This window comes from Triturus cristatus, chromosome 7 (genome assembly GCF_964204655.1).
Source record: "Triturus cristatus chromosome 7, aTriCri1.1, whole genome shotgun sequence".
Lineage (NCBI taxonomy): Eukaryota > Metazoa > Chordata > Amphibia > Caudata > Salamandridae > Triturus > Triturus cristatus.
Genome location: NC_140590.1, coordinates 193,294,172 through 193,582,529, shown reverse-complemented (window position 1 = coordinate 193,582,529; position 288,358 = coordinate 193,294,172). Strand labels below are relative to the sequence as shown.

Here is a 288,358-nt window from a genome sequence, read left to right as displayed (position 1 = left end):
TGCCCACAAGGGCAGGCCAGGTGCAAGTGGGCAGGGGTGGTGGGAGTGGAGGACGGCGGAGGCGCCAGCCTGACCAGTTGGCTGGGGAACCGGTATATTCCCATGTCCGAAACATCCTGGACACATACCGGCAGGACACAACGGGCATGGCCCAGGTTGTGTCCATCCTCGAGGAGATCAAGACCCAGCAGGCCCAGCAACATGCGGATCAACATGCCTGTCTACAGCAACACCAACGGCGGATGGAGGACAGACAGGCTGAGCTCATGACGGTGTTCACGGGAATTCACAGTACACTCCGTCGGATGGCCGACAACATGGGCAACCCTCCCTGTGCCATCAGGCGTAGAACATCACCACCCACAGGTAGGGATCAGGAGGAGGAGGAGGAAACATCCGATGGAGCATCCCAAACATCGTCACGGCCTGCTTCTGAGGGTCCCCGCAGGAGGGCGGGCCGTCCACGTAAAAGACCGTGAGGGTCGGCGCTACAGCACCATCTCCCAGGACACCTGGCCTGGCACCTGGCCCACTGGAGCAACAGCAGCACAGCATCAAAAGACATTCTCTGCCACATGGCCTTGCTGGTCACTGTCTGACCAATGTTGACAAAGACTGTGGCATGGACTCTGAGGATTTCAAATGGCAAGGACACCAACTCCCCTAGTGAACTTTGGATTCCACACACCCGGAAAGCCCCTCATGTCAAACCCCCCCCCCACTAAAATAAAAAGTCACACCATGAAGAGAAGATGCCTACTGGTTGCATTATTACCTTACATGTGTCTTGTAAAGTCTAACCATGCCTGAGTTCTCATTTGACTTCAACCATCCACAGCCTGGAGCCTGAGTCTGGCACAGGACACATGGGTCACAGTGTATTAGGCAAGACAGACATGGAGCACCATACACACCCGTGATGGGCCCAACCAGCTGAGGGGGGGGCCGCACAACTGTGCCGACAGACATATTGAGTACAGCGACAGCCATGCGCAGAGGTCAGGGATCATGTGGAGTGTCCTGGGGGGCACCCTGGTATGTGTGGACAGGTGGCAGAAACATGTCCTGCAAGCTTGAGTCAGGGGGATGCAGAGAATGGTGGCCTGGCCAACGTTGGATGCATGGGGATGGCACATGTCACAATACCCACACAGTCATGGACATCATGCACAATACACAGTCTAATCCCACACAAACAGCTTGCATCTTGCTACTCTACACATAGACACATAGCCACTATCACGGTAAACCATGCCAGACATGCCGTATGCCTCATGGCAACACACCAGCATTGACTGAGAAGAGGCACCTTGGAGGCATAGGGACACCTTTATTAGTCATGTATTTGGGATTGCAGAGGGAACTCGGAGTACACATGAACAGGTCATGTGGAGTAACATGTGGGTCCAACACTGGCACCCCCCTTCTGCACCACAAATGCGTAATATCCATGGAACTGGCACACAAGTGTCGGCTAACAGATAAACACCCCCTGCTGCTCACGGAGAGCCTGCCATACACCATTGAACCGCTGATGTGGAAGTCCCACACCATGTCAAGCCAATGCAAACCGCATGTGTCCGAGGGCAGTGTAACACACATTGATGCCATCATCACATTCCACAATCCCATCACTGATGACTGACAACAAGTCTAACCATCTATTCAGGTGTACCCATCTGCATGTCATGTGTACCATGGTGATGCGACATGTCTGCAGAGGAACCAAACATCGACAGGGGCAGTGTGCATACATCGTGAACAACTTCCACACCCAATACACCCCTGATGCATCCCTTACCCTAAGGAGACTTCCAAACTTGTCCGTGCGTGTAACGCTGAGTCAGCACACGATGACGTGTCCATGAGGAATAGCAGTGCCACAACAATGCACGCAGCAGACGGCATGCGCAAGTACCTGGGGAAGAGAGACACACAAGAAGTCAGCCACAAAAAGCACAGCCACTTGCATGTGCATGTACTCGACACATGTATGGATGACAACATGCTAGGTCACAATTATGACTGGGGAAATACACTCATCACTGGCACCATCACTCCAGTGACACATCCACACACACCTCTGACTCACGTGGCATACATGCAGATGGACACACACATCGCAATACATGCCACACGGGGAGCAATGCGTGCACACTCAGACACTGGTACTCACCACTAAGCAATGAAGTCGCGTATGAGCCGAGTCCGGATGTCCTCTTGCGGCTCCACATCCTCCACATCACTAGCCCCATTGCCAAGCCCTTCGTCCTCCACGGGTGGATGGTCCTGATCATCTTGATCCAGGATGAGTGGCACAGATTTCTCAACTGCCATGTTGTGCAGCATGCAGCAGACCATGAAGATTTTGCAGACCTTCGCCGGGGCATATGGGAGGGCGCCGCCGGTCTTGTGGAGGCATCGGAATCGGCTCTTCAGGAGGCCAAATGTCCTCTCTATCACTCGCCTTGTCCGGCCATGGGCGGTGTTGTAGCGGAGCTGGGCTGGCGTGATGGGGTTGCGGAGAGGTGTGATCAGCCATGGCATGTTTGGATAGCCAGCGTCCCCTACATGGAAAGCACATGGAGATAAGTAGGACAGGAGAAGCGGTCGTGCTGAAAGTCTACGCAAAATACAGGACAGACAGAGTGTACCCACCAACAACACATGCTCATTCGTTGCGCAGCTGCGTCATCATTTCAGGCACCCTGCTACGCCTCATGATGTAGGCATCGTGTGCTGATCCTGGAAAACGAGCACAGACATGTGAAATCACCATGTTGGATAGACACACCACAAGGGTATTGATGGAGTGGTAGTGCTTGCGATTCCTGTACGCTACCTCCTGTGCCTGTGGTGGTACCAAAGCCACATGTGTCCCATCTATGGACCCAATGACATGGGGCATCCCTCCCAGGGCATAGAATCCATGCTTGACCCCAGTCAACATTTCAGGGGTTGGGAAATGGATGAAGTCATCCAGGTGAAGCAACATGGCCTCTAAGAAATCATGCAGCACACGACAGAATTAAACCAGATTGGTCGCACACTGCTACACCTACCAGGCGTGTTCCCCCAATGAAAATGGTCCCTGAAGGTCAGCGTCGGCGGATACACCTATGCTCGAGTGTGAATGCAAGTATGCGTGGCGTGTGCCATCCCTGGACACGTGTTTCGAGGTAGTTGCCTCTCGTCAGCAGGGAGTAGGAAAATGTGTGGGGTTGCTGTGTAAGCTGCTAAAATCGTTCAGGTCTAGTACCTCTCGTAGCGCGCAGGTGCGTAACCATGAGTCCGTCGACTCCACCGGCTCAAGGGAGCCTGAATATAAAGTTAAACCAGATTGGTCGCACACTGCTACACCTACCAGGCATGTTCCCCCAATGAAAATGGTCCCTGAAGGTCAGCGTCGGCGGATACACCTATGCTCGAGTGTGAATGCAAGTATGCGTGGCGTGTGCCATCCCTGGACACGTGTTTCGAGGTAGTTGCCTCTCGTCAGCAGGGAGTAGGAAAATGTGTGGGGTTGCTGTGTAAGCTGCTAAAATCGTTCAGGTCTAGTACCTCTCGTAGCGCGCAGGTGCGTAACCATGAGTCCGTCGACTCCACCGGCTCAAGGGAGCCTGAATATAAAGTTAAACCAGATTGGTCGCACACTGCTACACCTACCAGGCGTGTTCCCCCAATGAAAATGGTCCCTGAAGGTCAGCGTCGGCGGATACACCTATGCTCGAGTGTGAATGCAAGTATGCGTGGCGTGTGCCATCCCTGGACACGTGTTTCGAGGTAGTTGCCTCTCGTCAGCAGGGAGTAGGAAAATGTGTGGGGTTGCTGTGTAAGCTGCTAAAATCGTTCAGGTCTAGTACCTCTCGTAGCGCGCAGGTGCGTAACCATGAGTCCGTCGACTCCACCGGCTCAAGGGAGCCTGAATATAAAGTTAAACCAGATTGGTCGCACACTGCTACACCTACCAGGCGTGTTCCCCCAATGAAAATGGTCCCTGAAGGTCAGCGTCGGCGGATACACCTATGCTCGAGTGTGAATGCAAGTATGCGTGGCGTGTGCCATCCCTGGACACGTGTTTCGAGGTAGTTGCCTCTCGTCAGCAGGGAGTAGGAAAATGTGTGGGGTTGCTGTGTAAGCTGCTAAAATCGTTCAGGTCTAGTACCTCTCGTAGCGCGCAGGTGCGTAACCATGAGTCCGTCGACTCCACCGGCTCAAGGGAGCCTGAATATAAAGTTAAACCAGATTGGTCGCACACTGCTACACCTACCAGGCGTGTTCCCCCAATGAAAATGGTCCCTGAAGGTCAGCGTCGGCGGATACACCTATGCTCGAGTGTGAATGCAAGTATGCGTGGCGTGTGCCATCCCTGGACACGTGTTTCGAAGTAGTTGCCTCTCGTCAGCAGGGAGTAGGAAAATGTGTGGGGTTGCTGTGTAAGCTGCTAAAATCGTTCAGGTCTAGTACCTCTCGTAGCGCACAGGTGCGTAACCATGAGTCCGTCGACTCCACTGGCTCAAGGGAGCCTGAATATAAAGTTAAACCAGATTGGTCGCACACTGCTACACCTACCAGGCGTGTTCCCCCAATGAAAATGGTCCCTGAAGGTCAGCGTCGGCGGATACACCTATGCTCGAGTGTGAATGCAAGTATGCGTGGCGTGTGCCATCCCTGGACACGTGTTTCGAGGTAGTTGCCTCTCGTCAGCAGGGAGTAGGAAAATGTGTGGGGTTGCTGTGTAAGCTGCTAAAATCGTTCAGGTCTAGTACCTCTCGTAGCGCGCAGGTGCGTAACCATGAGTCCGTCGACTCCACCGGCTCAAGGGAGCCTGAATATAAAGTTAAACCAGATTGGTCGCACACTGCTACACCTACCAGGCGTGTTCCCCCAATGAAAATGGTCCCTGAAGGTCAGCGTCGGCGGATACACCTATGCTCGAGTGTGAATGCAAGTATGCGTGGCGTGTGCCATCCCTGGACACGTGTTTCGAGGTAGTTGCCTCTCGTCAGCAGGGAGTAGGAAAATGTGTGGGGTTGCTGTGTAAGCTGCTAAAATCATTCAGGTCTAGTACCTCTCGTAGCTCGCAGGTGCGTAACCATGAGTCCGTCGACTCCACCGGCTCAAGGGAGCCTGAATATAAAGTTAAACCAGATTGGTCGCACACTGCTACACCTACCAGGCGTGTTCCCCCAATGAAAATGGTCCCTGAAGGTCAGCGTCGGCGGATACACCTATGTTCGAGTGTGAATGCAAGTATGCGTGGCGTGTGCCATCCCTGGACACGTGTTTCGAGGTAGTTGCCTCTCGTCAGCAGGGAGTAGGAAAATGTGTGGGGTTGCTGTGTAAGCTGCTAAAATCGTTCAGGTCTAGTACCTCTCGTAGCGCGCAGGTGCGTAACCATGAGTCCGTCGACTCCACCGGCTCAAGGGAGCCTGAATATAAAGTTAAACCAGATTGGTCGCACACTGCTACACCTACCAGGCGTGTTCCCCCAATGAAAATGGTCCCTGAAGGTCAGCGTCGGCGGATACACCTATGCTCGAGTGTGAATGCAAGTATGCGTGGCGTGTGCCATCCCTGGACACGTGTTTCGAGGTAGTTGCCTCTCGTCAGCAGGGAGTAGGAAAATGTGTGGGGTTGCTGTGTAAGCTGCTAAAATCGTTCAGGTCTAGTACCTCTCGTAGCGCGCAGGTGCGTAACCATGAGTCCGTCGACTCCACCGGCTCAAGGGAGCCTGAATATAAAGTTAAACCAGATTGGTCGCACACTGCTACACCTACCAGGCGTGTTCCCCCAATGAAAATGGTCCCTGAAGGTCAGCATCGGCGGATACACCTATGCTCGAGTGTGAATGCAAGTATGCGTGGCGTGTGCCATCCTTGGACACGTGTTTCGAGGTAGTTGCCTCTAGTCAGCAGGGAGTAGGAAAATGTGTGGGGTTGCTGTGTAAGCTGCTAAAATCGTTCAGGTCTAGTACCTCTCGTAGCGCGCAGGTGCGTAACCATGAGTCCGTCGACTCCACCGGCTCAAGGGAGCCTGAATATAAAGTTAAACCAGATTGGTCGCACACTGCTACACCTACCAGGCATGTTCCCCCAATGAAAATGGTCCCTGAAGGTCAGCGTCGGCGGATACACCTATGCTCGAGTGTGAATGCAAGTATGCGTGGCGTGTGCCATCCCTGGACACGTGTTTCGAGGTAGTTGCCTCTCGTCAGCAGGGAGTAGGAAAATGTGTGGGGTTGCTGTGAAAGCTGCTAAAATCGTTCAGGTCTAGTACCTCTCGTAGCGCGCAGGTGCGTAACCATGAGTCCGTCGACTCCACCGGCTCAAGGGAGCCTGAATATAAAGTTAAACCAGATTGGTCGCACACTGCTACACCTACCAGGCGTGTTCCCCCAATGAAAATGGTCCCTGAAGGTCAGCGTCGGCGGATACACCTATGCTCGAGTGTGAATGCAAGTATGCGTGGCGTGTGCCATCCCTGGACACGTGTTTCGAGGTAGTTGCCTCTCGTCAGCAGGGAGTAGGAAAATGTGTGGGGTTGCTGTGTAAGCTGCTAAAATCATTCAGGTCTAGTACCTCTCGTAGCGCGCAGGTGCATAACCATGAGTCCGTCGACTCCACCGGCTCAAGGGAGCCTGAATATAAAGTTAAACCAGATTGGTCGCACACTGCTACACCTACCAGGCGTGTTCCCCCAATAAAAATGGTCCCTGAAGGTCAGCGTCGGCGGATACACCTATGCTCGAGTGTGAATGCAAGTATGCGTGGCGTGTGCCATCCCTGGACACGTGTTTCGAGGTAGTTGCCTCTCGTCAGCAGGGAGTAGGAATATGTGTGGGGTTGCTGTGTAAGCTGCTAAAATCGTTCAGGTCTAGTACCTCTCGTAGTGCGCAGGTGCGTAACCATGAGTCCGTCGACTCTACCGGCTCAAGGGAGCCTGAATATAAAGTTAAACCAGATTGGTCGCACACTGCTACACCTACCAGGCGTGTTCCCCCAATGAAAATGGTCCCTGAAGGTCAGCGTCGGCGGATACACCTATGCTCGAGTGTGAATGCAAGTATGCGTGGCGTGTGCCATCCCTGGACACGTGTTTCGAGGTAGTTGCCTCTCGTCAGCAGGGAGTAGGAAAATGTGTGGGGTTGCTGTGTAAGCTGCTAAAATCGTTCAGGTCTAGTACCTCTCGTAGCGCGCAGGTGCGTAACCATGAGTCCGTCGACTCCACCGGCTCAAGGGAGCCTGAATATAAAGTTAAACCAGATTGGTCGCACACTGCTACACCTACCAGGCGTGTTCCCCCAATGAAAATGGTCCCTGAAGGTCAGCGTCGGCGGATACACCTATGCTCGAGTGTGAATGCAAGTATGCGTGGCGTGTGCCATCCCTGGACACGTGTTTCGAGGTAGTTGCCTCTCGTCAGCAGGGAGTAGGAAAATGTGTGGGGTTGCTGTGTAAGCTGCTAAAATCGTTCAGGTCTAGTACCTCTCGTAGCGCGCAGGTGCGTAACCATGAGTCCGTCGACTCCACCGGCTCAAGGGAGCCTGAATATAAAGTTAAACCAGATTGGTCGCACACTGCTACACCTACCAGGCGTGTTCCCCCAATGAAAATGGTCCCTGAAGGTCAGCGTCGGCGGATACACCTATGCTCGAGTGTGAATGCAAGTATGCGTGGCGTGTGCCATCCCTGGACACGTGTTTCGAGGTAGTTGCCTCTCGTCAGCAGGGAGTAGGAAAATGTGTGGGGTTGCTGTGTAAGCTGCTAAAATCGTTCAGGTCTAGTACCTCTCGTAGCTCGCAGGTGCGTAACCATGAGTCCGTCGACTCCACCGGCTCAAGGGAGCCTGAATATAAAGTTAAACCAGATTGGTCGCACACTGCTACACCTACCAGGCGTGTTCCCCCAATGAAAATGGTCCCTGAAGGTCAGCGTCGGCGGATACACCTATGCTCGAGTGTGAATGCAAGTATGCGTGGCGTGTGCCATCCCTGGACACGTGTTTCGAGGTAGTTGCCACTCGTCAGCAGGGAGTAGGAAAATGTGTGGGGTTGCTGTGTAAGCTGCTAAAATCGTTCAGGTCTAGTACCTCTCGTAGCGCGCAGGTGCGTAACCATGAGTCCGTCGACTCCACCGGCTCAAGGGAGCCTGAATATAAAGTTAAACCAGATTGGTCGCACACTGCTACACCTACCAGGCGTGTTCCCCCAATGAAAATGGTCCCTGAAGGTCAGCGTCGGCGGATACACCTATGCTCGAGTGTGAATGCAAGTATGCGTGGCGTGTGCCATCCCTGGACACGTGTTTCGAGGTAGTTGCCTCTCGTCAGCAGGGAGTAGGAAAATGTGTGGGGTTGCTGTGTAAGCTGCTAAAATCGTTCAGGTCTAGTACCTCTCGTAGCGCGCAGGTGCGTAACCATGAGTCCGTCGACTCCACCGGCTCAAGAGAGCCTGAATATAAAGTTAAACCAGATTGGTCGCACACTGCTACACCTACCAGGCGTATTCCCCCAATGAAAATGGTCCCTGAAGGTCAGCGTCGGCGGATACACCTATGCTCGAGTGTGAATGCAAGTATGCGTGGCGTGTGCCATCCCTGGACACGTGTTTCGAGGTAGTTGCCTCTCGTCAGCAGGGAGTAGGAAAATGTGTGGGGTTGCTGTGTAAGCTGCTAAAATCGTTCAGGTCTAGTACCTCTCGTAGCGCACAGGTGCGTAACTATGAGTCCGTCGACTCCACCGGCTCAAGGGAGCCTGAATATAAAGTTAAACCAGATTGGTCGCACACTGCTACACCTACCAGGCGTGTTCCCCCAATGAAAATGGTCCCTAAAGGTCAGCGTCGGCGGATACACCTATGCTCGAGTGTGAATGCAAGTATGCGTGGCGTGTGCCATCCCTGGACACATGTTTCGAGGTAGTTGCCTCTCGTCAGCAGGGAGTAGGAAAATGTGTGGGGTTGCTGTGTAAGCTGCTAAAATCGTTCAGGTCTAGTACCTCTCGTAGCGCGCAGGTGCGTAACCATGAGTCCGTCGACTCCACCGGCTCAAGGGAGCCTGAATATAAAGTTAAACCAGATTGGTCGCACACTGCTACACCCACCAGGCGTGTTCCCCCAATGAAAATGGTCCCTGAAGGTCAGCGTCGGCGGATACACCTATGCTCGAGTGTGAATGCAAGTATGCGTGGCGTGTGCCATCCCTGGACACGTGTTTCGAGGTAATTGCCTCTCGTCAGCAGGGAGTAGGAAAATGTGTGGGGTTGCTGTGTAAGCTGCTAAAATCGTTCAGGTCTAGTACCTCTCGTAGTGCGCAGGTGCGTAACCATGAGTCCGTCGACTCTACCGGCTCAAGGGAGCCTGAATATAAAGTTAAACCAGATTGGTCGCACAGTGCTACACCTACCAGGCGTGTTCCCCCAATGAAAATGGTCCCTGAAGGTCAGCGTCGGCGGATACACCTATGCTCGAGTGTGAATGCAAGTATGCGTGGCGTGTGCCATCCCTGGACACGTGTTTCGAGGTAGTTGCCTCTCGTCAGCAGGGAGTAGGAAAATGTGTGGGGTTGCTGTGTAAGCTGCTAAAATCGTTCAGGTCTAGTACCTCTCGTAGCGCGCAGGTGCGTAACCATGAGTCCGTCGACTCCACCGGCTCAAGGGAGCCTGAATATAAAGTTAAACCAGATTGGTCGCACACTGCTACACCTACCAGGCGCGTTCCCCCAATGAAAATGGTCCGTGAAGGTCAGCGTCGGCGGATACACCTATGCTCGAGTGTGAATGCAAGTATGCGTGGTGTGCCATCCCTGGACACGTGTTTCGAGGTAGTTGCCTCTCGTCAGCAGGGAGTAGGAAAATGTGTGGGGTTGCTGTGTAAGCTGCTAAAATCGTTCAGGTCTAGTACCTCTCGTAGCGCGCAGGTGCGTAACCATGAGTCCGTCGACTCCACCGGCTCAAGGGAGCCTGAATATAAAGTTAAACCAGATTGGTCGCACACTGCTACACCTACCAGGCGTGTTCCCCCAATGAAAATGGTCCCTGAAGGTCAGCATCGGCGGATACACCTATGCTCGAGTGTGAATGCAAGTATGCGTGGCGTGTGCCATCGTTGGACACGTGTTTCGAGGTAGTTGCCTCTCGTCAGCAGGGAGTAGGAAAATGTGTGGGGTTGCTGTGTAAGCTGCTAAAATCGTTCAGGTCTAGTACCTCTCGTAGCGCGCAGGTGCGTAACCATGAGTCCGTCGACTCCACCGGCTCAAGGGAGCCTGAATATAAAGTTAAACCAGATTGGTCGCACACTGCTACACCTACCAGGCATGTTCCCCCAATGAAAATGGTCCCTGAAGGTCAGCGTCGGCGGATACACCTATGCTCGAGTGTGAATGCAAGTATGCGTGGCGTGTGCCATCGTTGGACACGTGTTTCGAGGTAGTTGCCTCTCGTCAGCAGGGAGTAGGAAAATGTGTGGGGTTGCTGTGTAAGCTGCTAAAATCGTTCAGGTCTAGTACCTCTCGTAGCACGCAGGTGCGTAACCATGAGTCCGTCGACTCCACCGGCTCAAGGGAGCCTGAATATAAAGTTAAACCAGATTGGTCGCACACTGCTACACCTACCAGGCATGTTCCCCCAATGAAAATGGTCCCTGAAGGTCAGCGTCGGCGGATACACCTATGCTCGAGTGTGAATGCAAGTATGCGTGGCGTGTGCCATCCCTGGACACGTGTTTCGAGGTAGTTGCCTCTCATCAGCAGGGAGTAGGAAAATGTGTGGGGTTGCTGTGTAAGCTGCTAAAATCGTTCAGGTCTAGTACCTCTCGTAGCGCGCAGGTGCGTAACCATGAGTCCGTCGACTCCACCGGCTCAAGGGAGCCTGAATATAAAGTTAAACCAGATTGGTCGCACACTGCTACACCTACCAGGCGTGTTCCCCCAATGAAAATGGTCCCTGAAGGTCAGCGTCGGCGGATACACCTATGCTCGAGTGTGAATGCAAGTATGCGTGGCGTGTGCCATCCCTGGACACGTGTTTCGAGGTAGTTGCCTCTCGTCAGCAGGGAGTAGGAAAATGTGTGGGGTTGCAGTGTAAGCTGCTAAAATCGTTCAGGTCTAGTACCTCTCGTAGTGCGCAGGTGCGTAACCATGAGTCCGTCGACTCCACCGGCTCAAGGGAGCCTGAATATAAAGTTAAACCAGATTGGTCGCACACTGCTACACCTACCAGGCGTGTTCCCCCAATGAAAATGGTCCCTGAAGGTCAGCGTCGGCGGATACACCTATGCTCGAGTGTGAATGCAAGTATGCGTGGCGTGTGCCATCCCTGGACACGTGTTTCGAGGTAGTTGCCTCTCGTCAGCAGGGAGTAGGAAAATGTGTGGGGTTGCTGTGTAAGCTGCTAAAATCATTCAGGTCTAGTACCTCTCGTAGCGCGCAGGTGCGTAACCATGAGTCCGTCGACTCCACCGACTCAAGGGAGCCTGAATATAAAGTTAAACCAGATTGGTCACACACTGCTACACCTACCGGGCGTGTTCCCCCAATGAAAATGGTCCCTGAAGGTCAGCGTCGGCGGATACACCTATGCTCGAGTGTGAATGCAAGTATGCGTGGCGTGTGCCATCCCTGGACACGTGTTTCGAGGTAGTTGCCTCTCGTCAGCAGGGAGTAGGAAAATGTGTGGGGTTGCTGTGTAAGCTGCTAAAATCGTTCAGGTCTAGTACCTCTCGTAGCGCGCAGGTGCGTAACCATGAGTCCGTCGACTCCACCGGCTCAAGGGAGCCTGAATATAAAGTTAAACCAGATTGGTCGCACACTGCTACACCTACCAGGCGTGTTCCTCCAATGAAAATGGTCCCTGAAGGTCAGCGTTGGCGGATACACCTATGCTCGAGTGTGAATGCAAGTATGCGTGGCGTGTGCCATCCCTGGACACGTGTTTCGAGGTAGTTGCCTCTCGTCAGCAGGGAGTAGGAAAATGTGTGGGGTTGCTGTGTAAGCTGCTAAAATCGTTCAGGTCTAGTACCTCTCGTAGCGCGCAGGTGCGTAACCATGAGTCCGTCGACTCCACCGGCTCAAGGGAGCCTGAATATAAAGTTAAACCAGATTGGTCGCACACTGCTACACCTACCAGGCGTGTTCCCCCAATGAAAATGGTCCCTGAAGGTCAGCGTCGGCGGATACACCTATGCTCGAGTGTGAATGCAAGTATGCGTGGCGTGTGCCATCCCTGGACACGTGTTTCGAGGTAGTTGCCTCTCGTCAGCAGGGAGTAGGAAAATGTGTGGGGTTGCTGTGTAAGCTGCTAAAATCGTTCAGGTCTAGTACCTCTCGTAGCGCGCAGGTGCGTAACCATGAGTCCGTCGACTCCACCGGCTCAAGGGAGCCTGAATATAAAGTTAAACCAGATTGGTCGCACACTGCTACACCTACCAGGCGTGTTCCCCCAATGAAAATGGTCCCTGAAGGTCAGCGTCGGCGGATACACCTATGCTCGAGTGTGAATGCAAGTATGCGTGGCGTGTGCCATCCCTGGACACGTGTTTCGAGGTAGTTGCCTCTCGTCAGCAGGGAGTAGGAAAATGTGTGGGGTTGCTGTGTAAGCTGCTAAAATCGATCAGGTCTAGTACCTCTCGTAGCGCGCAGGTGCGTAACCATGAGTCCGTCGACTCCACCGGCTCAAGGGAGCCTGAATATAAAGTTAAACCAGATTGGTCGCACACTGCTACTCCTACCAGGCGTGTTCCCCCAATGAAAATGGTCCCTGAAGGTCAGCGTCGGCGGATACACCTATGCTCGAGTGTGAATGCAAGTATGCGTGGCGTGTGCCATCCCTGGACACGTGTTTCAAGGTAGTTGCCTCTCGTCAGCAGGGAGTAGGAAAATGTGTGGGGTTGCTGTGTAAGCTGCTAAAATCGTTCAGGTCTAGTACCTCTCGTAGTGCGCAGGTGCGTAACCATGAGTCCGTCGACTCTACCGGCTCAAGGGAGCCTGAATATAAAGTTAAACCAGATTGGTCGCACACTGCTACACCTACCAGGCGTGTTCCCCCAATGAAAATGGTCCCTGAAGGTCAGCGTCGGCGGATACACCTATGCTCGAGTGTGAATGCAAGTATGCGTGGCGTGTGCCATCCCTGGACACGTGTTTCGAGGTAGTTGCCTCTCGTCAGCAGGGAGTAGGAAAATGTGTGGGGTTGCTGTGTAAGCTGCTAAAATCGTTCAGGTCTAGTACCTCTCGTAGCGCGCAGGTGCGTAACCATGAGTCCGTCGACTCCACCGGCTCAAGGGAGCCTGAATATAAAGTTAAACCAGATTGGTCGCACACTGCTACACCTACCAGGCGTGTTCCCCCAATGAAAATGGTCCCTGAAGGTCAGCATCGGCGGATACACCTATGCTCGAGTGTGAATGCAAGTATGCGTGGCGTGTGCCATCCTTGGACACGTGTTTCGAGGTAGTTGCCTCTCGTCAGCAGGGAGTAGGAAAATGTGTGGGGTTGCTGTGTAAGCTGCTAAAATCGTTCAGGTCTAGTACCTCTCTTAGCGCGCAGGTGCGTAACCATGAGTCCGTCGACTCCACCGGCTCAAGGGAGCCTGAATATAAAGTTAAACCAGATTGGTCGCACACTGCTACACCTACCAGGCATGTTCCCCCAATGAAAATGGTCCGTGAAGGTCAGCGTCGGCGGATACACCTATGCTCGAGTGTGAATGCAAGTATGCGTGGCGTGTGCCATCCCTGGACACGTGTTTCGAGGTAGTTGCCTCTCGTCAGCAGGGAGTAGGAAAATGTGTGGGGTTGCTGTGTAAGCTGCTAAAATCGTTCAGGTCTAGTACCTCTCGTAGCGCGCAGGTGCGTAACCATGAGTCCGTCGACTCCACCGGCTCAAGGGAGCCTGAATATAAAGTTAAACCAGATTGGTCGCACACTGCTACACCTACCAGGCGTGTTCCCCCAATGAAAATGGTCCCTGAAGGTCAGCGTCGGCGGATACACCTATGCTCGAGTGTGAATGCAAGTATGCGTGGCGTGTGCCATCCCTGGACACGTGTTTCGAGGTAGTTGCCTCTCGTCAGCAGGGAGTAGGAAAATGTGTGGGGTTGCTGTGTAATCTGCTAAAATCGTTCAGGTCTAGTACCTCTCGTAGTGCGCAGGTGCGTAACCATGAGTCCGTCGACTCCACCGGCTCAAGGGAGCCTGAATATAAAGTTAAACCAGATTGGTCGCACACTGCTACACCTACCAGGCGTGTTCCCCCAATGAAAATGGTCCCTGAAGGTCAGCGTCGGCGGATACACCTATGCTCGAGTGTGAATGCAAGTATGCGTGGCGTGTGCCATCCCTGGACACGTGTTTCGAGGTAGTTGCCTCTCGTCAGCAGGGAGTAGGAAAATGTGTGGGGTTGCTGTGTAAGCTGCTAAAATCATTCAGGTCTAGTACCTCTCGTAGCGCGCAGGTGCGTAACCATGAGTCCGTCGACTCCACCGGCTCAAGGGAGCCTGAATATAAAGTTAAACCAGATTGGTCGCACACTGCTACACCTACCATGCGTGTTCCCCCAATGAAAATGGTCCCTGAAGGTCAGCGTCGGCGGATACACCTATGCTCGAGTGTGAATGCAAGTATGCGTGGCGTGTGCCATCCCTGGACACGTGTTTCGAGGTAGTTGCCTCTCGTCAGCAGGGAGTAGGAAAATGTGAGGGGTTGCTGTGTAAGCTGCTAAAATCGTTCAGGTCTAGTACCTCTCGTAGCGCGCAGGTGCGTAACCATGAGTCCGTCGACTCCACCGGCTCAAGGGAGCCTGAATATAAAGTTAAACCAGATTGGTCGCACACTGCTACACCTACCAGGCGTGTTCCCCCAATGAAAATGGTCCCTGAAGGTCAGCGTCGGCGGATACACCTATGCTCGAGTGTGAATGCAAGTATGCGTGGCGTGTGCCATCCCTGGACACGTGTTTCGAGGTAGTTGCCTCTCGTCAGCAGGGAGTAGGAAAATGTGTGGGGTTGCTGTGTAAGCTGCTAAAATCGTTCAGGTCTAGTACCTCTCGTAGCGCGCAGGTGCGTAACCATGAGTCCGTCGACTCCACCGGCTCAAGGGAGCCTGAATATAAAGTTAAACCAGATTGGTCGCACACTGCTACACCTACCAGGCATGTTCCCCCAATGAAAATGGTCCCTGAAGGTCAGCGTCGGCGGATACACCTATGCTCGAGTGTGAATGCAAGTATGCGTGGCGTGTGCCATCCCTGGACACGTGTTTCGAGGTAGTTGCCTCTCGTCAGCAGGGAGTAGGAAAATGTTTGGGTTTGCTGTGTAAGCTGCTAAAATCGTTCAGGTCTAGTACCTCTCGTAGCGCGCAGGTGCATAACCATGAGTCCGTCGACTCCACCGGCTCAAGGGAGCCTGAATATAAAGTTAAACCAGATTGGTCGCACACTGCTACACCTACCAGGCGTGTTCCCCCAATGAAAATGGTCCCTGAAGGTCAGCGTCGGCGGATACACCTATGCTCGAGTGTGAATGCAAGTATGCGTGGCGTGTGCCATCCCTGGACACGTGTTTCGAGGTAGTTGCCTCTCGTCAGCAGGGAGTAGGAAAATGTGTGGGGTTGCTGTGTAAGCTGCTAAAATCGTTCAGGTCTAGTACCTCTCGTAGCGCGCAGGTGCGTAACCATGAGTCCGTCGACTCCACCGGCTCAAGGGAGCCTGAATATAAAGTTAAACCAGATTGGTCGCACACTGCTACACCTACCAGGCGTGTTCCCCCAATGAAAATGGTCCCTGAAGGTCAGCGTCGGCGGATACACCTATGCTCGAGTGTGAATGCAAGTATGCGTGGCGTGTGCCATCCCTGGACACGTGTTTCGAGGTAGTTGCCTCTCGTCAGCAGGGAGTAGGAAAATGTGTGGGGTTGCTGTGTAAGCTGCTAGAATCGTTCAGGTCTAGTACCTCTCGTAGTGCGCAGGTGCGTAACCATGAGTCCGACGACTCTACCGGCTCAAGGGAGCCTGAATATAAAGTTAAACCAGATTGGTCGCACACTGCTACACCTACCAGGCGTGTTCCCCCAATGAAAATGGTCCCTGAAGGTCAGCGTCGGCGGATACACCTATGCTCGAGTGTGAATGCAAGTATGCGTGGCGTGTGCCATCGCTGGACACGTGTTTCGAGGTAGTTGCCTCTCGTCAGCAGGGAGTAGGAAAATGTGTGGGGTTGCTGTGTAAGCTGCTAAAATCGTTCAGGTCTAGTACCTCTCGTAGCGCGCAGGTGCGTAACCATGAGTCCGTCGACTCCACCGGCTCAAGGGAGCCTGAATATAAAGTTAAACCAGATTGGTCGCACACTGCTACACCTACCAGGCGTGTTCCCCCAATGAAAATGGTCCCTGAAGGTCAGCATCGGCGGATACAACTATGCTCGAGTGTGAATGCAAGTATGCGTGGCGTGTGCCATCCTTGGACACGTGTTTCGAGGTAGTTGCCTCTCGTCAGCAGGGAGTAGGAAAATGTGTGGGGTTGCTGTGTAAGCTGCTAAAATCGTTCAGGTCTAGTACCTCTCGTAGCGCGCAGGTGCGTAACCATGAGTCCGTCGACTCCACCGGCTCAAGGGAGCCTGAATATAAAGTTAAACCAGATTGGTCGCACACTGCTACACCTACCAGGCGTGTTCCCCCAATGAAAATGGTCCCTGAAGGTCAGCGTCGGCGGATACACCTATGCTCGAGTGTGAATGCAAGTATGCGTGGCGTGTGCCATCCCTGGACACGTGTTTCGAGGTAGTTGCCTCTCGTCAGCAGGGAGTAGGAAAATGTGTGGGGTTGCTGTGTAAGCTGCTAAAATCGTTCAGGTCTAGTACCTCTCGTAGCGCGCAGGTGCGTAACCATGAGTCCGTCGACTCCACCGGCTCAAGGGAGCCTGAATATAAAGTTAAACCAGATTGGTCGCACACTGCTACACCTACCAGGCGTGTTCCCCCAATGAAAATGGTCCCTGAAGGTCAGCGTCGGCGGATACACCTATGCTCGAGTGTGAATGCAAGTATGCGTGGCGTGTGCCATCCCTGGACACGTGTTTCGAGGTAGTTGCCTCTCGTCAGCAGGGAGTAGGAAAATGTGTGGGGTTGCTGTGTAAGCTGCTAAAATCGTTCAGGTCTAGTACCTCTCGTAGTGCGCAGGTGCGTAACCATGAGTCCGTCGACTCCACCGGCTCAAGGGAGCCTGAATATAAAGTTAAACCAGATTGGTCGCACACTGCTACACCTACCAGGCGTGTTCCCCCAATGAAAATGGTCCCTGAAGGTCAGCGTCGGCGGATACACCTATGCTCGAGTGTGAATGCAAGTATGCGTGGCGTGTGCCATCCCTGGACACGTGTTTCGAGGTAGTTGCCTCTCGTCAGCAGGGAGTAGGAAAATGTGTGGGGTTGCTGTGTAAGCTGCTAAAATCGTTCAGGTCTAGTACCTCTCGTAGCGCGCAGGTGCGTAACCATGAGTCCGTCGACTCCACCGGCTCAAGGGAGCCTGAATATAAAGTTAAACCAGATTGGTCGCACACTGCTACACCTACCAGGCGTGTTCCCCCAATGAAAATGGTCCCTGAAGGTCAGCGTCGGCGGATACACCTATGCTCGAGTGTGAATGCAAGTATGCGTGGCGTGTGCCATCCCTGGACACGTGTTTCGAGGTAGTTGCCTCTCGTCAGCAGGGAGTAGGAAAATGTGTGGGGTTGCTGTGTAAGCTGCTAAAATCGTTCAGGTCTAGTACCTCTCGTAGCGCGCAGGTGCGTAACCATGAGTCCGTCGACTCCACCGGCTCAAGGGAGCCTGAATATAAAGTTAAACCAGATTGGTCGCACACTGCTACACCTACCAGGCGTGTTCCCCCAATGAAAATGGTCCCTGAAGGTCAGCGTCGGCGGATACACCTATGCTCGAGTGTGAATGCAAGTATGCGTGGCGTGTGCCATCCCTGGACACGTGTTTCGAGGTAGTTTCCTCTCGTCAGCAGGGAGTAGGAAAATGTGTGGGGTTGCTGTGTAAGCTGCTAAAATCGTTCAGGTCTAGTACCTCTCGTAGTGCGCAGGTGCGTAACCATGAGTCCGTCGACTCCACCGGCTCAAGGGAGCCTGAATATAAAGTTAAACCAGATTGGTCGCACACTGCTACACCTACCAGGCGTGTTCCCCCAATGAAAATGGTCCCTGAAGGTCAGCGTCGGCGGATACACCTATGCTCGAGTGTGAATGCAAGTATGCGTGGCGTGTGCCATCCCTGGACACGTGTTTCGAGGTAGTTGCCTCTCGTCAGCAGGGAGTAGGAAAATGTGTGGGGTTGCTGTGTAAGCTGCTAAAATCGTTCAGGTCTAGTACCTCTCGTAGCGCGCAGGTGCGTAACCATGAGTCCGTCGACTCCACCGGCTCAAGGGAGCCTGAATATAAAGTTAAACCAGATTGGTCGCACACTGCTACACCTACCAGGCGTGTTCCCCCAATGAAAATGGTCCCTGAAGGTCAGCGTCGGCGGATACACCTATGCTCGAGTGTGAATGCAAGTATGCGTGGCGTGTGCCATCCCTGGACACGTGTTTCGAGGTAGTTGCCTCTCGTCAGCAGGGAGTAGGAAAATGTGTGGGGTTGCTGTGTAAGCTGCTAAAATCGTTCAGGTCTAGTACCTCTCGTAGCGCGCAGGTGCGTAACCATGAGTCCGTCGACTCCACCGGCTCAAGGGAGCCTGAATATAAAGTTAAACCAGATTGGTCGCACACTGCTACACCTACCAGGCGTGTTCCCCCAATGAAAATGGTCCCTGAAGGTCAGCGTCGGCGGATACACCTATGCTCGAGTGTGAATGCAAGTATGCGTGGCGTGTGCCATCCTTGGACACGTGTTTCGAGGTAGTTGCCTCTCGTCAGCAGGGAGTAGGAAAATGTGTGGGGTTGCTGTGTAAGCTGCTAAAATCGTTCAGGTCTAGTACCTCTCGTAGCGCGCAGGTGCGTAACCATGAGTCCGTCGACTCCACCGGCTCAAGGGAGCCTGAATATAAAGTTAAACCAGATTGGTCGCACACTGCTACACCTACCAGGCGTGTTCCCCCAATGAAAATGGTCCCTGAAGGTCAGCGTCGGCGGATACACCTATGCTCGAGTGTGAATGCAAGTATGCGTGGCGTGTGCCATCCCTGGACACGTGTTTCGAGGTAGTTGCCTCTCGTCAGCAGGGAGTAGGAAAATGTGTGGGGTTGCTGTGTAAGCTGCTAAAATCGTTCAGGTCTAGTACCTCTCGTAGCGCGCAGGTGCGTAACCATGAGTCCGTCGACTCCACCGGCTCAAGGGAGCCTGAATATAAAGTTAAACCAGATTGGTCGCACACTGCTACACCTACCAGGCGTGTTCCCCCAATGAAAATGGTCCCTGAAGGTCAGCGTCGGCGGATACACCTATGCTCGAGTGTGAATGCAAGTATGCGTGGCGTGTGCCATCCCTGGACACGTGTTTCGAGGTAGTTGCCTCTCGTCAGCAGGGAGTAGGAAAATGTGTGGGGTTGCTGTGTAAGCTGCTAAAATCGTTCAGGTCTAGTACCTCTCGTAGTGCGCAGGTGCGTAACCATGAGTCCGTCGACTCCACCGGCTCAAGGGAGCCTGAATATAAAGTTAAACCAGATTGGTCGCACACTGCTACACCTACCAGGCGTGTTCCCCCAATGAAAATGGTCCCTGAAGGTCAGCGTCGGCGGATACACCTATGCTCGAGTGTGAATGCAAGTATGCGTGGCGTGTGCCATCCCTGGACACGTGTTTCGAGGTAGTTGCCTCTCGTCAGCAGGGAGTAGGAAAATGTGTGGGGTTGCTGTGTAAGCTGCTAAAATCGTTCAGGTCTAGTACCTCTCGTAGCGCGCAGGTGCGTAACCATGAGTCCGTCGACTCCACCGGCTCAAGGGAGCCTGAATATAAAGTTAAACCAGATTGGTCGCACACTGCTACACCTACCAGGCGTGTTCCCCCAATGAAAATGGTCCCTGAAGGTCAGCGTCGGCGGATACACCTATGCTCGAGTGTGAATGCAAGTATGCGTGGCGTGTGCCATCCCTGGACACGTGTTTCGAGGTAGTTGCCTCTCGTCAGCAGGGAGTAGGAAAATGTGTGGGGTTGCTGTGTAAGCTGCTAAAATCGTTCAGGTCTAGTACCTCTCGTAGCGCGCAGGTGCGTAACCATGAGTCCGTCGACTCCACCGGCTCAAGGGAGCCTGAATATAAAGTTAAACCAGATTGGTCGCACACTGCTACACCTACCAGGCGTGTTCCCCCAATGAAAATGGTCCCTGAAGGTCAGCGTCGGCGGATACACCTATGCTCGAGTGTGAATGCAAGTATGCGTGGCGTGTGCCATCCCTGGACACGTGTTTCGAGGTAGTTGCCTCTCGTCAGCAGGGAGTAGGAAAATGTGTGGGGTTGCTGTGTAAGCTGCTAAAATCATTCAGGTCTAGTACCTCTCGTAGCGCGCAGGTGCGTAACCATGAGTCCGTCGACTCCACCGGCTCAAGGGAGCCTGAATATAAAGTTAAACCAGATTGGTCGCACACTGCTACACCTACCAGGCGTGTTCCCCCAATGAAAATGGTCCCTGAAGGTCAGCGTCGGCGGATACACCTATGCTCGAGTGTGAATGCAAGTATGCGTGGCGTGTGCCATCCCTGGACACGTGTTTCGAGGTAGTTGCCTCTCGTCAGCAGGGAGTAGGAAAATGTGTGGGGTTGCTGTGTAAGCTGCTAAAATCGTTCAGGTCTAGTACCTCTCGTAGCGCGCAGGTGCGTAACCATGAGTCCGTCGACTCCACCGGCTCAAGGGAGCCTGAATATAAAGTTAAACCAGATTGGTCGCACACTGCTACACCTACCAGGCGTGTTCCCCCAATGAAAATGGTCCCTGAAGGTCAGCGTCGGCGGATACACCTATGCTCGAGTGTGAATGCAAGTATGCGTGGCGTGTGCCATCCCTGGACACGTGTTTCGAGGTAGTTGCCTCTCGTCAGCAGGGAGTAGGAAAATGTGTGGGGTTGCTGTGTAAGCTGCTAAAATTGTTCAGGTCTAGTACCTCTCGTAGAGCGCAGGTGCGTAACCATGAGTCCGTCGACTCCACCGGCTCAAGGGAGCCTGAATATAAAGTTAAACCAGATTGGTCGCACACTGCTACACCTACCAGGCGTGTTCCCCCAATAAAAATGGTCCCTGAAGGTCAGCGTCGGCGGATACACCTATGCTCGAGTGTGAATGCAAGTATGCGTGGCGTTTGCCATCCCTGGACACTTGTTTCGAGGTAGTTGCCTCTCGTCAGCAGGGAGTAGGAAAATGTGTGGGGTTGCTGTGTAAGCTGCTAAAATCGTTCAGGTCTAGTACCTCTCGTAGCGCGCAGGTGCGTAACCATGAGTCCGTCGACTCCACCGGCTCAAGGGAGCCTGAATATAAAGTTAAACCAGATTGGTCGCACACTGCTACACCTACCAGGCGTGTTCCCCCAATGAAAATGGTCCCTGAAGGTCAGCGTCGGTGGATACACCTATGCTCGAGTGTGAATGCAAGTATGCGTGGCGTGTGCCATCCCTGGACACGTGTTTCGAGGTAGTTGCCTCTCGTCAGCATTCGCACCTGCGCGCCGTGAGAGGTATTTTACCTTTAATATTTTGGCAGTCTACTTGGCACCCCACATACCTACCTGCTCCCTGCTGACGAGAGGCAATTACCTCGAAACACGTGTCCAGGGATGGCATTATAGTGACATACTCGTGGCATAGGCGTACTCACCGTTGCTACTACATTATCCAGAGTTCTATGGGGCTATTTTCTGGTATGACGAGCAGTGTGCGACCTACTTTGTTTATGTATTTAAGCTCCCTCGAGCGATTTGGGCTGACGAGCCTTGGTTCCGCACCTGCGCGCCGTGAGAGGTATTTTACTTTTAATATTTTGGCAGTCTACTTGGCACCCCACATACCTACCTGCTCCCTGCTGACGAGAGGCAATTACCTCGAAACACGTGTCCAGGGATGGCATTATAGTGACATACTCGTGGCATAGGCGTACTCACCGTTGCTACTACATTATCCAGAGTTCTATGGGGCTATTTGCTGGTATGACGAGCAGTGTGCGACCTACTTTGTTTATGTATTTAAGCTCCCTCGAGCGATTTGGGCTGACGAGCCTTGGTTCCGCACCTGCGCGCCGTGAGAGGTATTTTACCTTTAATATTTTGGCAGTCTACTTGGCACCCCACATACCTACCTGCTCCCTGCTGACGAGAGGCAATTACCTCGAAACACGTGTCCAGGGATGGCATTATAGTGACATACTCGTGGCATAGGCGTACTCACCGTTGCTACTACATTATCCAGAGTTCTATGGGGCTATTTGCTGGTATGACGAGCAGTGTGCGACCTACTTTGTTTATGTATTTAAGCTCCCTCGAGCGATTTGGGCTGACGAGCCTTGGTTCCGCACCTGCGCGCCGTGAGAGGTATTTTACCTTTAATATTTTGGCAGTCTACTTGGCACCCCACATACCTACCTGCTCCCTGCTGACGAGAAGCAATTACCTCGAAACACGTGTCCAGGGATGGCATTATAGTGACATACTCGTGGCATAGGCGTACTCACCGTTGCTACTACATTATCCAGAGTTCTATGGGGCTATTTGCTGGTATGACGAGCAGTGTGCGACCTACTTTGTTTATGTATTTAAGCTCCCTCGAGCGATTTGGGCTGACGAGCCTTGGTTCCGCACCTGCGCGCCGTGAGTGGTATTTTACCTTTAATATTTTGGCAGTCTACTTGGCACCCCACATACCTACCTGCTCCCTGCTGACGAGAGGCAATTACCTCGAAACACGTGTCCAGGGATGGCATTATAGTGACATACTCGTGACATAGGCGTACTTACCGTTGCTACTACATTATCCAGAGTTCTATGGGGCTATTTGCTGGTATGACGAGCAGTGTGCGACCTACTTTGTTTATGTATTTAAGCTCCCTCGAGCGATTTGGGCTGACGAGCCTTGGTTCCGCTCCTGCGCGCCGTGAGAGGTATTTTACCTTTAATATTTTGGCAGTCTACTTGGCACCCCACATATCTACCTGCTCCCTGCTGACGAGAGGCAATTACCTCGAAACACGTGTCCAGGGATGGCATTATAGTGACATACTCGTGGCATAGGCGTACTCACCGTTGCTACTACATTATCCAGAGTTCTATGGGGCTATTTGCTGGTATGACGAGCAGTGTGCGACCTACTTTGTTTATGTATTTAAGCTCCCTCGAGCGATTTGGGCTGACGAGCCTTGGTTCCGCACCTGCGCGCCGTGAGAGGTATTTTACCTTTAATATTTTGGCAGTCTACTTGGCACCCCACATACCTACCTGCTCCCTGCTGACGAGAGGCAATTACCTCGAAACACGTGTCCAGGGATGGCATTATAGTGACATACTCGTGGCATAGGCATACTCACCGTTGCTACTACATTATCCAGAGTTCTATGGGGCTATTTGCTGGTATGACGAGCAGTGTGCGACCTACTTTGTTTATGTATTTAAGCTCCCTCGAGCGATTTGGGCTGACGAGCCTTGGTTCCGCACCTGCGCGCCGTGAGAGGTATTTTACCTTTAATATTTTGGCAGTCTACTTGGCACCCCACATACCTACCTGCTCCCTGCTGACGAGAGGCAATTACCTCGAAACACGTGTCCAGGGATGGCATTATAGTGACATACTCGTGGCATAGGCGTACTCACCGTTGCTACTACATTATCCAGAGTTCTATGGGGCTATTTGCTGGTATGACGAGCAGTGTGCGACCTACTTTGTTTAAGCACACAACAGAACATGCTCTGGGACATGCCACCAACATAAGCTATGGTATTTTGGAAGGTACCCGTGGCAAGAAAATGTAGGGCTGCCATTACCTTCAGCTTGGGTGTCAGTGCCGTAGCATACCTGTGCAGCGGTTGCAGGTGTGGTGCCAGTCTCGCCGTCAACTCCAGAATCAACCGTTGGGGGAAGCGGTAGCACCGGATACAGTCATTCTCCCGCATGGCAGCCAAGTCCGGAATTGGTCTGGGAAGAGGCGGCGCTCTGCAGTAATTTGGAAGTGACAAGGAAGAGTGAGTGCACTAGAACAACAATGTTTTGGTACTGAGCACATGTTAATCTGTCAATACACATATGCGACATACGGAGTCAGGTATGTGCCACATGCCCTGGACACGTATGGCTGCCTGGTGACACTCCTACCACGACCCAGCTACACACGGAGATTGTGAACCTCCACATGCCATGGCATGGGATTAGCTGTGTCCCAGTGTAAGTGAACAGCTAGATGCAACACAGGAGTGACATACATCCACACATCAGCAGAAGTAGGATGTCGATTGCAGAGACTGGTAGCAGAACACTGGAGCCACCGGTCACGTGACATTACACTAGGACAGCCCACACACCTTGCCAATAAGGTGTACATGTGATGACTCACCACACATTCATAGAGAGGATGCAGACATGTCTTTGTTACGCTACTCCGTGTCCCATGCATACATACGCACCTCACATCCGATACCACATGTGGCTGGTGTGCGTAACTGTGTGCCATGTCCATCTACACACAGACACATGTTGGTTGCTGCAACAGCTGATGCTTTTGAGGGAGCTCCAACATCAAGCTAATGGGAACACACCACACATACATGACATAGACACATCGTGCACCGTGGGTAGTGACATGTCTGGTGTGGTAACCCCTGTACCGGGCATCAGGGGACACTTGCGTGTGTTGTGGACCCTTACATGCCAGTGACGCTCATCCCAAGTGTGCAGTACGACATGCACACATGTCAAAGGAGTTAAGGGCATGCCTGGCACACATTGCACCGTCACACATAACATCTGTACACATCTCATTATACATCTGGTGCCTTCTCCACTCAGGAGTAATGTGCCACATCACAGCCTTTCACACCTGTGCCCCACACATGTAGTACTGGCCAGACAATGTCTTGATGTCCATCCATGGACAAGTATGTCAGCCCTATTCCTTCCTGTGTGCTGCCTGTCACCACTGTGATGTGTGAAAGGCACCGTACTTTCGCTAAGAGGGCCTGTGTCCGTTCCCTATCACTATGGGAGTGCTGTCGTATGTGTACCCATAGTGAAAGTGAGCATATGCACGTGTGTACGGTCCGTACCACTATGAGTACGCATACGCGAGGACACCCATAGTGAAAGTGAGCGTACGCACGGGTGCACGCTCACTATCACTATGAGTACGCATACGCGAGAACACCCATAGTGATACGGACCGTACACGCGTGCGTACGCTCACTTTCACTATTGGTGTTCTCGCGTATGCGTACTCATAGTGGTACGGCCCGTACACATGCCTGTACGCTCACTTTCACTATGGGTGTTCTCGCGTATGCGTACTCATAGTGATAGTGAGCGTACAGGCGTGTGTACGGGCCGTACCACTATAAGTACGCATACGCGAGAACACCCATAGTGGTACGGCCCGTACACACGCCTGTACGCTCACTATCACTATGAGTACGCATACGCGAGAACACCCATAGTGATAGTGAGCATACAGGCGTGTGTACGGGCCGTACCACTACGAGTACGCATACGCGAGAACACCCATAGTGGTACGGCCCGTACACACGCCTGTACGCTCACTTTCACTATGGGTGTTCTCGCGTTTGCGTACTCATAGTGATAGTGAGCGTACAGGCGTGTGTACGGGCCGTACCACTACGAGTACGCATACGCGAGAACACCCATAGTGGTACGGCCCGTACACACGCCTGTACGCTCACTATCACTATGAGTACGCATACGCGAGAACACCCATAGTGAAAGTGAGCGTACAGGCGTGTGTACGGGCCGTACCACTATGAGTACACATACGCGAGGACACCCATAGTGATACGGAACGTACACACGCCTGTACGGGCCGTTGCTATGCATTTGGGGTGCCCTAGGGCCCCGGAACGCACCATACCTGTGTGTGAAGCTCAAAATTACATAGGGGACACATGAGGGACAAGTATAAAGGTCCTACATGCATGCTGGTTGTCATGGAGACCAAGTTTAAAGCTTGAATATTTGGAAGCAGGTGCACAGCAGTAGTCAGTTTGAATGAATCTACTTTGTTGCAATGTGCTTCAGGAGTTGACATCATGCTTAAGAAAAAAAACACAATGAGAACCCACTGACTGTGCTAGGTTTGAAGGGATTGGAGGAAACATAGGATGCAAATGTGAGTGACCAATCACTCTGTACTCCTGTGCATGAAACAGGCCAGCAAGGCAGATATAAGGCAGCCAGGTCCCATGAGGTAGCACTTGCCTGCGCACGACCCAGCTGCTGCTACTGATTCCCTGGAACCATGTCAAGGTCTGTGGAGAGGTCACAGCCCTTCACCCTGGAGGAGAACCTGGCTTTGCTGGATGTGATCCTCCCACAGTACCCCATGCTGTATGGGCGACCAGGGTATCAGGTGAGTGCAGAGTCCACTGGCACAGACTGTGTCCCTTTTTTGTGACTGTGACTTCTGGCATTGTGTCCAGGTGTGGCACACATGCTATGTACTGTAGGGAGGGTCCCAGGGGGAATGCCTGATGTCTCCCAGCCAGAGCATGCTGTGGTGCATGTCTGCCGTCCTCACTTGCATTGTGTTTACTGTGACAATCACTGCATGGTGCATGCCACATTCTGCCTGTCTTACCCTCCTGGGAATGTAGCCTCTACAGTCCTCATGTGATTATGTGGTCAGCCCAGTGTGACAGGTGACTGTACCCACAGATGTGTGTTAGTTCTGTGTACCTGTGCTGAGAGTGTCCACATGATGTGTTCGTACCCTGGACATCGGTGTGTGTGTAAGTCCCCTGTCATGTGGGCGGGTGCATATGTGGGGTGTGGCACCCGGGCTGCATGAGGGATGGATATACCCTGCCCATGTGATGTGAGCAGGGAGCAGTGCTGTATGTCTGACGTGCAGAGCCAGCCCCACACCTGTGAGCCCCCCCGTCTAGTGGCACATGTGCAGAGTGAGTTTTGTCGCAGCATGTGGCAATGGAAGGTGAATGTCCTGTGCCTGTGTGTGTCTGTGTACTCTGCTGCGGTAGCGTCAGTGGCCTGTGGCATGTGACTGCTTAGAGGTGCTGCACATTATCCTGGTGTAGCTTGTGATGCACAGTGTGAGCCTGGATCATTGATTGTGTAGTTGCCCTCATTCCACCTGTGTACTTTCAATGGCACGTACTGCTTTTGCCCTTCCCCAGAGGATGATTTCCCTATGACAAAGGTGCAATGTGTTGGATGCATACTATGCCTTGTTGTACACAGCACATTTGTTCTAATATGTCTCTCTGTGACATGTGCCTGGTGTATTGATGTAGTGTCACTTGTTCATCCTCACAGGTGGGCGCCTCTGCCAAGGAGCAGATATGGCTGACCGCCGTCAGTGCCGTGAGGAGTGCGGATGGTCGGAAGCGGCGCCTGTCCCAGGTGAGGAAATGCTGGCAGGATATCCGGTGCTGGATGCGGAGGATCGCACGGGTCCTGCTGGGGGACTCACCTGAGACCCATAAGAACCGGGGGCACCGCCGTCTGACCCACATCCACAAGCATGTGCTGGCGGTGGTATTTCCAGACTTGGAGAGGCGCTTACAGGAGAAGCAGCAGCAGGAAGGAGGTAGGTACATGTGTGTTTGTTGTGTGTCACCAGCAATTCAATTCAATTTTATTTAAATATGATTTTGGAACTCCTTGGAGATCCACATATTATAAAATAACAGCCAAGATATAATAAAATGAGTCCACATATAATCGACTTTTTCAAGCAAAAAAATGTACAGATTATCATACCGTTCATCTAATACAATTCTAAAAAACATTTGAAAAAGTTAAAAATTCTGTTACAGAAAATTTCGTTTGGGGGACTTAAGATAGCATCTATCAGAGATCTTGCGGATAAAATACCAAACTGAATACATACAGGCTTTACCCACAGACGACGGTGGGCCATTAATGTTGGACAGACTAGCAGGACATGTATAAAGTCTTGGACTGAGATATTGCAAAGGTTACATATATTAGATATACCATGCCATTTGGCCAACAACTTATTCAGTGGAAGGAGATCCTGCCTAAGAAGCAGCCAAAAACGGCGCAAACCGTGGGGTATATTCCAGGAGGCGTAAGGTTGTATTTGTTTAAACAAATAGAAATCAACAGCTTGAGTAGCCCCCTTCTTTTGTACAATCAAGTTACGATCCCTTTCGTAGCTTAGCTTCCATGTGGCTTGTTTTAATGTAAATTTTAATTGTTGCATGGAAAGGTCTAAAAGAGTGGCTTCCTCTAAGTCCAAGAGTGTAATGGCCTTCCTATAATTCTTTATAAGAATCGAATGCTCTTTTAGTGGGCCCATCAACTCTTTTGTGATTAGGGATCTTAGTGTGGCTGGCTTTCCTTTGACCAAACAGATAACCCAGCGAATGACTCCTGCCAGACCCTGTGCCCAGCTACTTCTTAGACCAAATTCTAAACGAAGGGCTGCTGCACTGCAACTATTATTAACTGAAGTTAAGCTTCTCAAGAGGGAACCCTCGATAATGTCCAAAAAACCCCATTCGACTAGGTCGATGAGTTCTATGCCGTAAAGCAAAGTTGGGGGGACTTTTGCCCGGAGAGCCTCCAGAAAATAACCAAAGTGTCTTTTACCGGTTGATTTGTATAATGCTCTTAACCCATTTCCCTGCGACTTTGCCTTGCGGGAACTATTTTCTATATGGGATTTGTTGCTCAAGTTGCTATTTACAACCTTACCCAAAAATACGTTTTTTTCGCCCCTCCATACACATTACCTTGCTTTTAGAAATGTTTATTTTCAGGAAATGGTTTTCGGAGAATGCGTATAATGAATGCAGACGGTTGTTAAGGCCTTTTGGAGTAAGGTCTAGGATTAATATATCGTCCGCATATATTAAACAAGAGATATATCTGTCTCCCAGACGTGGGGCAATTCCTTCGCATGCAGATATGATAAGGGGGAGATCACTAACATAAAGGGAAAACAAAAGAGGAGCTAAAAGACAGCCCTGTTGAAGGCCATTTGCCGATGGAATAAGCTGGGATAAGCCCCTTTCACCCCCCAATAGCACTCTGCACCACGTGTTATCGTGCAAATCTTGTACAAAGCATAAGAGTCTATGAGGCATTCCCAGGGCATGTAGCTTTCTCCACAGTACTTGTCGGTCGACCTTATCAAAGGCCGTGGAGAAATCTATGAATGCCGCATAGACTCTCCCCTTTCTGGCTCCAATATATTTATCGGTTATTACCTGGAGGGCTGTTAAGTTGTCCATGGTACTGTGGTTTTTCCTGAAACCTGTCTGCTCGAGAGGAAGAATATTTAAATGCTCCACCCAATCATTTATTCGTTTGAGCAGACATCTTGTAAATACTTTGCCGATTGCATCCAACAGTGCAATCTGACGGTAATTCTGAGGGGATAAACGATCTCCCTTTTTAAACAATGGTACCAGGATACTTCCCTTCCAAGAGGGTAAAACCTTACCTCTAGATAAACAAATATTGAAAATTGGACAGAGTAGCATACTCCATTTAGCCCTGTTCTGTTTTAATACATTAATGGGCAATTCATCCGTGCCCATAGCCCCGGAGTGCCGTATTTCTCCAATAGCTAAATCTATGTCCTTTTCTGTAAATGGCTCTAAAGACAAGCTCATTTCGTTTGGCCGTACTTGCGAGGTCACCGTATCATTGCTTGCATAAAGATTAGAGACAAAATCCCTCCATATTTGTTCCTCAATAGGGATGGGTAAAGGGCTTGTTCTCAGTCCGCACCCCTCACCTATAAGGGACCAAAATTGCCTCATTTCCCCGTTAATAGCAGCTTCTCTTATTTTTAGCCAGATAGCATCCTCTTTTTCTTTGCGTAATGTGGTTAATAGCCTTCTCCGTTTCCTTTTTAACATTGTTATTTTTTGTGCTATAACAACAGATCTATTTAAATATTGGGCCCTTACTAATTTATTAATTTCTATGTTAAGCAGTCTCAGAGGGCTAGTAAATATTCCAAAGGACTTTTTCTTATTGAGCTTTTTTGCCCCTGTTATCACTGACTTCAAGAACAGAGAGAAATTTTCAATTTCAGAGCCATACCAGGAAGGAAGCTCAGATATTGCTACATGGAGCATTTCTTCCAAATTTCGACACGCCCTTGCGTTCCAGTAGCACCTTCCTGATTTGGAACCGAAATTTGTTTGATCACTATTCAGAGACCACTGATCACATTTAGATGGCTTTACATTCATCGAGATGGAGAGGATTCTGTGATCACTTAACGGTGTATCAATAATATCGAGATCCTTCAATAACTCAAATGATTGGGACCCCATTATTACGTAATCAAGAATCGATTCCCCTTGGTAGGATTTATGCGTGAACTTAGCCGGGGAATCCGAGGGGAGTCTCCCATTTGCAATAATCCCATCCATTTCTGCCAACTCATTTAGTAAAAATTTGCCACGTTTATTTGTTTTTATATTTTCAGGAAACGCTGCCCGAGGAATATGGAGAGTTTCTTCTCTAAGTTTATCACAGAATAAGTTTATACTTGAGTTGGAAATCTTGCAATTCAGGTCCCCGACTAAAATTATAGCCACCGTTGGATCTTTCTCCTTGATACTCTGGCTATGCAAGAAAACCTTTTTTAAGATTGCATTAAAGCCAGCTTCCGGTGGTATATAGACATTTATCAAAACCAGGCGATTGCCAGTTTTAGGATTGCCAGACTCAAATAAGGTTACTACTTGGAAGAGTTTACTCGGATCCATATAGTGCACATAGTTCCAATTTATTCGGTTCGATAAGAGGCAAGCTATCCCCCCACTGGCATGTCCTTTTTTATTCGGGGTGGCGCTACCTTCCAATACATAATAATCTTTCCCTATTTGAATTTTATCGGTACACCATGTCTCCTGGAGGCATATTATATTTGCCTCCAGGGACAAAAGGAATGCCGTTTTCTCCGGACTGTTTTTTAAACCGGCTGCATTCCAGGATATTATAAATAATTCTTTGCTAAAGATGCGAGTTAGATAGTTGTTTATTTAGGGATCTTTCTGCAAGAACTCTGGGAAGCCAATTCCATTGAACATTTTCCTCTCCGATATCAGATTGATAAGATAGCAAGGTAGGGTTAGCATAGGATACTAAACGAGAATCCTTAGACTTGCATATTTTTAACTCTGTAAGCTCACCCACCTTATTTATACTACCTGTTGCTGTTTGTAACAGAGAAAAGGGGGGCTTCTGGCGAGTTTGGGATTTAAGGATATTGTTTTGTCTAGTATGCCCCAACACCGGGATTACATCTATTCCTCTGCTCTGCAGATCTTCTGAGCGTTGCAGAATTAGATTGGCTACTAACTTGGAGTGGAACTTCTCCCTAGTTATCATCCCCACTTCTGATTTTAATAATTGTACCCTATCTAGATCGGCTGATTGTATTAGTTTCAAGTTAGCAGATTCTTGAAAATATTTAAGCAAGAGGGATCTGTTCAGAATGCATTCAGCATCAAAAAGGGGAGAGAATTCTACCCATACGGTATCTATGCTTTTCTCCTTAGACTCTATTAACGGGACACCTCTTGCAACTACTCCCAAGAAAGGTGTTGCTAGGGGGTTAAGTATTGGAGCTACTTGGCCGGAGGGGTTTTGCTCCTGTCCTGAAAATGTTGGATTTTTTGACCCAATTATATCCCTATTGGTGGTAACTTGTTGGAAGAGGATATTTGTGTCAATTGTTGATGATGGGGGGGGGGGGAAGTAGATAATAATAATGCTGGAGTAGCCAGAGGCGGAGGCACAATATTTTCTTTAATGATCTTATTTTCAGGGTTATTATCCTTTTCAGCTGCCACCTGAGTTTGATATACCTCATTGTGTAAGGGGGAATTAAGATGTTTTCTAAAGAGGATTTTCCTCCGCCTATTTTTTTCTATCCGTCTCAATAGTTTCCTCTTATTATTTCCGTTCTTTTTTATTATCACTGACTTCCCTTTATTACCATTCCCTACCGGAGAGGCGTCCACCTCTCTATCTCCTTCTCCCTGTTGCTTCTTAAAAATAGGGAAAAGGTCATTCCCAGTTTTTGGAGGGAGTTCCCCACAAAGTTTAATTTCTGAATCATTAACTAAAGAACAATTTAGGGTGGGGGATGGCTGGGTAGCACTTGTTTTTACATCCTCATATACTCTATTTGGAACATTATTAACTACAGAGAATTGATCTTTTATTCCTACCTCATCTAATACTACAGAGGAGGAGGACTGCTTCTTTTGGACTGCATCCTTCTCTTTTTGAGTGCCCAATAAAACTTTCAAAATTTGGGTCACTGTATCAAGTACACAGTCGGATCCCCCCACAAATTTTTCCAATAATTGTAAAATGGACGACAATAAGTGTTCTAATATATGGAGGGTATCAGAAATTGGTTTGTCTGTCCCCTGACATTGTAGTGCATTTATCCCAATCAGATTTAAATTGGGGCTTATGGAAAAATTTGACTGTGAGGACTTGGAAGGGGTACTACTGTAAAGATGCAAGCCAGCATGGGTCGATGTTACCGGGGTTTTTAAGTCCATCTCGGCTTTGACCAGGTCAGTCTCTATGTACCTTTGACAAAGGTCTTTATCAAGGACCATTGGAGACAGACCATTGTTGAAAAAAACTTTTGTTGGCGATATATTTACTGTATGATGGGCCTCTTCGTGTGAAGTTTTCTCTATATGCAAGTTATCTTGTTCTATGTCTTTCTTTGTTTTTATGACTACTTCTGGTACCAGTTCAATAATATTTTTCATTGTAGAGAATAGGGGAGGAGAAAAACCACACTCAGAGGACAAAGGTGCTACTTTTGTTACTACTGAACTGTTATCCACAATTACCTTTTTATTTTCAGGCATCTCTCTCGAAGTATTGGGTAATATGTCTGAATGGATAGCTCCAGAGTCCTTAATATCCTCCGACATATTGTCCGCCACTATAGCTTTATTCTTACCCCTTTCCCAGAGATTAAAAAGCTGGCAAGTGCTTTTCAAATTAGTGGCTTAGCTGAGCTTATTTCGGAGGGGATTCGATCTGGTTTTTGAGCCTGATCTTCCTACCAGTATTCTCCCAGACCTTAATTTCTTTGTCATCATCACAAACAAACAATGAGAAACGATAAAAAGTGTAGGGGAAATTACTATTTAGTGCATCTAGGCTGAAATACTTGGCAGTTTTCTCTAAAGTATAAATTTAATGAACTAATCCTAGGCCAGATAATCTATGTCTACAGAACCTCTCAGATTGTTGTAAACATTCTAAAACATTTCTCAGATGGGGCGAGGAGGTCACAAGACAGGTGGGGATACTCTGGCCGAACAGTATGCGGATAGACAGATGTTAGGGGACTGGCCTAGCCTAGCCTTCTCGTGCCTCTGAGGGACTCAGAGGGCCCGCCCTTGTCCCGGGCTTCTCCCGGGCGCTTCCCGCGCGCTCCCGCGCAGCGGTGCAGTGACCCGTTTGATATAGATTGGGTGTAGAGGGGGGCGTGGCCTACAGGGAGAGCGTCACCAGGTGGATTGGGTGAAGGAAACAGCAGGGACTCTTGGGAGTTGGAGTCCTGCAGTGTTCTCGCTCGCAGCCCTGTCTACCAAAAGCCCTCAGTGCGATGTGTCCAGGATTCAGCAAACCACAGCACCGTGAAGCGGGACCCGGGAAGCGGGTCCGGCGAAAGGTAGCGCCTTACAAAGCGCTAGCTGTGAGCCTCAAGACGCTTCCTCAATCCCCCAGCGTCAGGATCAAACTCCAGCACAGCAAGTAGCAGTGGAAAGGTAACCGCCGAGGTTCAAAGACCAGAATCTTTTCACTGATTGCAAGGGGGCGTGGCCTACAGGGAGAGCGTCACCAGGTGGATTGGGTGAAGGAAACAGCAGGGACTCTTGGGAGTTGGAGTCCTGCAGTGTTCTCGCTCGCAGCCCTGTCTACCAAAAGCCCTCAGTGCGATGTGTCCAGGATTCAGCAAACCACAGCACCGTGAAGCGGGACCCGGGAAGCGGGTCCGGCGAAAGGTAGCGCCTTACAAAGCGCTAGCTGTGAGCCTCAAGACGCTTCCTCAATCCTCCAGCGTCAGGATCAAACTCCAGCACAGCAAGTAGGAGTGGAAAGGTAACCGCCGAGGTTCAAAGACCAGAATCTTTTCACTGATTGCAAGGGGGCGTGGCCTACAGGGAGAGCGTCACCAGGTGGATTGGGTGAAGGAAACAGCAGGGACTCTTGGGAGTTGGAGTCCTGCAGTGTTCTCGCTCGCAGCCCTGTCTACCAAAAGCCCTCAGTGCGATGTGTCCAGGATTCAGCAAACCACAGCACCGTAAAGCGGGACCCGGGAAGCGGGTCCGGCGAAAGGTAGCGCCTTAAAAAGCGCTAGCTGTGATCCTCAAGACGCTTCCTCAATCCTCCAGCGTAAGGATCAAACTCCAGCACAGCAAGTAGCAGTGGAAATGTGTCACCAGCATTTGTAAGTGCACAGTTGCATGGATTCACTGCCAGGTTTTAAAGGTGCTGTGCAGATCCAGTTACCCACAGTATAGCTGTGCTCTCCTGCCTCCCTTCCCCTCCTTGCAATGTGTTCCCTGGTCTGTGTGTAGTCACTCATTCACAAGGTTATCTAGGCTGGCACTTTCTCCACGTGAACTATGCCTGTAGCATCATGTGTGGGGGTGGTGTGTAACAGGTTTTGGGAGCTTGCCTGTGCCCTGTCCAGTTCAGTACATGTGGGTTCCATGTCAGTTGGCACTGATGCTGAGTCCAGACATGGGAGTTAGTCTCTCAAGTGTCATGCCTTACAGCGCACATGTCCTATGTTGTGGCCTGTGACATGATGTGCATGAGTGTGCGATACGCATAGTGCAGGGATGGTGGTGTGTGTTGCAGTCATTCCCATTCAGGACCATGGAGTTGTGTGGCCACTACTGTCCCCTGGGGCATATTTTCCTAGGTGTCATGTGTGTCATCACAAAACGTGGACACTCTCAGTGTCCACAGCATAGGTTGTGCTCTGTGCCATTGTCCCCTGGCACCATGTATATTGACGTGAAATGTAGTACAAGTGTCCACTGGACAGCCTGACCTGATTTCCCTTGTTCATAGTCACAGTGGCCAGTGCCTGTGGGTCTTGTTACAATCATCTGATGATGGCCATTAGTACATGATTCTTTGGACAGGCGCACCTTTGGAATTTGGCGTCCAATCTTGCATTTATGCTGCCCCTGTGTTCACCCAGACTAAGAGATGTAAGTGCTTCCTGTGTCTCAACAAATTGTCTCATGTAGGGGGTGGTTGGTGCGGGCAAGGCCTACATGTCAAAACCTGAAATCTCCTTGCTAGGTCTGGCCAGTGTGTGATGTTTGTCTGGACATACACTCAAGGTGCAGTGAGACAGTCATGTTGGCCATGTTTTCAGTATTACCTATGCAGCATGCGCCTCAAGTTCATGGATATGGTCCCTGCTCATCCCTATTTTCGGCAACGCTGTGTGGTGCAGATGCAGTGCTGGATTGTCCCCAGGGCCTGGCTCCTATGTCAGACTCCATTTCATGTCATTTGCAATTGTGTCATGCTCTCCATGGATTTTCAGTGGCATGGTGGGTCTACCAACTGTGTGTTGCATGCCCTACATCTGTACCTTGTTTTGTAGATGTTACTGATCTTTCTTTTCAGGCTATGCACTGTAACCTATGTAGATTTGACTCATGTGACATATGTATACAGGTGTGTGATTAATTGCTGTCTCTTCACCTTGCCCACAGCATCGTCGGGGGACACGGAGTGAGACAAGAGCACAGACCTAGCGGAGGGACCGAGCACCAGTGCCAGCGTTGACATCGTGGCTGGCACATTGAGTGGTACTGAGGCGGAGGAGAGTGAGGCCGAGGACCTGTCCACCGGCACGACAGAATATGAAGCTGACGGGTCCGAGGATGATCTCTCCGAGTGGGCGGAGGCTGCACCAGCAGCTGACAGCGGCACAACATCGCACCCAGCCCCCTCCATTGCCATCAGCCGCCTCCCACTTGCTCGTGTCCCTTCCCAGCGTGCCCGGTCACCACATGTCTCCTTCCTGCCAGGCACCGCACCCCCTGCCCCTGTCTCCACTGCTGCCACCAATGCTGAGTCTGTGGACATCCAGCGCCAGTTGCAGGTTGGTCAGGCTGCGATCCTTAATGTCCTCCATGGCCACAGCCAAGTGCTGCACAACATGGAGGCATACTTGGAGGGCATTTTTTCATTGCAGGCTGACCAACGCCAGTTGCTGAGATCCATAGACTCAACACTGACTGCAGCAGTGGGTCTCCTGCAGCGCTACGTCCCTCCCCCTACCCCTGCCCCATCCACACTTCTCACTCCCATGCCTGTCCCACGTACACCCAGACGTACGCATGCACACACCACAACAGACACAGGCACCACACCAGCAGGGAAGGTCATGCGCACACCTCCTGGCACGCACACACAGGGTGAAGTAGGCACACCCACTGGGTCGGGGGGCAAACACAAGTCATGCAGCCAGAGTGGGAGTCCGCATTCCAACCAATCCACTCCCTCCAAATCCCCTCCCCTCAGCTCTCCTGGCCACATATCTGGCAAGGACTCCTTCATGGCCGCTCTGTCCCTGATCCCCACTGTGACACCACCCCGCAAGCGGTCAAGGGAGTCCCCGGTCAGGGTGGTTGTGTCCCCCCCCTGTCCACACCCTCCCCCAGTGGCGTTGCGCCCCATCCCTCTGCCCCCCCCTCCTTGGGGCCTGTGGTTCCTTCGGGTGCAGGGGAGACGCGGGAGGACCTTGCTAAGGTGTGCAGCGAGATCCTGGCCTCCGCCTGTGGCCCTGCCCCACCCCCTGTGGTGGAGTCCTCCATCCCTGCACCCACGACGCCTACCCTTCGCCCTCATGTCCCTGCGGTGCCTGGTACTTCCCCCCACATGATGCCCTCCCCGCTGTGGAAGACGAAGGAGTCTGACTGTGCAGGCAAGCTAGGGGACACGCGTCCCACTGTGTCCCCCATCCAGCTGTGACTCATGGACTGCCCTATGGGCTTTGTAAATATTGAACTTTATCCAGTCACAATTTTTTTCGTAATGCTGAATAAAGCCAATTTTTTTTCCTTAGATCACTACTGCTTTTGTGGTATTGCTGTTGGTGGGGCTGCTATATGATTTTGGGTGGTGAACATGTGTTGGGTGTGTGGGAAATTTAGTAGTGTGCTGGTCATAGTGGGGACCCTGGTATCTGTGTGCCATCACAAGGTGTTAGCTAAGTGTCTTTGCTCATGTAAGCAGTTACTGCATGGTGAAATTGTCCCAAGGTGTGTTCCTTCCTCTGTGTACCCTGACATCTTCCCTGCAGGGTGTTTCCACTATGTGGTGCAGAGCTGTGTCTACATCAGCTGGGGGTGTGACGTACTCCTTCAACTTTGCACAGGCATGCAGAGCGATGTCTCCACCTGCATCATTCGTGGCATCCTTGGTGGTCACTGTACTTGTGTATGTAGACTGTTGACATAACTTCATGTGGACATGTTCCCTTTTAGGCTGTATGCATGTGTATACTCCCAGCCTCGCACACATGTGGTACATGTACTGCAGGATCTTTGTGCACCTGACTGACATTTGTGGGCATTGGATCTCTGGGTGCTCCACCCTTTTCTTTGCAGGGGCACTGCTGTGAGTGTTAGGCACCCACCCCTCCTGTGTCTGGGCACTGCTGGGAGTGATAGGCACCCACCCCTCCTGTGTCTGGGCACTGCTGGGAGGACTCTGCACCCACCCCTCCTATGTCTGGGCACTGCTGGGTGGACTCTGCACCCACCTTTCCTATGTCTGGGCATTGCTGGGAGGACTCTGCACCCACCCCTCCTGTGTCTGGGCACTGCTGGGAGGACTCTGCACCCACCCCTCCTGTGTCTGGGCACTGCTGGGAGGACTCTGCACCCACCCCTCTTATGTCTGGGCACTGCTGGGGGGACTCTGCACCCACCCCTCCTGTGTCTGGGCACTGCTGGGAGTGATAGGCACCCACCCCTCCTATGTCTGGGCACTGCTGGGAGTACTCTGCACCCACCCCTCCTGTGTCTGGGCACTGCTGGGAGTGATAGGCACCCACCCCTCCTATGTCTGGGCACTGCTGGGAGGACTCTGCACCCACCCCTCCTGTGTCTGGGCACTGCTGGGAGTGTTAGGCACCCACCCCTCCTGTGTCTGGGCACTGATGGGAGGACTCTGAACCCACCCCTCCTGTGTCTGGGCACTGCTGGGAGGACTCTGCACCCACCCCTCCTGTGTCTGGGCATTGCTGGGTGGACTCTGCACCCACCCCTCCTATGTCTGGGCACTGCTGGGGGGACTCTGCACCCACCCCTCCTATGTCTGGGCACTGCCGGGAGGACTCTGCACCCACCCCTCCTGTCTCTGGGCACTGCTGGATGGACTCTGCACCCACCCCTCCTATTTCACGATATGTACGCTTAGGACATACACGGGTGTGGGTTAGCTCCATGCATACGAGGTTGGGGTACGTGTCGTACTTACACTGTTGGGGTGGGGGGTACGCTCCATACGTACGGCGATGAGGGTATGGGTCGTACATACACTGTTGCAGTGGGGGTACGCTCCATACGTACGCCGGTGAGGGTACGGGTCGTACTTACACTGTTGGGGTGGGGGTACGCTCCATACGTACGCGGGTGAGGGTACGGGTCGTACTTACACTGTTAGGGTGGGGGGTACGCTCCATACGTACGCGGGTGGGGGTACGGGTCGTACTTACACTGTTGGGGTTGGGGGTACGCTCCATGCATACGGGGGTGGGGGTACGGTCCGTACATATCCGTCCCCACACTATGTGATGCTTGTGCGGGCCGTACCCAGGCCTTTGCCACGTGGGTACAGCCTTCCCGCCATTGTTGGGATGACGTAGGTGTGGGCGTGGTATGACTCATACCCACGCTCTTAAGGCGTGGGTACGGGACGTACCTGTATTGTTGTGTTGCCGGTTCGCGTCGTCAGGCACTTCCGTTGTGGCGGACGCTGGCTTTGCTGGACACGCCCCCACCCCCTCGTAGTGACCAGGGCCTGGGGGTCAGGTATGTCCAGGGCATGTGTGCTGTGTGACTTTGGTGGGGGTTTTGTGGCCTGCCCCTGGTCCTGCCCCCCCCCCCTTTACCCCCTCCCTTTGTTGTTCTGACCTTCTGCGGCGTCTGCGTCCGAACCTGTAGAGGAGGTCGACTGCTATGAGGGCCGGGATGACACGTAGGTTCGGGTCCATGTCTGTCCGTCGCGTACAGGTACTCCTTGTTCGCGTCATCCTGATTTCCCGGCAGTTTTTGGCAGCCGGAAAATATTCACCGTGCGGGATGACGTCGGTTCGGTGCAAATCGTAATTCCTGGTTCGTGAAAGGCAGGCTGCGTGCGTCCCGACGTCACGTCGGTGCTTTCCCGGATCGCATTTGTATGTTTATATTCGTCGATCGGGGTTTTGTACGAATCGTACGGAAATGGAGTTTCCGTGCGATTCATAATTCCATGTTTGTAAGTTTTGACGACCGGGTACGCGTCGGACGGAGAATATGCTCCGTCCGACGGTTCGTACCCGGTTTTTACAGGATCGTGATCGGCACCTAAGTATGAGCTAGTATCTATATGAATAGATGAAGTGGTGTTTTTATAAGTATATAGCTAAGTAAAAGTAAGTATGATCCATTGTTTGCATAAGTGAGTAGGATGACTTTATAAGGATGTGTGCTGGTGTGTAATGTCGATATAGGTGTATAAGTATATTTGATAGTGTTCTATTGATCATTGACAGCATATATGAGTGAATCCATAGGTAAGTGATTAGATGTGTGTATAGATCTAGGAATCACTGAGTGGGTGTTTAGAAACTTGTATTGGTGTGTCAATGGTTTTAAATCTGGCACTCTGTATTTTACAGTGAGCGATGAAAGGTTATACTAGTGTATGATGAGGTGTATCTGATTGTCACGTGGATGATGTCATCAGTGATGTCATCAGTGATGTCATTTGAGATGTCATCAGTGATGTCACTGACCATGTCATGAATGATGTAATATGTGACATCATCAACAGTGGATTGCGGGCGCGCGAGATGTAGTTAGTACAACTAACTATATCGGAGGAATTGCAATGGTTTTATTCGAGTGAAATGTCCAGCTAACTATAACACCCCTAAAACCTATTGTTTTTTCAGTGAATTTCTAAGTTTTTTTAAATGCTAATTCCTAACTATATCAGGCCTGAAACCTATGTTTTTTCAGTGAATTTCAAAGGTTTTTTAAATGCTAATTCCTAACTATATCAGGCCTGAAACCTATGGTTTTTTCAGTGAATTTCAAAGGTTTTTTAAATGACAAATTTTAATTTATTAATTGTTTTACTGATTTTTTTTATACTGATTTACTACATTTTTTAAACTGTTTATTTTTAGATATTTTATTTTTTTAATTACATTATACATTACAATACAAAATATACTTTCTCAGAATGAATTACCTTAGCTTAAATACTTTGCAAATAGGCAAAAGACTTTTAAGTACAGTAGTTACAGTTGTTGCAATGGGCAACACAATTTCAAACACAAAGCAACATTGAGCTCAATGTGAATTTCTAGTCAAATGCAATTAGTTACTTTATGGATTACTTTTCTAACCACAGGACTGGATCTTAGATTCAGTCCTTGGACATCTCCTGTAAACAGTTGAGTAAAAGCATTTTGGTTACAGTAGTGATTTGTAAGGATTATTATTGTATTTTAAAAGTTGACACTTAGATACATTTTCACATAGAATCACCAATGTTATCCTATGGCAGAAAATTCACTTAGCAGGTAAGTAGTGTTATCGTTACTTTTTCTTACTCAGTAGTGGATCCTGGATCCATCACAGGTGAATCTCCTGTAAACAGTTGAAAGAATGTGTTTAAGTCATACAGACAATTTTTTAGGAATATTTTTAGTTTGTGAAAATAGACACTTTCTGGCACATGCATCAACAAAGACCCTTGCGATTCCTTAATTGCGATTTTTAAGGAATCGCAATTAAGGAATTGCAAAAGCCTATGCATGTAGGAATCACTATAAAAATAGCGATTCCTACAAATTCCTTAATTGCGAGTCGCAAATTGCGAGTCGCAATTAAGGAATGCCGTCCCATTCATTCCTATGGGCCTCCAGGCCCATAGGAATGAATTGGAGATTGCATGAGCAAATTGCGAGTACCAGTAGGTACTCGCAAATTGCTCATGCAATTTCAAGGGTGCAAGGTTGTCAAAATCACACCCTTTTGCACCCCTGAAATTGATCTGTGCACATATGTTGCACACACACATGCTCTAAGGGCATCTGTGTGCGCAACATGAAACTTTGAAAAATGCACAAAAGTGCATTTTTCAACGTTTTTGCAAATTACCATGAAGTTCAACTTCATGGTAATTTGCTCCCCCTATTAGCGAAATCGCTAATTTTTTAACTTTAATGCATTGCATTTAAGGAATCTCAATTTGGGATTCCTTAAATACAATCGCAATTTAAGGAATCGCTATTTAGAGATTCCTTAAATTGCAATTTTTGCATTTGGGATGATGCATCCCAAATACAAAAAAAACGGTCGCAAAGGGGAAGATTCTGCTAATCTGCCCGTTTGCGACCAGTTTTCTCGTTGATGCATGTGCCTGTTTGAAACTTTTCTGGTGAAAAGCACACAATGGATTCCTATGCAAGGAAATACAAATTACTGGTAAGTACGCTTAAAATTACTTTTCAGGGTCAGTGCTGGGGTAAAAGATGCAGCACTGGGTTCTCTCCTGATAACAGGTGAGTAAATCGGAATTCACAGTTCGGCTAATTTTAGAGGAATATTTGTACGTTTCAAAAATGGACACTTAGAAACTTTTCTGCTGAAAACCACACAATGGATTCCTATGGAAGGAAATACAAGTTACTGGTAAGTACGCTTAGAATTACTTTTCAGGGTCAGTGCTGGGCTAAAAGATGCAGCACTGGGTTCTCTCCTGATAACAGGTGAGTAAATCGGAATTCGTAGTTCGGCTGATTTTAGAGGAATATTTGTACAATGGTGAAGGAAGGGGGCGGGGCCTGAGGTGACGTGTGCAAACACGCCCTGTGGCGCGTTTTAAGTTGGGGAATTAATTCCTCTTCAATCGTGCGGGGACCAAGTAGCCCACCAGGTACCTCCAGTATGCATCAGGGAGCTGCTCCATGGCGCTTACTGGAGGTACCTGGGGGGCTAGTTGGCCCCTAGGGGACCTCTGGACTGAAGAGGAATGAATTTCCCAACTTAAAACGCACCACAGGGCGTATTTGCACAGTATCACCTCAGGCCCCGCCCCCTACCTTCACCACTGTGCAAACGCACCCCGTGGCGTGTTTTAAGTTGGGGGATTAAGTCCCCTTGAATCCTGAGGTCCCCTGGCAGCCAACTAGGCCACCAGGTACCTCCAGTAAGCGCCACGGAGCTGCGTTGCAGAGAGGTGTAAAAAGGGGCGTGGCCTCATTACACCTCTCTGCGTTTGCAGAGTGGTGTAAGGAGGGAGCCCAATCCCGTCTTTTTTTTTCTTCTTTTTTTTAGAAGGGGGGCTATGTAGCCCCCCTTCTTTTTCTATTTTTTTGGCCCTGGGGACCCCATCCCCCAGGGCCTGCCCCCAATTTTTATTTATAAAAAAGAAATCGGGCCATAATTTGCCCCGGGGACCCCATCCCCCTGGGCATGGCCCTTTTGTTCAAAAAATGTTATTTTTTTGGAGGGGGGCTGCATAGCCACCCTCCTCTCGCCACTTTAAGGACACTTTAAGGCCCCGGGGACCCCATCCCCCGGGGCCGGCCATTTACTTTTTTATTGTTTTAATGGCGGTGGGGGGCCGCGTGGCCCCCCTCCCTGGCCACTTATGGCCCCGGGAACCCCATCCCCTGGGGTCTGGCCTCTCGTTGGGGGCCATGGGGGGGTCCCCAAATCCCCCCACGGTCCCAGCCGGCTCCCTGCATCCTGCGGGAGCCGGCATTGCTTTTCCACATGGGGAGCAGCTAACATACTTCTCCCCATGCGGAAAAGCAATCAGCTTTGCTTCATTGAAGCATGAGCAGGTTTCCTTGCTCTCGCTTCAATGAAGCAAAGCAGTTTGCAATGGCAGGGTGGGAGCCGCGAGGCTCCCACCCTGCCATTGCAAACAGCAGTGTCCCGGGGGTGGGCACCCCGGGACACTGCAGGAGCTGGCCCTGGGGGTTGGCGGTCCCCAGGACCTATACAAGGCTCCAGGAAGGGGGCCGCGTGGCCCCCCTCCCATATTTACAAGTTGCCCCGGGGGGTGGCGATCCTTGGGGCTGGGGGGCCTGAGAGCCCCCCCACCCCAAATTATTTCAAGCCCCTGGGGGTGGCGGTCCTTGGGGCTGGGGGGGCTGAGAGCCCCCCCACCCATGTTCAAGAAGCCCCGGGGGATGGCGGTACCTGGGGCTGCGGGGGGGCCGTGAGCCCCCCCACATATACTGTGTTCGTGTCCCAGGGGTGGCGGTCCCCTGGACAGTGTGGGGGGGATTGGGACCCCCCCACACTTTTTTTAATATGCCCCCGGGATTTGGCCCCCCCGGATGCAAATTAGCATATTCAGGGCGGGAGCCCGTGTTGATTTTTTTGTCTATCGGGAGGATCCACGCATCCAGCGCGCATGCTCCCATTTTTTTTTTTTAATTTAAAAAAATAAATGGGGCCTTGGGGGTCCTTGTGGGACCCCCTGAACAGGCCTATCTTGTGCCTCGGTTCTACCGAGGCACAAGATGGCTGCCAACACTTCCTGATTCAGAGTGTTGGCAGCCAATTAAAATTCAGCTTGTGATCGGGAGGGTGCGCGCTGGGTGCGCATAGGGTGCGCGGATCCTCCGAGGCCATAGATGTATATGTACTTTTAAATGTCATTTTCTCAGGAACTACTGAACGGATTTACACCATTTAAGCAAAAGGCACGAGTCTGAACTAAGGACTACCTCTTTGCCAAATTTGGTGTAATTCCGTTCAGCATTTTGGGCTGTAGCTGCGGCTAAAGGTCCTATGGAAAAATGCATGGGGAAAACACATTATGGGACCCCCCGTTTTCTCGGCCCCCGCTTGACGAATCACAGTGAAATTTTCAGGACAGATGCGGACCGGAGCTGGCCAAAAGTTTGGAAAATTTCGCGAAGATTCGTCAATCGATGCCAACGTTATTCTAAATATAATGTTGTGGATTTCCTATGGAAAATAGGTACTAACTACATCTACCTACTGGCGACCGCCAGTAGGTAATATATAGATATATATATATAAATGTATATATATTTTACTTCCGGGATTTGCCGCGATTTGCTGATCCACAGTCTTGCGATGCCGATGCCTGCGACGGCAGCAGCAGCCATCTATAAGTAGAAACCACAGGGCGATGCAGGAGATCCAACAAAGAACAAGCGGCACACCAGACACTATACACAAATGTATTGTGCACACAAATGACGCGTTTTGGCGATGCTTTTATCAAGTTAGTATGCTACGTCCCAATTTCCATAGAAATACTCAGACGGGTTCATAGACATGAAAAACATACTGAAATCACAGTCAACATAATAAAAAGTATAAATCAAAATAAATCGAAATGAACAGACAGTTGTGCTAGCTAAATACGCATAGACATTGTCTGGCTGGACTCGCAAATTATACTCATTGCGATGTTAATCATGGACATAGAAAAAATATATAAATATCCGGCCATGTGCTGTGTCTATACAGCGCAACAGAATAATACATCGCCTAGAAATGTGAAGAGATGCTATGGTCCCATATTTCTCACCTTACAGTTAATCTAAGGCAATATTCCTAATCCTGATACTCAAATTAGGAACTGTTGCAAGTCGTAATCAGGAGTTAGATTTACATTACATATTAATAAAGGTCATGTTCATGCTAATTAGCACAATGGAATACAATTGATCCACCAATCCAGGGTAATGTACCCCACTCAATAAAATATTGGGGCCAAACAGGGAGCACCAGCACTACCGGGTAATGTACCCCATAAAAAGGATTGCAGTATTACACACTCCATATGAAGATACCGTCTGGACGGAACATTTTACTATGCATGTGTTCAAATACGACCAGTGACAAGTGCAAAAGTACAGTAAAATATATACAGTGAAATAAGATAACTTAGCAGAACTCTTTTAACACAAAGCAAGGGCAATAATTCCATCTCCTCAGTGGGAATAGAGAGAAAGAATATAGTAACACTATCTCCCGGGAAGCATGAAAAGAAGAGTTTATCTTAGATAGAAAATAAAGATCCGGTTTCAACATCATCTTTAAAGAATCTCTAAAAATGTAAATAGTTCAATAATGAAAATAATAAACCAACTCTACAGGCTGAATTAATAGCCATCAAGAAGTCTACCTTATAGGAATTAAATTTCAAATCAGCAGAAATTATTGACTCAAAAGAATGTGTGTGAAGGAATCTGAGAACCAACGGAAGATGCCAGGTAAGGACATAGGGCCCGATTCACAGAACAAACTTAAGACTAAATCCTAAACTTAGTACCATTCTGGTTTTCACAGAATGCACCTAGTACTTCTGGTATTCACAGAATGAACTTACTACTTTTGCTATTCACAGAATGAACTTAGTACTTTTGCTATTCACAGAATGGATTTACGACTACTAAACTTACGTCCGCACTCGGGACGGAAATTCCGGCCCGGAGGCGGAGCTTCCGGCCCGGAGGCGGGGCTTCCGAGCCGGAGGCGGAGCTTCCGGGCCGGAGGCGGAGCTTCCGGCCCGGAGGTGGAGATTTCGGCCATAGCTAAATCGGCCAGAATCCCCACCAAACTATGGATCAAGAGTGATTTCACCTTCATTTGAATTTCGCACAAAACCCAAATCTCGCCAACGTGACAAATCCACGTAGCTCCCAGCGGGACGTTGGCTAATGGTAGACAACGCTGGATGGACTTTTGACAAGTACACTCCCCCGGTTCAGAGAGTGATACCTCTGTGGCACACGATAATCTGTACACCCTTCACTTATTTGGCTCGTGCACGTCCAACCCCAGAAATTTTCTTTTAATTTCCTGGCTGACCTCAGGTGATTTTGGAAGTTGTTTCTCTTTAAGCCACTCATCAATATGTTCCTCTACAACCTGAAGATCTTCTCGGTAGAGTTCCTGAAAGAATTGTGCAAAGGCTTGTCCTATACTCACTTTATCCTCTACGATTTGGGTACCAACTTTAATTTTGGTGACATAGTTATTAGATATATCAACCCTACTCTTCATAGCAAAGAGTTTGCCATAATTCTCCCCCTGCTCAAAGTCCCTCATTTTACGTGCCTACCATTATTGGAATAAGATCTCCTCAGACTTAATTCTGAACTTTAACTGCAACTCTCAACTCTCTTTATAAGGTTGTTATTGTCTATCCCAAGAAGACCACTCACTTTTAAATCTGTTTCTGCCCCTGCGATCTGTGTTTCTAGGTCAGCTAGTTCTTTCTTCTCTGCCCTATCCCAGCCCACAACCGCTCCTTTTAGTATCCCTCTCAACCTGGCCTTGAAGGTGTCCCAAACCACATGCAAGCTGGCAGACCCCATAATATCCCAAAAGAAGCTGGCTGTTTCTGACTTCAGAAAGCCAGGAGTTAAGGATTTCAAGAGAAATCTTCTATTTAAAGTCAGCCTCCTCAGAGATGACTCTGGGGGAGTTCTAGTTTCAGGAGTATGGCACTATGGTCAGATATGTGTATGGGTAAGTATTCTATTGAGCTAACTTTATCAAGATCAGCGTGCTCCATAAATATGTAATCAATTCTGGAATAACGAGAATTCTTCTTGCTATAAAAGGAATATTCCCTTCACTCTCCCATTTATTTCCGCCATACTTCGCAGAGGTTAAAATTTTTCAATATGGTCAGGAGATGGGCTTTAACACGTGGGACTGCTACCTGCATTCTAGGGGAAGACCTATCTAATTTGTTATTTAGGAGTACATTAAAATCCCCACCCAGAATCAGGGATGGATCATAGTAGGCTAATGCAAGACAAAGATTGTTCAGGGGAGTTATATCATTCTCATTGGGTCCATAGTAGCTGACTAGTGTATGTTTTGACTCTCGACACTTGATTTCTGCAATAACCCAACGCCCTCTATCATCTACCTTAGACTTAAAAAGCTCTACTCCTGATTTTCTTTTAAATATAACTGCAACCCCCTTTGAGGAACATTGCTGATCTGTGGCTATGATCTTATCCACCCATCTTAATTTTCCAAATAGTGCCTTACATTCTTATTGTAGAAGATGGGTCTCCTGAATCATTACAATCCTAGCTGAACTGTTTTTTAGGTACTGAAGAATTAAACGCTGTCTTCCTTTCACCATTAACTTATTTACATTCCAGCTTAGCAGTTCAAGATACTGTTTCCCTACCCGTATAGGCCAATCCCCCATCACTATCCTGACTCCACCCACTGCTATAAATACTAGAGGTTATTATGTCACATGAGATTGTTGTTACACCTTTTATTTTAGTTTTTCCCAATGCTCCCCACCAACAAACGTGAAAACCATTACAACTCCCCCCAGCCCCCACCCACCCACACGGGAACCCTCCCAGATTACCCATTGGCAATTAACTATTGCCTATTCGAGTCAGGCCCTCCAGCCTCCAAGAAAAAGAAAAAAAGAAAGGTATAATTAGTAGTGATTAGTACCAAACTTCCCAGTGAGCTGAGGACTATACACTAGGTTTAGTTTGATTTATCCATATTTGGTTTGTGCCAGGAAACTATCTACTTCCTCTGGAAACCTGAAATTGTACATCTTATTGGCCCAGACAAATTTTAGAAAGGGAGGAAATCACAGCTACACTTGAGCTCCCTGGTCCCTTAATGCATCCATTCTCTTGCCAAGTTCTCGTCTTCTATCTTCTGTGACCTGGGAAATATCAGACCGTATTCTGAAGGAGAAGTCCTGGACCTAGATAGATTTAGGTTTAAGGCCGCCCCCAATAGTTGCTCCTTTAGCAGATAAGATTGAATTTAAATTTAAAAATTTCTAGGCTTTTTCAGGGCAGGATTCAGCTTAAAGGGATCCCTGTGAATTCTCTAGATTTAAGTTTCCCAGATTTTAGCTGTAGTGATCTGGGGAAAGGCTTCATTCAAGTTATCTATAACATAAGCCTTTAAGTTACCCCCTTCCATGCCTTCTTTCAGGTCTAAAATCCTAATCTTATTCCTCCTCGAGATATTTTCAAGCCTCTCCAATCAGGAAACATCCTAAACAACGAAGTCTAAATCACGACTTACCTGAACAACGAAGTCAGAACAACGAGGAAACCAGAACAATGAAGTCCTTAACCACGACTCTTCATTTCAACGAATTCCTGAACCACGACACTCCTAAACCACGACTCAGACTTCTCCGCCTATAGGGAGGTAAAACTATTAGATAAGAAGCCGCTGCAGATTCATTACATGCAGTTGAATGAAATTACGCTTTGTTCTTTGATCTTCAGCTCAGCATCTGGCCGGCTTCACAGGAGGGAAGTTATTGTCTTACTCACAGTAGAAGGGAGGGAATTCCACTGCTTATAATGCTATAATTCCCTCCTTGTTCTTGCTGTCAGTCCACAAAAGTCCATACTCATCGTGGTGCATATTTATCTATCGGCCTCTGGAAGCCTCACATATACTGTTCCCATTCTTTAAAACTGGTGTCCTATCTATTAAAAAGCATATTTCACAGAAATGAGACTTTTGCTCCCTTGAACATTGCATCTTACTCAAGCATTTGACTTCCAACTCGAGCGTGCCATTACTTCTCTCTCAAATGAGATTGGTTCTTTCACAAAATGAATTCCTTTTCTCAAAAGAAAGTATACTTCTGTTTAAATGTGTTTTTCACTCCAAATGACCTCTTTCATATGTATGTCCAACATTTTGCTTACATATCTGTTTGCTCCTAAAAATCTTTCCGCATTAAATGCATTTTTCTTACTGTCCATAAATGATGTTCCCCAAGAGCCCTGTCACCTCACAATAATAAAGTTGGGATGTTCCTAAAATGGCTGTAATACTTTCTATTGATAATTTGGGGAAGGCATGCATACCATTTCAGTCGAATCTGCTGATGTATGCGCAAGATCGTTTCCCTCTGTTTTCCGGACAGTAGTGCTTTACGGTGATGAAAAGAAGAGGCAGCAATCGCAGACAGGTAAGATTAGAAAACGTTTTATATAGTTTAATAGCATGGTGGGTACGTCTAAAGTAAAGTTAGATCAGTGGGAAGTGTAATAAAAATGCAGATTGAAAAGAACATACTAGTATTAATGTGAAAAGAGCAATTTGGTCATTTTAGTGGTTCAGGAACTTGTTGTTCAAAATGTAGTTGTTTGGGTTTGCTCGTTGTTTAGCCTTCGTGGTTAGGGAATTTGTGGTTTAGGTAGCAGTTGTTCAGTCATACATCCTCTCCAATCATCTCTTGGCAGCAACCGACAGAAAGATGGAACAGACATATCGGGTGTGGTAAAGATACTTGCTGAGTGAGGAGCTAAAAGACTTATGGCAAGTATCTCTAGACATTCTTTACCCCCTGATTAAATCTGCTGCACTCAGAAGAAACCACTTTTTCGCACTTCACAGGATCTACTGGTCCCCCCTTAAGGTATCCAGGATAAAGGGTGGTGGAGAAGCCAGCTGTCTGAGATGCGGCCGCCAGAATTCAGATGATGTTCATGTATTTGCTTCTTTCTCCAAGATACAAGAATATTGGAGAAGTGTGGGTAAGACTATCTCCAGGGTGTTGGGCTGCGTTCTGGAGGTAAGCCCATCTCTTATAATATTTGTTATTGTTCCCGCATCGGGGGGAGTGCTGGGCCCGATAGGGTTCCAACAAAAACTGGTGTTTTATCTGATATTACTGGCTAGGAGGGAGATCTGTAAATTGTGGTGCCCACTTGGAATGCTTGGTGGAACTCTGTAAGATATTTTAGAACCTTAGATCAGAGAGTAAATGCTTATAGAGAAAGGCCAGACAAGAGCTTATTTTGGAATCTATTAGATGACGCTTCTGGATGAGTTTAGGGACATGATAAGGTCCAATGATTAAATTGGTCAGCTCAGATTGTGCGTTACGGGTACTTCCTGTAAAGAACATCAGCTGATAGTGGAACCAACAAGTTATATGCACCAGAGGTGGTACAGGTTGAGTGCGTGCTATATCCATGGAGGTAATATGAGGAAAGAAAAAAAAAAGGTTTTGTACATCTGACAAAGAAGTATATGGTCAGTAGTAAAATAAAAAGATGATATATATTTTTAATTTCTAGTACAATGGATATTATTAAAAAAGACATCAAATGGGATCTCATATTGTGTGCTCTTCATCCGTTCATCCATTTATCAGGCTGACTTCCGGGCCAACACGCAGAAGTAGTCGGTGACCATCTCTAGTTCTTTGTCGGTAGATGACACTCCGAGGATTTTTAAAAGCCTGTAATAGAAATTGTACAGAATAAATGGAGTTTATGGATCAGTACAGGTCATGTGGCAGAGGAATACGAAGGTGGGGAGATCACCATAAGCATAGGTAATGCAGCACATACTAACACGCTATTTGCACACTGTCACATAAGGAGGTTATGCTTCATCATACTGAGTGAAAGTGAAAAGACTTGCACATTGTTCAAATACAGAATAATTTTCGCTCTTATAAATATTTATTAACTTTAATTGCACTCTTTCTTTGGTCTAGAAGCAATGCTCTCAAGATCCCCAAAACTTCCTTGTATCGCATTGTATGTGGAATTTTACAATTATATACTAAATTGTGTATTTTATAGATATGTTACTCTTTGTAAATAGAGGACTAGCATTGATATTTGCCTTCTCTAAACAACACTGACTGGGGCCAAAGGCAATGGAGCCAAGGAGTGCATCATTATGTTATGCCAAATGGTCTTAAATGGCCGTTTGGGCAAGTCAAACCGCAGCTGAGATTATATAAACTGGCCTTAGTAATCATTGTTTGCAACTAAATCTTAAAGTGGAAGATTCTGTAAAACTTTCTTATAGTGATAATTCTGCAAAGTGTATGTTGTGCTCTTAGTTGTGGTTAACATGGACTGCGATGAAACATAGGGGCTTATTTGCAAGCCCATTCCGCTGCTGGTACGTCACTTTTGTGGATGCACCGGCGGTGCAGTGTGCCAGCTCATATTTACAAGGCCACGTACAAACTGCCTTTGCTTTTCATGGGCTTGTATTATGCCCCTTCACACATTCCTCTGCGTGAGAGTCATTCCATGGGTATTGCTGTTGGTGCTCCTACACAACATTCATGGAATCTGACGCTCTGCCAGATTTACTAGGTTTTGTATACATGGGAATGCCCCAGTAAGGCGTAAGGAAGGTGCAAGGAGGGGAAATACCTGTTTTTTCCATTTTCTATGTGTTCTGCAAAATGCAGCACACATAGAAAGAGGAAAACACCTCTTGTGATTGTTTTTGTGGAGGAAGGTCTCCGTTTTTGTACAAAATCAATCTCTCCTGCAACGTAGATACCCTTGATCCATTCCACAAGGGGGCCTACGTTGGTGCACAGCAGCCCATTGTGCGCCAGCAGCGAGGGAAAAAATACCTTTTCTTTTGATGCAGGGCAATGCAGTAAGATTCCTTGTAACCTCGTAAATGAGGCCTAGAGTCTTTTTTAGCAACTCTGATTCTCTTTTACTTTGTTAAGAAATTCTAATTTCACATTTGTTTTCTTCTTTTGTGAAAATTGTTAACACCACAACAACTAAAAATGGTTTTTGAACACCATAAATGTCATCATAGATTACAATACAACAAAAATGCCATTTCAAATCAGGAAATACTCATTCATTCTTGACATTACTCTGATTTAAAGGGACATTTAAACATTCACTGATGGAAAGACTAAATTGCTGGAACAGCACATGCTCAAAGTTCACCAGCACTGCAGTGGTCCAACCACCAAATGTGGCCTTTTATGTCGTTGTGGCAGTGAAAGTTTAATGAAAGCACTTAGGCACACATGATAAAAAAGAGATACCCAGGGGAAGCGCATGTTATGACCCCTTTCTTGGCATGTTTTACTTTCATAGAATCAAACTCATCAAGAGGTTGTTTCTTTCTGGAAAACAAAAAAAAACCTACGTCACTGATGTGCTGGGAATGTTCTTCCAGCATGAAAAATGAACAACGCAAGGGTAGGCTTTATGCTGTACAGAAACCAGAGGCCCTCTGTTGGATGAATTGACCATGGTGGAGATGGCTGAGGCTTTGTTGAAAATCCAGTGCTTTCGCGCATCTCCAAATAACACGGGGAAGCATACTCCCATTTGCCACATTCCGCCGCACTCTAAATGAGGCTCTTAATCAGTTTCAACACGTTTTAAAGCTATTAGGGTATTTAGAAATAAAATGATTGTGCATCTTTTCAGAGATATAAAATGTAGGATGAATGGGCCATTTTTATGAGTTTGAGTTCCATTGGGAAGTTAAAAGTAATAAACACACAAAAATACATAATGTGCTAGTTTTTGAAAACATGGGGCCCTAGGAATACAATGGTCCTACAAGGAAATTGTTTCCCAACTGCAGTCTTTATTGCCAGATTGTTAAATGCTGCAGAGGGGCTGCACATGGAAATGCAGGACAATATTTACTAAGCTGGAAGCAACACAACGCAGCAAGGCAAGCTGGTACACTGACTTATGTCAAAGCATGCTGTGACCCAGAGAGAAAATCTTAGTAAATCCGGACCACAGTGTTTTCAGTTGGAGATGAAATGCCTGCCTGATGGACTAATTGCTTGTTATTCAGCATCTGTTAGCTCAGTAGTTCTGAGTTGGTCCAACTTGTGTGGATAACGTTCCAAAAAATACCCAAACCAATAAAACCCCAAATCCTCCAATGAAACTGCATCAGGGGTCCAACCCAAACCCAAAATTAGTACTAAACGGGCTAGTTAGCAATTGTGTTGATGACCCGTTAACAAAACATCCAGCGGATGGTAGGTTTTTAGCCAACTTCGATGGGCACAGTAACATCTGAGAAAATTGTGATAAGTCCAGCTGGGCTCACAGTCACACAAAGGGATTGGTTTCTGGAATGGAGGTATGAGTTTGCATGGCTTGCTTCCAAGGAGCCAGTCCAATAAGACAAAGCTACAGTTCAAGTTGCCCAGGGCCCCCCACCAAAAACCATATGGGAGCTAGGTGAGTGGAACCTCTGGATCTGCTAAGACTAATAAACTTGCATTTTGCACGTCCACTCGAAACTTTACAAAGACTGTTAAAATGTGTTCATCATTGCAATGGAGCACTCTTCAACTACCCAGCCTGCCTTTGTATCCTAGGACTCCAAAATCTCCAAGAATCACTCCTGTTCTCAAGTTACTGGAGCACATCAGGCTTCTTTGCGCACGCTTCATCATCGAAGGCCGAAGATCGCATTGACAGCTCTGCAAGCCTAATCCAGTGTGATGCATCTTAACGCCAACAACTAGTCAAGCAACCCGCATCTCCTCGTAGCTCCAACACAGGACTGTGTATTGCCTCAGTTCCTCTGCCTAGTCCATCCCAGCACAATGCATCTTGACGCCATCAACTGGCCCAGCTCAATGCAGCAAGCCACAAGTCCTCGCAAGCACCAGTGGCTTCACCAACACTGTCCCAGCATGACGCATCTCGAACTCAGCACCGGTGCATTGCAAAACAAATCTTCACAAGCCCTAGTGGCTTCCTCAATGATTACATTAAACCTTGCAAAGCAAAGCTCCCATCGACGATCACTGACTTTGCTGCGTGACACATTTTGTCAGAGGATTGTGAATGGCAAGCTCCACTTCTACAGGTTCTCAACACTGGCCAGCACAACCCAACGCAAGGACTTCACATCACTCTGCAACCAGAATTTAAGGTACTCTTGTTCTGTAAGCCTAACTGGGTCTCTGGATCCAGCTGGTGCTCCATCATGGTCAGCCTGAACTTGTGACTTTATGCCACTCCGGCACATTCAGATAACCACAGTTGATGTTTTGTGCTTTTTCATAATTGTGGCACAAAAAACAAATGATGGGTGGAATGCTGAACTAATCAAGCATTAATTCCCAGTCACAGATCTAGATTTAAACCATCATTTATGTGCTCACAATACCACCCCAGTTTGGACCCAGCCACATGCAAATCACTCTTGTCCCTGCACCCCATGGGAACAGTCCAGCCCGAACTGTTGGTTTTATTACTCTGATTGTGCCCTGGGCTCTGCTAACCAGTTCCAGGGCTTGTGCTCTGGTTAAAGAAATTTGGTAATTAAGTGTAATTACAATTGGTGCTGACAACCTACTTGTAGGTCCCTGATATATGGCAGGGCATTTAGGTTTAGAGGCCCAGTACATTCAATGCACTTAAGTGTGCACTGTTGTGCTGCCTGTTGTCGTTTTAAAGGTAGGACTGCTTTGCAGGATGTTTTTTAAAAATAAAGTATATGCAAAATTGACTTTGGAATTAAAGGCACTTCCAAAGTCTCAAACTACCTTATTTTTACATATAATTCACCACTAGCTCTCCCCAAAGTGACCAAAGTTTATGGTGCCCTGTAACTATCAGCAGGGACATTATAAAATATGTTTTATATGCACTGGTGAGGGAAAAACTGCCAATGTGGTTTCTCCCATTGTAGCACAATGGCTTTACTGTCTATCATGGTAATACTTTAATAAAGTATAACTATTGATAGAAGTAAGCTCAAAATATACTTCATAGTATTTAAATGATAGTTAGAATAAATCTAACAATTTGCCATGGTTAGATTTATTATAGCTATCACAGAAAATAAGTTATAGAACTTGCTTTTCTGATTGACTAAAATCCAGCCTTCCACAGCCTCTTATGACTGGCTAGCCTCTGACTGACTGAGTCAAACTGTTCTCATGAGGAGTGAAGTGGCCTGCAAGAAGAAAAGTAAGCATCTGTTGGGAGAAGTACTGCAGCTGCAGAGCAAATGGCAGGATGGGGGAAGAGTAGTAGTACTGGTCTTCAAAGAGGCAATGACTGTTTGGACAAGACACAGGCTCACCACCACATCCAGCATCCCCATCCCCAGCCGATCTGGAGCCCCAGTAATTAAAGAAGTAGAGGGGCTGGAAGGGGATTTTTAGGGAAACTTAGCCACTCCAGTAGGTTGGCTTAGCCAGATCCTAACCTCCAAGATAGAGTTTCTTCATTTTGGATTTTAAAGGAATAGTGCTTTCTGGGACAAAAATATGCTAGAAACCTCTCGGTGTCACCAAGTACCCTTTTGGTCGGGGGTGGCCCCTTGCTTGTTGCCCTGAAACACTGGATAACTATTGGATAGCTGCCCAGCAACATAGATCCCTGCCCGAAACTACAAGGAGGAGAAGGGCTGCCCTGCTGGGACCCTGGTCTCCATCCCAAAGGATATGCACTCCGAATGACTGCACCTGCTGCACACTGTGTAACTACAGCCCTAAGGACTTTGCCTTTCTTCAAGAAATGAAGGAGTGGACTCCCTGAAAGCAACAGATCGAAAGAGCTACATCAGCATTGTCTCAACCAGGAAGAACCCAGCTAGAGATCATGCAGGGAACTTTAAGGATTTGGCCAGGTGCATTCTGAAAAGCGTAGTCCCAACATCCCAAGGATCATCTCACAGCTTCTGAACCCTTGGATTGGTGGTGAGGACATTTTGACACCCAGAAAGGACCTTATGGCTGAAGATCCAAAACTTTTTAGAATTTTTTTCAAACAGCTACATAAGGAGACAAACTCGTCGAAGAGAGTCAAGCCGCTGACGTCCAACTGCAACCCAGCCTGGATTTCCTGTTGAAAATTCCGGATTTCAAGACTTCCAGGGTTTCACCAAGGCCTTGCGCTGAGCCAACCCACCGTCGTTTATTAAAAACCCGGCCGGATGAAGAGATTCACTCGACGTCGAGAGAAAAAGCTCCCAAAAAATGGCTGTGAGGAAGAAATATTTGCATTGAGACGGTGACTTAAGCAGATGTCTCAAGTTGGCTCAATCAATATGAGTTACTCATCAATTACTGTTTTCTAGTTCTTGGAGTTGTATTATCCTGATTATAAATTCCTTACTATGACTACGAAGATGCAAAGGGAAAAACAAACCGGATAAGCTTTTAACATTTGGCATGTGGATATTTGCATATTTTTAATTACAGAAATTTACGAAGTTTACTATTTTAGTACATATAGTTTGTTTTCCTGATCATTATTGCATCACCCCAAGCATCAAGATGCAAAGAGAACACCTGTACTTGATTACTTTCTCCTTTCTGGCACTGGACTTCAGGGTAGATTTAAATCTGTTTATTTTGTCAGTAAAACCAGAGGGACTTACCTATCATTAATGCAGAAGGTGCAGTGGCAACGGGGCACAGGGTTATGAAGGAATCAATGCACCCTAATTATGGCCGTGATTTACAATTGAATAGGATGCCTTCATAGCATTCTTGCTACAACATGGAAAGTATTAACACACACTGCCAAGGAGTCCTAACTGGTCAATCCTAATTGACGGCCACGGACTCATTTTTCATGATTGACCAGCACATGGAAACAGGAAAAGCATATTCTGAAGGTTATAGGGGAAGCTTCCAAGTATTCCTTGAAAGCTATTTGCCAGGTCCTAGTTTTTGTGATCTACTGCAAGATGTTATCAGAATACTATTTACTGCCAGATGTCTTAAAAGACTTTCACCTTGTGATATTTTAGCAAGCGAATTTCCTTACCTTTCTTGCTGTTTTTGCAGGAACTCTTTTGCAGTGTCTGGTTCCTTCAAAAGGAAGTTTTGATACATGAAAGTTGACTCCATCAGCCTCATCAATGCTTCAACAGACATGGTGAGCTTTTTCAAAATCTTAGTAACTCTGTATAAATTCAAGAAAGAGGTTATGAGCTGTAGAACTCCACTTCTTATCATAGACAAACAAACGCATCCTCCTTAAGAAGACATATTTGTGTTTGTCATAATATGAGATCCTGGCATAGAAACATGAGGGCTCAAATATGTAAACTGCAAAATTGACCGAAATCCACTACCAATAAGGCCACCAATGCAATATAAAGTACAGATAAGGTCTCAATAAGTTATTCCACTTGCTCAACCCTTAATAGCTGGCAACTAGGGGGCAGGTTTAACTTAGTCGACAGTTATGTAAAGCATTTAAAAACACCAATACATTAAATAAGAAAGACACAACACACAATAAAAATCCCACAACAATTTATAAAAATATTTAATATGTTTGCCTTTGAAATGACGCCAAAACCACAAAGATCCAATATAGGGAACCAAAGTTTTGAATTGTTAAAGATTTAACAATTTCTATTGTCTTGTTTTGCCCTAAAAATACCACTCCCACACAATGGCCCAAACACGACGAAGCAGGAGACATAAAACATAACACCTAGAAAGGGGTTTCACTTTACAAAATGTAAAGACTCTCTTTTTAGAATAAGACTCTCTAACAGAAAGGCTTTCCCAGATGTCAAATGAATAGTGTTCAAATGTATATAGAGATATTTATTTATATGCAAGCAATAATAACACACTTAGAAAATGTAACAGTTAAATGCATAAATAATAATCATAAAATGCACAAGCAGTTAATAATGGACGTCCTGCAAGAAATCACAAAGATATATAGACTAAATACAGCAAGTGATTACTTTGGATGTTCAAACATCACAAAGAAAACACCTCAAATGACCATTGCCACTGGCCACACATCACAATGGCAATAATCAAAGCTCAAACACTTCACCTGGCGCAAACACTGCATCTTAGCCCACTCCAGACCGGGAGATTTACAGCCAGGGTTAAGAGCCTCAGCAACCAGGGCTCCTCTGTACCGAAGTAGACACATCCGTCCCCATTCGGGTTCCAAAATCCCAGTTTCTAAGTCAACAGCACTCAGCTTTAAAGTCTCAAACTGCACTAGAAGGTTCGATAGTTGATCCCTCTGTGCCAAGGAAACTTACTGGAATTGGCCACCTTCCATGCAAGCATTCCAGGGCAAAAGGAGTTCCCACGTTCCCTCTACATTCTCACATGTTTCAGCCCTTATCTTAATGAAGCTTACGAAAGCCTTTGGTATATTAAACAATCTCTCCAAAAACATTACAACCTTGAACATGATTAACCCAAACAACTTGCAAACACTTTGGGCCCTGTCTGTCCACTCAGAAATGCTCAAGCAAGGCAGAGTTAGAATTCAGGATGACAAGCACTTCATAATACTTCCCAATGTACAACACAATGCACATTTGTGCACCACAGCTCATAACACTGCACTTCGGGACTAAAAAGTACATTCCACACCTTTCTCTCTCTCATGCTTTCAAATGCACATCCCACACGTTCTGTTCTTGGCAAGGCTGTTCTTCTCGCTCCCAATTTTAGACAGCAAGATTACATGAAAAAAACCTTCAAGAGAAACAAGGCATATGCAGGACGTCGTGCATTCAGGCTAGGGTAAAATGAAACACCAAAGTCAATTAGAATGATGGTAGTCAAAGGTCATCATGTGGTGTCAAACCATAAGAGTGCCTCTAGAACTACATCTATTTCTTAAAAACCTATTGCGCCAACTTCGACATCTAGTTGCACTTGACGAGGACAACGTCAAAGTTGGTGACAGCAATGGAGCTCTGGTCAAACACCCAGTCAAAATTTACCTTCACAGTTTGAAACTTTTCTGGAGGATTTTCTATTGCTGGTGAGGTAGATACTTTGTCAGGCTGGATTTACAGTGGATTTGCTGGCTTGGTTCAGTGGAAGCTCCTGGTCAACTCTTGGAAGTCTTGCGCTACGGAACTTTTAGCAGGACAACCCTGAAATCCAGGCCGGTTCCCAGTTGAAGGTAGTTCGCTTGACTCTCTTCGTCGGGTTGGTCCATTTATGGAGCTTTTTTCACATGTTGCTCTAAACCTCTCCAAACATCTGGAACTTTTTCCTGAAGTTTTTCTTGAGGGTTCAAAGTGTCCAAAATACAAATCTTAGGTTCTAGAAGCCTTGAGGTGATCCTTGGAAGATTGGGACTACAATGCCCCTAATGTGGCTGGCCAAATCCTTATAAGTCCACTGGATGCACTCCAGGTTGGGGACTGCTTCAGGGAGATGGTGCAGGGAAGCTCTGTTAACCTGTTGCTTTCAGGGAGTCCACTCCTTAATCCTTTTTGAAGCAAGGTCAAGTCCTCAGGGTTGTAGCTCAAATTGTGCAACAGGAGCAGTCCTTCAGATTGCAATCCTTTAGGGTGCAGACCAGGGTTCCAGCAGGGCAGTCCTTCTCTCCTTGTAGTTGGAGGTAGCAGATTTCAGTTGCTATACAGCCCTCACATATGTTTTCAATGTTCTGGGGTGATAAGTTGAAGGGGACGCCTGTCCAATGAGGTGCAGGAGGCACCCAAAAGTATGACATATTCCTCCAAAGTGTGGCATACTCTTGTCCCACAAAGCACTTTACTTTAAAATTCAAGCTGGAGAAGTCCTCTCCTTTCTAGTGAGAGCTGGCTAAACCAATCCAGTGGTTTGGCCCATTTCCCTTAACACCCCCCTCTCCACCTCCTGCAAATTCCATTACCGGGCCTGCCATCTGGCTGGGGGAACAGGAAGAGGGGGCAGGCCTGACTGACAGTGCTTACTGTCCTGCTCTCTTTAAAGCCCACTTTGATTTACCCAGCCCCCAACCTGGCCTGTTCTCTACAGCTGCAGAGCTGCCCCCATCAGATAATCTCTGTTCTATGTAGCCAGTTATCAGCACATCAAAGCATCTTGGCTAAGCTTGTTAAGGCTGACCAATCAAGAGAGGCTGCTATAAAGCTGGATTTTGGTCACAGAAAAGAAAGTCCTATGACTTATTTTCTGTATTAGTTATGAGAAATTCAACAGTAGCAAGTTGTTGGTTTTATCATTGCTATTATTTTAAGTCCTTGAATGACAGTTTGAGCCCCTTCCTAGCAATTTTTATATGTAAATAAAATATTCCAATGTTCGCATTTGGTGCTAATAATCTATGCAGGTTGAGATGAGAAGAGCTGAGTTTAATGTAGAGGAAGAAAGATCCCATCCATCAGGCACCATCAATTAGGTGCAACTGACCAAACTCCTCACCAGAGCATTCCATCACCATGGAGCTGCTTTGATGAACAACAACTTCTCCTTTACATGAATCTTAAAGAGGTACAACAACTATGTACAACATAAATATATACATGATATGCACACTACTACACATCCTCCTCCTTTACAAAAGAGGCACAACAAAATGGAAAGAAACAGAAGAAAAAGAAAAAAAAGAAATTAAATTCTAACATAGTCTTTAAATAATTTTGCTGGAGGCTTTGTAGATCTTTTACTCTTTTCTCTCAAATGACTTGAATGACACTTTTTACCTGAGTTTCCACTCGTATTATCTAAATCACGCTTTACAAAGGAATTATTAACCACAATGACTCTGTTGAGATTCCAAATCCTAGAATCTTCAGTTTTGATTGCATTAGTAAAAACTTTTTGAACCTTATGCACCATTTTAAATACCTCAGGAGATTTCCGACCTGGTGGTGCTCTAATCATAACTGAGTCTCCAACATAAAAAAAGGTTTTCTTTACAGCTTTCCTCTTGTCAAAATTCAATTTACGATCCATAACATTATTAGCCTCTCTTTCCCTCCATGACTTCAGACAGAATGTATTCCCATTCTCCTTGACAACTCTTTTATTGACCCAGTAGGGCGTGATGAAAGTATTTGGGTGTCTGTTTTTTAGGAGAAGAAATGGCGTACAACCAGTGGTAGAATGGGGAGTGATTCTATACATTTCCACAGTTTTAATAACTCCCTCCTTCCAATCCACGTTGTTTTGCTTCGAAAGAGAAATGGATTCTTTGAGAGCTCAGTCAAATCTTCCCACCATTCCATTACTTTCCGGATGATATAAAGAATAACGCTTATGCTTAATAGAGCATTTCTCTAGAAACTCCTCCATTTCTTTAGAAGCAAATTGTACCCCATTATCAGTAAGGAGAAATCCAGGAAGACCTTCTCTAGAGAAAACGTCCATGAGGAAAGAGATGACATGTTTAGAATCAATGGACCTAGTGATCATAATTTCAGGCCACCTTGAAATCAAATCTATTAGAAAAAACAAAAATAAATCACCATCTTTACATTTAACTGGACCCAAAATGTCCAGAGCCAATTCCTCCCAAGGTGCATTGGGTCTGTCTCTAATGACCATTGGTTGTACTCTCGGTTTAAAACATTTTTCACTCAACGTGCATGGAACACACTCACGCACTAATCTCTCAATGTCTAGGTCCATCCCAGCCCACCAATAGTTAAGTCTAATGCTTTCTTTGGTCTTAGAAATGCCTTGATGACCTTGATGGGCTAAGGTAATCAACTCTTCACGAAAACATTTAGGGGGAATTAATCTAGTACCGCGAAACAACAAACCATCAGACATGGATAATTCACCCCTCACACTCCAGTACTTCTCGGATACACCTTGCCTTTTCTTAATCCATCCATCTCTGGAAAGGAAGATAACTCTAAAAGTTCCTCATCGGTTCTAGACTCTTCTCTCCATTTCTCCTCTTTTATGCCACCACACTCAATGTTACACACCCATTTGAGTTCTTCCTCCTCTTCCTGCTCAGCACAATCTTCATTTAGTGTAACCACTCTAGACAAAGCATCTGCTGTATAATTATGTACACCAGGTAGATATTCCACCTTAAAATTATAACCTTGTAGGTCAACAACCCATCTCGAAATCCTGCTCGAGATGGCATCAGTTCTCTTCTTATTAAAAACTTCAACAAGAGGTTTGTGATCCGTCCTAACCACAAATTTGGTACAGAGTAGTAGATTCTTTAACTTTTTCGTAGTCCAATGGACGGCTAGCGCCTCTTTTTCTATCACTGAGTATCGGGTTTCAGCTCCTCTAAGACTCCGTGACAGAAAAAGGATGACATCAGTTTTCCCTTTACTCTCCTGCTGCAATACCGCACCCAGTCCTTTCATACTAGCATCAGTGACCAAAACTGACTTTCCTGCAGGGTCAAAACTCCTCAATCTAGGTGTCTCTCTAAGATATTCTTTGATCTTGGTAAATTCTGTCTCACACTCCTTACTCAACCCCTTTGCAAAGAAGGGTACGCATGTTAACACACTTTTCAGCAAACCCTTTAACAAACTTGCTGTAATACTCAGCCATTCCCAAAAATTTCATACGGTCTTCCTTACTTTTAGGTGAGGCTACATTTTCAATCGATTTAACCAAGTCACTCTTCGGTTCAATACCCTTACCAGATATTGTGTGCCCCAAGTAATCAATTGAAGATTTCCTAAACTTGCACTTATCAATCCTCACCGTGAGATTGTATAAACTAAATCTCTCTAAGACCTCCTTTGTTGCAGGGATTCTGCTTATACACAGAACTATGCGTAGAACCCCAGGACCTCAGTGAATTGTGGTGTACCAGAAACTCACCTCAGAACCCAGAACCCAGTATCCGGCTAGCATAAGTGTCCCATTCGTTATCCGAGATTTAGCTCGGCGGTCCCAATGAAAAGACAACCCAGAACAAGCGACTCAGTATACTCTCAGTAATGGTGGGAATCGGAAATACCTGTTCGTATATTATTCTCACATCAGTCCACAACAAGAATCAACAGAGACACGTTGAAAATAAAAAGAGTTTATTTTTATAGACCACGTGTCCTAAGATGCAGTACTTTGGCTAATACAAGCAGACAAATGATTAAAATCAAAACCATCAACATCGTTACAATTCCATAGAATATAAAAGGGGTGATCATGTTATAATGACAGTGGATACTACCACCTTCCCTTTACTAAGAAGCTAATATTATTATTAGACTAACAGAAGGTCTCTTAGGCTTGAATAGGGGACCCCATACCTCAAAGATCAGCTTAGTGAAATCACATCACAGGAGCATCAGGAATCTTCTCGCAGGAAGGCTCGTCTTCGGTCTGAATAATAAACATGATGTCTGGGATATTAAAAGCACCAACTTTCAGGTATTTGCAGCTGCTCGTGTGTTATGACTAAATAGTGGGTCGATCAACCTAGAGTGGAAAACATGCATTGTCTAACAACTCAGACTGTTTGTCACATCGTGTGCAGACCAAGGTCGCTGCGCAGAGCTCGGGATGGTAACAACAGATTGCTCTCGTGTGAGGCAAAACTCGAGTCAGCAGTTTGTTTAAGCAATAACATGTGAACACAGTGTCGTGTGCAAAAGCAGCAAGATGGCTTTCTAACCTCTAACGTGGTTATGCTAACTTAACAATGTATGTACGTATTAAGAGAGTCCTTACTACATGCCCCCTTGATCAAAGCACTACTTAGTATGCAAGAAAAGAGAGAACGCAGAGTTCAAGCGCGACAGAGCAGAACAAGGCGTATCCAATTTAAAAAACACTGGTCAGTTCAGGCAAAGTCCGAATAGGAAAAAACCAAAGGTGGAAAGAAAAAAAAAAAACCTCAAACGTGCCGTGGGGGGTGAAAAAATGAAAAAAACGCCTCACCGGGCAGAAGTGCAGACGCACAGGGACAGTTCAAGACACGTGAGGAAAACACAGTGGACGACAGTTCACTCAATCCATGAAAGTATATGCAGCATATGTGGCCACTGCTTCCAGCAGAAAATCATTGGCACGGCCACTGAAGGTTTCAGCCATCCAGTTAATCAAAGAAAATGAACATACATGTTCTTCCAGTAGCGGAGCCTCTAGCACCATCAGAGGGCAACCAGCGTGTACTTCCAAATAACTCATATCCAAGAAGTCATATGCCGCTCTCGCGATGTCCCAATTACCCAGGATACCATGCGCCGCACCGCAGGCCATAATCCGAACACCAGAACAGGCGGACTCGTGAGACACTAAGGGCCTCATCAGTCGATCATAATCCGGGTCCGGAGACACCATGTTGGTTAAGCACAAATCCATAGGCCATTCAAAGGGACAATCTAGGCAGTGGAAGACAGGTTGCACGCAGGTGAAGTAGGAATACCGGAAGGATAATCCATATGCCAGGCTCAAAGTCGCCAACGGCAGGACACCATAATAATCAAGCATCCTGTCACGAAGAAGCTGCAGACGGGACAGGCTGTCGTGTGGCACAGAAAGAGCAGCCATTCCGCAAGATGAAAAGTAAAAGTAGCACACCTGCCACTAGCGCCAGAATTAAAGGGACACCTCCAAAGACGCTCGAGAAAATAGAATGAAAAAATGCCGGAATCACACCAAAAATAGTTTGGAAAGAGGTCACGAGGCCCGAGCCCACAAGTTTAAAAAAATGAGCCAGGCCAGTCGTGGACGAGGCATTGAAAATTGTTTGGATCAAAGCTCCAAAATGCAGGGGGAGGTCAGTATTCAAAAGCGCCTGTACCTCAGTGCGCGTATTTGCTACGTGAAGGACAAATGTTTCCCGGGAGGAAGTCAATGGCACCTCCTTTTGGGACAATAGCGCTCTTATTCTGCTCATCTTGTTGAACTCTGCTTTCAAGGTTGGAATCGAAGGCCAGATGGAAGCATCCAGCCTCCCATGCGGGGGAGGAAACAGAACGTTATTGCAGCAGACAATACCTCTGTGATACAGTTACTATATATAGGATCCCCACTAACATCCCGCAGCAAGCTTCATTGTTTAAAATTAAATAACTACCGTTTGCAAGCAGCGTGAAAGATGGCGTAATCACTGGTACCGGGATACCTTTGAGGACGCAGGCCAAATTCGGGGCGTGTACATTGCAAGTTCCGTGCAACTGAATGTGCCTACATACAACAGAATGATCAGGTGACGTTGTACATTCCTCACCTTTCAGATAAACCTCAGTACCGTCCCTTGTACATCTATACGTAAAGGGGAGGGACCAAACTTCATGTATGAAAGCGGTACCCAGCTGTTCATATCTACCCAGAGCATAGTGTTTCATATAAGAGGTAAACTTAAAAAGTGCGAACGGAGAGTTATCAATCCGTGTAAGAGCCACACTGCGGAATCTACTTCCGCTACAGAGAAAGGTAACGGCTCCAATTGTTCAATATGTAGCAAGGAATATGAAGCATCCTTCATGGACATGAACTGCTGTTTGTCAGTAAGGTTAAAGGGAAGAAATAACGATGTTGTATTCAGATAGTCCCAAGGGACCTTCCCTGCCTTCAATGTTTGTAATGTCCATGCAAACTGCATAACAGAACGCAACTGGTTTTGACCATGATACAAAACAGACATATCATCCTGCACAATATCCACAATTGAAGAAACAATATTATCTAATGTATAAATGCGAGAAGAAAGAGTGTTAATGCTGTTATCAATAACTGCTAATACTTTTTCCATATTAGCCTGATCAATAGCTCTCAATCTTGAAGCTGCCTCAATTTGCGACAGTTTCCATACTTCATTGTAAATAGCATACGCCCATCTCCTGGATCTGCCACCCACAGGACCTTTAACAAAATCATTCAAATCTATTTTGTCATGTAATTTTGATAAATGAACTTTGACAGATGCCAAGGTGGAATGTCGCAGCCAGGACTGACATAATTTCCCTACAGAGTATGTAGTTACTGTATGTGACGACTCAAACCGGGGGTCTACGCGATCCTGAGTATACCCCGGTTTCAGCCCTAGAAAACGACGTTGACAGGTATCAGAACTGCTTTGCCAAATTAACCATCCCTCATTACTAAATTTCGAAATATTGAAAGATGAATTAGAAACTAATAACTGCAAAGCAGGAAGGGACAGATCTGTGTGGTTATTCCAATTTGGGTAAGCGCCCAGATCCGGCACAGAAGGCGAATTTATTTTTTTAGAAGTGGCCAATCTGAAACAGGTGGTTTGGAAGATGGTTGAATTTAAAAACAACATATGATTCGGTACTAGACAGGCACGGTGTAAAGCTTCAGTTCCCTGAACCTGCCACGGTTTGGAACCCCAAACCGACTTAAGATCAATAGTAGCCTTCCATAGATCATAACCTTTGATTGACAACTCATCCATAAAGGACTTGGAATAAAGCAATTTGGTGTGTGTCAGTCTAACCTTGGAGGCAGACTCCGGCTTAACTTTAAAATAAAAGGATGCCGGGGCTGAAACACTGAAATCAGTAAAATAAGTAAACTTATCAACTAGTGTATGCGAACTGCCAAACGAGGGGGTGGGACAGTGTTCCCACTGGGTAAAATTTACAACATTTCTAAATGTATTCGCTTTATGCAGGAAGTGATTGCCATAATGTTGAAAACAATACTGTTCTGCATAATTAGCCGCATTTTCATACAAATCCTCAGCATCAAAAGCGGCATAATATTTCAAATCTGTAAACAGTGCCTCAATGGCGTGTACATCCCAATCATCAGAACGTATGTTCTATTTAACTACATCACCCATAGAAACACGAAATACATTAGGCACATTAATGACCTCTGTAGGCCCATGAATTTGAAATTTAACTGCATCCCATGCGATTCCATCCATGATGGGCCAGGCAGTAATATTCACAAAAGTCTGGTCCCTTTTCATGATGTGGGATGAGGAGTGGGGGGCCAAAGTTCCATTGATAAGTCTAATTGTCGATCTCTCTTTGAGATAATGGCCATCCACCAAACGGAAAAAAACTATAACAAATCCAATGGACATAAACAAAAAAATACTGAAAAGCAGCAACCAGATGTATGTCCAAGGGGCTATCAAAAAATGTCTCTTAAACCAACTTACAAAAACAGCAATGTTCGATCGGGGAGTTGAGGGCAAAGAGTTAGTGTCAAAGGAAAAACGGACTGGCCAAGTGCTGTAGATTGTAAAACAGGCGAGGGTCCACGTGTAGGATAAGCATACTCAGTCTCTTCGGGCAAACCACCAGCCGGTGGTATCAGCAAGGGATCAGTAACTGAATGCATCTCGATGGCAACATCAGACAAGGTGTTAGAAGCAGGAACCAACATTGAATTTCTTTGCATTGTCTGGCATGAAACTGCCGGAGTCATACTAAGAAGTATCGGCCACTCGCTGAAGTTTGACATTGTCAATAGAGATGTACCTGTTTTCTTTGCGACCAGGAAGTGGAGGTAAAATGACTGTTCTTGTACCCTGCACTCCAAGCACTGGAACTGGTGCACGATAAGAGGGGCCGAACTCCTTCTTGTTCTCCACCTTCTCACGGACCAGATCTCCAACTCGGGGTAGCCAGCCGACTACCGGAATCTGAACCTCAGCTTCAGATGTGGAGGGCAAATGTTCTTTCGAAAGAGAGTCTCTGGCTTCTTGTAGAGTCTGCAAAACAGCACAGTGATCATCTACATCAAAGGGTGCGGTCGACGCCGCAATGTCTAGACCATCAAGGTCTGGAACAAACATTCTGATTCTGAAGAGCATCATGTACGGGGTCCGCCCACCCAGAGACCTTCTAGGGAGATTATTAAGTGCACGTTGGACGTTATACAAATGGGCTAGCCAGTTCCGGCCTGTGCCTAAAACACGTGCTGTCAATGATTGCTTTAAGTCACGGTTCATTCGCTCCACCACACTATTACCCTCAGGTCGGTAGGGGGACGAAAATTTGACTAGGACCCCCAAATTTCTCATAGCCTCCTTGTAAGCCTTAGTGGCGAACGCAGGGCCCTGATCAGAATGGAAGGTACCACACGCAAAAGTTCCCACAAAGTCACGCAAATCCCTGATGACAGTCCGCGAGTCAGCACTCTTTTGTGGCCATACCCATAGAAAACGTGTGCACGAATCCACTGCAACCAAGATATACTTGTACGCAGTATCAGAAGAAAAAGGACCGCAGTGATCTAAATAAACACAACCAAATGGCTTATTAGAGATGTACTGCTGTGTCTGTGGTGGGCGCGCAACAGTAGAAGGTTTAATCTGTTGGCAAATGTCACAATCAAGAACATATGCGCGCGCTTGTTTATATAAACCAAACCACCAGTAACGTTGTTGTAGCAGAGATATTGTAGCTGACACACCGGCGTGGGCTGACGCCAACCCCTCGTGCGCAGCTAGGATCAGCGCTGGTCTGCAGTCCGCGTTGGGAATAATTCTGTCACCAACGTCGTTAATCCTCACTAACGGGACGTTATCAGGACTTAAATGATAAATATAACGAGAGGGAAAACCCTTCGGGTAATCACCTCCCTTCTCTGTAGCAGCAATAGCTGCCAAGATGTCATCATCAATCTTACTCTTGGATCTTGTAACTGCTGCCACTAAGTATGTAGCCACTGCTGTTTTCGCTGCCTCGTCAGCTAAGCTGTTGCCGACAGCATGGACACCAAGCCGCTGGTGACCAAGAGTGTGAATAACACTCACGAGAGGGAGACGTTCTTTAAAGTCTGCCACTCGAACCCAAAGCGTTTTATGCTTAATTGTGCTACCTTTAGTGTCTCGATAATCATTCTGAGACCAGAAGTGTAAATTGTCATTGTAGGACTGGACACAGTAGAAGGAGTCACTCACTATAAGAGTAGGGACTCGGGGATCTGCAAACTCCAGTGCAAGCACCAGAGCCCGAAGCTCCGCTAATTGCGCAGTACAATCACCCAATGACTGCGTATGCACTGCATCAGATTGGAATTCACCATTTACGAATGTACCTACGACAATTGCGCAAGCCGCTGAATAAGGGAGCTTCGATCCAATTGCGGGTTGCGCAGACCCGTCAGTATATATGACACAATGGTATTCTTCGAGCGGGCGCAAAGACAGAGGTGCCGGATGAACGAATTCATACTGCAAGTACTCTTGAGTCTGTAATGAGGCATCAAAGATGTAAGTGACATCTGGCGATGTCAGTGTTGTGGCCCATTGTATCCACCGTGGATGCAAAGCTTTAGAATTTGGTACACTTGCTTTAGTCACTGCCTCTAAAGCAGGATATGGTGTTACAACCAGAATCTGTTTCCCATGCGACAGTGCGCGTTCCTTGAGGATCGCCATCTGCACAGCAGTCAGAACTTTTTCGACCGTGGAAAAACGTAATTCAGCAGAGGTGTACAAGTGGGATTTGTACGCAATGGGGACTGTGTCGCCCTCATTAAACGTCAAATACGTGAACCCCACGGCGCCTGGTACTATTCTTATTACCAGGTTAGTGCGGTTATCACGTGTCAGCAAGTATTGTGAAGCAAGAAGGTCAGCCTGTAAAGACTGTAAAATTGCAGAGTGTTCTAGCTGCCAGCTAGACTTCGAAAATGAAGGTTGTACCAAGGCGTAAAGCGGCTTGATACGCTGGGCATAATCAGGAATGTACATACGGCCGAAATTCAGAAAACCCAGCAGAGATTGTAATTTCTTCAGTGTCGTAGGAGCACTTAAGCGTGCACACTTCTCCAGAAAGTGGGGGGCTAACCCCTTACCTTCATTGTTGAGCTCGTAGCCCAAAAACAACACCGTATATTCTGCGATGTGTGACTTCGCAAAATTGAATTTGTAGCCATAATCAGCAAAACTCACAATAATATTGTCGACTCGAGACAGATGTGGCATCAGCTCATCATCCGTAAGATAGATATCGTCAACATAGGAGTATGCGTCGGGGTCTATTCTTTCTAAGAGAGAAACCACGCGAGCAGAAAAGACGCCAGGGCTATTTTTGTAACCCATGGCCAATCTTGTAAACTGTTTTTGTTTGCCGCCCGAAGTAAACGCCGTCCACTGGCTACTCAGTGTGGACAGGTTGTGGCTAAAAAAGCCATTGGAAATGTCAAGTGTTGTTTTAAACCTTTTACGCACGAGACTGTCGACCAAAGCCGAGCTATGTGTATTTTGTACCGCGCAGGTCCGGCAATGGGAGTTTAGGTGCCGGTAATCCAAAACTAAACGGTACGAGCCGTCAGGCTTCGTTACAGTGAATAAAGGGTTATTCATAGGGGACACACATGTTTCAATAACACCCTGATATTCCAATTGTTCAAGGATTGCCGCGACGTGGGGTCTCGCTTCACGACGCATGGGATATTGAGGTTGAGGCTGGGGCATAGACCGCAATGGAATCTCATGGCAGGGGGACAATCTGTCCCATCCCACCTGAGTACGATACACCGCCGGCGCAAGCGCAAGCGCCCACTCCCCAGCATACACTTCAGCTTGGTCCTTAGGCACTGTGTGCGCAAAGGACGGGAGGATTACTTCCTCCCCTCTAGGAGCCTCTAAAATGAACGCCGGAGGCCAATCTGCCTCCGCTAGGAGGATATCATAGGTGGTGGTCAGATTATCCCAAAAAATCCCTTTTATTGTACGTTGTATGTCACCCTCAATTAATAAGACTATTTCGTAAAGTCTATCAGGGGGAGCCACTCTGGTGTCAGCTGTTTCAACAGTAACCGATATATCAGTTGCTGTCACCGCCAGAAATGGACGCAGAGCTTGACGGACTATGGTAATTTCCGCTGCGCTGTCCAGGAGCGTCAGTGCCCATGTCCGGTTCCGAAGCTGTGTCCGCACTATCTGAGGCATACCTTGCCGTCAGAGCCGCCACTTTCTTCTTCTGAAACGGGGGTCTTTTTCGTGCAAATTCGTCCTGCTTGCCTTTACCCTCAGTCTGTCGGGGTTGGTCACGCTGTTGTGGAGCACCCCGACCTTTGCCACCGCCTCCGCCACCGGACTGTGTAGCCGATGTTTCCTGTGAAGAACGAGGAGAGCGCTGTTCAGAAACCTGAAATCTATCAGGAGACTTTATAGTAGCACGATCGCGCAGATCATAAGTGCGTTCACTACTTGACTGTACGGGAGAGGCAGGCCGAGAGCCCTGTTTCTGTTGCTGCTGCTTTCCCTGTTGTTTAAACCGCCGATTTTGTTTTGGAAAACTTGGTCGGTCGTCCTTACCAGAGGTTTCTGCCTTACCCTGCTGTTTTAGATCGGGATTCTTTATTACAGGCTTAACTCCTAAAGAGCTACGACCCAAATCCCGGTATGCCTCTGCGATTATTTTCGCAAATTCCTGCGGTTTGTCCTCCTCAGCAACTCGCTTCAGTTCATTACGAACCTGGAAATGCAAAGCATCACCCTTAAGGTTTCCCATTATCATGGTAGCCACCAGGTCAAATTGACCGAGGAGCCGCATCCCTAATTCTATCGCAGACTCCGCACCATGGTTCTCCTGAACTCGTTTGATAACGGAGGGCAGCTGCAACATAGACGGAGTGCCAAAGCACTGCGCGTACGTCGCTGCAAAGACCTTGCCCCAATTTACACAATCATCTATGTGGGGGACTAAGTCTTTAGGCAAACTAATGGTGAGGATCATGTGTTTCTCCACAGGAGATGTATTCGGGTATACCGCTTCTATTTGGTCAAATTTTTCAGCAAGCCAAAAGGGGAAATCATCCCTAGTTTGGGGGCGCTTGCCCATAACAGAATTAACCATAACAGGACTAATGACCACCGCGTGGTGATCAGTAGGCTGCCCCGCAACAGCAGGTGCCCCCGCCTGCACATTGCGCGACACGTACTGCACTAGCGCCCTATATACCGTAATTAGGGCAGTGTGCAGTACACGCAACTCAGCCACCGTCACCGTGAGGTAACGGGGATGAGGCGTAAATCCGGCTAGTACCGGCCAAGTGGCCCCTGCAATTGATAAAGGGCCCATTCTTGGCAGTATAACCACATGGGGAAGGGCGCCATTAAACCAAATAAGATGCTGCCAAGCAGATATTGGTATTTCTTGTGTCCTATACGGCGTATAGTTCGCTGGCACAGCAGCGGCAGTGTAAGAATGAAAGGTATTATCATCCTCACTTACCGCCGGAATCGTCACCCAAGAGTAGAACAACTCATAGGGATGAGCCGCATCAGCTCCCACCACAAAGATGACGTTCATACCAGTGTCCGGCACCCCATACTGCGTCAAATGACGTTTCAGAGCTGCACGGCTATGCGCCGCAATATCCACCGACATTAGGACAACACACACTCAAAGCTATCAGTAGCACAAGGGTTCAATAACCTTTTTAATGATCAAGCTTGAAGGAACCTATATCAATAGACCTAGGTAGGTTTTAATCCGTCAGACTTGTTATCCGGAAACAAGAATGAGGGTGTTGTGGACAAATGCGAGCACTACTAAGGCGTTTCAACTCATAGACCAAACGTTAGGTGCGCCATGTTGCAGGGATTCTGCTTATACACAGAACTATGCGTAGAACCCCAGGACCTCAGTGAATTGTGGTGTACCAGAAACTCACCTCAGAACCCAGAACCCAGTATCCGGCTAGCATAAGTGTCCCATTCGTTATCCGAGATTTAGCTCGGCGGTCCCAATGAAAAGACAACCCAGAACAAGCGACTCAGTATACTCTCAGTAATGGTGGGAATCGGAAATACCTGTTCGTATATTATTCTCACATCAGTCCACAACAAGAATCAACAGAGACACGTTGAAAATAAAAAGAGTTTATTTTTATAGACCACGTGTCCTAAGATGCAGTACTTTGGCTAATACAAGCAGACAAATGATTAAAATCAAAACCATCAACATCGTTACAATTCCATAGAATATAAAAGGGGTGATCATGTTATAATGACAGTGGATACTACCACCTTCCCTTTACTAAGAAGCTAATATTATTATTAGACTAACAGAAGGTCTCTTAGGCTTGAATAGGGGACCCCATACCTCAAAGATCAGCTTAGTGAAATCACATCACAGGAGCATCAGGAGTCTTCTCGCAGGAAGGCTCGTCTTCGGTCTGAATAATAAACATGATGTCTGTGATATTAAAAGCACCAACTTTCAGGTATTTGCAGCTGCTCGTGTGTTATGACTAAATAGTGGGTCGATCAACCTAGAGTGGAAAACATGCATTGTCTAACAACTCAGACTGTTTGTCACATCGTGTGCAGACCAAGGTCGCTGCGCAGAGCTCGGGATGGTAACAACAGATTGCTCTCGTGTGAGGCAAAACTCGAGTCAGCAGTTTGTTTAAGCAATAACATGTGAACACAGTGTCGTGTGCAAAAGCAGCAAGATGGCTTTCTAACCTCTAACGTGGTTATGCTAACTTAACAATGTATGTACGTATTAAGGGAGTCCTTACTACACCTTCACTCGTAAATCATGCTCACATTCGTCTCTGCCATAAATCAAGACATCAACTTGGTAAATTTTTACTCCCTTCTGACCTTTCAAGACTCGTTTAAGTGCCCTTTGAAAGACCGAGGCTGCAGACACGAGACCAAATGGTAAACATTTGAATCTAAATGTTCCAAATGGAGTAATGAATGAGGTGTAATCTTTAGATGCCTCATCCAATTTGATCTGGTGGTAAGCCGATTTGAGATCAACTATTAAAAAAACATTTGCTCCCTTCAGGAGCATAAGCATGTCTGAAATTTTGGGAAGAGGATATTTGTCAACCACTACTTGTTTATTAAGTTCTCTGAGATCAATGCATAGACGGAGACTTCCGTCCGATTTTCGGGTGGCCACTACTGGAGCCAACCACTGTGTCCACTCTACTTCCTCAATTATTCCTTCTAATTTGAGCTTCTCCAATTGAACCTTGATTTCTTCTCTAACCAACAAAGGGACCCCGTACCATGCTGCCAAAAGGAACAGCCCCTGGTTTTAACTTTATCTTGAGAACGTAACATTCAGGCAGCCTAGTTCTTCTTTAAAGACCTTTGGAAACGAATTCTTCAACTTCACAGTGTATTCGTCACTACAGGATTGTACACTATTTATGTTAAAATACTCTTTCAAAATTATAGGTGGGTCACTATTGGGGTCCAGCATTACCCCTAGATATTTTTGGTGCAACCAACTCAATAAACTGTCTCCTTTATAGGAAACATAGACCTTTCCGGAGATGTATCTTCCCTTATATTCAATAAGACCATTAAAGTAACCTAATAACTTTAAAGGCTCCCCACCATATGAATAAGGATTTATGTCTGCCTTAAGTAGATGAACTTTGTTCATTAAGTGTTGCTCATAGAATATTTTTGAAATAATTGTAATCTGTGCGCCAGAATCAAAAAGCACACTTGTTCTACAATGTTCTATCATTACCTCATCATGTCTTTCTTCTTATCATTGGATATTTGTGAGATGATATGTCCGCAATTTACTTCGGAGTCAGACCCACTGTCATTTTCAGCATCCTTGCATATAATGTTTACCTTAGAACCAACCATTTTAAACCTACAAGAGGTGGAGTAGTGTCCAACCTTTTTACACCTATTGCATTGTGCTTTGCGTGCAGGACACTTCCTATCATTTGCTAGGTGATTGGGACTCCCACACCTATAACATTTTAAATTGGACTCAAGATCTTTAGAAGCAAACGTAAATTTTCTTTCCGTATTGAAAGTTTTGGGCTTCTTATCATTCTTAACTTTACACTCACTAACTTATTTTCCATGCACCTTAACCACTTGAACATTCTCACTTGTATTCTCATTCTTGGTTATCACTTCCACACACTTAAGAGAGTGTTCAATCTGTTTAGCAATAACCAGTACCTCTTCAAGAGTTGGGTCATGTTTCTGCCATATGTCATCTCTTACTTGTTGTACATTACATCCTAGCATGAATTGATCCCTTATTCTTTCTTCTAATAGACCTCCAAATTTACAAGAAGACCCTAATTTTTTAAGAGCAGTAACATAATTCTCCACTGATTCCCCTTCATTCTGAGTACGTCTTCCAAAATGATAGCGCTCAAGAATAGTGCTTACTTTAGGTAAGTAATGACGATCTAATTTTAGTATACAGATTTCGTATTCATTTAAGCTGACATCATCTATTTCAGGTAAATGGTCAAAAACCTCTTGACCCTCTGAGCCCAAACAGTGGAGGAGTAACGCGGTTCTTCTTTCTGCACTTAAATTAGTTCCACACACTTTTGCATACCTCTCAAATACCTTCTTCCATTTTTGCCACCGAATGGGTGGGTCACCAGGGTTGGATAGAAAGAAAGGTGGAGTAGCACCGTTCTGCATATTAGTTAAATAATGAATAAATTACAATTCAAATGAAGATGATTGCAATAAACTTTCACCTTTCACAGATACGAAAAATCACAAATAAGAGTTGCAAATTGAATCAATGCTTGTATGCCTAAGCTTCTACACAAACTAAGATTGTATACGACTCTAGGGGAATAGAGGCCAATGTCCTTATGGTGAAGAATATTGTTAGTGATAGGTCTCTTCACCAACATACACCAAAATTAAATAAATAAATAAAAAACAACAAACATGTTATTGAAAGCCCTCTTCAATAACATAAACAAAAAGCGCTGTTGTCCTGAACTTCCGCAATTTTCCTTTTTTAGGTCTCGCCTGAGACAGAGCTTTAGCGCTGCTCTCGCGAGAGCTTTTGTAAATGGGGGATCTGGAAGTGCAAACGAGTGCTTTCAGGCCTCCAAATACAGTGCATGTGCGCCGGGCGCGCACACCATTTGGCAGCCTGCACACCGTTTGCTTTCACTTTGCTTTGATGTGATCGCGATCACTTTCACACAGTGCATGTGTGCCGGGCGCGCGCACCATTTGGCGCCATTTGGCAGCCTGTGTGTACATTTCGCGGGCGCTTTGATGTTCTCAGTGAGCCGCGCGGCCACTGCGAACATCTAAGCGCCCGCGAAATGTACACGCCGTTTGCCACCCCCACCCTTATCCCACTTCCTGCTTGTCTTGTTCCTCCTCTGCGCTCCCTCGTCAGCTGTCTCTGCCTCCCCTCTATTGCTCTTTCCCCCGCTTGCCTGCCAAGCCCCTGCTCAATGGCTTTCATGTTTTCTCACACTCCCATGTTTTTCCCCCCACAGTTTTAAGTAGCGCAAACCCAAATGTATCGGAGCGCTTTTACATTAGCACCAGTTACATTAAATGTTTTTAGGCACGGGTGGATTAATTTATTTGCCAAGATTCACTAGGTGTTGGGCCGACGCTAAGACTCCAACTTGGCTTCACATTTGGCAGCTCCGAAGGGCCATATTTTGTCTCCTGTTGTTTACACACGTTCTCTGCCCCCTCCGCAGGGTATGTAATTAGATTAAAGGCATCAGCCATGAAAAGACAGCAATCGGGTAGCAAGCAATAACAAATTTCTTGGACATTTTGTGAATTACAAATATAACACAAATGGAGAACTACTAAAGAACGAACAACGTCCATAAATAAAAGCTCAAGCGTACACAGCATCTTCACGTTGCAGTACTTCTGTCATTGCCTTCAACGTGAAGATGTTGTGTACTCATGAGCTTTAAATACTTGGCTACTTTCAGACCATTTCGTATGTTAAATATGTTTCAAACTATTTCCCCCACCCCCTCCCCCCACCCTCCCACTGCACGGACACCACCCGCCCTCTCCCCCCACTGCACGGAGGCCACGCTTCATGGTTCACAGACGCTCTGTTAATTAAAGAAGAAATAGGCAGACGCTTCCACCATTGTTTCTCCTCCTCCCCCATTCATGCTCTTTGTGTGGCTTTTACACTGAAGAGTTTTGAATACATATAGGCTTGGATTGGGGTCGCAAATCGGCCTGGCATCCTAAAATGGTGGCGCTCATGTGGGACAAGTCTAACATCAGACTGAACAAGCATTTGCAATGCAATAGGTCTCGCATTTATAGGAGTTTGAGCTATTGGCATTGTAAATGACAATGCTCATCGCCAGTGTAAGATTCATCCAAATTAAGACATCTCATGCAGGTTGAGATGAAGAAAGATCCCATCCATCAGGTACCATCAGTCAGGTGCAACTGACCAAACTCCTCACCAGAGCATTCCATCACCATGGAGCTGCTTTGATGAACAACAACATCTCCTTTACATGAATCTTAAAGACGTACAACAACTATGTGCAACATAAATATATAAATAATATGCACGCTACTACATATACCTAATATTAAAAAAATATATCACCAAAACAATGGTACTAAGACTACCAAGAAAACAACAAAAAAGAAAAGCAAGCCCTAAAACAATTACAAACTTAAATGACAACAAAGATCAAAAAGAATACATCAGCAAAAATAAGCTGACCCTTAAAATGTATTTATTGCAAACCTGTGATAACTCCCAAAAAAATAACAAAAATCAAACACTGAAACATTTGTCATTCCCAAAAGTACAATTGAAAAATTTGTAACGCATAGAAGAAAATGAACAGCCCTCCAAATAACGCACACTTAACAAACCTAATAAACAGAAGCAACACAAAACATGTAAGTAATTAATGTAAACATTTAATAAAAAAGTCATGACATTTGTATATTAGTATGTGTATAATTTTAATACACATACAGAATGTCAGAAATATCAACATATCACAAATTATAAAAGAGGAAACTATCATAAAGTTACAATGGATGCCACTGTAACATAGAAAGCACTTACAGTGAGGGGATGCATAGAAATGCTCAAAATATTACTCCAGTGCTTGCTATGGCAGAACTACCAACAAAGAAGAGGTTGTTGGAAGAGTAAGAGGACACAATCACCTTAATATTTGGCTTAAATTCAAGTTAGGTAACTCCTATAGTACTTAAGAGGCATGAGCACAAAAGTCTACAGGAAGTGTACTAAAAATATAATTCGGCAAGTTCTTGAAGAAGCCACTGGGCACATCCCTCCCATTCAAAGTTGCAAAAGCCTCATAAGTACAACAAGGAGGTGTGCAAGGGAAACACCAAGAGCATCCATAACTTAAATCTTCCAACAATTAAAAATAACACCTGCTAACCAGGATGTCTTAGTGCATACCAATGAAAATGACAAGAAATTAATCATTGTGTGTGCAAGTATCAAAAATTTACTAATCTTAAAACAATGTAACATATAGATGATGGACAGGACATTTACATTGCCATCACCATCATTTACAAAAATACATGTTATTCATAGAAAATACCATAAAAAAAAATGTCCCTTCGATTTGTTCACTGCTGCCAAACAGACACAGGGTAACATATATGGAGTGCTTAACAGTAATCAAATTATATGAAACAAATAATTACAATCTCCTGAAAATCCTTATTGATTTTGATCAAGTTATGATCTTTACAATTCTCAGAATTGGCACATATACAACAACATAAGGGTGTTACAGCCATTTCAATTGAAGTATATAGATGGAGCTACACAAAATCTACACATAGGGTAGAATGTGCCACATATGCAGAATTTACATATGGCATAAAGCAATCAATAGAGTTTACCTGCTTTCCTGTCAAAGAATTAGACAGGCAGCATGCATGTCAAAAGAATCCACCTACTACCAAAAAGTGAAAACTAACTATTTGAAAACAATTGGCTTGTGGCCTGCACTAATCAGGACACAGTTGTCAACTCAAATTTCACATTCCATTGGGAAATGTCTATGAGAGCACCATCAGCCAAGAAGAAAACACTAACAGTGCAGTGGATGCTAGGCATAATTCCACTTGGAAGAAGCCTATCACTCTAGAAATATTTACTAAAAAAGAAAAAAGCTAACAAGAACTAAGGGGTTTATTATGATGTCGGGTGGATCGCCACCACCCGCATGGCGGTGGCGATCCGACCGACCTCATCCCCCGCTCGCCTCCCATTTTCCCCGTCATATTATGATGGCGGGGGTACCGTGGTGGACAGGAAGACCATCTGCCGCTTTTCCGCCCAGTCGACCGGGCGGAAAAGGGTTGTATATGATGGCTGTCCATATTCACTGATGTCTGTTTTTGACTCATCAGGTAGTGGAGCACAGATATTCCCTCTAAAGTTGTTCCACTTTCCCCAAACCCACTTCCACTTCATAGGGCACCCCCTATGTGTATATACTGCCTTCTCTGCTACTATGCCTCCGTCCATATCTCCACACCATTCCCGATGTGTTGGAGTAGCTTGTGCTCCCCAGTGTTTAGCGATGTTATGTTTTGCTAACATTATACCCAAAGTTGCCCAGTCTTGAGCTGTGTGGTTAAGATCTGTTGGTTCACAGATGTTTAGGAGACACCTCTTGGGTTCTGGAGACACGGTGGCTCCGCCAACTTGTGTAATTGTATGCATAATTGCTCCCCAATATGTAGCTATCTCTGGGCATTACAACAGTGTATGGTAGAAGGTGCCAATTGCCCAGCAATTCTGTGAGCAGAGTTGGCTATCAGTCTTCCCTATCTTCTGCAGGGTTACTCTCGTGTAAATTCGATGGAGTATTTTTGACTGCACTAGCTTTAATTTTGACGGTATCACCACTTCCCGTGGGGATGCTAGTGCCTCCTCCCAATCTGTCTTGTCCAGCTCCCCTACATCGGCCTGCCATTTTTCTCAAAGAGGTTTTGTGGGGTCTGGTTGGTTGTTGATGATCTTATGATAAGTTATAAAAATGGCTTTCTCATCCATATATTCGGTTAGGAGCCTATCCTCTAATGGGGAGGCCTCCGGGAGTATAGTGCCTGATGGAATGGCCGCCTTGAGTGCATGTCTGATCTGAGTGCAATGGAACGTTTCAGTAGGCGCCATCTCATACTTCTCCTGGATTTGAGTAAAGGCGATGACCTCTCGCTTACTCCAGAGATCCCCAACTCTTGAGATTCCTATTAAGTCCCAGTGTTTGAATCCCTTACAACCGTTGAGTCTACCCAGCCTTTGGGTTCCCAGAGCAGACTTAATTTTGTTATATTACCATCCCAGCCTAGCTTTGTGAGCGCTATATGCCATATTCGAACTGTATGTGTGGTTGGTCTCATTAGGGGAGCCTTTCAGAATTTATTGTAGATCGCTCTCATGACTCCTCCCTCTCCCAGGACATATCTATCAATGCGGAATGCCGGTTCCATTTGGGGGGCGTGGGGCCACTGGTTGAGCACGATCAGTTGGGAGGCCCAATTGTATGTTTGTACATTTGGGAGGGCAATTCTGCTATCATACCATCCCTTAACCAATTTGTGCATGGCTATGCAGGCCGTACCAGTGGAGATTGCAAACTGCGGCTTGAATTGCTTTGAAATAGGTGATGGGAGCCAAAAATGGGGTATTCTTCAGGGCGTAAAGAAATCTAGGGATTGCCATCATCTTGAAGAGTGCGGCTCTTTCCAGCAGCATTAATGGTAGGGATTGCCAATGTTTAGTGTCACGGCGGAGCCTTTCCAGGGGTTCTAGGAGATTGGTTCCCATAAATTCCCCAGGCAGTGGTGCAATATAGACGTCTAGGTATTTGAAACTTCCCTCCATGACCTGCACCACACATCCCCTCGGCAGTTGTGGCAGGGAGCCACTTAGAACATATAGAACCGATTGAGTCCAGTTGACAGTGTATCTAGGGAACCTACCATATACCGCACAAATGTCCAGGAGCCTGCTAAGCGAGCGCCTGGGGGAGGTCAAGTACAGCAGAACATCATCCTCATATAAGGAGATGGAGTCTTCCCATCCCTCCGTCCATCAGAATCCACGTAAATTCAGGTCTCTCCTTATCCAGGCTGCCAGCGGTTCTAGCACTAGGGCTAATAAGAGCGGGGACACACCTTAGGGAGAAGCCAGCCGAGATTTGTCCGTTTACCACTACTTGTGCCAAAGGCTTTGTATATGGCAACTGTACCTAGGCACAAAACTTGGGGCCAAAGCCAATGTGCTTAAGGACGGAAAAAAGGAAGGGCCACTTGAACATATCAAAGGCCATACACGCGTCTAAGGATAGGATGATAGCATCTTCTTGGATGGTAGGTATACGGCTATTACGCTGTGAATGTGTCTCAGGTTGAGTGCCGTGTTTCTCCCAGGCATTAAACCAGATTTATCTGGGTGTACTCATTTTGTAAGATAGATTTGCAATCTGGCAGCCAGAGTGTTAGCCAGTATTTTGGCCTCTGCATAAGAAGCAATATTGGCCGCTAGGACGTGCAGTCCTGCGCTGGCTTTCCAGGTTTGTGTATAGCAACTATTGTCGCTAGTCGCTGGTCCCTGGGGAGTTCTCCTGTGTCTAAGCTGGCTTCATACATGTTGAGCAAGTGTAGTGTGAGTTTAGTTGCTGCTTTTCTGTACAGTTCAATGGGTATGCCATTAGATCCCATAGCTTTCCCTGATTGTATGGCGCATATGGCTAATGCTAATTCTTCCGATGTGAGATCTGCCTTGAGCATCTGGGTGTCGTCCAATGCAATCGTGGGCATTCGTATATCTTCAAGGAATGCTAGAGCCTCTCGAGTGTGGCTGTGGCGGGTCTGTTATGGTGTCTCCATTGTCTAATTGTAACTGTGCCACCCAGCGACTAGCTCCTTCTAATTTATTCAGTCAGGCCAGAAGCTTGCCCGCTTTATTACCGACTTCGTAAATCATATGCTGAGTGGCTATAAACTTGGCTTTTGTTTCCTCCCACATGTAGTCTCTATACTCCTGTTTTTTCAGCATAGTCTATTTTTGAAAGTACCTGTGCAGAAATTACCATTGTTTGCAGATCTTTCGGAATAAAGGGAAAGATCTTTCTTAGTAGTTTCATGGTAAAAAGGAGGCAGATGTGATTGCATTTACGTGCCCTTTGAAGTTAGTTGATTAGCAAAGATAACTCCACGGTTTTTTACCTTTGTGACTGCCGATGGAAGTTGGCCAAGTTCAGGTGATCACCAATCTAGGGACCAAAAAGAGAGATCCTACCAAAGAGCAATTCCTTGGTCTTGCCTGAATTAAATTTAAAGCAATTCTGGGCCATCCATTTCCCGATGTCCTGCATGCAGCTATGAAAACGCTTTGCTGTCTGTATAAAATTGGATGATACTGAAACCACTATTTGGGTGTCATCTGCGCAAGTGACTGCAGAGAACCCAAAAGATGTAATAAGTTTGGCAAATCGAGCTACATAAATGTTAAAAAGGGTCGGACTAAGTGACGAGCCCTGGGGATGCCACCAGGGAAAGAAAAGGAGGGGGATTTAAAATAGTCAGCTGAGACAAACTGAATCCTATCTGACAGAAATTATTTTAAAATAGCAAGGGCTGTGTCCTTTACCCCAATGTCCTCAAGCGTATTCATTAGGATTTCATGGTTTACAGTGTTAAATGCTGCTGATAGGTCTAACAAAATCAGAACTGTACTGCTGCCCTCATCCAGTGTGCATCTGATCTGTTCAGAGACACTTATCAGCACCAATTCTGGTGTGTGATGTTTCCTGAAACTGAATTGGCTAGGGTCTAGGTAGCTCTGGTTCTCAATGAAAGCTGAGAGTTGATGGCTTTTTTGATTATTTTAGTAGGAAGGGGCAATATGGAAATAGGACGATAATTGCCTGGATTGGTGGGGTCTAAATTAGCAAAGGAAGGACGGATGCTATCTTCCAGACACTTGAAAACTTTCCTGACTTAATCATTAGATTAAAAAAAAATTCGTTAGAGGGTCTGAAATGGTGTCTGCTGCTAAATGAGTACATTTAGGTGGGCATGGATCCAATGGGGATCCTGACTTTGTTTACAGCAGGTTAGATTTGATTTGCTCCTGAGAAAGTTCAGAGAAAGCAGTTAAAAGGACATTCATTACTTTTAGATTGGGGACCTTTTTGATCAGTCCATGGGTTAGGAGAATTAGAGGAGAAGATTTTAAAAATTGACTTAACCTTGTCTTGAAAGAAGGTAGCCAGTTCATTGCAGAAGGTTTGGTCAAAACCCTGATTCACCTTTTTTGTTGGTTTAGATAACTGGTTGACAGTAGCAAAGAGTTATTTTGAGGAGTTTTTTTGCCACTTCTATTTTCTGGATAAAATATTCGGATTTGTAGTTAAAAATCAAATCTTTATACGTAGCCAGAGTAAGTTTGTATTTCTCTTTTTCTGAGTTCTCATATTAGCACCTCCATTTTCTTTCCTGCCTGCGACATGCTTGTTTATGCAGTCTGAGATTTTCTGTAAACCAGGATTCAGAAGGAGTGTGCCAGTTCCTCCTGTTAGGTTTAGCCAGAGCTATTTTCTCTACAGATTTGTCCAGCCATCCCTGGTATAAGCTAGCTGCTTTATCAGGATCTGTCATCTGTCACCAAACTCCCAAAGTCTGACCATCGATGCGTCCACTTCACCTTCAGAACACCCATCATACACAGACACCAGCACCTGCTCCCACAAAGAAACTGGATCAGAATTACCGATGACCAGCTAACCTCATCACTCAGCAACTCCACCCCAACCAGTGGAGGAGTGTGGCTCAATGGTTAGAGCGGCAGACCCTGAAGCAGAGTTCTGGCCAGGGACCAGGGTTCGATTCCCACCTCGGCGGGGCTCGGGCTCAATTTCCTCGGACCTGTCTATTCTTGCCTCGGTGCCTATTCTAATCATGGGCCCCATGCTGCAACTCTGGGCAATAGCTTGCTTAGCCTCCACACCGGCCCCAACAGCGCTAAGGATGCCTGACTTTACCCTGGGGGTGCCTAGGAGTGGACACTTCACAGGGAAAGCCAGGAGGGGTTCCACAGCGGTATGAGTATCAGCGCCAGGAAACCGCAAAGGCGACACCGCAAAGTGGCCGTCTGGTGACAGTGCGCTCTATAAGTACCTTGACATTTACATTTACATTTAACCATCGCGGAAAACGACATCCCCAACACCTCAGTCCGAACCCTGTACAGATGGATCTCTGACAGCACCAACACCACAGCCCCCCTCAAGAAAAACATGGGTCCTCCCTCAGCCCTACGCTCTTCAACATCTACATGGCTCCACTCGCCCCCATCGTCATAACCTATGGACTCAACAGTGTGTTATACGCAGACTACACCCAACTCATCCTCTCTGTATCCAACAAACCCAACACCGCCAGACACAACTTTTGAGAAGGCATAGAAGCCATCGCCAAATGGATGAAAAACAGCTGCCTACAACTAAACATGAACAAACCGGAAGTACTCATCATGGGTCCAAACCCCGATGCCTGGAACGACACCTGGTGCCCCCTGCCTTCGAAACCCGCCCACCCCCACGGACCAGGCACGCAACCTGGGAATCATCCTGGACTCAGAGCTCAAAATGGACCGTCAGATCAACTTTTTCTCATCCTCCTGCTTCCACACCCTCCGCCTTCTATGTAAGACATGCAAATGGATCCCCCTCGAACAGCAAGACCATCAATCATGCCCTGGTCACCAGTAGGCTTGACTACCGCAACGCACTCTATGCCACAATAAACAAAAACCTCTCCCACCAGCTACCGAACATCCAAAACGCAGCTGCAAGACTCGTCCTCAACCTGCCAAGACACTGCCACAAATCCCAGCACCTGCTCACACTCCACTGGCTCTAGTCACCTTCAAGATGCTAGCCCACGCTCACAAGGCCATCCACGACACCATACCAGTATACCTGAACAGCCGACTCAAATTCCACGCACTCCAAAGGACCCTACGATCAGCCCAGCTCTCCTATGCTGTGGTACCCTGCACAAGGAAGACCAGATCAGAAGGCCGCTCCTTCTACTTTCGCGCGGCCAGAGCCTGGAACGACCTTCCGCTCCACCTCAGACAGACAACATCGCTCCCCATCTTCACAAGAAACCTCAAAACCTGGCTCTTTGACAGACCCCCTCCTTGATAGACTGGAACCTGCGACCCCCACCCTCCAGGGCCTTGAGACCCTTATGGGTGAGTAGTCGCGCTTAACAAACACCTGATTGATTGATAGAGGGCCGTGTTTCAGATAAGGTGGCTTCTAGCTCTAGCTCTATCTCCTTTATCATGTGCCAATTACGGGAGGGCCTTACTGGTCGAAATTTGTTGATTAGTGGGACTAATCTGATGTTATACATGACTGCTCGATGATCAGACCATAGCAAGGGTAGGGCTGCTGATGCTGACAGGTACTGTCCAAAAAATGCAATCAAGTCGGTGCCTGGCTTGATGCGTTGGTTATTTGACCCGCTGCTCTTGTCCTAGACTAAGCATCTTGTCTGTAAGATATACCGCGTCCCTGTTCCCAGGGTTTTCTAAGTGCACATTAAAATCACCTAATATCGTAAAGTTGGGGGGAACAATTTATAGCTCTAGAAACTGAAAATAGGAAAGAAAACAAAACAGGGCCCTGTGGGACGATATAAGAGTATTCTACTAAAGGAATAGTGCTTAGTGAGTTGCAATTTGAAAGCCGGAGCCTCTAATTCTTTCGAGCTAATATGGTCTTGTAAGGAGCCTGTGAAGGACTGGTGGTATATTATGATGATGCCTCCTCTTTTTTTCCTACCCTATCAAGTCTATGAATGAGGAAGCTTGAAGGAACTGCTACGGTCAGATCATGCCCGGCCACTGCGTCTGTCCAGGATATGGTGATAAATACCAGGTCTAAAAGCTATGCCTCTAAAAACTCAGTGAATTCCGTGGTGTGCTTCACCAGGGACAGTGCATTAATAAGAGTGCACCATAGCTGTTTCATGTTAGGCACAACTTTGTTGTCTGGAGATCGAAGGGTTTTTATTTTATTTTCAAATTGAGAAGGCTTCTGTTACATTCTGGACAGGACGCTAATTTATCACAGTCCCCGGGGGATAGAACCGGACCGTTGCATGTCCTGCCTAGATTGAATTCTCACAGCATATCTTCGGAGTATCTATGAAACATATAAGGTTGGATGAAAAAACCACCAGGGGGACCAGCACTGGACACGATCCAGGTGCGGACAGCGGCAGACGGGCTTGCCTTAGGCGTGCCTTTGGTGCCCCAGCGGAGCCCCCGCTGCTTGTATCCTCTATGGGTGTCCACTGCACGTCGGCACTATTGTCCCATTTTATACCGGAAGGACATGGTAAAAGAAAAACAACTATACCACCGCCCTTCAAAGAGGGAGTCTCTTACAGGGAGACTGGAAGTAGTGAAACTAGTGACCCCTTCTTCCACTCAAACAGCAAGCAAGTTCTGCGGTGGAACAGGGAGAGGAGAAATGCTGAGGTTACCGGTAGCGGCAATGGAAAGACCCCCACACCTGACACCGTTAAAATCCTCTCAGGCCCCTAACAGGTGAGATGAAAGTAAAGAGATAAAGATCAAATATATTGAAAAACAGTAAAAGGCACCCCGTATGCCTTGAGTGCCTCGTTATTAGCTACTATCCACTAGGGCCGAACTTCTTTGTACCGCCCAATGACAGCTGCTTTTCTCCGACCACCGTTAAAGCGGTCGGCAAATGCCTGGCTGTGTCGGTGGTGCTCGGTCAGTCTTTTGTTCAGCAAACTGCCAACATAATAATACGCTGAGCAGACCGCCTAGTCGGTGGCAGTGAATCTGAGGCTGAAGCGGCGGCAAGTTTAAGACCGCCAATTTCATAATCAGGGCCTTAATATACTAGAAGCTTACCTTTATAGGCCCATCTGACCTAGACCTTGAGGTATGTAGATAATTTTTTTATACAAGCATGGTACCAAAATTCAACATACTTATCTTTCACCATCAGATAGTCATGGGGAAAGGTGTTTAACATTTTGGAGAGGAGTTTCAGGTTGGAGCACCTCCTGTGCCAACTTCCTGGCACCCTTCACACAGCAATACAACAAGATTGAGACCCTAGGCCAGTTGGTACATGGAGGAACTTAGACTGATGAAACACCATTGCAAACATCTGGAACACAAATGGAGAATGAGAAAAGACAATGCAGACAGGAGCAAATGCAAATCCATTCAAATCCTGTCGAATGATCATGCCCACCAAATACACCACCTTGGTAGACAACATCAATGCTAGCAACAACAGAAGTAAAGAAATCTTTACCATTGTGAAAGATTTCAACTCACTATTGGCTGTCCCAACTCGATCACCCTGCTGCAAGATCTCTGCAACAATATCTCTCAAGTACCTGATCTGAGGAGTTCACAAGGATCCTCCATGTACCTAAACGTCTTCAACACATACATTCTCTCTCTAGTCAGAATCATCTGCTCTCACAGCATCAACTTCCTCTCCTATGCCTTACAGACCATGCTCATTTTCTTTCTCTTGGACAAGATACTAGGTCCCCGGATCAAGCTCAATATCTGCATGATTGAAATCAGCCCACTGGCTGAAGCATACCTCAACTATCACATCTGCTTTCACAAACTTCCAGACACCTTGTTGTTTGTCGATTTAGATACCGTATATAGGTTTCCCGATTTATGTCCTTTTGTAGGCACAATTAGCATTGCCCATATTTAGACATAGAAATCCTACCCTTATTTAGGCATTATCCATGCTAACCAAATACAGGCATGGCCACATACATCCGTTCATCTATGTCACAACGAGTTCTTGGAAAACCAGACTCTAATGCCTTTAGGACTTCCCCTTGCTTGGATATTGATTTCTCCAAGAACTCATTTATTATGCTTGAACATCTATTCCATAGGGGTTCATTCATGATGTTCTTCTGCCCGACTTTTACGTCAATAGTGGCATTCCTAAACACCTTCAAGGTATAAATATACCTTCACTTACCATGGCAAACCACGGTTCTGCTGCCTACTTGCACGATGTGGCTCGCCATGGCAAGTTTGGAAGGAAGTCTGACGCACTGACCAGACGCTGTCATCTTCCTTGCAGAGAATCCAGCTCCAGTGTTTCTGACTCCCCTTGCGGGGTGTTAGAGATCAAGACTCGGAAAGAGATTCCAACCTCACTCATTCTAAGGTATGTAGCGGACTAGAACCTAGAGGGACTTTTGGCAAATCTTGGCAACTATAGCTAAACTAGACTATAGACAAACAGCACCTACTTCTTACCTCGTACTCCACTTAGGTTAGGTACACTGGGGTGGAACTAGTTAGAAGCATCAGATGAGCATTAACATTTTAGCCCGTGTTATTTATGTATGTATTTTTATGAATATCTGTCATAGCTATAAACCATGCTATTGCAGTATTATTTTATCTTACTGCTAACGCTGTATGTATTATACTTCGAATTCTGTCTTACGATTGTAGCTGTTCATATCTCTTGCACGAGAAATAAGACGGTTCAATAAACCCTTTTTATTAAAACGTCCATCTATCTATTTCTGTGTAACTCGGTAGAAACGAAGCATGCACGATTGACTGAGTGAAACTATTATATATTGTTTCCACGATTCTGAGATTGTTCCGATTCTAAGGGAAACAAAGTTGTCATGTTTATGCAGTTGTCAGAAACTAATTCCTTCTTGTTTATTCGAGAAGTTTCTAGTGACCTCTGAGTTAGCTGGCACACAAAAATAATTAAGTGTAATGTACTCTATAGAGACATACTGACCTCAGTCCTATGTCAAAACTATAGCGTATATTATTCCAATGCGCCAAGCCTATCAGGGATATAGGAACTACACTACAACCTTTGCTCATCCAGTGCCTAAATCCCATGCATTCGTAAAACCAGATCCAGCAGTTGAGCCTTCTCCTACATCACTGCTAAAGGATGTCACAACCCGCTGCTGCCCATAAGAGCCTCCTCCTCATTTCTTGAATTCCGCAAAAATCTGAAAACTTGTCTTTTCAAGTAGTCCCACTAGGCCCTAGGTGTGGCTAGACTCACATCTGCTCTGCACCAAGATCCTTTCCCGGATGACAGTGGTTGCTACAACTGTGCATAACGTTAACATGGATCTTTAGAATCTTATACTGAAAAAAGAGTTGGTGTCTACAAGCTCGTATACACATCAGCGACTTGTAACTGATCTTCTTTAGGTGTCTTGGGTTCTTTTACTGCGTTTTGGGACATTTACTCTGGCGGGCACTGGGCCTACCTACGCAAGTGAGGCATCAGTTTTATTGGGAGACTTTGGTGAATGCTGGATCCCCATAGATTCCAGAACTTTGATCACAGAGATGTAAGGGAAATATGTTTTGTTTGCCAAAGTTTGAGGTTTGCAAGGGATTCTGGGTAAAATACCCTAGTGAGAGCCACACAAGTCACCCCATTCTGTATTCCACTGGATGTCTAGTTTAAAAAAATGTATAGTTGCTAGGTATCCCTAGCTGCAGGCTGAGATAGGTTTCCGAATCCACAGCTAGGCACATTGCAAAAAAAGGGTCAGTTTTCACTCGAAAAATGTGATGTGCCCACATTGCGCTTTTGGCCATTACCTGTGACGGGCCCTAGGCCTACCCACGCAAGTGAGGTACCATTTTTAAATGGGTGTTGTTGGGGAATGCTGTGTGGGTGGAAGTTTATAGCTCACCAACCATATATATCTGGTCATGCAAGATTGGTGCAAAGTCAAAAGTTTAAGCCAACTGTGATGCAGCATGAATCAGATACACAAGGTGGATCGTGCAGTCTTGGCTTACCTTTGAACATTTCCAATGGGATGAAGCTGCATGCTGCAGCAAACCAGGGCTCCATGAGGCTGGATATCTTTGCTGAGTGTTTGCACTGAACAATATTTGACACTTTGGAGAAGAAAGTAGTTGGAGCTAGCGCAAAGTCAGGCTACAGGCAATGCAACTTGTGTTGATCGGTTGGCATGTAGGTCCCAGTCTTATCGTCAGTTTGCAAGGCACATTTTGGTATAAAGTCTCAGGTTTTTGGAGGGTCACAATCAACACCACTACGAAGGGTCGAGGACCTGAAGGGCACCACTTAGGGTTAGGACTCACTCCAGCAGTGGCCAGATACAGGGTTCAAAGCCTCAGGGGTTTGTATTGGGCGAGTAGCTTACACAGGAGGTCATCAAACTAGCCCTTGGAGTCACTTTAGGTGGTCCTGGGTTCAAGGAGTTGGTCAAGTTCTACTTCAAGCAGCAAGGCAGACCTTCAGGACTTCAACTTAAATCATGCTTTTAAATCTCATTTACAAATAAAAAGAAAGATTTTGGACTTATGGCCTGATTAAGAGTGTAGTGGGCATGCACTCTGTCACAAAGGTGATGGATTACCCTGTTTGCAAAACCCTTAATCCACCGACTCATTTACAGATGGGAGGACCCTAAGATTTATGTCCATGGAGCCTGCAACCTTAAATGGCTCGATGGATTAAGGACCATTGGAAGAAGGATATAACACCATCTGCACTTTTGGGGGTCAACCGCAAAATGTTATTTTTTCTGTCTGCTCAGGGCGGCATCCCATTCACCCACCATGTCACATCAATTTGGACCCAACCATATGCAAATCAGCCTTGACTCTACATATTTTTTTTCTCAGCCCCCACTTGACAAATCACCCTGGAACTTTCACCACTGCAACTGAACCAAAAAGAGGGCGTTTTGTGAAATTGTCGTGGAGATTCGTCAAGCAGTGCAAAGGTTATTGGCAAAACAAAAAATGCTTTCCTATAGAATCTTTGGTCCTAACTTTAACTACCTACTGGCTATCGCTATAGGTAATATATATATATATATATATATATTAATTATCCAAAGATGCGGCACTCGGGAAGGAGGTAATTTCAAACAGTGCTTTATTGTTTACACAGCTCAACCAACGCGTTTCAGCCTAACGGCCTTGCTCACGGCCGTTAGGCTGAAACGCGTTGGTTGAGCTGTGTAAACAATAAAGCACTGTTTGAAATTACCTCCTTCCCGAGTGCCGCATCTTTGGATAATTAATGTGGTTTTCCGTGGCCAGGATCCGGCCCGCTATGCCGAGCACCCGCTGAGAGTGTGCCCCGGAATTTGGATCCCTTTGTTTTGGATATATATATATATATAACTATGTAACTATATATATATATATATATTACCTACTGGCGGTCGCCAGTAGGTAGTTATAGTTAGGACCACGTTTCCATAGGAAAACCTCAACATTCTATTTTGAATAACTTTGGCGCCGGTCGACGAATCCTCGCGAATTTCTCAAAATAGGTGGGGCGCTACGCTCCGCTCCTACCCTGAAAGTCTCGGGGGGATTCGTCAAGCGGGGGCTGAGATAAAAGGGGGGTCCCAAAACGCGTTTTTCCCATGCATTTTTCCATAGGACCTTTAGAACGAGCTACAGCCCGAACGGCTGAACAGAATTACTAGAAATTTGGCAGAGAGGTAGTCCCTAGGTCAAGGAAGTGCCTTTTGTAGGTTTGGTGTAAATCTGTTCAGTAGATTCTGAGAAAATAGCCTTTAAATCAATATATATATCTGAGCCCGCTTACGGTACGCTTACCGTACGCTTACCGTACGCTTACCGTAAGCTTACGGTGGCGTGCGCGAGCGCGATTCTGATTGGCTCTTAGATCTTAGTAAACATTCGAATCGGCCGAAACCAGGAAGCGGCGTCCGCCATTTTGTCTCTCGCACTGAGTGTTGTTTATCAAACATGATGGCCAAAAACATGTTACGGGGCTGTTTTGACAACTCCCTCCCACATAGTCATGTTGAGGGAGTCCCCAAACATCCCCCAAGAGCAAAAACGGTTGTATTTTTTTTTCGGCAATTTCGCGGGGTACGCTTACCGTACGCTTACCGTACGCTTACCGTAAGCTTACCGTACGCTTACGGCAAAAAAATAAAAATAAAAAAAACACTATCCACACTTACCCCACCCCCTGTGCTTTTGGTGGCCGCAGGCCACCAAATGGGCAGGGCTTAATAATAGAGAAAAAAAACGTAATTTTGGCAACATGAAATTATAAAATCGAAATAAAAAAAACACTATCCACATTGACCTCACCCCCTGTGCTTTTGGTGGCCGAAGGCCACCAAATGTACAGGGCTTATTAAAGTTGATAAAAACCGTGCACGGAACGAACTGCGTTAAGTGGGCGCGCACGCCACAAATGGCGTAAAGTAACTTAGCATTTAAAAAACCGTACAAATTCACTGAAATAACCATAGGTTTCACACACGTTATAGTTAGGAAATAGCATTTAAAAAACCTTGCTAATTCACTGAAAAAACCATAGGTTTCACACATGTTATAGTTAGCTGGACATTTTACTGATAAAAAACCAATGAAATTCCCCCGTTATAGTTACTGTAGGCAACTATAACTCACGCGACCGTAATCCTCTGCTGATGACATATGTGTCTTTATGAAAAAAAAATATTTGTAATATATGTATAGCTAAAATGTAATGGAAGAAGATATGGGCAAATAAGTGTCTAAATACAGTATTAGCATCAGCAGAGGATTGCGGTCGCGTGAGTTATAGTTGCCTACAGTAACTATAACGGGGGAATTTCATTGGTTTTTTATCAGTAAAATGTCCAGCTAACTATAACATGTGTGAAACCTATGGTTTTTTCAGTGAATATATATATATATATATATATATATATATATATATATATATATATATATATATATACCATTTCTTGTCAAGTGCACAGCTTCCCAAATATGGGCTTCCTTGTGCTGACAGAAGTCACAAGCAGTACAGAGTACTGAAATTATGTAAACAAGTGGGTTTTTAATTATTTTCTAAAACGGAGCAGTTTGCCATTGGCTCTGAGATGGATCGGGAGGGAATTCCAGAGCTTGGAAACCGAATAAGAAAAAGAACGTCCTTCACTTCTGGCCCTTTTTATTCTGAGAACTGCCAGAATATAGTGGTTATTTCATCTCAGCTAGCGTGCATTGCGTTATGGAGCTATAAGATGACTCAGGATATAGGAAACCTGAGCATGCTTTATCTTGTGGGCAATGCAGACAGCTTTAGAACCATTTATTTTCTTTACTGGCAGCCAGTGGGGCTGTCCAAAGCAGAGTGTGCGACTGACATTTAGGGAAGTTTGGAAGAACACGTGCTGTGGCATTTTGAATAGTCTGTAATCCCTATTGGACATAAGCAGGGCTGCCTGGATAAACTGAATTCCCATAATTTAGCGGTGGAAGAATAAGACATTGCACATCTTCATCAAGGCTCTTAACATTCCAAAACAAGTCCCTGCAACTTTTTTGGCATCGGAGTCCATTATCCAGAAGAACTCTTAGGTGTTTCACTTCCAGTTAGGGAGACGGGCGGTCCCCCATTAATAAGGGCCAATTAAAGTAGTCCCAGAGAGAGGGATTATTTCCGACCACCATGACCTCCGTCTTGTCGCCATTTAATTTGAGGCAACTAGAGGCCATTCAGTTCTTGACAGCTAGAAAAGTTCACTTCAGTTTGACTCAGATTAGGTGCCAGGGAGATCACAATTTGAGTGTCATCAGCGTAAAACGCCATAGTCAAGCCAAACAAGCAAATAGGATCAGCTAATAGCTGTACATATATATTAAAAAGAGTGGGGCTCAGGGAAGATCCCTGAGACACACCACAGGTAAACTAATGCACCGCTGAGAGACAAGAGTCTTCCCTAACCTTAAAGCTTTTATTATCGAGGAAAGAGGTCAACCATTTTAATGCTTCACCTGTTATCCCTAACATCTCCAGACTATGTTGAAGGATGGATTGGGGCAGTGTTGAAAGATGTGCTCAAATCAAAAAGGATGAGCACAGTTGATCCTACCTGATCAAGTTCTCTTCAGGTCTTCTGTAGCCAGCAGCAAAGCCATCTCCGTACTGTGTCCCGGTCTGAAGCCTATTTTCCAGTGATACTTTGAACATGCTAGTGAGAACTGGAAGTAGAGTGTATGTTACTTTAATCATAATGTCTATAGGCATTAAATCAAGGGGAGAACCAGACTTAACTGTTTTTGCTGCTTCCCAGACAGTATTACAACAAAGTTGGGGGAAGGCTGAGAGAACCGGGAAGACTTTTCTGTCAGGCAACCCCTTGTTCTCATAATAGTATTCATTTGAAACCCTTGACAAAGGGTCATTTATGGATCTAACCTTACCAAAGGGACAATTTGCCAGTACCTGCCACTTTTGGTATCAGGAAGTCTCTTATTTCTAAATACTTAAAAAACAAAAAACTATTATTAATATCAAACTCTAACTTCAGGTCATTGAACATTACGATGCCACAAGGAGAGAAAAATGTACCTAATTTATCAATGCCTGTTTGAACCCAACTTTGGATATACCCATCCCTAAACATTTCTGGCAAGATTGGGTATAGCAATTCAGTCTTCCTAGACACATCAGTTTACGAAACAATGACCATTCCTTATAGACTCCTAGGAGACACGTACTTCTTATAGTAACTCAGCTCCAATTGTCTCCAAAGGCATCCCTATGCCTCCCTACCAATTAACAACTCAAATGTGGAAGGGACGTGTTTTGGAGGTTAGTTCGTTGCTGGTTCCCTAAGAAGATAAAGCTGTATTGCAGTGTGGTGGCCCAATAATACAATTTAGGATTTGGTAAGGCCCAGCCACCTCTTTCTCTCGGGTATGAGAGATATTTCAAAGCCTTTCTAGGTTTGGAATAAGCCCATAAAAACCTTGTAAAGATGACATCAACTGCCTTTGGTTAATTGTTTAAAAATTCCAGGGGAAAAGATCTAAAAAAATATAAGATTTGAGGGAAATAAATAATGTTCATCACGTTGCATCTTCCAATCATTGCAAGATGCAAATTATTCAATCTGAAACACTCATTTGCATCTTCCCTCTAAGAGGATCCAAATTTTCATTTACAATTTGATACATTTCAATTGATATGCAGACACCCACATAAACCACATTTTTGACCACTCATTTGTCTACCATTAAGATCTTATCATTAATAACAAGTTGGGTCTTGTTTATTTAAAGAATAGCCAGAAATCTCCCCAAAATATAAGGCTTCCTCCTCAATTATTTTAAGAGCAATTTCTGGTTTTAGGGTCACTAAAGCTATATCATCAGCAATTTTACTTTCAGACCCTTGAACTCCTATAGGTGGAATTGCAGTATTTTGCTCTACTTCATATAAACGGGTCGATGTACAATGCAAACAGACATGAAGGGCAAGGACAACCCTGTTGTGTCCCCCGGGAAATCACAACAGGTCATATCCCCTGAAATACAGATATTAGCTACAGGCTTGTAATGTAGGGCTTTAATTCCCTGTATAAAGTCTAGCCCAATGTCCATGGCCTGCATTGTCTGCCAGAGAAAGTGGGAGGAGACTCTATCAAATGCCTTTTCCGCATCTAGTAGGATTAAGGCCATAGGGTCTCCTGACACCTGCGCTGCATTAAAAAGTGATATTTCTCTCCCGATATGGTATGTAGTGTCCCTCCACTCATTTGGACACTAGCTTTGATATTACTTGCGCTAGTCGTGTGGCTAGAACTTTGGATGCAATTTTTGAATCTTCATTAATTAACACTACTGGACGGTATGAGCTCAGTTCTACCGGACGTTTGTTCGTTTTCAGAAATACAAACCTTTTGGCAATAGACAATGACCCTGGGGGAGAAGCTCCACTATAAATTTGGTTAAATAGTGTGGTCATATGGTCTTTCAGTTGGGGTGCACATGTTCTATAAAATTCCAAAAGAATTAAGTCAGCCCCAAAACAACAGTAAATAGATCTCCCCCCAGTGTAAAGCCCTTCGAGAGACTCCCTTTCATCTTTTTTTAAAGATGCTCCTCTCAAAAGCTCTTCTGTCTGCATCACACTATTTTAATATTTTCAGAATACAGGGATTGGTAATACATCTTAAATGTGTCCCTAATCTTATTGGGGTCAGAGACTAGCCCAAGACTAGGTTCTCAAATTTCTCGCACCTCACTAGTCATCCTCTTCTATCTTGCTCTGACTGCCAAGTGGTACCCTACTTGATCACTACATTCATATGATCTTTCCTTCCAAACCGTGATCTTCTCTTCTGCCCTGTTAGCAAAAATCGCATTGATTGCTGCCCTAGCTGAGGTTACCCCTAGTTGGGCCTATATATTTTTGATGTGCTCCCATATCCCAGTTACTGGGCATATTAATATTCATATCCCCACATAACACAATTGATAAAGGTCAGTGAGTCAGTTCATTAGGTATCTACTCAAAAACATAGGGATTGTCAAGTATACTGCCATAAATCGTGCACAACGTAAATTTGTCTTAGCTAATAAGGTGGCAAATTACAATAGCCCATCTGCCTTTCGTATCAGTCTGTAATGGCGAGAACTTTATCCAACTGCCTCGGGCTAAGATTGCAACCCCCTAGTACACGCCCCTTGTGACATCCCACCTATTAGTCTATAACCAAGTGTATTTAACACATCTCTCAGTGAGCCTTCGATGTGTATCTTTTGCAGACACATAATATCTGCTTCCAGCACCAAATTCTAGCTCTTTTCTTAACATTGTTCAATCAGCAAATAATATTCGAGGGAATGAACACCTTCCGTTTTCCTTCCATTACAGTACTTTACAGACCGGATCTTGTCTCTTAATCACTAAGATTTTTTGGGTGCAACACCAGATCCTTTTCCCCCCTCTTAACTGATCACTAAGATTTCTTGGGTGCAACACCAGATCCTTTTCCCCCTCTTAACTGTATTCATGTCTCTTCATACTAATCAAAGAAACTCTCCCAACCCTTCAGGGCCCAGCCCCCCCACCCAACCACCCTCTCTCAACATGTGAGCAACCAGGCCTGGCCTGCGTGAGAAAGTCTGTGGTACCAAACTCGCCACCCCACCTACTCACCTCCTTAATCACCGCCATTAAAACCTTTGTGACCACTTATCCATATCCTAACAGTGAATACTAATACCCATTTTTTTCTTTTCGCCCTATTTGCAAGGCAACTTTGAATTCCTATTCCCCTATAGTTAGCCTTCAAGTTAGCCTTCCCTCTTCAGGATTTATTGCCTTTGGCCTTAGCTCATATATCGGGACCCGCCGCAATTTATCTAAATAGTCCTGGGCCTCAATCTCAGGAAAAAAGCTTTGTGTACGCCCCTTAAAAACAACTTTCAATTTGGCTGAGTTTTGTAGGTATACTTCAGTCCCCAATTTCTGAAATGGTGAAAACATTTGTCTTAAACGCCACCTCCTCTCCACTGTGGCATGGGCAAATTTTGGTCTTGCAAAACAGAACACTCCCTCAAACTCTCTTTTTGTATTAGCGCTCAGCAAAAAGTTGCCAAATTACACCAGTACTGCCCAGGGGTATACAGTGTTACCAGCTTGCTGCTTCTTAAGCATTAGAGGGAATCGATGCGCACTTTGTGCTTCTTTTTCCCAGTCCCAATCTATGAGCTCTGGAAAGGCACCCTTTCGGTGTTTTACTATATATCCTCTGGAGTTCCCTCCTTCACAGCCTTCCAGAATACCCAAAACGTCTCACGTTGTTTCTTCTCTGCCTATGTTCCTGCTCTTCTAGTTTTCATATCATATCAGTTAACTTAGGGTCTTGGGATATCCTCTAATTCTTCAGCTCCACCACCTCCATTTCAAAAGTCTCTGTACAAGCTTCCACCCTTGTCATTCTTTCTGATATCTCTGAGCAGGTTTTATTTATCTTTTTTACTGCCCCCTGTAGCTTCTTGGAGGCTTGTCAGGCCCGACGACTATCATTTCTGGCCTCTTCCTGCAACTGTTTGATAGAAGCCAAAATAACCGACAAGGAGGGTTCTACCAAATTAGAGAACTCTGGTCCTACTGTAGTGCTTATGGATTCTGCCCGACCTTCGGTGACCACTTCCTCCATTCTCCACTGTCGCTGCTCGAGCAACTGAATTGTCAAATAGTCCCATCTCAGATTGTACATAATCCATCCTGTCGGGAGCTCGAGTTCTTACTAATCCTTGATAATTTTTTTCTTTAGTGTGAGGACTTTTTCCTCCCCTCCCCTCTGCTGGACAAACTCTTTTCTCTAGTAGTTAGCGAAGATTCCTCCAGGGAGCTGCTATTGCTCGTGTCTGACAGAGTGGGGCTCGATGATTCAATTTCCAGTATTTCCCCCATTAGCTCTTGGGACGCTGACACTTTTGGGCCTCTCAGAGAGCCATGCTCCAACAGAGCGTAGCTTGGCTTTTCTACAGGATCAGAAAGAGCATCCCCCGTCCCAGATTTGGGGTGTTCTGCTTGTTCTACAATTGTTTACCCATCTGGTATCACAGGTAAGTCAGTGCTGAAACCAGAGATGGTATAGCAGTTTTAACAGAGTCACCACTTACTTCTATCTACTTTGCAGGAAACAGTCCTGGAAATTCAGTCTCAGTGAGATCTAGCGCAGACGGAGCAGACGGGCTGATGGGACTGCCGGGACATGCATGCTTTTTTACCCCTTACTTCTAGTGAGAGAAAACAGCTCAGGTATGGAGGGCTGCCCTTCAACGGATGCTGTCACATGTCTCTCCTAGACAAGTTGTTGCAATAATTTCTTCCCCATATCAGGTTCCGATCTCCCTCTGCCGGCCAGTTCTTCTCCTTTTTTGCCTCTTCCTTCAGTGCTCAGGTCCCGGCTGTTTGCTGGCTGTGCCGTGGGAGGAGCAGCATTTGTGGATTCGCCAGATGTTAGTGAAGCCTTGGCACTCTGCCGCTGCAGCTGAGGGTCTATCCTTGAGTGATTTTGCCCCTCTTCCTGCCATCTGCTCGATGGGGCCTCCTTGCTGAGCTCAGACTCCCAACAATACCCGCAAAAGCTTTCGGATCAGTTTAAAAGAAGCTGCGGATGTCAGGTAGAAAATGCACTTTCGGCCAGCGCTATGCTCTAAAATACAATGACTATAGAGCCTGGAGTATTCTAAAGTGTCAATGCTATTCAGCCGGCTTTCCACTATCTCACTGGGCTCTCACTGAGCCTCTCATAGCTGAAGTGTTACAGTCGGCCATAGGGCTAGTGAGTTTTGGTGAGGGGTGGAGTGGTTAGCGACTGGAATGCTACACAAACACCATCTTGCCCCTGCCTGTTCCACTGTTCCGTGTTGATATTGTTTCAATGCCTTTTTATAAATGATCTTCATCATAGTGTGCCCCCTATTTTCTTTCCTCTCTCTTGCAGGTCCATGATTTCTGGAGTGAACCATGTCATACCAGGGCTCGTTTGAGAGGATATTTAGGGTCTTTGTAGGATAAGTGTTTAAAGAGACAAATCCTTTCATTCTTTGAGCGCCCAATAGATGGCATCTATGTCCCCAACCAAACTCCAGGAAGAGGCTTGCAGAGCTTTCGACCAGAATGTAATGTCCAATTTGGACCACAGTCTGATCAGCCTGGTAGAGGGGGTGCTAAGTGAATATTGCCCAGACCTTTTAATAAAAAACTGGATCAGCAGGTGATCTGACCAGAGTACAGGTTCTGGTTCATTCACCACCATATTTGTCAAGTTTATATAGACATGATCCAATAGGAGGCCTTTGATTACTCTGCTCCAATAGTAACAGGCCTGCCAGAACTGCCACACTAGATCCTCCCTGAACTGGAACACAAACAACACAAGTCCTGTTTTGTCCTGATTAGGGCTTATCAGTTGGGAATGGCTTGTTTCCAGTGGCACAGTGAGCACAGGAACCATGTCAGCGCATACCGTTGCACTCAAGGCGACAACTGCAGCAACATGTTGCAGCAGCAACAAATTACTATCTACCCATTTCAATCGAATGTAAATATATATCTTCAGGTCTTTGGTCTCACAATGGAAGTTATGAACAAAATGTCTGAAAAATGTTAAAGGTTATTGGTATACTGGCAAGAAAATATACATGGTCCAATTATGAAACATCAACGCAAATATAGATAGAATGCAGTTTTGTCATAGAGCTCTGATTGATATTGTGTTCTTAGGGCCTTATTGTGACTATAGCAGTCCATAGGACTGCAATAGTCATGGTGACAGTCTTACCACTGCCTCACTGCGGGACCACCTGCAGTATTACAACTGCGGCAGTCGACTGCCACAAGACCTCCAGCGCCACTGGTTTCTAGGATCCCACTGGGCCGGTGTTGGGCTTGGCCCTTTTTGACAGGTCCACCCCTGAACTTTTTTCCTTAAACTCTGTCATGGTGGTAGTGATTTTAGGCCTCTGCGCACTTTTTGCACTGTGGCCCACTGTAAAGTGTGTGCGCACTCTGAAAGCGTATGGTGAGATTGGCCTGCCCTCCCATAGGAATGCATGGGGGATAGGAGTGTCCATGGTAATTCCTGGTATGAGGGGAGTGCAGGGTCAAGTTTAGTATGTGCGAACTCGTGAGAATAAATGTTGCGCAATAGTGTGCACAGATTTATTGTGGTTATTTTAGAAATGCCACTTTTAGAAGTTGGCATTTCTGTGTGCTGTGCCTGTGTGTCTGCCTACATGATGTGAATTGCATGTCTGGCTTGTGATTGACAGGAGCAGAGAGGGCTGGGGAATTCCAGGAGCCAGGGTGAGTCTACCCGGTGGTGAATGGAGAGATCTGCATGTAGATGGGAGGGAGGAGTTGCACCTGGGACCTGAAAAGGGTTGTGCCTTCCCTCCACAATGCTGGCTCCACCTCCTGTGGTGCGTCTGATGTCCCTGGCCTGTCCTGGGAAAAGAAGAGAGGAGCTGAGCACAACAAAGTGCTCCAAAGCTCCCCCAAACCAGCTGTGTCTGGTTTTTCCCCCAGCCATGAGCTGTGTCACAAAGGGAAAATGTTGTATAAATATAGGGGCTGTGACCCCATGAAAATGTTCAGTGTTCCTGTTCCTGACGGAGGAGGGGGCTTGCTGCTGCTGGGGCCCAGGAGGGTCCGCCATGGGGGCTGCCTCCCTGCTGGAGGGCCCTGTGTGCTGGCCCCTGGGCCCAAATCTGTCCCTGAAACCTCTCCTGGACTGGTTCTCCTTTGCTACAGGAGTTTTGCCTGCTCCTGGTGAGTGCTTTGTTGCTTTATTTGGAGCCAAAGGAGCGCTCCTGCTCTCCCCCCTACAGCGCTGGGCTGCGATCGTGTTGGGAGGGAATCCCCAGCATAGGGGATCCCCCCCGTTATGCCTCAATGGTGGGTGTCTACCCCGCATTTTGCTTTACTTCGCGGGTGCCCACCCCGCTTGATGCCGCGATCATTTTAATTTCATGCGGGTGCCCACCCCGCTTATACTTCAATTTATTGCGGGTGCCCACCCTGCATTATAATAGAATGACCGCCGCGACCCGGGGAAAGCAGGACGGCCGGCCCAGAAGTCAGGCAAACAGCCTGACTCGAGGCGGGGCAGGACGCATCTAGCCCAGAAGCTGCAGGTGAAGCGGGAGTTCTGGATCCGAGCAGGGCTCCCGTGACCTGTTTGGGAGCCCCGGCACCATCGAGGAAATGATTGATTGATTGATGTGAAACTTATATAGCGCAGCTTTCGCCCTGCATGTTGCATTCAAAGTCCTGGGTCCCAGGAGGGGGCTCGGGTGAAGTGCAGAAGTGGCGGCCAAGGCCGCTGATAGCAGCGCGGGGCTCCCGTGATTGAGGAGAGAGCCCCGGCGCCGGACCCAAAGAGAGGAGAGCAGAATCCCCCCCCCAGGAGCCGGTGAGTGAAGGGCTCTAGGTGGGGGATGCTGATCAAGGCACCGTGACACTGCCTATGTCCTGAGCGGCCTCGGCCTGATAGGGGGTCGCTCCAACGATAAAGGGGCATGCTTTTGTTTATAGAGCCTAGGAGGCTCCACTGTTTGGCCATATTTGTGGGCCCGTGCTGCCCCATATTGGCCATTGTTCTCCAGCTGCCCCACTTTGCAGGGGTCAGCAGCAGCGCTATGGGGGCATTATTTGTTTCAGAGCCCCGGGTGGCTTCAACGGTGGCATAATTATTTTAAGAGGGCCCAGAGGGGTCCATGCTGTTCCCCTGTTGTTTGGTCACTCTTCACAGCTGCCTCGCTTGCGAGAGGGCAGCTGCACCGTTCTTGGGGGCAAGTTCTGTTTTGTGCATAATTGTTTTCAGAGTCCTGTGTGGCTGCAATGAAGGGGGCACATTTGGGTAAAGGGCCATTGAGCGCCCATGCCTCATATTTAACTTTCCCAGCTGCCCAGCAAGTAGTGGGCAGCTGCACCGTTTAGGTTGTTCTTTATTTGGAGACATGTCTTCTACGCTGGGAGTGAGATGCACTCCTCTGCCCCAGTACTTTTCTTCACAGCTGCGCAGCACTTAGTGCCAGCTGCTACGTTTAGGTTTGCGCAATTGCGCACCCCTGACTCCTGCTGCATTAGCAGCGCGCCCTGACTTTTGGACCTAGGGCATTTGAGCCCCTTATAGATGGCCAATTGGCCAAGGGGACTGTTAGATTTATAGGACGCCAGGCCCTAATGGTAGTTATGGTGCTAGGAAATGTGATTCATGTAGTATGATTTAAGCACCCTGTTTTGGTTACCTCTAAAAATGTGTTTTTTATGATTATGAGGTTTTACCTACTGTGTTATGTTTCATTTTATTCTCTACTGTGGTTTAGGTATGAGTTATACCCTACTGCGGTTCATGTTAGTAAGTTCATTTCCTAATGTGAGTTACGTTTAGGAGATTATGGTCTACTATGTTTAGGCTTATGGGGTTGGCGCACAATATATTTCTCGCCTGATGTGATACTGTACATGATATGATTTATGTTACAGTATGATGCTGAGTATAGTGTTTGCCAGTAATTACTGGTTGGGTTCTAAGTGCATGATATGTCTTACTTTTACCATTTTTACCAAGTGATGATTCCGACAGTGGCCCACGTGGCCCTGTCGTGTGTATATATTCCCCTGTAAATATTGCCCAGTGCCTGTTGGCACAGTGTATATTGTGTGATTACCATCTAATGTGTTTTATGATAATACAAAGGCTATTCTTATATATAACCTTATGTGGAGTTCCTTTTGTGGTGTGCTTAGTATGTTGTTGCTATGTGTGTTGCGCAAATGCTTTACACATCGCCACCGGGATAAGCCTGACTGCTCATGCCAAGCTACCAAGGGGGTGAGCAGGGGTTATCTTTGGCGTGTAACTCTCTTTCCCTGACTAGAATGGTGGTCTCTGCCTGGCTTTGGCGCAAGCCTTAGCCAACCAGAGATCCCATTTCTAACAGGCGGCAATCCTTTTCTGGCAAGAATATGCTGGCAGTTGCATCACCTCCAAAAGGGTGGTGCAGAGGCAGCAACAGGGCCCCTGCCACTCTAGGTCCTGAGGGTGCAATCGGGGTATTTGTGCACCCCAGTTCCTCCATGGTGTGACATGGTACCACATGGTGCATGCAGTACCATGCAGGAACTTGCAGACAACACCATCATTGTGGTGGTCTGCATGTAAGGCTTTTAAATCGACCTTACAGACCGCCGCTGTTGCAGTGTCGCTGTACCACCGTCTACCACTGATTACAATCGTCATCCGGCAGGCGGTGTTGGAACAGTTATGGCAGTCCTGCCGCAGGGCACAGACATAGCAGCCCGTAGGACTTCCACCAAATTTGCAATAAGGCCCTAAGTGTCAATAAATTTGACCTTGTGTATTAAATTTCCTAACTGAAATTTACAGCTTACTTTGTAATACTAAACAATGGCATGTTGAAAATACAGAAAAATAAACGTGAAATCTTTTTCATTTATTTTTCCAGGACTGTTTAAATAAGTCTGGGTATTGCACACTGTAATCCATTCTTGGCATGTTGTGGATATCTTCAGAATAATGGTGCCCAGCACTGGCATAATTCTGGTCCATAGACTATAATTACAAATACTGGTTTATTGCGAGTATTCTCAGCATGATGTTTAGGGATTAATGCATATGCATTTGAATTTGAGTTTATATATCTCAAAAAGAAATACTTGAATATGAGAGAGAATGCATGATTATTTTACTGCCATGTAGACCGCTGAGAGCACTGAAATGGCATTTTTAACGTATTGATATAAACTCGAATTTGAGAACTAATTCAAGCTGAATTACAGAAATGTATTGCTTATACTATTTTCCCGGATCCAGAGTGCACTGACTGATGTTGTTGTGATGTTTGCTGTCATTTGTGACTTATGTTGATGCATTTCATTATCTATGTTAATATAACGCAATGCGGCATGATCACTCCAGCTATCTGAAGCCTAAACTTGTAAAACCCACAAGCCATGTATGCTGTGTTGTAAGTTTAATAACTGTGTATACCTGTAAGGTTTCTGTGGCATGAGTGGTAAACTATCTTGTTCTTCTGTTAGGTTACCCCTTACAGTACATTTTCTGTTACATGACTGACAAACTATTTAAAAGTTGAAGATGGAGAAATGAAAAGAGGTGAAATGTAGAAGTGATGAAAGAAGTTAAATGGAGCATATGTGGCATAGTAACTGCAGCTATTTACTTTCGAGTCAACATGTTTAAGCTCAACATCCTGTGATTCTTGACAAACCACGAAATCTACCTATGTCTAAATGTGTGAAATGTATTAGTGTAATACTTACTTGATGTACACCTTCTTGTAGATTGGCTCCCACTCCTCATTGTTTCTTCAGCTAAGTTTGCACTTTGTGGATGGCAACAAATATATTCCTTTTGTTTTTTTTACGAAAAAGTGATAGGCCAGGTGAAACTGTAAACTCAGATATTTTGATCTACCTATAATAACTACGCCAGCCTGTAGGAAACAATTACTGACAAAATTACCCATTTTGATTACATTATTTAACATTCTTGGAACAAGTGAATCGCCCCCTCAAAATGATTCTTCAAAACCTTTGACCTTTTAGTCAGCGTCCACAACATCATGTCCTACTTTGCATCATTTGCCTCCATTTGTAAAAACATTTCTTGAAGCAGAGAGTATCTGCCAACCTGGTCTTCACTAACCTTGCTAGCTCGCTCAGTGCAGTCCAGAGTAGGGGGCTTATTTATGAGGCCTTACGCCGCTGTTGCGTCACTTTTTGTGATGCTGTGGTAGCGTGAACAATGCACCACACTGTGCTGTATTTACAAAGTGAAACATCTAGGTAAATGCAGCACTTTGTAAACCCCTGCGCTACACTATATATGCGTCAGGTATAATGTATGCAGGGTGAGCATTCCCCTGTGAAAAAGGCTTGTAGAAGTAGTGGTGCAGATCGGGGTGTACAAAATCTCCCTACTTCCACGGATAGAGTAATTTCACGCACATACACTCATCATACACTTGGGCCCATTTTACTAACATACACTCAAATACTCTACCAGCACAGAACCTGTGGAAAGAAAAACTCCTAAACACCCTGCATCTACACTGAGGTCGATAAGACCTAGTTATTGTAACTGTCCTGAGTCATGATCTAAACAATCTATACAACAATAATCAAAATAGAGTACTCAATAATTGACAAGAAATAACCACCAACACTGTATTTAAAATTATGGTACTTTATCTAAAATTAGTCAAAGAAAATCAATCAGAGTAAATCATTTTTCTCATAATTACCTATTCTAGGTAACTGATTGAATATCGAAGGACTCTCTGTATACCCCTGTGGGATACGACACCATGCTAAAATACGCTGGCCAAACCTAAATGCAAAAATCAGCTGGCTGTCATGATGCAATGGAATTGAAAAGAAAGCATGACACAAATCAATCACCGTGTACCACTCAGCATCATGTGGAATCTGATACAAAATCACTGACGGATTTGGCACAATAGGACAACATGCCACCACAATTTGATTAACTTTTCTCAAATCTTGTACAATCCTGAACTTCCCATTAGGCTTTTTTAGCCCCATTATCGGTGAATTACACGGGCTACTCAGTAGTTCTCTCAAAACTCCTTGCTGAATCATTTTCTCAATTATAGGAGTTATTCCTTCAATTATTTCTGGTGTCATTTTGTACTGAGGAATGTTAGGATACGTAATTCCCTCTTTCACTGAAATTTTCACAGGATCTACATTATTCATCAATCCCACATCCTCTCCAGTAAAATCCCAAACTGTCCTTTTCACTGTGTCTCTCAGCTCTCGAGGCAAATCCTCACTGCGCCACTTCAACAAGTTCACTGACGCAGGCCCTTTTACATGGGACTTGCCCATGTGTAATGACACATTTGCTGGAGTTGCGTCACTTTTCCAACGCACTCCAGCAATGTGTCATTACTGCGCCACAAGATAAGTCAGGATTCCTGACGCATCTGGTCAATCCTGTGCCATGGAGCTCCGTACTGTAAATATGGTGCTTCGGTGGTGTTGCAAGGAGGGTGGCCTAAAAACTGCTGCATTGCTATTTTCAACCAGTGATGCAACACTTTTCATAAATTAGGCCCTAGGTATTTATGGTGCGCCAATCACTAAGCTCACAAGCTACCACAAGATATTAATGTCACAACAGTTTGAAAGATCACCAGCCACCACTGACCATGACATATATTGAGGATGCTTTTGCCCTGAGTCAGGCTCATAAAAAAGCCTTCCCCAATAATCTACCAATCATGGTAAATGTTGTTATTGGAATGTTATTGGAAATATTTCGAGTTCTGATCATTTTGAAAGAAATATATTTTAGTGGCCTGTACTATTCCATCTCTGGAGGTGTCGTTTGATGTTTGCATTGTAGGTGGTCTGACTCTAAATTTCACCAGGGTGTAGCATGGATGAAAAGGTATTCTTCCCATAGAACACAGACTCTTAAAGGTATACATCTTAACTTACAGATAGGACACATTGGGAGGTGAACCAACACGCTTGGCTTCTTGGATCTGAGCTTCGCTGATATCAATCCCAACCACCTTCTGAAAATGAGCAGCTAAGGCATGTGTGCTCTGTCCACTGCCACAACCGACGTCCACTGCCAGTTCAAAGGGTCTTCCCTTCTGCAAGAGGTGAAACCCGGGGTTAAATATCACAGACACATTTTTTCCATGGGCAGTATGCATATTGCTGAGTCAAGGTATCTCAGTTTTCGGTGATAGCCAATGAAAACAAATGTCTGTTTGATCTCAATTCTGCTGCTTAACCTCCAATGTATTACAGTTTATATTCACTGGTAGGATATGTACCATAGTATTTTATAAAATCGAGCAGCTCCTCTAGTACTCTTTCATAAATCTTCAACCAACAAGCTCAACTTTGTTTATATCAAACACTTTTATCAAGTAAAGATATGCTACATTAGTTGTTTTTTGAGCAGTGAGAGCTGAGATTTCCACTAGAAACGATGACACAATGAAAAATGCAATTAACTTGCATTTTCGAAAATGTAAATAATGATTTGCTCATTGTTACTCCTCATCCTCATTATCTGCTCTAATGTGCCTCTTACCTTCGCTTCCAGGTAGGACAGGATCACATCATATACCTCCTTAGGTGCAACAACCATGTGTTTCTGGTAGATTGATGCACGCTCCTTGGTTTCAAAGAATCGAAATGCCATCTGGAGAGGCAAGTAAAAAAACAACAATAAGAATATAAGTACCGGCCACTGGACTAGAGATGCAATTGAGAAAATGACAAAGACGAAAATGAGCCAAAAACAAATAATCCATTTATGCATCCATCCATTGTCTGGCACTGAGGACGACTCTGGTGCTTGCACCAGAGGTTTTCTTTTATAGAGATCAAGGAAGGGGCCGAAGTGGAATCCTTTCTGCTTCAGCCCCATTCTCTTCACACACCCATTTGTGGCATCAGCATGCTGATGCCACACACCCCAACTGGAGCAGAGGAACAGAGGTTAGTATACTGCTCATTCATCTAGTGGGCTTTTATTTGGCCAGGATGGCTCCCCATGTCTGAGGGAAATAATACGATCCATGAGAAGGCAGACCAGTAGACACCAGGGATTCTGGTGTTTTAGGGATTTGGTACCCCACATGGGTCAACCTCACCCCCCCAGGGGCTTATAAAATTTGCAAAGAGATTTTTTTTCCCTTCAAGAATGTGACCCCCAAGGAAAGCATATGAAGAACATGACTGTGTGGGGGTAGGCCCTTTTGGCATATGAGTCAACCTCCGGGTTGACTATTGTGCAATTGCACCCCCAGGGGAGAGAAAACATCTCCATGGTAAAAATGAAAATTACTCTGTGTAATATGTCTGGTGCTCATGTAAAGCCCATATCCAAACTCCGTAGGATGAATTCATGCTATATAAAACTGTCGAAAATGTAATAAAGGGGGATCGGCCCTATCTACATCTGGACTGAGAGCCTGTGGGCACATTATTATGGCAACAGAGATGTTTGCCAACATCTCCGTGGCCAAAGAGTGAAAGTGACTTTGTATAATGTAACTGATGCTCAAAGAAAGTGCATCAATACCTTTGGGTTGAGTTTGCGCTATATAAAACTACAAAACAAAAAAGCAGTATGGTATATGGGGGTCGAGCTTGACATAAGAGATGATCCCCTGGGAGCATATCATTTTTAACATGTGTGTTTTCCGCTGCGAAAACACACATTTCCAAAAATAATTTTTTAGTGAGTAGACCCTTATGACACAGGGATTGACCCCCTTTTGACCCATATACTCCCTAAACAATCACGTTTTGCATAAGCCCTGACATAAAACAAACTGACAATATGGGCTGGCCAACCGCTGCCAGCCTTTCAGCTTTGCAAATGGTTGCTTAGCAATCTGCTGTTCTAAATGTGAACACTTATTGCCATACCCGAGCCAAGTTTTTGGCCCTGTCTGACTCAGATATTTTTTTTTTCTTGTCTCCCACCGATAATCGTCTCCGCTGCATGCCAGTGCCATAATAAATGAACAATGGCTAGAATTGGCTCACTCCTTGTACTTTGAAGACTTCTGTGGTATAGGGTATATGGCAAGATGTTTTATGACTAACGTTGTATGGCTGAAAAACCTGGTCATTTTTATCTACTCTGCCCCTGTTCTTGTTGTATTCAAGTATAGGGGTGGGCTTGTGAACTTCAGCTAACTGACCCCAAACCATGACCAGGGATCTGCTCCCATCATGGATGGTGGTGTGCATGTACACATCCTGCCTATCGAAGAATTTCACTGCAAGCTTTTCTGAGGATTGCAACACAGTAGTCAGGAATTTTTGTAGCTTCTTACAAACAAGATCCTGTGGAAATCCTTTGCAGCGACATCGAACTGTACCGTATACCAGGGTACCAGCTATGTACAGCTTGCTGAACAGCTCTACTCCCACTATATAGAAATTATACACATAAAAGTTCTAACCTTTATGAAGGAGTGGTTGGAGAAGCTCCTATACAATCTTTGCCGTGATCCTGGCAAGGATTTATAGTGGAGTCTTTCCATAACTAGTAGAGCTCTCACACACCGTGTAACATTTGATGCCATACCAAGCTCTTTTAATCTGTATGTACAGCCTGAGCAGCAGTCAACCTTTGTAAAGGAACAATGACTCATCAATGGATAAATCTTTCCAAGACTATAAATCTTTGGAAACCTTACGGACAAATGTTGCAGGACAGGCTGAATTTTGAAGAACCAGTCATGGCCTGGATGGCCCCAGGACAATGCAGCAGAATTATCTCTGCTCATGACTGGTACGACGCTGGGTGCCATACCAATCATGCAAGTAGACCAGTCATAATGCGTGCTTGGTTTGTGCCCCCAATTTGAGAGTAAGGCCCAGACATTTCTTCAAATACCCAAGTGAAGTTGGAGTCCACCAGTGTGACCCAGGATGAGGCCTAAGAGTGCCTCCATGCTCCTTCGGAAACTTTTTGACATGCAAATTTGTTTGGAGCACAATTTCCTCAAGGAATTAATATTCAAAAAGGATGGACATAGTCAAGAGGCAAAAAATGTGCTGTAACTACTTATATATCGCATCTGCAGTGAATTGGGGAATCTGAGGAAGAACTAAATTTGGGGGCTGCCAGGAGGGCACTCGGTCTGTGGGTCGCACCATATGTATCTGCAATTCTAAACACAGATTGTGCTTGCAAAGGGACATCTTGACTTCCTTGACCACGTTCCTCAGCATCTCTGGAAGGTGAGTGATCGGAAGGAACTCAACTGACTGAAAAATCGCTTCCAGATTCTGCTCTATCTTCTACTCCCTAAGATACTGTCTCAGTTTCTGTAGCTGTCTCAGAGCTGTCCTCCATACCTCGAGTTAGGGCTGTCATCCATTGAGACACCATCTCTTTTGACTATCTAAAACCTCTTTAAAAGCTTCCTTCTAAAACTCATAGGTGGAAGGTTAAATATAGTTCTAAATCAGCCAGTGAATTTGTGTAACTGTGAGATGTGTGTGACAAATTGAAAAGTCACTTATTGATGAGTGGATGTGCTATTCTGTTTGATGTGTGCAACCAAAAAGAACTAAAAACACACCTATTTCAGTGGGAAAATGTGATGTGTCAATGCTGTGTTGTGGGTTCCTTCTTGCCATGGGCACTACATTTATCCATTCAAGTGCTCAAATGCTCGGTGGTAGGAAATATGTGGCTAACCTACAGGCCTTTCTATAGCAGAACTTTCTATCTCTTCTGGGTAAGATACCCTGGTGAAGGTTCATACACGTTACCCAAAGTAGATTCTCCCCCAGATTCTAGTTTTCATAAATGTGCAGGTTTGCTAGGATTTCTAAGATGCTAGCTGATACAGGGCCCAAAATCCCCAGCTACCCACAACTCAATAACAGGGTAAGTTTTCAGCGTTGCTTGTTGGGCCCTTTCCTCCAGGTAAGTGGTGGGAAATGTGTGGTTCCCCACAGATTTCAAAGTTTGAGGTTTGCAAGGATGTCTGAGTAGGAAAACCTGATGAAAGCAATGCTAGTTATTCCAACTTGGATTCCACTGGATGTGCAGTTGTCAAAAACAAAATTGCAGATCTGCTAGGCTTCCCTAGGCATTGTCAGATCTAAGGGACTATAATCTACAGCCACCAACATTGTAAAAAAGGGTCAGGTTTTACTGGAACAATGTGCTGTGCCTATGTTGCTTTTTAGAACCTTCCTGACGCGTCCACTAGACCTACCCACAAATGTTAGGTACTATTTTAAGGAGACTTGGGGGTATGTCAGTTGGTAGGACATTTGTTTTTTGCCACAGATTCAGAACTTTCCATCAATGAAATGACAGAAAAATGTGCTTTTCCTTTAAAGTTTGAGGTTTGCAAGGTATTCCGGGATTCCCGTTGGGGCCTAGTTTTAAAAAACATGCAGGTTTGCTAGGTTTCTCTAGGTGTCGGCTAAGCTAAGTCTCATAATCCACAGCTACCCACTTTGCAAAAAAGGGTATGTTTTCAATGTGATGTGCGTATTTTGTGTTTTGTTTCCTTTCTTCTTGCAGACACTAGAACAACCCACACAAATGAGGTACCATTTTTATCTGGAGGATTTGAGAAATGCTATGTTCCCCACAGATTCCAGAACTTTTTATCACAGAACTGTGAGGGATGTGTGTGTTTAGCCAAAGGATGAGGTTTGCACAATGTTCTAGGAAGAAAAACCTGGGGAGAGCCATGCAAGTCACCCCACCCTGGTTTACCCCTGGTTGTTTAGTTTTAAAAAATTTGGTTTCTCTAGGTACCGGCTGAACTAGGGCCCAAAATCCACAGCTACACACTTTGCAAAAATTGGTTCCTTTTCAGTTAAACAATGTAATCTGTCTATATTATGTTTTGGTCCCTTTCCTGTTGCAGGCACTATGCCTACCACACACAAATGAGGCACTATTTTAACTGGGAGAGTTGAGGAAATGAAAAGTGGTGGGAATTTGCAGCTCCCCACAGATTCCTGAACTTTCATCACAGAAATGTAAGCAATGTCTTTTTTATTCAAAGTTTGAGGTTTGCAGTGGCATCTGTGTAAGAAAATTGGATGAGTGTCACACGGGTCACCACACCCTGAATTTCTCTGGGTATTTGGAATTAAAAAATGTGCAGGTTTGCTATCTTTCTCTAGATGTCGGCGGGGCAAGGGACTAGAATCTACAGCTACTAACATTGCAAAAAAAGGGTCAATTTTCATGGAGAAATGTGATGTACCATGCTGTGGTTTCCCCTTTCTTGTCACAGCCACTAGGCCTACCCACACATATAAGGTAATATGTTTATCTTGAGACTTGAATACATTTGTGATTCCTCACAGGTTCTAGAATTTTACATCACAGAAATGTGAGGAAAATGTGTTTTTATTGAAACTTTGAGGTTTGCAAGGGCTTCTGGGTAGGGAAAGCTGGTGAGAGCCACACAGGTCACCACACCCTGAATTTCCTTAGATTTCTAATTTTCAAAAATGTGAAGGTGTGCTAGATTACCCTAGATGTTGGCTGAGCTGGGGATCAAAATCCACAGGTACCTAAATAGCAAAAAGAGGGTCAGTTTGCAGATGAAAAATGTGATAGTGTTGTGGCCAGTAGGATTACCCACACATGTGAGGTACCATTTGTATTGGGAGATTTGGGGGCATGCCTGGTGGTAGGAAATGTGTGGCCCCCACAGATCCCGGAACTTTCCATCAAAGTATGTGAGGAAAATGAGTTTTTTAGTCGGAACAAGATCTTTTACATTTTCTTTTGCGAATTCTATAGCGATCTAAAGACAAAATATATTTTACCACTTTTAAAGCACTGTAATTTTACAAAAGTGAAGCCAGTCCTGATATACTTGGAAATGTTGTCTTCACCCTTGATTTGTTTTGGTGTTGCTAGTTTATTATCAGGTGCTTTAAGACAAAGAAAAAAATTGTTCAATGCTTAAGTGAGATGAAATATGTACATCTATCCTTCTTTTTCATGCACTGAGCTGGTTTCAGAAATATAATCATATTATAATAGTGGCCTTTCCTTCATAAAAACTATGTACTGTAGAATAATGCACTATCAAGGTCTGTCACATTTTAGTCTCCATATCTTCTGAGTTAATACCCCCAGATTGTTAAATACAGCCTATGGAAAGGGTTTAGATGGTTCAGTGATTTGTATTGGCAAGTGTATATGAAATATTGGTATGTCCTTTTAGTATGTATTGTCTAGTTTTAGTATTTATTTGTTGTGTGTTTTATGTGCTTTTATGGTCAATATTGCCCGAATAAAGATATTTTTGACTAGACTTGAGTTTTTTAGTCAAGGTTTGAGTTTGCAAGGTCTACTGGGTAAGAAAAACGGATGGGATCAATGTAAGTCACTCAATCCTGGTTTCCCTTGGGTATATAGTTTTCGAAAATGTACATGTGTGCTAAGTTCCTCAAGGTGACAGATGACCTAAGGCCCACAATCCACAGCTACCCACCTTGCAAAAAAAAGTGCCACTTTTCAGTTAAAAAATGTAATGTGTCTCTGTTACGTTCTGGTGGCTTTCCTGTCGCAGACATTAGACCTACCCTGCACATGTGAGGTACTATTTTTATCTGAAAACTGAAATGCTAGGTGGTGGGGGATTTGCAGCTCTCCTCGGGTTCCAGAACCTTCATCACAGAAATGTGAGGGACATGTGTTTTTATTCAAGGTTAAAGGTTTGCAAGGTCTTCTGCATAAGAAAAGCTGGTCAGATGTGAGGAGGCAAGATGGCGCCAGCACGGTTGGACGTGTCGGACGTGTGAGCTGACCTCTCTCGCTGACCCACAGGTCTATGGTATGGAGTTGCTGTAAGCGGCTTAACACAGAGCCCAAGGAAGCCGGCAAATCTGGAGCTAGTTACATACCTGAAGGGTGGACGAGCAGCTTCTTTCATAAACTTCAACATTTACTGAAAAGTTAATAACAGAAAGGCGAAGAAAGCTGAACGCTGAAGAACGTCAATGCTGGAAGTAGTTACGGCACTGGTGAGATTCCACAGAGCCTACACAGGTGCAGCGGCTTGACTACGTGGGGAGCACCGTTTGAACGGTGACTGCGACTGTGTGGAGAGAGTCGAGAGAGAAGCAATGGCCCCGAAAAACACACGTAAACAACGAGGACAGGAGGTGAATGCGGCGAATATGGCCGCATCAGTGACTACAGGAGGAGGTAAGAAAGATCTAAACGGGGCCGCTGCGCAAAAAACCGGGACGGGGACTCCCGGTAAGAATTCAGGGAAAGTAAAACAGACTATATCTGCCCTGTTCACCGCCGCAGAACAAAAACGAAAGGGGAAGGCACTTAATGTGCAACCAGGACTTCAATCAGAAAGTTCTTTAATAGAGCCACAAAGCGCTATCACAGTGGCTATTCCATCAAATGAAAATGGAGGTATAGATAGCACTATGCCAGAAGAGGAGCATAACACTGGATTAGAGGAAGGCAGCGTGATAAATCCCCCTGATGGCTCAACTGTGATGGAAAAGTTTTTTGCAGGGAAATCGGCCACTGTTATACCTATGGAGGCTGAATCTGGGGATTTCTACTCGGTATTAGAAAACTCAGCCTCTTCATGTGAAGACCTAGCTGCACAATACTCTAAACAAATGTGTATGGAGGAGGCTGAGAGTGAGTGTGACGATGATAAACTTCGTGAAGTTGGTGAAGAGGAAAGCCCGGCTATAGTGAGGGGTGGAGGGGATCTGTCTATGATAGAGGGGGCGGTTGGAGGGTTTCAAGAGGGTCTGTCGGACAATATTACTCTAGCTACGATATATCAGACCATCTTGAGCCATATGGACAAAACCGAGCTAGAAAGTCACAAAATTCAGAACTCCTGCCGAAAGCTGCAAGGTTCTATTCGGAGGCTAGCAAAGGCACAGTCTGATTTCGGAGAAAGGTTCACTGAGGTGGAAACCAGAGTTTCTAACATTGAGGATGAAATGGTAAAACAGAAAGCGGTCACAGAGACCTTAAGTGTTAATAAAGAGGATTTATTATGGAAAATGGCCAATTTTGAAAACCGCGCTCGGCGTAATAATTTAAGACTGATGCAAATTCCTGGAGGTGAAGAAGGGCAAGATCCGCGTAAATTTATACCGGAACTATTTCAGAAGGCATTTCCGGATTTGAGCAAATGGGATTGGGAGCGGGAGATTGAGCGGGCCCATAGATATCCTTTTAATATCCATCTTCGACCTGGGCAGAATGCCACTAAACCTAGACCTTTTCTTGTGGCCTTCACAACTTTCGTGCCAGAGAAGATGTATATATGCATACTCAACCAAACAGTAAATCTATGGCTGAAGGGTTTACCTTCTTTGCTACACCAGATTATTCTAAATATACAATGGACAATCGCGACAGCTGGTGAATCAATTTCAAATAAAGGGTGCTCAAGACTATATTATGAACCAGGCGAAACTTAAAGTGATCTATAAGGAGAATGTTCGGTTCTTCACTAATGTTGCGGCAGCAAAGGAACATTTGCAGTCTATAAAGGACTCTTAGCTTCTCAGGTTCACTAAATTGGAACACTAGTTAATATAGAATTAGCCATATGAATTATATCATTGTTATTGTAGTATTAATAATGCCTTTTTTCTTCTCGTTTAGGCTCTTAGTTTAATATGATTTAGTTGCTGTATGAGTATAGAGGGCTGGCAGAAAGCTAAAAGTCAAGATGAACATATAAAAAAAAAAATATATATATATATATAGTTCTTTGTGGATAGCCCTGTGGGGAAACGACAGAGGGGGCGGGAATCTCGCTACCATCAACAGGACCGTGAGTCCAATAGCCTCGGTAAAGGGGGGGAAGGCGGGGGGGATTCTTGGAGGGGGGGGAGGGAGTGAGGGGTAGGAGGGGAGGTAATGGTGGAGGGTACCGGGGGTAGAGGGGGTAAAAGGGGAAAAATCCACGGTGACTTCGGGTGGCAATACTGAAAAAAATATATATTGCCGGTATAGGGACATTATTCTAATTAATTTAATTAAATTTACACACAGGTAGAATTAATTCTGATCGGAGGATTTTGACATTAATAGTGTATGTCACGAAATATTAAAATTTGTTCATTTAATGTATCCGGGCTCAATTATGGTAATAAAAGGAGGAGAATTGCAGCTGAAATCCGCTTTATTCAACCAGATATCCTCTCTCTACAAGAAACCCATTTGGCATGGGATAAAAGGAAGCTCATAGTAGACTTAGGGTACACTTTAATTGCCGCCTCTCAACAAACTAATATGACTAGAGGGGTAATGATTTTGTCCAGACCGGGTTACTGTACTGCTGTTCGCAATTTAACCGACAAGTGGGGTAGATGGGCAATATCAGAATTAAAAGTGGGAGGTGGATTTTTTACAATATGTTCAATTTATGGGTCTAACATGGATGAGGCCGAGGTTTTGGGATGGTTAAATACAGAACTTGCCAATTGGAGATCTCCTTTAATTATATGTGGAGATTTGAACATCAACTTAAATACCACTGAGTTAGCTGCATGCTTAGAAAATTATAGGGGCCGCAAACCACGAGTTTTTAAAGCCTTACATAACTTGGTTACTGATCACGGTCTGGTAGATATCTGGAGTAAAAATCACCCGACACTCCCAGGATACACTTACTATTCTGCTCTGCACAAGAAATTTATCCGGTTGGACTATTTTTTAATTTTTACATCTATTCATTGTGGGACAAAGATACAGATATTCCCTAGAGTATCATCGGACCACTCCCCAATTCTAATTGAGTGTCCAATCCCAAAAGAGATAGCTTGTTTAAGGAGCTTTTCATACGACAGGAAGCTCTGTCTTGATGAACAGTATAGAACACATATGAATAAGTGGATAGTAGAATTTTTTAATATTAATCTTGGCTCGGCCAACATTGAAACGGTATGGGACACATTTAAGGCTTGTTTTAGAGGGGAGGCGGTGAGTTATGGGCTGTATCATCAAAATAAACTACGCTTTCAAATGCGGGAGCTGTATAACTGCTTAAGGGCAGCGGAAGAAGAGCTGATTAAAGAAATTGGGAAAAAGCATAATTTACTGAATATATCTGAGGAGGAGGGCAGAGTAGCACGATGTCGGGCGAGTATAACTGGGGTATGGACTGAAGAGATAGCGAGGAAATATTTAGTAAATAGAAGGCATACTCATGAATATGGAGAGTCTATTGGCCGGTCCCTGGCTTTAAGATTAAAAATGAAGGCCACCTCTCGTTTGATCCCCAAACTACAGGATCAGTTTGGGGTGATTCATGAGGAGCCGGGGGAAATATTAGATATACTCCAGCAGTTCTACATGGAACTATATACTCATCAGTCAAACTCTGCAGCAGGTCAGGAATGGGAAGAGGGCATGTTTAATAAATTAAATGATAGCGAGGCGGAAGTTTTGGACAGCCCCTTCTCTATGGAAGAATTAGAGGTGGCAGTTAGAAGTATACCGAATGGTAAGGCGGCAGGCCCTGATTTTATTCCTGGAGAAGTATATAAATGTTTTTTTGAACCATTGAAAAAGGTTATGCTGGAGACTTTCAGAATGGCACAAAGGGGGAAAGCTCCAACCACATGGAATGATGCTTCAATTTTGTATTCAGTAAAAAAGGAAAGCCTCCGGAGTGAGGAAATATGAATTTTGTGATCAGTTATGTCCCCTATCGTAGACCCCAACGGCTTCATGTGCATGCTATAAGTACATGTATGTTCCCTCCAGTTCCAGTTTTGAAGACGCAAATACATGTGCGTCCACCGTCAACATGTCCTCTTTCAGATCTGCCATGAATGGGTCAGATATTCCATTCCTAAGTATGAAAGGCCACCGACTTTATGTGGTTCACTCTCCACATTTTACAGATTCAGGCGAGTAGGCCCTGAATTCTGTCATCAAGCCTTTTCCTGCCTTCTGCCTCTGAAAGCTCCAGTCTGAGCCCGCATCTGTATCCATGAACTTTGTCCTACTCCCTGCGCGGCTAACGGTGCCTGATCCAGCCTGTTGCCTGCCAAAAACTGTATTTCACCTTCAAGATTATCTGCTCCGCTCCTCATCCGATACATTCTTGTCTAGTAGTTTAGGTAAACATTCCTCCAGCTACCGTGCAAAGGGCCAGGCCTCGCTGTCCTCATGCAAGTAATTCATAGCCCCCGTTACCATGGAATATTCCTACCCCCTCGCATCTCGTGTAGACACTTAGACGCTTGTACACGCACTAACAGTCAGTATAGAATAGATTCTATCCTAGAAACCTTTCCTTTTGGATAACACAGTTCTTTAAACATAGGATATTAGATATGATTTGGGATTAGGTTGACATGACCCCCAGACTTCTGTCTCCACATGTAGAGCTAAATGTCAAGTCCCCTTCACCCTCTAGTTACACGTCAATTACACGTCATGCGGCTGCGCGCGCATCTCTGCCAAATATTTCTGCTGACATTGCAGGATTCTCTTATGGACCCACCCACTTGTGACATCATGTATAATGACGTTATCTAAGTTACGCCTATATGTCCGCCTCTATTAGTTACGTATGCACATTTTATCTGTATTATCAGCTGTTACGCCTCCTGCATCTGTTTCACTGTAATGCATTTCCTATAAAACTGATTATCTGTCAATAATGTATGCCCTTCCTTCCTGAACTTTCGTGGTGATGGAATAGAAGCCTGCAATTCGAATTGTATTTCCTTTGTCAAGGAATAAAGCCTTTTAGAACCTCTACTACCACGGATTCTGCCTCTTATATTTACTGAGTTATTCTTACTAGACTTTACCGCATAAAAAATAGTACCGGTAATGAAATATTTACCACATAAATTGGCGCCCGAATAGGGACACTTTCTCATCTCACGCGCCGGAGGTGCGTTGCAGGCCCGGTCTCCTGCCACAGCTGAACGGACAAAAACGCGTACCTGCAGGATTTCCTGTATCTCCCTCCGGCCAAGCGGGGGCGACTGAGGCTGCGATCAACACCCAGACGAGGCGGTGAGAAGTGCGAAGTATCCCGACCAGAGCCTAGCTGAGAGAGCAAGATCCGAGGTATACAGAGGCCCACCAGGTTCCGAAGTTCCGAGTCCAATCAAGTCGAGTCCAGTCCGGTCCAGTTTCAGTTCCGTTCCGAGGCCTTCCGTTCCGAGCTACCCGGTGAGTACCATTACCGGGGAGGCATTTTACGTGCACATAGTCTGTGCCGGTCAAGACGGGTTTGGGTACACAAATCCGGTCTGCACTGTTTCAGCAGTGTATCTGTACTGTTTAGCAGTATATATAGTATGTCTTGCATTTAAATAAGTATTATCTAGTGTCAGTATTATGTCAGTAACTAGTTTTCTATTAGTTATCATCGCTCGTCAAAACTGTTAAATGTTAAATGTTCTAAATATGTTTTATATATTGTAGTGTGAATGATTGTTCCTCATTGTGTTTTACTGTATTACGTGTGTTTAAGGTTAAGTAACCAGATCTAAAAATGCCGCTCTTTTCGAAACTAAGACAGATCAAAACCAGAAAAGGGGTACTCGAAGAAGCTGTTCCCATTCCACCTAGGGACACTCCAGGGTACTTTATGTATCATAAGCATGGCCTAGATGCCGTATTATTTCTTGATTTATGGGTGGACTACACCAAGGATTTGCCAGAAAATCAGAGATGGCCCGCAGCGGGGACTTGGGATGCAGATTGCATCATGAGAGTAGAAGAAGAATTATGGAAAAAGAAAGCCAGACAGTCACAGAAAGATGCCATTGAATTATGGCGTAAAGAATCATATAGACGTACAGAAAAAGCGCTCAGACAGGAAGAGAAAGGTAGAGAGAATTCAAATAAAACCCGAGAAAATCTATTAATTGAGGAAGGTACCCGAGTAAAATCAGGACAAGTAGATAGACAAAGAAACACACTTATGAATGGTATGTATCCTCTTCTGGCCGAAGGGTTACCTAAGGCTACCCCGGAAATACCAAAAGACTTAACTCCTCCATTGCTCCCGATAAAAGCACATCCCAAAACACATCCCAAAACAGCAAAGGACGTTTTTCTTTCCTCCTATTTAGATGACGTAGCTCCCGAGTATGCTAATACCATACCACACACACCACTTGCCGATGGTGTTCAACACCAAGAGCATCCGTCTGTATCCCCGCAACTACAAACTCCTACGCCCATTCCCACAGGTCCGTCCGTTTCTACAGTTTTTCCCGCATCTACAATCTCTATCCTACGTCCAACGAATCCTTTCTTGCCCAGCACCTCAGATGGTGCTACAGGAGGTACGACAGACATGTTTGCCACCCCGCCGCGAAATAAACAGACCCTTAGAGATTTAGCACTCCAACGTACACCCCAATTAGCGACATCCGACATGTTTAAAGAACAGCTTGTGGATTGTAGATACGATCCAGTGCCAGGTAGACAGGACAAATTGCTCATATCATCACTACGTATACGACGAGCTACATTGTATTTAATGACGATACCAGGAATGGTTGAACACCTAGACGATATATATCGCTTTGTCCAAACAGGGCGAGGTCCAGAAAGTATTAACGAAGCTATGGAATACCAGAAAGTGGATGTACAAAGACAACTACTACGTTTCTTCATAAATTGCGTGATTAGGAACCAAGACAGACCTGGGGCAGATCATGATACCATGCAAAAACTTGCCAAATGGGGTCAGAACATATCAGAAGAGAAACATGATAGACAGGCGTGTATAATCGCCATGTATCGAAAGATCCGCAAGGAAGTAGAACGAATACATAAAGAAAGACGAGAAGCAGACAGAGTAGAATCAGAAGTAGAGGAGGAGCAAGACTCAGAACAAATAGAAACGATAGCTTATGTAGGTAGAGGAAGACCCCATAATAATACTAGAGGCTTTAATGACCCGATACGTCCGACACGTCCAGAATATAATAGACATTTTCCAAACCTTATGTTAAATACAAGATCCCCTGAACACCTATTCCAAGCCGTTGATAAATTACTCCGAGATCGAAGGGGGTACCACATGCTCGATTCCATGGACGAACAAGAATTAGCCAGGTCAGCAGTACAATGGGCTGATAGTCCCAGCGAATACAATGATGATGCACTAGTCACACGTTTCTGAATCTTGACCCATACGAACAGCGTTTAGCTAGTATATACATGATTCAACACCTCCTTATATTATATAAAAGCCAACACTCCGATCCAGGACCCTTACCTGACATATTGACAGAACTACTCACGAATAAATGGAAAGGGTCAGGTACTGATTTAATTAATGAAATTCTAGAATTCCGAAACCAGTATATAACTTTCGTATGCCCAGAACACGTTCCAATTCCCATTATGGGAAGAAAAATGTATCACATAGATAGACAGAATCCGTTACGCGAAGTACACCCAATCAGAGGTGAAGGTAATAACTTTACACGCGTGTTTGTGTACACGCCTATAACAAAAATCGAATTATTAGAAATGAAGAAAGTAGTACCCAGCCATGACAAGGATCCGGCAGGTTTCCACCGTGAGATAAAAGACATGTTACTCATGGGAGAGTATACCTACCCCGACATTATGAAAATATTAAAAGTCCTATTACCCGCCGGTGTTTACGAGAAACTCAAAGAAAAGGAATGGGAGGTGGGAGACCAAAAGATAGATTGGACAGCATTAGAAAACGAAGAAAGGGCCCGAGCTGCAGGAGCAGGGCTTGGGGAAAAGACTACAGCACTACCAGGATTACTAGTACAGGTACTGCCGCGTTTATTAACTACGAAAAAGGAAGACTGGGGTGCAATCTCAGCCTGTAAACAAAAGCAAGATGAAGACACTAGTGATTTCTATTCCCGATTTGAAAAATGTTTTGGTATAAATAGTGGCATAAAAGCAAGTAGCGAGTCATATCCACATCTGTTTGTGACAAAATTAGTTGAAAATTCCCTACCACAAGTCAAGAATAGAGTATTGAAATTCGAAAGTACCTGGCAAGGTAATACCCCGTCACAGATGTTACAGATGTTACAATATCACCACAATAGAATTAGAGAAGAACAAGAACACGAACAAAGACGTATGAAGGATACAAAAATGAAAATGCTTGTTGCTCAGTCAGTTCCAGCTGATGGTCATCTAAAGGGTGATTCCGCAGGTCCTACGAAAGGGACATGCAACTATTGTAAACAACAAGGTCATTATATACACGATTGTCCAGTCCTGAAACATAATATTGCCACAGGTAGAACCCAGGAGAGACCACGTCCACCTAGACAGGATCAGAATCAACAACAAATCCCTCAGCATGCACAACCTAGGTTAGCTCCGCAACAGCTAGCTCCGCAACAGGCAGCTCCACAACAGACCGTAGCACCACCACAAACGCAGCCTATTGCTGCAACACAAGCAACGACACAACAGATGTATCAGTACGCACAAGCAGATTATCCCGATTATCAGCGATATACATGAAATAGCCTAGAGAGGGAAGTTGGCTTACCCCTTATTGAGGTTCCTGTAGACCAAGAGGGACCTTATGTACATAGTGAACTATTAGGGGAAGACAGAAAGTTTTTACTTGACACAGGGGCAAGCAGAACAACTATAAGACGCAGTGAAGTTCCAGGGGCACCCCTCTCAGGCTCACAGAATATTTCCCTTGGATTCTCAGGAAAACCTATCATTAATGAAGTAACACAACCTCTTCCACTGACGGTTGGTCCATTGACACGTACTACAGATTTATTGCTTACTAAATCATGTCCAGAAAACTTGTTAGGTATAAAAACATTGAAAGCTCTAGGAGCTATAATATGTTGTTCTCCGGAAGGAGTACGATTATTTTTGCGTGACTTTAAAGGTCACTACGTGTCTAGAGACATGGATCACCGGTTACAGAATTTACCTACACATTTATGGGCACAAGGCCCCACTGATGTTGGTTGCATGAACATTACACCATATCGAGTTACACTGAAAACAGGAGTAGTACTACCACGAATGCGACAATACAAGTTACCACCCGATGCTGTTGTGGCTTTGCTACAAATCATTGACGAGCTCATTGCACAAGGAGTGGTTGTCGAAACTGACTCCAATGTATGTAATTCCCCGATAATTCCGATTCTTAAAAGAACGGATCCAAAAGCACCACCAGTATATCGATTAGTTATTGATCTGCGCGAATTAAATAAATGTATTGTACCACAATACCCTGTGGTCCCAGATATCTCTTCATTACTAACAGCTATTGACTCAGAAGCAACGTTCTTCACTGTAATTGATCTCAAGAATGCTTTCTTTAGCGTCCCAATAGATCCGGAAAGTCAATATCTGTTCGGATTCAGTTTAAATGGACGAAGTTTTAAATTCACACGCGCACCTCAAGGATTTACAGAAAGCCCCAGCATCTATAGCCAAGCACTGAAACGAGAACTTGACAGTATCCACATGCCCGTTAACACTGCCTTGCTTCAATATGTCGATGATCTGCTGATCACCGCCCGAAGTGAACATGAATGTGAAAAAGCGTCACTGACGGTTTTAAAATTTCTGGCCGACAAGGGGCACAAGGTGTCCCCTTCTAAGCTGCAATTCTGTGTCCAGCGAGTTGTTTACCTTGGGCACTCGCTGTCCAAGGAGGGAAGGCAGCTTACATCCGACCGCATCCAGTTAATTGCTAACATGTCAGCACCCAAGACACAAAAGGAGGTGCGGGCTTTTATAGGTCTCACTTCATACTGTAGGCAGTGGATCCCTCAATATGCATTTCTAGCAAAGCCACTCATCCAGTTGACAACACAGGAGGCAGCCACATCGACTGTCCTCCCTTGGAACCAAGAACATACACACGCCTTTGAAAGCTTAAAGAAAGCTTTATGCCAAGCACCTGTTTTAGCAACACCATGTTACAGTAAACAGTTTACACTCTTTGTTACAGAACGCGAAGGTACTGCCTTGTCAGTACTCACTCAGGAACAAGCAGGATCACACAAACCATGTGCTTATTTCTCTAGTACATTAGATCCAGTAGCTCAGGCTCTTCCTGCGTGCCTGAAATCGGTGGCAGCAACAGCTTTAGCTATCAGACAAAGCGATGCCATAGTGTTAGGACACCAATTGACAGTACAAGTACCACATGCAGTAGAGGTTCTTTTGAACCGCACACAAACACAACACTTGACTATAGCGAGACTCACTGGTTACGAATTGACATTGTTTCAGCCACACATAGAAATCAGACGTTGTAATACGTTAAATCCTGCCACACTGTTACCAGTGGGCGGAACAGATCCATTGGCACATGATTGTGTCGAAGTCATTACTATCACGACGAAACCCAGACAAGACTTGACAGACATCCCTTTGTCAGATCCAGACTTAACATTGTATGTAGATGGGTCATGTATGAGAACAAGTACAGGAGAGTTAGTGGCCGCTTACGCAGTCACAACCGACACTGAAATCATTGAAACAAATTGTATTAACACTCTGTCAGCTCAAGCAGCAGAGCTCATCGCTCTGACACAAGCCTGTACTCAAGCCAAAAATAAGAAAGTCAACATATACACAGATTCACGTTATGCATTCGGAGTCGTCCATGACTTCGGCGTACTGTGGCGAGAGAGAGGTTATTTAACTTCTCACGGTGCCCACATCCAACACGGACCCCTCATTCAAGCCCTATTAGACGCGATTCATCTACCTACTGCAATATCGATTATGAAATGCAAAGCCCATACAAAAGTTACCGATATCATTTCTCAGGGTAATGACCTAGCTGACAGAACAGCTAAACAGACTGCTCAGAATCAGACTCACACAACTGACATGACAAAGACAATAGTTCCGACACCAACACATTGCATGACAGTTAAGGATCCCGCCCTTGATGTAATTGACATACAGACACATGCTACACCAGAAGAAATAAAGAAATGGACTGAATTAGGAGGGATCCAAACGGATCAAGGATGGATGACGAAGGAAAAATCTATATGGTTTCTTCCCGACTCCATGGTTCAAGTCATCATTAACACAATACATAGTCCAGCGCACCTAGGAGAAAAAGCTATGCTAGACAGCATTCAACACATTTGGTTCAACAAACACTTGCGAGCAGCAGCTAAACAAAAAGTTCGTACCTGTATGATATGTTGTCAGTTTAATCCAGGTAAAAGCATCCCCGTAGAGCAGGGTGGATTTCAACATCCCGATCATGCTTTTGAAGTCCTCCAGATGGATTATATCCAGATGGAACGATGTCGAGGATTCAAATATGTTCTCGTAGTTGTCTGTGCTCTTTCCCGTTGGACAGAAGCCTACCCGGTTTCAGATTACACTGCCCCGACTACTGCCAAACAGTTAGTTCGAGAATTCTTCCCACGGTACGGTTTACCACGTGTTGTCTACTCAGATAACGGCCAGCCATTCTCATCCGAACTAATGAAACACGTTTCCCTTTTGTTAGGCTACCAATGGAAATTTCACTGTGTCCGACATCCCGAGGCAGCAGGTCTCGTGGAACGCCATAATCAAACTCTGAAAATTAGATTGTCCAAAATATGTAGAGAAAAAGGTGTCGATTGGATAGTAGCCTTACCAGTTGCGCTCTTTTACATGAGAATGGTAGCACATTCTCGAACAGGGCTATCCCCGTACGAGGTGATCTTCGGTAGACCACCAAATATGTGGGGGACGCCTATACCTCGCAAAATCACTGATGTTGACTGTAATATGCTGACAGATTACCTGGCTTCCTTGATGTCTGCACTACAATCTTGTCGTTCACAGGTAGCTGCAGCTTTTCCCGATAATACTGAGGTGAAGCCCCATGACGTGGTTCCAGGCGACCTGGTTCTGGTCCGGAATTTCGACCGGAAGACCCAACTGGAGCCTAGGTGGAAATCGCCAAGACTGGTTCTACTAACCACAAGGACAGCCGTGAAGATCGAGGGATGTAAAGGGTGGTTGCACTCGAGTCATATCAAGAAATTTTATGGACTACCATCTACTGTGGACGCTCAGCCCTGCATTCCCTCACAGACAGACTCAAAACTCCCCTTGGTTGAACCAACAAACACTGAACTTTATAAACTAAAATTAAGGTCTAGCAAGTCACACAATTTGATTGTTTAAGTCCTCTCCAAGGTGAATCGGTTGAATTTGTCTCTGACATGTATCCTCTAGACCGGAATAGAGAAAGAAATCAACAGATGCAGCTTAAAAAGCATGCGTATTGTAAATCACTTCGTAGTCACTGCACAGTAACATTATTAATTTTGTTTTTTCTAAGTCTTCTGATCATCATTTCCAGCATACTATTACACATGTATTACCCTATTCTTAAGCGTGCTTACAATGTAACTGCAGAACATTCTTTTAGCGAATTACCTCCGCATGAGTTGTCCTATAGATTTACGCTGCGCAACAACACATTCATTAGTATGTTACATCATTCCCATCAAACCAGCAATGCCACAAATTGTTGGATATGTGGCCGACTCCCTCCCTATCAGAATTATAAGGGAGTTTTGCCCCTCTTTCCCTATCCGTTCACACACAATGGCTCCTGTGGAGCATGGTTTAGTTTGATTAATTCCCTAGATTCAAATTCCGCAGTTTATCAAGACAACTGGGTATGGGGAAACCTGAACCTAGTTTTGCTTAAAGTCTGCTACCCTAACAAGGAGGGACTTCCCAAAAGAACAGGAACTGATCTAGAAAATGAAGTATATGGATTAGGTAATTTTACACTTAACCTCATGATCCTGAACGTTGAATCTGAAGCTACACCAATCTTGCCCGCCATGTCAGTATTCCCAGTAAAAGGGGAATTATGTGTAAGAAAGAATGGTTCCATACACATGGGCCATAGTAAATGCACCACTGTAATAAAATTCAGTGATCAAGGCAAGTCTACATTTAGAGCTTCCCGTCATTCCTACTTCATATGTGGCCAGACCGCATATATACGTCTACCTCTAGATTGGGATGGTACCTGTTACATAGCATTCCTTCTGCCACCTGTTTTCTTAGCTCCTCCTGATTATCACAGAAATACCCATTTAGTACACAATAGACAGCAGAGAGATCTCCCAATTGTCGATTACACTGAAACAGCATGGGAGCAATACACAGATTTCAATAAAGGTTTCTTTCCCTATATAGGTACAGTCACTAATAGTAAGCTGATACGTAGATTAACCAGAACCCTTGAAGCAGTAGTGAACGAGACTACTTCCGCCTTAGACAATTTAACGGAAGAGCAGTCTGCTATGCGGATTGTTGTGCTTCAAAATCGTCTTGTCCTTGACGTCATCCTGGCCGATAGGGGCGGAGCTTGTAGGGTCATCGGATCAAGTTGCTGCGTTTTCATACCAGAAAATTCGCCGTCAGTATATAAAGCCATAACTCGCCTTCATAAGATTATGAGCCAGATACACCAGAGTCCAGGCACCTGGACTTGGTCCGGTTGGTTTTGGAGCGTGTTGTCAGCCTGGGGATGGAGAATCCTATCCTTCCTAGGTATTGGCTTTCTCATACTATTCAGTTGCTGCTTATGTCTACAATGTGGGCCAGCGATTTGTGGTCTGTGTGCCACATCGTGTATCCCACATCCAAGTTTTCGTTCAAGATCCCGGAAGAAGAAAGAAGAACAAATGATGCTATATGAACAGATCGATGGATTGATGAAGATCGATATCTCCTGAGGGTCCGTAGGGGACAAGGAGGGAATGAGGAAATATGAATTTTGTGATCAGTTATGTCCCCTATCGTAGACCCCAACGGCTCCATGTGTATGCTATAAGTACATGTATGTTCCCTCCAGTTCCAGTTTTGAAGACGCAAATACATGTGCGTCCACCGTCAACATGTCCTCTTTCAGATCCGCCATGAATGGGTCAGATATTCCATTCCTAAGTATGAAAGGCCACCGACTTTATGTGGTTCACTCTCCACATTTTACAGATTCAGGCGAGTAGGCCCTGAATTCTGTCATCAAGCCTTTTCCTGCCTTCTGCCTCTGAAAGCTCCAGTCTGAGCCCGCATCTGTATCCATGAACTTTGTCCTACTCCCTGCGCGGCTAACGGTGCCTGATCCAGCCTGTTGCCTGCCAAAAACTGTATTTCACCTTCAAGATTATCTGCTCCGCTCCTCATCCGATACATTCTTGTCTAGTAGTTTAGGTAAACATTCCTCCAGCTACCGTGCAAAGGGCCAGGCCTCGCTGTCCTCATGCAAGTAATTCATAGCCCCCGTTACCATGGAATATTCCTACCCCCTCGCATCTCGTGTAGACACTTAGACGCTTGTACACGCACTAACAGTCAGTATAGAATAGATTCTATCCTAGAAACCTTTCCTTTTGGATAACACAGTTCTTTAAACATAGGATATTAGATATGATTTGGGATTAGGTTGACATGACCCCCAGACTTCTGTCTCCACATGTAGAGCTAAATATCAAGTCCCCTTCACCCTCTAGTTACACGTCAATTACACGTCATGCGGCTGCGCGCGCATCTCTGCCAAATATTTCTGCTGACATTGCAGGATTCTCTTATGGACCCACCCACTTGTGACATCATGTATAATGACGTTATCTAAGTTACGCCTATATGTCCGCCTCTATTAGTTACGTATGCACATTTTATCTGTATTATCAGCTGTTACGCCTCCTGCATCTGTTTCACTGTAATGCATTTCCTATAAAATTGATTATCTGTCAATAATGTATGCCCTTCCTTCCTGAACTTTCGTGATGATGGAATAGAAGCCTGCAATTCGAATTGTATTTCCTTTGTCAAGGAATAAAGCCTTTTAGAACCTCTAATACCACGGATTCTGCCTCTTATATTTACTGAGTTATTCTTACTAGACTTTACCGCATAAAAAATAGTACCGGTAATGAAATATTTACCACAGGAGTTACCCGGATCTTACCGCCCAATATCTTTGCTTAATTGTGATAGCTAGTTGTATTCAAAAATGATTGCGAACCGGTTATCTTAGGTTATAACACCACTTGTAGCAATAAATCAACATGGTTTTATTCCAAAAAGAGACAAGGTTACACATATTAACAGGGTTATCACCTTATTTGATATAGCGGAAGTGGAAAAAAGAGATCTAGCGTTGATATTGCTTGATGCTGTGAAAGCTTTTGATCATATGGAGTGGTTATATTTATGGGAAGTGATGAGAAGGATGGGATTTGGGAAAGCTTTCTTGACTACAATTCAGGTTCTATATAAGACACCCAACGCTAGAATAATTGCTATGGGCTTAATTTCTGAAAAGATTATCATAATGAGAGGGACACGGCAAGGCTCTCCGTGTTCCCCATTGCTTTTTGCTTTATTTATTAATCCTTTTATCATTAGTTTGCAAAATTCACCTCATATCAAACCATTTGTAGTTAAAGAAATCGCATATTCAGTATTCGCATATGCGGATGATATTGCGATAGCAACAATCGATCCTGGAGAGGCAATAGGGGAGATTGAACAATTAGCTAGAGACTTTGGAGCCATGTCTGGCTATAAATTAAATTCAGCAAAAACTCAAGTTCTGTGCACAGAGAATATACAACTTAATGATTCAAGGGTAACAACTGAGGTCACATATTTAGGTATAAAAATTAAAACTCAAATGCAAGAGATAGTTGACACTAATTGGGAAGAGATAACATATCAAGTTAAGCAATCACTAGAGAGATGGGGGCGATTGCAAATATCTATAATAGGAAGAGGGAACATCATTAAGATGAACGTTCTTGCTAAGATATTATATTTATTTCGGAGCATTCCACTGGAATTTCCATCAAAATATATACAACAACTTCAGTCCATGTGTTTGAAATTTTATTGTGCCCCGGGAAAAACTTGACGAGCTATGAAATGGCTGACGCTACCGGAACAAAGGGGTGGACGTGGTTTACCGGATTTTTTATTTTATTATTATGTTTGTTTTCTGCAAAGAATGAGGTTTATGTTGACAGGAGAGCCTATGGAGGATGAAGCGGATGCACCTTCGATATTTTTTTTGCTATTAGGAGAACAGGCAAAAGGATGTTTATTAAAGGAGCTGGAGGGCAATTATTACAAGCATACCCGCTTCAAGGTATTAGATTCAGCTTTTAAAGTATGGAGAAGTGTTAGGAAACTAATAAATTTGGGTAGAATTACATATTATACTCCTTTCAGTGCTGATAAAATACTCTCTTCTGTTTTTTGGGACAATGTGGCAAAAGGCTGGTCAAAAAAAGGGGTATGCAAAATTGAAGATCTATATGACATAAATGCAATATTTGTTACATATGGATAATGGTAGACAAATAAAAGCTGCCCCAATCATCATTTTTTAAATATCTTCAAATGCGAAACTTTTGTTTAAAAAAACAGATCAAATCTTCTCCTAATATATTAGTGGAGGGGATTCGTCTTAAAAAAAGGATAGGTTCACTTTACTTGATTTTGATGGAGTTTAGAGAGGATGACATGCAAAAATACAACCTCTACTGGCAAAATCAGTTAGGAGACTCTGAATCGGATATTCAAGACACTTTATGTATGGCTAAGGAGATATGTCTGCTGCTAACTTAAAAGCTCAAATTTATAAGACGGTTTTCAGGTTTTACTATACTCCTAAGCGGATGACAACCTGGGGTAATAAATACGACGGGAAATGTTTCCGTTGTGGTGACCCGGATGCTGATATGCCGCATATTTTTTTTCATTGTACTAAGTTGTCGCATTTTTTGACCAGCATTGAGACATTTATTTAAACGGTGCTGCATTGTCCGCTTAAGATTTCTCCAGCACTTATGCTATTGGGAGTAGGACAAAATGTATGTAATGATCCTACATTAAGTGAGCACAAATATTTTCTATTTCTTGCGATGACTGTAGCGCGTTTATGTATTGCAACGGAATGGTTATTGCCGGAGGCTCCGACATTTGAATTTTGGAGGGCCAAGCTTTACAATATTTATGAAATGGAATGGAGTTTATATGCTCTGAAGGGGTCCAGGAAGAAACGAATTGGTTTGTTAATTTGGGGTGCTCTCACAGATTACTTGGAGGCATGATGAGCCTAGTAGTACTTAATATTTTACTTCAATTGTCAAATGTTTGATGATTACCGAATCGTATTGTCCCTGAAAGATGCTTCTTGTGTTTTATTTTGTCTTATTTACAACTGTTTCAATTGTATGAACCCAATTGATAGTTTCATAATTGTATCAACTGCATGAATTTAATCGGTATTGTCACTGTTACCTCCGTGGAAATAAATTAATATAAAAAAAAAAGAAAAGCTGGTCAGAGCCACATAATCATCACAGCATGGATTTCCCCAGACTTGTAGCATTAAGAAATTTACAGGTTTGCTAGATTACCCTAGATATCGGCTGAGCCAGGGACTAAGATCTACAGCTACCAACATTGCAAAGAGAGGGTCAGTTTGCATGGAAAAATGTAATGGGTTGTGAGTTCATGTTGTGTTTTCCCCACTTTCCTGTCAAAGCCACTAGGCCTATCCACACATGTGAGGTACTATTTTTATCTTGAGACTTGGAAAAATGCTAAGCGGTAGGAAATGTGTTGTTCCCCACAGATTCTACAACTTTCCATCAAGGTTTGAGGTTTGCAAGGGCTTATGGGTAACACATGCTGGTGAGAGCCACACAAGTCACCACAACCTGGTGTCGTGTTCACCTGAGACCCCTACAATAACGACAGACACCGTACTTTCATGGAGGTCTCTTTATTCAAACCGTCTTCCTCCGTGTCCCTGCTCTAACTAACTTTCCCTTTCCTGGCGCCTCTTCTTCTCCCTGCTCCTCCCACGCTCCGCCCTTCCCACTACTAGACCGCACACCAGTACATCTCCCCCTTTGTTAACAGAACAAACTCACAAAATATTTACATCTCCTCAATTAGCCGTCGTGGCTGGCGAATTGTTTGTCGTGGTCTGAGAGACCGGCCTTCTGCTACTGCGGTGAGGTTGCCTCCACTTCCTCCCTCCGGGTCAGTGGCAGTTTCGCGTCGCTGCTCAGTCTGTTCAGTTCTCGGTGACTCTAGCCGCGACTCCAGCGCATCCTGCAGAGCCGAGCTACATCTTTGAAAATGAGACACATTTCGAGTGATGCGCCTACTGTCTGATTCTGCCGTCAACATGGTTCCCTTTTGTCGGGTGACTGTCAGGGGCTCTGCTCGAAACCTACTGTCCGTTTTCTTACATTGCTCCTGCTTAACCACCACACAGTCTCCTTCTCGGAAAGAGAGCGACCGAGCTCGTCTCCGGCCATCAGCATACGTTTTCATGCCTTCTTTGCGAGCCCTATCAGTAGCCACCATTTCTCGATGGATGCGACTTGGGGACACTGGTCGTAGAGCTCCTTCCCAGGTGGGTATCCGTGTCCGAACGGGGCGCCCCAGCATGAGTGACGCTGGACATTTGCCTGTGGTGGCATGAGGCGTCGTTCGGTATGAGCGGAGCACGTCATTGAGGGCTGTTTGCATATCTCTTCTGCCAAGCACTGCCTGCTGGAATGTTTTCTTGAGAGTGGCCATGAATCTCTCGACAGTGCCATTGGCCTGCGGCCATAGCGGTGTTATCCGCCGGTGTCGAACATCCATTAGCTTCATGAAGTCACTGAACTCCTGCCCATTGAACGGAGGACCATTGTCCGTCTTCAACACTTTGGGTACTCCCCAGGCTGCGAACACTTCGTCTAGGACGGCAAGCATGGCAGCTGCTCCGGTGGAAGGGACGAATCGGGCAATGGGGAATCACGAGTACTCATCAACAATCACCAGCACATACTTGCCCGACTGCATGGGGCCGTAGAAATCCATGGCTAGTTCCTGCCACACTCCCGATGGTAGTGGTGACATTTGAAGCGGGGCTGGGGGATCACCGCGCCCCACCACTTGGCACTGCGGACAGTCTTTAAGGGTAAGTTCTACCATTTTGTCAAGAAACGGGAACCAGACACGCTCGTGAAGGGCCCTCTTGGTCGCGACCACGCCGCGATGGCTCTCATGAGCCAGATTGATGACTCCCTGGCGCAGTTGTTGTGGGATGACGATCCGGTGGTCTCTCAGGAGCAGGCCCTCCGCTGTGACGGATAGTTCCTCGCTCACGTTCTTGAACGCCTGCAGCTCTTGACGCTTCAGCGGATCACTCTCTTCAGGTGTGTCGTCCTGTCGCCACCGATGTGTTTGTACCCTGTGAATCACCCTTTGTAGCAGCTCATCCTGCGAGGTGGCTTGTTGGATGGCTTCTAAAGGAACAGCCGGCGGCCGCGCCTGGTCCACTACGAAGTGGATGTACTCCTCGGCTACAGACGGAGCGGGACGTTGGGGAGCTTCGGGGTGTCTTGACATATAGTCGGCTGGGTTGGCTGACTTCCCCAGTTTGTGGACAATGGTGAATGTGTATTCTTGCAGACGTAGTCCCCAGCGTTCGATGCGAGGTGGCATTTTGGAACGCGGGTTCCCAAAGATGGTGACGAGCGCTTGGTGATCCGTCACCATGGTGAAGTGTTTTCCATATATGAACACGTGAAAGTGCTCGCAGGCCCACACTACCGCGAGACTCTCCTTCTCGGGTTGGGAGTAAGCCTTCTCTGTGTCGGAAAGGCTTGGGCTGGCATGAGCCACTATGTGACGCTGGTCAGTGTCCTTATCGTATTGAGCCAGGATGGCACCTAGACCGACGGGGCTTGCGTCCACTGTGATTTCGGTCTTGCGGTCCGGGCTGAAGTATGCCAAACTGTCAGCTTTTCCCACGGCCTGTTTAATGTCCTGAAAGGCTCGCTCACACTCTGGAGTCCACTCAAATGTCTGTCCTTGTTTGGTCAGCCTCCGGAGGGGGTGACTGAGAGTGGCGTAGTCTTCAATGTACCGCGAGCAGTAGCTCGCCATACCCAGGAAGGACCGCACATCGCTGACATCTCGTGGGCTCTTGGTGTCGTTCAGCAAGCTCACTTTGTCTGGGTCAGGCTTCATCCCCGCACCGGAGAAGATATGCCCAAAGAATTTCAGTTTTGCTTGATGGAATTCGCATTTCTCTTTGTTGAGTGTTAGATTTGCTTCCAAAAGGGCGTGGCAGACTCGGTCCAGGGATGTGTCGTGAGCTTGAATGTTTGCCCCGTACACCAGGACGTCGTCACTGTAATTCAGTGTGTTGGGGATATGGTGGATGGTTTGACGGATGGCTTCTTGGAATATCTCGGCAGCGGATGATATGCCAAAGTTCAGCCTTTTATACCTGAATAACCCCAGGTGCGTTGCAAACGTTGTAATATACCGAGAGCCTTCGTGGAGTTCCAGTTGATGGTACCCTTTGTTAAGGTCCAGTTTGAACACTCGCGCACCATTTAGTGCCGCTATCATGTCACTCTAGTGGGGTCCTGGGTGGCGCTCTCTCTCAATAGCTGTGTTGGGCATGCGCATGTCCGCACATAGCCGGACTTTCCCCGGAGTTCCTTTCTTTGGGACAATCACCACTGGTGACACCCACGGCGTGGGGCCTTCTGTACGCTCGATGATGTCGGCTGTCAGGAGGTCTTGCAGTTCATCTTCCACGGCCTGTTGGAGGTGAAAAGGAACTTTCCGAGGATGTTGGGCAACAGGTCGGACCTGTTCATCGATATGAAGGCAGATCTGGCCTCTGTTCATTTTCCCAAGTCCTGTGAACAGTTTCGGGAATTTGTGGATGATGTCGCTGTCGTTGGTGACACGGTAGAGAATTTCTACCAGTCTTAGTCGTTTGGCCGTCGGCAGGCTGAGGAGACAGTCCGCCTCCGGCCCCTCTATGACATGTATCACCGCTGGGACCGATGTCGTTTGATGCCTCAGTATGGTTGGAAACTTTCCAAGACACGGAAGTGGCTCCCTGGACATCCAGGTGTAGACGCGGACGTGTGCAGGGCTCAGTCGGGGGCGAGGGTTCATCTTCCTGTATTCTGTCACTGGGATATAATTCAGCGACGCCCCACTGTCCATCACAAACTTCGTGTTATGGTCACCGACACTGATGTCCAGTCGGGGATATTTTTTAAGTTGGTCTGGGTCGGCGATCATGTTCGCGTACTCCACCGAGTACTCTCGTTCGTCTGAAGTTGACCCAGAGTCACGAGACGGAGATCTCCTTGACCACCTTGATGACCGCGACTCCCTGCTGGAATGGGAGGATCTTGATGATGACTTCTGGCGATCATGCACTGCTCGCACATGATGCCGGCGGGTGTCGCTTCATGACGACTCAGGTGCATTCTTATCTTTCTCACGGTGATACTCCCCGCACATGGCTTCAAAGTGATGGCTTCGGCCACACTTGCGGCACTGTTGTCCCATAGCTGGACACACTCCGCTGTGTGGAAAGTCGTATCCACATCTGTAGCATCGTCGTGCAGTCGCCTTCTTCGCATGATCATGCCGCCTGCTCCTCCTCCCTGAGTCTGGCCGCCGATGTCCTTGGTGGCGGCGGTGCGATGGTGGCCGGGCGTGTCGCTCGCGCTCTTTCGACACTCGGCGGGGGCGACTGGTGCGCACTTGACATACAAGTTCCTTGCGCTCTGCACACCCCGATTCCATGGACTTGGCCTGTTCCTCGGCCTGGTCATGCACCCTCGTTAGCTCTTCGATTTCGTCCAGGGTGTGACTCTTCTTTAATAGCTTTCTTCGGAGGGTCTCCGATTGACAGCCGTCGATTACGCGCAAGCGTATGGCGTCGTCCGTCGAGAACGATTCAAAGTTGCAGTGACGCGCCAACCGCCGTAGTCGCGTTATGTAGGCGCCCATTATTTCATCTTTCTCCTGACGCGCCCGCTGGAACACATACCTCTCATAGTCCACATTCTTCTTGTGTATGAATTTTTTATCCAGGGCTTCTCGTACTTTGACGTACATTCCTGCATCCGCAGCGGGGATTTCCTTGATCATTTTGCTGACATCTTTCCCCACGAGGTTGCGGAGCAAAATTAGTTGATCCTCATCCCCGAGCACCTTGGAGCCTTTGATGTAGTCTTCAAAATCCTCGATCCATTCTTCCCAGCGAGGGCCCATGCTGCTACCGACTACCAGCGCCAGGGGCTCCGGAGGGCGCAGGTGTGATAGACCCATGACGATGGGTTTCGCCTCCTGTCGTGTCGGTGATCCGTGGTTTGACATTATGGGTCATGTGCATTCGGCTCAGCTCACTTCTGTCAGCTCACGTGCTTTCACCTGTGCTCGTTGCTGTATTTGTCTTGAGGTTGCTCGTGCTTGTTTGTTGCTCGCTTGCTTTTGTCTGTGCTTGTTACAGAATTGTCTTGATTTTGCTCGTGCTTTTTTATTCCTTGTTTGCTTTTGCCTGTGCTTGTTGCGAACTTATCTTGAGTTTGCTCGTGCTTGTTTGTTCCCTTATCTTGGTTTTGCTCGTGCTTGTTTATTTTACACTTGTGTTTGCCTGTGCTTGTTTAGAACTTGTCCTGGACTTGCTCGTGCTTGTTTGTTCCCCCTCGATGACTCCTAGGCGCCTGACTTCAAGATGGCCGCCAACTCACTTTAATGGGGGTGTCCCTCGGAGGCTGCCTGGTTTCAAGATGGCCGCCGGATTACACACATCCACAGGGCCTCACACGAGGCTCAACCGTTAGGTTCAGCTTGATGCAGCGCTGCTATCGGAGCTTCACTCACCAGCTCCGTGAGATTTCAGCCGGCGCCAGGCAGGTAGGCTTCACCACTGCTGCTGCTCGGGCCCACACGCGCGTCCTCCTCTTCATGCGCGGGGGGGGGCTCTCATGTGACGATGTCGCTCTAGCGGAGCACTTGTCTTGCGGGGAGAGAGCTCGAGCAGGGCTTATGTTTCTCCCGCTTCCTTGCGTTCTCCTTTCTTCTGCCTACAGGCCCCGGTTAAGGCTCCGGGCACACCGCGCACGTGTCAGCGCTCCGGCCGTCTTCTTCAGCCACCCACACTTGGGCGGGCTCGATCACTCGTTGGGGTTCGGGAGAGTCTGCCGCTCATCCCACCCTCGTCGCCAGCTGTCGTGTTCACCTGAGACCCCCTACAATAACGACAGACACCGTACTTTCATGGAGGGCTCTTTATTCCAACCGTATTCCTCCGTGTCCCTGCTCTAACTAACTTTCCCTTTCCTGGCGCCTCCTCTTCTCCCTGCTCCTCCCACGCTCCGCCCTTCCCACTACTAGACCGCACACCAGTACACCTGGATTTCTCCAGGTGTCTAATTTTCAAAAATGTATGGGTTTGTTAGATTACACTAGATGTTGGCTGAGCTAGGGACTAAAATCTACAGCCACCAACACTGCAAAAAAAGGGTCGGTTTTCTGTGGAAAATATATTGTGTCCATGTTGTGTTCTTCCCCTTGTCTGTTGCAGTCACTAGACCTACCCACCCAGGCAATGTACCATTTTTATCAGAAAGCTTGGGGAAATGCTTGGTGGTAGGAAATTTGTGGTCACCACAAATTCAAGAACTTTCTATCACAGAAATGTGAGAAAAAAGTGTTTCTTTATTCAAAGGTTGAGGTATGCAAGGTTGTCTGGGTAAGAGAAGCTGCTGAGAGCCTTCCAGGTCATGACACCCTGGATTCCCCCAGGTGCATAGTTTTAAAAAATATGCAGGTTTGCCAGATTACCCTAGATGTCGATTGATCTAGGGACCCAAATCCACAGCTTTCCACATTGCAGATAGAGGTTCAGTTTTCAGTGGAAAAAAAGTGATGTGTCTATGCTGCATTTTGGAACTATTCCTGTTGCTACAACTAGGTATTCCAACACATGTGAGATATCCTCTTTATCAGGAAGTTTGGGAAATGCTAGGTGGTAGGTAATTTGTGATTCCCCAAAAATTCCAGAACTTTCCATCACAGAAATATGAGGAAATGTTGTCGTTTAGTCAAAGACTGAAGTCTTCAAGGTATTATTGGTAGGAAACCCTGGTGGGAACCACACAACTCATCCCAACATGAATTCCCATGAGGGTCTAGTTTTCAAAAATGTGTATTTTTTGGTAGATTTCCTTAAGTGCCAACTGAGCTGGGGACTAAAATCTACCACTATCAAGATTGTGAAAATGCGTCTCCACCCTGGATTTCTCTCAGAAATGTGAAGGTTTGCTAGGTTTGCCTAGGTGCCAGCTGCTTACTGCCCAAAATCCACAGCTGCCCACTTTTCAAATAAAGGGTCACTTTGTAGTGTAAAAATGTAATGTGTCTATCATGTGATGGTCCCTTTTCTGAGGTGGGCAATTGGCCTACCCACACAAGTGAGGTACTGATTTTATGAAGAGACTAGGCGATAGGAACGTTTTGACTCCCCGCAGATTCCTTAACTTTCCATTCCAGAAATGTGCGGAAAACGTGTTTCTTTAGGCAAATATTTAGGTTTGCAAGGTCGTCTGGGTAAGAAAATCTGGTGAGAGCCATGCAAGTCACCCCATCTTGGATTCCCTTGGGTGCAAAGTTTTCAAGAATGTGCAGGTTTGCTAGGTTTCCCTAGGTACCAACTGAGCTAGGGCCTAAAATCTAAAGCTACTAACATTGTAAATAATGGTCAGCTTTCACGAAAAAAATGTGCCTATGCTGCATTTTGGGATATTTCCTGTTGAGACCACTGGGCCTACCCATACTATTTTTTATGCAAGACATGTAAAAATGCTAAATGATAGGAAATGAGTGGTCCCCCGCAAATTGCAGAACTTTCAATGTCATAAATGTGAGAAAAATGTGTTTTAGTCAAAGGTTGAGGTTTGCAAAGTCTAGGTAGAAAATCAGATGAGAGTCACAAAAGTCACCCCACCGTTGATTCCCCGGGGGTTCTAGTTTAGTTGGTTTCCCTACGTGTGTGCAGAGATAGGGACCTAAATCTGAAGCTACCAACATTGTAAAAAAGTGTCAGTTTTCAGTGGGAAAATGTGATGTGTCTATGTCGCGTTTTGGGCTCTTTCCTTTTGTAGGCACTAGGCCTATCCACACAAGTGAGATACCATTTTAATTGGTAGTGTTGGAGAAATGCTACGTGTAAGTTAGTTTGTGGTTCCTTCAAAGATTTCAGAACTTTCCATCACAGAAATGTGAGGAAAATGTATATTTTAGGAAATGTTTGAGGTTTGCAAGGCCTTCCGGGTAAGAACACCTGGTGAGAGCCATGCATGTCACCTCACAATGTATTCCCCTGGGTGCCTAGTTATATCTGGCATCTTTTGGCTTGTTCCCCAGTCTTTTTGCTTCCTTACCTGTTTTTAAAGGTATGTTGGACTTAATTTTGCTGCTTTAGTGACTTGGGGCACTTTTTCACTGTTATTAGGTGTGCAAGTGTGCCTACTGTAAATTGTGTTATGATTAGTTTTCCATAATTGGCATATTTCTTTTACTAGTAAATCCCTAATACAGTGCACTGTTTGTGCCCAGGGCCCATAAATCAAATGCTACTAGTGGGCCTGCAGCACTGGTTGGCCACCCACCCAAGTGGCCTTTCAAAGGTGTCTCAATGCAATGTCTGCACACAGTTTTATCTGCTATGTCGACCTGGTAGTTGCAACCACTTGCCAGGCTATAAACTTCCCTTTTCCTATATGTAAGTCCCTTCTAAGGTAGGCCCAAGGGACCCCCATGGGTAGGGTGCAGTGTAGGTTAAATGTAGGACAAGTGTTGGTTAGATTTACATGTCCTGATAGGGAAATGCTGCTAATTTAGTTTTTCACTATAGCAAGGACTAGCTCTCCTACAGGCTGACATTGAAGCTGCCTTGTTACATTTTACAAGTATAACTTTAAATGGGAACAGCTAGAGATTTGGAGTTTACGATCCCCGAGCTCAGATTTTAATAGCACATCTTTTAGTAATGGTAGTTTTTGGAATTTGGAATTTGGAATTTGGAAAAGTATTTCTAAAGCGCAGACGGTCGCTCCGGAAGGAGCATCATGGCGCTATGAGTCCTGATTCCAAGTCACAGGGTGGAGTGGGGAAGGCTAGATGGCAGCTTTGGACCAGTCGTCGGGAAGCTTGAAGATCCAGGTTTTTAGAAGCTTCCGGAATGGCTTCTCGACTGTTTGAAGCCTGAGATGCCTTGGCATATTATTCCAGGCTTTAATGGCTAAGGTGCTAAGAGTTTTGCCGCCTTTGGATTTCAGGTTGAATTTAGATAGGGTCATGAGGTTATCTTGTGAGGATCTAAGGGAGCGGCACGGAGTATAATGGGGGAAGCGTTTAGTCAGGTAGGAAGGACCGGATTTGTTGAAGGCTCGGAAAGCTACAATGAGAATTTTGAAGAGGATTCTCTTGTGCAGGGGGAGCCAGTGTAAGGCCTTAAGGGCTGCAGAGATGGAAGATTTTCGTGGAAGTTTTAAGACAAGCCGGGCGGCAGTGTGCAAGACACTTTGTAGTTTGGCAAGGGTGGACTTTTTGGTCCCTGCCATGAGTCCGTTGCAGTAGTCTACACGGGAGAGAATGAGGGCTACCGCCACCGTTTTTCTTGAGTCGAGCGGGAGGAAATCAAAGAATTTCCTTAAGGACTTTATTATGCCGAAGCATTTTCCAGCTGTGGTCGAGGCATGGAGATCGAAGGAGAGCTCGGAGTCGAAGAGAACCCCGAGGTTCCTGGCTGATGAAACAGTTTGTGGTGGGGCAGCAGAGTTGTCCGGCCACCACAGGGCAGGGCAGAAGGAAGCATTTTTTCCGATGGGAAGAATCTCGGTTTTATTCGAGTTGCAGCGCAGGTGATTGAAGTCCATCCATTGGAAGACTGCTGTAAGGCAGTGTTTCAGGTTGAGCTCAGCCGTGTTGGAATTGTCATCAAGAGGAATGATCAACTGAGTATCGTCGGCATAAGAGGTGACGGTTATGCCGAACGATTCTATGAGGGTAAGGAGAGGGATAAGATAGATATTGAAGAGGAGGGGACTCAGAATGGAACCCTGAGGGACACCACAGAACACCTTTTTCTCCTTGGAATGATAGGGGCCAAGGGTGACGGTTTGGTACCTGTCACTGAGGAAAGAACTAATCCAGGATAGGGCAGAGTTGGTGACACCGATATCTAAGAGTCTATTGATCAGAATAGAGTGAGAAATGGTGTCGAAAGCTGCCGTGAGGTCGAGAAGGATCAAGATAGCCTTCTTCCTTTGATCTTGAAGGATTTTGATGGTATCGGTCAGTTCGATCAGGGCCGTCTCAGTGGAATGTTTCGCCCGGAAGCCGGATTGCTGGGGGTGAAGTAAGTTATGTGAATATAGGAAGGTCTTGAGCTCCTTGTGGACCAACTGTTCCGTTATTTTACCTAGTGCAGGTAGGAGGGTGATCGGGCGGAGGTTAGTCAGGTCGGAGGGGGGTTTGTTTGACTTTTTCATGAGCGGCTTGACCACCCCTTTTTTCCAAGAGCGGGGAACAGAACCGGATGAGAGGGATTGGTTGATTATAGCATTGATGAAGGGGTTGACATCGTCGATGATGAGGTGAAGAATCTTAGGTGGACAGGGGTCAGAGGGGGATCCAGATTTGCAGGCGAGGATCGCTTCTCTGGTCTGGGACAAGGTGACAGGAGTAAAGCTTTTGAGGCTATTGATAGGCTGGTTGAATTGGTCCGGGTCCAGGAGTGAAGGAACAGGGGGAGGGGGGGGAAAATGTTTGTGAATGGAGATGATCTTGTCATCAAAGTAGTCGGAGATTTTATCACAAAATTCTTGAGATGGAGGGATTTCCAGTTGAAGAGCTTTAGGTTTGGTAAAGGAGTTAACTATTGCAAAAAGGATTTTTTGCTTTTGACTAGCATCCTTAATGGCGTTAACGTAGTAAGTTTTTTTAGCTGATTTAATGGATGCAAGATAGATTTTCCTCTGTAGGATGTAATTCCTGCGATTGCCGATGTCGTAGGTTCTACGCCATCTCCGTTCTGCTTTTCTGCAAAGGAGGTGAGCGGCAGTTAGGTCCGGCGTGTACCAAGGGGCCTTGTATTTAGCTGTTTTCGGGGCCCTGTCCAGTTTGTGGGGAGGGCAACGACTCGAAATTTCATGAGTGAGCCAATTGTTGAGACCTGTAGCGTCTCTGTCTATGTCACCCGAGGGGGAAGGGGCATTAGATGGGGAAAGAGGATGAAGAATGAGGTTTTTCTGGACAGTATTCCAATTGATGGGGTGGGTGAGATGGCGCATACGTTTATTGCAAATAGGGGGGTGACAGCTGGAAATATGAAAGGGGATTAGACAATGATCAGTCCAGATTTGAGGTATGGGGGATAGGGAGGAGAGGGATGGAAAGTTAGAACAGATACCGTCCAGAGTGTGACCAAGGGAGTGTGTGGGAAGTTTGACGCTTTGTTGTAGTTTGAAGATGTCCAACGACTGCAGAAAGTTTCTGGTATGCGGGTCTGCTGTGGATTCGAGATGTATGTTGAAGTCTCCCAAGAGGGTAAAGTGTGAGTAGCGAAGAAGGAAGCTTCCAAGAGCGTCGTCTAACGAGTCCAAAAATTTCGTTGCATTACCAGGTGGACGATAGATAAGGCCACCGGTGAAGGAGAGTATTTGGCTAAGGTTTATGCAAAATCCTATGCCTTCTGCGTCGGTGAGGGGATCAAGGCAGAAGGTGTGACAGTTAAAGGTGTTCCTAAGGATAAATTGTGTGTTGCAAAATTCCAATTTTAGAAATTGGGCATTTTCTTGCTTAACCATCCTGTGCCTCTGCATGCTTGTGGGTTCACTTTCTGGGTTTAGACTGATAGGGGTAGTTTGTGCATTCACTCCAGACATTCACACAAAGAGAGCTGAGGTGTGCCCTGCAAATGCTGATGAGCCAACCTGGGCTAGAGTCGTGGGTGGAGTTGTTACAGAAACGTGAATAGGCTGTGGCTGCCCTGCACAATTCTGTCTCTACCTACTGTAGTGAAGCTGGACCAGTGAGGACAGAACTGGTTTTTACTGAGAAAGAGGGACCTTCTGCCAGAGTATTCAAAGAGAAAAGTAGTGTAAATATTGGGGACCTGACCCCAGAAATTTAAAACACTTTTGAACTAAGGACCCTGTCTGCCAAGATGAAAAGCTGGAAGAGCTGCCAGGAGTAGGACTTCTCCTTTGCTGTTTGTTGCTTTGTTGGGTTGGCCTGCAGTTGCTGCCACTGTCTTGGGTAGTGAAAGGACTGGACTGAAAGTTCTTAAATCTTGCTGTTAAAGTTTCTCCAAGGTCTTGAAGTACAGCTTGCCTCCTGTTGAGGGTCTCAGGCACACCAAACACTTCACCATCCTCTGGGAACCTGCACCTGGCACTGTGTTTAAGCTGGCACAGAAGGAAAAAGCAACCCAACGCTGTCAATGACTCTGCTGCCTGCTCCGTGACCTATTGGCACCAGAACGAGCACTTCTTTAATTGGTACTGCAACCCTGGTCTCACCGAGGCGTCCAATGCCGTCACCAAGCAGCTGTTTGCACCATGTCCTGTGGCCACCACACGCAGCTTCACATTGCCGCCCTGGTACCACTGATGACGCTGCTCCAAGCTGAGGACAATGATGCTTCCTGCACCGTAGTCTGGGGGCACCACTGTTAAAGTATACAAATCACCGCCCTGTACCACACTGCAGCCTTAGTCCACCGATGCCAGTGCCATCAATTACAGATTGTCAACTGATGCTGCTACCTGCATCACAACCTGTGGGTCCTGCAACCTCATTACCCTGCTTTGCACCGCAGCCTTGGGTTCACTGATGAAAGCATTTCAGCAATGACGATGACACTGCTTGCATCGCGACCTGTCAGATCAGCAATGAACACAGCTCCATTTCACACTGCAGCCCTGGTCTCACCGACATTGCTGGACACCGTCACCAAGGAGCTGCCTGCACTGCTACCTGAGGGCACCACATGCTGCACCGCTCCTCTTCGTACTGCAGCCCCAATGCCTGCCAATGCCAGCGCTCCTGACTTCAACTTCACGGACTTCAATCTGCAACATGTGTGACTTCAAGGGCCCGACAAATCCTGCAATGACCTCCAAAACTGCCTCCTGCTGATGTTGCTTCTTCTGAGATCATCGCAAGGTCCACGGCGTCCTGAATTTCCAAGGTACGGTTTATGGATCTTCCCCCACACCATAGACAGGGTACAAACCTGCCAATTAGAGATGCCCATTTCAACATTTATCTAGGAACCAGCTGACCTAGGGACCAAAATCTACAGCTACCCACTTTGCAAAAAACAATCAATTTTCAGCGATAACATTTGATGTGTCCATGTTGCGTTATAGCCCCTTTCCTGTTGCGGCCACTAGGCCTAACCACACAATGGGTACCATTTATATCAGTAGATTTGTGGGAATGCTATGTGGTGGGAAAACTGTGCCTCCCCTATTATTTCAGTATGTTCCATCACAGAAATGTGAGGAAAATTTTTTCTTAGACATAGGTTGAGGTTTGCAAGGCTTCTGGGTAAGAAAAGCTGGTGATCCAGCGGCGTATTAACAAAAGATACTCCACTACCATAAACTCACCTGGGCCCATAAACACACACACTTGGTTGAGTAAACCGCATGAGTCAAAGTTTTATAAATGTTTTTCACAGTTTCAAGATTAGTTATTTAATACTCCTGACTAACCTTTCACTGATCAAAAAGTTCTTTCCTCTGGTCGATGGACCATTAGTTGAACTAGTTGATTGTGAAATGACATAAGTTAACATATTATTTACTTAATGTAAATAACCACAGACTCTGCAAAGTTTTAAATCTTTATCTAAATTTCAAAACGCATGTGAACCATCTCAAATACACTGTGCAGTCACCGTCATTCATAGGAGAGAAAATTCATTTAAATCATGGAACACATACTTTGACTCATGCAATGATCAGTGTTCAGAAAGGGAGAGGACAGAGAGAAAAGAACATCTGCAAATAGCACAACATTTAAGTTACCAAGAATGGTGTGAAGACCAACCCCCTGGCCAAAGGGCTGGTAAGTGTCCCCCGGGATAGATCAGGAGACAAAGACTTCAGGACAGGAATCAGGACAGGATAGATGACCTTTCATTGTTAAGAAAAATTCACCCATAAACTGTGCATCTTGACTGCTAAATACTTAATTCATATTCCTTTAAATAGGAAGTTCTGAAAATGCTACATCTAAGTTTGAATATTAATACTGAAGTTTTCCCGTTGCATAAAACAGACTTGCTAAAACACTACATGATATACCATATGTTAAAGGTAAGTGGTGATATGTACCTCTTTCTGATACTGAAGCTGGTAATTTCATACAAACATAGCAATCACTAATTTCCATGATATCTACATATTGAAATAACAATTTTGTGAAGACATTTAAAGACATATCATTATCTGACACTGTGTGATGAAAGTCTATCTCATCCGCTGCTTCTAATTATACTCTATCTACTTTTATTGTAGCTATCTGTCCACTAGTAACTGTATCATTCTTTCTATTTGTTATCATCAAATAAGGCACTGCCTCTGTTAGAAATATCCATACTGTAATCACTAACAAAATGCTACATATGCAAGCTCTATAACATCTTTGGGTGCAACTTCGTTTTGGTTGCTCAGATACTCTATTTTTCGCCATCTTAATCTGAGAAGATAATTTCTCCTCTTTCTTTCTTCACTTGGAAATTCAGACTTGCTTTAAGGTGGTCTCAATTCTCTTTCATTAATCAGTGTAGCACCTACTTTTTCTGATTCCTCATTCAAATCTAAATTCTCAAATTCTTCTAGAATTACAGAGGTTCACTCAGGGGCCTTGTATTTATTATTCAGAAGTCTCAGTCTTGGACTTCTTGGTAGATTTCTCACATTTGACTGTTTAGACTGAATTTGACTAGTAACATCATTCACTTGCTCTGGTCTTTCATTTTTCTTAGATAGTATCTTAGTCTTTTCACTCAACCTGGCCAGTTATCACCTTTTCTGACCCTTTTGACTTGATCTGCACTGTCACCTTCTTCGTCTCTTTCTAGAAAACTTTTATTTTCAGTATGTCTAGGCACAGTCTGTTCTTGTTCTGAAACACTCTCTACCTGTTCATGTTCAGGTCTCATTATTGTCACTTCATTCGCCTGAACTTGTTCTTCTTCCTCTATCTGGTCCTGTTCAGGTTCTATTTCAAATTGATCTTCTTCTTCCCAAACTTGTTCTACTTCTCCTAACTGGTCCTGTTCAGGTCTTACTACAATTTGCTCTTCTGCTGCCTGAATGTGTTCTTCTTTTCCTGCCTGTCCCCGCTCAGGTCCTCCCAATCAGGTCCCGCTCTGGGTCACAAGTATCTTTGTTCACTTTCTGAGCATGATCTTCTACACCTACCTGATCCTCACTACTTTCCTATCTCTCTAATGTGGTTCTTCTTCTTGTCTAAATAGCAACTTCAGGTATGTCAACCACTGGTATCCAACCCTCCTGACTTGTGCTCGGTTGTTCCTCATCTTTCACTTCTGAATCTATCCCTCTAGATGCTTTGACTTCACAACCTTCAACTGGTTCAACTGGTTCCCTCAGTTGTTGTTCTTCAGTAGGGCCTGGAACTCGTTTGGTATGGCTCGCATGTATCCAATTGGGAAAGCCTGCACACTTCACTCCTTTGGTAGTTACCAGTATGACTTGACGTGGTTTATCCCACCTGAGTACTAGACATGACTTTTTGTCGTGTTTCTTCACTACCACTCAGGCTCCAGGATTCAAATCATGTGCCTGTGTTGGCTGCCTGGCAACTGCGTCTTCTCCAACCTAGTGAGAGACAGAATGCGCTAGGTCAGCCAATCCTTTGCAATAGTCCAATTCCAAATCATCAGTTATATTAATCAATTAATGTCCAGGAATTAATGCTTGTCTCATTGCCCTTCCCAGGAGTATCTCATGGGGACTCAATTCTGTTTTTCTGTCAGGAATACTTCGGAGTCCCATCAACACAAGGGGCAATGCATCTGCCCATGTCAGTGATGTGGATGCACACACCTTCCCTAATCTTCACTTGATTGTGCCATTTAGTTGCTCAACTATTCCAGAAGCCTCTGGACGATATACACAGTGTAGTTTCTGTTCAATTTTGAATGCTTCACAGATTAATCAAATTTTTTAATTATTAAAATGAGGTCCTTTATCTGATTCCAAAGAGACTGGGAAACCGAAACGAGGGATCAAGTCCCATAACAGTAATTTAGCAACTGTAAGGCTGTCACTTCTCCTAGTGGGATATGCCGCCACCCATCGTGAAAATAAACACACTATGACAAGGACGTACTTAATTCCGTTGCTTGGAGGCAACTCTATGAAGTCAAGCTGCAATCTCATGAATGGTCCTTCTGCCTTTCCAATTTTTCCCCAACTGACCACTGCCTTCCTGCCTGGATTTAACTGCTGACAGATCGGCCATCTTTGGCAGAAGCTCTCTGCGACTACCCTGAACTTCGGATTGTACCAATTCTGTCTGAATAGTTTAATCATGGCTTCCCCACCTACATGTGTGTCTCCATGATACATTCTTGCCATTTGAGAGAGTAAGCAGTCTGGCATAACTGGTCTGCCATCAATGTATACCCATACATGATCATCTGTCCTTCTTTCGCAACCTGTTTTTATCCAGATTTTCTTTTCACTTGCCTCAACTTCATCTTGCAACTGTCTCACTTCATCTCATGTTCCTAGACCTGAGAAAAACCTAAGTTGGCAGTGGATTTCACTTGTTTCAACCTTTCAGTCAAGTTCCATGTTATTTCTTGCACAATATTGAGCAATTTGGTCAGCATATCTGTTACCTACTGCCACATAGTCATTTCCTGACTGGTGAGCAGGACACTTGACCACTGCTATTTCCTTTGGCAATTGTATTGGTTCCAGAAATTCTTTTACATTTTTGCCGTTACGTATAGAAGATCCTGAAGAAGTCAGAAATCCCCTCTGCCTCCAGAGCTGGCCAAAATCATGCACAACCCCGAAACCACATTGACTGTCTGTGAATATGGTTATCCTCCAATTTTTCCCAATTTTGCATGCCTTTGATAAGGCCAGCAATTCGGCTACTGGTGCAGATTTGACACCTGGTAAACAGAATGCTTCAATGACCCCCGAAAATGTACAGATAGCATAAGCTGCACTGAGTCCTGTTTTCTCTGTTCTCAAGCAGGAACCATCTAGGAATAGCTCATGAGCTATTCTTTTACGGGAGTTTCCTTTATGTCTGGGCGGGGCTTAGTACACAACTCAGTTACATCCAGACAATCATGATCCACTTCATCTTTCACTTCTTCACAACATGGATCTGGCAATAATTTGGCAGGGTTCATTCTTGTACACCTTATTACAGTCACATTTTCTTTTACCCAGAATCATTCTTTCATGCTTAGTCATCTGACTAGGGGTAAGGTGCTGTGTTCGAGTTCTTGTTAAAATAATCTCTACTGAATGAGGAACATAGACCTTGACAGAATGTCCCATCACAATCGATTCACTTTGTTCCAGACTCATACAAGTAGCAGCTACTGCTTTTGAGCAGCCAGGTAATGCTGAAGCCACAGGATCCAAAGTAGCAGAAAAATATGCCACTGGACGTCGGCTTAATCCATGCCTTTGAGTCAAAACCGAAAGTGCACAACCTTCTCTCTCACAAAAGAACAGTGCAAATTCTTTCGTGTAATCAGGCATGCCCAAAGCAGGGGCTCCACACAGACAATTTTGCAATTTCACAAACGCTTTCACTCAACTACTCCAAGAAACATTCTCATCTCTCTTTGAGTCTGGGGAAGTTGCATTTGCTTTATTATTTTTATTCTTTCTGGGGTCACTTTTCTAACTCCTCTTTCTATTTTATGCCATAAGTATCTAACTTCTTGTTGACAGAACTGCAATTTCTCTGGAGACACCTTGTGCCCTCCTTTGGCCAAATGGTTCAGTAGTGCAATTGTGTCAGTGACACAATCTTCTCATGATTTCGATGCCACTAGTAGGTCTTCAATGTACTGAAACAGGACTGAATCTCTCGGCATGACCAGGGTTTCTAAACACTTTTTCAAGATTTGATTAAAGATTGAGGGGCTCTCTGTATACCCTTGATGAACTTTGCACCATGCCAAGACACGAACCTCGAACTTAAATGCAAACAAATACTGACTATCTGGGTGTAAAGGAATAGAGAAAAAGGCTTGGCATAGATCAATTACTGTAACCAAGCCTGCATTCCAGCATATCTGATGAAGGATCACTGCTGGATTTGGCACTACTTGGGAAACAAGGCACTACAATTTTGTTGATCTTTCTCAAATCCTGCACTATCCTGTATTTTCCGCCAAGATTTTTAAGTCCCATTATTGGCAAATTACAAGGACTACTCATTATTTCTTCTAAAATGCCCTGTTTAATCATTCGTTCTAACTGGAGCAACTCCTGCTTTCATTTCTGGACTCATTTTATATGGTTGGGTGTTTGGATAAACTGCACCCTCTTTCACTGTCACTTTCACTGGATCAACATTTGACATTAGCCCAATATCTTTTCCTGTAAAATCCCACACTTCTGGATTCACTGTTGTTTTCAACTCTTCTGGTAATTCATTTTCAGTCATCAGGGAATACATTTAATTTATTTCAGTGCCTTGCTTAGCTAACATCATTTTGTTTACAACGTCTTCATCAGTTTGGCAAGCCACACCATCCAGTGTGCATTAGATCATGCAATTCATTTTGCACAGTAGGTCGCGTCCTAACAGATTTACTGGACTGGAATCACATACTACAAACCGGTGCATGTGTTTACAATTTCCAATATGTACTTCCATTGGTTTTGTGATTGGGGTTCTAATCTGTTGATTCGACACTCTTACAACTTGGATTGAGTCTCCCAAGAGGGATAGGTTTGGGATGTCAGTAGAAAAAACAATGGTCCTAACTCAATTATTGACACAACGCAATAGTTTTATCCAGTTATGTCTTTCCAAATTAGAGCTAGTTACACAAAAATCATTTAGAGTAGCTCATGATATTCAATATAACATTATAACACAAAGCGTTTACAACATCCAAATCTTGAATCACCATATATTTATTTACAAAAGTCTCATAGATGATATCATTTTTAACACATGGTTGCTCCAGAGGGAACGTGCATAAGACAAGAGTGCTAAGAGGTGAGTGTGTAGAAAGAGTTAATTAGAAAGACAATAAGGCAAACATTAAAATCTTTTTCAGAGTCCCGTGTTATTAATCACCGTTTGAACTGGCCCGGTCACGTTTCAAAATAACACCAATCAATTAAATATTTCATACACAGAATCTAATTCTTGTTATGGCACGTTTTTGGGGAAATTACGTGTACCAGGCTTTACAACAAGAGGGGTGTCGACGTTTCGACCCGTCTGAGGGTACAGAGGTGTTTTGAGGCCTTGCCCATGCGGGTCTTCTTCAGGACGAGGGGGGGAGTGGGGCAACCTGCCGTGGTCCTCGACTTGATTTGTATCTAAAATAAGGGGAAACGGGTGATAAGGATGTTGCATTGGTAACTGGTAACTATGAATAACCACCAGCAGGAGGGATTATTTGGCTTACCTGGTATAAATCCAGGTATTCAGTTCCCATGGGTAACGTGTAAAAATCAATCGATTAGCATGTAGGCAGTCCTGTCTCGTGTGATTGCACAGGCTGTCAAACTGAAATTAAGCAGAGTTCAAAAATTGAGGGAAAGGTCGGAACATACCCGTCCTTCAAACGGTAGATTTTGTGCGAAATAGAAAATACCTGCAGTCATGGGATCAGTCCGTTCTGCAGTATCACGGGCCTTTTTTTTTTTTTTTTTTTTTAAGAAATTAAGACAAATGGAATTCATTTATTCATCTCGCTTCCAGCCGAATTAGCCACGCTGCAAGAGAACAGATTGAGGAGTATAAGGACTTAATCCAAACGGTACATGATATAGGAATATATCGGGAGGGTCCTCACAGCAAATTTACCTGCGTCCATGTAGGTCCGTGCTTCCCGTGGCGTCTCAACCGAGAGAGGCGGGAGCGCGTTAACTCTAGGTAAATAGAGTCACCGGGGCAACCGTTCACGTAGTGACGGTGCGTCGGTAACTACCAGAGTGGAAAGACTCACCGGCAACGTGTAGTTCACCCAAGGGCATGGGGCCTACAAAACGATCTGCAGTGACTGGGGATCGTATGGACATCTCTAAAATTCAAAACGTAACGCACAATTCACCGTCTTCGAGTTCGCTGAGAATTCATATCCCATTTACCAGGTTGTGACTTAAAAACCATCTTACGAAAAGGTGTACAATGTACAGTGCGCTGGGAGATATATCAAATAAACATGTTCAACCCGTCATTGGTACATGGGGGGGGGGCGGAGAATATAACCTTCCATTTCGCTGGGGGACCTGTGAATGATTAATTTCACAATTATACCAAGATGGGTATAAATCCATACACTGAATGCTTACAAAAAGAATTAGACAAACATAATCAACAATTAAAATGATGACTGCAAATACATACAATAAATCAAACAAACATACAATTAAGAGGTCCATAAGCTGTCAATACATAGGCCTGTCAACGATGTAGACCAATTATAACCAAGAACAGTAGAAGAATTTACCTCAGAGGAGAGAATTAGGCTTAGTTAGCCATTGCTCATGGTGGAGATCTGTCTATTAATCTCCTCCAGTTCGTTTAATCCCCTATTGATTGTGTCTAAGGAATGTATCCATCTGCATTCCCTTCTGTTAAGTATCATGCTGAAATCACCTCCCCTGGGATTGGGCTTGAGCTTTTCAATGACCCACCATTTTAGACTCTCTGCAGTATGACCAAAGGTCGTGAAATGGCCTACCAAAGGTGCTCCCACAGTTTTGCAGCGTATACGGCTACAATGTTGAAGAATGCGGCATTTAACTCTTTGGATCGTCTGACCCACATACATAAAGTCACATGGGCAGATGATCGCATATATGACTCCTGAGGTGTTGCAGTTACTGAAACCCTTTAACGTATGTATCTGGTCATTGTGTGAAAATTCACTGATTTCTTTAGTCAGGGGACAAGCTTTACAGGATCCACACTTGTGGTGTCCCGTAATCGCAGGAATACCCCATAAGGTGGTCTGGCCCACATTCCGAGCCGTGGGTAGTAGAGATTTGACCACGTGATCTCTTACATTTTTACCTTTCTTGAAAGCATGCAAGGGAGTTGGTATGTTGCCCAATTCGTCAGACACTAGGTGCCAATGTTTATTAATTCTCTTTTTGATGTCATTGCTCTTTGTGCTAAAAGTGGTGACACATACCAGCCGTTCTTCCTTGGTGTCGGTACTCGATTTAGGGGTCAGAAGAAGTTCCCTGTGATTATGCCATGCCCGTTTGCGGGCTTTTTTGAGTAATCTAATGGGGTAGCCGCGATCGACCAAACAGGCTAAAAGTCCCGCAGATTCGTCAAAATAGTCTTCCTTTTTGGAGCAATTCCTACGTAACCTCAGGAACTGACCAAAGGGTAAGTTATCTCTGAGGTTACGAGGATGGTGGCTCGAGTAACGTAGAAGTGTGTTCCTTTCACTACTCTTTCTATAGAGGCTAGTGTGGAGTTTGCCCAGCTCAGAGTTTATAAGAATGTCAAGGAAGTTGATGCTTTCTCTATTGAAATCGATCGTGAATTGTATGTCCGTGGAACATCTGTTAAGCCACTGGTGGAATCTTTTGAGTTCTTCAACATCACCACGCCAAATAATGAGCACGTCATCAATATAGCGGCGCAATAGTTCTGACTGGGTAGCACCAGTATCCAATAGAAAAGTGATATCACTGCCTTCCACTTAGCAATCAATAAATGGCCCTGACTGTTTTACCGGCAAGGATGGCCAAGCACAAATTCCTCTTCCTCCCCCTCGGGCACCATCATTGCGCATAATCCATTTCTTCATCATCATTCTGTAAAAAATATTGTGTAACCACAGAATTTGTCTTACCACTTTCTCCTTGAAATCCGGCTCAACCGAGAGAGGCGGGAGCGCGTTAACTCTAGGTAAATAGAGTCACAGGGGCAACCGTTCACGTAGTGACGGTGCGTCGGTAACTACCAGAGTAGAAAGACTCACCGGCAACGTGTAGTTCACCCAAGGGCATGGGGCCTACAAAACGATCTGCAGTGACTGGGGATCGTATGGACATCTCTAAAATTCAAAACGTAACGCACAATTCACCGTCTTCGAGTTCGCTGAGAATTCATATCCCATTTACCAGGTTGTGACTTAAAAACCATCTTACGAAAAGGTGTACAATGTACAGTGCGCTGGGAGATATATCAAATAAGCATGTTCAACCCGTCATTGGTACATGGTGGGGGGGGGGCGGAGAATATAACCTTCCATTTCGCTGGGGGACCTGTGAATGAATAATTTCACAATTATACCAAGATGGGTATAAATCCATACACTGAATGCTTACAAAAAGAATTAGACAAACATAATCAACAATTAAAATGATGACTGTAAATACATACAATAAATCAAACAAACATACAATTAAGAGGTCCATAAGCTGTCAATACATAGGCCTGTCAACGATGTAGACCAATTATAACCAAGAACAGTGAAGAATTTACCTCGGAGGAGAGAATTAGGCTTAGTTAGCCATTGCTCATGGTGGAGATCTGACTATTAATCTCCTCCAGTTCGTTTAATCCCCTATTGATTGTGTCTAAGGAATGTATCCATCTGCATTCCCTTCTGTTAAGTATCATGCTGAAATCACCTCCCCTGGGATTGGGCTTGAGCTTTTCAATGACCCACCATTTTAGACTCTCTGCAGTATGACCAAAGGTCGTGAAATGGTCTACCAAAGGTGCTCCCACAGTTTTGCAGCGTATACGGCTACAATGTTGAAGAATGCGGCATTTAACTCTTTGGATCGTCTGACCCACATACATAAAGTCACATGGGCAGATGATCGCATATATGACTCCTGAGGTGTTGCGTTACTGAAACCCTTTAACGTATGTATCTGGTCATTGTGTGAAAATTCACTGATTTCTTTAGTCAGGGGACAAGCTTTACAGGATCCACACTTGTGGTGTCCCGTAATCGCAGGAATACCCCAGAAGGTGGTCTGGCCCGCATTCCGAGCCGTGGGTAGTAGAGATTTGACCACGTGATCTCTTACATTTTTACCTTTCTTGAAAGCATGCAAGGGAGTTGGTATGTTGCCCAATTCGTCAGACACTAGGTGCCAATGTTTATTAATTCTCTTTTTGATGTCATTTCTCTTTGTGCTAAAAGTGGTGACACATACCAGCCATTCTTCCTTGGTGTCGGTACTCGATTTAGGGGTCAGAAGAAGTTCCCTGTGATTATGCCATGCCCGTTTGCGGGCTTTTTTGAGTAATCTAATGGGGTAGCCGCGATCGACCAAACGGGCTAAAAGTCCCGCAGATTCGTCAAAATAGTCTTCCTTTTTGGAGCAATTCCTACGTAACCTCAGGAACTGACCAAAGGGTAAGTTATCTCTGAGGTTACGAGGATGGTGGCTCGAGTAACGTAGAAGTGTGTTCCTTTCACTACTCTTTCTATAGAGGCTAGTGTGGAGTTTGCCCAGCTCAGATTTTATAAGAATGTCAAGGAAGTTGATGCTTTCTCTATTGAAATCGATCGTGAATTGTATGTCCGTGGAACATGTGTTAAGCCACTGGTGGAATCTTTTGAGTTCTTCAACATCACCACGCCAAATAATGAGCACGTCATCAATATAGCGGCGCCATAGTTCTGACTGCGTAGCACCAGTATCCAATAGAAAAGTGATATCACTGCCTTCCACTTAGCAATCAATAAATGGCACTGACTGATCTACCGGCAAGGATGGCCAAGCACAAATTCCTCTTCCTCCCCCTCGGGCACCATCATTGGGCATAATCCATTTCTTCATCATCATTCTGTAAAAGATATTGTGTAACCACAGAATTTGTCTTACCAGTTTCTCCTTGAAATCCGGCTCTTGCATTGTATTTCTGAGGGTTCACAAAGTTTGGCATAGGAGCTAGTGGCACCTGATACTGTGGAGTAACTACCTGCTGCATCTGACTCATAACCACTTCATTCTGCATCTGTCGATTTAAATTTTGATTTGGCCCATTATTATTCTGAATGCTCTTACACTCGTTCCTCCAATATTCAAGCTTTCCCCAAACATGACAAGGAAACTTCTTCTTCGTTTCCTCTCTATTCACTCGATTTCTTACTCTACCACCATTCGCCACTTGATCATTCTGATTCTGCTGTTTCACCTGATTATCAGTCTGGGTATTCAATGTATTCTCATGCTGTTCTGCCAATTTCACTTGCACTCACATCATTTTCACCTTTAATTTTCTACGCCTTGCCTTAATATTGACCCCACATACTTAGCATATTTCAAAACGTCGTCGATCGGCTCACTCTGCCAGCACAACATGTGCTGTTGAATCATCTGACTAATCTCCGGTTTCAGACCATACACAAACTGATACACAAAATGTCCCATATCCTTATCACCAATGTTCTCAAAACCACTATACTGCTTAAACACTTGTAACAACTGCTCATAATATGCATGCACAGACTCATTTAGCTCCGGAGTTGTTATATCTATCTTTACCCAATCTGTTTCTTTAGGAGGGATTTTACCTTTCAGAAAAGTAATTACTTGGTGATATTTCTTCATCACCTCCTCTGAGGGTGCTCCTGTTTTCGAGTCTATAGCATACTCCTCATTTGGCCAATCAACAGTAATATTACACTCTGTCCATAGGTCAGCTGGTAGCATAATATCAAATAAAGTATCCAGATCTTTCAACAAAACCTTCGAAACATTCACAAACCTTTCAACCTGTTTGTACCACTCAAATGGTTTCTCTCTTAACCTAGGGAAATCGTTTGTAAATGACAAAACGCCTTGTCTGTTCCATGGAACATTAACATAACCACCACCAGGAACTTCTCTCATGGGACACAATCTCTCTGCTTTTTCTGAATCTTTTAGCACATATGCTGATGATGTTCCCTTTGCTTGTGCATCCTCCTTTTTCCTTGTCCACCTAGTCCTCCACTTATCAATGTCTCCCCACTTCTGCAAAATGTTAATTAACTCTTTTATCTATAGTCTTTTACCAGACACATTCATATTCTCCAAACCCCTGTCAGTAAACTCCACTCAATATGGTTTCTGTAATAATTGTTATTTCCCTGTATCTACTCCAATCTCTGAAGCAAGCTCTGTCAAACTCTCATGGAACAGCCTTGCATTTATGGTTATACTCCTGCATATAAACAACAACTCTTCATCATTATAAAGATTCAACCTTTCTACTCCCACATTTCCAGCTATCATCTCTTCCAAGTGTACTTTCAATCAGTAAATGTCTAAAATCTTTGTTGTTGAGCTTTGTTTTTCTATTCCCTGTGCCCACCTTTCTAAATCTTCTGGAGTGACTGCTGTCATATTTCTAGTTCCTAAAGTTACCATTGTCTCATTTTCTTTCAAACTTCCAGGTGTGGCTCTTTTTGGTGTTTCAATTACAGGTTCTCTTATTGGAAGGTCCATTAATGAAATGACTGAATCGCACTCACTGGCCTGATCATCGGATATTATTAATTCGTTTCTGGGATTACGCAAAGGAATTGTCACTGCTTAAGGTTTTGAGCAACTCATTTTATCTCCATATAACGGGATAACAGGACCCTCTATTCACTGGTACTGTCAATGCTTCAGTATTTAAATTCAAGTGACTTATTTTCTGTACTTTTTCCTCCCTAGTTTTATTTAAGACCTCTCTCTCTTTATCTTGTGGTACCCTATTGACTGATGTATCATGTAAAATTTGGGGAATTAAAGGTGTTCCCATTACCGGTACACTTGGGGTGACTCTACTGGGTCCTTGTTGAGATGGTGGAGGTTTTTTAGTTAAAATATCCTCCAACAATTCATCATCTGATTCACCATATCCTGTCACGTTCATGTGTTTTCTTTTCTCCTTACACTTGCTCCCTGACTGTTCCTCAGCCATTAACACTGGGGATAAACCTTCCGATACCATAGCTCTTCTCCATTGCTTCATCTGACCTTCTCGGGATTCATGCAAATATCTGGGGAAAAATCCTTTATATCTTCCACCTCTTCATTTCTCTTGTTCAAATGACTCAGTCTCCCACTCTTCTAAAGCGTCATATTGAGTTAACCTAGGTCTTGGTTCCAAATCATTAATTCTCATTCTCAAATTCTGAAGAATTCTCCCATTAAAAATAAAATTTTCTGGGAAAGCTAGAAGTCCATCACCTTTTGTATATTCTATCCAATTCTCCAACCACACACAAGTATGATATCCTCTTTCCATCATCATAAAGGAAGCAGGCGTTTTCGGTGGCGGAATAGGAATTCCCCCTTTACGGGCGAGAATTAATCTCCAACAACGAATGATGTTTCATTCGTTGTTGGAGATTAACTCTCGCCTGTAGTTTGATTTGTTGTGCTGACTACCGGGTAGTCAGCACAACAAATCAAACTACGGGCAGGAGTTAATCTCCAACAACGAATGATGCTTCATTCGTTGTTGGAGATTAACTCTCGCCCATAGTTTGATTTGTTGTGCTGACTACCCGGTTCATGGTCGGCATTTAGTGCCGCTAGCCTGTTCACGAACTGTTGAACAGATCTTCCCCTTCGTTTGGGCTCACAATCCCCTTGTTACAAAAGAACCGTCTGTGCCTGCGCCTCGGCAATTATTAATGTCCAGGTCCAAGGCACATTGTGGTTATCCCTCCGTCATAACAAAAGCAGTTGCCAAAGTGGTTTCTATTGACCGTTTTCTAGAACAGCGACTCTTACAGTCTGCGTTACCAGCACTACTTAAGAAAAGTGTGTGTAACCAAAGTGCTGATGATGACCATTATTTAGACTGGTCGAAACATTGTTGACTTAACAGCATTAATCGTGGCCTTCATAGGGTCATTTGTAACTAATATTGAAATTGTATTCATATTTATTTGAATTGTATATAATTTTGACCCCTTATAGTTTCTTTGTACTTTATTGTTGTTCGCCGTCTCACGCTGTCCACATCACTTTTGTCACTGCGCCGTTCACTGTCACTAACACGACCAGTGCACATTTGGTTATGTTTGGTTACTTCAATATATTTGTAATGTAGTGCTGTTTAACTACCAGCAAATAACATACTGTTTATTTTAATTTCTTTGGTCTCCCTTGTTTGTTTTTTCCTTCCCTTGATTTGATTAAAGCATACTGTTTAATGGTCCTTATAACTGATTACCGGTTGAGACATTGTTGTTTTGATATATTAGTTTTACACACAACTGTTTTTAGTACTTGTTAGTGAGTTAAAGGGGAGGATTGCTTCCGAGCAAGTCTCTTTTCTATGAGTCCTTGCTCCAACACTGGTGAGAGCCACTTACGCCAGCCCACCCTGGATTCACCTGAGTGTCTAGTTTTAAAAAATGTGTAGGTTTTCTGGATTTCTCTAGGTACTATCTGAGCTACAAACTAAAGTGTTTTGCTACCAACTTTGAAAATAACAGGTCAGTTTTCAGTGTAAAAATGTGATGCGTCGATGTTGCTTTTTGGGCGCCTTTCCAATTGCAGGCAGTAGGCCTACCCACAAAAGTAAGGAACCGTTTTTATTAGGAGACTTGGCATAAAGCAATGATTGGAGAAAAACTGTGATTCCACACAGATTCCAGGACTTTCCATCACAGATATTTTAAGAAAATATTATTTCTATTAGTCATCATTTGAGGTTTGCACGGGGTTCTGAGTAATACAACTTGACAAAAGCCACACATGTCACCCTACCCTGATCTTCCACTGGCTGTCTAGTTTTGAAAGGTGCCAGCTGAGTTAGGGCCTAAAACCAACATTGCAAAAAAAAGGGTTTGTTTTTAGTGCAACATTTTTATGTATCCATGTTGTGTACTGGACCTCTCATGGGCACTAGGCCAATCCACACAAGTGAGGCACCATTTTTATTGACTAGTGACATTTGTTATTACCTATTGGACTTTCTACCATCCAAATTTAAGCCAGTGCGGAAGAAAGAAGACATTTAGAAAAATTCCCTCTGAATAACGTTCTAGCCTCTGTGCCAACAGATTCAGAGATGTGAAAATAACCACTGGTCCTAAAATCCATATTTGTTGTTCATTTCAGAAATAAATAGGTTTCCTTGTTTACCCATTTTTCACTCTAGATATTTTACGATATAAATTGATCTATACTCGGGACACAATGAAAACCATAGTATGATGAACCTTAGTTGTTGGCTCTGGGTCACTTGGGTTCTTGGACAACCTACAAACTCTATATATACTTGCAAAAAGAAGGGTCTAACTGACATAATGGTATACTGCTTTTCTAAAACGGCAATAGTTACAAGTAGTCACAGTTATACAGTTAAAAATGTTGTTTGAAATAGCTTTTTTCTTTCTCATTTTCACAATTTTTTTACTTTAACAATTTCTTTGGGAAAATCATGAGATATCTATACAATTGATCCCTTTTGAATGCTGTCTACTTTTCAGAAATCTATAGGTTTCACGCAGTTTTCCACCATAAACTGGAAGTCAGTCAAAAGCACAAACATTTGGAAAAACGGGCTACCGCTTTGAAAAATGCTGAAACTATGGTAAAGAAAATAGGTTTTTTGTGTGTTCCTGAAAGCTGAGAAGATGGTGACCTCATGGACAACAAACTTTCGGTTAATGCCATTTAAAAAGAAAATCCAGACACTTTATTGCGGAGCACTTTTTTCCTATTTTTCCTAACAAACTCAATATTCAAGTATATTTGGCGTATTTTTTGGCCCCTCTGGAGAAATGCACAAGCCCTGGGTACTTTTAGATTCCATGAGATTTTGGGAAAAATGGACATAAATTTGGCATGGAAAACTTATTTGGAAAAAAGTTATGGAGGCCTAAGCGTGAACTTCCTCAACTAGCTTAACCATGGCTCAGATCTGCTTGAAAAAGTCTCAGCAACTAAGGGGTCAAAAATTGTTTCAATGCCACCAAACCTCAAGAATACCACACATGGTGTTTCATCATACATGTAAATCCATCAGTGTGTCTCCATTGAAAATGAATTAGGGACTAGAGGATTCCCTCTGAACTAAAAAAATGTCCCCAAAATCTACAACAGTATTTTTGATTCCATTTGACAGGAAGTTGTTCACAAGACGTCAACATGTTAACATGTTTGGTGAGGAGACAAGGCTTGATTTCTGCATTCCTCTGCAATAGTTTTGCATGAGTGGAGACTCCGCAGTTGTAAAGATACTCCTCGTAAAATACCGCTGTGAATAGTAAACAGTCATAAACGTACACGAAAATGTACTTTTACCTTTGTGTCCTGAGTGAGGAAACACAGGGTCCGATGTGATCGGGTGAGGATTTCTGCTGTGGAATTCTGGTCCAATCAACTCCTAATCAGGCAGATAGTAAGCAATGTCATAAATTAATATATGTAAAAGTGAGCACTACTGCATTACAAATGCCAGCATTGGAAGTTCTGTTTCCCATAAATCGTGTACTGGCTGTAACTGGCAATTTGGTGGAATCGTAGTCTACTAATACTCATTCTTAAATTATGATATTTCATTATATACTCACTATGAGAACGTTTTGCGAATGAAAATGATCAATGGAATGCAGCAGTCATTGTGCCTGTAACAGTGACAGCATGATCTTTTTCATTATGAGACCTCACATACCATGTCTCCTCTCCCATATGTCATATGTAATGACATGATGAGTTTAAATCAATGTTTGTAATCAAAATGTATTGAATGCACAATTTAAGATGTAATATTCACATTGGGAATGGTTGTGAATGTCATGGTGAATTCATAAAGGAACTTAGGTCAAAAACCCTTTACAAACCTGTTGTCTAAATGTATAGCCATGTGGGAGAAACCTTCACTAGCAGGTCCCAACTCTTCCAACTTTGAAAGGCAGACATGAAACATATATAAACATTAGTGGGGAAGAAGTTGAGTAGGAACAGGTGACAGGCACAATGTTCTCGGGCATGTTGAATACTAATGGATCCTGTAGTTAAAGCAATTATTTGCTTCAGCAACTTGTCTACCCTGTGTTCACAGCAGCATCATGCCTCTTTGTAGATTTATACCTATGAAGAAAGCTTTCCAAAGCATAAAGGCAGCAAACAGAGGAAGAGTCCCCTGAATGCTCACATTAGATTATGACTATTTATTGTATGCTATATGACTGGAATGAGGAAACAACAACTATTCTCCTATCATATGTGGCTTTTCATATTCTTTAGCTCACACATCAACTCATGCATACCCATGTTTAAAATCATGAAGGCAGCATATAGCAATGGTGGGGGTTTCATGTTGACTTAAGGACATGGAGGAGGACATAACTGTGTCAAGGTGAGCGAATCACATTCGGGGAGTCCAATGGACCGATTATGATTGTTCTGAATACGATTCAGTCGGACATCCATTGACTTCAATGGGAGCCTGTGTTCTGACAGAATACACAGGCTCCCATTGAAGAAGGGCTGGATGGGGAAGATCATGCACCTGTGGCGGGCACACCATGGTGCCCGCAACACTGTGCATGGTTGCAAAAAGGGGTCCCTTGGGTACCCCCACGGGCCCTATTCAGAAGGCTCTGGGTGAAGGGGGGCCTGCTACTGGCCCCCAAAGTCAGATTCCGACAGCAGAACCGTGTCGAAACATCCGATTGAGAAAGACTGCCTGAATCTGACATCGGAAACGCAGATCGTTGACCTGTACAAGTCCGCTCCAACTGACTCCATTCCTCCAAATGCCATTCGGAACTGAGACAGAAAGCCTGAATGCTTTCCGAACATCATAATCATTCGTTCAGAAAGCTTTGCGAATCGATCAGAAAGACGGATTCCGAATCAGATTCAGCAGACCTGAATCCGATTCAGAGCCTTTCAGATCGACATCCTAATTGAACTCTAGGTCTGCACTCCTCCTTCCATCTCAGAGATATCTCACTCAACAGGTAGGATTTAGAGAAAATGTACAATTCAAAGGCAATGCATCCTAAAGTGGCAGAAATGACTCCCAGCTTTAAAGCCTCTATATGTTAATTTTTAAAGACCGTCAAAAGGGCCAAGTCCCAATACCTCAAGTAGATGATGTAGTCAGTGGACACTGGAGTTATGCCAAAAACCTATTCAGACAGAATGACTCACTTGTCCTCTCACATGCATCACATGGCAACCCACCCTCAACAGCATTGCTAATGTGATGGAGGCAAATGGCCAAACCTCTCCATATCAGGTGTGTTTACCACACAGTGAGCACCACCTCCACCAACTACTTCTTCCACAACTAAGGAGCCACAGGAAACAACTGAGAATGAGAATGTGCCACACTTCAGACAACAATCATCAGGATTCTAATGTGTTGATGCAGCACTTTCCACCATGCAGTTTTATGGTGCAGATTCAGGTGCAGGCAGCACTTTAATGGATTTTTAGTTCGAGACTGAGGATGTAACAACAATTAATAATATGAAATAATGTAAAGCACATTTGGTCCCTCAGAGATGACAGAATATTAGATGTGCATCTATTGAGTAAAAAAATTATTCAATCAGACTTATTTCCTTTGAAGGGATATATATTCACTTAAAAAAACAAAGGTTACAGGGATGCTGTATTCAGGCAGATTTCACTTGTACAAATTCAGCAGTTGTAGTTACCTGAGCTAACTATAACTTACGCCACCGCAAAGCACACAGAGTAATGCGTGAAAGGGGCCCATTTTTACAAGGCCATTAAAAGTCAGGCAGGGGGACTTGTGGCCTTGTAAATAAGGGCAGGCATACTGTGCACCGGTGCGTCAAAAAAAGGTGACGTACCGGCTGCCCAATGGCCTTGCAAATGAGGCCCGCAGTGTGCATTATGTGTGACTGACAACATGATGACCAAAGGTAAAATTCCTCCTCAGTACAATTCAAGGAACCAATAACAGTCAGATCTGTGTTTTTTGAATGGATGTACTACCCTCCGATTATTTCTATATATAGATCAGTGATCATGGTTCTGTTCGCGTTGTGAATGATCTCTCTAACAAAGTGTGCACTGGGTGCATAATTGAAAAACACAGCACCATATTTACAAGCCCCTTGCGCCGATGGTGCATCACTTTTTATGTGATAAAAACGGACACAACGGTGATGCAAGGGGCTTGTAAATAGGCCCCCATATCTATGAGGCCACGTAAACCTTCTATACATGGCTTTGGATGACCTCATAGATATGGAGTAAGGCAAGGCAGAACAAATCACTGCGTTGCCTTACTCTATGCTCGGGAGGCATCTTATGGGCGTTGGGGTGAGTTTTCCCTCACAAAACTCATGGATTTCGACACTATCCAAGATTTACAAGATCCTGTAAACCTGAGGAAGAGCCAACTCCTGATTCCTCCCGAGGTGAGGCTTAACGAGCAGAAATATTTTTAGTTTCCTAGTTTTTCCTCCTCGGATTTTTCTGTGCAGGTTGGTGCCCCTTCCTACACAAAAACAACCCTGCAATCAACGAAGGTACCCTTGCACCAGTGGTGCCAGCACAGGGAGAAAGGACAGGAATGCACTGTATTGCATAAACATGGTGCATTCCTGCCCTTTCACTTTGGCGTAGGACAGGGCATCAAGGAGACTTGCTTTACTGTCGTACACCGAAATGCCGTAAAACGAAGGCCTTAGTGATCCTTGATGAGCATACGATACGTGTGAATGATAGTGCCTCATTTACGGGGATTTGGTGTAGGGCAGCGCAGTAAGTCAGCTTGCATTCCTGTCCTGTCCACCTGCAATGGCGCCGTTGCGGCGGGCTTGCACCAACACAGGCATCCTTGCACGATGGTGCAAGTGTGCCTGTGTTGTCTGCAGGGTTGTTTTTGTGCATGAAGGGTCACCTTCCTGCACAGACAACAATCCTAAGAGGCATTTAAAGAGGAAAAACAAGGAGGTATAATGCTATTTCTCCTCGTTAAGTGGCCTCATAGATGTAATTTTTTAATCTGCGCCACCGGAGCGTCACAAGAAGTGATGCTCAGGGGGCGCTAGGGGCTAATAAATATACCCCAGGTTCACTATATGCGTGATTAGTTGAGCGATACATCTTTTGATTTCAGTTACGGTCCCGCAATAGGTGTTTGTAAGCAGTTGAATATCTGTGCAATAGCAAAAACACAGTGATCCTCTCAGTGTAATGATCCTTTGTCCTGTGTCTTCCTCTGAAATGATTGAAGCTTGTACATTTGAAAAATCTTTGAAGAATGTCCTCCTTACGGCTGAACACGAAATGGAAAGCCTGGAAAGCCGCCACATGTGAATTAGCAGCAGTCGTGCAACTGCCCTGCATCCAATATTAAAAGGGCAGCATGTGCATTCCCAACTCAGGTCTTTAAACATCCGACAGCATCAGTGGACATTAATCAGTGTATTTGAGAAACATCAAAAACTGTTCCAGGCAGTTCACAGAACGTGCAATACATCAGGACGAGCCCTATGTGCAAAGGGATCCGTCGCTAAAACCCCCCTGATCATCGCCTCATGGACACACGCTTTAGTGATTACATCAGCAACACATGCATTGAGCCTCTCTGCACCAACCAGCTCGTGATTTCATTCTTCACGGAAGACTATCATCGGTTTCACCGTGTAATGCTTGTAATATTTCTTGCTCTGCCCGACAATTCTGTCAGTAGTGACACCACTTAATTCCAGAATTGTGCAATGATTTCCGCTGTCCCACGTCTTATGGTGGAAATCGGGGTTGGTGAGTCCTTGTAGACAATGAACCGTCCAACCTGGGTGCATTTTTGCTGCTTTTTATGTGTTGAACAGGTTAAATGCATGTAATTAAGTAAATATAAGTGGAGGGTCTCTTGTGACTTTCTTTGTGTAGCTTAGGATGTCTGCCCATTCGTTTTCTCTTTGATGCCCACAGGAGCTTCTCCTCCCCTCAAGTTTTAAAGTTATCTACGTTGCAGTAAAGCTTACGGAACAGTGTGTTAATACAGAGTGGATATTGCATATCCTCCAGTACCAAATGTGAATACAGCCCCAGGGCATCAGTTCTGGTGGGTTTGTTCTGGTCATTCCATATTAGCCTGGTAGCTCTAGCAATGCGATGTGTGCGATAAAGTGTCCAGCCCAATCCCATAGCTGTTCCTGAGTGAGTCATGTGTATGCAGTGTTCTGTTGGTGTACGCATCCCCTACAGTCAGTAGCCCTGCCTCAGTCCATGTCTGAGTATTGTGGTCCCTTAAATTCTGGGGGACACCATGTAAGACTCTGAGGACCGTCCATGATCTATCTGCATGCTTAGACAGCCGAAATGCCTCCCCCAGTGCCTAAGCGCTTAATGGGCTGCAGGTGGTTTTTAGTCAAAAAGGCATTATATACTTCTTTCTTGCTATCCCAGCATGGGCTAGGGTATCTCATTTCTGAGTCAGTTAAATGAAAATGCATTCAGTCTGTCTTTTGATCTCTAGCGACCTATCTTAATTTCTTCCAAAAATCAATATGATTACTGTATTACTGTGTATGGCGTGATTGCTTTTTTTTGCTGTGAGAGGTAGGTATTGAATGGTAATTGTTACACAGGCCAGTGCTTCTACAGTAAGTTGCACAAGAGAGTATGAGAAATTAACGTTATGCTATCGGCTTACATGGGCTTCTGCCCTGTCTTAATGACACCACACGTACAAAACACAGATATCAGCTCACAGTAGTAAACCAGCATTTCAGAGTCACAATCTTGGAGTTTACATGAATATATCATTAGCATTACCTCCCACCTAAAGATGGCTGACGAGGTTGTAGATCCGGTGTGTTGACTCCGAGTGGGACACACCACGACCTTTGTGGGAGTGGCTTAAGGCCTGCAGCAATGAGACGCTAAGCACGACGGGGCATATCATCAAGGAGGCATTATAAAATTATCAATGCATTTGCGTCCGTTTTCAGACGAAAAGCAGCAAACATTTTATCGCCTAATCAGCAAGGTCACGCTATCGCGTGAATCCTTGCATTATTGTCTGTTTACTGAACGCCCAGCTTAGCATCTCTAATGAGAGGCAAAGTGGGCGTTCCTGCCCTGACATAACTGGAGAAATGCCGCTAAGTGACATTTCTCCAATTATCAATGGGCACGCTAACCTGCAGAGCGACAAGCAAAGTAGCGATAACCTCTGTTATAGCTGCTTTCCTTACGCCTGCTTCAAGACTGACTTAGCCATGATGATCTATGTAAGGTGGATATCATGGCTAAGTATGCCTTGCCCTATCATCAATCTAACGCCAAACTTTGTGAGATTTCTCGCTGGATTCTAATAGAACGCTATCTCAGCGTTAAAATTCCACGTTACCCGGCGATAAATATCCTAGCGCTAAGTGCGCTGAGCGATAATTATCGCCGGTCTTTGATGATATGCCCCAACATTGTTTACTCCACCTCTCTGAATTGTGTTTCTGAAATATCTGTTCTTTTCTTGCAGATGGACCTATATGCCAGGTTATGCATTCACTCCTTGCTGTTTGGAGGTGCTCTTGGCATACATATTAATGTTTATGGTAGGCATCTTTGTATACATATTCCTTTTCATGGGCTAAATAACTTTTTAGGATGGCCGATGCAATTCTGCGACACTTTATTGAAACCCTTATAGTATGGGTGTAGGTGCCAGTCACAAAGGATGTTACAATTCTTGTCAATGCTCTGCTCTATGCGAATACCTCCAAGATGTCCATCACGTTGTCTTCACGAAAGGATGAGTATGGGTAAAGTGGTGCCTTCCAGTTGTGAGGTGTGAGCAATTTACACGCTATGCAGGCCACTTAAATAGGGAGCATGGATGGGTTTTTGGCTTCACCGGGACTGGTACATGGAGTACCAGATGCATGGTTGTCTGCAGTCTATGGCACCTACTCTACTAAGTGTTATGGCGAGATGCGGGCTGGGATAGCCCGTTACCCAGCACCTTGTTCGGCTTTGTCACTTTTTTATAGCCAGAACAGGCGGGCAGTTATCAACACTGTTTTATGGCTTTTAAACCAAGCGATACTCTCTCTCCCTTCAGAGATTGATTGTGCGCATATAATTTGTTGTTAACATATTGCTCTCAGTCTGGACTTTGGGGATCCATTTAAAGGTCTTGCAGAGGATGCAGAGGGTGTTTAAGCATGTGGAGGACACGGCGTTGATCTGTCGGGTCATGGTGAGGGAGGAGTCAAATATGATGTCCAGCATATCTGATGAAGGATCACTGCTGGATTTGGCACTACTGGGCAACAAGGCACTACAATATTGTTGATCTTTCTCAAATCATGCACTATCCTGTATTTTCCGCCAAGATTTTTAAGTCCCATTATTGGCGAATTACAAGGACTACTCAATATTTCTTTTAAAATGCCCTGTTTAATTATTCGGTCAATTTCTGGAGCAACTCCTGCTTTCATATCTGGACTCATTTTATATTGTCGGTTGTTTGGACAAACTGCACCTTCTTTCACTGTCACTTTCACTGGATCAACATTTGACATTAGCCCAATATCTTTTCCTGTAAAATCCCACACTTCTGGATTCACTGTTGTTTTCAACTCTTCTGGTAATTCATTTTCAGTCATCAGGGAATACATCTAATCTATTTCAGTGCCTTGCTTAGCTAACATCATTTTGTATACAACGTCTTCATCAGTTTGGAAAGCAACACCATCCGGTGTGCATTAGATCGTGCAATTCATTTTGCACAGTAGGTCTCGTCCTAACAGATTTACTGGACTGGATTAACATACTACAAACCGGTGCATGTGTTTAAAATTTCCAATATGTACTTCCATTGCTTTTGTGATTGGGGTTCTAATCTGTTGATTCGACACTCCTACAACTTGGATTGAGTCTCCCGAGAGGGGTAGGTTTGGGATGTCTGCTGTTCTCACAGTAGACTGGGTAGCACCAGTATCCAGAAAAGTGAAAGCACTGCCTTCCACTTTCCAATCGATAAATGGTCCTAACTGATCTACCGGCAAGGATGGCCAAGCACGAATTCCTCTCCCCCTCAGGTACCATCATTGCGCGTAATCCATTTCTTCATCATCATTCTGTAGAAAATATTGTGTAACCACAGAATTTGTCTTACCACTTTCTCCTTGAAATCCGGCGCTTGCATTGTATTTCTGAGGGTTCACAAAGTTTGGCATAGGAGCTGGTGGCACCTGATACTGTGGAGTAACTACCTGCTGCAGCTGATTCATAACCACTTCATTCTGCATCTGTGGATTTAAATATTGATTTGGCCCATTATTATTCTGAATGCTCTTACACTCGTTCCTCCAATGTCCAAGCTTTCCGCAAGCATGACAAGGAAACTTCTTCTTTGTTTCCTCTCTATTCACTCGATTTCTTACTCTACTACCATTCGCCACTTGATCATTCTGATTCTGCTCTTTCACCTGATTATCAGTCTGGGTGTTCATTTTATTGTCCTGCTGTTCTGCCAATTTCACTTGCACCCACATCATTTTCTCCTTTTATTTTATACACCTTGCCTCAATATCATCCCCACATACTTGGCATATTTCAAAACGTCGTCGATTGACTTACTCTGCCAACACAACATGTGCTGTTGAATCATCTGACTAATCTCCTGTTTCAGACCATACACAAACCGATACACAAAATGTCCCATATCCTTATAACCAATGTTCTCAAAACCAATATACTGCTTAAACACTTGTAACAACCGCTCATAATATGCATGCACAGACTCATTTAGCTCCTGAGTTGTTCTATCTTTCTTAACCCAATCTGTTTCTTTAGAAGAGATTTTACCTTTCAGAAAAGTAATTACTTGGTGATATTTCTTCATCACCTCCTCTGAGGGTGCTCCTGTTTTCGAGTCTCTAGCATACTCCTCATTTGGTCAATCAATAGTAATATTATACTATGTCCATAGGTCAGCTGGTACCACAATATCAAATAAATAATCCAGATCTTTCAACAAAACCTTCAAAACATTCACAAACCTTTCAAACCACTCAAATAGTTTCTCTCTTAACCTAGGGAAATCGTTTGTAAATGACAAAACGCCTTGTCTGTTCCATGGAACATTAACATAACCACCACCAGGAACTTCTCTCATGGGACACAATCTCTCTGCTTTTTCTGAATCTTTTAGCACATATGCTGATGATGTTCCCTTTACTTGTGCATCCTCCTTTTTCCTTGTCCACCTAGTCCTCCACTTATCAATGTCTCCCCACTTCTGCAAAATGTTAATTAACTCTTTTATCTGTAGTCTTTTACCAGACACATTCATTTTCTCCAAACCCTTGCCAGTAAACTCCACTCGATATGGTTTCTGTAATAATTTAGATTTCCCTATATCCACTCCAATCTCTGAAGCAAGCTCTCTCAAACTCTCATGGAACAGCCTTGATTTTATGGTTATACTCCTGCATATAAACAACAACTCTTCATCATTATAAAGATTCAACCTTTCTACTCCCACATTTCCAGCTATCATCTCTTCCAAGTGTACTTTCAATCTGTAAATGTCTAAAATCTTTGTTTTTGAGCTTTGTTTTTCTATTCCCTGTGCCCACCTTTCTAAATCTTCTGGAGTGACTGCTGTCATATTTCTAGTTCCTAAAGGTACCATTGACTCCTTTTCTTTCAAACTTCCAGGTGTGGCTCTTTTTGGTGTTTCAATTACAGGTTCTCTTATTGGAAGGTCCATTAATGAAATGACTGAATCGCACTCACTGGCCTGATCATCGGATATTATTAATTCTTTTCTGGGATTACTCAAAAGAATTGTTACTGCTTGAGATTTTGGGCAACTCATTTTATCTCCATATAACGGGATAACATGACCTATAGTCACTGGTAATGTCAATGCGTCAGTATTTAAATTCAAGTGACTTCTGTACTATTTCCTCCCTAGTTTTATTTAAGACCTCTCTCTCTTTATCTTGTGGCACCCTATTGACTGATGTGTCATGTAAAGTTTGGGGAAATAAAGGTGTTCCCATTACCGGTACACTTGGGGTGACTCTTCTGGGTCCTTCTTGATACGGTGGAGGGTTTTTAGTTAAAATATCCTCCAACAATTCATCATCTGATTCACCATATCCTGTCACATTCATGTGTTTTGTTTTCTCCTTACACTTGCTCCCTGACTGTTCCTCAGCCATTAACACTGGGGATAAACCTTCCGATACCATAGCTCTTCTCCATTGCTTCATCTGACCTTCTCGGGATTCATGCAAATATCTGGGGAAAAATCCTTTATATCTTCCACCTCTTCATTTCTCTCATTCAAATGACTCAGTCTCCCACTCTTCTAAAGCATCACATTGAGTTAACCTAGGTCTTGGTTCCAAATCATTAATTCTCATTCTCAAATACTGAAGAATTCTCCCATTAAAGATACAATTTTCTGGGAAAGCTAGAAGTCCATCTCCTTTTGTATATTCTATCCAATTCTCTAATTACACACAAGTATGATATCCTCTTTCCATCATCATAAAGGACGCAGGCGTTTTCGGTGGCGGAATAGGAATTTCCCCTCAACGGGCGAGAATTAATCTCCAACAACGAATGACGTTTCATTCGTTGTTGGAGATTAACTCTCGCCCGTAGTTTGATTTGTTGTGCTGACTACCCGGTTCATGGTTGGCATTTAGTGCCGCTCGCCTGTTCACAAACTGTTGAACAGTTCTTCCCCTTCGTTTGAGCTCACAATCCCCTTGTTACAAAAGAACCGTGTTTCGTGAGGACTCCGTGTTACCAACCCAAGAAAACAATCATTCTTTGATCTTCTGTGCAATTCATTTCACAGTTGACATCCTGTTAGAATAACCATACCCCTCCAATCAATTTGCCTTGACCGTCCTTGAAATCCTAGGGCCTCCTCCTCCACAGTCCTGATGAAGACCCGCTTGTGACACTCCACCAAGCGCCCATAGGGTTGAAACGTCGACGATCTATTGTGGCACAGATTGCAGGACATAGTTGTTACCAACTATTTAATTTGTTTAACTTACTTGTTACTGCATTTTGAATCTGGCTTTTCAAAAACAAACCACATCCTCCCACCCTCACCTCACTGCACTATGTATTTATACCACCACTGAGCACCACTATCTCACTATTTTGTATCACTGTATGAATTTGGAAGTATAAAATTCTGCAATGTGTTTCTGTTTATCGAATGTTATCAATTCTGATACATAAATCAATGAAAATCCTTTCTCTGTGTTCTTGTTCCTCTTTCCCCTTTTGTTCAAGAAATGTTTTTGCTTTCAGAAATGTATTATATGTTATGCTGAAGTAACTACGGCTAACTACAATACGCATTGTTTCTACCCAAGGGAACCATTGTTCTTTATACGTGCCTGCGCCTCAGCAATTATTAATGTCCAGGTACAAGGCACATTGTGGTTTGAATTCGTTTACCCCTCTGCTATAATAAAAGGTCCAAATTGGTTTATCCCTCCGCCATAACAAAAACAGTTGCCAAAGTGGTTTCTATTGACCGTTTTCTTGAACAGCGACTCTTACAGTCTGCGTTACCAGCACTACTTAAGAAAAGTGTAACCAAAGTCCTGATGATGACCATTACTTAGACTGGTCGAAACGCCGTTGACCTAACAGAGTTAATCGTGGCCTTCATAGGGTCAATTGTAACTAATATTGAAATTGTATTTATATTTATTTGAATTGAATATAATTTTGACCCCTTATAGTTACTTTGTACTTTATTGTTGCTCGCCGTCTCACGCTGTCTACATCACTTTTGTCACTGCGCCGTTCACTGTCACTAACACGACCAGTGCACATTTAATTATGTTTGGTTACTTCAATATATTTGTAATGTAGTGCTGTTTAACTACCTGCAAATAACATACTGCCTATTTTAATTTCTTTGGTCTCCCTTGTTTGTTTTTTCCTTCCCTTGATTTGATTAAAGCATACTGTTTAATGGTCCTTATAAATGATTACCGCTTGAGACATTGTTGTTTTGATATATTAGTTTTACACACAACTGTTTTTAATACTTGTTAGTGAGTTAAAGGAGAGGATTTCTTCTGAGCAAGTCTCTTTTCTACGAGTCCTTGCTCCAACACTGGTGAGAGCCACTTACGCCATCCCACCCTGGATTCACCTGAGTGTCTATTTAAAAAATGTGTAGGTTTTCTGGATTTCTCTAGTTGCTATCTGAGCTACAAACTAAAGTGTTTTGCTACCAACTTTGAAAATAACAGGTCAGTTTTCAGTGTAAAAATGTGATGTGTCAATGTTGCTTTTTGGGCGCCTTTCCAATTGCAGGCAGTAGGCCTACCCTCAAAAGTAAGGAACCGTTTTTATTAGGAGACTTGGCATAAAGCAATGATTGGAGAAAAACTGTGATTCCACACAGATTCCAGGACTTTCCATCACAGATATTTTAAGAAAATATTAGTTCTATTAGCCATCGTTTGAGGTTTGCAAGGGGTTCTCCAACTTGACAAAAGCCACAAATGTCACCCTACCCTGATATTCCACTGGCTGTCTAGTTTTAAAAAATGTGCAGTTTTGCTAGGTTTCCTTAAATGCCAGCTGAGTTAGGGCCTAAAGCCAACATTGCAAAAAAAAGGTTTGTTTTTAGTGCAACATTTTTATGTATCCATGTTGTGTACTGGACCTCTCACGGGCACTAGCCAATCCACACAAGTGAGGCACCATTTTTATTGACTGGTGACATTTGTTATTACCTATTGGACTTTCTACCTTCCAAATTTAAGCCAGTGCGGAAGAAAGAAGACATTTAGAAAAATTCCCTCTGAATAACGTTCTAGCCTCTGTGCCAACAGATTCAGAGATGTGCAAATAACCACTGTTCCTAAAATCCATATCTGTTGTCCATTTCAGAAATAAATAGGTTTCCCTTTTTACCCATTTTTCACTCTAGATATTTTACCATATAAATTGATCTATACTCGGGACACAATGAAAACCATAGTATGATGAACCTTAGTTGTTGGCTCTGGGTGACTTGGGTTCTTGGACAACCTACAAACTCTATATATACTTGCAAAAAGAAGGGTCTAACTGACATAATGGTATACTGCTTTTCTAAAATTGCAATAGTTACAAGTAGTCACAGTTATACGGTTAAAAATGTTGTTAGAAATAGCTTTTTTCCTTCTCATTTTCACAATTTGTTTACTTTAACAATTTCTTTGGGAAAATCATGAGATATCTAAACAATTGACCCCTTTTCAATCTTGTCTACTTTTCAGAAATCTATAGGTTTCACGCTGTTTTCCACCATAAACTGGAAGTCAGTCAAAAGCACAAACATTTGGAAAAACGGGCTACCTCTTTGAAAAATGCTGAAACTATGGTAAAGAAAATAGGTTTTTTGTGTGTTCCTGAAAGCTGAGAAGATGGTGACCTCATGGACAACAAACATTTGGTTAATGTTATTTAAAAAGTAAATCCAGACACTTTAATGCAGAGCACTTTTTTCCTATTTTTCCTAACAAATTCAATATTCAAGTATATTTTGGGTATTTTTTGGCCCCTCTGGAGAAATGCACAAGCCCTGGCTACTTTTAGAATCCATGAGATTTTGGGAAAAATGGAAATGAAATTGGCATGGAAACCTTATTTGGAAAAACGTTATGGAGGCCTAAGCGTGAACTTCCTCAACTAGCTTAACCATGGCTCAGATCTGAGGTGAAAAAGTCTCAGCAACTAAGGGGTCAAAAATGCTTTCAATGCCATCAAACCTCAAGCATACCACACATGGTGTTTCATCATACATGTAATTCCATCAGTGTGTCTCTATTGGAAATGAATTAGGGACTAGAGGATTCCCTCTGTACTAAAAAATATCCCCAAAATCTACAACTGTATTTTTGATTCCATTTGACAGGAAGTTGTTTATAAGACGTCAACATGTTAACATGTTTGGTGAGGAGACAAGGCTTAATTTCTGCATTCCTCTGCGATAGTTTTGTATGTGTGTAGACTCATTAGTTGTAAAGATACTCCTCGTAAAATACCGCTGTGAATAGTAAACAATCATAAACGTACACAAAAATGTACGTTTACCTTTTTGTCCTGAGTGAGGAAACACAGGGTCAGATGTGATCGGGTGTGGATTATTACTGTGGAATTCTGGTCCAATCAACTCCTAATCAGGCAGATAGTAAGCAATGTCATAAATGAATATATGTGAAAGTGAGCACTACTGCATTACAAATGCCAGCATTGGAAGTTCTGTTTCCCATAAATCGTGTACTGGCTGTAACTGGCAAATTGGGGAAATCGTAGTCTACTAATACTCATTCTTAAATTATGATATTTCATTATATACCCACTATGAGAACTTTTTGTGAATGAAAATGATCAATGGAATGCAGCAGTCATTGTGCCTGTAACAGTGACAGCATGATCTTTTTCATTATGAGACCTCACATACCATCTGTCTCCTCTCCCATATGTCATATGTAATGACATGATGAGTTTAAATCAATGTTTGTAATCAAAATGTATTGAATGCACAATTTAAGATGTAATATTCACATTGGGAATGGTTGGGAATGTCATGGTGAATTCATAAAGGAACTTAGGTCAAAAACCCTTTACACACCTGTTGTCTAAATGCATAGCCATGTGGGAGAAACCTTCACTAGCAGGTCCCAACTCTTCCCAACTTTGAGAGGCAGACATGAAACATATATAAACATTAGTGGGGAAGGAGTGGAGTAGGAACAGGTGACAGGCACAATGTCCACAGGCATTTTGATTACTAATGGGTCCTGTAGTTAAATCAATTATTTGCTTCAGCAACTTGTCTACCGTGTGTTCACAGCAGCATCATGCCTCTTTGTAGATTATTACCTATGAAGGAAGCTTTCCAATGCATAAAGGCAGCAAACAGAGGAAGAGTCCCCTGAATGCTCACATTAGATTATGACTATTTATTGTATGCTATATGACTGGAATGAGGAAACAACAACTATTCTCCTATCAAATGTGGCTTTTCATATTCTTTAGCTCACCCATCAACTCATGCATCCCCATGTTTAAAATCATGAAGGGCGCATATAGCAATGGTGTGGGTTTCATGGTGACTTAAGGACATGGAGGAGGCCATAACTGTGTCAAAGTGAGCAAGGCAGAAATAATACTAGGGGGTCGAGTATGATGTCGTTCGGAAATCATTCTGACCAAATCGGTCTCGAATGGTTTCCGACCGAATCAGATTCGGGGAGTCCAACGGACCAATTACGATTGTTCCGAATACGATTCAGTTGGACCTCCATTGACTTCAATAAGAGCCTGTGTTCTGACCAAATACACAGGGTCCCATTGAAGAAGGGCTGTTTGGGGAAGATCATGCACCTGTGGCGGGCACCCCATGGTGCCCGCTACACTGCATGGTTACAAAAAGGGGTCCCTTGGGTATCCCCACGGGCCCCATTCAGAAGGCTCTGGGTGAATAAGGGCCTGCTACTGTCCCCCAAAGTCAGATTCCGACAGCCGAACTGTGTCGAAACAACCGATTCAGAAAGACTGTCTGAATCTGACATCGGAAACGCAGATCGTTGACCTGTAACAGCCCGCTCCGACTGACTCCATTCCTCCAAATTTTATTCGGAACTGAGACAGAAAGCCTGAATGCTTTCCGAACATCGTATTCATTTGTTCAGAAAGCTTTCCGAATCGATCAGAAAGACGGATTCCGAATCGGATTCAGCAGACCTGAATCCGATTCAGAGCCTTTCAGATCGACATCCTAATTGAACCCTAGGTCTGCACTCCTCCTTCCATCTCATCAATATCTCACTCAACAGGTAGGATTTAGAGAAAATTTACAATTCAAAGGCAATGCATCCTAAAGTGGCAGAAATGACTCCCAGCTTTAAAGTCTATATATGTTAATTTTTACAGACCGTCAAAAGGGCCAACTCCCAATACCTCAAGTAGATGATGCAGTCAGTGGACACTGGAGTTATGTCAAAAACCTATTCAGACAGAATGACTCACTTGTCCTCTCACATGCATCATATGTCACCTCATCCTCAATAGCATTGCAGATGTGATGGAGGCAAATGGCCAAACCTCTCCATATCAGGTGTGTTTACCACACAGTGAGCACCACCTCCACCAACTTCTTCTTGCACAACTAAGGAGCCACAGGAAACAACTGAGAATGAGAATGTGCCACACTTCAGACAACAATCATAAGGATTCTAATGTGTTGATGCAGCACTTTCCACCATGCAATTTTCTGGTGCAAATTCAGGTGCAGGCTGCACTTGAATGGAATTTTAGTTCCAGACTGAGGATGTAACAACAATCAATAATATGAAATAATGTGAAGCACATTTGGTCCCTCAAAGATGACAGAGTATTAGATGTGCATCTATTGATTTAAAAATAAATCAATCAGACTTATTTCCTTTGAAGGGATATATATTCACTTAAAAAAACAAAGGTTACATGGATGCTATAGTTAGGCAGATTTCACTTGTACAAAACCATGCAAATTCAGCAGTTGTAGTTACCTGAGCTAACTATAACTTACGCCACCGCAATGCACACAGAGTAATGCGTGAAAGGGGCCCATATATACAAGACCATTAAAAGTCAGGCAGGGTGACTTGTGGCCTTGTAAATAAGGGCAGGCACACTGTGCCACCGGTGCGTCAAAAAAAAGTGACGTACCGGCTGCCCAATGGCCTTGCAAATGAGACCCGCAGTGTGCATTATGTGTGACTGACAACATGATGACCAAAGGAAAAATTCATCCTCAGTATAATTCAAGGAACCAATAACTGTCAGATCTGTGTTTTTTGAATGGATGTACTACCCTCCGATTATTTCTATGTATAGATCAGTGATCATGGTTCTGTTCGCGTTGTGAATGATCTCTCTAACAAAGTGTGCACTGGGTGCATAATTGAAAAACACAGCGTCATATTTACAAGCCCCTTGCGCCGATGGTGCGTCACTTTTTATGTGATAAAAGCTGACACAACGTTGATGCAAGGGGCGTGTAAATAGGCCCCCATATCTATGAGGCCACATAAACCTTCTATACATGGCTTTGGATGACCTCATAGATATGGAGTAAGGCAAGGCAGAGCAAATCACTGCGTTGCCTTACTCTATGCTCGGGAGGCATCTTATGGGCGTTGGGGTGAGTTTTCCCTCACAAAACTCATGGATTTCGACACTATCCAAGATTTACAAGATCCTGTAAACCTGAGGAAGAGCCAACTCCTGATTCCTCCTGAGGTGAGGCTTAACGAGGAGAAATATTTTTATTTCTCCTAGTTTTTCCTCTTCTATATAGAAAGAGGAAAACGCCTGCTCGGATTTTTCTGTGCAGGTTGGTGCCCCTTCCTACACAAAAACAACCCTGCAATCAACGAAGGTACCCTTGCACCAGTGGTGGCAGCACAGGGAGAAAGGACAGGAATGCACTGTATTGCATAAACATGGTGCATTCCTGCCCTTTCACTTTGGCGTAGGACAGGGCATCAAGGAGACTTGCTTTACTGTCGTACACCGAAATCTCATAAACGAAGGCCTTAGTGATCCTTGATGAGCATACGATACGTGTGAATGATAGTGCCTCATTTACGGGGATTTGGTGTAGGGCAGCGCAGTAAGTCAGCTTGCATTCCTGTCCTGTCCACCTGCAATGGTGCCGTTGCGGTGGGCTTGCACCAACACAGGCATCCTTGCACGATGGTGCAAGTGTGCCTGTGTTGTCTGCAGGCTTGTTTTTGTGCATGAAGGGGCACCTTCCTGCACAGACAAAGATTCTAAGAGGCATTTAAAGAGGAAAAACAAGGAGGTATAATGCTATTTCTCCTCGATAAGTGGCCTCATAGATGTGATTTTTTAATCTGCGCCACCGAAGCGTCACAAGAAGTGATGCTCAGGGGGTGCTAGGGGCTAATAAATATACCCCAGGGTCACTATATGCGTGATTAGTTGAGCGATACATCTTTTGATTTCAGTTACGGTCCCGCAATAGGTGTTTGTAAGCAGTTGAATATCTGTGCAATAGCAAAAACACAGTGATCCTCTCAGTGTAATGATCCTTTGTCCTGTGTCTTCCTCTGAAATGATTGAAGCTTGTACATTTGAAAAATCTTTGAAGAATGTCCTCCTTACGGCTGAACACGAAATGGAAAGCCTGGAAAGCCGCCACATGAAAATTAGCAGCAGTCGTGCAACTGCCCTGCATCCAATATTAAAAGGGCAGCATGTGCATTCCCAACTCAGGTCTTTAAACATCCGACAGCATCAGTGGACATTAACCAGTGTATTTGAGAAACATCAAAAACTGTTCCAGGCAGTTCACAGAACGTGCAATACATCAGGACGAGCCCTATGTGCAAAGGGATCCGTCGCTAAAACCCCCCTGATCATCGCCTCATGGACACACGCTTTAGTGATTACATCAGCAACACATGCATTGAGCCTCTCTGCACCAACCAGCTCGTGATTTCATTCTTCACGGAAGACTATCATCGGTTTTACCCTGTATTGCTTGTAATATTTCTTGCTCTGCCCGACAATTCTGTCAGTAGTGACACCACTTAATTCCAGAATTGTGCAATGATTTCCGCTGTCCCACGTCTTATGGTGGAAATCGGGGTTGGTGAGTCATTGTAGACAATGAACCGTCCAACCTGGGTGCATTTTTGCTGCTTTTTATGTGTTGAACAGGTTAAATGCATGTAATTAAGTAAATATAAGTGGAGGGTCTCTTGTGACTTTCTTTGTGTAGCTTAGGATGTCTGCCCATTCGTTTTCTCTTTGATGCCCACAGGAGCTTCTCCTCCCATCAAGTTTTAAAGTTATCTACGTTGCAGTAAAGCTTACGGAACAGTGTGTTAATACAGAGTGGATATTGCATATCCTCCAGTACCAAATGTGAATACAGCCCCAGGGCATCAGTTCTGGTGGGTTTGTTCTGGTCATTCCATATTAGCCTGGTAGCTCTAGCAATGCGATGTGTGCGATAAAGTGTCCAGCCCAATCCCATAGCTGTTCCTGAGTGAGTCATGTGTATGCAGTGTTCGGTTGGTGTACACATCCCCTACAGTCAGTAGCCCTGCCTCAGTCCATGTCTGAGTATTGTGGTTCCTTGAATTCACCATGTAAAACTCGGAGGACCGTCCATAATCCATCTGCATGCTTAGACAGCCGAAATGCCTCCCCCAGTGCCTAAGTGCTTAATGGGCTGCAGGTGTTTTTTAGTCAAAAAGGCATTATATACTTCTTTCTTGCTCTCCCAGCATGAGGATTCTCATTAGAGGTTCTGTGCTGATGTGTACAGAGGGAAATCATTCCTGCTGAAGCTCATGTCCACTGCCCTACAGTTTAATCCCAGATGAAGTAATTCTAGAGAAAGAAACAATAGAGAAAGTACAAATTGCTGTTGCAGTGGGTATGTCCTCCTGCTTGGCCCGCAGACTGAGGGCAAGCAGTGAGCCGGGGATCTGAAGCAATGGCAATGTTTATCTCATGAATGTTCATAACCTAAAGACAGAGGCACAACACTGAATGGTTAATGCGTGTGCATATCCGTCTCAATCACAAATGAAGTTTCATAGGTGGTCAGTTGTTACACCCCGTTTCCATTGCCTGTTTCACCTACCCCAATGGCTGCGGCTCCTCGGCGAGTCAGCAGTTTCTGCCCAAGACTGCCAGGTGCCTAAAAGCATGGCCTTGGCATCCTAATGAATGACTCAAGGCGAGGGTATCTCATTTCTGAGTCAGTTAAATGAAAATGCATTCAGTCTGTCTTTTGATCTCTAGCGACCCATCTTAATTTCTTCCAAAAAACAATATGATTACTGTATTACTGTGTATGGCGTGAATGCTTTTTTTTTTGCTGTGAGAGGTAGGTATTGAATGGTAATTGTTACACAGGCCAGTGCTTCTACAGTAAGTTGCACAAGAGAGTATGAGAAATTAACGTTATGCTATCGGCTTACATGGGCTTCTGCCCCGTCTCAATGACACCACACGTACAAAACACACATATCAGCTCACAGTAGTAAACCAGCATCTCAGAGTCACAATCTGGGAGTTTACATGAATATATCATTTGCATTACCTCCCACGTAAAGATGGCTGACGAGGTTGTAGATCCGATGTCTTGACTCCGAGTGGGACACACCATGACCTTGGTGGGAGTGGCTTAAGGCCTGCAGCAATTAGATGCTAAGCAAGACGGGGCATATCATCAAGTAGGCGATATAAAATTATCGACGCTTTTGCGTCCGTTTTCAGACGAAAAGCAGCGATAATTTTATCGCCTAATCAGAAAGGTCACGCTATCGCGTGAATCCTTGCATTATCGTCTGTTTACTGAACGCCTAGCTTTGCATCTCTAATGAGATGCAAAGTGGGCGTTCCTGCCCTGACATAACTGAAGAAATGTCGCTAAGTGACATTTCTCCAATTATCAATGGGCACGCTAACCTGCAGAGTGACAAGCAAAGTAGCGATAACCTCTGTTATAGCTGCTTTCCTTACGCCTGCTTCAAGATTGACTTAGCCATGATGTCCTATGTAAGGTGGATATCATAGCTAAGTATGCCTTGCCCCATCATCAAGCTATCGCCAAACTTTGTGAGATTTATCGCTGAATTTCCAGCGATAATCCCAGATATGGCAGTTAGCGCTTGGAATTTTATCGCTTTTGAGATGAGCGTTGCTAATCGCACGCTATCTCAGCGATAAAATTCCACTTTACCCGGCGATAAATATCCTAGCGCTAAGTGCGCTGATCGATAATTAGCGCGGGTCTTTGATGATAGGCCCCAACATTGTTTACTCCACCTCCCTGAATTGTGTTTCTGAAATATCTGTTCTTTTCTTGCAGATGGACCTATGTGCCAGGTTATGCATTTACTCCTGTAAAATTGGCCGGTTTGGAGGTGCTCTTGGCAAACATATTAATGTTTATGGTAGACGTCTTTGTATACATATTCCTTTTCATGGGGTAAATAACTTTTTAGGATGGCCGACGCAATTCTGTGACCCTTTATTGAAACCCTTATAGTATGGGTGTAGTTGCCAGTCACAAAGGATGTTACAATTCTTGTCAATGCTCTGCTCTATGCGAATACCTCCAAGATGTTGGACGCATGGCCATCACGTTTTCTTCACGAAAGGATGAGTATGGGTAAAGTGGTGCCTTCCAGTCGTGAGGTGTGAGCAATTTACACGCTATACGGGCCGCTTAACCCCTTCAGTGCCCATGACGAGCTGGACTCGTCATGGGCTGCGGTGGCGCTGTGCCCATGACGAGTCCAGCTCGTCATGAACTCCGCCCGCTAATGCAAAGCGCGGCACTGGGCGGGGAAAGGGGCGGGCATGCAAGGGGTTAAATAGGGAGCATGGATGGGTTCTTGGCTTCACCGGATCTGGTACATGGAGTACCAGATGCATTCTTGTCTGCAGTCTATGACACCTACTCTACTAAGTCTTATGGCCAAATGCGGGCTGGGATAGCCCGTTACCCAGCACCTTGTTCGGCTTTGTCACTTTTGATAGCCAGAACGGGCGGGCAGTTATCAACACTGTTATATGACTTTAAACCCAAGCGATACTCTCTCTCCCTTCAGAGATTGATTGTGCACATATAATTTGTTTTTAACATATTGAGCTCAGTCTGGACTTGGGGGGATCCATTTAAAGGTCTTGCAGAGGATGCAGAGGTTGTTTAAGCATGTGGAGGACACGGCGTTGATCTGTCGGGTCATGGTGAGGGAGGAGTCAAATATGATGTCCAGCATATCTGATGAAGGACCACTGCTGGATTTGGCAGTACTGGGCATCAAGGCACTACAATTTTGTTGATCTTTCTCAAATCATGCACTATCCTGTATTTTCCACCAACATTTTTAAGTCTCATTATTGGCGAATTACAAGGACTACTCATTATTTCTTTTAAAATGCCTTGTTTAATCATTCAGTCAATTTCTGGAGCAACTCCTGCTTTCATTTCTGGACTCATTTTATATTGTCGGGTGTTTGGATAAACTGCACCTTCTTTCACTGTCACTTTCACTGCATCAACATTTGACATTAGCCCAATATCTTTTCCTGTAAAATCCCACACTTCTGGATTCACTGTTGTTTTCAACTCTTCTGGTAATTTATTTTCAGTCATCAGGGAATACATCTCATCGGGTAGCACCAGTATCCAGAAAAGTGATAGCACTGCCTTCCACTTTCCAATCAATAAATGGCCCTGACTGATCTACCGGCAAAGATGGCCAAGCACGAATTCCTCTTCCTCCCCCTCAGGCATCATCATTGCACGTAATCCATTTGTTCATCATCATTCTGTAAAAAATATTGTGTAACCACAGAATTTGTCTTACCACTTTCTCCTTGAAATCCGGCGCTTGCATTGTATTTCTGAGGGTTCACAAAGTATGGCATAGGAGCTGGTGGCACCTGCTACTGTGGAGTAACTACCTGCTGCAGCTGATTCATAACCACTTCATTCTGCATCTGTGGATTTAAATTTTGATTTGGCCCATTATTATTCTGAATGCTCTTACACTCGTTCCTCCAATGTCCAAGATTTCCGCAAGCATGACAAGGAAACTTCTTCTTTGTTTCCTCTCTTTTCACTCGATTTCTTACTCTACCACCATTCGCCACTTGATCATTCTGAACATAACCACCACCAGGAACTTCTCTCATGGGACACAATCTCTCTGCTTTTTCTGAATCTTTTAGCATGTATGCTGATGATGTTCCCTTTGCTTGTGCATCCTCCTTTTTCCTTGTACACCTAGTCCGCCACTTATCAATGTCTCCCCACTTCTGCAAAATGTTAATTAACTCTTTTATCTGTGGTATTTTACCAGACACATTCATATTCTCCAAACCCTTGTCAGTAAACTCCACTCAATATGGTTTCTGTAATAATGTTCCCTATATCCACTCCAATCTCTGAAGCAAGCTCTCTCAAACTCTCATGGAACAGCCTTGCATTTATGGTTATACTCCTGCATATACACAACAACTCTTCATCATTATAAAGATTCATCCTTTCTACTCCCACATTTCCAGATATCATCTCTTCCAAGTGTACTTTCAATCTGTAAATGTCTAAAATCTTTGTTGTTGAGCTTTGTTTTTCTATTCCCTGCGCCCACCTTTCTAAATCTTCTGGAGTGACTGCTGTCATATTTCTAGTTCCTAAACGTACCATTGATTCCTTTTCTTTCTAACTTCCAGGTGTGGCTCTTTTTGGTGTTTCAATTACAGGTTCTGTTATTGGAAGGTCCATTAATGAAATGACTGAATGGCACTCACTGGCCTGATCATCGGATATTATTAATTCTTTTCTGGGATTACTCAAAGGAATTGTTACTGCTTGAGGTTTTGGGCAACTCATTTTATCTCCATATAACAGGATAACAGGACCTATAGTCACTGGTACTGTCAATGCTTCAGTATTTAAATTCAAGTGACTTATTTTCTGTACTATTTCCTCCCTAGTTTTATTTAAGACCTCTCTCTCTTTATCTTGTGGCACCCTATTGACTGATGTGTCATGTAAAATTTTTGGGACATAAAGGTGTTCCCATTACCGGTACTCTTGGGGTGACTCTACTGGGTCCTTCTTGATACGGTGGAGGGTTTTAGGTAAAATATCCTCCAACAATTCATCATCTGATTCACCATATCCTGTCACATTCATGTGTTTTGGTTTCTCCTTACACTTGCTCCCTGACTGTTCCTCAGCCATTAACACTGGGGGTAATCCTTCCGATACCATAGCTCTTCTCCATTGCTTCATCTGACCTTCTCGGGATTCATGCAAATATCTGGGGAAAAATCCTTTATATCTTCCACCTCTTCATTTCTCTCGTTCAAATGACTCAGTCTCCCACTCTTCTAAAGCGTCATATTGAGTTAACCTAGGTCTTGGTTCCAAATCATTAATTCTCATTCTCAAATTCTGAAGAATTCTCCCATTAAAAATACAAGTTTCTGGGGAAGCTAGAAGTCCATCACCTTTTGTATATTCTATCCAATTCTCCAACCACACACAAGTATGATATCCTCTTTCCATCATCATAAAGGAAGCAGGAGTTTTCGGTGGCGGATTAGGAATTCCCCCTCTACGGGCGAGAATTAATCTCCAACAACAAATGACGTTTCATTCATTGTTGGAGATTAACTCTTGCCCGTAGTTTGATTGGTTGTGCTGACTACCGGGTAGTCAGCACAACAAATCAAACTACGGGCGGGAGTTAATCTACAACAATGAATGAAGCTTCATTCGTTGTTGGAGATTAACTCTCATCCGTAGTTTGATTTGTTGTGCTGACTACCCAGTTCATGGTCGGCATTTAGTGCCGCTCGCCTGATCACAAACTGTTAAACAGTTCTTCCCCTTTGTTTGGGCTCACAATCCCCTTGTTACAAAAGAACCGTGCGTGCCTCAGCAATTATTAATGTCCAGGTCCAAGGAACATTGTGGTTTGAATTTGTTTACCCCTCTGCTGTAATAAAAGGTCCAAATTGGTTTATCCCTCCGCCATACCAAAAGCAGTTGCCAAAGTGGTTTCTATTGACCGTTTTCTTGAACAGCGACTCTTACATTCTGCGTTACCAGCACTACTTAAGAAAAGTGTAACCAAAGTCGTTGACTTAACAGCGTTAATCGTGGCCTTCATAGGGTCATTTGTAACTAATATTGAAATTGTATTTATATTTATTTGAATTGTATATAATTTTGACCCCTTATAGTTTCTCTGTACTTTATTGTTGTTTACCATCTCACGCTGTCCACATCATTTGTGTCACTGCGCCGTTCACTGTCACTAACACGACCAGTGCACATTTGGTTATGTTTGGTTACTTCAATATATTTGTAATGTAGTGCTGTTTAACTACCTGCAAATAACATACTGCCAATTCTAATTTCTTTGGTCTACCTTGTTTGTTTTTTCCTTCCCTTGATTTGATTAAAGCATACTGTTTAATGGTCCTTATAAATGATTACTGGTTGAGACATTGTTGTTTTGATATATTAGTTTTACACACAACAGTTTTTAATACTTGTTAGTGAGTTAAAGGAGAGGATTGCTTCCGAGCAAGTCTCTTTTCAACGAGTCCTTGCTCCAACACTGGTGAGAGCCACATACGCCATCCCACCCTGGATTCACCTGAGTGTCTAATTTTAAAAAATGTGTACGTTTTCTGGATTTCTCTAGGTGCTATCTGAGCTAGAAAACTAAAGTGTTTTGCTACCAACTTTGAAAATAACAGGTCAGTTTTCAGTGTAAAATTGTGATGTGTCGATGTTACTTTTTGGGCGCCTTTCCAGTTGCAGGCAGTAGGCCTACCCACAAAAGTAAGGAACCGATTTTATTAGGAGACTTGGCATAAAGCAATGATTGGAGAAAAACTGTGATTCCACACAGATTCCAGGACTTTCCATCACAGATATTTTAAGAAAATATTAGTTCTATTAGTCTTCGTTTGAGGTTTGCAAGGGGGTCTGAGTAATACAACTTGACAAAAGCCACAAATGTCACCCTACCCTGATCTTCCACTGGCTGTCTAGTTTTAAAAAATGTGCAGTTTTGCTAGGTTTCCTTAGGTGCCAGCTGAGTTAGGGCCTAAAACCAACATTGCAAAAAAAAGGGTTTGTTTTTAGTGCAAATTTTTATGTATCCATGTCGTGTATTGGACCTCTCACGGGCACTAGGCCCTTGCTCCTGAGGCGGAAAGCCGGGAGAAAAAGCTTGTGAATTTTTTAAAATTTGGAAACTGTATTGTCGTTTTTAACCTACTTGCTCCCTTCCTTCTTGGCATTCCCCTTGATACCAGCTGTTGCAGCTCTTCGTGCAGCGGACCTTAGCGCTGCCGAGGCTTGAGTATACACCCGCCGCCATTCCCCACTGGCCCACAGGACACGCCCACGGCTGCGAGGCCACGCCCTTCTTTTTCCCTATAATTATGTGCATACCTCGTACGCGCAGCGGATGAGCGCAGCGGGCGCGCCGTCAGCGCGCCAAAGGCGCGCCTAAGGCAAGCCCGTCAGCGCCCGTCCGCGGCCGACCGGGGCAAGGGGCACATCACTATGCGCGTTTCTTAACATATACTACTGAACAACTGTGCTCCCTCAACAAAGATTGGCCTCTAAACTCTGTAACATTGTCTCACGTCCAAGATCTTGGAATTGCCTCGCCCAAATCTGATACGCTCGTCCCCCCCCCTCTCCCCACTGCCGCCCTCCTTCTGAACACGAGGTCAGCTGTCAAGCACCAGACCGAAATATTTGATCTCTTAGATTCTAACTCTCCAGACCTACTGTTTTTAACTGAAACATGGTACCGGCCTGACTCCTTGCCGAGCATCCTGACGGCCCTTCCGCCCCACTAATCTATGCTCCGTGCAGATCGACTGGAGGAGAGAGCGGGCGGCGGGGTAGCTTTGATTGCCCGCAATGGACTTCATTTTCAGCCACTCGCTTCGCCCACGATACCAGCAGCTGATTGCCTCGTAGTACGCTCTACCTCTTTTAAGATCCCAATCACCTGTGTATTAACATACCGGCCACCCCAGCCATCCCCCGGCTTTCTCTCTGCCTTCCAGGACTTACTGGCCACCCTAGCAGTCCTCGTTCTGGGAGATTTTAATTTCTGGCCCACTGACCCCGCCGAGGATACCATATCCAAAACTTTTACTCAACTTCTTCTCAGTCTCAACTTCACTCAGCACGTTCATGGTCCTACCCACACCCGGGGCCACATCCTCGATCAGATATGGACATTAAACATCCCGACTTCCGCTCCAACTATCTCGCCCAGTCCATGGTCTGACCACTCCGTGCTCACCTTCTCCCTGGATCTGAGCCATAAAATAACACCTTCCTTCCCCAATAACATCTGGGCAAGGAATTGGAATCGAGTCGACATTCCATCCTTGTGCAACTCGTTAACTGCCACCTGCCCGGATTTATCGGGCTCGACTCCACACCTTCAGACTACCATCCTAGATCGCTGGCTTGCCAAAGCCTGCGACCTAGTGGCCCCTCTGAAGCGGATCACCATCAACCGCACCCACAATGCCAATAAGTGGGTCAGCCCTGGCCTTAAAGCCAAGAAACTGGAGGTACGGCAGGCTGAACGAGCATGGAGAAGAGCATACTGCCCGACCCGGAGGCTACACTATGTTACTACATTTAGCGAATATAAACAAGCCATCTTGGCAGCCAAGACAGAATATTTTTCGGGGCGTATTCTAGCTGCAGAAAGCCAGCCACGCGAGATTTTTGCCACCGTCCACGAGCTGGCATCATCGGACAGAACTCTGCCCAAGATCCCCCCCTCTCAGGCCCTATGCGACTCGCTTAACGAGTTTTTCATCGAAAAAATAGTTTACATTAAAGCCAACATTCCCTCCCCTTCGCCCACTTTCACCCACCCCCAACCATCTGGTAATAATTTGTCCCTCACCTCTATTCCCGCACTGACTAGAGAAACTCTGTCTCCCCTACTTAGGCATGTCAAGTCGGGCTCTCCAGCTGACATCTGTCCGGCACGCACTCTCCGTCAGATTTTTGCTGAGTGCCCATTCCCTGTCCTCACTCTCCTGAATGATTGTCTCACTCATGGCCTTGTCCCTGCCCCCTTCAAGACTGCCATAATCCTCCCCATATTAAAAAAACCCGGAACGGACCCTGCTTCCCGGGCAAACTACCGCCCTATATCCCTTCTCCCTTATCTGGGAAAGGTAGCTGAGTCCCATGTCACCCAGGCGCTCAGCTCCTTCATAGAGGACAGTAACTACCTTGCACCCTGCCAGGCGGGCTTTCGCCCCCGCCACTCCACTGAGAAGGTGATCATTTCGGTCATGGACCAACTCAGGGAGGGGCTTGATACCAACACCCCCCAGGCCCTTGTCCTCCTGGATCTGTCCGCCGCTTTTGACACGGTGGACCATTCCATCCTCTTGTCCCGTGTCAGGGCGGCGGGCATAGGGAGACAGGTGCTGGCCTGGATAGGCTCCTTCCTGGCAGACCGCACCCAGGCTGTCCATCTGGCTGAATTCTCTGCCCCGCCTCGTAGAGTGCATTGCGGTGTCCCTCAGGGCTCCTCTCTTTCCCCCCTTTTACTTAACCTTTACATTTTCCCCCTTATTTTTGCACTGCAACAAATGGAGGTCACAGTCTACAACTATGCCGATGACCTCCAACTTATTTTTAATTTCCCCTCATTAGGTATCACTAGCTTCCAGTCCGTCATGCTGTTTATCCGGGATTGGATGAATGCGAACCACCTCAAACTCAACCCGGATAAAACAGAGCTGGTACTGACTGGCGGCAGTGGTAACCCTTGGACTCCCTCATTTTGGCCCCCCTCTCTTGGTTTACCTCCCACCCCTTCTTATTCAGTTAAGACCCTTGGTATCACACTCAATTATCATTTGACACTTCATTCCCACATTAGTTCTGTTGTTTCTTCTTGTTTCTTCTCCTTGCGTATCATTAGGAAAGTATCCCGGTTTTTCTCTCTCTCTGCACTCAAATTGATTGTAATGGCCATGGTCTTATCTAAGATCGATTACGGAAACATTATTTATAATGGTGCTCCCGCCTATGCACTTCAACGCCTTCAACTGGTGCAGAACCAGGCAGCCCGCCTGGTACATGGCCTATCCAAATCTCACCACTCCTCTCCCCTCCTCACTGCCCTTCATTGGCTTCCCATCAAACAACGGGCCCTTTTCAAACTTGGTTGCCTTACTTTTCAAGCTCGGGCAGGTATAGCTCCTGCTTTTATCAACTCTGCTATCACCAATTACTGCCCTTCTAGAGACTTACGCTCATCCACTAAATCCCTACTTGTCATTCCCCGTTTCAAGAAACAAAGATCGGGACGCCAGAAATTCTCGGTCCTCGCGCCCACTTTCTGGAACACCCTCCCGCTCACCATCCGACTCTCCCCCTCCTATATGGAGTTCCGCAAGGCCCTTAAGACCCTATTGTTCCAGCAAGCTTTTAGTCCCTAGCCCCCTAGCCTCCCGGGCCCTTCCCCGCCCAGAAATCCCTCTAGCGCCAAGAAACTGCATAGTGAACGTGCGCTCTATAAATTTTTAAAAATTCAAATTCAAATTCACACAAGTGAGGCACCATTTTTATTAACTATTGACATCTGTTATTACCTATTGGACTTTCTACCTTCCAAATTTAAGCCAGTGTGGAAGAAAGAAGACATTTAGAAAAATTCCCTCTGAATAACGTTCTAGCCTCTGTGCCAACAGATTCAGAGATGTGCAAATAATCACTGTTCCTATCATCCATATCTGTTGTCCATTTCAGAAATAAATAGGTTTTCTTTTTTACCCATTTTTCACTCTAGATATTTGACCATATAAATTGATCTATACTACTTTGAACACCATGCATCCCTGTAATATCAAAGCACGAGTCTTCAGCAGTGCAGCTGTGTTAAATATGTTTTGTCTAGGTGCTAAGGACTGCCCAGAACTGGCCCAGAAGATTGTTCAATGTGGGAGAGGAGGGTGCTCATGCTTGGGAGGAACATGGCGGCCACCAGCTAAACGGCTGCGGTCCGCTCCCCCGGGGTTGATAACAGGTTCTTAATGGGTCTCGCTGCAAGGATTCCATCACTTTTTCATCGAGATTAGGTTACCCCCCCTCTTTACACCTGTAAAATATCAAAACTGTAAAAAACTTCTGAGCACGTACCATTGGAGGTTATGTGGAACGAGCTTCCTTCTTTGTGCCCCGCGGATGCGGGCTGGGATGCCTGCGGGGACGACAGCGTGGCCAGCGGCTAGTGTTAAGAGGAGGCTGCACAGAGGTGCCGGAGGCGGGATCTGGCTCAGTCTCAGCTCCAGCTCATCGGAGGCAGAGCCAGCACTTGTGCTGGTGTGAACTCGAGCTGTGGGGTCCGAGTGGAGTGGAAGGCAGAATCTGATGCCCAGGTAGGGAGCCTGGGTCATGCGATATCCCCCGCAAAGAAGTTAGTGAGGATGAAGGTAAGAGGCACCTTTTTCTGTCTGGGAACGCTAATGACAATGTGCATCCCCTCAGTGAGACTGCTGTTATAATCTCTAAGCTACATACAGAGGAGTTTTTTTTAACTGTAAGGAGACAAGGGGGATAAGTGAGACAGCGACAGTGGAAGTCTCACCACCCCAAATAAATAGATATACTTTGCGGGCAAGAGTAGCGCATACCTCCAATAACGTCGATATCACTAAGCCTATTTTTCCTCCACATGTCTCCCCTCGCATCTCTGAAGTAAAAACATCAGTAAAACAATGTAAGCAGAGAGCGGTCACGAAGGACGACGGAGCTGTCTTAAAGGGGTAGAGGCTGGTAAGAGGAAAGGCAGAGGTAAAAGCAAGAAGACATCACCCCAAAAAGTGAAAATTACTCCCTCACTGAAAACGTACTATAAAGTTATGTCTACCTCAACTGCCCTAACCACTTCTGTATGTGATCCCGCAAAGAGTAGGGGTCAAGAACGTCCTTGGGCAACTGTACAGAGCTCTCTGAGTCTACCAGTGGTGAGCTTAAGTAATACTCAGAAGAAAATAAGTATAGCGCTTGAAGGAGCGCCTGAGGGAGAGTGTAGTGCCCAGGAGGGGCAAAGTAATCAATCTCTTAGAAGAATCAGAAGTAGGTTTTAATGATGCTCCAGATATACATCCCGCAGTGAGCCTCTCGAATAGATATTCTGTTCTGGCAACCCATGACTACGTGGAAGCACCACAGGGTGCCCTGAAACCCATAGATGACCATGAGACTACAGACCCCACGACACGTTCCTTGATAGACATACTACTCGCCCTAAAGGACGAAATGACGAGCAGATTCACTGTCTCCGAGACGAATCAAGCCGGGTTGGCTAGTGGATTCTTGGTTTCAGACGTAAATCAGGCAGCCATACATGCCTCTTGCGAAGTGTTGGCTAAGAGATTAGATGATGTCACGTTAAGAACAGAAGCAATTGAGTTGGAAATTCCTAAAATTAAAGAAACTATGTCTACTACCTCAGTGGAAATTGCTAAAATATTGGTCCAGAATAAAGAACTTAAGGAAGATCTCGAATGTCTGGAAAACCACTCAAGGAAGAACAATTTAAGACTCCTGAATGTACCTGAAACTCTGGAGGGATCAGATATAAAAGGGATTGTGATTTCCTTATTAAAAGGGACTCTCTTGAAGAATTCACCAGATGTGCATCTCGCATGTGAAATACAAAGGGTGCATCGCGATCCCTTCAAGAGGATTCCAGCCAGGCAAAAACCCAGGAAAATTCTTGGTTAATTTTTTGTCATATTCTGTAAAGGAGCTGATTCTATCTTCAGCTCTCAAGTAAGACACAATAACTTCAGGATGTCCAAGTCTGTTTTCTTTTTCTATAAGATCTGACATCTCACATATAACCACAACGAGACAGTGGGAGCTGGGGAAGAGGCTCGAGGAGCTAAACAAAATGGGGGCTAATACTCAGTTAAAGTTTCCTGCAGTTTTGCGTGTAATGTGGAATAATCATATGCACCAGATTCGTACAATTGAGGAGGCAGAGGCTCTTATAGTAAAAATCAAAAAATAATTGGATGGTAGAGAGTGGAGTCGCTGATGTAAAGGGAATCCATGACAGCACAACCTTAGGTTAGATGTATTCTCCAAATGCCGGAGGGAGTGGAGACCAAATAGGCTCAGCCTATTGGAAGGGAGGTTTTCTCATGGTGGGGGGTCACGGGGGGAGGGGAGGGAAAGAGGGAGGGAGGGGCACATCGGGTGGGGAGCAGTGGGAAAAATAAAAAAAACTAATCTCAACTAATTCTATGGGAGGTCCGTCTTTTTGGCATAAGTGGTCCGGAAACTGAATGGCAGGAACTTCATTAAAAGATAGCAAGGTCACATTTATCTCTTGGAATGTTAATGGATTAAGATGCCCCCACAGGCAAAGATTAATTCTGAAATACTTAGAACTCTCCCCAGCCCAGATCTTTATTATACAGGAAACACACTTAAGTTTTCTAGAAAGTCGCTCTACCTTTTCCAAAGTTTCCTGGATGAAATGTTACTGTATAACAGATGATTAAAAGTAGAGTTGTTGCAGTTTTGATCAAGCATGGGGTCTCTTGTTCCATTAAATCTGTGCATACGGATCAGACCAGGTGGGTAATAGCGCAGCTGGATTTTGGAGGTGTGGAGCTTGTCTGTGCTTCGTTCTATGGCCCTAATGTTAATGATTTGACATATATTTGCAAGGTACAATCAAAATTAATTACGGCAACCCCCCTAATCGTAGGTGGCGACTTTAATGTCCTTTTAGATCCACTAAAAGATAGGTCCAATCAAAGTTACTATGTAGGAGCACCCCGAGTTTGTCGCGTTATGAGCAATATGTTGCATGACTTGGAACTGGTAGATGTCTGGAGGGCTAAGAGGGGAGACATTCAGGGGTTTACATTCCATAGTAAAAAGCACAGTCACTCATCTAGGATTGACTACATTTTAACAGATAGGTCTACTTTGGGAGGACTGTCAGAGATTTCAGTTCTACCAAGTCACCTCTCCAACCACGCCCCAGTGCTTTTTTCTTATCTCAGTAAAGAGTATAAGCTACATTCTAGATGGACACTTAATAGAGCTATGCTTCTGGACCCTGAAATTATTCAGGCAATTAAGCTATCCTCCCTATAATTTTTCTCTTTAAATGACCATGGACTTTATTTGAGATGCCTTTAAGGCTAACCTGAGGGGCAGGCTCCATGGCCTTATATCTTCTAAGAATAGAGCCGAGGCCCGGGTGCTCCATGATATTGAGGAGAGAATTCTCCACTTAGAGAATGAAAGGAATAGATTTAGCTATGGGAATCCAGGAAAACTGACACAAATCCAGGGAAACCTAGATTGTGGCAGGCAAGAGTACAGGGGTTAATTAGACCAAAAGTGTAAGGCACAGTGGCTCACTAAGAGCATGCAAAATTTCGAGTATGGGGAGAAAGCTGGCGCCCTATTGGCCTGGAAAGCAAGAGTTGACAGCTCTAAGAATAATATAAATGAACTGATAATAAACAGCAGTGGGGATAAGTCAGGCGATGTTGAGGATATGCAAACCTGACTGCTTTCCCTGTTTTCAGACATTTAAGATTTGGCCCCGTCCTTTGGTCATATACAAACATGGTTGAGGAGTAAATCTCTACCAACTCTCACAGAAGAGTGTCGTGACATCTTAGATGCTCCTATTACTCTCGAAGAGATTAAAGGTCAAATAAAAAATGTAAAAATTAAAAGGCATCAGGTATGGATGCACTCCCCAATGAAGTTTATAAACTCCTATCAGAGGAATTGACCCCAGCACTAAGCATTACTTTCGACTCAGTATACTGTCTTATAGGTAAAGTCCCTAAATCCTGGAAGGAGGCTACTATTGTATTGATTTTAAAGCCTGGAAAGGATCCTTTAAAAGCCAACTCTTATTGTGCAATCTCCCTGCTGAATGCCGACTATAAGATCTTTATGGGTATTTTGGCGGGAAGATTGGCTAAAGTGGTCCCAAACCTGGTCCATATTGACCAGAAGGGCTTTATAACAGGAAGGTTCATCCAGGAACAGAAACAATTGTTAATAGGCAATATTGACTTGGCCATTAGAAGATCTGACCCGTTGGCCATAGTGGCCTTAGATGCAGCCAAGGCGTTTGACAGGGTCTGCTGGATGTACCTCTGGGGGGGAACAACCTTTACAACGCAACTTTTACAACGCACTACCATTACAATGCATTTTTTACAACGCATAATCCATTACAACGCATGACATTACAACGCATGACACTACAACGCATTTTTAAAAACTACCTTTACAACGCATTCCATTACAACGCATACTACCATTACAATGCATACCATTACAACGCATAATATTACACTACACTATCCAACACTTACCCTACTGTTGCACCCCCTGGAGTTAGAATAGTAATTTTTACCCCTATACTATCCAACACTTACCCTACTGATGCACCCCCTGGAGTTAGAATAGTAATTTTTACCCCTATACTATCCAACACTTACCCTACTGATGCACCCCCTGGAGTTAGAATAGTAATTTTTACCCCTATACTATCCAACACTTACCCTACTGATGCACCCCCTGGAGTTAGAATAGTAATTTTTACCCCTATACTATCCAACACTTACCCTACTGATGCACCCCCTGGAGTTAGAATAGTAATTTTTACCCCTATACTATCCAACACTTACCCTACTGATGCACCCCCTGGAGTTAGAATAGTAATTTTTACCCCTATACTATCCAACACTTACCCTACTGATGCACCCCCTGGAGTTAGAATAGTAATTTTTACCCCTATACTATCCAACACTTACCCTACTGTTGCACCCCCTGGAGTTAGAATAGTAATTTTTACCCCTATACTATCCAACACTTACCCTACTGATGCACCCCCTGGAGTTAGAATAGTAATTTTTACCCCTATACTATCCAACACTTACCCTACTGATGCACCCCCTGGAGTTAGAATAGTAATTTTTAACCCTATACTATCCAACACTTACCCTACTGTTGCACCCCCTGGAGTTAGAATAGTAATTTTTGCCCCTATACTATCTAATACTTACCTTAAATGTAATTTAATATAATGCGTTGTAATGGTATGCGTTGTAAAGGTAGTATGCGTTGTAATGGCAATGCGTTGTAAAGGTATTTTTTAAAAATGCGTTGTAGTGTCATGCGTTGTAATGTCATGCGTTGTAATGGATTATGCGTTGTAAAAAATGCGTTGTAAGTGCATGCGTTGTAAAAGTGTGCGTTGTAACGTCATACATCCACCTCTGGGAGGTATTAGAGTTAATGGGCTTTGGCCCCACCTTTATTCAAACTTTGAGGAACTGCTATCAAGGGGCCTCTGCCAGGATCCTTTTAAACGGCATGTTGACCTATAGTTTTAACATCCTGAGAGGAACTCGACAGGGTTGCCCTATTTCCCCCCTCCTGTTGAATATCTACATAGAGCCATTAGTGCAAGCCATTAGATTAGACCACTTAATCCCCCCGTTTAAGTCTCAAAAATATACTTGTAAATTAGCTTTGTACAATGATGACTTAATCCTATATACCAACAACCCTGAGGTGGCAATCCCTCGGGCGGAAGACCTGTTGTTTGAATTTTACTCTCTTTCAGGCTATTTGGCCAACACCTCAAAAACTGAGGTGATGTGTTGGAACATTGACCAATGGGAAGGTACTTGGGTATATATATCGTCAAAGATTTGGATAAAAGTCCCCTGATGAATTTGAATAAAATCATTAAGGAAATAGATTGCCTCTTTAGTAGATGGAGGAATCTTCCCCTGACAATATATGGGAAAGTAAACTAGGTTAAGATGGTTATTCTCCCTAAATTGACTTTCTTGTTTAATGCGATTCCCTTGGGGTCCCCTAGTAAGAGCATAAGTAAGGTTCAGGGTAAGATTGGGAGCTTTATTTGGGGCGATAAGGGAGTGAGGCTATCCTGGAAGAAGCTGAGGCGAAGGCTTAATAAAGGGGGTCTGGCTCTTCCGGACATTGGCTGGTATTCGGTTGCATTCCAACTTAAAGGCATCCGGATGTTACTCTTAAAACCAGACGACTCAGCATGGGGAAGGTTGCTTGGTGAAATGGCTTCAATTGAGGGTGGAGGTGGCAGTGAGGGCTTTTTATATATTTTGGGGCCCCGAGGTTCTTCAAGCGAGTACGCCTGAAGGTCCTTAGGGCAGCCTTGGAAACATGGTATAAAGTGAGACGTAGATGGGGAATCGGTTATTATTCAGATCTTGCACCGATTTGGGATTCGCCCGGCACACCCCTATGTCTTAGGGATAGTTTGGCTGTACCCATTAAGAGGGCGGGCATAAACATCTGGTCTGACTTATTATATGCAGAGGGGATTTACCCATGGGAGTTGTTAAGGGCCAAGATCGGCACTGGGTTCTCCCAGTTCAAGTATCTACAATTTGTATCCTGGTTTGAAGCTGAAAAGGAAGATGTTAGAGGAAACTGGGAAATTGAGTTACCTCTTCAATCAGTGCGCACAATTAAGAAGGAGATATCTTTGTGGTACAATAAGTTTTAGGATGCTGAAGACCTGGAAATCCCATTACAATGCACGGTTGTTACATTCCGTGTTATAGTTTAAATGCTGTTTTGACATTTAGGTTTTGTGTCTTTAAATGCATGCGACATGTGTATCTTTGCTTGGGGTTCTAAGTTCTTTCAGAACTTTCTTGATGTAGCATTCCACTTGGTTGAGGCAGTTGTATCTGTCCTTCAACTAATATGGATGCATGTAGCCGTGCTGGAATAAAGCTTCATATTTTAAGAATCCTTGGATTTGTCGGATTTTAATATTGGCGACGACTATTACTCCTGCCTTCAAGCAGCACGGGAGCGGAGTGTAACCCACGAGGAGTATTTTGTAACGGAGATACTATTTTCATCGTAAGGAAAAGCAGAGCCTCGTCTATTCTGATGATCGTGATCTGGTCGCATTTGTGCGGTGTGTGACGTGTCCAAAATTGTGCATTTTTCGGAAGTCAACCAAGGTGGTAGCGGTGAGTTTAGACTCTACATAGTAGAGTATTGGCATTTTTTGAAATTCTCCGCTAACACACTCTCACCTGTTAAAGAATTCTCGTAATTCAACCTTCGACTGCTTGGAATCCTTCCTACGACGGGAATGAGCATTGTTGACTTTAGCGCTTGACATCATCGCGCTAACGTGAGTACGTGTAACGCACAGCGGCCATTTTGGGGGGTTGGCATAGCAACCATCAGTCTGCTTACATTCTACTCTCTTTGCAGTAACGTGCACACCTTCATCACTTTCAAACAAATTTTTACACTTTCCTCTGAACCACCAAGGACAAACACTCGAAGCAGGATTTAGAACATACTTTTGGTGGCCTGGAATGGACAGATTTATTGATCGGATTGTTAGGGAATGTCAGGACTGTTGTTCCAGTGATAAAATGCTAAGAACACAGGTACCACCTCTAAAAATGGTAGATTGGCCTACTGAACCGTGGCAAAAGGTGGCCTTTGATATTTCAGGTCCTTTTAATATGTTACCTGAAAATTCCCGTTTTGCGTTGGTTATTATTGATTACCATTCTAAGTGGCCTGAAGTAAAATTTGTCCCACAAGCGAATACCAATGCGGTTATAAATTTCTTCAAGGAGATTTTTTCAAGAGAAGGGTGTCCTTCTACTTTGATTTCGGACAATGGAGTGCAACTTATTTCGAATGAAATGGAGAGTTTTCTTAAGGCTTGTAATATAACTCACAAGCTGACCTCATTGTATGAACCACATGAGAATGGCCAAGTTGAACGTTTTAACCGTGTTCTTAAGGGTTTCGTCATGGAGGCTATAAAACAAAAGGGAGATTGGTTAAGTGTGGTTAGAGAACAGTTGTGGGTTTACCGCATCACGCCACACTCTACGACGGAAATCAGTCCGTTCAAACTACTGAAGGGTAGAAATCCTGCTTCGAGTGTTTGTCCTTGGTGGTTCAGAGGAAAGTGTAAAAATTTGTTTGAAAGTGATGAAGGTGTGCACGTTACTGCAAAGAGAGTAGAATGTAAGCAAAACAAAACAAAGTTGTGGTATGATAACAAATGGAAAACCAGGGAACATTCTTTCAGACCTGGAGATTGGGTAAGAATATTGAGGCCGGGCATTTTAGGTAAAGGTGTAAACAAATATGGCAGGCCAATAAAAATAAAGGAAATCTTCAAAAATAGCGTATTGACGCAAGATGGGAAAGTTTGGAATACTAGGAGAGTTGCTAAATGTCCTGTCCAATTGTCTTCTGGTGAAGTCACACATAAGGATGGTGTCCATAGGTATGATGATCAAATAAATGGACGCACTTATGAATCTGTGGCCTCAAGGGTTAAGTCTGATACACGTATCAGAAATGCTCCTGCTTGGCGTGATGATTTTGTATAATTCTGTTTATTGCTTTCTTTAATATGGGGGATGTGTTACATTCCGTGTTATAGTTTAAATGCTGTTTTGACATTTAGGTTTTGTGTCTTTAAATGCATGCGACATGTGTATCTTTGCTTGGGGTTCTAAGTTCTTTCAGAACTTTCTTGATGTAGCATTCCACTTGGTTGAGGCAGTTGTATCTGTCCTTCAACTAATATGGATGCATGTAGCCGTGCTGGAATAAAGCTTCATATTTTAAGAATCCTTGGATTTGTCGGATTTTAATAACGGTGTGGAAGCAAACTCCCCTTGAGCCCTTTATAGATGCCCTGTTCGAGCCTTCTCTGAACATACTATATAAATTCATCAAACCAGCAAGCCTGAAAAAGAACCACTTCTTTGTCATCAATAGGCTATATTACACACCAGCCAAGATAGTAAAGTTCGCTCCACGACCTACTCCTAAATGCCCTAGATACACGACTCCCAATGCCAATGATATCCACATCTTTTTTTAATGTTCCGATTTAAGAAACTTTTGGAAGAGGGTGGGAGACACTATTTGTAGCACTTTTAAAGTAAGCATAAAAGGCAATTTGTCTCTAGTGCTTTTTGGTGTTGACGGATTGCTTAGCCATAATTTATCACAGACTCATAGGGGGTGGTTGTTATACTTTGTGATATTAGCCCGGAGAGAGGTCTACAAGAAATGGAAAGATCCTATACCCCCGAAGAGTGATGATTGGCTTAAAGCTGTTTTTGCTATGGCGCGCTTAGATCAGGATGGAATAGAGGGGAGCCTGATAAACATTTGGCAGCACTTTATAATCAGTCCTATGATTATACCAAGCTCCTGTCGAAAAAGAGCCGGTCTGGGTGACCTAAGCAAGTGCGGAAAGCTGAAGGGCGCATAGATCGAAACATCAGCTTTGTAAGATCCGCAGAAGCTTACTGGTGAGATGAGGACAACAAAATTTTAAAAAAAGGACTGCCAGAACAGAATAACAAGGGGCATTGTTTATCGACCTTGAACATGGTGTTTAGACTAAACTTAACAGAGAATGTGAAAGGCAGACAGTTCTCATGTAAAAGGCATAAACAAAGTCTTGCAAAATAAAGTTATGTAGTAACGTGCGTAAAAGCAGCATCATGGCAGCAAAGCTCATGCTAACTTAGCAATGTCGACAATTACCCTAATGGCCATATAACACCCTCCCCTTGGTATGGTCATCGTACATAAACAAAGGACCAAAACAGAGTTCAAAAGCCAAGCAGAGTTCAAAGGCATTTGAAAAAACTACATTGGAAAAATTCAAAAACCAAGAGAATAGAGTAAGAAAAAATATATGTTTTTTGTGACTTTTATAGGAAAGTGGCTCTGTATATACTGTAAAAATATATGGTTGTTTTACTTTAGAACCAACAATAGGTATCAAAATATACTTTCTCAGAATGAGATGCTTTATTTAAATACTTTGTAATAGGCAATTGACTTTTGAATGCAACAGTTACAGTTTGTTGCAATAGGCAACACAATTTTAAACACAATAATACATTGAGCTCAAAGGGAATTTTAGGTTAACCACAATTGATTACTTTTAGGATTACTTTTCTAACTCCAGGACTGGATTCTAGATTCAGTCCTGGGACAGTTCTTGGAAACAGGTGAGTAAATGTGTTTTAGTTACTGTTGTGATTTTTAAGCAATATTTTGGTATTTTAAAAGTACACTTAGAAACTTTTTCTAATCAAATCACCAATGTTATCCTATGGGAGGAAATTCACTTAGCAGGTAAGTGGGGTTATTGTTACTTTTTCGGGTTCAGTGTTGGATCCTGGATCCAGCACTAGTATACCACCTGTAAGCAGTTGATAGAATGCTTTTAGGTTATACAGGCGATTTTTAACGAATATTTGTAAGTTTGCAAAATCGACACCACAGAAGTTTCACAGAAAAACAGTCAATGGTTTCCCATGGGAGAAAGTTCAAGTTACCGGTAAAGTATGTTCTCGTTACTTTTGTAATCCAGTGCTGGGCACCTAGGCTCAGCACTGGGACATCTATCTAAAACAGGTAAGTAATTATATTTTCACAGTTGGTACGATTTTAAAGAATATTTGTAGTTTGCAAAAATCAACAAGAAATTTCACAGAAAAACAGTCAATGGTTTCCTATGGAAGAAAATTGAGTTAACGGTAAGTATGGTTGTAATTACTTTTCAGGGTCAGTGCTAGCCAGCAAGATCCAGCACTGGATCTCTCCTAATAGCAGGTGAGTATTTCCATTTTCGTTACTCTGTTGATTTTAGGTGAATATTTTAAAGTTTAGAAACACCACACTTAGAAGAATTTTCAAGTGAAACCAGCCAATGTTACCCTATGGAAGAAAAGTGAGTTATCAGCTTTTGGGTAAGTACTCGACTGGCAGAGTTAACGTTTTGGGCATAGACTCAGGGGTCTCCCAGGGTCAGGTAAGTACAGTTGTTACACCCTCAGCGGCACAGGGGCAGCCGGGTGCAGAGTGAGTTAGGCCCAATGTTATCCTACGGAAGGCAGGGGGCCCTTGGTTGGTGGCTGCTGGCTAGCAGGCCACGTGGCTGTGGGAGCTGGGCTCCTGGTCACTTGCTCAGGGCAAATGGGGAAGTAGATAGGTGTAGAAGTTGCATTGCCAGGGGCACTCGGGCGGCTGAGTGCAGGGTGCTTTTGAGCCGTCGTGCGCTCAATGGATTGCAATAGAGAAGCTCAAGCACAAACAAAGGCTGCAAGCTCGGGGACGAAGATTCTTCAGGTGCGACCATCACTTTGAGAGGTAAGTTGGGTAGTTGGAGGATAGGTAGGTACCCAGGAGTTTGGCACAGGGGTCTGCAGGGCGCCGGGTGCAGGGGTGCCTTTTGGTGTCGGGAAATCTTACCCTCTGTTGATCACGGTTGGGGGGGTCCCTGGTTCTGAGGCTGCAGGCATCATCAGGAGCGTCGAGGTGGGTCCTTGGGTGCCGGATTCGGGGTCACAGTCACTGGGGGGACGTCTGTGGGGTCTTTGTCCACTCCGGCACAGGCCAGGCTTGGTGGGTACAGAGTGTGCAGGGTTCGCGGTTCCGGGCTGATGCCAGGGGTCAGTTACTTGCTTTGAGCAGTACCCCTGCTCGTGGGAGTCCCAGATGCTTAGAGTCACAAGGTAGCCAGGTCCTCCGGGGTTTGTGAGGTTGCTGGCCATGGGAGATGCCGGGATTTAGCAGGAGCAGGTTCGAGGGTCGACAGGCCGGTAGGTCTGGGGTCAAAGCAGTTGGTGTCTTCCTCTTTTTAGCAGCTGCACGGCAGGTCTTCTTTCTTCATGATCTTCTTTGCTGTTTCGGAATCTGGATCTAGGGAAGGAAGGTTCAGGGTGCCCCTAAATACTAGATTTAGGAGCGTTACGGGTAGGTAGAGGGCAGGGACCAATGGGTCCCTGCCCTGGGGTGGGTACACCCCCTATCCTGCCACTCTGCTGTTGGAGGGGGGCAGGAGCCTAGTCCTGATTGGGCAGGGCTTCCCATCTTCAAGATGTGTTTCACCTTGCCTCCCCCACCTGAGGGGTGGGGTTGGCTGAGGATGACACCCCCCATTCCTTCCTTGGGGTTTCCGGCCAGTCTTCCCGCCAGAGTGGGGGTCAGAACCGGTAGGGGCCAGTTGCTGAGTACAGCAAGTGGCCTGGAGAAGCTCACAAAGGCAGAATGCCTTTGAAGCTTCCCCTGCCCATCCTGGGAGAGGAGACCTAGCACCTCACCCAGGATGTGCATTGTTGCAGGCCCAGGAGAGCGGATGGCTCTCTACCCAGTGGGTCCAGCAACATGTCTGCTGTGTGGCAGCCTAGGCAGCCCCTCAGACAAGATGTGAATTGTAGGCTAGGTTCAGGGGGCATCTCTAAGATGCCCTCTGTCGTGCATTGTACATTAAATCCCACACTGGCATCAGTGCGGGTTTAATGTGCTGAGAAGTTTGATATCAAACTTCTCAGTCTTCAGTGCAGCCATCATGGTGCTGTGGAGTTCGTGTTGACGATCTCCCAGCACCATATACTCTTAAATGTTAGCACTGCACTTACAGTGCCCAGGAATGGACCCGGGTACTGTAGGGGCACATGGCTCATGCACCTGTGCCCACACCACTGGCATAGGGCACCCAGCTAGAGGGGTGGCTGAGGTATGCCAAGGCAGTGTGTGTTGTGGGCAGGGCACACAGGGATATGTGCCCTGTCGACTCTCTGTTTAGTCCAGCACCCAGACACTCACCCTGCAAAGGCAGTGTGTGTGTGTAAGGGTACAGGGACTCTAAGGGTGGCACAATAAGTGCTGCAGCCCTTAGGGGCCTTCTCTGGTTACAATGCCCTGGGTACCTATGGTACAATTTACCAGGGGCTGACCTGTGGCCAGAGATGCCAATTGGGTTTAGGTTGTCATGCAGTTTTAGGGAAGGAACAAAGACCCTGGGCACCTGATTGGCAGGAGGCCAGGGCACACTCAGTCAAAGTACATCAGCAATTCAGCAAAAGGTGGGGGGCATACCATGCAAAAAAGATGACACTTTCTTACAACTTTCAAAAGAGTGTAGTCTCCGGGAAAATGGTATCATGAAGGAGGTGGTAAATCCAAGTACGTGAACTTAAGAATGCAATTCCTTCCAAAAGGTCATCCCCATCGTTAGCTGAAAAAAGGGATGTCATCCAATCAAGTAGGTTGAAGGAACAAACTTGCTCCTCATAATCTGATGCTTCCAAGAGCATAACTGGACAACTTGCGGGATATTCGATGAAACTCTGTTGCAAAAGGGTCTGCACAGTCGCACAGATTTCCCATTTAGCCAAGACTCCAAGTGCAGCAGCACACGCCATACGGCCATTCCCAGAATAAGCCTGCTCATGGGCCTCTAAGGGACCCATTAACTGGTTAAAATCGGGACAGGACATGACGTATTGGAGAGGCATAAATCCACAGCCCAATAGAAGGGGCACCGTAGATAGTGGAATACAGGTTGCACACATGTGAAGTAGGCAAAGCGGAAAGTTAATCCATAACTCACGCCAAGCGTTGCTAATGGCAAGCATCCAAAAACTTCTTGCATTTGATCACGGTACAGTTGCAATTGGCCTGGTTTGTGCATTACCACAAGATGAGCAGCCATTTCACAGCAGTAACAGAAGAAGCAGGATTCCACTAGCTAGCGCCAGTAATAAAGGGAATCTCAAGGGACTTTTCCCATTTTGAGAGTCTGTAACGTCCAGGCAAACTGCATAACTAATCCTCTAATTGATTTTGACCATGATATAACACAGATACATCAACCTGAACAATATCAATAACAGATGAAACAATATTATGCAAGATATAAATGCATGAAGAAAGTGTATTGATGCTATTGTCGACCACGGCAAGGACTTTTTCTAAATTGGCTTGATCAATCTGGCGCAGGTGAAGCGCTGCCTCAATCTGTGAAAGTTTCCAAACGCCATTGTACGCTGCATAGATAAACCTCTTAGATCTAGGAATCCTAGGTCCTAAGATAAAATCAGCCAAATTGATGTCGCTCGACATGAGTGACAGGGTTTGTTTTACTGACGACAAAGTGGAATGTTCCAAACATTGTTGGCACAATTTACCCACCAAGTATGTGGTAACCAAATGTAAATGTGGATAACAAGGATCCGGTCTAGTCTATGTGAAACCAGGTGTTACATTATAAAAGTGTAGTTGACTTGCATTTGAATTTGTTTGCCACACCAACCATCCAGATGAATCACTTTCAGATACATTGAAAGTGTCATTTCAAAACAAAGACTGTAATACATTGATCGTATAATTTGTTTGAGGGCGCCAATTGTCATATTCCGCTAATGATGGAATGGATGGGATATTCACATTTTTTGCAGTTGCCAAGTCAATTCCAGTGGTTTGGTATACTGTATAATTTAAAAATAAAATTTGATTTGGTACTCGGGATCAGGCAGACACGATGCAAAGCTTCAGTACCTTGAACCTGCCACAGCTTAGTAACCCAAAGTGATTTTAAATCAATGGTATCTTGCCAGTGATCATAACCCTGTGTGGCCAATTTAGTTCTAAAAGTGTTTGAATAAATCAATTAAGGGTTGGTCAAGATACATTTGTATTGAGATTGTCATTGCAGTTTAAATGGTGTTTAGCCAAAATATTGAGTTTTAAATTTCGACCTACAATAATATCGTGTTTTTAATATCGTAGGTACAGAATATCGAAGTCAAGAATATCGACGGACAGAATATCGATCGCAAGGTAAGTAATATCGAAGTTAATAATATCGAAGTAATTAATATCGATGTAAGTAATATCGTAAGTAAAAATTTCGATGTCAATAATATCGATATTTATTTAGTGTAATGTCATTTAATATGTATTTTATTTGTCTGTTAAAGATTATTGTAATGTATTTTAATACATTTAAAAATAAATGTTTAGAGATTATTAATTATTTTAAATTTAATTTAGCGTTTTAGTATCAGAGCGGGTTGTGGGTTTATAGGGGAATAGGGTGGGAAGTAATGTAATTATAATTAATGAATTAATATGTATTGTTTAATTGGTATTTATGATTAATTATTTGGTAATTAATTAATAATTGTTAATTAATTGATTAATTAATTGTTAAGTAATTATTAATTGTAAAATTATTTTATTAATTGGTTCATTATATACATTATAATTAGTTTATTATTAATATTTATTTATTGTTATTGTTAATTAATTAATTGTTAATTAGTAATTCATTGGTGATTTAATTTTATTAAGTGATTAATTGATAATTACATTAATTATGTGAATTTTTATGTGTAGTGGGTTGTGGGTTTATAGGGGAATAGGGTGGGAAGTAATGTAATTATAATTAATGAATTAATATGTATTGTTTAATTGGTATTTATGATTAATTAATTGGTAATTAATTAATAATTGATAATTAATTTGATGAATAGATCAATTAATTGTTAATTAATTATTAATTGTAAAATTGTTTTATCATTTGGTTAATTATATACATTATAATTAGTTTATTAATAATATTTATTTATTGTTATAGTTAATTAATTAATTGTTAATTAGTAATTAATTGGTGATGTAATTTTATTAAGTGATTAATTCATAATTAAATTAATTATGTGAATTTTTATGTGTAGTGAGTTGTGGGTTTATAGGGGAATAGGGTGGGATGTAATTAAAATAAAAGAAATAATGATATATTTTATTTATTTTTAATTATTATTAATTAATATTGATTAGTTAGTTAAATATAGTAAATATAAATAATTTATTATTGTATTTTATTTGTTGTTATTGCTAATTAATGTATTGTTAATTAATAATTAATAGGTGAATATTTGTAATTTCGTAGTAAATATGTATTAATTAGTCAATAAATAACTATATTAATTATAAAGAATGTATTATGCATTGTAAATAAGAGATAAATTGATATTTAAATCTATTGTGTATTTTGTATGTGTAGTCTGTTGTGTGTTAAAGGGGGAATAGTGTGGGATGTAATTTAAATTTATTTATTTAAATATTTATTTTACATAATTGGTATTTAATAATAATTTTTTTTTAAAAACATTGTTAACATGCAATTTTTTTATAAGAAATTATTGAATTGGTTATAATGTTCATAGAATCACTATGCTATCTAGTGCTTTCCCAACTGTTTTACTATCTGGAGTGGGAATAGTAATTTTTACCCCTACGCTATCCAGCGCTTTCCCTACTGTTGCACTCTCTGGAGTTGGAATAGTAATTTTTACCCCTACGCTATCCAACGCTTTCCCTACTGTTGCACTCTTTGGAGTTGGAATAGTAATTTTTACCCCTACGCTATCCAATGTTTTCCCTACTGTTGCACTCTCGGGAGTTGGAATAGTTATTTTTACCCCTACGCTATCCAACATTTTCCTTACTGTTGTTTTTGTTGAAGTTGGACTAGTAGTTTTATTGTGTCTGATATTTAATATGTTTTGTAATATTTTAGCTATTGTAATATATAATTAATAAAAATAATTATTCAAATTAAAAATATTGATTATTATTTGCTATATGTAATTATTTAATATTTATTAATGTTATTGTTTTATGTGTATAGATGTATCGGTAATTTAAATACATATTTAATAATTTATATGTTACAGAAATTATTATTAAAAGTAATTATTAAATAAGTGTATATATTGTATATTATATATATGTTTAATTAAAGTTTAATTTAATTATATATATTTATTATACATTTTACATATTATAAAATATATTTAATTATGTTTCTTTGATTTATAAGTATTATTTGGTTTATTTTACATATATTATTAAAGTAAAAAAACCGATATTTTTGAATTACGATATTTTTTACATCGATATTAAGTTATCGATATTTTTGTACTTACCATGTTGTAGATAGGATGTCGATATTCTTGACCACGATATTTTTGTTGCGATATATTTGTAGGTCGAATTTTTGTCTTTCGAAATTATGTCATACAACCAATTTAAATACATAGGATTCTGGATTAGATGTGGCATAATCTGTGAACTGGATGAATTGATCCCCAGGAGTTTTAAAACTCCCCTGTACCGGAATTGGACAATGCTCCCATTGAGTATGATTAAAAATAGGTCTTAACATGTTAGTTTTATGTAAAAATGATGGCCATAGTGTTGATAACAGAATAAATCAGCATAATTGGCAGAATTTAAATATAATTTTTCAGCATCAAAAGCAGCATAGTACTTCAAATCAGAGAACAATTAATGTACTGTATCATCAGAATGTATGTCCTGTGTTACCACATCCCTTAAGGAGACGCAAAACACATATGGTATCTTGAGCACCTCCGTCGGGCCATGAATTTCGAAAGCTACTTTATCCCACACTATGCCATCTGCAACCAGGAAAGCTGAAATATTCACAAGAGTCTGATCACGTTTCATGATATGGGACGATGTATGAAGGGCCAGAATTCCATCCACCAAGTTCACAGCAGAGCGTTCTTGCAAATAATGACTATTGATGGGTAAGAAGAATACTGTCACAAATCCAATCGATATGAAGAGGAAAATCAGGATAAGCACCAGCCATATCTAGGCCCGGGGGGGGGACCAGGAAAGTCTTTTTGAACCAAGAGAAGAAAACACTTAATTTTGTCAGTAGAAGTGCAAAACTGGAAGACGAGGAGGATGAGTCATAAGAGAAGCTGGCATGGTCCCCAAAATAACAGCTTGCACACATGGGTATCAGAGTTGGGTGAGATATATCAGCGTGATGTTGTCGAGGACTGTTTGGCACTTCCCTTTGGGACTCATCTGTAGGGTAAGTATACTCAACATCTGCGGTGAAAGAGGATGGAATCAGAACAGGCGAAAGGTCAATAGTAGTTTCCATCCCACCCTCACCGATACAGACATTCATTGTAGAGGTTGAGGTTACCAGATTCAAAGAGATAGCGTTGCACGAAACTGCAGGTGTTACACTATTCAGAATCGGCCAGATGGTGTAACTTGACATTGTCCACTGAGATGTATCTGTTGTCTTTGCGACCAGGTAAAGGTATAAAATGACTGTACGAGTACCCTTCAATCCAAGTACTGGAACCGGTGCACGATAAGAGAAACCAGAATCAGCAGCGCTGCATCATTGGAAGAGGGTAAATGTTCAGTCACGTAGCTGTCACGGGTCTTTTGTAGATCCTGAACATAGTTGAATGATTATCTACGTCAAAGGTTGTGGCATTCGCCACAACGATTTGACCATCAAGGTATGGCACAAAGATCATTTTGTATGGGGTCCGCGCACCCAGAGATCTTCTATGGAGATTATTGAGTGCATGTTGAACACCATACAAATGGGCCATCCAGTCCTGCCAGTACCTAAAACTCTAGCTGTCAAAGAATGCTTTAAGTCCAGAAATCCTGGAGCAAAGACTCCAGTTCATGATTTCACCCTGACCGACGCTGCGCCTCTCAGACAGACGAGTGAGCGAGCCTGCAGCTCCGAGCCCCTAACCAGCAGCCTAGCCTCACCTTGCTCGACCCGCACTGCGGACCCTCCCACACACGGGCAACAGCAGGCGGAGCATGGCTCCAAGCCCCCAGTCAGCTGCCTCGTTTAGCTTGACCCGCACAGCAGGCGCTCCCACACACGGGCGACAGCATGCAGCAGGCAGCAGGCAGTGCACGGAGGAAGATGCCGTCACTTGGAAAGGGAGCCACAAACCAAGAGCAAGGCCCCATCCCTACAGCGCGTGAAACTTTGCAGAGCATTTCGGAGCACAGGTGAGCTTGTCTCAGAACTTCAGATCCTCAGCAGACAAAGCAGCACATATAAATACACGGCAAGCGCAGGCGTCACTAGCTGGCAACTGCAGCAAGAGTGCGCCGTCGGTGGCATCATAGAGGTGTGTGGCCTATGACTGCCCTCGAGCCCCGCTTGCCTCCACCCTCTCCCAGCTCCCTGCTCCCTGCTTTTGGCTGCTATTCGCTATCTGGCGGGGGACAATTTCATACCCTGGTAGTGAACAACAGTGAACAGTACAAATTATGTCACCTCCAAAGGACATTCTGTAATAATCCAGCACCCAGCATCAATATTATAGAAGAAAAGAGAACAGCTCCATCCGCAGCTCCATACGCAGAGATGCACATAGAGGAAAGCACAAAGCAGAAAGCAGAAAGAAAGTGACGTAGATTAGTGGGGCAGCTGGAGGAGCACACCAGGGTACTCTAAGCACCAGACCCCAGAACCCAAGCATCAGTCCCCACCCAGCCGCACTGATAAGCACAAGCATCAGGGAGCTCCAGGGACCAACATCAATAGGGGGGTCAACAACAACTGGCACAAGTTAGGGGTGCCTCAACTCCCACCACCCCGTCACAACTCCCCACAACCCTATACAACTCCCTAAAAATCCTGGCAAATACAGGCAGAGAAGCAAATAAATAAACTGCCTTGACTAACTACTTCACTACATACCTGGCCTCCAGCCCCAAGCCAGAACAGTCGAGGTCCACTAACTCCACCAGCCTTTCCATCTAGCAAAACTCAGCAAAATGGGTCCCCAAAAAAAGGGACGAAAACATATGACCCCTGAGGATCCTGTTTACAGACATCCCCTATTAAAAGGATTACCAGGAGCAAATCACTCAGGGAAAGATTAAAGGAACTGCCCCAAGACGCAGAACTAAGGGGGTCAATCAGATACTTCTTCAGGACAAATGGCGCTGCCAGCATCGACCAGGGCATCACTAAGGGCGGGCAGTAGCAGGCAGCCAAAAACATACCACGGCATGGCCGCGACTCGTGCATCACTCAAGAAAACAGCCCCAAAAGGCTGAGAGTACAGCTCTCACTCCACACGGCCACACCCAGGGGCGGTTCACCACCCTGCCTAGAGCCCAGGAATGAACAGGAAATTGCCAACCCGGCCTGCAAACAACTCAAATGCATGCCAACCAATGGATTACCCAGTGCACAAAACCTTTTCATATTCACAGATAAAGGACAAAACGCTACCACTGGCAAGGACCGCGCAACTGCTCTGATCAAAGCTGATCATGCCGCAGTGACAAGGGCGCAAATCCATCGGTCTAAAGATCATGATCACGGCTCAGTTTTCAAGTGCGTGGAGAGCATAGCACCAGCTCCATCGCCTGCAAGCACACGTCCGCAACCAGTTGATCAGCCCCTAGAGTTTCAAGTGGTAGGGAAGCTCACATCTTCGTTCCTCCAAAATCTAGGCCAAAAAATTGAGAGAACATTAGAACTAACACTAAACCTGCTGGGGTGGGGGCAAACAGGACAAATAGGGCCTCCACGGGTCATCAACGCAAAAGTAGGCCATCCTCCACGAGTCATCAACGCAAAAGTAGACCACCAAATCCTCAATGACAGCCCAGAAGTAGATTTGCGGAAATCACCCATGATTTAAATAAACAGTGACAACAATAGAGCTCTATTGTGGCAGTCAACTAAAATGGAAGTCCAAATTGATCTCCTGCAATCGATTGCTGGCCGCCTAGTCAACATAAGCTCCAGGGTGGAAGAACTGGAAAACAGGATCACCCAGTACTTGCTCTCCAACCCGGGGGAATGTTCTTGTTCCTGCTCAATCCTCATGGAATAATGGGCGTCGCTTCCCGAGATCCTAGCCGACATAGTAAAGACAGTCAAAGGAAGCAGGGAAACACGGCCCTCGAGCAACACAGCCGATAGGACGACCGCAAGCAGCTACCATCTGGCGGTGAGACAAACAGAAGTAACCGAACCCCACCCAAAGACACCAACCGGACTGGATCGAAAAGGGGCACAGAGGCACGATGATTTTGTCCATAAAGCTAAAATGGCACAAGGTACACAAAGCCCCAAAAGCGGGGTAAGCGAGTGAAGCGATGTCCCGGCAATCGAATCGCAAGAACTTACTCCCCGTAAAACTGGTATTCCCGAACGTCCACTATCAAAAAGACAAAAAAGAAGATGAAGAAACAACAGAAAAAAACAAAGTTAAGAGGGAGGCAACTGCAGTTAAGGAAGACCGATGGTCGACTCTCACAAGGGGACCCCAAAGCCGGTCAGCTCTGCCCAATCTTCATAACCAAAAACTGGGACAAAAACACACCTGACATTGTCCCGCTTCCTGGAGAACAGCAAAAGCAGTCATTCATAATAAGTAATCCCACTGCGACAGGTCAAAAGCCGCAAACAAGTTCTGCACCTGCTGAAAAAACCTCACCGCAACCGAGGACATTAGCACCGCCACAGCTGGACGGCTTAAAATCACTCCAGATAAGCCCAGGGCACCTGCCTAGCACCAGGAACATTCAGGGCCAGAGCAGGAGACTCAAAGTAGGATCATTCATAAGCAAACAAGGAAGCTTAAGCTTCGGACCAACTCTGGCTGCGCACGACCTAGGAAGAGACAAATTGGCCCGATCCTCAGGCACACCAACCATTGTCCATGAGGAAGTCCTCAACCCGAGATTCCACAGCACGGAACAGCATGACATTCTGAACTGGTGCAACATTCGCCTCCTCTTTAAACACCTTACCACTCTTGATAAGCTACAAACTGGGGATTTAGAATGGGTGAGATTCTTGAGCATCAAGGGGGACACACATGGCGATTCAACAGTAGTGGGCCTAAAGAAAAAGGAAGCAGTACAAGCCATCTTGAACAATTCTAAACAACTCGCCGAGTGGGGCATTGATATCCAGGCTCTATCTTACCCAAAATACGCACACATCTTAGCACCAGACAAGGGGGGCAAGGGCCCTTGGTCGGTTCTGCACAGGACAAACAGCTCAGAATTCCTCGAGGAAAGATGGAAAGGCTGCATGGGTATCAGGATTGCATGTCAAAACAACCAAAGGGTTATTAGTGCAACCCCTTCTCCCCCGGACCAAACTGGAACCTCAAGAAGTACACAGAAGTATTCCTAACTGCTGCGAGACCAGGCCAGGCAGGTGTGAGGGCAGGGGAGAATCATTTTTCAAGAAGAAATTAACCATAATCTCATGGAACATCGCCGGTTCAGTGATAATTAAAATCTGAAACGTTTCCTGGAAACAGGAGACAATATTATGTTTTCAAGAGACCTAGGCTTTATCTAGCACTCCATTGGCAGGGTTCTACGAACATCATGTTTTAGCAATAAAAAGAATCTCTTATTTCATAAAACACTCAAGCTCCCTTGTAGTGACAGGAATTGACCTGAACTCACCCGGGCTGCAAGCCCTACAGATCGAAGGCCTGAAGTACAATTCACAGCCAATGCGCCTCCTGATCATAAACTGCTATATCAACCCAGCACAGACCACCATGAAGGATCAGATGGAGGCACTGACATGGAAACTAGACGACCTCTTAAATAAATACAAATCTCACCAGTTTATTTTAGCTGGGGACTTTAACCTGAAGGATCTTGACAAAGTCGCACCTCCATCTCGGGGGTGGGGCAGGGCTGCACCCCTTTACGATCTACTTAATAATCACAAGCTATCCACAACTCAAGCAGTGAAAGAAGCACGCTCAAACTCTGGGCAACCACAACCGACATTCCGGGATAGCTGAAGGATCGATTACATCATGGTCAGCGAAGCATTGGTGGCCAGTTTGGAAGACTTTCTAGTCAAGAATAGGTCAGAAAGCGACCACAGGCCACAAATAGCAGTGTTTCTGCTGAAAGTAATCGGAGAGTCAAGGGGGGATGAAAATCATAGCCTCCTCAGGAGGATTAGATGGTCAGATGAAACTAGTTTGATCTAAAAAAGGAAGGGAGCCGAGCAACGCTGTCTTCACCGACAAAGGGCTGGGAGACCAGTGTAGAGGAGTTACAAGCAAACTTGGGTCACCCCCAGTCACAACGCCCCAGGTCCAAAGCACAACCAACAAATGGAAGCATTTGCCCAACTAAAGAAATAGGCGAAAGTAAATGCCTCTTGCGCAAGGCCCTCGTAATAAAGAAAAGAGGGGGCAGACAAACGGATGGACCCTCGGTCACATCACTGAGGGCAGCCTTAAGGAAAAAACTAGTGGGAACACAAAACAGTCCACATAGAGAGAGAATGGATCAAAGTGCTTCCCTGCTTAAACAGAAGAATCCATCAGGATTATGGAGACACATAAACTGGCTGAGCAGTAGAGGAGCCCAAAGAGAAAATGGAGTGGCAGAGCAAGACTGGTTGGTCCATGTGAAGCACCTATATTCAGTCGCTCACTCAAACAAAGGCAGCTCAGAAGAGCCCAACCGTGGGGTGGACCTTCTTCAACAATTCAGCACAAAGACCAGAGAAACGACCTCTAGCCCTCACAACCCCCTCGGGGGTCAGGGAGACCAGGCCGAGATGCATTGCACACCGCCAGCCCAGATAAACCCTCAAATGGTCATCAAGATCCTCAAGAACATGAAGAATGATGGGGCCCCTGGGCCAAATGGGATACCTGCACCGGTTTTTAATAGGCCCCCGATTTTTGAGCAACTATCCTCACTTCTCCTTACAACTACTCTTTTGTGACAGCTAAAACCCCTGATTCATGGAGGGGTTCCATACTAGTCCCAATTTTTTAAAAAGGGGACCGGTTAAAGCCATCAAATTACAGGCTCATCACTCTACTCGACCTCGAAGCCAAGGCCTACGCCCGCCTCTTATTGAAGGACCTGTAGACTTGGGCCGAAGAAAAAAGCATCATTCCCACTTACCAGACCGGCTTCAGACCACAGTCATCGACCATGGACAACGTACTGGCGCTAGCGCACTTAGCAACACAAGCAACAAAGAAGAAAAATCCACCACTCTTATGCTACTTTATCGATTATAGCACAGCCTTTGACAAAGTTGTACGAAAAAAGGTTATGGTGGAAAACTGGTGCATCCCGCCAAACCTCCTGAAGGCAATTAGATCGCTATATGAAGACACCTGGGTGCGGTTTAAAACTAGCTCTGGCACAGTGTCCCCCAAAATAACAATGCTCTGAAACAAGGATGTGTGCTGGCCCTCATCCTTTTAACCTGTACAGGGCGGACCTGGGGGAAGCCCTGAAAGGAGCCTACCTAGTAGCACCAAGACTAGGAAGCATGAGGCTGCCGGTGCTACAATACGCCGATGACACAGCTATAATGGACCACAAGAGGGTGGGCCTACAAAGAGCCCTAAACGACTGAATCACTTTAACAATGATAACAACCTCACAGTCAAACAGGGGAAAACAAAGGTCGTCATTTTTGGGAGAACTGCAAATCAGTACAGTGGCATCCTATAACTATCTAGATGTCTGGCTCACGGAACGGGCCAAGGCGAACAACCACCCGAAACAGCAGTCTTCCAAGGCCAATAAGGTTACATACCTGTTAAAGCAATTGAGTCTACATCTGATCAGCCCCACCCCTGGACCAATACTGACTGCCTAAAAGCAAAATTGCTGCCAGCCGTTAGCTATGGCCAGCTGGCCTTTCCTGGGTCGCAGGATGCCCTTCTCATCTCAGCCCAAGCCAAAGCGTACAAATCAGTTCTCCTCATCCCAAAGTCGGCAAGGAAGTCAAGGCTAAGATTGGAGCAAGGCCTGGTAAGACCAGTCTTGATGTGCCCAGGGGAGATTATAAAACTATACTTAAGGATTCTAAGGGCCCCAACAAATTCTTTAAGACAACAACTGAGAGCTATCTTTGAGGGGCCAAGCTTGGCATGGCACACCAGTCTTGGCAAAGCATTCCATTAAACGCCTGGAAAAAAGCTATAAATAGACAATTCCACGAAACATCATTTGAACTAAATTTCAAATCTCTCTGCTCAATCCCCCACTAAGACCCACTGAGCAGCTCCTATATGGTAGGCAAGGCACAACCCTACCTAAATGAGGCCCTCACACCACAAGTCTGAACCAAAATTCTCTTCATGAGACTATGCATACCAGGAATCACCGATTTTAAACCTGCATGGGCTCGCAGGGGGGAATCCACAAAATGCAGACTGTGTTCCTACATGAGGGAATCTTGGTTGCATCACCTATGCTGCTGCCCCGCCCTTACAAACGAACGTCGACGACTGCTTTGCCCCATTTGTATCACCAAGGGAACTAAGACATGTAGTGAAGCGTCAGCCTTGTGCTTTTCTACAACAACCACGATGACCCTAGCGAGACTGGGAAAATGTACTCACCAGATTAGGATTGCTCTAAAGGCGGCAAATGAATACAATCAAACCATGGTGACGAGCACACACTGATGGCCAAGAGTATGTATGACCTGTGTGAGTGGGAGACATTTTTTAAATTCTGCCACTCGAACCCAAAGCTTTCTGTGCTTTATTGCACTGCCTTTAGAATTTCTATAGTCATTTTGTGACCAAAAGAATAAGTTGTCGTTATAAGACTGAACACAGTAGTAAGAATCGCATACAATAAGAGTATTCTCATTAGGATCAGCAAACTCGTGAGCAAGGACAAGAGCACGCAGCTCCGCCAATTGCACTGTACAGTCCACAAGTGCCTGAGTATGCACTATAAAAGACTTCAATTCTCCACTGACAATTGAACCAGCCACAATAGTGCAAGCCGCTGAATAAGCGTAGAAAAAACAGCACCAAATGCACCACTCAACATATACAATGTAATTTGAATGAGTCCATATCCTTAGAGTTTATTTCTTTTCAAAAATGTTCTTCTTTATTTTTCAGTTTGTCATGTAAATATTAAAAACATCCAAAAACAGCCAAAGCAGCCGACGCATTTCGTCCACCTCTGGACTTCTTCAGGGCAGCAAAGGGATGTCACAGTCTTTATGTTCCTTTATACTTCAACTTGAAGTGTTGCACGAAATGGAAATCAAAGTCATTTTAAGGATTATATTTCATTTGAAGAAAGGTTGTCTGCTAAGTAGCTCAAAACGGATCAAAATTGTTTTCTTGATAGCTCAAATGAAACGTGTGAGTGTAAAGGTGGTCCTGTTCGGGAGGTCATCCAGTGATGAGAGCATTTATATCACTCTCCAAGATAGCCGATTCCGTATCGTTATACCGATGAGAAAAGCACCGTCCCTGTCGAATTACAACGAGGGATACCGCTAGCTTTGTGTGGCTTTGTCCGCTGAATAAGCGTGTTTGAAACTGGTGGATGGTTGGGCTGTGCCATCGGAATAAATGATACATTTGTACTCATCTAAACAAAGCAATCACAACGGAGGAGGATGAACATGTTCATACTGTAAAAACTCCTGTGTCTGAAGTACAGGATCAAAGATAAATGTGACATTAGCCGATATCAAAGAAGTAGCTCAATGTATCCAACAGGGATGTAGTGCCTTAGAGTTTGTGACACTTGCTTTAGTCACTGCTTCTAAAGCAGGGAGAGGCGTGACACTAAGAATGCGTTTTCCCTGCGCCAGCTAGCATTTTTTCAGAATTGCCATTTCGACCACCGTAAAAAGAAATCAACATTCGAAAAGCGCATTTCAGCCGATGTGTATAAATGTGATTAGTGTGCAATAGGTACTGTGTCTCCCTCATTGAACGTTAAGTAAGTGAAACCCACTGTCCCCGGTACTATACTTATCACCAGGTTTGTGGTGTTATCATGCGTGAACAAGTAGTTAGTAGCAAGCAAATCTGTTTGCAAAGATTGAAGAATTGAGGTGTGGTCTGGAAGCCAGCTGTTAGAAAAATATGTTGGTTGTATCAATGCATAGAGTGGTTTGATACGCTGGGCATAATCAGGGATGTAAGTCCTCCCAAAATTCAAAAAGTCCATCAAAGACTGAAGATTTTTCAGTGTAGATGGAGGTCGCAAGTGTGCACATTTCACCAGAAAGTGGGGGGCTGACCCCCTACCTTCAGTGTTGAGCTCATAGCCCCAAAAAAGCATCGACTTGTACTAGATGTGGCATCAGTTTATCATCCGTCAGATAAATATCATCAACGTACAAGAACGCATCAGTGTCTATGCTCCAATAAAGAGACAACACGTGCTGCAAAAGCGCCAAGGTCATTCTTATACCGCATCGGCAAACATTTTTTCTGATTTCCAACGGCTGTGAATGCTGTCAAGTCACTGCTCGCATCAGCCAAATTGTGACTATAGAAACCATTGGAAATATCCAGTGTAGTCTTGTATTTCTTACAAATAAGATTGTTCACTAGCACAAAGCTATGTGTGTTTTGTACCGCAAATGTACGACAATGACTATTTCAATTTCGATAATCTAATACAATGCGATATGACCCATCTGGTTTTCATACCGTAAAAAGAGGATTATTCATTGCTGATATACAGGATTCAATCACTCTTTGATACTCCAACTGTGTTAGAATATCACAAACGGGAGCCTTAGCCTCTTGTTTGATTGAATATTGGGGCTGCGGCATAGACCGTAGCGGTATTTCATGTGCGGGTGAATCTCTATCCCAGCCCACCTGATTATGGTACACTGCCGGGGCAAGGGTCTAAAGCCCACTCAGATGCGTAAGCCTTTGCATGTTCCTCGGGGACGTAACATGAAAAACTAGGAAGTATCACATCCTGCCAACAAAATGTCGTATGAAAAGGTAAGATTTGAAAAACAAACTGTGATTGTACGCTGTATATCACCTTCAATTTGGAATACAATTTCATAGAGCCTATTCGGGGGGCAACTTGTGTATCTGCAGTTTCTGCAGTAATGAATGTATCAGTTGCTCTCGCCTCCAGACAAGGACGCAGTGCCTCCCTCACTATTGTAACCTCCGCTGCGCTGTCGAGCAGAGTCACCGTCCAAGTCCAATCTAGAAGTCGTGTTCTCACCGTCTGAGGAATATTTCGCTGTTAAAGCAGCAACTTTCATCTTCTGATATGGGGGTCTAAAATGAGGCAGATCCTCTTGTTTGGCTTTGACGTCAAACTATCAAGGTTGATCCCGTCCCTGCTGTGTGGTCGGACCTTTGCCACGATCCTGGCATTCCCCACCACCGGCTTGAGAGTTCGATGTGTCCTGTGAAGAACAAGGAGAGCGCTGATCAAAGACTAGAAATCTATCAGGATCTTACCTTTCGCACTGTCGCGCAAGTCATAAGTACGCTCAGAAGACTCAGGTGCCGGTAAACAAGCACGTGAACCCTGCTTCTGTTGCTGCTGCCCATGTTTTTTTATTTTTCCAATTTTTTTTAGAAAAGAACGGGTGCCCATCTTTATCAGTCAGGGCCCTTTGTTGACCTTAATTTTGAGATTGGGTCTGTGGTTGAGTAAAAGGTTTGACTCCCAGACTATTGCACCGTGTTAGACCTGGCACCTTGGCGTGAGTTTCCCTTCCACTTTTTGATGGTGTGCCTCGACTGTTTTGCTGGTGTTGTCCGCTCAGGGCACTGCGCCACGGCTAATCCGTGCCGCAGTGCAAGTGCTCCCTAGGTAAAGTGTACCTGTAATTGATGTTCATGATTGGTTTGTTGGATTCACTGTCAGTCCCCAGTAAAGTGCACCAGGGGTGCCAGGGCTTGTGAACGCCAATGCTGCTGGTGGGCTTGCAGCGCTGGTTGCGCCACCCACAGAAGCGGCCTTGTAAAATGTGTCTAGGGTCTGCCACCGCAGACCCTGTGCGCGGTCCGGGACCGTCGCGCTGACTGCGCAAGTGCCCCCACTTGCCAGTCCCTAAACTTTCCCTTACCTACATATTAGCCACCCCTCTGGTAGGCCCAAGGGCAGGGTGCATTGTAGGCATAAGGTAGGACATGCCCCGATGTGTGTGGCATGTCTTAGTAGTGAATTACAGCCCTTGTCGTTTTTCACTATTGAAGGCTACCTGCTCTCCATAGGCCAGAATGGGCTGCTGGGATCACGCCAACGCTGTGACCCCAGTGGACTCAGAGAGCATGGTAGAGTGTCAAGTTTAGTATGCCTGAACTCAGAATAATAAAATACTTCTTGTAGTCAAGTTTATTTTAATATCCTGGGTTTGTAAATACTACTTTTAGAAAGTTAGTATTTACTGACCTGACCATCTCAGTCCGCCTCTGCTGTGTGTGTGTGTTCTGCCTGGCAACAGTAAGGAGCAGGGTGGGGGGATCCCCAGAGACAGGTTGGCTGCCAGGTGGTGGGTAGAGAGGTGACACCTGGATGGGTGGGAGGAGTACACCTTGACTCTTGAATAGACCTGTGCTCTGCCACCACAAAGCCGGCGCCGCCCCCTGTGGAGCGGCTGATGTCTCTGCCCTGCTGCTGAAAGGAAAGAGCAGAGTCACCATAACAAAGTGCTCCAGAACTGGACTGAGCCAGGCCTAGGCCCCCTGGCGCTAAAGAACAAAAGAATCATGGTATAAAAGTAGGAGCCTGGCTCCTAAGAAATCAGAATCCTGTTTACCACAAAGAACCTCTGCCCGACTAGAAGGAGAAGAAGACGCTGGAGGAGCTGGCCTGCTGCTTGCCTTGCTGAGAAAGGAGAGGAAGAGACTTACTGAGAAGACTTTGCTACTTTGTGCTTGAACATTCTCCAAGGGCTTGATCTGAGCTTGCCCCCTGAACTGAACCCCAGGACCAGTGGGTTCTCTGTGCTTTTGCTCGTCCTCCAATTCGAGCCGTGTGTGCATCCCGCTGGAAAGAGACTGCGCCTCTCATCGCCCCTCCTAGGGCCGTGACACTCAGAAGCTTGCCTGCCTCAAACCCGTGAGAGCCCCGCTCCGTCCAGAGCCGCTCTCTGTCCCCGGGCCAGGCCGCCTGCATCCCTGTCACCGCCTGCTACTGGAGCGCGCTGACCGCGCTATCACCCCTCCCGCCGGAAGCCTTCCGACGACTGTGATCTACGCCGGGTCATCCAGCTGCACTGACCGTGCCCTGTGACCCCGCTTCGCTATCCCCGGACATCTCAGGCCGCGCCGCCCCCGCTGTGGAGACCCTCCGGCACCGCCGTGCTAAAGGGTCGCTGGCCGCGCCTGCCTACTTGCCCAGACCTGCTGATTGAGGACCCAAGAACACTTCCCAAGCTGAGAGTCGCACCGACCTGTGCCGACCCTCCACATCACGAAAGAAGTTCCAGTATCGGGCTCGGGGCCCGCAACGCCTTATTTCCCCGTTCGCAGGAGCCGATCTCTGTGAGTACTGGAACCACGAGTAACCTTTGCAAGAGACTGCAAAAGAATCTATTTGAGACTACGAACAAAGAACATTTGCCTGCTTTACAACCTGGTGGCATAGCGAAAACGTTATTGGTCTTGTGATAAGTCTGCCGAGATATATATCCTTATTTTTACATAAAGAAGCGTATTTTTATATATATCCAAGTCTGGTGTCCGTTTCTGGGGGGATTGATGTATTTACTGTGTATATGATTGTAAGTGCTTAACCAACAACGCCTGAGGAATCGCCTTGGCTGCTCACGCCACGCACCTAGAGGGTGAGCAAGGGTCATTCGCGAGGGGTTATCCTGCGCCCTGACGTGGAGGAGAGGGTTCCTGCTTGACACAAGGGCAACCTTGCGCCAACCAGAGATCCCCGACTCTAACATTGTTGGCAGCGGGTGGGATTTCGTATTTGCACTTGTAATTTGCATACAGTGAATTATTAATCACCAGATAGTGAGAGCAGACCAAATAACGCAGCCACAGGTTTTTATTTGTTGAACTTTGTTGAGACATCTGCCATTACTGCAACCATGCCTAGCTCACTCTCCGCTGGGAGAGCACTCTCTGTGATTTCCGGAATAGATGAGGTGGATTGGGAGAGACTGGAAGGCTACTCGATGGAGCAATTGAAAGGCTACAGTGTAAAATTCCGAGTTCCCCATGCTGGATTCAAGAGGAAGCCCCAGTACACCAAGGCGTTGAGAGCCTGGAAGGAGTCAAGAGACCCACGGAATGCGGGGGACATCGTTCCACCCGACAACCTTGAGGAGCCCAGCAGAGTGCGGTCGCCAGAGGAGCTGGCAGACAGGGCAGCAGACAGGGCGCATGCAATGGAGATGGCAAAGTTGGCAGGACAAATGGAAATGGAAAAGCAGAAGTTGGCCCTGGAGGCACAACAACGCCAAATGGATCATGATATAAGATTGAAGGAGTTGGAGCTGAAGGCGAAAAGTTTGGATACCGCTCCTTCTGGTGGCAGCACTCCACCGGTGCAGGTAGAGTCCAAGGTGTACATCCCCAAGGATGTAGTAAAGGAGTATTTTAGAAAGGATGACATAGGGCAGTGGTTTAGAGCCTATGAGGTGGCCATGTCTTCACACCGGGTCCCTGAGAAAGACTGGGGAGCGGGGTTGTGGGGAAGGTTCCTTGCTGAAGGGCGTGACACACTGTTAGATTTGCCCTTAGATCTCCAAGCCTCATACCCCCATATGAAGGAAGCTTTAATGACCAGGTATGGGTTAACTCCTGAGCTATATAGACAGAGGTTCAGGGAGACTAAGAAGATCCCTGAGAGTACGTATGTGGAGTATGTAACCTTTTTCTGCAGAGCACTGGATGGTTGGGTGAAGGGTAGCAAAGTGAATGATTATCAAGGGCTGCTTGATTTAATTGCATGGGAGCACTTGTCCAGTCAATGTTTTCCTGAGCTACGCCAGCACCTGATTGATAGCAAGCTGTCCAACCCGAGGAAGCTTGCTGAGGAGGCGGACCGCTGGCTCAGCACCAGGGTCCACAAGGGTCAAGTGGGAGATTCCGTCAAAGGTGGGCAGGGTCCCCAGCAGAAGAGTGGGGGGGGACAGGGGTAAACAGAAGGGGTTCCAAAAAGGCCCCCAAAGTAATTCCCAAGGGAACCAGCAAAAGGGTTCTCAGCCTCCCCCACCCCCGCAGCAGAACGGGGCCCCGACAGGTAGACCTGTTCCAAAGGGGCCCTTCAATTGTTATAGGTGTGGTGACCCGGGTCACATTGCCTCTGATCCTAAGTGTCGCCTGTTTGGTAAGACCGCACCCACTGGTGCTCCACCCCGGCAAGTAGCTAATGTTAATTTTGGGGAGGAGGTAGCAGTCCAGGAGGGTGGGGGTCCCGGGCAGATGACCCTAGTCTCGCTAGGAGACAGTGAGATGGTCCCTGTAACCTACCTGCCCTCTAACACTAAGAAATATGGGCAAGTAGTGACCATCAATGGAAAGAAGGTTGAGGCTCTTAGAGATACAGGAGCCAGCGTGACCTCAGTGAGGCAACACCTGGTGTCTCAAGAGCAGATTGTACCCAATGCCTACTGTAGGGTTGTCAATGCTGACAACATAGAGAGTCGTTGTCCAATGGCTCAAGTTCCCTTTGAGTGGGGGTTGGTCTCTGGTACTCTACAAGTCGCTGTGAGAACTGACATGCCTGTAGACTGTCTGCTAGGGAACGACCTGGAGAGCTCCCCTTGGGAAAAGGTGGAGAAGACCACGCATCTGAGGATGGTGGGTCTACCCGACTGGGCGTGCGTGACCACCCGGTCCATGGCAGCCAGTAGGGGTGTTGAGAGGGTCCTGGAGCCTGAGGGAGAGGTCCAGGAACCGGCCTTAGGGAGAAGGCGCAGGAGGCGCGGGAAACCAGCCCCCGAAGTTCCCACGGCCCAGGAGGAAGTAGACCCTGAGGGGGATGCTCTGGAGCCTACCGGGAACAGATTGCCGAACTGGGAGACCTGCCTGAGCTGACCCATTGGCAGCAAGAAGGAGGTCCCTCCAGGGAGGAATTCTGCAGGGAGCAGAAAGAATGCCCTTCTCTCGTGGGTATGCGGCAGCAGGCTGCAGACCAGGCCAATGGTGTTCAGGCCAAAACACACTACGTGTACTGGGAGAGTGACCTCCTGTATTCTGAGCCTAAGGCTGCTGAACCTGGGTCAGCCCGTGTGCTGGTGGTACCCCGGAAGTTCAGAACCTTCCTACTGGGGCTGGCTCACGATGTGCCGTTAGCAGGACATTTGGGGATGGACAAGACCTATGACAGGCTTGTCACCCACTTTTACTGGCCCCAAATGCACAAGAATTCAGATTCCTACTGCCGAACCTGTCAGACTTGCCAGGCAAGTGGTAAGAGCGGAGGGAAGCACAAGGCTCCTCTGCAACCTTTCCCTGTGGTCGGTACGCCATTCCAACGAGTGGGTATTGATATTGTGGGGCCTCTGGACCCCAAGACAGCCCTGGGCAACAGGTTCATCCTGGTCTTGGTGGACCATGCCACCCGGTACCCTGAAGCCATCCCTCTGAGGACAGTGACGGCCCCCGTGGTGGGACGGGCACTGATGGGAATTTTCTCCCGAGTGGGATTCCCTCTAGAGGTGGTGAGCGACAGGGGGACCAATTTCATATCCACATATATGAAATCCCTGTGGAAGGAGTGTGGGGTAACTTACAAGTTCACCACTCCTTACCACCCCCAAGGAAATGGGTTGGTTGAGAGATTCAACCGAACCCTCAAAGGCATGATCATGGGCCTGGACGGTCCAATGAGGCGTAAGTGGGACGTCCTCTTGCCATGCCTGCTCTTCGCTTACCGAGAGGTGCCACAGAAGTCTCTAGGATTCAGCCCCTTTGAGCTTCTGTATGGTCACCCGGTAAGAGGACCTCTGAGTTTGGTAAAGGAAGGCTGGGAGCAATCTCCCAGGAAACCTCCCCAGAATGTATACAGTTACATGCTGGCCTTCCGAAACCAGACTCGGCGTTTCAGGCAACTTGCTGAGGCAAATCTGGAAGCCAGCCAGGAGGAGATGAAGCGGTGGTACGACCGGAATGCCACTCTGGTAGAGCTTCAACCTGGACAAAAGGTGTGGGTCTTGGCCCCAGTGGAGCCTTGTGCACTTCAGGATAAGTGGACAGGTCCATTTGAGGTTGTGGAGCACAAAAGTCCTATCACCTACTTGGTGGACATGCAGTCTCCCAGGAACCCTTTGAGGGTCCTACATGTTAACCGCCTTAAGCCCCACTTAGAGAGGACTGAAGTGGGCATGCTGCTGGCCACTGATGATGGAATAGAAGAGGAGACCGAGCCTCTTCCTGACCTCTTAGTGGCCTCTGAGAAAGATGGGTCAGTGGATGGAGTTAACCTCTCACCCACCCTGACGCCCGAACAACAGGAAGATTGCCGCCACTTGCTGGGGCAGTTTCCCGATAGGTTCTCCCTGGTTCCTGGTGTCACAGATTGGTGCGTCCATGATGTGGACACAGGAGACAGCTTACCTGTGAAGCACAAGGCTTACAGGGTAACTGACAGGGTCAGAGCTTGCATTAAGGAGGAGGTCTCCAAAATGCTTGCGCTAGGGGTGGTTGAGTCCTCCAGCAGTCCTTGGTCCAGCCCCGTGGTCTTGGTCCCAAAGGCTGCTGCGCCGGGAGCCACACCTGAACTCCGGTTCTGTGTGGACTACAGAGGACTCAATTCAGTGACGAAGACTGACGCGCACCCCATCCCCAGAGCTGATGAGCTCATTGATCGGCTGGGGGCTGCCCGGTTCCTCAGCACGTTTGATTTAACGTCTGGGTACTGGCAGATCGCCTTGACCGATGGGGCCAAAGAGAGGTCAGCATTCTCTACACCAGATGGGCACTTCCAGTTCCGAGTCATGCCATTTGGAATGAAGAATGCCCCTGCCACCTTTCAGAGGTTGGTCAACCAGGTACTGGTTGGGCTGGATGCGTTCAGTGCCGCCTACCTGGATGACATCGCAGTGTTCAGTGCCACCTGGCCCGAACACCTGCGCCACCTCTGGGAAGTGTTGATGGCTCTGCGCCGAGCAGGCCTCACGATCAAGGCAAGCAAGTGCCAGATCGGGCAGGGTTCCGTGGTGTACTTGGGACACCCAGTGGGGAGTGGCAAGGTGGCACCCTTGTAACCCAAAATTGAGACCATCCTGGCTTGGGAACCCCCCAAGACGCAGACCGCAGTGAGGGCCTTCCTGGGGCTCACTGGGTACTACAGGAGGTTTGTCAAGGGCTATGGAACGATTGTTGCCCCCTTGACAGAGCTGACTTCCAAGAAGCAGCCCAGGAACGTGATTTGGACTGACACCTGTCAGAAAGCTTTCGACACCCTGAAGACTGCCATGTGCACGGCGCCCGTGCTCTTGGCCCCTGACTTCTCCAAGGAATTCCTAGTGCAGACAGACGCTTCAGAGCATGGTGTAGGGGCTGTTCTCTCACAGATGACTGAGGAGGGCTGGGACCAACCCGTAGCCTTCATCAGTAGGAGGTTACTTCCACGGGAAAGTAGGTGGAGTGCAATTGAGCGAGAAGCATTTGCTGTGGTCTGGGTGCTGAAGAAGCTAAGACCCTACTTGTTTGGGTCTCACTTCCGGGTTCAGACGGACCACAGGCCCCTCAGATGGTTGATGCAAATGAGGGGTGAGAACCCGAAGCTGTTGAGGTGGTCCATCTCCCTACAGGGTATGGACTTTACGGTGGAACACCGTCCTGGTACAGATCACGCCAACGCTGACGGTCTGTCCAGGTATTTCCGCCTTAGTGACGAGGAACCCCCTGGGCAAGGGTAGTTCTCCCCACATTTCAGCTGGAGGGGACACGTGTTAGACCTGGCACCTTGGCGTGAGTTTCCCTTCCACTTTTTGATGGTGTGCCTCGACTGTTTTGCTGGTGTTGTCCGCTCAGGGCACTGCGCCACGGCTAATCTGTGCCGCAGTGCAAGTGCTCCCTAGGTAAAGTGTACCTGTAATTGATGTTCATGATTGGTTTGTTGGATTCACTGTCAGTTCCCAGTAAAGTGCACCAGGGGTGCCAGGGCTTGTGAACGCCAATGCTGCTGGTGGGCTTGCAGCGCTGGTTGCGCCACCCACAGAAGCGGCCTTGTAAAATGTGTCTAGGGTCTGCCACCGCAGACCCTGTGCGCGGTCCTGGACCGTCGCGCTGACTGCGCAAGTGCCCCCACTTGCCAGTCCCTAAACCTTCCCTTACCTACATATTAGCCACCCCTCTGGTAGGCCCAAGGGCAGGGTGCATTGTAGGCATAAGGTAGGACATGCCCCGATGTGTGTGGCATGTCTTAGTAGTGAATTACAGCCCTTGTTGTTTTTCACTATTGAAGGCTACCTGCTCTCCATAGGCCAGAATGGGCTGCTGGGATCACGCCAACGCTGTGACCCCAGTGGACTCAGAGAGCATGGTAGAGTGTCAAGTTTAGTATGCCTGAACTCAGAATAATAAAATACTTCTTGTAGTCAAGTTTATTTTAATATCCTGGGTTTGTAAATACTACTTTTAGAAAGTTAGTATTTACTGACCTGACCATCTCAGTCCGCCTCTGCTGTGTGTGTGTGTTCTGCCTGGCAACAGTAAGGAGCAGGGTGGGGGGATCCCCAGAGACAGGTTGGCTGCCAGGTGGTGGGTAGAGAGGTGACACCTGGATGGGTGGGAGGAGTACACCTTGACTCTTGAATAGACCTGTGCTCTGCCACCACAAAGCCGGCGCCGCCCCCTGTGGAGCGGCTGATGTCTCTGCCCTGCTGCTGAAAGGAAAGAGCAGAGTCACCATAACAAAGTGCTCCAGAACTGGACTGAGCCAGGCCTAGGCCCCCTGGCGCTAAAGAACAAAAGAATCATGGTATAAAAGTAGGAGCCTGGCTCCTAAGAAATCAGAATCCTGTTTACCACAAAGAACCTCTGCCCGACTAGAAGGAGAAGAAGACGCTGGAGGAGCTGGCCTGCTGCTTGCCTTGCTGAGAAAGGAGAGGAAGAGACTTACTGAGAAGACTTTGCTACTTTGTGCTTGAACATTCTCCAAGGGTTTGATTTGAGCTTGCCCCCTGAACTGAACCCCAGGACCAGTGGGTTCTCTGTGCTTTTGCTCGTCCTCCAATTCGAGCCGTGTGTGCATCCCGCTGGAAAGAGACTGCGCCTCTCATCGCCCCTCCTAGGGCCGTGACACTCAGAAGCTTGCCTGCCTCAAACCCGTGAGAGCCCCGCTCCGTCCAGAGCCGCTCTCTGTCCCCGGGCCAGGCCGCCTGCATCCCTGTCACCGCCTGCTACTGGAGCGCGCTGACCGCGCTATCACCCCTCCCGCCGGAAGCCATCCGACGACTGTGATCTACGCCGGGTCATCCAGCTGCACTGACCGTGCCCTGTGACCCCGCTTCGCTATCCCCGGACATCTCAGGCCGCGCCGCCCCCGCTGTGGAGACCCTCCGGCACCGCCGTGCTAAAGGGTCGCTGGCCGCGCCTGCCTACTTGCCCACACCTGCTGATTGAGGACCCAAGAACACTTCCCAAGCTGAGAGTCGCACCGACCTGTGCCGACCCTCCACATCACGAAAGAAGTTCCAGTATCGGGCTCGGGGCCCGCAACGCCTTATTTCCCCGTTCGCAGGAGCCGATCTCTGTGAGTACTGGAACCACAAGTAACCTTTGCAAGAGACTGCAAAAGAATCTATTTGAAACTACGAACAAAGATCATTTGCCTGCTTTACAACCTGGTGGCATAGCGAAAACGTTATTGGTCTTGTGATAAGTCTGCCGAGATATATATCCTTATTTTTACATAAAGAAGCGTATTTTTCTATATATCCAAGTCTGGTGTCCGTTTCTGGGGGGATTGATGTATTTACTGTGTATATGATTGTAAGTGCTTAACCAACAACGCCTGAGGAATCGCCTTGGCTGCTCACGCCACGCACCTAGAGGGTGAGCAAGGGTCATTCGCGAGGGGTTATCCTGCGCCCTGACATGGAGGAGAGGGTTCCTGCTTGACACAAGGGCAACCTTGCGCCAACCAGAGATCCCCGACTCTAACACACCCTATGGTTTTATAAGCTTTAGCAATAATCTTTGGCAATTTGCGTTTCTTGTCTGCGTCTGCCACAGCCTTCAAGCGTTGTGCCACTTGTAAGCTCACAGCGTAACCCTTAACATTAGCAAGTATCATATCGCAAAAAATATCAAACAACCCCACCAGCCTCATTCCCAACTCCAGGGCCGCTTCGGCCCATGTTCATCCTGAACACGTCTCATCAAGGAAGGGAGTACGGTCATTGAGGGGGTGCCGAAACACATTGAATATACCACTGCAAACACTTTACCCCGAGTGTTACAATCAGCTAATTCGGGAACCAAATTTTTCGGAAGACTTATGGTCAAAATCCTTTGTTTCTCCACAGGAGTGGTATTTGGAAAAACAGCTTTGAGTTGCCTAAATTTCTCGGCAAGCCAATAAGGAAGCTCATCCTTATTCTGTGGACGCTTGCCCATCACTGAATTAACCATCTATGTGCTGATGGTCACACCACCATGTGCAAGTGGTTGGGCAGAAGCCCCAGGTGGTCCCACCTGGAAGTTGCGCGACATGAACTGAACAACAGCTCTCTGTATGTGTGTTATTGAGGCATATAACACGCGGAGCTCTGCGACCGCAGCATTGAGATAATTCGGGTGCAGGGTGTACCCAGCCATAACGGGCCACTTGGTCCCATCTATCGACAAGGGGCCTAAACAAACCTGTGTTATTGGGTGAGGAAGGGCGCATTAAACCATATTTGATGTTGCAAAGCTGTCAGCAGAACCTCAAGAGTTCTATCAGGTCTATATTCCTGGGGAGTAATAGTAGCAGTATACTTGTGAAACAAATTATCTGTTCCATCGACTGCCGGAAAGGTGACTCAAGAACAAAATACCTCTAAGGGAAATACTAGATGTGCTTCTACAACAAAGATAAGCGCAATACCGGCATCAGGTACTCCATATTGATTTAAATATGCCCAGAGCGATGCACGTTTGGAGGCGCAATAACAATTGCCATTTTCAAAAAGGAACAGAACAACCTATATGCAGCAGCACAACAAAGGTTTAAAAGAAAGAGAAAGACCTTTTAAATTCCAAGCTTGAAAAACCTATAATACATCACAATATAGGAGTCTACACCATCACAGCTGTCTCTAGAAACAGAAGTGAGAGAATTGTGGACAAGCACAAGCACTACTCAGAAGTCTCGCAGTTAAGAACCAGACCAAACATTGGCGGCGCCATGTTGCGAAGATTCTGCACATACACAGAACTATGCGCAGGAAAACAGGACCTCGGTGAATAGAGGTTGTACCTTCCTACCACCTTAGTGCCCAGAATCCCAAAACCGACTAGCTATAGTGTCTCATTCGTTCTCCTACATAATCACGAAGCTACAAATGATTAGACAACCCAGAACACAACACGCCTGACTCTGTCAGGAATCGTGGTAGCAAGACATACCCTTTCACTCACTCACTCGTACGTGTCCACAATAAGAATTGGTAGAGTCACTGTAATAGTTCAAAATGTTTATTTTAACTATCGTGCTCTAAAATGCAGTATACGAGCCACTACCAGCAGCGAAATGCATAAACATGACTGGAAGAAGTTTTATTATATAAAAGAAGATCTCTGGGCTTTGTCAGCAGACCCCATACCTTAAAGCCTAGATGGAAGGTTTACATCATAGCAACAGCATAACTCTTCTCCATGCAAAGGTCTCTCTCCGAGTGTGTGTTCTAACAACATGCATCCCGGCAATATCAAAGCACGAGTCTACAGCAGTGCAGCTGTGTTTAGCATGTTTTGTCTAGGTGCTAGGAACTGACCATAACAGAATAACAAGGGGCATTGTTTATCGACCTTGCACATTGTGTTGAGACTAAACTCCAGGAATTAACAGAGAACGCGAAAGGCAGACAGTTCTCATGTGAAAGGCATAAACACAGTCTTGCAAAATAAATAAAAGCAGCATCATGGCAGCAAAGCTCAAGCTAACTTAGCAATGTCAACAATTACCCTAATGGCCATATAACACAACAAGATGGATTGATTCATGCACTATGCACCGGGAATTGAACTTAATCCCTTTGAGCACTGATGACCAATATCATTTTTCCTGGTTGGCTGATAAATAATGGGAGCTGGACAATGCTAACTTTGCGCCCGTTGTCTTAATGTGACTTAGCTGGTATAAGATGTTCAGGCCTAGAATAGTTGGGGGCAACTAGAAACAAGGAATTGCAATAATCCAGTTGACTAAATATAAGTGACTGGACTACCAGTGGAAGAAGGTAGTCTGGAAGAAATGGCAAGATTTTGCAGAGAGACCGCATTAAGGAAAAACAGGTAGAAGAAAGCTGCTTTACTACAGTGCAGAGTGAAAGATCTTTATCCTTGAATATGCCAAGTGTTGGACCTATCAGCCTTAGGGCGGTCTACCCCTACACGTTTGCCCTTTTGCCTCCCACTTTGACCGTACATTTTTGTTGGACTTAGGACTCTGGGCACCTTACCACTGCTAAACAGTGCTAAGGTGCAGGTGCTCTCCCCTAAAAACACGGTGACCCGGCATATCTGCCACAGGCCCCTGCTACAGCAGTGAGGCCTACCCCTAGATAGGTTAACATTGGGATCCCCTTATGGGATAGCTTCTGACTGGAACCTAATAGGTATGTCATGTTTGGTATAGTTGGAATCGTAGCAGGGAACCCTCTCTAGTGATATATGAGGTTTGGGCATTACTGCTTTAGAAATCCCACTTTTAGAAAGTGGACATTTTCCTGACTGCACTTAGATTGTGCACTGCAGGCTCACCCCTTTCATCTGCATGCTGATAGCCTTCCTGGGCTGTGAGGAAGGAGTGGTGATTCACATTCTTACACTTGAATAGGCTGGGCCCCACTGCCCCACAATAGACTTAACGACCCTGCCTTTGTCACTGTAGACAGCCAGGAACCAGGTCAGGGAAGGCAGGGAACACCCCAGAACCCCTAGACCCCTCCGGAAGCTTCTGCCCACTTCTAGTGACTAGGCACCAGGGTATAAAAGGGAGGCTCCTGGCCACACATCCTTGTTACTCCACTGGATTCAGAAGAAACTCTTTTGGAGTAAAGACGGCTGCGCCAGGAGGATTGTCACCTTTGCTGAGACTGACTGCTCCCAGGAACTGCTGTCCCAGCCTTGCTGAGCTGTCCTACTACCTGCTGTTAGATTTGGGGGTATCTAGTTGGCAGAGGTAGGAACCTTTGACTCAATAGGGACCCTTGCGTCTAGTCAGGGTAAGGGGGTACACTCCTAAAATAACCCCTGCTCACCCCCTTGGTAGCTTGGCATGAGCAGGCGGGCTCATCTCAGAGGCAGTGTGTAAAGCATTTGTGAACACATACAGTGTCAGTAACCCGTTGGCAACATTACAGATGGACACCAAACAAGTTGTAGTATCAAAATAAGTATTTTTATATAGACTTAACACAAGACCACAAATGACAAATATCCACAATACTGTACTTTAAAAATGGTAGAAATAGCTTTGTTATCTTAAGATGGTAAATGCGACACTTTAAGTTCAATGTACCTTTGGATGTGTAATGCTATACAACGAAAGTGGTGCAGGGAAGGTGATGCGTCGGTTCCTTACACGCGAGAACGGTTATACGTCAGTTCCCTACTGATGCATAGGGGATGCGTTCGTTCTTCTCGACATGGGGAGGTGATGCGTCGGTTTCTTACTGCGCTTCCATGGTGATGCGACCAGCAACACCGTATTGCAATAAAGATCCGGTGCAATTCAACAAAGATGGTGCCTTCTTCTTGATGCGACACGATGCGTGCACGCCCGATGGCTGTGCGCCGACTCAACGATTCTTCTGAGCCGCGACAAGCCCTGCAACACGCTTCCTGGTGATGCAACGGCGTCTGATGCGACAGCGACACTCTTCTCCAGCGATGCGAGGCACTTTGGTTATGATGTAACAGCGGCAGCGGCGGCACCATGATTCTCCGTTGATCCGACGGCATCTGCTGCGACGTCGATCTTCTTCTCCCGCGATGCGACGACAGCGGCTGCGGCAGCGACACGCTTCTTTTTCGTGAGTCACGCTTCCAGCTCCTTGCGACACACAGTCCCTCAGAAAGCCCAGCACATCAGCAGGCACTTCCAAAAGACTCTTGGGGAGCTGGTTGGTGAAGTCTATTGTCCCTGAGACTTCCGCAGGAGCCAAGCTCTATCTCAAGCCCTTGGAGATCCTTCACAAGTTGATGAAAGTGCACACAAAGTTCCTCTCTCCTTTTTTGGGCAGTCAGGCAACCACTGCAGGCCAATCCCCCAAACAGCACTCAACTTAGGGATAGTCTCTTCCTCAGTTTGTCTGGTTCCTCTCCTCAGCAAATGTTTCTTCTTGTTTCCTAAAAGTGATCTGAAGTTCTGGGGTTTGGGTCCCCTCTTTATACTCATTTTCCCTTTGTTCTCTTAAGGCAGAGAGGCCTTTGCCTAGTCTAAACCAGTTGTGGGCAGTCCTGGAGCCCTTTGTTGACAAGACTCTTTCTTTCCTTTCACATTGCAGGGCAGGGACATCAGACGCACCACAGCAGGTGGAGCCAGCATTGTGGAGGGAAGGCACAGCCCTATTCAGGTCCCAGGTGCAACTCCTCCCACCCATCTACATGCAGATCTCTCTATTCAGCCATATGCTGACTGACCCTGTCTCTTGTCAGTCAAACTCCAGACAAGGAATACACAACCTAGCAGAGGCAGGCTTGGATGGTTAGACAAGAAAATACCTACTTTCTAAAAGTGGTATTTTCAAACACAGAATGTTAAAACCAACTTCACTAAAAGATGTATTTTATCATTCTGAGTTCAGGCATACTAAACTCGAATTTCCACCTAGTTCCCTGAGTCAGTTCGGATTAAAAGATGTAATAATCAAACTGCCCATTTTGGCCTATGGTGAACAGGTAGCCTTGCAATAGTGAAAAATGAAAATGGCTGTAATTCACTATTAGGACATGTTATAGACACCAGGGCATGTCCTACCTTATACTTACAATGCACCCTGCCCTTGGGCCTACCATAGGGGTGTCTGATATGAAGAAAAGGGAGCGTTTGGGGACTGGCAAGTGGGTGCACTTGCCCAGTCACCATGGCAGTACCAGACTGCACACAGGCTCTGCAAATGGCAGACCTGAGACACACTTTACAGGCTGCTTCGTTGGGTGCCACAACTAGTGCTGCAAGCCCACCAGCACCTTTTGATTTACAAGCCCTGGGCACACTCGATACACTGTACTAGGGTCTGACCTAGTCCTCAGACTTTGGTCCAAGGATCTCACTCCCCCCAGCAGCTCCCCAGCAGCTCTGCGGTGCTCTGCGTCACCTCATGCCCAGCCAGCCCTCCTGTGCAGGGTTCGAGCATGCCCTGGTCTCCTCTCCCTGAGGGTTGATCACCGCGTTGATCACTGCACTTTTGCCTGGTGCTGCTCTCGGTATTTTGCTGTACTCTTGCCTGGGACTGCCTTATGCCATTTAATTCCTTGACTGCCACTGTACTACTGTTTTGCTCTGTCCCCCTTGTATTTCTCCCTTTTCTTCTATTTTTTTCCTTGATTCCCACTGTACTGTTGTTTTGCTTCTGATCCCCCTCGTATTTCTATTTTCCTGCCCTTTCCCACTGCTATCCCCTGACCCCTCCCCTTCTGCCTCCCAGCTGCTTGTCCCTCCCCCCTCCCCTTCAAATGATGGCCGCTGCGGGGGAGCGAGAGTGAGTCCTCAGACATTGGTCCAAGGATCTCACTCCCCCCAGCAGCTCCCCAGCAGGTCTGAGGTGCTCTGCGCCGCCTCGTGCCCAGCCAGCCTTCCTGTGCAGGGTTTGAGCCTGCCCTGGTCTCCTCTCCCTGAGGGTTGATCACCGCGCTGATCACAGCACTTTTGCCAGGTGCTGCTCTCGTTATTTTGCTGTACTCTTGCCTGGTACTGCCTTCTGCCATTTATTTCCTTGACTGCTACTGTACTACTGTTTTGCTCTGTTCCCCCTTGTATTTCTCTCTTTTCTTCAATTTTTTTCCTTGATTGACACTGTACTGCTGTTTTGCTTCTGCTCCCCCTCGTATTTCTATTTTCCTGCCGTTTCCCGCCACTATCCTCTGACCCCTCCCCTCCCGCCTCCCAGCTGCTCGTCCCTCCCCCCTCCCCTTCAAATGCCGACCGCTGTGGGGGAGCGCGCGTGAGTCCTCAGACCTTGGTCCAAGGATCTCACTCCCCCAGCAGCTCTACGGTGCTCTGCACCACCTCGCCCCCAGCCAGCCCTCCTGTGCATGGTTCGAGCCTACCCTGGTGTCCTCTCCTTGAGGGTTGATCACCGTGCTGATCACTGCACTTTTGCCTGGTGCTGCTCTCGTTATTTTGCTGTACTCTTGCCTGGTACAGCCTTCTGCCATGTATTTTCTTTACTGCCACTGTACTACTGTTTTGCTCTGTCCCCCCTTGTATTTCTCTCTTTTCTTCTATTTTTTCCTTTATTGCCACTGTACTGTTGTTTTGCTTGTGTTCCCCCTCGTATTTCTATTTTCCCGCCATTTCCCGCCGCTATCCTCTGACCCCACGCCTCCCGCCCCGCTGCCACCTCCCAGCTACTGGTCCCCCCCTCCCCTTCAAATTCCAACCACTGCGTGCAGTTGCGCAGCGGACGCATGCAGTGGGCTCACCAGTGGCGCGCCAAAGGCAAGCCTGTCTGCGGCCGTCTGCGCACGTCTTCGCCTGGACCACACCCAGCGCCGACCCCCTGGCCCCGGCAACCTCCACAGGACCCGACGCCGCTATGACGTCAACACCCTCCACGCACTCAAGGCCGCCCGAAACTCCAACTGCTTCCAAGCCACCCCAAAGCTCACCCACGGACCCTTCACCTGCCGAACCTGCAGCTACACCAGCCAGCGCACACCAGCTCAACCTGCCCACCCCAACACTGCAGGCCACACCCTTCTCAGCTGCATACTGCAAAACACCCGCTCAGTTCACAAACACGCCGGCGAACTCTGGGACCTGCTAGACTCCTACACCCTGGACTTCGCCTTCCTGATGGAGACCTGGATGAACACCTACTCAGCACCGGACATAGCCGTAGCCATCCCGGACGGCTACAAGATCACACGCAGGGGCTGGAACAACAACAAACCAGGAGGAGGAATAGCCATCATCCACACGAACACCATCAGAATATCAACAAGCACCGAAGACGTCCTCAGCATGGCCGAACACCTACACTTCCAGATCCACGTCAATAAAACCACCACCTTCAGAGGAAACCTCATCTACAGACCACCGGGACCCCGTCCACAGTTCAGCGAATCCATCGCCGACCTCATCAGCACGCACGCCATCGCCTTCACAGACTACATCTGTTGCGGGGATTCTGCTCATGCACAGAACTATGCGCAGGAAACCAGGACCTCAGTGAAATGTGGTGTACCAAAAAACTCACCTCAGTACCTGGAACCCCTATCCGACTAGCATCAGTGTCTCATTCGTTCTTCGTACTATATTTAAGCTACCACTGATTAGACAACCCAGAACAAGCGACTTAGAATACTCTCAGAAATGGTGGGAATCAAGAACACCTTTTCGTTGTTATTCTCATATCAGTCCACAACATGAGTAATCAGAGACACGGAAAAGTTAAAAATGTTTTTTTTAACTACTGTAGTGATGATCGTTATCTACCTATGTACAACGCTAAGTTAGCATAACCGCGTTTAATGTTAGAAAGCCATCTTTCCGCTTTTGCTGCTTTTGCACACGACACTGTAGTCACATGTTATTAGAATTGAGAAATGCTTACTCGACTTTGCTTCACATGAGAACTGTCTGTTGTTAACATCTTGAACAGTGAATAGCAACCTTGGTCTGTACACAGTGTAACAGAAACAGTCTGGATCGCTAGACGGTGCATGTTGTTGAGTTCAGGTTGATCGGCCCACTAGTTTAGCCATAACACGCACGCAGCTGCAAATACCTGAAAGTCGAATGCTTTTAATATTGCAGTGTTACAAGTTTTTCAACACATTCTGAAGAAGAGCGTTCCTAGGAGCAGAGCATAGCTAATCCTGTGATGTGAACTCTCTGAGCTGATCTATATGGTATGGGGTTCCCCATTCAAGCCTAGAGACCTTTTATTAGTCTAATAATACTATTAGTGTGTTAGAGAAAGGAAGGTGGCCTAGAGCCACTGTCATTTTAGTATGATTGCTCCTTTCATTTTCTATGGTATTGTAACTATGCTGATGGTTTTGATTTTAATCGTTTGTCTGCTAATGTTAGCCAAACTGCTGCATAGTAGGACACAAGGTTTATAAAATAAACTCTTTAAACTTTTCCCGTGTCTCTGTTTATTCTGTTGTGGACTGGTACGAGAATAATTACGAAAAGGTGTTTCTGATTCCCACCATTCCTGAGAAATATACTAAGTCGCTTGTTCTGGGTTGTCTATACATTGGGACCGCCGAGCTAAATCTCGGATAACGAATGGGACACTGATGCTGGCCGGATAGGAGTTCTGGGTTCTGAGGTGAGTTTTTGGTACACCGCAATTCACTGAGGGCCTGGGTTCTTGCGCATAGTTCTGCGCATAAGCAGAATCCCTGCAACATGGCACCCCTAACTTTTGGTCTATTGATTTGAGACGCCTTAGTAGTGCTTGTATTAGTCCACAACACCCTCACTCTGGTTTCCGGATAACGGGAGTGACGGTTTAACCTACCTGTGTTTAGACTAAATAGGTTCATTCAAGCTTGATCATTATAAAGGTTATTTAATTTGAACCCTGGTGCTACTGATATATTGTAGATTTACTGTTTGTGTCCTAATGGCGGTCGATATTCCGGCTCATAGCCGAGCACCCCTGAAACGTCATTTGGCGAATTATGGGGTGCCAGACAATGGTATGGCTGTGATTTTTGTAGTGAGTGCCGATGCGTTGTTTCCGTTTGAGTTGTTCGACACTTGGGTTACTTTCCCGGCGATAAGTGATGACGATGATACGTTCCACAATTATACTCACACGGCGTTACCAGCCAACTTTACACCATATAGGACTCAAGAAATTTCCATTTCTGCCTGGCAGCATAACATTTAGTTTAATGGCGCCCTTCCCCATGCGGTAACTCCGGCGAGAATGGGCCCTTTGTCAATCCCAGGGGCCACATGGCCTGTGTTAGCCGGATTTACGCCTCATCCGCGTTACCTGCAGGTAGCGGTGGCTGAGTTGCGCGTTCTGCACACTGCCCTGATTACAGTACATAGGGCTCTGGTGCAGTACGTGCCACGCAACGTGCAGGTGGTCGCTACTGCTGTTGCGGGACAACCGACGGACCACCACGCGGTGGTCATCAGTCCTGTTATGGTCAATTCGGTTGTAGGCAAGCGACCCCAGAATAGGGATGATTTCCCTTATTGGCTTGCTGAGAAATTTGATCAAATAGAAGCGGTTTATCCGCGTACATCTCCTGTGGAGAAACACAGGATCCTTACCATTGCTTTGCCTAAAGACTTAGTCCCAGATATGGCAGATTGTGAAAACTGGGGTAAGGTCTTCGCAGCGACATACTCGAAGTGCTATGGCACTCTGTCTCTGTCGGTACTGCCCTCCATTATAAAACGTGTTCAGGAGAATTGTTGCGATGTCTTAATTGATATATTAATACAATGTTAGTTATGCTTTCTTAAGTGCTATGTAATACTATGTAAGTTATTCAGGATAAGTTAGCATAGGCGTATATCCACTGTTGGTACATTCCGAGACCTCCCCCTCTGCATTTGGTTTGCCCTGTGTCCCTGAAGGTGGCTTTAGAATGTTGGTGTGACAGAGCATTGATGGAGAGAGGAGTGAGGAATAAAGGACTTGGAACTCACCTGTGTGTTGGTCCTTCTTCATATCACTGGCGACGATCTGCGTAAGGGGGCAGATGTATCTCACTCCTCCCCTTCTGAATCACTCCATCAGCTGTGGTGGCATAACCTGGCTAGCTGTTCGTGGACCTGTATCTATCACGCCTGGCAAACGTAAGACTTCCCCGCCTTCACGGTCCTTTTGGCAGTGGTGTGCATACGGACTTCTACTGTCAACGAGCGAAGGATGTCCTCGGATTGACAAGCATCGACCCACAGTGAGGCGGTAACTAGCATTGGAACTCTGTCAGCTGTCTATAGAAGTTACCTGCTGCCGAGCGTGAGCGCCGATATCCTACCCAGACGATACCCTTATGCCGGGAAGACTGTAGTGAGGCGCAGATTTCACCTCTATTCCTGTCAGAACAAGTGCGCAGCAGCGGAACAAGTTTCCTGTCAGGACTCGGAAAGTTGAAGGTGCGCAAGTGCGGCAGGAAGAAGCTTCATCGTTAATCGCCGTTGCCAAGCTACCTCACGAACCCTTCTACGCTGCCAAGGTTTCTGACGAGTCTCTGGAGCTGCCTGGGTCCACACGCCGGTAAGGTGATTCGTCGCATTCGGAGACGCGCACTCCTTGGCGTGTCCGATGCATTTTTCGGTGACAGGCACACCAATTTACACCACAAGTTTATAAAGGGGGTGCACATTCCAGCGTGCGTCTAATTTCGGTGACACGCACACCACATCAAGGCCTTCACCAAGTAGATTTTTAAGGGTGTCCAAAGCATATCAGGCAAACGTAAGACTTCCCCGCCTTCACGCCAAGACTATCCTTATCCGGCATCCCTGGGCATCCTCTGCGTGTCGAGGCACTTTTCGGTGACACGCACACCAGCACTGCCACACCCTTCGGTCACATTATATTACATCTGACAATTGTGGAAGACGTTTGAACGGTCTCTTATAGTATAATGCTAATAACCTATGAACCTAAAGTATGAATTCTTGTCTATGTGAATGACTATGTAACTGCCAAAGTTCTTTGGAGTTAAATTATTCTAGTAGTCGCTTTAATCTGTAAGCAGAAACAGAACACAATATATGTGATATATTAATGCCAGTACAGGCAGTATTAATGGTACAGGGACATTCTGGGTAATATCCTGACTTGGTTCTGGTAACTTTGGCGATTATCACTATTCCGCACTATCCCTGATGTACCATTCTCTGCTAGACAAGGTGGAACCGGTAAGCTAGTGTAGGGCTGTAAATCGCAATTCATATGACCTCATGGTGCAAGATTTAGCTTGCACTGCGGAAATTCCATTGTGTAAAGTATTAAGCTTGCATTGTACACTATTCTCATTTTAGCAATCTGGCTACCATTGTGTCACACTTAGGGAAAATCACCTAGTGCTCATCTAGCCTCCAGTGTCACGCCAGAGCTACACAGTTGTATACCTTGGTCCAACTATGGCGGCTGCCAGCATGCTACAACCTGCACCATTCTTAAACGAGATGGGGGAACCAACTATCCCATGGGAAGATTGGGAGAAGGTCTTCGAGTCTTACCTAGTGGCAATAGGAGGGGAAAAATTCAGCGCTTTCAGGAAACAACATATCTTGCTACACAATTTGGGTTCGAATGGTAGGAAAATCTTCGAATATCTGCCGGAGCCCGAGGGAGAGGAAGAAGATGGCGATGCATATGATACAACGCTAACCAAATTGCGGAATCATTTTGGGGACAAGATAAACGTAGTTTTGGAGAGACACAAATTCTTCAGTCGTACACAAGGCAAGCACGAAAACGTTTCAACATACGTTGCGGTTCTCAGAGCACTAAGCAAACTGTGTGTTTTTAATGAGCTCAATGATTCACTGATCAGAGATCAATTGGTACGCTGTACTAACAGTAAAGAAATACAAAGGAAGCTATTGGAAAAACAACCGGACCTAACAGAAGCTATCAAAATCGCAAAATCGATTGAGCACACTGCAATATGCATGAAAGAAATAAATTCAACGGACTCCAGTGGGCAGGTTGCTGAAATAAATAGACAAGAAGAGGAAACAGAAGTGTGCAAAATCAAATATGATTCGGCAAAGAAGAACGAAGGTTGGTGGGGACAAACGGCAAGCTCAGAGAATGGAAAATTCAAATGCTACCGTTGTGGAAGCAAAAACCATTTGGCGAACTATCCTAACTGCCAGGCAAGGCATGCTTGGTGCAGGAAATGCAATAAAAAGGGGCATCTTGCAAGGGTTTGTGGATGCTTCCCGAAGACATTGGGGGGAAGCCCAACCACCACGACGCCGACACAGGTGAAGAAAATAATTCTACAAGTCAAGGAGAATGAAGTTCAAGAGCACCAAAGTTATCCGGTTTGCGAGGTGACCCTCGATGGAAAGAAGATGAAGATGTTCGCTGATTCGTGCTCGCCTTTCACTCTAATAAATTTTGCAGATTGTGAAGCAATCTTAGAGAAAGGACAAGAAAAGCTGGATGAGGCCGACATAGCTCCTAGTGGGTATAATAGAGATCCCATACCCATGAGAGGGATGTTTAAGTCACTCATTTCATTCAAAGGAAGACAGACGGTAGGCAAAGTCTACGTAGTAGAGAACGGTTCGAACCTACTGGGATGGCAACACCAAAGGGAACTGGGGATAAAGTTGGACCCGAATAACCCAGAACAAGTGATGATAATAGACCCCCCAGGTCAGAGTGAAGACATTGCTAGCGAGTTCCCGGAGGTGTTTTCTGAGAATCTAGGATTGCTTAAAGACTTCCAGCATAAAATTCAGCTAAAAAAGAACGCCAAACCAGTGATCCACAAAACCAGACCCATCCCACATCTTATGTGGGAACCGTTGAAGAAGGAGCTGGAGAGGTTGGAAAAGATGAACATCATCCAGCCAGTAGATTGCTCAGAATGGGATGCCTGTAATCGCAAAAAAAGGCCATAGTCAAGACATTCGCATATGCATTGACCTTCGCAATCTAAACAATAGCATATTAGTAGAAAAACATCCTTTACCACGCATACACGAGATGTTAAGCACTATGGGAAGGGCAAGTTACTTCAGCGTCCTGGATCTCTCCATGGCACATCACCAAGTGGAACTACATCCAAGACACTTACCACATTCACCACACCCATGGGCAACTTCATGTTCTGCCGCATGCCGTTCGGATTAGCCTCTGCGGCAGGGGTTTTCCAAAGAATTATGCAGCACATTCTGAAAGGGGTACCGAAAACGCTTTGTTTCCAGGACGACGTGCTGATATATGGGGCGAGCAAGGAAGAGCATGACAAAGCGTTAAAACAAGTGCTAGCTAGATTCAGAAATGCGGGACTAACACTGAAAAGAGAGAAGTGCCAGTTAGGGGTGGAATCAGTGGAGTACTTAGGACATTGCATTTCAAAGGAAGGCTTCAAACCCAAGCACTGCCTGGTGGAGGCGGTAAGAGACGCACCTGCACCTACAAACAAAGACGAATTAAAGTCATTTTTAGGATTGGCCGAGTACATGGCAAAGTATGTAGACCACTTCTCAGATATAACGGCCAACCTGAGGGACCTCACAAAGAACAACACGCAGTTCACGTGGACAGAGGAACATGAAAACTCATTTTCGAAAGTAAAAGAAGGTATTCTATCTGCTCCATTCCTCTGCAACTTCGATCACAGCCAAAAGACCTTCCTCACTACGGATGCCAGTGGGAAAGGGTTAGGTGCAACGCTGTCACAAGTCATTGAAGGAATGGAGAGAATTGTTGCATTCGCGTCAAGATCACTCACAAAAGCGGAACAGAATTATTCGGTGGTGGAGAGAGAAGCGTTGGCTTGCTTTTGGGGGGTGAAACATTTCAGATTCTTTCTGTGGGGTATCCAATTTAGTATACGCACGGATCATAAGCCTTTGGTTTTCATGTTCAATCCAAAAAAAAGTCAATGCAACACTCCCCGCATAGCAAAGTGGTTGTTAGGCTTGGAAGGATTTTGCTTTACACTCAAATATGTACCAGGGGTTCAAAATGTAGCGGCCGACTTCTTATCAAGAAGGCCCATTGACAAGGAAGAACAGTTTGAAACACAGGAATACCCTGTTTTCCAAATCAATTTGGGCACCATCACCACACAAGAATGGCTAGAAGGCATGAACTCTGACGCCAACATGACACAAATCGTTAATTTCACCATACAGGGTTGGCCCGAATCTTCAGATCACATTAGTGCAGAGTTGAAAGCGTTCTGGGAGGTACGGGTCGAGCTTAGTGTAGACCAAGGCGTCCTATTCAGAAACGAGAAAATAGTCCCACCTGAACCTATGAGGGGTAAGATAATCGATTTGGTACACGAGGGCCACTTGGGCAGAAGCTTAACCAAAGCAAGGTTGCGAGAGAAGTATTGGTTCCCCAAGATGGACTCCCTGGTAGAGGCAAGGGTGAGAAGTTGTACTATATGTTTCCAACAGTGACAAGTCCAAACTAACAAGGAAACCACCTCTGTCACCCGTAGCTGTACCGGACAGGCCGTGGGAGAAGGTTGCATTAGATATCATCGGACCACTCAACTGGAAGGGGGTTGGTAAACCGTTTGCATTGGTGATAATTGATTACCACTCCCACTGGACAGTAGTCAAAATGGTCCATCAGATAACGACCGTATCAAGAATCATGGTGCGGAGGCTGCTATTGAATTAGGTATGCGGCTTGTCGGTGTCTTTGATGTGGTTGCTACCATGATATTGGGCAACCTCAAAGGAGATGCTATGCAGTTCCAAGTGCAAAATAAATTAGACGCGGTGGACGAAGACGACAAGCCGAGGGAATTCGCAAAAATTATTGCAATGGCCTATAAACAGGTTGGTCGTAGCGCTTTAGGGGTTAAGACACCTGTGAAAAAAAATCCTGATTCTCAGCAGACAAAGGCAAACTTGTCTGGTAAGGACGAGCGCCCTAACTTTCCTAAACAAAGTTGGAAGGCGAAAAAACAGGAGAAACAGCAACAGAAACAGGGGTCTCGTCCTGCCTCTCCCGTTCAGTCAAGTTGTGAACGCACTTATGATTTGCGCGATCGTGCTACTATTAAGTCACCTGATAGATTTCAGGTTTCTGAACAACGCTCTCCTCGTTCTTCACAGGAAACATCGGCTTCACAATCCGGTAGCGGAGGCGCTGGGAAAAGTGCGAGCACCGCAGGCACGTGAGCAATCCCGACAGACTGACGGCAAAGGCAAGCAAGAAGACTCTGCACGTCAAAGACCCCCGTTTCAGAAGAAGAAAGTTGCTGCACTGACAGCGAGGAATGCCTCCAATGGTACGGACGCAGCTTCAGAACCTAACATGGGCGCTAACGCTGCTGGACAGCACGGCGGAAGTTACAGTAGTGCGACAAGCACTGCGTCCATATCTGGTGGCGACAGCAACTGATATATTCGTGAATATTGAAACTGCTGACACTCGTGTGTCTCCCCCGGATAGACTATATAATATAGTTCTTCACATTGACGGTGACATACAACGTACAATTCAAGTTTTTTTGGGGGATAATCTGACCACTACCTATGATATTTTGTTGGCGGAGGCAGATTGGCCCCCGGCTTTCGTTTTGGCTGCTCCTAGCGGGGAGGAGGTGATCCTCCCGTACTTTGCGCACACTGTGCCTAAGGTCCTAGCTGATAAGTATGCCGGACAATGGGCTCAGGTGCAAGCGCCTGCGTTATATCGGACTCGGGTAGGCTGGGATAAATTTCCGTTGCGGACTACGCCCCAGCCACAAGCCCAATACCCCATGCGTCGTGAAGCTAGATCTCACGTAGCATCTATCATTGAATAATTGGAATATCAGGGAGTTATCGAAACATGTGTGTCACCTATGAATAATCCCTTGTTTACTGTGACGAAGCCTGACGGGTCATACCGCCTAGTTTTGGATTACCGGCACCTTAATTCTCATTGCCGGACCTGTGCAGTACAGAACACCCACAGTTCGGCTCTCGTCGATAGTCTCGTGAGAAAAAGGTTTAAGACCACACTTGACATTTCCAATGGCTTTTACAGCCATAACCTGTCCTCTCTTAGTAGTGAGTGTACGGTGTTCACCTCGGGTTGCAAACAAAAACAATTCACAAGATTGCCAATGGGCTATAAAAACAGCCCGGGAGTCTTTGCCGCTCGCGTGGCCTCCCTCTTGGAGGATGCAGACCCAGATGCGTACTCGTACGTGGATGACATTTATCTCACGGATGACGAGTTGGACCCGCATCTTCGGTGCGTTGATCGCATTATTGTTTTGTTTGCAGACTTCGGTTACAAATTCAATTTTGCGAAGTCGCACATTGCAGAGTATACAGTGTTGTTCTTGGGGTACAAACTCAACAATGAAGGTCGAGGATTGGCTCCGCACTTTCTAGAAAAGTGCACATGCCTCCGTGCTCCTACTTCGCTGAAAAAATTACAATCCCTGCTGGGTTTTCTGAATTTCGGTCGAATTTATATCCCGGATTATGCCCAGCGTATCAAGCCGCTTTACGCCTTGGTACAACATACTTTTTCAAAATCCTGTTGGCTGCCTGAGCATTCAGCTATATTGCAGTTATTGCAAGCTGATCTTCTTGCTTCTAAGTACTTACTGACACGTGATAACCACACTAACCTGGTCATAAGAATAGTGCCTGGCGCAGTTGGTTTCACATACTTAACGTTCAATGAGGGCGACACCGTCCCCATTGCTTACAAATCTCACTTGTACACTTCAGCTGAACTGCGTTTTTCCGCTGTCGAGAAAGTTCTGACAGCAGTGCAGATGGCAATTCTGAAAGAACGAGCGCTGTCGCAAGGGAAACGCATGTTGGTGGTTACACCTTATCCCGCCCTAGAGGCGGTGACGAAAGCAAGTGTACCGAATTCTAAAACTTTGCATCCGAGGTGGATACAATGGGCCACTTCCTTGACCTCGCCGGACGTCACCTTTATATTTGAAGCGGCCCTTCAGACTCAGGAGTTTTTGCAGTATGAATTCGTTCATCCAGCTCCTCTGTCCTTGCGCCCACTCGAGGATTACCATTGTGTCATATACACTGACGGGTCTGCGCAACCCGCAACTGGATCAAAGCACGCCTATTCAGCGGCTTGCGCAATTGTGGTTGGTACTTTCGTGAATGGTGAATTCATGTCCGATGTCGTGCACACGCAGTCATTGGGTGATTGTACCGCTCAGTTGGCGGAGCTACGTGCCCTGGTGCTCGCACTGGAGTTTGCTGATCCCCGAGTCACTACACTTATAGTGAGTGACTCCTTTTATTGTGTTCAATCTTACAACGACAATCTACATTTTTGGTCTCAAAATGACTACCATGATTCCAAAGGTAGCACTATAAAGCATAAGCTGCTTTGGATTAGAGTGGCAGATCTTAAAGACCGTCTGCCTCTCGTGAATGTAATTCACACTCTTGGTCACCAACGTGTTGGTGTCCATGCTGTCGGCAACAGCTTAGCTGACGAGGCAGCAAAAACAGCAGTGGCGACATACTTAGTAGCAGCAGTTACAAGATCCAAAAGTAAGATCGATGATGACATCTTGGTAGCTATTGCTGCTACAGAGCAGGGCACGAAGCCACCAAAAGGTTTCCCTGCTCGTTACCATTATCGCTTAAGTCCTGATAAAGTCCCATTAGTGAGGATTAATGACGTTGGTGACAGATTGATTCCCAACGCGGACTGCAGACCTTCTTTGATATTAGCGGCCCACGAGGGCATCGCGTCCGCGCATGCCGGCGTTGCGGCTACTATATCTTTGTTACAACAACGTTACTGGTGGTGCAGTTTGTACAAACAAGCCAGGGCTTATGTTCCTAATTGTGATATTTGCCAGCAGATTAAACCTTCTTCTGCGGCACGCCCGCCACAAACTCAGTTGTTCATATCTAGTAAACCATTGGGTTGTGTTTATTTAGATCACTGCGGTCCTTTTATCTCTGATACTGCTTTCAAATACATCTTGGTTGCAGTGGATTCGTGCACACGTTTTCTGTGGGTGTGGCCACAAAGGAGTGCTGATTCTCGCACTGTCATTAAGGATTTGCGTGTCTTTGTTGGGAGTTTTGCGTGTGGTACCTTTCATTCTGATCAGGGCCCGGCGTTCGCCTCTAAGGCGTACAAAGAGGCCATGGGAAATTTGGGGGTCCAAGTCAAATTTTTGTCTCCCTACCAGCCTGAGGGCAATAGTGTAATGGAGCGAATGAACCGAGACTTAAAGCAATCTTTGACAGCCCGAGTTTTGGGTACTGGCCGGAACTGGCTTGCCCACTTATATGACGTGCAACGTGCACTTAATAATCTCCCTAGAAGGTCTCTGGGTGGGCGGACCCCATACATGATGCTCTTTGGTGTTCGAATGTTTGTTCCAGACCTTGATGGTCTAGACATGGCGGCGTCAGCCGCTCCCTTTGACGTAGATGAACACTGTGCTGCATTGCAGACTCTACAAGAATTCAGAAACAGTCTAGCGAAGGAACACGTACCCTCCTCATCTGAAGCTGAGGTTCAGATTCCGGTAGTCGGCTGGCTACCCCGAGTTGGTGATCTGGTCCGTGAGAAGGTGGAGAACAAGAAGGAGTTCGGCCCCTCTTATCGTGCACCGGTTCCAGTGCTTGGTGTGCAGGGTACAAGAATTGTCATTTTACCCACTCTTCCTGGTCGAAAGGATAACAGGTACATTTCGATTGACAATGTCAAACTACAACGAATGGCCGATTCTTCTTAGTATGACTCCGGCAGCATCATGCCCTTCGATGCTGAGTAATTCTGTTGTGGCCCAAGCTTCTGACATAGTGCCTGATGTTGCCATCGAGATGCATGCCGTTACTGGTCCTTTGTTGCCACAAACACCTAGTGGCGTGCTTGACGAAGTTGATTATGCTTATCCTGCGGATGTTACCTTGCCTGTTTTACAATTCACCACAGTTGCCCTCTCACAAGACTCTTTTGATTCTCGTTCAGTGACTTCCAGTGCCCCGTCCAAGGTTTCGATTTTTGTCGCTTGGTTCAAGAGATATTTTTTGATACCCCCTTGGACTTACATTTGGCTGGTGCTCATATGTGTTTTTTTGTTTATGTCCATTGGCTTTGTGGTGGTGTTTTTTAGACTTATCAATGGACACTACCTGAATGAACGCTCTGCGATTCGACTAATTAATGGAACTTTGGCCCCCCACTCCTCATCACACATAATGAAGAGGGACCAGACTTTTGTGAACATTACTGCCTGGCCTGTACGTGATGGGATTGCTTGGGATGCTGTTAAATTCCAAATCCATGGCCCCACTGAAGTGATTAATGTGCCAAATGTATTTCATGTTTTTATGGGTGATGTCGTTAAACAGAACATTCACTCAGATGATTGGGATGTTCAAGCCATAGAAGCACTGTTTTCTGATTTGAAATATTATGCTGCGTTTGATGCTGAGGATTTGTATTTAGATACTGCTAATTATGATGAACAATTTTGTTATCAACATTATGGCACAAATTTCCTGCACAAGGCAAATACATTTAGAAATTTTGTAAATTTTACACAATGGGAACACTGCCCCGCCCCTAGGATGGGCAGCTCTACCACGCTAGTGGGAAAGTTCACTTATTTTTCTGATTTTAGTGTAGCCCATCCAGCGTCCTTTTATTTTAAGGTTGCGCCTGAGGCTGCTTCTAAAATTAGACTGTCACACACCAAATTATTGTATTCCAAGTCCTTTATGGACGAGTTGGCAATTGCCGGGTATGATCTGTGGAAAGCTACAGTCGATCTTAAATCGGTTTGGGGTTCCAAACGATGGCAGGTACTGGGAACAGAGGCTTTGCATCGTGCCTGTCTCATCCCGAATCATATGTTATTTTTAAATTCCTCCATTTTTCAGACGACCTGTTTTGGATTGGCTACCACTAAAAAATTAAATTCTCCCTCCATGCCAGATCTGGGTGCTTATCCTAATTGGGGTAATCACACGGGTCTATCCCTTGATATGTTGCGGACACAGGTTTCCAACACTTCCTTCAATATTTCTACAGTGGACCCGAAGGGCTGGTTGGTGTGGCAAACGAGTGCGGACTCTTGTCAACATAGGTGTTTGGATTTGAAGCAGGGATATACACAAGTTCATGTGGACCCCCGTTTTGAATCCTCTCACACTGTAACTACCTACTCAGTAGGGAAGTTATGCCAGTCTTGGCTGCAACATTCCACTTTAGCGTCTGTTAAGCTCCATTTAGCACGATTAAATGACAAAATAGATTTGAATGATTTTGTTAAGGGTCCTACTGTTGGCAGACCCAAGCGATGGGTGTATGCTGTTTATAACGAAGTCTGGAAGTTGTCACAAATTGAAGCTGCTTCCAGATTGCGTGCTATTGATCAGGCCAATATGGAAAAAGTGCTGGCTGTTATAGATAATAGCATTAACACCCTGTCTTCCAGAATCTATACTTTAGATAACATTGTTTCATCAGTAGTTGACATTGTGCAGGATGATTTATCTGTATTGTATTATGGTCAGAACCAATTGCGCTCCATTATGCAGTTTGCATGGACATTGCAAACATTGAAGGCAGGGACAGTCCCTTGGGATTATATGAACACTTCATCTTTATTCCTTCCCTTTAATTTGACTGCGAAACAGCAATTCATGTCCATGAAGGATGCTACATATTCATTGCTGCACATTGAAAAGTTAGAACCTTTGCCTTTCTCTGTAGCTGAACTCAATTCGGCCGTGTGGCTTGTACATGGGTTGATCACTCTACCGTTCCCCCTGTTCAAGTTTAGTTTGTGCATAAAACCTTATGCCTTGGGCAGGTACGAACAATTGGGTACTGCTTTCTTACATGAAGTCTGGTCGCTCCCTTTCACGTACAGATGTGTGAGGGACGGCAAGGAGGTTTACTTGAAAGGTGAAGAGTGACTTCCGCACCGGATCACTCTGTTGTGTGTAGACACATTCAATTGCATGGTGCATGTAATGTACAGGCCCCTAATTTGGCTTGCGTCCTGAAAGGGATCCCTGTCCCTGTTATAACCCCGTCTTTTACGCTGCTTGCTAACGGTAGTTATTTGCTGTTAAATAATGAAGCTTGCTGTGGGATGGTAGTGGGAATTCCCTACATCGTGACTGTCTCACAGAGGGTGGTTTGCTGTAATAACGTCCTTTTCCCACCCCCGCATGGCCAGCTGGAGGTATCCATGTAGCCTTCAATTCCAACCTTGAAAGCAGAGTTCAATAAGACGAGCAGAATAAGGGCTCTATTGTCTCAGAAAGAGGTCGCTTTGACTTCATCCCGGGAAACATTTGTCCTTCACGTAGCGAACACCCGCACTGAGGTGGAAGCGTTTTTAAATACTGATCTTCCCCTTCATTTTGGAACCTTGATACAGACTATCTTTAATGCCTCTTCCACAAGTGGCATAGCTCATTTTTTTTAAATCGTGGGCTCCGGCCTCGTGACCTCTTTTCAAACTATTTTTGGAGTGATCCCGGCCTTTTTTCATTCTATTTTTTCCAGTGTCTTTGGAGGTCTCCCTATACTTCTTGCCCTCGTAGCTGGAATACTATTGTTGATCTGTGCCTTGCGCTATGGATGCACAACTTGCGTGGCACAACAACATGTCCCGGCTGCACCATCTTCGTAACCAGATGATTTAATTCTATGGCACCTTGCCACTGGCGACTCTGAGCGTAGCCTATGGATTGTCCTTCCGGTTTGCCTACTTTACTTGTGTTCAGCCTGTCTTTCATTGCCTAGATTGTCCGTTGCAATGGGCTCTGGATTTGTGTCTGTCAAACCCGGTGTCTCCTGATCCGGATTATGATCGGCTTATGGGCCCCCTAGTGGCCCACGAGTCGGACTGTTCTGGTGTCGGGATTATGGCCTGTGCTGCAGCGCATGGAGTTCTTGGTAATTGGGACATCGGAAATGCAGCGATTGACTTCTTGACGAACAGTTATCTTGAGGTACACCCCGGTTGTCCTCGCCAGGTGCTGGAGGCTCCGGTGGTTGAAGAACACGTTTGTTCTTTCCCCGTCCTGAACTGGATGGCCGATACTTTTGCGGAACGTTCCAATGATTTCCTCCTGGAAGCAGTAGCAACGTATTGTGCATACACTTTGATGGATTGACTTTTGTACTTTCGTTCGGTCCTCAGTCCTTGATTGTTTTTTTTTTTTTTTTTGTGTGATTTTTTCACCTCCCTTCTACGTTTTAACTTTTTCCATTGATTTTTTTTCTTGTACTTTTTCACTACCCTTATATGGACTTCTAGTTCATGCCCTTGGTTCCGTTCTATCAAACTTGAACTCTGCGTTCTTGCTAGTGCGCCCCTAGTGGTTACTGGTCCGATCATGGGGGGATGTAGTGATGATCGTTATCTACCTATGTACAACGCTAAGTTAGCATAACCGCGTTTAATGTTAGAAAGCCATCTTGCCGCTTTTGCTGCTTTTGCACACGACACTGTAGTCACATGTTATTAGAATTGAGAAATGCTTACTCGACTTTGCTTCACATGAGAACTGTCTGTTGTTAACATCTTGAACAGTGAATAGCGACCTTGGTCTGTACACAGTGTAACAGAAACAGTCTGGATCGCTAGACGGTGCATGTTGTTGAGTTCAGGTTGATCGGCCCACTAGTTTAGCCATAACACGCACGCAGCTACAAATACCTGAAAGTCGAATGCTTTTAATATTGCAGTGTTACATGTTTTTCAACACATTCTGAAGAAGAGCGTTCCTAGGAGCAGAGCATAGCTGATCCTGTGATGTGAACTCTCTGAGCTGATCTATATGGTATGGGGTTCCCCATTCAAGCCTAGAGACCTTTTATTAGTCTAATAATACTATTAGTGTGTTGGAGAAAGGAAGGTGGCCTAGAGCCACTGTCATTTTAGTATGATTGCTCCTTTCATTTTCTATGGTATTGTAACTATGCTGATGGTTTTGATTTTAATCGTTTGTCTGCTAATGTTAGCCAAACTGCTGCATATTAGGACACAAGGTTTATAAAATAAACTCTTTAAACTTTTCCCGTGTCTCTGTTTATTCTGTTGTGGACTGGTACGAGAATAATTACGAAAAGGTGTTTCTGATTCCCACCATTCCTGAGAAATATACTAAGTCGCTTGTTCTGGGTTGTCTATACATTGGGACCGCCGGGCTAAATCTCGGATAACGAATGGGACACTGATGCTGGCCGGATAGGGGTTCTGGGTTCTGAGGTGTGTTTTTGGTACACCGCAATTCACCGAGGGCCTGGGTTCCTGCGCATAGTTCTGCGCATAAGCAGAATCCCTGCAACACTACGTGCTCTAAGATGCAGTATTTTGGCTAACATAAGCAAACAAATGGTCAGAAATAAAACCATCAGCATTGTTACAATGCCATAAAAAACAAAGGGAGAAATCATATTATAATGATAATGGAAACAGGTCCTATAATACCTTGTGTACCACCCTCCCCAGGCTAACAAGCTAGTTTTATAATAATAGTAGAAGGTCTCTAGGTTTGAATGGGGAACCTCATACCTCCAAGATCAGCTTAGGTGAATCACATCACAAGATCAGCACTGCTCTCTGTGGCTGGAAAGGTTTTCTCCAAGAGTGCCAGCATCATGCATGCAATGCAATATTAAAGGCACCCGAATTTCAGATATTTGCAGCTGTGTGCTTGTTGTGTCTAGAGCGTGGGCCGATCAACCTGAATTCAACAGCATACATTGTTATTTGACCTTGACTGTTTCTGCACACAGTGTTCAGACTAAGGTCGCGGTGCACGTCTAGGGATGTGAAAAACAGACCGTTCTCATGTGAAGAGAAAGCATGCAAGTAGTTTTACGTATAATAACAGCTACCTGTAGTGTCGTGTGCAAAAGCAGAAAAGTGGCAAGATGGTGTTAACATCTAAAACGCTTCTGCTAACATAGCAATGTGTGCAGGTAAAACCCTGTCTTCACTACACCCTCCCTTGATCGAACCACAAACAAAATAGGGAAGAAATGTAGGAACGCAGAGTTCGAGTGAGACAGAACCAAGTTCATATATTGCCAATCATATAATTGGTTGTGAAAAGTTTGTTGGGAAAAATTAAAAAACAAAAAATCAATCAGGGGCGATATACAGCCCATTCTGGAGCAAAAAATAAAAAGTAAAAGACTTTGAGTTCGTACGTGCAGAAGACAGACAACTGCCAATTCAATCCATCAATGTATAGGCACAGTATGTTGCAACAGCCTCCAAGAGGAAGTCATTGAATTCTTCAGTTAATGATTCAACCATCCAATCTAATAAAGTAAATGAGCAAACATGTTCTTCGATAACCGGCTCCTCTAGCACCATCAGAGGACAACTTGCGTGTTCTTCGAGATAACTTCGCGCCAGGACCAGGACATGGGCTGCTGCATATATATTCCAATTTCCTAGGATTCCGTGCGCAGCTGCACAGGCCATAATCCCGATACCAGAACAGTCTAACTCATGAGCCACTAAGGGACTCATCAGTCGATCATAATCCGGGGCAGGAAACGTCGTGTTTGCGGAGCAAACAAACCAACAACAGCACCCCAGCAGTCAAGGCGAGGATTAACGGAAGCCCGCTGAAGACGCTTCATCAGCTAAACTGTTGCCAACAGCGTGTACCCCTACTAGGCCTGGGCGAAAATTTCATTCCGTTCGCGGAAATTGCGATAATTTGCCATTTTTGCGTTCCGCGGAGAGCGTGAAAATGTCAAAAATTCCGGTTTCCGCAGCTTGGCGATAATTGGTTTCTTGCTCGTGCTGTAAAATAATACATTCTCGCGCGCGCGCGATCGCCTTACCTGAATCCCTGCGTTCGCCGACAAGTTTTCTTGATCCGGTCGTGTTCTCCATGAGATGTTGTATTGTTTTTAGCCATTTGCGCTGTCTCGCGACAGTTCGCGCCTGCAGTGACGTCATGCGTCGCGCGATCACGTCTTTCTTCTCGCGATCATGCACCGCGAGACAACTCAAAACAAGATGGCCGCGCCCGCAAGCAACCACATGGGTAAGTTGGCAACCCACAACCATGCAGAAAATCTCGCGAAAATGCCGGAAAAAAATGTACGCATCTTCGCGTTATTTCCGCTTGTTTGCGATAATTTTAAACATTTTCGCGATAATTTGTGAAAGTTAATTTCGCAAATTCCGCCCACCCCTAACCCCTACGTGCTGGTGACCAAGAGTATGAATTACACTCACGAGCGGCAGACATTGTTTACGTTCTGCTACTCGAACCCACCGCATTTTATATTTTATTTTTTTACCTTTGAAATCACGATATTCATTTTGTGACCAAAAGACTAAATTGTTGTTAAAAGACTGTACACAGTAGTATGAGTCACTCACAATAAGAGTAGTCACTCGAGGATCAGCAAACTCCAGTGCAAGTACCTTTAGTCCGTAGCTCTGCCAACTGGGCGGTAAAATCACCCAATGTCTGCGTATGCGCGACATCAGATTTGACTTCTCTATTCACAAAAGTACCAGCTGCTATTGCGCAGGCCGCTGAATAAGCAGGCTTAGATCTTGTCGCTGGTTGCGTCGAACAGTCAGTGTAAATGATACAATGGTAATCCTCAAGCGGGCGCAAGGACAGGGGAGCTGGATGAACAAATTCATACTGCAAATACTTCTAAGTCTGCAATGAGGCATCAAAGATGAAAGTGACATCCGGAGACGTCAAAGAAGTTGCCCATTGTATCCTACGTGGATGCAAAGCTTTAGAAAGAGGGACACTGGACTTCGTCACTGCCTCCAGAGCAGGATAGGGAGTGACAACCAACATGCGTGTCCCTTGCGACAGTGCTCTCTCTTTCAGAATCGCCATCTGCATAGCAGTCAAAACTTTTTCGACATTGGAAAAGCGCATTTCAGTCAAAGTGTACAAGTGTGACTTGTAAGCAATCGGGACGGTGTCCCCTTCATTAAACGTCAAGTACGTAAAACCCACTGCGCCAGGCACAATTCTGATTACTAGGTTTGTGTGGTTATCACGCGTCAATAAGTATTTAGAAGCAAGAAGATCAGCATGCAAAGAGTGCAGTATAACTGAATGTTCTGGCAGCCAGCTCTATTTGGTAAAAGTAGGTTGTACCAAGGCATATAGCGGCTTGATATGCTGGGCAAAATTGGGGATGTAAGTATGCCCGAAATTTAAAAAACCCAGCAAAGATTGTAGTTTTTGAGAGTTGTAGGAGAGCGCAAACATGCGCATTTCTCCAGGAAGTGAGGTGCTAGACCTTGTCCTTCATTGTTGAGTTCAAAGCCCAAAAACAACACCGTATACTCTGCAATGTATGATTTTGCAAAGTTAAATTTGTAACCCAAGTCCGCAACCATGACAATGATGGGGTCAACGGGACACAGATGCGGCCATGATTCGTCGTCTGTGAGATAAATATCATCAACATAGGAGAATGTATCAGGGTCAATGTTCTCCAACAGAGAGACTACATGTGCGGCAAAGACTCCCGGACTGTTTTTGTAACCCATGGCTAATCTTTTAAACTGTTTTTGTTTGCCGCCAGAAGTAAAGGCTGTCCATTGACTACTAATAGAGGACAGGTTATGGCTATGAAAGCTATTGGATATGTCAAGTGTGGTCTTAAACCTTTTTGTCACCTGACTATCAACGAGGGCAGAACTGTGGGTGTTTTGTACCACGCACGTCTGACAATGAGAGTTCAAATGCCGATAATTCAAAACTAGGCTGTACGACCCATCAGGTTTAATTACAATGAAAAGAGGATTATTCATGGGTGACACACATGTTTCAATTACACCTTGATATTCCAATTGTTCAAGGATTTCTGTGATGTGAGATCTAGCTTCCCGGCGCATGGGATATTGGGGTTGTGGCTGTGACATAGACCGTAACGGAATCTCATGGCATGGTGATAATTTATCCCACCCAACCTGAGTACGTTACAATGCCGGAGCAAGCACTTGTGCCCACTCTTCTGCAAAGTTCTGAGCTTGCACCTTCGGCACTGTGTGCACGAAAGATGGGGGGATTACCTCCTCCCCTCTGGGAGCGGCCAAAACGAAATCTGGGGCCAGTTTGCCTCTGCTAACAAAATGTCATATGTAGAGGTCAGATTTTCCCCAAAAATCCCTTTTATGGTACATTGTATGTCACCTTCAATTAAAAGGACTATGTCATATAGTCTGTCAGGGGAGCCACTCTAGTGTCAGCAGTTTCTACAGTAATAAATGTGTCAGTTGCTGTCGCCTTCAGATATGGACGCAGTGCTTGCCACACTATTGTAACCACCGCTGCGCTGTCTAGCAGCGTTAGTGCCCATGTCAGGTTCTGAAGCTGTGTTCTCTCTATCTGTGGCATACCTCGCTGTTAGTGCAGCAACTTTCTTTTTCTGAAACGGAGGTCGTTGACATGCAAAGTCATTCTGCTTGCCTTTACCATCAGCCGGGCGGGGCTGATCACGTCCTTGAGGGGCACCCCGACCTCTGCCACGTTCACCTCCACCGGCTTGCGAGACCGATGATTCCTGTGAAGAACGAGGAGAACGTTGATCAGGACCTGAAACCTATCAGGGGACCTAATTTGTGTGCGATCACGCAATTCATATGTGCGTTCAGTATTCAATGGTATTGGTGATGCGGGAAGTGACCCCTGTTTCTGTTGCTGCGTCCCAAGTTTTTTGCCTTACCAATTTTGTTTAGGAAAAACAGGATGGTCATCCTTTGTAAACTTAATCTTTTGAGTTTGCGGTTGCGCTGTTGTTTTAGCAAAAGGCTTAATAGCCAAACTAGTGCAGCCAATGGTCTTATATGCCTCCGACATTCGACACCTGAAAGTTAACTGCATCTCTCTTGACGTTAGAAACGATGATATCAGCAACTACGTTGAACACGCCGACAAGTCTCATTCCCAATTCGACCGCAGCCTCCGGACCATGCTCATCCTGAACATGCTTAATCACGGAGGGCAACACAGTCATAGACAGTGTGTCGAAGCACTTGGCGTAGACCGCTGCAAATGCTTTACCCCAGTTCTCACAACCTGTTACCTCAGGAACTAAGTCTTTCTGCAAACTAATTGTAAGAATCCTGTGTTTCTCCACAGGAGTAGAGTTAGGAAATACTGCTTCCAGCTGGTCAAATTTCTCAGCAAGCCAATAAGGCATATCGTCCTTATTCTGGGGCGCTTGCCCGTTACCGAATTAACCATAACGGGACTAATAGTGATCCGGGTCGGTCCAACTGGTTGCGTCGCAACCCTAGATGCCCCCTCCTGGAGATTGCGAGAGACATATTGCACCAAAGCCCTATGCACCGCAATCAAGGCGGTATGTAGTTGACGTAAGTAATCCACCAGGGCTTGCAAATATCATGGATGAGGTGTGAACCCGGCGAAGACTGGCTAAATGGCCCCAGGAATGGACAAGGAACCTAACCGAACCAGAGTTACGGTGTGGGGGAGGGCGCCATTGAACCAAATACGATGCTGCCAAGTGGAAATTGGAATTTCCTGCGTTTTATATGGCGTGTAAATCGCTGGAACTGCCGTAGGAGTGTATGAGTGAAATGTTTTATCATCCGCATTCACCACCGGAAAAGTAACCCAAGAGTAAATCAACTCATAGGGGAACGATGCATCGGCACTCACTACAAAGATAATTGATATTCCATTGTCTGGCACCACGAACTGCATCAAATGACTCCGGAGAGGTGCGCGACTATGTGCTGCAATAGCAACTTCAGCCATAAGGACACAGAGAAGAAAAACAATCTATATTAAACCGTAGCACAAAATGGGTCAGTAATTCAAAATGATACCTTTTCAATTGTCAAGCTTGAATGAACCTATAAGTCAATTATACAGGTAGGTTTAAACTGTCACTCCCGTCAACCGGAAACAAGAGTGAGGGTGTTGTGGACAAATATAATCACTACTAAGGTGACTCAATCATAAGACCACAACGTTAGGTGCGCCATGTTGCAGGGATTCTGTTCATGCACAGAACTATGCACAGGAAACCAGGACCTCAGTGAATTGTGGTGTACCAAAAAAACTCACCTTAGGACCTAGAACCCCTATCCGACTAGCATCAGTGTCTCATTCATTCTCCGTACTATATCAAAGCAACCAGTGATTAGACAACCCAGAACAAGCGACTTAGAATACTCTCTGGAATGGTGGGAATCAAGAACACCTTTTTGTTGTTATTCTCATATCAGTCCACAACATGAGTAATCAGAGACACGGAAAAGTTTAAACATTTTATTTTTTTACTATGTGCAGTATTTTGACTAACATAAGCAAACAAATGATCAGAAATAAAACCATCAGCATTGTTACAATTCCATAAAAAACAAAGGGACAAATCATATTATAATGATAGTGGAAACAGGTCCTATAATACTTTGTGTACCACCATCCCCTGGCTAATAAGCTTGTTTTATAATAATAATAGAAGGTCTCTAGGTTTGAATTGGGAACCCCATACCTCCAAAATCAGCTCAGGTGAATCACATCACAGGATCAGCACTGCTCTCTGTGTCTGGAAAGGTTTTCTCCAAGAGTGCCAGCATCATGCATGCAATGCAATATTAAAGGAACCCGAGTTTCAGATATTTGCAGCTGTGTGCTTGTTGTGTCTAGAGCGTGGGCTGAACAACCTGAATTCAACAGCATACATTGTTATTTGACCTTGACGGTTTCTGCACACAGTGTTCAGACTAAGGTCGCGGTGCACATCTAGGGATGTGAAAAACAGACCGTTCTCATGTGAAGAAAAAGAAAGCAAGCAGTTTTGCGTATAATAACAGCTACCTGTAGTGTCATGTGCAAAAGCAGCAAAGTGGCATCTAAAACGCTTATGATAACATTGCACTGTGTGCAGGCAAAACCCTGTCTTCACTAAACATCCTCCTCAGAGACCTGAATTTCCACCTCAAGAACGACAATGACAACAACTCCACAACACTGATTGACAACTTCGCCAACTTCGGACTCAAACAACTCGTCATGACAGCCACCCACTCCGCTGGACACACGCTCGACCCCATCTTCTCCGCCAGTGACCACGTCACCTTCAGTCACACCACCGAACTCCACTAGACCGGCCACTGCTGCATCCACTTTACCTTCGAGAAACCCACCACACACAACCAACCGCAACGCATCCCACACTGCAACTGGAAAAAAGTCACCGAAGACCAGCTCATCGCCACTCTCGCCCGAGCCCCTCCACCCGAACCCTACGAGACCGACACAGCAGCCCACAACCTCTGGCAATGGATCAATGACTGCGCCAACACTCTTGCCTCGATCAAGAAACCCTCCAACAGGCGCACCGACTCCAGAGCCACTTGGTTCAACTCCGACTCCAGAACTCCAAGCACACCTGCAGAAGACTCGAGAAGCAATGCCGCAAGGACCAGACACCCAACAACCCTCACGAACGCCAGATGTACACACCACCAACTCATCCAATCCGCCAAAAGAAACTCCTTCAAGGAACACATCGACAACAACGCACACAACAGCAAAGAGCTCTTCAACATCATGAAAGAACTTGCCAACCCCAGCTCCAGCTACAATGACGTACCAGCATCACAAGAACTCGGTAACTCTGTGCTACCTTCTTCCACCACAAGATCACAAATATCCACAACAGCCTCAACACTCAGGAGCCGATGACAGACAACGACGACACCCCTGACTCTACTCCCACGAAACTCCCCAACCTTCTGCTCTCCTGGAACAACGTCAATGACGAAGACACCATCAAAATCATGAACACCATCCACTCCGGCTCACCTTCCGACCCCTGCCCCCACCACATCTTCAACAAGGCAAGCTCCATCATCGCACCCCAACTCTGAAAGATCATCAACAGCTCCTTCGAGACTGCCAACTTCCCAGAGAACGGGAAACACGTCGAGATTAACGCCCTCCTCAAGAATCCCAAGGCGGACCCAAAGGACCTCAAGAACTTCCGACCCATCTCCCTGCTCCCGTTCCCGACCAAAGTCATAGAGAAGACTGCCAACAGACAACTGACCCTCTTCCTGGAGGAGAACAACATCCTGGACTCCTCCCAATCTGGCTTCTGCAGAAACCACAGCACCGAGACTGCCCTCATAGCCGCCAATGACGACATCAGGACCATACTGGACAAGGGCGAAACCTCGGCACTCATCCTCCTGGACCTCTTGGCTGCCTTCGACACCGTCTGCCACCACACCCTATGCACACGCCTCCATGACGCAGGGATCCAGGGAAAAACCCTGGACTGGCTCACCTCCTTCCTCACCGGCAGAACCCAGATAGTCTGCTTCCCCCGTTCCGATCCGAAGCCACCACGATCACCTGCAGCGTACCCCAAGGTTCATCCCTCGGCCTGACCCTTTTCAACATCTACATGGCACCTCTCGCCAACATCATCAGAGTGCACCACCTCAACATCGTCTCATACGCCGACGACACGCAGCTGATCATCTCCCTCACCAAAGACCCAGCCGTCGCCAAATCCAACATCCACGAGGGAATGAAGAACGTCACAGACTGGTTGAAGAACACTCCACTAAAACTGAACTCAGACAAGACGGAGGTCCTCATCCTCAGCTCCACCCCCTCCGCATGGGACGACTTCTGGTGGCCTACCTCGCTGGGAGCTGCCCTGACACCCACTAACCACGCACGCAATTTGGGTTCATCCTGGACTCAACGCTCTCTATGACCAAGCAAGTCAACGCCATCTCCTCTTCCTGCTTCAACACCCTCCGAATGCTCCGCAAAGTCTACAGATGGATCCCCACCAAAACCAGGAGGACAGTCACCCAAGCACTCGTCAGCAGCAGGCTGGACTACGTCAACACCCTCTACGCTGGAACCACGACCACACTACAGAAAAGACTCCAACGCATCAGAATGCCTCCACACACCTCATCCTCGGACTCCCCCGCCACAGCCACATCACCACCCACCTAAGAGGTCCGCATTGGCTCCCGATCAACAAGAGGTTCACCATCAAACTCCTCACCCATTCTCACAAAGCACTCCACAACGCCGGACCAACATACCTCAATGAACGACTGTCCTTCTACACCCTGAACCAACAGCTCCGCTCTGCTGACCTCACCACCATCCCACACATTCGCCGATCAACCACCGGCGGCGGATCCTTCTCCCACCTCACCACAAAGACATGGAACACCCTCCCCGCCCATCTGCGGCAAACCCAGGACCTGCTGACCTTCAGGAGATGTCTTAAGACCTGGCTGTTCGACCAATAGCTGCCCCGCCCTTTAGCGCCTTGAGACCCTCACGGAGTATTGCACTCTACAAATGCCTTGATTGATTGATTGATTGACCAGTAAATAAAATAATCCAATTAAGGAGTCACTAATCCATTCATCAATTTATACTAGGGAGAGCATATGCACTTTAGCACTGATCAGCAGTGGTAAAGTGCCCACAGTCATAAAACAGTCAACACCAGGTCAGAATAAATATAGGAGGAAGGCAAAAAGTTCAGGGATGACCCTGCAAACAGGGCCAAGTCCAACACCTGCTGATCTTGCCCTACCAGAGAGAACCTAAAGAACACCTCCAGAGCGTCTTCCCAAGAAGATTAACTGATCTCCTGGTCACTGGGATCACAAGAACAATAAAAGACTGCAACGTGGTGCGCGTTGAACTGCTATGCTTTAAAAAGAACAACAACGCTCCTAAGGACTGCCTCTGCGATGCTGGGAGCATGTAAGAAACTAATTTTATCACCACCGAAGTCACCGCCGCTGACCAAGCTGAGGGCATTTTTAAATCACCCCCGTATTGCTGTGTGCACGTGCCGGCATGCAGCCCCACTGCCTGGACCGTCACCGCTGCTGGGGCAGCAGTTTTAAGGTCGCCCTCGAAATCACCGCCGACCTGCCAGAGATCTACATAAGCGCTGTTGCACCACTGCCGGCCTGGGACTTAAGAGCGCTGCGGGAAAAGCGCTGTATATGCCAAATTCACCGCCGCTGGCCCGGGAGCCTCGGGAAGCACTGGGAGGATTTCCCCCGTGACGTCAGGAGAGTGCTGCGCTGGGATTGGTGCCAGCGGGGCCGTTACTTGGCAACAAGGGGCTCTCCGATCAGAGAAGCCACGCTGAGGTCCCGGGAGCGCGAGGCAGCCCGAACCCGTTAGGCGCGACCAGGTGTGACCGGCAACAGGAAGGAGAGAGGAGACAGCCTTCCCCAGGTAACGGCTCAGGGAGCGAATAGCGGTACCGTCTGGGGTGAGGGTGCGGGGCTGTAGGGAAGCGCTCGCAGCCTCCTGCCTTCAGGGAAACAGACCAAGACCCGACACCCCAAGCGATCGGACATTATCGGAAAGTACAGCTGGGGTATATTGACATTGGCAGCCTGACTTTTTGCTGCAGCATTCTTGCAGTAATTATGGTGGGGGTGATGGAGCAGGTAGTACACAATTTTGTATACCTCCTCTATTCTAGCATGAAAAATACTTATTATAATGTATTAACTATAATATTATTAAACGAGTGTTGCATGTATACTAATCAACATTATTAATACTTAAATTACATGTGGGATTTGCTATTTGCATGGCAAAATAACTTTTATAACTAAAGTGTACGCAAATTAATAATAGTATATGTGGTAATAGAATACTGCATGATATATGTTGCTTTGTGATGTTGTACCCTCAAGGAGGATCGAAAAAGGTGAATATAATGGCTTTAAATGTTGCTATATGCTAGATAAATACAAGCACATAAAGGGATTAGTAAGGGATTAACATTAGAATCATCATTTCTATGAAATAATTATCCTTTTGTGTTTGTTTCGCTTAAGTTGACATCTGGGCCTAAATCCAATATGGCCGCTGACATCGCACGCAGAAGTGGCCACTGTCTCGTGAGGCGCGGAATCAACTGCGCAAGTGCGAGTATGTATCCTGAACCTCTTGGCGACCTTTGTTCTTCATGTCCCCAGTCAAGGTTTTGAAACTGGAAGTTCGCCAAGACGAGGGAACAATCGACCTTACAGTAAACCGGAACGAGCCGACATTTTGGCTAACGAGTGAGATCACCCCTCGAACTGTACTGAAGATCTGGGAATGAAATCAGACGATCCCAACCAGCCAATCACGATTGTCCTAAGCTTAAAATGTATCTTCTTTAACATGAAATCCTTATAAAAGAAGGGTGGTGGAATAGTGGGTGTGCAGTTCGTTCGTGGGTTCGTGACGTTTTCTTTGATGGTCCAGATGCTGTCCGACTATTTGATGACTGCGAACTCTTTCCAAATCTACGGGCTAAATTAGATGCTTGCACGATTTCCGTTCCTTTGATAAAACTGGGGACTGTAACGTGCTGAGCAGAGGACTTTGAACTTTGAGCACTGGCCTGCCTTATTCGGACAATTCACGACAAATGTGGTTATGCAGAACCAATGAATTGGAGGACTTCAGATAGCCAGATTGGGTAAATATGATGTTCTGTGATTTACCTCAATTGATCTAGAAATTTTAAACTTTGACGAGACAAATGCAAATATAAAACTTTATGAAGACAAATATTGATTAACAAGAAATATGAGTTTGTGGTTTTCCATAAAGAGAGTTAAGGATTCTGAATCTTAAATGTGTTTTAGCTGGTTCTAAATCACCATCAACCAATCCAACTAATTTGGTCCATTCGACCAAGTGGGAGGAGTGCCTTGATGTTTAGGATTAGGGATCTATGGGTGGAAATTGCTGCTGTACATTTTGTAAATTGACTTTTCTCTCCCCACATGTCCAGCGCTTGAATTATTCATCCCTCCTGTGTGAGCAGACTCGTGAATAGTGACTTGTGTGAGTTAGTGTTATGGTCCCCACCAATAAATGCGTGTATGAATGAGCGTGCGTGACGACGGGTCTGCGTCGCAGGGAGGATATTGGTACAAGTTGTTCCCCATTTCCCAATCTTGCGCTGGATCAGTTTTTCTGGTAGCATTGTCTGCTTATTGATTATTGATTGTGGGAAGGTATTGGTGTATGGATTAACACTCTATGTTGAGTCGCGTCGAGTTCTCTGTTGTTTGACAGCTTCTGGGATGTAGGAAGTCGGAAGTTTGTAACGGTTCCGTAGTAGAGCAGAGGTAAGTGCTGCTCTCGGGAAAGACGGTATTGTTGTTGCCCTGTAGGTACACGGGGAAAACGTCTGACGATTGGAGTTACACGACGCATTGTCTGGGTTCGATTTGGTAACATTGTCGTGTGTTACTGCTAGGGACATTTTCTGTATGAGAGAAATGTATGGTAGCGAAGGTCACCTGTGAAATTTTTGTCTTAGGCACCAGGAGTCCAAAAGGCACTATTGATTACGCTTATCACTGGAAAGGTAATAGGTGTTCCCTAAGCTTGATAGAAGGATAAAGTAGAGGGAAATGCTACTTTATTAACAAATGAAATAATTCTGTAGTAGAGCAGAGGTAAGCGCTGCTCTCAGGAAAGACGGAATTCTTGTAAGAAAGGTCATTAACTGTTCTTTTGTTAGCGAAACAGATAATGGTGGCATTTTATGTCGTTACTAACAGATTTGTGAGTCAGAAAGAACGTAAGAAAGTTTACCAATAAAATTTGTAAAGGGAAGATGAGATGCATGACAGAGAACGACAGAGGAGTGGCGGAAGGTACAAATATATGTTTGGTAGATCATATAAACAGGAGAATCATGATGATAGAATGAGGAGGTGGCAAAGCGCAAATATGACTGAGGGTTTGTTTCCTATGAGAGGTGCTTAAGAGATTAGCAATAGAAAATGTATGGAAAAGAGAAATAATACTGAGTCAGGAGGATAGGGTGTGCACGAATCGGAGGATGATGTTCTTGACGACATGTTCTATAAAAATCCACCCCCATATCAATCAGATTCCACATTGTTAACTCCAAGTGCCCCAATAAGAGAGACTCCACGAAATATAAAATTTGAATCCGTACCACAAGAAGTGGGAAAAAACAATCCTTTTAGAGAAACTGAGAAAACACAACTTGGTAAAGCGAGTAGTGAAAATTCAGCTGAACTAGCAAAAACCACTTTAGAATTAACTGAGAAGATTGGGGAATTAACCAAAAATTTGGAAGCCGTAACCGTGCCTGTAACTATAGGGCCTGTAATGCCTATTTTTGATAAAAAAAAGAATAGCGAGCATTGTCTGACGATTCCTTATAACAATAATAAACAGACCGTAAGGCCAGAAAAGAATTCAGATGAGAACCCATGGAGACAAACAGCAGGTATTTCAGAACAAAGTACACCTAAAACTTTAACAGTAAATCAAAGTTTAGTGGAAAGAATAATAATGACGACAGAATCAGTCCCAGGATCACCAAAGAGTTCAGAACAAACTGGTAGTGAGAAAAAATCTCTAGGGCCTACCTCAGAAGAATTAAACGAATGGTTGAGGAGTTTACAGCGGAAAGATACAGAATCCCAATCTACAGATGTGGCCAAGCTGAAGATTGTTTTGGAAGAATTAATAGTAGGGACTATCCCCACGGAAAAGTTAAAAACATATCAGGATGAAGAATTACTATTTCTATGTAAGAGTATAACCTGTAGAGCAAGGAATTTACATGAAAGACTAGAAGAGGTGGCAAATGAAATGAGAATAGACTTCGAAAGAGTAAAAGCTCTACAAATGCCATACCGAGTAGATTTTCTGAAAAGGATATTGAAAATCTGAACACCGCTGGAAGAACAGCTCAGATTAAAGACATAATCATTTTGTTAAGAAAATGGGGATATGTAGATAAATGGAAGAGTAGGTGGTTTCGAAAACGAGATGATTGCAGCTTTCCTCATAAGAGAAAGAGAAAAAGTAGTGACCGAATGTCCTATGAGATATTTTGTCATTTACAAATGACTTTCCTCGACTACGCGAAAAGCCAGTCGAGTGGTATAGGCAAGTAGATAGGTTTGTAAAGTTATCAAAAGTTTTATGGATTGATCTAAATAGTCTCTTTGACATAATAGTACCAGCAGATCTATGGACAGAATGCAAGATCATGATAAACTGGCCTACACAAGAATACCCTAGAGACCCAAGAACAGGTTCCTCTGATCCGGAGGTTATGAAAAAATATGAACAGGTAATTACCTTCCTGAAAAACAAAGTGCCTCCCAAGGAAACCGGCCACTGGCCGGAATCCCCACCTCCGAGCCAGAAGCTCCGCCTCCGGCCCGGAAGCCCCGCCTCCGGGCCGGAAGCTCCGCCTCTGGGCCGGAAGCTCCGCCTCCGGGTCGGAATTTCCGGCCCGAGTGCGGACGTAAAGTTAGGAGTCGTAAATCCATTCTGTGAATAGCAAAAGTAGTAAGTTTATTCTGTGAATCGCAAAAGTAGTAAGTTCATTCTGTGAATACCAGAAGTAGTAAGTGCATTCTGTGAATACCAAAATGGTACTAAGTTTAGGATTTTGTCTTAAGTTTGTTCTGTGAATCGGGCCCTAAGTGTTTCATCAGGTTGGACCGGATACCACCACCCTTGAAAAGAAGCCAGTTCATGACCTAAGCCCAGGTGACTAGGTGAGAATTAAAGTGCACAGAAGAAGGAACTGTTTGGTCCCACGTTGGGGAAAACCACGACAAGTGATTTTAACTATGACAACAGCTGTGAAATGTGCAGGGGTAAAGAACTGGATTCATGCTAGTCATACCTTGCGAATCCCAAACCCAGTGGACAGCAAAGAAGGAGAGTAGTTTAAAGAATCAGAAACTAGTTCTGAATCAGACACTGAAGACACTAGAACAAGACAAAATCTTGAAAGGGGGGAGTCAGAACCAAATTTGACCTTTGCCCCGGAGAACGTTCCCTTGAGAAGGAAGCTGCAGAATTCTGACACCAGCTCAGACTCAGAGACTGAACAAGCACAGGTGCACATTGGACAAGAGAAAAGCAGTGTAGAGACAATTTAAGACAAATCCCTGATGGAAAGCTGAGAGAAATTCCACCTGAATTAACAGGAACAGATGGTCAGGGGCCAGATAGAGAGAGTGAGGGAAAGATTTTTGTGGAAGACCCCCGAGGAGTTGTTGGGAATTCAAACATCCAGTCAGAAGAAGGGACAGTTAGGCAGCAGGAAGATTGTGTGGAAGAACCACAAGGAGGGACAGAAGTAGGGAAAATAAAAGAAGTGTTGGAAAGGAAAATAGTTGGAGGTAAAAGTCAAGTTGAAACAGAATTAGAAGACAGTGATGAAGAAGCACCAGAAGGTCGAGTCCTGAGAAAAAGAGCATGGAGAACTGAGACAAACGGAAAGGTAAATAAGTTGAAAAGATCAGCAAAAGATGAAATTTGGCCAAACAAAATAAAGAGATTACGATACAGATTGACACGAGTAAATTCACCTAGAGCTGAACAAGTGAATGAAGTATCTAGTCAAGAAAAATTAAAAACCGAAGGAAAACCAACAACAGAGGAAAGCAAGAGAACAGAAAACCTAACCAGAAGTATAAGTCGCCAGAATGGTCATATGTGGCGCTGCCTGAAGTAAAAGAAGAGGTGGATAGCCAAGAAAATCCAGAGGTGACTGTACCAGAAGTGGTTGAGGAAGACGAAGGTTCGGAAGTCCTGAGAGTTATCTTGTCCGACATTGGAGAAGAAACGGATGTTCAGGAAGTTCTGTATCAAGATTATAAAAGAAAAGTGAAAGACGATCAAATGCCAAACTGAAAAGACTAAAAATGATTTCAATGGAAAGACAATTGTTTACGGGAAAAAGACATAACTGATAGAACCGAGTAGGTGTTTAGAGCCTTGGGTTAGACAAAACTAGTTGTGAACTAGAAGAGGCTAAGTCAAAAGACACTGATCATTTTTCGAAATGACAAACACAGAAAGTTGAAAAACTAAATTTGTATTTCTTAGAAGATGGTTTAAAATGTCTTGTTGTTGTACAGGATTACTAATGCTTCTATGGAGCGCGTTGGCTCTAATGATTTCATTTAAAGTTACTCTAGAAACAATGGAAGGACATAGTGAGAATAAGACTAATGTAGAAAAGATTCAGAAAATATATCCAACTAAAATAGTTAGAAATTATTTACATAAAGATAGGTCTATAAATAATTTTTCTAACAATGTATTTTCAAAATTACTGTATGAATATGTAAAAACGATGGACGTAAGGGAATGCTACGTCTGCATGCAGTTACATGCATCCGTGTCTGAGGGAGTGACATATTATCACCTCCCAGTAACATATGGGATAACATGTAGTGTAATAACAAGTTTATTCTACAAAATAGGGAAATTAGAATATTATTTTTCAGATGTAGATTACATATTTTCACAAGTACCAGTAGTTAGCAAACTAAATAAAGTAAAGCCTGCAAAAGTATTAGGTGAATTTTTCTTAGAAACTAAAGAACTAACATATATTTAGCAATATTCTAACTTGTAGCTTAAAGAAGGAAGAAAGGATTTTCTTAGATATGGTTGAAGAAAGGAGATTAAAAATGAAAAGGAAAATACCTGAAGGGAAAGAAGAAAAGACAATTTGGGATCTTGAAAGAGAAAAACATTTGAAAGGAGAAGCTAGTCCAACAATGGCTCTAGATTGGCCTCAGAAAGGAAAGTTGTGTATTAGAAGGAATCAAACTGACTATGATAATTATTTTGTAGGTAACAGTGATTGCCATGATACATATCGAATCATGGGTGAATGGGGATTTAAAGGAGGAAATGATCCAGTTTTTCCTGGATTATATTTTATCTGCGGGAACAAGGCATATTATCGGTTACCTGACCATTGGTTTGGCACATGTTATGTAGGTCTGGTTTTCCCAATGATATTTCATGTGGGGAGAGGAAGAGATGGTGTACATGAGCTAGGTAGTCAACTAACACGTAGGAAAAGAGAATCTTGTTCAGAAATTGTGGGAGACATTTTTGGAGCATTGATACCAGCAGTGGGAATATCTCTGAATGCACCCAAAATTAGAAAATTATAAACAGTAGTGGATCGTTTGTCAACAAGCACCGCTGGAGGACTTTTATTGGTAAATACAGAAATGGTTGCCATGCGTGCCATGGTAATGCAAAATCGACTTGCCCTTGATATAATTTTGGCAAAAGAAGGTGGAGTCTGTGGAATGCTGAAAGTTCAACATTGTTGTACTTACATACCTGACGAAAGTCAAGATCTAAAGTCATACATTAAAAATATAACTGATTTGCATGAGGAAATTACACCAAAGGTGGTTGAATGTGTTTTGGAAAAGATTGGAAAGAAATTATCTTCTATTAAAGTTTTCCTACTAAAATTAGGTAGTACATTTATAGGAATGATCCTATTTCCATTAACATGTGTGGTTTTTCTAGCAATAATTTCAAGACTAGGATGTTTATGTTGCAAAAGAAAGAAAATACAGAAAAATTCAAAAAGACAAACTTTCAAAAAGAGAGAGAATAAAAGACAAGAAAGAGAATTTGAAGAAGTAGAATTAGAAGAAATAAAAGATAGTATGTATAGAAAAGCAAGAGAAAAATAATTTGGGGAACAGAATTGTGAACTAATTAATTCATTTCCTTTAAAAAAACAAATGTTGTTTTAGGTATAGTCAATCAATCAATCAGGAACATTTATAGAGTGCGCTACTCACCCGTGAGGGTCTCAAGGCGCTGGGGGGGGGGGGGTGCCGCTACTGTTCGAAAAGCCAGGTTTTGAGGAGCCTCCTGAAGGAGAGATGGTCCTGGGTCAGTCGTAGGTGGGTGGGGAGGGAGTTCCACGCCTTGGCCGCCAGGTAGGAGAAGGATCTTCCTCCGGTGGTGGTTCTGCGAATCCGTGGGACCATGGCGAGGGCGAGGCTGGTGGAGCGGAGCTGGCGGGTAGGTGTGTAGAACGTGAGGCGGGTTCTGAGGTATTTGGGGCCCATGTCGTGGAGAGCCTTGTGTGCGTGGGTGAGGAGTCTGAAGGTGATCCTCTTGCTGACGGGGAGCCAGTGCAGGTCTCTCAGGTGGGCCGAGATGTGGCTGTGTCGGGGAATGTCCAGGATGAGTCGAACAGATGCGTTCTGTATGCGCTGGAGTTTTTTCTGTAGTTTGGCGGAGGTCCCGGCGTAGAGGGCGTTCCCGTAGTCCAGTCGGCTGGTGACGAGGGCCTGGGTGACCCTTTTCCTGGTTCCAGTGGGGATCCATCGGAAGATCTTTCAGAGCATGCGGAGGGTGTTGAAGCAGGAAGATGTAACGGCGTTGACTTGTTTCGTCATAGTGAGGGAGGAGTCGAGGATGAACCCCAGGTTTCGTGCGTGGTCCGTGGGCTTGGGGGCGGTGCCCAGGGTAGGGGGCCACCAGGAGTCATCCCAGGCAGAGGGGGATAGTGGTGATATAATCACCAAAGGGGGATTGATGGAGTAGGTAGTACAACATTTTGTATACCTCCTCTATTCTAGCATGAAAAATACTAATTATAATGTATTAACTATAATATTATTAAACGAGTGTTGCATGTATACTAATCAACATTATTAATACTTAAATTACATGTGGAATTTTCTATTTGCGTGACAAAATAACTTTTATAACTAAAATGTACGCATATTAATAATGGTATATGTGGTAATAGAATACTGCATGATATATGTTGCTTTGTGATGTTGTACACTCAAGGAGGATCGAAAAATGGAATATAATGGCTTTAAATGTTGCTATATGCTAGATAAATACAAGCACATAAAGGGATTAGTAAGGGGTTAGCATTAGAATCATCATTTCTATGAATAAATTATCCTTTTGTGTTTGTTTCGCTTAAGTTGACATCTGGGCCTAAATCCAATGTGGCCGCTGACATCGCACGCAGAAGTGGTCACTGTCTTGTGAGGCGCAGAATCAACTGCGCAAGTGCGATTATGTATCCTGAACCTCTTGGCGACCTTTGTTCTTCATGTCCCCAGTCAAGGTTTTGAAACTGGAAGTTCGCCAAGACGAGGGAACAATCAACCTTACAGTAAACCGGAACGAGCCGACATTTTGGCTAACGAGTGACATCACCCCTTGAACTGTACTGAAGATCTGGGAATGAAATCGGACGATCCCAACCAGCCAATCACGATTGTCCTAAGCTTAAAATGTATCTTCTTTAACATGAAATCCTTATAAAAGAAGGGTGGAAGAAAAGTGGGTGTGCGGTTCGTTCGTGGGTTCGTGACGTTTTCTTTGATGGTCCAGATGCTGTCCAACTATTTGATGACTGCGAACTCTTTCCAAATCTACGGGCTAAGTTAGATGCTTGGACAATTTCTGGTCCTTTGATAAAACTGGGGACTGTAACTTGCTGAACAGAGGACTTTGAACGTTGAGCACTGGCCTGCCTTATTCGGACAATTCACGACAAATTTGGTTATGCAGAACCAATGAATTAGAGGACTTCAAATAGTCAGGTTGGGTAAATATGATGTTCTGTGATTTACCTGAATTTATCTAGAAATTCTAAACTTTGACGAGACAAATGCAAATATAAAACTTTATGAAGATTTAGATAAACAAATATTGATTAACAAGAAATATGAGTTTGTGGTTTTTCATGAAGAGAGTTAAGGATTCTGAATCTTAAATGTGTTTTAGCTGGTTCTAAATCACCATCAACCAAGCCAACTAATTTGGTCCATTCGACCAAGTGGGAGGAGTGCCTTGATGTTTAGGATTAGGGATCTATGGGTGGAAATTGCTGCTGTACATTTTGTAAATTGACTTTTCTCTCCCCACATGTCCAGCGCTTGAGTTATTCATCCCTCCTGTGTGAGCAGACTCGTGAATAGTGACTTGTGTGAGTTGGTGTTATGGGCCCCACCAGTAAATGCGTGTATGAATGAGCGTGCGTGATGACGGGTCTGTGTCGCAGGAAGAATATTGGTACATGTTGTTCCCCATTTCCCAATCTTGTGCTGGATCAGGGGCATATTAACACTGAAAGCCTAACCCTTAATTCGTCTGAGGGTGCATCCATATTGGCTCTGCAAGTTTATTTTCCTTCTTCATATCAAAGACACTCCTTAAGAAGGCTCATGATATATGTGGACTTTTCATTGATTTGGTCTTACTGAAAACCCAGATAAAGAAACGTATATTTTTCTAAAATAACCTGTGTGGTGTCTATTTGTGAGTTTCACTGTGTTATTGTGGGTTTATGTGTTACACAAATACTTTACACATTGTCTCCTGGGTTTAGCCTACCCGCCCTGCGCCAAGCTACCAGAGGGTGGTCTAGGGTATCTTGACACTCACCATGTCGGAACTGGTTGTCCCTACTTGGACTAGGGTGCACACCCCTGCCAACTAGAGACCAGGTTTCTAACACCAAGGATCTATACTACAGAGGAAGCTTTCTGTGTTGCCTTACTAGGTAATGTCCAAAGGCTTACTGGCAAAGGAATGGAAGGTCTGTTTATTCACACATTCATGAATTCAACCCTAGCCAGCGTGAGATGTCCCATAGACAAATATGCGAGTACATAGGACTAAATTGGTCCACTGGCAAAATGAAATACATCAGTAAAACAGCCAGGACTTAGCATCACTGGTGGCCTGGTAGTACAAAAAGATTTAGTAGCATCTGATAGTCACTGTCTTCAGATATAACTAAGGGTGGGCGTAGTTTGCGAAGTAGCACTTCGCGAAGCTACGCAAAGTGCAGTTCGCACTACGTGAGCTTCGCGTAGCACTTCGCGAACTGCGTAGTAACATGTTCGCACTGTGCAAGATGTTGTTTTCAATGATTGCACAGTGCGGATAAGCAACCAGCACTGTGCAATCATTGAAAATGGCATCTTGCACAGTGCGAGCTGTAGTTTTCTGCTGCTCGAGGAGATTTTTACTCGAGCGGCAGCTTTCTCAACGCGAACTGGTAGTTTCTCATCGCGAGCGGTCGCGAGCATACGCGACCCCTCGCAATGAGAAACCTGACCTCCTCGCGTTGGGAATCTCGCCGGGAGGTTTATTTTTCTTGTTCGCGATCGCTAACTTGATGTTGCTGATCGCGAACAAGGAAAAAGTCTCACCGGGATGTCATTTTGCTTGCTCGCGGTCGCCAACTTGACGTTGAGGACCGCGAGCAAGCAAAAAATGACCGCAGCACTACGCAAGTCTACGCTATGCGTGTTCGCACTGTGCTACGTGCAATTCGCGTAGTGCGAAGTAGCGCGAACTTCGCAAACTTCGCGAGCGTAGCGTAGTGCTTTGCCCAGGCCTAGATATAACATCACATTAAAGGCGAGGAGAAAGCATTATAGGATTTCTGAATCTAAAATTGAACAAATATGAGCGTACTACCATATGAATGTTGAGATATGATTGAGCACAAAGAATCAAGCATTGCATGGATTCATTGAATTTCGTATCACTAGATTTAAGGGAGTCTTTGAGGATTTTGTACCATATACGATTATGCTATCTGTTCAGATGGATGAATGTTGAACTTGTAGAGATCCGAAAAAATGCAACCCATCACGCATGCAATGACAAAACTTTAGGAAATTCTCAATGAGTAAGGATGTGTGACTTTAAAACAATAAACATAGGCACATTTAATCCAGAGGTGGATCACAAAATTATAATCTGAGGGAGCTGCTTGTTAAGAAAGCAGAATTCCGTTTATAGCAAAAATTAGTATTTCTATTAGGAAAACGTATTTCCCTGTCCTAGCAAAAGCACATTCACATACACATGTACATAATGCAGCACCAAACTCCGAACAGTAAAAACGGACTCTGCACAATTCCAAAAAGCAAGATAAAGGCTTTCTAAGCCTAGGTTTAATCAACAAAAGCATGCAGCTATTAGGAGTATTAGCAGATGTCAGCATGCTAAGGCTCGTAAATGACATTTGTATCACAAGCTTTATCTGGTAAAAAAGAAAAGTCCAGATTTACCTTGGAAGCCTCAGTCGAGTATAAGATGAGAACTAATTAAAGCAGGTTAATAGCAGGCTATAAATAGCATTTTATTTAAAGTGAATTCATTGGACATGTTGAGAAAATATATTCACACAAGATTTCTGTAAAAACAGCATTGAGATGCAACCCCCTGAACACATTTCTTTTAGAAATCATGAAAAACATTTAAAGCTTTAAAAATAATGGAGCAGAGCATGGAGTCATCTCCATATGTTGCAGATGAATTAATAGTTTTTCTTCAGAAGACTGCCATGTACTGCAGTGTATTTATCGAGGAACTGATTTCAGGTGCCTGTGAAATGGCTAAATCAAGAGAGAGAACTGGCAATGACCTTGAAAGCACTCATGTAGAAGAGCAAATATCATATCACAAAGTAGCTGGCAACATTCCTCAGTGAGTAATATCAATTAGGAACCATGAAAACTGCTTTGTTTGGCTGCCGATAACATCCTGTGCTTATCAAGGCGAGGAGTTTCAGCAGTGAGCAGCCATTTTCCACTGTTGCTATTTCATAAAGGAATTGCAGGCTGCTCTGAGAGGGCCAATAGTGTACTGGCTCTTTTCTACGAAATGCAGGGAGGACAGCAACGGGAGGCAGTGGCAGCTGGTATCGGGTGAAAGTGGTGTGGCAAACCGAGGAGGTCAAAAAATAAAAACAATAAATAGAACTTACCTGATGCTCGCCAATCGCCATTTTTCTGCTGACTGCTGTGCACAGGCTGAGGCTCTCAGACTCCCCTACGTCTATTCCCAGCGCTTCTGCCTATCAGCATGACTCATTTGCAAACCTTTGGATTAGTGCCGTTCCGCAAGCCTTTCTACTGCCTTGCCCTACGTCAAAAGCTTCCTGTCCTTTGTTATGCTGACCAGGACCTCTCCAGCTAGTGATCATGCCCGCCACCCTGATCAAGCTCCACTTTTGGAGGAAAGGTTGGCGGGAACATTAATAAACAAGAGAGGTGTGTCCCCTCTCAGACAGCTAAGGTGTTCTGAGCTGAAGTGCCCCCCCCTCCCTTGAAAATATTCCATATTGGTTTGGAAGATTCTAGCCAATAGGATTAGGGGGATGTCCCTGCCCTGGCCCCAGAGGGAGTGGACATAAAAAGGGGGTAGTCACCCTAAAAGTAAGTAGCCCATTGGCTACTACCTTGCAACCCCTGTACATTGAGCAAATAGGGGCAACACATAACCTTAATCCTCAGGTTACCCATGACTTACGAAAAAGAGGAAAGAGAAGAGCCATGCAGAAGCGAAGACTGAAGACACCAACTGACTTGGTTCCAGCCCTACTGGCCTGTCTACAGTCATCAAAGTCTCTGCCTCAGAAGGGTGACTCATTCTGCAGTCCAGTGACCTCCAGAACCCTGGATCGACCATGTGCATTTGAGCAAACCAGAAGATAAACAAGTTAAAAGACCAAAGCTCTGCCTGTGGAACCACAAAGTCTACCACCTCAGCACCTGACGCCCTTGGCCCAAGTACACAAGGCCAACCCGTCCAGAAGAGGTTTCCAGGCAATCCTGAGCATGAGTCCCTCATGGGTTGGCCCTTGCTGTACTCCACGTCCATGCCTGCAGCCTCTGCACGACAATCCCCATGCTCCAACCACGACTGCAGTGGTAAGCTGACTTCCGAACCCAAAAGACACCTCTGCACCCGGAGCCCCTGCAACTTGGGGAGATCTGCTGACAACATTCCAATGCTCCAGCATATCCCAACTTACCTGTGAAGCTGTAGGTTTCTTTCACCCAGCCTTCTGACCTGAGCCTGCAGCCTTTTCCAATCTGGAGATTCCGGGCCCGATTCACAGAACTAACTTAAGACAAAATCCTAAACTTACTACTTTTGGTATTCACAGAAGTTAGGATTTTGTCCTAAATTTGACTTAAGACAAACTTAAGACAGACTTAAGACAAACTTAAGACAAACTTAAGACAGACTTAAGCTAGACTTAAGACAGACTTAAGACAGACTTAAGACAGACTTAAGACAAACTTAAGACAAACTTAAGACAAAATCCTAACTTAAGTCTGTCTTAAGTCTGTCTTAAGTCTGTCTTAAGTCCCGTCTTAAGTTTGTCTTAAGTTTGTCTTAAGACAAACTTAAGACAAAATCCTAACTTCTGTGAATACCAAAAGTAGTAAGTTTAGGATTTTGTCTTAAGTTAGTTCTGTGAATCGGGCCCTCCCCATTTACTTGCATAGGGCCCCTGACGCAGTGTTGGCACTTTGCACCCGGCTACCCCAGTGCCGCTGAGGGTATAAGTTTAGTGCTGCCCTGTGGCTGTGCTTATGTTAACCCCCAGAAACTGGGTTAAAAAACCATGCTACTCACCTGCAAATAGTACCACTTAAATCGCCCACTTTCTCCATTGGCACCAGATCCCGAGTTTGACCTCTGCACCCAGCCGCCCCTGTGCAAGTATTGATGCACTGAGGTCACATACCTGAACCTTGCCTGGTACTGCTTCTTCATCCAAAAGCTCGATATTGTAAATAGTTTACTTACCTGCATGTTGCTGATTGTGTTTCCTCCCACAGAATAACATTGTATTGATTGAAAACTGCACTTCGTCCACTTTTTACATAGAATAACAGTGATAATGCAAACCACATCTTACTGCAACAAAGAATGTTTGGTTCTATAAAATAAATATACTAAAAGTAATGTTTTTATAAACCATTGGTCTTGGATTTAGTCATTGAGTGTGAGCAATCATTTCTTGTCTGTGTGTGTACAAGTGATTAGCACTGCCCTTTGAAAAGCATCATTGCTCGCCCACACTACCACAAAAGAAAGTATTAGTATTATCTACTTTATCCTCTGTAAAATCTCTGGAGTTACACTGGACTCTGTACACACTATACCTTACTTTGGTATAATATATTCCAGCTTCCTACAAGCAGGTTTTAAAGACGGATGAATGAGTGACCCAGGAGCTCATCAACCAAGGCCAAGTATGCCTTGAGTGTCATTATTAGTGGGCCTTGAATGTCTTTCTTGTATTTCCAGTGGAAATACACATTATGGCTTACACATTTCTTTTTTCCTGCCAGGTGCCATTATAAATACAGGACCTCACTGTGAGAAGTTGGCCTGGAATATGATGTTCACTAACTAAATTGGGCACCTTGCACCCGTACAAACAACCCTTATGGTGATTTAAGAGGTCAAAGATAACCTTAGAAAGCTATCCAAGTGGTAGCTATGGAGAGCAGCCTTCAGGCTTTATCTTGAAGGAATGTTAAGCAGCTTGTTTTACCAGAATGCAACCTTATTGTATTGGTTAAATTAAATAAGAACCACACAGTAGTTATAAAAATATGTATTTATTATTATAATACACTCTAAACACCTCACAGTATCTGATACACGCAGATAAACACAAAACCCACACTTCTTTAGCACAGAATCAATCGTAACTAGCACTAATACACAGTGGGCTCCAGGGGGATACCACAACAAATACTAAAATAGAGGTATAAGAAACACGACTCGAGTCAAGACAGTGTCTAGAGGTTGTAGAATCGCTGGGACTCCAAGGAACCACCCAAGGTGAGTAAGGAGCGACCCCACGGATGACGGGTGCAGTGTGAGAACACAACCGCGTGCTACGTACAATTCAATGGGAGAGTCACGGTTGCAGTTTTAAAGTTTAAGGACCCTTCTCAGTGGATTACATAGAAACCCTTTGGATCATAGGGGGTTCGAGAGCCACCCCACCTGTGGATACCGTAATAAAAGAGTTACCTATCCCAGGGAAGCCGGGTGCATAGGGCTGAAGTGGTGTCGGAAAACGCAGTCGATATCAATGGAGGACATCAAGGAAATGCCACTGTGGGAAAGAAGAAAAGTGTCTGTCAGAATCCATAGGTGGATTTGCGTTGAAGAGTACCTGAAAACAGAGTGGACAGAGTCTGGGTCACTCAGGAGTGACCAGGGACTCGATAGACGAATGCCCACCGATGTTGGGTGCTTCAGGTGTCATGATGGAGACCTTGACTCTACAGCTGCAGGGACCAGGAGACATCGAGGACAAGCAGGAGCCACATATTAGCTGTGCCACAAAGGATGTCGAGTGGTGAGGGGTCAGTGTACGGCCGTCGGAAGCACCAACAAGCCTTGGCAGCAGCAACCCACGAAGAAGGTCGAGTAAGGGTATGGTCTTGCCCAGCAAGTCCCAGGAGACTCACCACAGCAAGGAGAGTCAGGGCCACCTGGAGCAACCAGGGAGAACAAGAAAAGTAGTGTTGTCCCTCAAATGGACCCACAGGCCGAAGGCACAGGAGTTACAAAGGGACCTCTAGCAGTTTCACAAAGTAACAGATGGCAGGGCACAGAGTGCGAGGAGGCCAACGTCTTGTGTACAAAATATGTGCAGTGGTTGGGGCTATCGATAGCCAAATGTACTTTCTCAGGTAACATCAACAAGCATATGCACTTGTAAAAGTACACGGTGCACAGGGGTTCAGGTTACGCGGTCCCCTAAAGGGATACTGGCCTCAAACTTGGTGAGACGGCAGCTCAACTTCAAGAAACATAGAAACCCACCTCCTGTATTGCTGGAGCCTTCGCAGTCTGCAGGAGCTCAGGATCAGCAGACCGGTTAGTTGCATTATGTTGTCTGCGAATGCAGGGGAGTTACTCCTTCACCCCAAGGGAGATAGCGCCAGTTGTCCTTGATGCTCCACAGGGCCGGCACAGAGCCTGTATGGTCCATGGACAGAGACAATGCTTTGGATGGAGAGGGAGATGAAGTTGAGCCCAGTTGAAGTCCAGCGTAGTCCAGCGTGTTCAAACGGTAGAAGGTCAGTGGTTTCTTGTTCAGAATCTTGTCTACGTCGAAACTTGGGTCCTACAGCCAGGTAAGTCATTTTGTACCCACCTGAGATGGTGAGACAGATTCAGGGGACCCTCCCAGGACAGTGGGGAGGATACTCCCCTGTCCTTTATCCGGTTTCTCGCCACAGCAAGAGCCAACGGCTCCCAGGACTGGTTTGAACTTGACTATGCACATGGACACCAAATGTGCCACTCGTGTACACTTTCAGGCACTTTGGAAGTGCGCTCACACAGCCCCAATATACTAAATCTTGTCTGGTGATCACACCTCCCTGTCACATGATGCCTATTGTGCTGCCTTCCCCTGCTCAAGCTTGGCTTAGCAGCAGGAGGGCAGAATTGTGTCTCTGGTTGGCAGCAACCATTTGGTGCTGTCCAGGTTGAGAAGGCTGGTACCGGGAAGACCAGTAGCCCTACGAAGCTCACTTCAGAAGGGTGGAATCATACCTCCCACACCGGTCACAGGTGTGAAGGCATGATTCCAAGGTGTTTAATACCAAACATGACATGTTTTGTTGCAGCCGTTTTTGAAATACCATTTTATGCGAGCATATAATGCACCTCTACCTATATGTCTGGCTGAGTCACTGACAACCCGGGAGAATGGTCTTCAAAGTCTGCAGGGGTGCTCTGCTCATGCAGGGACACCCTCTCACATAAAACCCAGCACCCTGCCTTCAGGATTGTCAAGGCCTGCTAGAGGGGTGACTGATAGGATTTAGGTGTAGTGACCTATGGATATAGTAAACCTATATCTTGAGTAAGTAGTGCATGCATAAACTTACACAGGCTGCAATGGCAGGCCTGTAGATCCATTTTGCATGGCCTCTCGAGTGTGGCATAATACATGCTTCAGCCCATGGGAGGCCTCTGGGGTACCTATGCCCTGGGTACAGGTGTACCATATACTTGGGACTGACAAGAGTACCCCATGATCCAATCTGGAGTGTACCTAAGTACATGGCATAACATTTTAGGGAGAAAGCAGGTAGACCGAGGTACTGATTAGCAGGATCCCAGTCTGACTAGTCAAAAACAGTGTAACATCAAGCAAAAAGTGGAGGTACCCATAGGAAGCACATCCTACTTTTCTACACTCACATTCCAGAATGCAAAGCAAAGTGGGTTATGCTTTTCATTTGTCTTGTTAAACAACTTGGAATCTTCGTTTTCTTTCTCTTTACATACTGGAAGGAAAAGCACATCATCTAAAATGCTATTCTTTTGTATATGTAGTCTTTTTAGGTGAAGCCAATCTGTTGTATATACTTTGTGGACTTTGACTCCTGCCATCGCATATGAATTGTCTAGTCGGTTACGGTTGTCGTGTAAAAATCCTTGCTAGTGGGTGATTTGGGTTCCATGTACCTCCTTTTTCCAAGTTGTTCACTCCCCTACAGTATTGCCCGAGGACTTTTAGGCTTCTGCTTGTCCCACTGTAACATATGTTTAGGGATTACTTTTCCCTTTCTCTAAGAACATTTGACCAGAGAGCTGGATGGTGTCAGTGCTCCAAGATCCGTTCCGTAAACGGCTGTAAATCATGGTCTTATCTACTTACATTTGCTGTGCATTCAAAGACCAAGGTCAAATGTTAGAGGCTGTTTCAGAGTGCCCTGATTTGCCCGCTCTTTTCAAGCACCTAAAGCTAATCTTCTTTCTCTGACTTCGGAGTGAGAGGATTTGCCCCGCCCACCAAACCCCTCCCATTTCCCTGCTTGAGCCATCTCACCACCCCCTCCCTCTCCGTGAGTATTCGCATTGTGAAAGCGTCTCAGGCCAGTCTTTGGCCCGGCGAAGCCATCTTCACTTGCTCACACCAATCAGAAAGGCACTTCCACAATGGCACAACTGAAGGCAAGAAATGAGAATCATGTGCAGCCATATTTCATCACCCTGTCCTGTACTGCTCAAAGAAAGCCTCCTTTCACAAGCACTTCTTTAAATTCAAAATATGGCAGAGTTTGTAGCGTACACTATAACAATGCTCCCTGCAAATAGCACCAGTAATGTCTGACCTTACTGAATCCACCTGTTTATTTTATTCATGCATGAATCTGGCATCAGCTCCCGCCACAATATAAAGAGATAAGATGTATATACAGCGACCCCCGTCTCTTTCCAAACGGAAGGGGTGCAGAATACACATTAGTCCATCTGTGTGCTGGCAATGTCCTATTTCTCACTCCATGTATGTTGATGCATTGCCAATTGCCTAACAACTCTTTCGGATATCTTGCTCGAACACCCGCCTGCTCCCAGGACAGGAAAGATGACATCATAATGTTTAGATCCTTATGATTGATTGGAACAGGATGACACCCGCATCTTCGCAACAGTGGATGCTATTATTATGCTTCAACTTGAAACTCGCCCTCCTATTGGGGTAATTAGGTTATGTGCTGTGTGCCTGATGCCTTTTACCTGCTCTTATGTGTGAGAAAGTGTCTTCTTTCTGCATGGTTGCCCCCCCTTTTTGCTGAATTGCTGATGTACTTTGACTCAGTGTGCCCTGGGCTCCTGCTAATCAGGTACCCAGGGCCTATGTTCTTCCCTAACACTGCATTGAAGCCTAAAACCAATTGGCATATCTGGCCACAGGTCAGCCCCTGGTAAATGGTGCCACAGGTAACCAGGACACTGTGACCAGAGAAGGCCTATAAGGTCTGCAGCACTTATTGTGCCACCCTTAGAGGTCCTGTACCCTGGCACTCAAACACTGCCTTTGCAGGCTGCGTTTCTTCATGCAGAACAAAGGGAAGAGTTGACATGGCACACATACATGTGTGCCATGCCAACAACCGACTGCCCTGGCATAGATCAGTCACCCCTCTAGCTGGGTGCACTATACCAGTGGTGAGGGTACAGGTGCATGAGCCCTGTACCCCAACAGTGTCTAAGTCCATTCTTAGACATTGTAAGTGCAGTCCTGCCATTAGGAGTACATGGTGCTGGAAGTTTGTCATTACGAACTCCATAGCACCATAATGGCTACACTGAAAACTGAGAAGTTTGGTATCAAACTTCTCAGCACATTAACCCCTTCAGCGCGGCGCGGATTTCCGCGCCACACTGAAGGTTCTGAGCGCGGGCGGGGCCATGACGGAACGGTTCCGTCATAAGCACAGCCCAACCGACGTGCATGACGGAACCGTTCCGTCATGCACGTCGAAGGGGTTAAACCCACACTGATGCCAGTGTGGGATTTAATTAAAAATGCACATGGAGGGCATCTTAGAAATGTCTTCTGAAAACTAGCCTACCACTAGTGTCCAGGCTGAGTGGCTGCTTTCAGCTGCCACCACCATACATGTTTCTGGACCCCTGGGTCGAGAGCCTGCTGCTCTCTGGGGCCTGAAATAATGCAAATCTTGGGATGAGAGGCCAAACCTCCTCCCCCAGGATGGGCAGGGTTCACGAAGGGGAAGCTTCAAAGGCTTGCTGCCTTTGTGAGCTTTGCCAGGCCACTTGCTGCTCTCAGCAACTGGTCCCCACTGGTTCTGACCCCCACTTTGGGTGGGAGAACCGGCCGGAAAAACAAGTGAGGAAGAGAGGTGTGCCCACCTCTGCCAACTCCACCTCTCAGCTGGGGGAGGCGAGGTGAAGCACAACTCTTAGTTCACGCCATCTTGAAGATTTGGGGAATCAGGGAAAGGCTCATGCCTCCCTCACACTGAATGGTGGCATAATATGGGGTGTACCTACCCCAGGAAAGGGACCCATTGGTCTCTGCCTTTTACCTACCTGCAACACCCCTAAATCTAGTATTTAGGGGCACCCCTGAACATTGCTTTCTCAGACAAGAACCTGCAACAAGAAAACAGCCGTGCCAAAGCTAACAAGAGGAAGACGCCCACTGACTTGGCCCCAACCCTACCGGCCTGTCTCCACCTCGAACCTGCTCCTGCGAAATCCCAGAGTCTCCTGCAGCCAGCAACCTTGAAAGCCACAGAGGACCTGCCTGCCTTGAAGCACAAAGACTTTGTCTCCCGTGAACTCCGGATTTGTTCACCTGCAACCTCTGGCTCCGGCCAGACAACGAGAATCCGCCCCACTGCACCCGCCGTCCACGGCCCGAGCTCGAGTGGGCAAACACCACGAGGAGGTCACCCCGGCGATCCTGACCCGAGATCCAGTGACCTCGGACCTGCCTCAAGCCACCAGCCAACGCCTGCGGCCTAAATCCAGAAGGCCCACCTAACCGCGACCAGGAGCTAGTAAGAAGATTCGACCCCAAAAGGCTCCCCTGCACCCGACGCCCCAGGTCCTTGTGTGCCCAAACCAATGGTGGCTAACCAACCGCTAACTTCCCAACTTACCCTTCGAAGTGGTGGTCGCACCCAGAAGACCTTCCTCCCAGAGCCTGAAATGCCTTTGCAAACCGGAGGTTGCCCATTGAAACCAACGGGGCGCCCAATGTCGAAACAGCACCCTGCACCCGGCCACCCTAGTGCCACTGAGGGTGCACCTTTGACGCTAATTTGTTTCTCCATTTTCCCTGAGCTAAAGTCCAGGAGCTTTGCTCCTACAACCCAGTGGACTGCTTGCCAGTAGCCACAACCGGAGGCCTATCCCCCATTGGGTAACATTGGGCCTCAGCACTCTGCACCCGGCCGCCCTAGTGTCGCTGAGGGTGTAACGAGAGTGCATCATTGATCCTGGGGGAACCCTTGTTCTAACCCCAGAAGCTCAACTCCAAAGATCCATTACTTACCTGGTAACCGTTAACTACATTTCTCTCCATAGGAATCCATTGACTGTTTTTCTCTGAAAAATGTTCTAAGTGTGGAGTTGATTTGTATGGAAACCAATAAAATAACAATTGTGCAAAACTGATTTTACTTACCTTTTCTCTAGGAAATGTCCCATTGTGATATCTAGGCATATCACACTGAGTAGAAAAATAAATCTAAAAAGTAATCTTAAATGTAATGTAAAAGTAACTTACCTGTAATTTTCATTACAAAGTCGATGCAGAGTACATGTACAGCATTTCATAGAATTGCATTACCATTAATTCGAACTGTAACCATTTGAAAGTACATTTACAATTGCATTTCAAACTGTATAGTATTTATCAACTTAACTGTGCCAGGGTTGCTTGGTTCTAGAAAATAAAATAACTAAAAGAATATTTTTATACAAAACAAATTGGTCTGAAGTTCAGTCTTTGAGTGTGTGAAATCATTTGCTGATTGAGTGGGTACAACAAATGCTTAACACTGTCCTCTGCTTCTGCCTTACTGCTCGACCACACTACCACAAATAGAGTGTAAGGTTCCATCTAACTTTACCTCTGCCTACCTTTGGGGTTCCACTGGACTCTGTGCACACTTTACCTTACTTTGGTATAGTATATACAGAGCCAGCTTCCTATATTATGTTGTCATTCTAGACACCACAAACACAGTTTTTCATTCATTGTAAGCACATCTGGATAGTTCAGGACTCTACAATGCCCAGGACACTCTAGAGATCACATCTAACATGCTGTTTGAGTTACATCACTGTGATAGTTTGTATATACACGATCAGTTAACACCCCTGTCACTTGTCGGTCAATGAACTGTTTGTTTTATGCATATTGCATTGATCAGTCCTGATTTGCAGTAGGCCTTCTAGACCGATGACCGTTTCTCTTCATAGAATGCTGTTTGTAAATCCAAAGGGTAGAAATGGTAGAGCGGAGGCAGTCCACCTCATGGAATGTCCATCACAAAGTTCCACTGCAAGTTAGGAAAACATTCACATGAAACACATTTCACAGACCAAGAAATGCATTGACATTGCAGACCAGCAGACTCAGCCATAGTAAAGATAATTTGCAGGTCATGAGTTAATACTGGGTACAGAATCATGCTAATGTGCCTAGTCGAATATGCTAACTCCCTTGCCTGATGAGTGGTACACGATAGGAAGCGTTCCCAAGAAAGAATGCCAAGTTATCCAAGTGCCTGCATGTGTTGCGGATGTGCAGCGTTACTGTGGCAAGTAAAGTTACTGTTAAAGTCCACTTTTACCCAGCAATGCCTGAGGCTAACAGACAGGAGGTGAGGTATTGGACTGACAAGTGTCCTCAAGCAGCGTTTCACTGGTGACTTATTCCTGGAGCAGCACAGCATGAGCGTTGGGAAGTACTTCCAGTAATGTACACAGTATAGGTTTTTAAAACTGCTTATAGCAAAACGATAGCTCTTAATTTTCAATGAGAATGTAGTGCATAGTGTGCCAGTCGGGTGTATTTCGATCTTAACTGGACATGAGGCAAGAGACCTGTCGAGCATCAGCACAGCACCACCTCCCCATCAGTGCACCACAACCAGCGCAGCACCAACTCAGCACTAGCGCAGCACCATGTCAGCACCAGCACAGTACCACATCAACATCAGCACAGCACCAACTCAGCATCGGCACATCACCACCTCTGCATCAGTGCACCACCACCAACGCAGCTCCACCTCAGCACCAGCATAACCCCACTTCAGAAGGAACTCAACACCAACGCAGCACCACTTCAGTATCAGCGCAGCACCACCGGAGCATCACCTCAGCACCAGCGCTGTATCACCTCAGCAGAGCAAAAACTCAGCATTTTTGAGTACCACTTGAGCACCAGCTCAGCACCACCTGAGCACCAGTGCAGTACCTCCACATCTGCATGACGTAGTGTCACCACACAATCACTCAGCACTTCTTCAGCATCACTCTGCACCACCTTAGTATCACTTAGCATCTCCTGAACATCACCTCAGCATCAGCACAGCACCACCTCCTCATCAGTGCACCACCACCAGCCCAGTCCCACCTCAGCAAAGCTCCACCTCAGCAGCTATTCAGCACCAATACAGCACTACTTCAGCATCAGTGCAACACCAACTCAGCACAGCACCAAATCAGTATCACTCAGCAACACCTGAGTACCAGCCCAGAACTACCACCTCAGCATGACTCAGCACCATCACAGCATCGCTCAGCACCACCACTACACCACCTCAGGTCACTAAGCACCACCTCAGCATCAGCACAGCACAGCACCACATCAGGATCAGCACAGCCCCATCTCAGGATCAGCACAGTACCACCTCTTCATCAGTGCACCACCACCAGTGCAGTACCAACTCAGAATCAGTGGAGCACCACCTTAGCACCAACGCAGCACCACCAGCTCTCACCATGTCACATAATTCCACTACACAGACTACACACAGGCTCGGTTCTAGCGGGTGGACCAGGCCCTCCCAAACAAGACCTTTAGCCCTCCCAGTCAAAGCAGAAAAAGAGGTCACAGAGAAAGCACCTTCATGTTGAGGGCCAAAAGTTGTGATTTATTTTCACTTTGTTTACTTTAATTATCAGTCACGGATCATCAAGGAAACTTTGGAATACATTTTAAAGTGCTTTGTTTTTTTAATAGTTGTTTTAATTATCTACTGATAGGGTAAACAAATACTGGCTTTAGATGATTTCCCTGTGTTTGTACATTATTACATAAAAAATACCGGTCATGCCGAGCATGGGCGCTATGCACATGGCGGCCTTCATGGCATCAAAAGCCTTCTGGCAGGACTCAGTCCAGATCACCTTCTTGAGCTGCTTCCTGGAAGTCAGCTCTGTCAAGGGGGCAACAATGGTGCCATAGCCCTTAACCAACCTCCTGCAGTAACCGGTGAGACCTAAAAAGGCTCTAACCTCTGTCTGGGTCTTGGGGGGCTCCCAAGCCAGAATGGTTTCAATCTTAGGCTGTAGGGGCACACATGGCCGCTTTCTAACTGGTGTCCCAAGTACACCACCGAACCCTGCCCGATCTGGCACTTACTGACCTTGATTGTGAGGCCTGCCTTCTGCAGAGCCCTCAACACTTCCCCGAAGGGGCTGCAAGTGTTCTTCTCAGCTGGAACTGAACAGTGCAATGTCACCCAGGTAGGAAGCACTGAAATCCTCCAGTCCAGCCAACACCTGGTTGTCCAACCTCTGAAAGGTGGCAGGGGCATTCTTCAACCCAAAAGGCATCACCCGGAACTGGCAATGTCCTTCTGAGGTTGCGAATTCTGACCTCTCCTTGGCCCCATCGGTTAAGGCAATCTGCCAGTACCCAGACGTCAAATAAAACGTGCTGAGGAACCTGGCAGCTCCCAAACAATCAATGAGCTCATCAGCTCTGGGGATGGGGTGCGCGTCAGTCCTGGTGACGGTTTTGAGCCTACGGTAGTCCACACAAAACCGCAGTTCTGGAGTTGCCCCGGGTGCAGCAGCTTTTGGGACCAAGACCACTGGGCTGGCCCAAAGACTGTTGGAGGGCTCAATCACCCCTAACACCAACATCTTGAAGACTTCCTCTTTGATGCTGGCCCTGACCCGGTCAGTCAACCTGTAAATCTTGTGTTTTACAGGGGGGCTGTCACCAGTGTCATCGTTATGGGTACACCAGCGAGTAACACCAGTGATCAGAGAGAACAGTGGGGCAAACTGTCCCAACAACTGGTGACAGTCACTCTGCTGCTCTGGCATCATTGTAGGGGAGAGGATCACACCTTCCACTGACCCATCATGCTCCTTGGTGGGCAGGAGGTCAGGGAGAGGTTCACACACCTATTCCATCCCATCATCTGTCGCCAAGAGCATGCTCACTTCGGACCTCTCGGATTGGAGCTTGAGGCGGTTCATGTGGAGGATGCTCAAACAGTTCCTTGTAGTCTGCAAATTCACCAGGTAGGTGACATCACTTTTGCGCTCCACCACCTCAAAATGCCCAGTCCACTTGTTCTGCAAGGCACAAGGTTCCACTGGGGCCATGACCCACACTTTTTGTCCAGGTTGAAATTCGACCAGAGTGGCAATCTGGTCATACCACTTCTTCATTTCTTCCTGGCTTGTTTCCAGGTTCGCCTGAGTGAGATTCCTGAAGCGAGCAGTTTGGTTTCTGAAGGCCAGCATGTAACTAAACATATCCTGGGGAGTTTTCCTGGGAGCTGCCTCTCAGCCCTCCTTCACCAAACTCAGAAGTCCTCCCACAGGGTGGCCACACAGGAGCTCAAAGGGACTGAACACAAGAGACTTCTGAGGCACCTCCCTGTACGCAAAGAGAAGGCATGGAAATAGGACGTCTCACTTATGCTTCATGGGTTCTGTTAAACCCTTAATCATGCCCTTCAAGGCCTGGTTGAATCTCTTCACCAGACTGTTACCTTGTGGGTGTTAAGGAGTGGTGAACTTGCAGGTTACACCACACCCCTTCCACAGGTATGTCATATAGTTGGATATGAAATTGGGTCCTCGGTCAGAAACCACCTCTCTGGGGAAACCCACTTGGGAAAAGATCCCGATTAACACCAGGCCCACAACTGGCACCGTCGTTGTCCTGAGAGGGATTGCCGCCGGGTCCACCAAGACCAGGATGTACCTGTTGCCCATGGCTGTCTTGGGATCTAGTGGCCCCACTATGTCCATCCCTACCCATTCAAAGGGTGTTCCTACAACTGGAAACGGTTGGAGAGGAGCTTTGACCTTCCTCCCTCTCTTACCACTTGCCTGGCAAGTTTGGCAAGACCTGCCATGTCCATCCGACTGCCTTCGCATTTGGGGCCAGAAGAAGTGGGTAACAAGCCTGTCAAAGGTCTTGTCCCACCCCAAATGTCCTGCCAAAGGCATGTTGTGAGCCAGGCCCAGTAGAAAGGTCCGGAAGCGGTGGGGTGCCACCAGCACACGGGCTGACACAGGCTCAGTGACCTTAGGCTCACTATACAGGAGACCATTCTCCCAGTAGATCCAATGTGATCCGGACTGATCACCAGCTGCCTGATCTGCAGCCTGCATCCACAGACCCTTAAGAGAAGGGCACTCATTATGCTCCCAGCAGAATTCTTCCCTGGTGGGACCCCCTTCTTGCTGCCAATGGGTCAGCTCAGAGATGTCCCCTAGTTCAGCTACCTGTTCCCCTGAGGCACCGGAGCATCCTCCTCAAGGTCTGCCTCCTCCCGGTCCATGGGAACTTCAGGGGCTGGTTTACTGTGCCCCCTGCTCTTTGTCTTGACAGGGACCTAGGCCACTTTTCAGGCTCCAGGTCCTTCTGCTCACCCTTTCTGGCCACCATTGACCAAGTGGACACGTATGCCCACTCTCGCAACCCAAGCATCTCCAAGTGAGACCTGAGCTCAACATCCTTCCACAAGGACTGTTCCAGGTAGTTACCTAGCAGACAATCTACAGGCATGGTAGGGCTCACAAGTACCCTCAAGGGGCCTGAGATCCCCCTATTCAAAGGGAATCTTCATCACCATACACTGATGCTCCAAGTTGTCCACAGGAACTACTTACTGGAATGCCCCGGGGACTGCCCGCTGTTCAGAGACCAGGTGACACCGGACTGAGGTCACACTGGCTCCAGTATCTATGAGAGCCTCTACCTTTTTCCCATTGATGGTCACCCAGGTGCTATATTTCTTTGTGTTAGGAGGCCCCTGGCTTCCTGGGACCATCTCACTGTCTCCAAATGAGATGAGGGTCATTTCTGCAGGATACCCACCCTTCTGTGGGTACCCATCCTCCCCAAGCGCTATACTCACCAACACCTTGGTCTGCCCACCAGTGGGTGGCTACACCCTTTTGGGAAATTTGGGGTCCCCCTTCAAGTAAACCACCTGGTCACATACAAAATACTTGCGGGGTCAGTCTCAGCAGGTTTTCCTGAAGAGACCCCTTGTTTCTTATCTCCTGGGGGATGGGAACCTTTACCCTGGGTATTAGTTTGTGGCACTTTAGAGAACTCCTGTGCTTTACCCTTGCCCCCCCCCCCCACTTTTCTGCTGGGAACCCTGCCCACCTCTGGCTGAGTCTCCCCCAAACGCTTTCTTGTGTACACTGGTACTCACCCAGCGGTCCGCCTCCCTAGCAAGCTTCCTGAAGTCGGTTAGCTTACTATCAACCAAGTGCTGATGCAGCTCTGCAAAACATAGACTAGACAAATGCTCCCATGCAATCAAACCCCAGTTACATTACTGCTCTTCACCCAGCGATCCAGAGATCTGCAGAAAGAATCTACACATTCCAACCAAGTGTTGGCATCGGTTTTCTTGCTGGACCTAAACTGATCCCTATACTTCTCAGGAGTGAGACCATACCTGGTGAGGAGAGCGTCCTTCATAGCAGCTTAGGTGAAGTTCTGCCCTTTACCCAAAGCTGCCCTGACAAATGCTGCCACCATCTGAGCCAGTCCTACTCCTCTGTTCCAGCTCTTTTATCTCGATCTCATGGTCTTGCATCATCCTTTTCTCCTCCATTGCTAACTTAAGCTTCTCCAGTTTCATAGCAACTCTCCCTGCTTCCCGCCTGTCCTCCAGTTCCTCTGGGGAGAAGCCACTGCTGCCTGGTTTAGAGGGTGCCCCCCACCCAAAAGCACATCCACCCTTGGAATAGGCTATTCGTCCTCCATGCCAAGATCCCCAGACAGCTCACTAGTATTTTTGGCTGCTACCCAGGCCCTCAGCGCCTTTTGTAGCTCCTCTTTTCTGGTGAGGCCCCCTGTTTTGGACGTTGAGGTTTTAGCAGATTGCCTTGGATTCCATCTCATTGTAGGTTTCTAACCTCTCCTCCTCAAAGGCCACTTCGAAGGATGCAGCAGATGATGCAATTGATTGATTCAGGCGTGTTGTACTGGAAAGTTCAAGTTCAAGACCAATGGAAAGGCAAAAATAGACCAAAAAACAGTATGTGGTACGTAATGGTCTGCGATATGGGAGTAATGCACACCAATCACTGTAAGTCAAGTGCAACCGCAAGTCCTATCGTCACTGCTGACAACCAGTGTT

General features: G+C 45.5%; 2 protein-coding genes across 6 annotated transcripts; one reads left to right on the top strand and one right to left on the bottom strand.

Moving 5' to 3' along the window:
- Window positions 1–49,406: 49,406 nt before the first annotated feature.
- On the bottom strand, window positions 49,407–272,527 carry LOC146809192 (uncharacterized). Of its 5 annotated transcripts, XM_085614309.1 has the most exons (7): window positions 272,386–272,419; window positions 182,053–182,185; window positions 159,959–160,040; window positions 107,142–107,252; window positions 106,532–106,692; window positions 56,988–57,125; window positions 49,407–50,683 (listed from the first exon to the last, which is right to left on the bottom strand). In XM_085614309.1, exons 4-7 carry the CDS (start codon window positions 107,250–107,252, stop codon window positions 50,593–50,595), a joined length of 501 nt encoding a protein of 166 aa, XP_085470435.1. In that variant the 5' UTR covers window positions 159,959–160,040; window positions 182,053–182,185; window positions 272,386–272,419; the 3' UTR covers window positions 49,407–50,592. The 5 variants fall into 5 exon arrangements, with proteins under 5 accessions (XP_085470435.1, XP_085470430.1, XP_085470433.1 ...); XM_085614304.1 differs by lacking the exon at window positions 159,959–160,040 and having other exon boundaries at window positions 272,386–272,527; XM_085614307.1 differs by lacking the exons at window positions 182,053–182,185; window positions 272,386–272,419 and adding an exon at window positions 167,775–167,904.
- On the top strand, window positions 243,545–254,841 carry LOC146809193 (uncharacterized). The gene is made up of 2 exons (XM_085620364.1): window positions 243,545–244,763; window positions 254,549–254,841. Exons 1-2 carry the CDS (start codon window positions 243,545–243,547, stop codon window positions 254,839–254,841), a joined length of 1,512 nt encoding a protein of 503 aa, XP_085476490.1.
- Window positions 272,528–288,358: the final 15,831 nt, after the last annotated feature.

Coding starts and splice junctions, on each gene's coding strand:
- LOC146809193 (XM_085620364.1), top strand. CDS start 243,545: ATGGCAATTCTGAAAGAACGAGCGCTGTCGCAAGGGAAACGCATGTTG. Junction 244,764..254,548: donor TGCAGTGGATTCGTGCACAC/GTTTTCTGTGGG, acceptor CTGTTGTTTTAG/CAAAAGGCTTAATAGCCAAA.
- LOC146809192 (XM_085614304.1), bottom strand. CDS start 182,082: ATGCAAGCGCCGGATTTCAAGGAGAAAGTG. Junction 106,693..107,141: donor TGTCCTACCTGGAAGCGAAG/GTAAGAGGCACA, acceptor CACCTCTTGCAG/AAGGGAAGACCCTTTGAACT. Junction 57,126..106,531: donor CCTCCCAATGTGTCCTATCT/GTAAGTTAAGAT, acceptor GAATTTATACAG/AGTTACTAAGATTTTGAAAA.